Source organism: Rana temporaria, chromosome 7 (assembly GCF_905171775.1).
Source record: "Rana temporaria chromosome 7, aRanTem1.1, whole genome shotgun sequence".
NCBI classification, from domain to species: domain Eukaryota; kingdom Metazoa; phylum Chordata; class Amphibia; order Anura; family Ranidae; genus Rana; species Rana temporaria.
In genome coordinates, this window is record NC_053495.1 from 37,092,509 (window position 1) to 37,337,122 (window position 244,614).

General features: G+C 43.0%; 2 protein-coding genes and 1 pseudogene across 14 annotated transcripts in view; all 3 read right to left on the reverse strand.

Annotated features, from left to right (window-relative positions):
* Positions 1–24,890, reverse strand: part of FLNB (filamin B) — a 295,799-nt gene extending 270,909 nt beyond the window's left edge. For 2 of the 3 annotated variants that reach the window (XM_040359220.1, XM_040359219.1), the window contains exon 1: positions 24,505–24,889. In XM_040359220.1, coding sequence (XP_040215154.1) covers positions 24,505–24,889 — 385 coding nt within the window. Of the gene's footprint in view, positions 1–24,504 lie in introns of all 3 variants that reach the window. The other variant, XM_040359221.1, reaches the window with a different exon arrangement.
* Positions 24,891–58,645: 33,755 nt separating this feature from the next.
* On the reverse strand, positions 58,646–218,275 carry LOC120945227 (sarcolemma associated protein). Of its 11 annotated transcripts, XM_040359224.1 has the most exons (24): positions 217,064–218,274; positions 152,803–152,950; positions 151,299–151,334; positions 143,858–143,930; positions 126,731–126,767; positions 122,877–122,939; positions 121,066–121,161; positions 119,237–119,308; positions 117,568–117,708; positions 115,084–115,221; positions 112,806–112,974; positions 112,672–112,722; positions 105,534–105,584; positions 90,266–90,325; positions 77,024–77,104; positions 76,105–76,164; positions 74,655–74,780; positions 74,220–74,294; positions 73,049–73,369; positions 70,834–70,951; positions 69,506–69,677; positions 66,683–66,817; positions 61,956–62,045; positions 58,856–58,946 (listed from the first exon to the last, which is right to left on the reverse strand). In XM_040359224.1, the coding sequence occupies exons 1-23, from the start codon at positions 217,259–217,261 to the stop codon at positions 61,962–61,964; spliced, it is 2,505 nt and encodes an 834-aa protein (XP_040215158.1). In that variant the 5' UTR covers positions 217,262–218,274; the 3' UTR covers positions 58,856–58,946; positions 61,956–61,961. The 11 variants fall into 11 exon arrangements, with proteins under 11 accessions (XP_040215159.1, XP_040215157.1, XP_040215164.1 ...); XM_040359225.1 differs by lacking the exon at positions 61,956–62,045 and having other exon boundaries at positions 58,646–58,946; positions 143,864–143,930; XM_040359223.1 differs by lacking the exon at positions 61,956–62,045 and having other exon boundaries at positions 58,646–58,946.
* A 4,379-nt stretch (positions 218,276–222,654) lies between these two features.
* On the reverse strand, positions 222,655–222,810 carry LOC120946310 (annotated as a pseudogene).
* Between the last annotated feature and the right edge of the window lie 21,804 nt (positions 222,811–244,614).

Below are 244,614 nucleotides of genomic sequence, written 5' to 3' on the forward strand. Positions count from 1 at the left end.
AAACACAGAAAACAAAACATATGCTTGATTTTGGCCCATTTACACTTCTGTACTAAAAACCAGGTGTCAAAAAGACACACAGTTTTCAAAGTGTGGATGTAATACGGTCATAAAGGACACCAATCGTGGCATCAGAATAGATGCAAACCAATACATGCAGGACAGTAGGACCAGGGCCGCCATCAGGGGGGTACAGGCAGTAAGTACACCTGTAAGGGGCCCAGAGGTCCCCAGATGGCAACCCCTATATTATATTATATATTTTGTAAAGGGGCCCCCCCCCCCCCCCGCTTCTGAATTTCAGGCGGTAGCCCCCGGTTCTCTGCACCAGGAGGGCCCATGCCTGAAGCTGTGCAAGGGGCCCCATAATTCCCGATGGCGGCCCTGAGTAGGACCACACTGAGGAACCATGCTGAAGACCACACATGCAAGCATGATTGAGAATACAGTCAAGATCTTCTTGCACTTAATATGTTCCTTTTAAAAAGTTTACTGGTTTGGATGGTTGAGTTTCTTGGATGAGGGCAGTCCTTAGGCCGTCTGTTCCTGGACAAGTCTAGAAGTTCCCTTTTCACAATGTTACAGTAACACGGGTATGAAAACAATTGGGTCTTCTCCAAACAAAAAACAAATGGAAGTTGTTTTTCAGAAGCACAATGTTAAAAGGTTTCTGTCAGTTAAACACTTTGAGGACCACGCCCTGCCGTTCATGTTTATGAGGAGAACAGAGTTTGGATGATATCATCCCTGGCACAGACTCCAGTCAATGATACATGTCAGGGGAAATGAGACTTGGAACACATCCTTAAACCAAGCGGGCGTCCATAAAATGTTCCAAAACATTGCTTTTATTTTTTTTATCATCACTTCAGCAGTGGAGGAGCTCATTATTCACTGAAGTGTAATCGTGTGAGTTGGCCATTTGCTGTCTAAACACCACCAAGGTCTTCAGTTTGTTCCGATTAAAAAGGATTCCAACAAAAAGGTAAATTTGCAGAAATTCCAGTAACATTTCTCTCTAGGCTCAAATTGTCATGTTTTTATGTAAAAAACACAAATACATATGAACATTTCAGGCATAGAAAGATGGGCAACACAACATTAAAAACAACAAAAATAAAATACAAATTTGTGTCAAACATTTATAAAGAAACATTTTAAACACATTTTCCGCGGCCCATACAAATGTAATTTTTTAGCAATGGTCTTTTTTTTTTTGCAATCTTAATCACTTGCTTACCGGGCACTTAAATCCTCCTCCTGCCCAGACAAAATGTCAGCGCTCTCACTCTTTGAATGACAATTGCACGGTCATACAACACTGTACTCAAATGAAATGTATAATCCCCCCCCCCCCCCCCCCACAGAGATTTTTATTGGTATTTGATCACCTCTGCGGTTTTTAGTTTTTGTTGAAAAAAAAATGTTTTCTTTTAAAGAAATACAAAACCGTTTTAGATGTGTTTTGTTATAAAATTTTGCAATGGGGCAATTTTTCTCCTTCATTGATGTACGCTGATTAGGCTGCACTGATAAGGCGGTACTGAGAATTGGCACTAATAGGTGGCACTGATGGGTGAGACTGAAAGGCAGCACTGCTAGGTGGCATTGATAGGTGGCAGTGATGGGAACTCATAGGTGGTACAGATTGCCACTGACAGGTGGCACTGGTGGTCACTAAGGAGGCTGATGTGCCTCTTCCACTGGGGTCCAATGTCCCGTACACAGGAGCCGGTGATCGGCTTTTTTTCCCTCCTCACGCTGTCAGCACGAGAATAAAAGACCGATTACCGAACGTTGTTTTCCTCACGTGATCAGCTGTCATTGGTTGACAGCTGTCCAACGTGGTAAGGGGCCTGCAGGGGGCGTGTGCAAAGGGGAGGACGTCTATTGACTTCCTCCCTGCAATTGGGGTCCACGCTGTAGCCGTCATTTGACTATAGCGCGGGCCCCTAGTGGTTAATGATGGTTGTGTTGATGGTGGGCAGGAATTTTTTTTTTTTAATTTGCAACCAAAGGATTGAAAAAATTTAGTACTACAGCTGGTATGGCCACATTAAGGTGGTTATAAATTACAGTTTTGGCCTTTAACCGGTGAGGGCAAAAAAAATAATTAAAAAAAAAAACACCCACTTTGATACAGAATTTTTATTTATCTCAGAACACACTTTTATGAAAGAGCTAGCATGGTCATGTTTGGCCCACCTCCCTTCCGCTGGCCACCAAAGGCAATAGATGGCTTCACTGGATGATAGAAAAACCAAGAATAAAAGCAAGCCAAAATCTGGCCATAGATGAATAGAAGTTTGTTGGGTTCAGCATGAAATGTCCCAATTTCAATTCATCTATGACCGTTCCTGCTCAAGAGAAATTGATCTTATGATCGACTTTTCATGAACTTTGGAAAATGTTAATTCGATCATTGCCTACAGCCAATTGACTGAGCACTGATCAATGTATTCTGGTGTGGCAGTTGAGTTCCCACTGTCAGAATACAATAGCACAGTGAACAGGATTCCTCCGCCCACCCCTCTTGATGGATGGGGGAATCTTTTAAACAGCCCACTTGGCTCATGGAAAAAAAATAATTAATGCATGACCAGCCAAAGATTGAGCTTGCTAGCTTTGCTTTCAAAATTGAATAACTAATCTCCCTGGATTCTAGGAAAATTGCAGTCCCTAAAAAGCTGAATCACCATCAGGTAAGGCAGGGCTCGACAAACCCTGGTCGCCAGGGCGACTAGAAATAGCATCCTGGCGACTTGGCTTGGAAGGTGGGCAAAAAAAAAAAAAAAAAAAAAGTCCCCAGCTCTTCTTGTGTGAGCTGGCGCCATCTGGTGGTGGCCGTTGGTATTACAAGTTAAGCATTACAAGTTAAACAGCAATTCTAATGTCATTTTTCACTATTTCCACTGCCATCTTCTTCCCTCTAATTAGAACCCCCAAACATTACATTTTTATATATATATATATATATATATATATATATATATATATATATATATATATATATATATATATATATATATATATATATATATATATATATATATATATATATATATATATATATATATAGTTTTATCCTAACACCCTAGAGAATAAAATGGCGATCGTTGCAATACTTTCTGTCACGCCGTATTTGCGCAGCGGTCTTACAAGCGCACTTTTTTTGGGAAAAAAATTACACTTTTCTTCATTAAAAGAAAAGACAACAGTAAAGTTATCCCCATTTTTTTTTATATTATGAAAGATAATGTTACGCCGAGTAAATTCATACCCAACATGTCACGCTTCACAATTGCGTCCGCTCGTGGAATGCCGACAAACTTTTACCCTTTAAAAGCTTCATAGGCGACGTTTAAAAAAAATCTACAGGTTGCATGTTTTGAGTTACAGAGGAGGTCTAGGGCTAGAATTATTGCTCTCGCTCTACCAATCGCAGCGATACCTCACATGTGTGGTTTGAGCACGGTTTACATATGCGGGCGCTGCTCACGTATGTGTTCGCTTCTGCGCGCAAGCTCGTCGGGACGGGGTGCGTTTTCTGGCTCCTAACTTTTTTAGCTGGCTACTAGATTCCAAGCAGATTTGTCAAACCCTGAGGTAAGGGGACAGGTGTGCTTTAAAAGTAAAAACATTTAATAAGTAATTATGAAGGCCACCATTACACTCCAGGTCTGAAAACATTAGCTCCTTGGCCCTCATGGTGATCCAATGGCTTCAATACTTCCACCGACATATACAAAGCATGTGGATAAGAAGCTCTGCCTTTGCTTCTAATCTGCATGCTTGCTCAATGCGGAAATGCTGACCATAAGAGGCAAATATACCTACACAGATAAGTATGTACACATTTCCTATACCAATAGAGAATTAAAACAAAGATACATCATATGTTTGCATATGGCTTATATCATGCAATCCTTTATACAAGTTAGGCATTCAGCTTTTCTACATATACACATTAACCTATTCGAGGTGCATGTGCACCAACCCAAATGTATCAGCACTGTACAGTGTGCTGTCCCTTTATAAAAAGGGCCAAAAGTGGATTTATAGAGCCTGCTGAATGAAAAGGCAATACCAGGGACAGGTCAACTTAATTGTAGAAGTGAAGTGGGAAAGCTAAGGCCCCGTATACAGCGGGCAATTTAATGGCATTTTTCAAAAGCGTTTTTTCCAGTGTTTTTTTTTACAGCCTTTTAGAAGCGTATTACAAGCGTTTTACAGCTTCGGGTGTGTTCTTGTTTAGTCAATAGAAAGCACTAGGGGAGAGGAAATTCGGTGTGGAGAGCTGCTGTCTGAGCAGAAAACAAGCGTTTTATGGCAGGGCTTGGCAAATTTGCTTGGAATCCAGGAGCCAGATAAAAAAGTTAGGAGCCAGGAACGTGCCCTGTCCCGCCGAGCTTGCGTGCAGAAGCGAACGCATACGTGAGTAGTACCCGCATATGAAAGATGTGTTCAAACCACACAAGTGAGGTATCGCCGCGATTGGTAGAGTGAGAGCAATAATTCTAGCCCTAGACCTCCTCTAACTCAAAACATGCAACCTGTAGAATTTTTTAAACGTCGCCTTTGGAGATTTTAAAAGGTAAAAGGTTTGTCGCCATTCCACAAACGGACGCAATTTTGAAGCGTGACATGTTGGATATCAATTTACTCGGCGTAACATTATCTTTCACAATATAAAATAAATTGGGCTAACTTTACTGTTGTCTTAAAAAAAAAAATTGTGTATTTTTTCCCAAAAATGTGCGCTTGTAAGACTGCTGCGCAAATAGGGTGTGACAGAAAGTATTGCAACGACCGCCATTTTATTCCCTAGGGTGTTAGGATAAAAAATATATATAATGTTTGAGGGTTCTAACTTCTAAGTAAAGGGAAGGAAATGGAAACAGGCAGGGAAGCTCCATTAGCATTGCTGGTTGTCTTGTCATACCAATGGCCACCACAAGAGGGCGCCAGATTCCAGAAGGAACCATAGGACTGCAGAAGGCCGCAAAGCCATGGCCTCAATTACCGGCCGGCGAGGCCTGACTCGATCGCGAGGGCAGGTCGCCAATTCTAGTCGCAATTGCGACCTGGCGCCCGAGGTTTGTCGAGCCCTGTTTTATGGAGCATTGTCACTCAAGTCAGGCATTTCTATTGAAGCCAAAAACGCTTGTAATCTGCCAAAAAAGCTCATACTTTGAGTGACAGGCGTTTTGCGACACAACGCTCACATGGGAACATTGAAAATAATGGGATTTGTTTGCTGAGCATTTTAGAGCTACAAGAATAAAAAATAAATAAAAAAGTTCAGGTGTGAACAGGGCCTAAGAGAACTTTGAGGGTCATTTATGAATCAGATAACCCTGCACCACAAAGATAATTCTGTCACAGACCTGTGAAAAACTACCATAGTAGACAGGGCCGCTGATAAGGCAGTACAGCCAACCCTCCTGTATTGGGCCAATCACCTGCTGAGCAGGAGGGCCGGCTGTGCGGTCTTATTGCAGCCACCGATCCTCTTCTGCCTCCTCTTGCTGTCAGTGTCCCCCGTTTGCCCCTTTCCCCTGCAGCATTTCCAGCTTCCTTCTTCTCTCACCAGCAGCTACTGCAGGCACAAAGGGAGAGGTTTTAGGACAAAGTGGGGGAAGGAGCTGGTAAATAAGTCATTTACTGGCCCCATCCATTCCTGAATGAACACAGTGAGCGATCAGTACCAATCAGTCATGTGTTTGTTCATCACTGAAGCATTGTAAACTGTTTACTATGCTTCAATTTGTGAATAAGCATCAGAGTGCTTCCTATATATTAATCTGTGCTGCTCAGGCTGCAAGGAATAGGACTGATAAATCCATGTACTCAGTCACTCTCGGCCAGGTAGGGGGGGCCCTGTCGGGTAGGCTATATGTCAGGTAGGCCAACAGCAGCCCTGGATTGAGACTCTGTATACACAAATACCAGAGAAGGACAAACCTTGATATACAGAGATAGTATATTCTTTATCAGGTCAACCATTACTTATATACTTGACATTCAGCAGGAAGAAACAATCTGAAGATATGGTCTGTGTGACATGAAACACGTGGATTTACAATAAACGGGTCATTTCAGGCATTTGTACCCAATCTCCTCAGGCAGATCTCCATGGCAACTCATGTTTGTGTTTATCAGAAACAAAAACATTTACAAAGAAACTGACAGAAATGCTGCAGGTCATAAAATGATAAATATGCCTAGAAACCTTAAAGGCCAACAAGCGGAGGCTTAGAAGGTTAGGCTAGGCTAAAAGCGAAGACGAGATCAAACACAAGCAGATGGTACAAAACATTCCAGGATCATCATTAAAGGGGTTGTAAAGGTTTGTCTTTTATTTTCTAAATAGGTTCCTTCAACCACTTAAGACCCGGACCAAAATGCTGCTAAAGGACCTGGCCAGGTTTTGCGATTCGGTACTGCGTCGCTTTAACAGACAATTGCACGTGCGACGTGGTTCCCAAACAAAATTGGAGTCCTTTTTTTCCCCACATATAGAGCTTTCTTTTGGTGGTATTTGATCACCTCTGCGGTTTAAATTTTTTTGCGCTATAAACAAAATTAGAGCGACAATTTTGAAAAAAAAAAGCAATATTTTTTACTTTTTGCTATAATAAATATCCCCCAAAAATATATAAAAAACATTTTTTCCCTCAATTTAGGCAGATACATATTCTACCTATTTTTGGTAAAAAAAACAAAAAAAAAACGATTAGTTTATCGGTTGGTTTGCGCAAAATTTATAGCGTTTACAAAATAGGGAATAGTTTTATTGCATTCTTATAAAAAAAATTTTTTTTACTACTAATGGTGGGGATCAGCGTTTTTTTCCGTGACTGCGACATTATGGCGGACACTTCGGACAATTTTGACACATTATTGGGACCATTTTCACAGTCAAAAATGCATTGTTTATTGTGAAAATGACAGTTGCAGTTTGGGAGTTAACCACAGGGGGCGCTGATGGGTTTATGTGTTCCCTGAAGTGTGTTTACAACTGTAGGGGGGTGTGGCTGTAGGTGTGACGTCATCGATTGTGTCCCCCTATAAAAAGGGATGACACGATCGATGCAGCCGCCACAGTGAAGAACGGGGAAGCCGTGTTTACACACGGCTCTCCCCGTTCTTCAGCTCCAGGGACTAATCGCGGGACTTCAGCGGCGATTGGGTACGCGGGTCCCGGAGCTGCGGGCACGCGACCCACGGCTGGGTACTAGTACAGGACGTACATGTGCCCAGCCGTGCCATTCTGCCGACGTATATGTGCAGGAGGCGGTCCTTAAGTGGTTAAGCTAGTGCATTGTTGGTTCCCTTATCTTTTCTTTCGATTTCCCTTCTAAATGCTTTTTTTCTTTGTTTGAATTTCTCACTTCCCGTTTGTCCTCAGTAAGTTTCCACCATCATCCGAGCGGTGGAAAGTCATTTAGAACAACTTACTGAGGATAAACAGGAAGTCAGAAATTCAGACAAAGAAAGCAAAGAAAAAAACATTTAGAAGGGAAAATGGAAGGAAAAAAGGTAAGTGAACCAACAATGCACTAGCTTGAAGCAACATATTTAAAAAATAAAAAAACAAACCTTACCCCTTTAATGCATATTTTCATTGGGATGGAGATATGAAGGGATTTCAGACACAACTTAAAGTGGAAGTAAACCCTTCAATTTGATAGTTACAAAAACAGTTAACATTCCCGGCATGCCGGAAATGCTAGCTGTCACATTTGTTTGTGCTCACAACCAAACTGCAAAACCATCCAATGGCTGGTTTCATAACAGGTCACATATACAGCATCATGGCAGTTGCAGATTAAACAGAGGTCAAGATGGCCGCTTCCTTGGCTGAAAACGATAGGAGGGTTTACTTCCACTTTAATGTGGAACAAAACCCGCCTATGCTCTTGTAACTGAAGACAGTGCCATCTTGGCCTCCATTTAGCCAGCCATTTGATGGCTTGAATGATTAGTTCAGAGCGGCAACTGACCGTTCACCAGAGGCAGTCAATTATCAAAAAACCTGACTAGAGGCCCGTACACACAATCGCATATTCCGACAACAATTTGTCTGATAGATGTGTTTTGTCAGATAATCTGACCATCTGTATGCTCCATCAGACAATTGTCGGAATTTCTGACAACAAACGTTGGCTGTGCATGCTCTCAAATTGTCCGACAACAAAATGTGTTCCATCGGATTATCCGATCGTGTGTACACAAATCCGTCTGACTAAAATCCAAAGTACAAACACGCATGCTCGGAAACCAATGCCAACCATCAGACAACATTAGCAGAAGTTGCCCAAAGGGTGGCAGTAAAGAGCTGAAAAACCACGTTTTGTGAATGTTGGATGAAAAAGTTCTGCCGTCGGATGTAGAGGGCGCTGGCCGTGAACTTGTTCTACATACAAAGTATAACCCAAGACCACTATGTGTACCCGGGAGACAACTCAAAAAAATAATAGTCCAAGAGATATAGAGAGTGATAGATATAGAGAAGGAAAAAAACAAAACACACACAAAAAAACATAAATGGGCAAAAACACACACACACACACACACACACACACACACACACACACACACACACACACACGTCAACAGAAAACAAGCAAAAAACACAACAATGATATGGCCAATTAAGGTGGAACTAAACCTTCCTATCCTTTACAGTCAAGGAAGCTGCCATCTTAGCCTGTCTGATTTGCAGCTACCATGGCGCAGTAAGTGATCAATTATAAAACCAGCCATTTGATGGCTTGACAGTTCAATCAAGAGCACAAGCATCTGTGACAGTTATTTGCCACAAACCTTGAAAGTAACTTTCAAGGTTTAGGAAAGAGTTAAATCAATGCAATTAATTACACAGGGTGCTCATGTGCACAAGGCCTAAGGATTTTAGAACTTTTATGAAACCAATGCGGCCAAGTGCATCCGCATTTTCAGGGGCACAATTTTCCATTCTACATTTAACCTCAGTTCCGCTTTAAATTTTTGTTTAAGAAACAATTACATTAGTTGGTTTTGATCTGCTTAAAAGAAAAAAAACTAAAACCCATTCCCTATGGTTTACAATATCTCAATACTACCAGGAGCGTGAAAAAAAAAAAAATTATTTTTAAACTAATTTGTGTAAACATGTCATATCATAATTATATCTAAAAAAAATTTAAAAAAAAAAAAAAAAAAAATTTGAAAAACAGGTTTTTAAAATGTATAGTTTACAGGCCTAATGAATTCAATGAGGCCCTCCGTAAACATACAATGCACTTCCGCCATGGCTAAAAGGATGTTCCTCACATAATGAACAGCAATGAAACTTGAAATTACACTTGGAAGTGCAGTCGCTGTATATCTGGGGGGAAGAAATGAAGTGAGGGGAAGCTCTGCTGATTTTATTATCCAATCATGTGCAAGCTAAAAATGTTGTTTTTTATTCTCCTTGCATGTCCCCCTCGGATCTACAGCGACTGCACTTCCAAGTGCACATTCAGTACAATTTTAAGTGCACTTTGCATTTGTAGTGCAAAGTGGATTTGCCTTTAGTAAATAACCCCCATGGTGTGCATCACAGAATGTATTTGCTTAGCAAATGCCAATAAAAAGTGCCAATTTCACAGAATGCAGCTCTGTGGTTAGCTGTGTCACGGGTACGTGGCTGGTATGAATGGAATTTGCAAGTTCAAACAAACATTTCATGGACATCACAGAAGTTACCTTCAAGCCCGACATGGGTCGTTCTCAGCATATTTCAAAACAATCGTCACTTTTTAAGCCTCTGCTATATACCGATCATTTCTGGATAATTTATTAACACTAAAAAAGGAAAAATTAGGTGTTGCCCATAGCAACCAGATGCATCCATTTGTTATTCAAGCTTGAGTCAGAAAGTGATTTTTGAATTTTGACTGGTTCCTCCAAGAACATTGCCCTTCTGATCACCTAGTGACAGTTTCCTACTGAGTATGTGTGTAGATTTTGCCCATAGCAACCAATCATAAGCTCCTTTTCACTTTCTGCACTGCAGTAAGTAAACAGACCCCGATGTCCAACCACATACTGCCCTTTGGCGTTTGCAGTGCAGCCCTTGGGCCCCAGTAGTGGAAACACTGATTTGCAAAGGAGCCTTTAATAGCAGTGATCTCTACCAGCCTCATTTAACATGTCCCTTCTGATAGTCTCCTACAGCATGACTCCAGCCTCCAACCATTCCTGTAACCATTTCCGCTTTCCAAGTTTTTAGACGTCAAGACCATTCAAGCATTTACCACACTCTTCCGGCAGTAGGGTTGCCACCTCATCCCTTTGAGGCTGGGTTCACACTACTACACTACTTTCATCCTACTTTGCTCTGTGTTCAATGTTTCCCTATGAGAGCGTCTTGTAGCGTCCTACACAAGTCGGTCCGACTTTGAAAATGCTCCCTGTACTACTTTTGGTCCTACATTGATCCTACTTCAGGCCCATTGAATATCATTGAAGTCGGACCAAAGTAGTATCCTGTTCATGAAAGTAGGATGGATGTAGGACCAATGTAGCAGAGCAAAGTAGGATGAAAGTAGTGTAGTAGTGTGAACCCAGCCTAAAACAGAACACATATGAATTATACAGGTTCTGTGGCTGATTAAGGTGGTAATTGAACTCAAGTGGAGCCTTATCTAAATTAAATTAGCCTCAGAACCTGTGTAATTCATATGTGTTCTGTTTTAAAGGGATGAGGTGGCAACCCTATCCGGCAGTAATGGCCTGCGCCAAATCCATAAAAGCCATATGACAGTTTTGACAGGGGTGGGTTCTGACATGTGCAACAGATAAATTGCACCACAATCAACTGTGGTTATACCTTCAACAAAAGCAAAAAGGAAATACAGCAAGTTTGCAGATTAGGGGGTACGTTAATTAACCACTTCACGCCTGCCACAACATACCCTTAAAAGGGTTCCGAATGCAAAAAGGATCAGCCATCATGTGATCACTGATTAGCTGTCACATGATCAGGAGCCGGTACCGATCTTTAGTGGGGACTGAAATTGGTCATTGACCGCCCAGTCTTTGTGCTGGGAGCGCACAGTGAGCATGTTGTCAGCACAAAAATAATAGCCACTGAGCAACGCAAATGTGCAGCATGTGGGCGTAAAACCCACCCACCCAGCACACGTGTTACACGGGTATCAACAGGCCAAGATCAATTCTGATTTGGCATACAGAGAGACATAATGCTCAAAGTGGGGCATAGGACAGGGGCAGGGAAGTCACGAATGTCAATTGCTGGTATCCTAGCAACCAATCATGCTTCCCCAGCACCAGATTCCCGGGCCCACACCTGAATGTAAACAAAGGGGCTGAGGATGCTGGCTGACACAGTGGTCAATGACATAAATCTCCCAGCTAGCAGCTGAAGAGGGGCGGGGCATGTGTTGGTTGCTAGGACTCTGTCGGCTGTGCAGCAGGCAGCGCTTTAGGAACCAATGATGTTGTGTGGCTGGATGACCGACTATGCATTGGATTACAGCGTGCCTAGTATAGACAAGCAACATGCCTTTATGTGATAACTTCAGGAAAGGTATACGACAGTGATGGTGAACCTTGGCACCCCAGATGTTTTGGAACTACATTTCCCATGATGCTCATGCAATCTGTAGTGCAGTTGAGCATCATGGGAAATGTAGTTCCAAAACATCTGGGGTGCCAAGTTTGCCATCACTGGTATATGAATTCCAGGGCATGTCTTCTGTAGCATTACATATAAATAAAAATATATGCAGCCCTGCGATGACATAAGGGGCCACATACAGAGCCCCCCCCCCCCCCCCAATACCTTGTATGTTGACCATCATTGGTTTAAAAACCCAAAGCCCCTTGCACACAGGGCTGTTTAGGAGCAGTGCATCCTTTACAGCATTTTAAAGGTCCCAGAAAGGACAGATGCAGCTTCCAGCCCAGCTGCAAACAGCCTGTCAAAGTCTATGGCAGGCCGCAGCTCAACTGTGATGAGCAATGTACCAAGTGGTACCGCCGTTTAGGACCCTGTGTGGCACTACACTGCCTTAACTACAGAAACTTGAACGGCCATCAAACTAAACAAATTCAGACACATTTTATGGACACCTCTGAATCGTTTACGCAGTTGTCAGTTTTACTACAGTTTTTATGACTACCCAGGTATCTGTCTGCCTTGTTTCCTGAAGTATGGCAATGTCTAAGAGCTACAGATTAGAGATGTTTGGTGATAAGGCAAACCAGTCTGATGAAATCTAGAGAGTCAGATGGGGTCTGAGCACCTCACAGGCACTTATACAGTCATCAACTTGCTGCACCTGTATCAGGTACTATGTCCCAACAGACGGGCGTGTTCATAAATGACAAAATTAGTCATGCTGCCTACAGCAAACAATCAAAGATCAGATTTATTTGCAAACCACAAAAAAAAAAAAAAAAAAAAAAAAAAACACACAGCAGGGATCTGACTAGTTATACAGGCAACACCCCCCATAAACTTTTAAATCAGCTCCATTGATCTTGTTAGGCATCAGTTACACGGGGCGTATGAATTTGTCCATTCCCACTTTCTGTGGGAAACATCTTTTCTATTTATATGCCTGGACTCATACAACATCTGCTGAGACATTGATGAAGAGGGTGACAAGACCACCAACTGAGTAGTGCAATGCAGGGCAGTGTAGTGTAGCACAGAGTAGCAGTGGTGGCTCGTGCATTGTGGGCGCCGACATTACCACATAGCCCCCGTCCCCCCCCCCAAACACCGCCCTTCCTATCCATGCACTTGGCCGCTTTCAGGACACCGGGCACATGAATTACAATTGCGGGGATAGGCAGGGGGTGTGTCTTTTGAAGCACCCGATTAGACCTCTGGCTCTAATAGGCCCACAGATCCAGCATCACCACCCAGCATCAATGCTGTTCCACCCTCACAGCCGCAAATGCTGCTTTGTCACAGATGCAGCAGGCGGGCGAGCAGAGAGATTACATCATCTCTCACTGCCCACCCTTACTCTGGGACCCAGCCAATGCAACGACAATGCAAGTGACAAGCTGCATCTGGTAACAAGAGACATGCCGCATCTGGTGGTAGACTAGTGACGGTGGAAAGTGACAAGCTGCATCTGGTGGCAGGTGATTGTGGTAAGTGACACTCAGGGCTCCCACTGATTCTGCATTATGGGGAGTTGAACTATTTAATATTACAATGTAATAGAAATAATGCACTGCAATTATTCTGACACCACACCAACCATGGTGTTGTGATGACTGAAGTGCTAACACCAGCCATTGCCCCAACAAGGCAGCCATGAAGGCCGCCTCTATCGCCGCCCCTCGGGCTTTCACATTGAGAATGCTGGGCAGGATTTTTTCAGGCGGTAATTAGGTGCTATTTTTAGTGCTAAACCGCCTAAAAAAAAAAAAAATCCTCAGTGTGAAAGGGGCCTAAGGCTTCAAACAAATCTAACAGAGAGATAGCAGCAACATTAGAAGTGGCCAAATTAACAGTTTGGTACATTCTAAGGAAAGAAGCTCAGCAACATAAAAAGGGTGGACATCAACAGAAGACAACAGTGGTGGATGATCGCAGGATCTTCTCTATGGAAAATAAAAATCCAATTCACAACATCCAGACAAGTAAAAGACACTCTCCAGGAGGTGGGAGTATCATTTTTTAAGTCTACAAGAGAAGACTTGACGAGAGCATTGGTGTTTATTGATGATGAGACAGAAGCAGCCGGATGAATTTTGCAGTGTTTAGAGATACACGGTCAGCCCAGATTCAGCCAAATGCAGCAAAGTTGATTGGACGGTATTTCACAGTACAGATGGATAATGATCCAAACACACTGCAAAAGCAACCCGGGAGCTTTTGAAGGAACAGAAGTGGAATATTCTGCAATGGCCAAGTCAATTACCTGATCTCAACCCAATTGAGCATGCATTTCACTTGCTGAATGTAAAACTAAAAAGGCAGAAAGACCAACAAAGATCAACTGCAGTTAGAGCCTGGTAAAGCATCAGAAAGGAGGAAACCCAGTCTTTGGTAATGTCCATGGGTTCCAGACTTCAGGCAGTCTTTGCCAGTAAATGATTCTCAACAAAATATTACAAATGAACATTTTATTCATGATTATATTCATTTGTCCAATTATATTTGAGCCCCTGAAAATGGGGGGACTGTGTATAAAAATGGTTGCAGTTCCTAAAATTTGTAGTTGATATTTATGTTCAACCCCTTGAATTAAATCTGAAAGTCTGCACTTCAAATCCATTTGGATCGTTTAATTTCAATTTGAGTCTGGTGGCATATAGAGCCAAAATTGAAAATTGTGCCTGTGTCCAAATATATATATGGACCTAATTGTACGTGTTACACAACATCGACGTGAAGGGGTTAAGTGATAAATTCACCTGTCATAAGATGTTACACCCATATTCGGGATTTAACATGTTGGGATTGCCACATCCCCATACCTCCCACTATCGCCCCAACCCCCCCCCCCCCCCGCCGCTGTGGTAGTCAGGGTGCCATGGGCAACAGGGGCGCCGTGCGGCCATCACAACTTGCAGAATGTGAGTCGCAGTCAGTTACTCACATGATCATCACAGGAGTCCGCCTCCTACAAGTCACAGCAGCAGGCGCTGCCAGGTCCCCCTGCCCTGGGACTGGTTGAAGAGCAATGCATCAGCTGCGGCACCTGAAAAAAAATGGCTGCTGCCGGCCCCGATAGGCACACTGCGCATGCGCCGCCGCTGCTCGGGAAAGCCCGAAAACGCTTGAGAAGACGGCGCATGCGCAGTGGTGTCTAAGCGCCGGGCGGCACCATTTTTAAATGCAAAGCTGCACTGTCCACCGAAAGGTAAGTCACACTGAGCCCCTGGCCCTGCATGCATCTACTTTTTCAGATAAAAAGAAAAAAGAAAAAGTATTTACCTTTTATAGCCAGCCTACACACAGAAGGGGAAGAGGATATAAGGGACCTCTTTGTGTATGTTTAGGTGACCAGAGGTGAGGGGTGAAGATGGGGGGGCGCCACAGGATTAGCTCGCACAGGGCGCCTGAACACCTAAGGCCGGCCCTGGTGGTAGTTCATTAAAAACTACAAGTCAAAAGCCGCAAAGGGCCTGCCGGACCTTGTAGTTTTCCCATGCAAGAGCACTATGAATCAGTAACGTGGCTTGGGGGGGGGGGTGGCGCCTGCACAGCTGGGTTTTTTGAAAATGTTGGCAGCCAGTAAGGGGCGGGGAGAAGATTCCAAGGTAGCGGTCAAAATTTTCAAAAAGCGCATTTATGCAGGCTCTGCCTGGGGCTGTGAGCGCGGTGGTCATTCATTCAGTCAGCATGCATCAGCTTTCTCATACGAGCAAGCCGACACACTGACAGATCTGCAGGAGACCTGCATGGCACCAGCAATCTGCTGATCGCTGATGCAATGATTTACAGGCTCCTGCAACAACAACAAAAATGCACATTTTTTTTGTTTGCAGGTAAAACAATGTGCATTTATTATAATTTTTTGTGAAAAAGGTGAACTTCTCCTTTAAAAACAGAAGAATGAATCTAATTTTGTTAAGAGGCCTCTCTGAGAAGCTTCTACTCCTATCAGGCAGACACAGTGCTGAAAGAGGTCATTTAACACTGACAGCTATACAGAACAAAGTCCAACTCGCAGTACAGTATTCACATCTGCTCGTAGACTGTGGCTTCTTAAAGTGACCCTGTCACCAGTGTTACTTGTGTACAAATGCCTACCTGCTAATAAAAATGAAAGTATATACTCAGCATTTATTTAAGTGCTGCCGCTCCACTTCAAGTAGCCCACATCCCTAGGTGTGTGGAATATCAGTCTCCCCAATATGCACTGTGGTTTCTCCTGCACTGCCTCCACCGGAGAATCTTGGGAACATCCCCATTCATCATAGCATACAGCAGCAGCCCTGATGGGGGGAGACTTTGGCCCAGATTCTTGTAGACGCGCCTATATATAGGCGGGCGTAGCGCATCTCAGATACACTATGCCGCCGTAACTTAGTGAGGCAGGTCCCGTATTCACAAAGAACTTGCGCCCAAAGTTACGGCGGCGTAGTGCAACTGTGCCGGCGTAAGCCCGCGTAATTCAAAAGTAGGCTGGTGTGGGCGTGTTTTATGGTAATGAATAGTGACCCAACGCGATTGACGCTTTTAACGAACGGCGCATGCGCCGTCCGTGAACGTATCCCAGTGCGCATGCTCAAAATTACGCCGCAAATAGTCAACGCTTTCGACGTGAACGTAACTTATGTCCAGCCCCATTCACGGACGACTTAAGCAAACGACGTAAAATATGACGCTGTTCGTAGGTTTCCGACGTCCATACCTAACATGACTTACCCCTGCTTTATGAGGGGTAACTTTACGCCGGCGTATGTCTTACGTGAACAACGTATCTTGATACGCCGGGCGCACGTAGGTTCATGAATCTGCGTATCTAGCTAATTTGCATATTTGACGCGGAAATCTACGACAGCGCCACCTAGCGGCCAGCGTAAATATGCAACTAAGATAGGACGGTGTAAGAGACTTACGCCGCTCGTATCTAAGCCGAATTTATGCGTAACTGATTCTAAGAATCAGGCGCATAGATACGATGGCTCTCATTCGGACTTACGACGGTGTACGTGGCGATACGCCGTCGTAAGTCCTTTGAGAATCTGGGCCTTTATTCCCCCAAAATCTGCAAACTCTTACCAGCCCTGGCCTGTATCATCAATTCTCTAGGATCCCCAAGAGCGTAATCAATACCCCAGGAATGAGGGTGAATAAAAAATAAAAAAAATGTTTTTAATAAAATGCTTTTGGAGTAAATATATATTCAAAGATGGTTTTCAATTTAAGCTTCATTATTATTTAGTTTATTCAGCATAAATTGGAGCTTAGTTATGTAGCATGAGGCTGTATATTCTGGAATATTAAAATGTTTGTTTGTTAAACTCATTTAAGCTCTGCAAGCCGAGATAACATGCACTACATTGAGACATTCACACAATTTCACAGTAACCATGAGATAAAACAAAGTTCAGGAATATTCCTTTATCCCATTGTTTTGCAAAACTATGTACACTACAAACTGTATGATTGAATCGGTTCAGATATCGCTGTTTTACTAACTTGACAGCTTATTATTCTAAATCGGAAACATCAGGCTAGGTTCACACCATCTTTGCATGCGGCTCACAGCAGGCGTCCGATGCGTCCCTGTTCACCGTTTCAGGTCCGATCACAGCCCAAATTTTTGTCTGAATTCGGACCTGAAATGGACCAAAAAACACCCAGGGCTGTTGTGCAAATTTGCACTGGGGCCGCAGCCGAGATAAGTGAACCAGCTCCATAGAGAGCCGGTCAAAATCTCCTGCCATTGCAAATTGGATGCGGGGAACCCAGCCTTATAGATTCTAACTACTTCTAACGTCCATCATGGCAGCTCCTGTATCCAATCACCTGCTGCTGCCACGTCCCTCACCTTGTTGTGTCACTGCCACATCACCAGCCCTCTCATTAAACTGAATGGGACTGCCAGTGAGTCAACAGCGGGTCAGAGAAGGATCCGCTTCAGGACAGAGATGACAGTTGCTCTTTAAAAATTATGATTTCAAATCCAGTTGATTTCTCTCTCTCCCCTCATTGGCCCAGACACCAGCAGGAGCCATTGGCTCCCGTTGCCATCAATCATCCCAGCCAGTTAAGGCGGGAGCTGAACCATGCTCTGTGCATCTATGAACACACAAAGCCAGCTCAGGTGCAAACACACACACACAGAGTGCCCCCATAGCAAGCTGCCAAATCATTGCACAGTACAAAGCATAACTTTTTTTTAATTGTAAAAAACATTTTTAAATAAATGTAAGGTTTACAATCATTTAAAGGCCTCATGCCTTTTTCCTGCTGCTCCTAGGGGCATCTGCCAGTAAACGCCCCTGTATGTTAGTGCATGTCCACGCACACAAAGGCGTTTAGAGGAGTAAAGGCTGCTTTCACACTATCAGCGTGGGGGGCCCAGTCTTTTTGCTGCACTTTTGGTCGCTAGCGTGGTACTTTTTAACCCTTTTCTAGACGCTAGTGGGGGTTAAATTGCCTGCATATCGCTGCTGCAGCGGCAATTTGCCAGCGCTGCCCATTGATTTCAGTGGGCAGTGGCAATTTAGGAGCGTTATATAAAGATGCGGCTAGTAGGACTTTTTTTGGGTGTCCTGCCAGCGCATAGTTGCCAACATTTGTCCAGGGACACTTTGCAGCACAGCTATTAATTACCACACTCACTTCCCCGAAGCTCCACCCACTCCACATAATCTTCGCCAGGCGAAGATTATGCGGAGCGGGTGGAGCTTCGGGGAAGTGAGTGTGGTAATTAATAGCTGTGCTGCAAAGTGTCCCTGGAAATTTTTTTCAAATGTTGGCAACTATGCCAGCGCACCGCTCCAGTGTGAAAGCCCTCAGTCTTTCACATTGGAGTGAGAGGAGAGGCGCTTTACAGGCGATATTTAGTGCTATAGCGCCTCAGTGTGAAAGCAGCCTCAGGCAGAAATAAACCCCACAGGTAATGTGCCCAGGAGCAGCAAAGTTTTGTCAGAAAAAAAAAAAAAAACTGACACCTAAATGTGTGTGTAAGAGCACTTAAGTGCTAGGCACATTTAGCGCTTGAGAGGTAATTAATTTTAATGCCAAGAACTAAATTATTATATTGATGCGCCTAAACGTGTTACACAAGTTTACAATCGTGTTTTCTGTCAAAACTCAAAAGATAGGATTCTAGGAAAGTCAGCAAAATGTCCAGCGTGCATGAGGCCTAAAAAGTCAAACCTGGTATTCTCAGCTCCCTCCCCACAGAGAAAAGTTCAGTCACACAGTTTTTGGCGGTAAGAGATAATGATTTCTTTATCGCAGTCTCCAGTGTCAGAACATGACTGCGCTCTCACACAAGCGTTCAGTGAAAGTGATGAAGGATTTATCTCTGTCACCGCTTCCACTGAACAATATATCAGCAAACATCAACACACCAGGCCTTTCTCTCATCTCATCCACGCTTCAAGTACCTCACAAATGGTTTGCAAAATATTTGCAGCAGAGTGACTCGTTTTAAAGCGAACCTTCCATGTTAAATGAAAAGGTCCACTTTTTTGAAAGTACTCTGCTGTCCAAGCCAAATGGCTTTAACGTGCCTATGCAGTTATAGAGGGGATACATTTTTAGGGCTGGGGTTGCCCGCTTGGCACCATGTTAGATGTTATCTGTCCTAAACATGCGTGTCACATGGTCTTAAAAGGTGGACCTAGACTTAAAATTTAGGAAAATTATCGCTTAGGCCTCTGGTTCACACCTATGCATTTTTAGTGCTTTCTGCATTTTGAACTACAGAACGTGTTCCATAGGAAACCATGTTAAATGGACTGCAGCCTAAAGCCTCATACACACGGTACGATTGTTGGCCAACCGATCCTCTGATTTTTGTCAAATGGGCATGTGCCAGGTTCTTGCCTTGTACACAATTGTCGTGCCACAAACACGAACGTAGTGATGTACTACGAGGAATTTCAGCTCTTAAGTGACACCCTTTGGGCTCCTTCTGCTAATTTCGTGTTTGGCGAGCTTCGAGTCCGAGAATGTGCGTTTGTACTTTCGACTTTTGTGACGGATTTGTGTACTGACCATATTACAAAAAAAAACACAAACACAAACACACACACACACACACACACACACACATGGAACCTTTGTCCGCCAAAAATGTACTAGCCTGCCACCCAACATTTGTTGGCTGAAAATTGGACAACAATTGTCAAAAGGAGCGTACCCTTGGTAAGAATTTAAGACAACAGTCTGTTGACAAACAATCCCTTGCCAACATTCGTATCGTGTTTATAAGGCTTTAGGCTAGGTTCACTTCTATGCGTGTTGGAAACGCACACAAAATGACATGCCTTCCCAACACACACAGAAACATACTGCCCCTTGCCAGATGCAAATTCATTTTTAAGTCCATTCATTTTCAATCGCAGGCCCATGCATCTATATACGTCGACATTCACACACGCGCTAAAGCACCATACAGTTCGGTGCAGTTTGTTTCTTGAAAAACAGTCATGGGACTTCTTTTCCATGTCTCCCGTTGAAATTAATAGTCTTGCCCTACATCCAACATGCATCAACACACTGGAAATGCCGTACAAGATCAGTCGCACCTGTAGGTGGCTTTGGTTCACATATATGCGGGGCCGGTGCATTTTCAATTCAGCGGTTCAGGTGCGAACTTGAAACTTAATCGCACCAGAACCGCAACGAAAAACACACAGGACCCTTTTTTAAATGTGCACCACCACCGACGTGCATATATGTGAACCGGCTCCATTGAAAGCCAGTCTGGTTGGCATATATGTGAGCCGAGCTGTATGTCCGTTTTCATTGCAAATACAAAAAGCATTTGTTCAATAGTTCAGGTGCATTTTTTTTATGCAAATTTGCAAGGCTCAGGACCCGATTTATGTCACAGTTGCGATTTCAGTGCTCGCCAATAAATAGTAGATAAAGGGTGTCAACTCTTGTAGTAGGAGAGCAATCCGTACGGAAATGCTAAACTGAATCCTGAACACAGCTGAACACATTTGCGATTAAGTCCTGGTTCAGATAGGTGCGTTTTGATATGTCAAAACCGGTTTCAATTGCACCGTCCTAATCAATGCGACGCTGAATTTGCAGCACTGCATCATTTTCAAAAAGCAGTTTCTGTACTACTTTTTGTGATTTCGGGGTGAGATTACCATTGACATCTGTGCAGAAACCAGCACAGAGGTCTATGAAATCGCCAACGAAATCAGGAATGACATGCGAGAGTGAAATCGTGATAAACTCGCATGGCTTTATTCCTGCAGCTCAGTGTGAACCAGGGCTCAGAAGCATTCCTATAGAACCCAAGGAATGCACACCTGAATCACAGGACAGTGCTCAAAAAAATGTTCTGGTGAAATTTTTTAATATATTTCCTCTTTTTCAAACGAATAACAGACCGAACGTTTGCTCAATTAAAAAAAAAAAAAAAAAAAAAGTATGCGGGAAGGTAGTAAAATTATTTCAGCTTCCATCAGTGGCCTCTTAACACAGGTCTTTTGTATTATGACAGCTGACCTTTAAAAATCTTGCTGGCCACAGGATAAACGCTGCAGAATTCTACCAGCACATAAGAAGGAAAGTCAATGACGTAGGGATTCCCCTTGCCACATTCCAGGTTTTTTGGCCTTTGCCATCATTTGTTTAGCTCCACTTCATACAATCGCCTTGCATGCCTCCTGTTACATACCATGTCTAAACATCAGTAGACAACGCCAAAAAAAGTGAACTTTAACCCTTTCCAAGCTAAAAGCCATCTCGAGCCAACATTGAAGCAGAGCAGCACCCAGCTCAGCTTCCTTCTACCTGTGCGCAGACCACACCCTGCCTCACCTGCAGACGTTTCCCGCACCCTTCGTACAACACATAGGACAAAGGCCTTGTAATCATTCCACACATCCTCTCACTACATAGAAGAGCCAAGTGTGACACCGGCAGAGGTCACAGGGCTGCCCTAACAAAGCAGCAGGTGTGCGAGGAGCCTGGCCTACCACACATACCTGTCTGATCACCGGGCCAGGTGTATAGAAATTCACAACAAGCACACAGGTACTGGAGTGTGGAGCTCTATGGATCAATAGAGAGCACACTGGCGTCACTGGGAGTATATTAATACTTTATTGGATCACCAAAACCTTAATATATACATGTTAGTATAGGCTGGGTTACAGGAATCAAACATCGCAAAAGGTTTATAAAAAGACAATAACTCATTGACAGAGCCCATACACTATAAACCTGGTATGTCATGGAGTCCAGGATATTGTCCATTGTTCACATCCACAGCGCTTCTAAGGCTAGGTTCACACTTGTGCATGCCATGCATCCCATGTTTACCTGGGCACGCCAACCCATTCATTCAAATAGGCTGCCTAGCCCCGTGAAAGAAAGTCCCTGCAATACTTTGCAAATCGCAAGCCCAGTAAAACGCAGTTCTCAGTGCAGGTGCAATTTCCGTTGCGGGCGGCATGCCATTAGGATTATTGGCACCTGCCTCCAGGTCCCACTTTTCACTATGCAGGTGGTTGCAGCTGCAAGAATTTGTGTCGGTCCTGCAAGTGGCACCACCCGCACAGGTGCGATGCAAGCCTAAAGGCCTTTCTCCATGCAGTTTTTTTTTACCAAACGCATTTAGACGCATCAAGCGCTTGGCCATTTATTAATTTTACTGACCAGAATATGAATTTATTCTGCCCATTGAAAAATGAATGTTCAAGCGCTTGATGCGTCAGGCATTTTTTAGCTTCAAAGCGCTCCTCTCCCGTATGCGCTGGCTTGTTTTTTTTTCCTGCCTGTAAATGCCTGTGTGTGCATAGGGGGGAGTCAAAAAGTGGCATTTTTGTCACAGTGTGCATGAGGCCTACAGAGAACTTACGTTGCCTGCTCAATCATTGACCCCTTCCCATTTAATACAGCGTATGCAAAGACCCCACTTATTTGCATTTTGGATACAATTGGGAAGGTTAGCAGCTCTGTCAGGTTTTTATTGCTGTGCGTTTCTGCTGGAGAATCATACTCTCGATTTCAGACCATAGTGAGGAAATTGCATCATTTTGAGTTGTCACTAGAGCATAATGGAGGAGAATCTTCCAGAGGGGGCACACCTGTTCTGAGAGTACTTATTTTTTCTATAGGGCAGGGAAAAGGAGAAATCTTCCCAATTAAAGACAAGCGGTATAAAAGTCTCTCTCTACATTATCCAAAAAAAATTGTTTATATTAGATAGGCTTTAGAAAACAGAGAATGAGGCTCATTAATACAGGTAATCACAATACTGTCAAGAATGTTGGATTTCACATGTTCACACCATGGGGGTGTAAGTGATTCTGGTTTATGCCCTGAACCTTCCCATGAGACTGATACAATTCTATTCCGCAGGAATAAATAAACTTGTGGCTTGGGTTCAACCTTAAGTTCCCGGACTCTGTAGATGATGACGGCAATGACAGAACCCTAGTTATCCTGGCCACCCCTGGACACCTGGAAGAAGACGACCCCACCTACGGGCACCCGGAAGGAGGTGACTCACCTATGGGTATAAGGAAGGAGACAATGCCACCTATACACACCTGGAAAAAAGGTGGCTTATGGACATAACCCACCTATGGGTTCATGGAAGGAAATTACCCACCTATATACCACCTGGAAGGAGACAACCCTCCTGTGGACAACTTAAAGGAGACAACCCTCCTATAGACACAAGCCACCAGTACGTGGAAGGAGATGGCCCACCTATGAATATGTGAAAGGAGACAACCCACCTATATACACCTGGAAAGAGCCAACCCACCTATGGGCCCCTGAAGGAGACTACCCACCTATGGGTATGTAGCAGCAGGTGACTCACTTATGGACTCAACCCACCTAGGGATATGTAGAAGTAGATGACCCACCTATGGACACAATCCACCTATGAATAAGTGGAAGGAAACGACCCACCTATGGAAGCAAGACATCTATGGACACCTAGAAGGAAATTACCCACCTATGGATGCCTGGAAGGAGATGACCCACCCGTGGGCACAACCCACCTGTGGACACCTGGAAGGAGGGGACCCACCTGTGGACACCTGGAAGGAGGGGACCCACCTGTGGACACCTGGAAGGAGGGGACCCACCCGTGGGCACGACCCCCATGTGGACACCTGGAAGGAGGGGACCCACCTACAGAAGCAATCCACCTATGGACACCTGGAAGGAACTGACCCACCTATAGATGCCTGGAAAGAGATGACCCACCCGTGGGCACGACCCCCCTGTGGACACCAGGAAGGAGGGGACCCACCTGTGGACACCAGGAAGGAGGGGACCCACCTACGGAAGCAATCCACCTATGGACACCTGGAAGGAACTGACCCACCTATAGATGCCTGGAAAGAGATGACCCACCCGTGGGCACGACCCCCCTGTGGACACCAGGAAGGAGGGGACCCACCTGTGGACACCAGGAAGGAGGGGACCCACCTACGGAAGCAATCCACCTATGGACACCTGGAAGGAACTGACCCACCTATAGATGCCTGGAAAGAGATGACCCACCCGTGGGCACGACCCCCCTGTGGACACCTGGAAGGAGGGGGACCCACCTACGAAAGCAATCCACCTATGGACACCTGGAAGGAACTGACCCACCTATAGATGCCTGGAAAGAGATGACCCACCCGTGTGCACGACCCCCCTGTGGACACCTGGAAGGAGGTGACCCACCTGTGGACACCTGGAAGGAGACGACACACCTGTGGACACAACCCACCTATGGGTGGGCACCTGGAAGGAGAAGAGCCACCTATGGGCACCTGGAAGGAGAAGAGCCACCTATGGGCACCTGGAAGCAAGTGACTCACCTATGGACACCAGCCTGATGTTCTCCTTCTCCAGGAACTCCAGGGCCACAGAGACATTCTCCAGCTGCATCTGGCTGAAGGTAGGTCTCTGGTGGTACTTTCTGTACATCCTCTTCTGGCTCAGCACCTCCAGCAGGGCGATCAGTCGGAGCCCATCGCTCAGGTCGGTCTGCAGGTTTCCTATTCTTTTGTTGACACATTTCAGGTGCTCGTTACACCAGCGGGTGAAGGTGTTCTGCTGGATCTTCTTCCACGGAGCGTCCTCCGCCAAATCCTTCTCGGTCACCGGCATCGTACAGGAGATGAATGGACGGGCAGAGCGCTGCGATGTGTCTGTGTGCTGAAGCTGAATGCCGCTGTCCCCGGATCGGTTACTTCTGCACATGTGCGACCGGACTCCTCCTCCTCTCCAGGTTCTCCCACCTCGGCTGATCCATTGCTGGGCGACCGGTGCCATCTACTGGGGGCCTGGACTCTACCACGGCCATTGTCACTGCTATGCCTCACTGCCAACTCTACCTCTGTATTCCACCAGTAAAAAAAAAAATAGTATTCGTATTCTTCTTATTATGATTATTAAATTATAATATCATTTTATTATTATTTAAAAAAAAAACACCTGTTATTATTGTTGTTATTATATTATTATTACTATTATTATAGGTCAAAAAATGTGTAATTTAGTTTGGGAGCTGTATCTACACTCTACATTTGTTGATTTAAAAACAATCTGTTTAAAAGTTGTATTATTATAATAACAACAGCAGTAATATTATTATATGGTTATTTTTACTATTATTATTAGTCAAAGCATGCGTAATTTAGCTAGGGAGCTGTATCCCTGCATTTGTTGATTTAATAAAACATCTGATGAAAAACTCTTGTATTATTAGTAGTATATGATTGCTGTATTATTATTATTATTATTATTATTATTATTATTATTATTATTATTATTATTATTATTATGTGGTTATTGTATTATTATTATTATTATTATTATTATTATTATTAATAATAATATTACTAGTTAAAACATGTGTAATTTAGTTTGGGATCTGTACCTCCTGCATTCGTTGATTTAATAAACCATCCGATTATTAAATCTTGTATTATTATTATGGTTACTGATTTTTTTTTTTTTTTAAAACATTTATAATTTAGTTTGGGAGCTGTACCTCTACATGTGTTGATTTTAAAATATTATAAAAAAAAGCAGTATAATTATTATTATATTATAATTATATATTATTATTAATATTTTTATTTTTTTTTTAAACATTTATAATTTAGTTTGGGAGCTGTACCTCTACATGTGTTGATTTTAAAATATTATAAAAAAAAGCAGTATAATTATTATTATATTATAATTATATATTATTATTAATATTTTTATTATTTTTTTAAACATTTATAATTTAGTTTGGGAGCTGTACCTCTACATGTGTTGATTTTAAAATATTATAAAAAAAAGCAGTATAATTATTATTATATTATAATTATATATTATTATTAATATTTTTATTATTTTTTTAAACATTTATAATTTAGTTTGGGAGCTGTACCTCTACATGTGTTGATTTTAAAATATTATAAAAAAAAGCAGTATAATTATTATTATATTATAATTATATATTATTATTAATATTTTTATAATTTTTTTAAACATTTATACTTTAGTTTGGGAGCTGTACCTCTACATGTGTTGATTTTAAAATATTATAAAAAAAAAGCAATATAATTATTATTATATTATAATTATATATTGTTATTAATATTTTTATTATTTTTTTAAACATTTATATTTCGTTTGGGAGCTGTACCTCTGCATGTGTTGATTTTAAAATATGATGAAAACAAAGCAGTATAATTATTATTATAATATAATTATATTTTTTATTATTTTATTAAACATTTATAATTTAGTTTGGGAGCTGTACCTCTGCATGTGTTGATTTTTAAATATGATGAAAAAAAAGCAGTATAATTATTATTATATTATAATTATTAACCTCTTTCCACAGCCTCCTCCCAGCTCTTTAGGAGAAAATAAATGCCGTGAGGCGAGGGGACAGCATTCTGATCATCCGACCGCTGTGATTGGCTGTCACAGCAGTTAAATGATTAGGGGTGTCCCATGACATTTTAGTTACTGTGCTGGGAGTGCACAGTGAGCACGCTCTCAGCACAGAATACTGTTCCCCATGGACACATACTGTAGACCTGATCAGCTGTATCTTCCTGCAGCAGCTGAAAGCTTGCGTCTCCTTCTCACCTTGGCATTCAGCTGCTACAGGAAAATACAGCGGATCGGGTCTAGTAAATACTACCCCTGCCTAACCTCATGTCCCCATTCCTTTTGCTACCCGGGCCCCCAATTTGTGCTCCCCTGGCTTCCTCCCCCTCTCCTGCTTTCAGGATGGAGAGTGGTGGAAAGTGCCGATAAATCTGTCATTTACTGACCTCTTCCTTTTCCTAATGAACACATTGAGTGATCGGTACTGACTGTGTTCATTCATACTGTGTTTACTATGCTTCATTTTGTGAAAGAACAAGAAGCTGCTCAGCACAGAGTACTTCCCATTCATTCACTGTCCAGTGCAGCTGAGGCTCCAGAGAAAGGGACGGATGAATCTGTCCTCAGTCCCCTTCTCTGTCTTAAAAGTGAGACATCAGTGGTCTGTTTGGACCACCCAATATTCCACCAAAGCCCCCCAACAGGGCAGCTAAAAAAAAAAGTAAAAATAGTAAAAATAAATAAATTGTAAAAAAACTACTGAAACCATCCACTGCTCTACTGACTGCATACTTGGGGCCAGATCCACAAAGAAGCTACGACGGCGTATCTATTGATACGCCGCGTAACTTCTAGGATGCTCCGGCGTATCTTTGTTTTGTATCCACAAAACAAGATACGCCTGAAGCTGGGCTCGATCCGACTGGCGTACGTCTTAGTACGCCGTCGGATCTTAGGTGCATATTTACACTGGCCGCTAGGTGGCGCTTCCGTTGATTTCCGCGTAGAATATGCAAATGAGCTAGATACGGTGATCCACGAACGTACGTCCGGCCGGCGCATTTTTTTTCGTCGTTTCCGTAAGGCTTTTTTCGGCGTATAGTCACCCCTGCTTTATGAGGCGTAGGCAATGTTAAGTATGGACATCGGGCCAGCGTCGAATTTTCCGTCGTTTACGTTGTTTGCGTAAAACGTTCGCGAATAGGGCTTTGCGTAGAATTACGTTCACGTCGAAAGCATTGGCTTGTTGCGGGTTAATTTCGAGTATGCGCACTGGGATACCCCCACAGACGGCGCATGCGCCGTTAAAAAAAAACGTCAATTACATGGGGTCAATAGGAATTACCATAAAACACGCCCACATCTTATCTATTTGAATTACGCTACGCTACGCCGCCGTAACTTTAGAGGCAAGTGCTTTGTGAATACAGCACTTGCCTCTCAAAGTTGCGGCGGTGTAGCGTTACTACGATACGCTACGCCTGCCTAAAATTACGATGCGCTACGTGGATCTGGCCCTAGCTCTTTATACTAGCGCTTTGTCTTGCAGGGTGTATTTTTTTTCTTCTTTTTGTGGGTTTACTTCCGCTTTAACACTATATGGTCATCAACCCTGTCCTCAGGGCCCACTAACAGGCCAGATTTTATGTATTACCTTGGGGATATGCAGACTAGATACTGCAATCACAGAGCAGAAAATTATATCACCTGTCATGTATTTCAGTTATCTTGCAAACCTGGCCTGTTAGAGCCGGTTCACACTGCGGCGGCACGACTTCGGGGGCGACTCTGCAAGTCGTCCTGAAGACGACTTCAGAGGCGATTAGCAAAATGACTTATGTATAGAAGTCATTGCAAATCGCCCCCGAGCCGCCCCCGAAGTCGTGCAAGAACCTTGCAACCTTGCGTCGCTCCTATTAGAACGGTTCTATTGCATAGAATGGGACGCGACTCCTCAGCCGCCTGACGAGTCGCCCCAGTGTGAACCGGCTCTAAGTGGGCCCTGAGGACAGGGTTGATGACCACTGTTATATGGAATGTCATGTCATTCTCTTTGGAATAAGGCATCTACCCATTTGTGAAGTTGTTATACTTGTTTTTTGTGCATTTGTCTTATTTATCAGGTGGGGGACGGGGAACGGAAGGAGATCTCACATTTAAGGCAACGCAGCAATGTTCACAATGATGTAATGGATACAGCTTACAAGGTAATCAGTGTCATGATGTAATCCTTTATCCTGGTTCTGATTGTTCTGGTCCATGCACGTTTTCACTTGAAGTCTTTATTTGCTGTCTTTCCCTTTTAACCCCTTACCATCTATTCAGGATATCCTCATCCAGACGTGAGAGTATTTTAATTTTTTTCTGCAGACTCTGGGATTTTGTCTCCAATGGAGGGGGGTTAGTGTAGCCACCCTTCCCAAAGGATGAGTGACTCTGCTGGAATGTAATCAGCCTCAATTAAATAGATGTCTTATAGTTTAGTGAGCAGTCTAATAAGTAGGACAGCAAAATGACCAGAAGGGATAATATGCCTCCTATGAATAGATGAATAGGAGCTCCAAGGACACTTCAGTATGAAGAAGAATATGATATCTAGTTCTAAATTTATTTTAAAGGAAAAAAATCTCTTTATGTATTTATAAATTGAAAAATAGAATTCAAAGATAGAATTCAGGAACAAAAATGTGATTTTCATCCACTGACTTAACTTTTGCTTTTAACAGCTTTGTAAGGAACTCCAGTTTTAAGATTAACACCCCTCACACTTAAAGTGGTTGTAAACCCTTAATTACTAAAATGAAAAGCATGTTATACTTACAGTACCTATTCTGTACAATGGTATTGCACAGGGTGGTTCTGAACCTCCACTTCTGGGGTCCCCTGTTGGCGCTTCTGGTTCCCCCTCTTCTTCGTGTGCCCCCATAGCATGCCGCTTCTCACCTCATATTCATATAAGTCATATAAGTAGTGTTGTACGTCACTGCGTTCTTGACGGTCGGAATTTTGTGTGACCGTGTGTATGCAACACAAGTTTGAGCCAACATTCCATCGGAAAAAAAATCCACGTTTTTTTTTTGGAATTTCTAATCGTATGTACGCGCCATAAGTTCCACTATTGAATGACTTTAGACCAAAATAAAAAAAAATACACTATATTAATAATTGTGGGAGAGTTAGTAAAAGTATTCAGTAATATGTGTGTAAAAAGGTGGCCAGACCTGTAAAACATGTGAGACATTGTCAGTTATGTAACTTTCTTGAGCACTCTGTTTATGTCATCAGCACCCGGAGGCAAAATGAGGCAACAAAATGAGTCAGTTTGTTTGTTCTATGGAATGGTTGGACAGGATGTGAGCTGTTCGTTGGAAGATATTCCTACCAACAATGTCACATAAATATAAGAATACAAATCTGTTCAGATTTTCTATTAAAAATTGTCCGTGAATGTTACTTAAACACTTAAGACCCGGACCTTTATGCAGGTAAAGGACCTGGCCAGTTTTTGCGATTCGGCACTGCGTCGCTTTAACTGACAATTGCGCGGTCGTGCGATGTGGCTCCCAAACAAAATTGCTGTCCTTTTTTTTGCCACAAATAGAGCTTTCTTTTGGTGGTATTTGATCACCTCTGCGGGTTTTTAAAAAAGTGACAATTTTGAAAAAAAAACTTTAATTTTTACTTTTTGCAATAATAAATATCCCCAAAAAAGATAAAATTTTTATTTTTTCTCAGTTTAGGCCGATACGTATTCTTCTAACTATTTTTGGTAAAAAAAAAAAATCGCAAAAAGCGTTTATCAATTGGTTTGCGCAAAATTTATAGCGTTTACAAAATAGGAGATAGTTTTATTGCATTTTATTCATATTTTTTTTTAACTACTAATGACGGCGATCAGCGATTTTTTTCGTGACCGCGACATTATGGCGGACACTTTGGACACGTTTGACACATTTTTGGGACCATTGTCATTTTCACAGCAAAAAATGCTATAAAAATGCATTGTTTATTGTGAAAATGACAATTGCAGTTTGTGAGTTAACCACTAGGGGGCGCTGAAGGGGTTAAGTGTGACCTCATATGTGTTTCTAACTGTAGGGGGGTGGGGCTGGACGTGTGACGTCATTGATCGTCTTTCCCTATATCAGGGAACACACGATCAATGACACTGCCACAACGAAGAACAGGGAAGATGTGTTTACACCCACCTCTCCCCGTTCTTCAGCCCCTCGGACCGGTCGCGTGCACACGCCGGCTGGGCTTAAAGGGCCAAGTACAGGTACGTGGATGTGCCCAGCCGTGCCATTCTGCCGACGTCTATCGTCGTGAAGGGGTCCTTAAGTGGATAAACGGTTACATCAACTGGTTCACATATCTTCACAGCAGGTCCGGTGCGCTTTGCACAAAAACTATGTGCGTCTTTTGGTCTGTTTCAGCCCAAAATTCGGACTGAAATCGGACCTGAAACAGTGAACCAGGACGCACCGGACCACTGCTGTGTGACGGATGCGGTGAAAGTGTGAACCCAGCCTCAATCATAATTTACTAGTATGCACTGCATATTATGAGAGACCTACCTACAAACAAAGCCCTCCATCACTGGGCTGTCACGGCTGCCCAGATCACCGGCGGGGTCCATGCTAACCCGGTCTTCTTTCCGAGTTTCAATGTCGCCCACCGCTTGATTGGCTGGTCTGCGTTGATGTCCCTCCCGTGCATGCGCATGGGCGTCACTTCACCTTGGCATGTAGATCATGCCGTAAGGCCTGGTTCACACCTATGCATTTTTTTGTGCGTTTTCGGTTTTGCAGAACCACACTACAGTCCTTTTAACATGGTTTCCTATGGATGTAGTTCACATCTGTGCATTTTATGGAAAGGGCCAGAGACTTTTTTTCTGGCGTTTGGTTCTGTAGACTTCAATGGATCAAAAATGTGTATTGAAAAATGCAAAATGCACCTGGAATATGCAAACTGCAACCTGCATAGGTGTGAACCAGGCCTAAATGCGGTCTGAGCTGCGCATGTATGGCTCGGATCGCATTACTACTGACAGGCATTTAGGACAGAAGAGTGATGTTATTATAACGGTTCTTTTGTTGAATTGTTTATAAGCTACACAGCTGGAGTTTTTGTAATGAAAATGGGTTTAGCATCTAAAGCGATATACAGGAGACACAATGTAAAAACAGGAAGCCAGGCAGCGGGGAGGGCAGTCATACAATGAGCTTATACCGCTGGTGGCCAGTCTACCACCATGGCTGCCAAGATTAATTTTTATTAATTGCATATTCTGTATGGAAATAAAATAAGTGCAGAACAGGCCATTTATAAAAGGAAGGGGATCCCTTTCCTGTGGACCGTGTGGAGAGGAAGCAGGCTTCAGTCTAATTAAATCCCTGAAGGTTCAGTAAAGGTCTGCCTAGTAATGACTTGGAAGGAGCAGAATAGTCTCATTGGCCCAGATTCAGTAAGAATTGCGCATAAATTACGGAGGCACAGGGCAACGATTTTGCCCTGCGCCCCCGCAAATTTGCGCCGCTGCCCTCGATTCACGGAGCAGTAGCTCCGTAAATTGCGAGGGCGCGCCGGCAAAATTGCCCGGCGTAAGCGCGCGCAATTTAAATGATCCCGCAGGGGGCGGGAATCATTTAAATTAGGCGCGTTCCCGTGCCGATCGTAAAGCGCATGCGCCGTTGGGAAACTTTCCCGACGTGAATTGCGGCAAATGACGTCGCAAGGACGTCATTTGCTTCAAAGTGAACGTGAATGGCGTCCAGCGCCATTCACGAATCACTTACGCAAACGACGTGAAATTCAAATTTCACGACGCGGGAACGGCGGGTATACTTTAGCATTGGCTGCCCCTACTATTAGAAGGGGCAGCCTTACGCTAAAGACGCCGTACGGAAACTCCGTAACTTGCGTACGCAGGGCTCGCGCAACATTGTGAATCGGTGTTAGTATGCAATTTGCATACTATACACTGAGCACAATGGGAGCGACCCTAGCGGTCATCGCAAGAATGCAGCCTAAAATCTGCGTGGCATAAGAGCCTTATGCCACGCAGATTTTAGGCTGCAGTCGGCGTTACGATGTTCCTGAATCAGGAGCATTCGTAACGCCGGAGCAAGTCAGCAATTGCGCTGCGTAACTATGGTTACGCAGGTGCAATTGCTCTCTGAATCCGGGCCATTGAGATTTCACATGTACCGGCTGCTTGAGGTGCAAAACTCCATAAATATTATGATGGTATTATGGAGACGGGATGGTGTTTGGAGCATAAACATTGCAAGCTCATTCCCCACAAAACAGAAAACATTTTATGTTTGTTAAAGCGGTTGTAAACCGCATATATAATTTTTTATTTTTTTTTTACCTGCAAGGCAAAATGCATAATCAGCTAGTATGCACCGCATAATAGCTGATTATGAAATACTTACCTCAAAACGAGGTGAACAACACTTACCTGGTTCACTCCGAGCGAGATGTCATCTTGCTCCGGCGTGTCTTCCGGGTATCGCCGCTCCAGCGCTGTGATTGGCTGGAGCGGCGCCGCTCCAGCGCTGTGATTGGCTGGAGCGGCGTGCGCGCGGGAGATTTAAAATCGGCAAGGTCCGGCGGCTGCCGGATATTTCACCGTGGATCCCCCCTGCGCATGCGCCGCCCGCATTGCGAGGGGAATATCTCCTAAACCAAACAGGTTTAGGAGATATTCTTTTTACCTACAGGTAAGCCTTGTTATAGGCTTACCTGTAGGTAAAAGTGAAAAATTAAGGTTTACAACCGCTTTAAGAAATGCCCCGAAATATATATTTTAATATGAAAATTCTAATAATCATGGAGTGTTTTTTTTTTAATGTTCTTCACAAGGTACTGAAAATTGGGACTTGTTCACTAGGGTAGTAAGCTTTACCGCCCTTCTGAAAAGTGATCCACAGTGTATTTCTTTTTTAGAGGTGGTTTAGAGGCATTCAGGAAGCCCCACTGCCACCTCCTGCACACCTGTTATTGATCCCCAGGGGGGCAGGATTCTATCCCAATAAGGATTTTACATTGAGCTGCAACCGCCACAGCTGCAGTTGCAAAAAGGTTGCAGTTTGGTCCTATTGTCTTCAATGGAGGAGTTTGACAGCCAATGCCACCTGTCAAACTTGACATGCTGAGTTAAAATTGCCACACTGTAAATTGATGTTTCCAGCAAACACACAGAAAACTGCCTGTTTTTACTAAACCCCCCCAGCTGCCCCTGTGAAGGGGTTGGATGGTGAGCTCACTCACTACTTGGCAGTCAGCACCTCTCATCCAGATGTATCTGAGGATGCTGGACTTCACATTTCCGAACCCCTGTACCATGCCCTACTGACTCCTGTCCTCTGACCTGCTGCATGTTCAGACAAAGCTATCAAAGCATATTTTATAGGTACAAGGAAGGCCAAGTTTAACCACATTCCTTAAGCCCCTCCTACTATTAAGGGTTTGTCCACACCCACATTTTGCTGTGGCGTGCTACACGTGCCACGGATCACTTCCTCCCTCAAGTGTCCCTCATTCTGAAGTTCAAAAGTTGGGAGGTATGTGTTTTCAGCCAGGCCTTGGGAGGTACATAAATGGCCTACATCTACACCAAGGGCATTATTTAACATTAGTCAAAGTGGCAGTGTTTTTTTTTTTTTTTTATCTACAGGCTTCTCTTACCTGCACAGGAAGTTTTAGTTTTTTTAATTAACTAGGGCTGTGGAAATGAAAGATTAATTCCTCGATTAATCGTAAATTTTTTTGATCAATCAAAATTCTTTTGATCGGTACTAGTGGTGCAATGGATCGTAAATGGTGAACGGGTCACCATATGCGGATCAGCACACCATGTGATCCGCGGAGCTCCACTACTGCCTTCGGCCATAGGAAAGGCTGCGGCTTCTTCCTAGCTCCTGGGACGGCAGCCATCTTGGTCCACCCGGCGTCGGCCTAGGTGAGCCTAGAGCGGTGTGCTGACGTCATCACCCAGCCTCAACTGCTCATGTTCGGCCGGCTTCTCAGGTAAGACTAAGCAAGCACTAATCTTCCTATACAGTGGGGGAGATGTGGACCATATTACAGTGGGGAGATGTCTGTCGATATTACAGTGGGGAGATGTCTGTGGATTACAGTGAGGAGATGTCTGTGGATTACAGTGGGGAGATGTCTGTGGATTACAGTGGGGAGATGTCTGTGGATATTACAGTGGGGAGATGTCTGTGGATATTACAGTGGGGAGATGTCTGTGGATATTACAGTGGGGGAGATGTCTGTGGATTACAGTGGGGAGATGTCTGTGGATTACAGTGGGGAGATGTCTGTGGATATTACAGTGGGGAGATGTCTGTGGATATTACAGTGGGGAGATGTCTGTGGATATTACAGTGGGGGAGATGTCTGTGGATTACAATGGGGAGATGTCTGTGGATATTACAGTGGGGAGATGTCTGTGGATTACAGTGGGGAGATGTCTGTGGATTATACAGTGGGGACTATATATGGTGATCTGAAAAATGTATACCTGTTATAATTAATCGAAATTAGGCGATTAATCGATTAAAAAAAAATTGATTAATCGAACACGAAAATTTTAATCAGTAACAGCCATAAAACGAACCCTTTAAAGTAGATCTAAAAAACAAAAGTGCGGAATGGGATTGTAAATGTTACACAACGCTCAGCCACAGGTAAAATCACTGGATTAAACTGCTCAGATAGGGAGTTTGGTGTCATAACAAGAAATAATTACATGGGAACTGGTGTCAGAGATTACCATTACATGTCTGTGCAAATGTCAGCGTGCATAATGACTACACACTGCAGAGCTGGACTGGCTAGACGGAGCAGAATACTGACATTTCACATCCAGATTATCAAAAACCCAACCGGATCTCCTTCCTTTATATCCAAAATGTATTTAAAATGGGTTTATAGGGAAGATTTTGAAGTATTTATTGTATCTAAGCTGTAGCCTGAAAAATGTACCTGCTTGTTTTGAATTTTTCCTCAAACTTCCTGGTATTTGAGTGTGCCTAGGCACTCCTGTGCATACAGCCTCACAGCTGTTTATCTGCAGTGGGAGATCCCAGGCACTGCAGTCTCGGAGATCTAGAGACGTCACTGTTGTATTGCTCACTGTACTTGGAGGCTGAGCCCTGCCTCTCCCAGGATGACCACCTCAATACAGAGACACAGCAGAACAAAGCATGGGAAATCCATCACAGGAAAAGAACAACTGTAGGAAGATCGCAGGGAATATAAAAAATAAAAGGACGGCATGTCTCCAGACCTAAACCCTACTGAGCATTCACAGATAATCGAATAACATTTTCAGTGGCGTATCTGGGCTGAATATATTGTTATATTTATGTAGAATTGTTGGTAGGAATAACTTCCAACGCACAGCTCACGTCCTGTCCAGATGTTCTAGAACAAACCAACTTACAGTAATTTTCTTGCCTCCAGGTGCTGATGACAAACAACAGAATGCTCAGAAAATGTACATAACTGACAACGTCTCAGATGTTTTACAGCTCTTTACACACATAGTACTGAATACTATTACTAACTCTCACATAACTTTCCATATAGTCTCTTTATTTGAATTTTAGTCTATAGTCGGTCAATGTTGGAGCTTACACAGGATCCCCACATGATGGTTGTAGCTTACACAGGGTCCTCACATGATGGTTGTAGCTTACACAGGGTCCTCACATGATGGTTGTAGCTTACACAGGGTCCTCACATGATGGTTGTAGCTTACACAGGGTCCCCACATGATGGTTGTAGCTTACACAGGGTCCCCACATGATGGTTGTAGCTTACACAGGGTCCCCACATGATGGTTGTAGCTTACACAGGGTCCCCACATGATGGTTGTAGCTTACACAGGGTCCTCACATGATGGTTGTAGCTTACACAGGGTCCCCACATGACGGTTGGAGCTTACACAGGGTCCCCCCATGACGGTTGGAGCTTACACAGGGTCCCCACATGATGGTTGGAGCTTACACAGGGTCCCCACATGATGGTTGGAGTTTACACAGGGTCCCCACATGACGGTTGGAGCTTACACAGGGTCCTCACATGATGGTTGGAGCTTACATAGGGTCCCCACATCACGGTTGGAGCTTACACAGGGTCCTCACATGATGGTTGGAGCTTACACAGGGTCCTCACATGATGGTTGGAGCTTACACAGGGTCCCCACTCCCCACATGACGGTTGGAGCTTACACAGGGTTCCTACATGACAGAGCTTACACAGGGTCTCCGCATGACGGTTGTGATTGGCCATAAAGGACCGAGAATTGCATTCTGAGAGGAAAGTTTGCATGCACCCCCATATCTAGAGACAGCGGGTATTTTTAACAGGTAACCAGAGTGGTGAAGGAGTCTGGCAAAGGTATCAGCAAGGAAGGGGGGGGGGATAGGTGGTCTTTTAAAGTGGTAGTAAACTGCTGCAAAAAATGTAAAAACTTTCCCCAGTAAGACAAATTCATAATGTGTTAGTATGAAAAGCATACCAGCACATTATGTGAGATTTACCTTACTGCCTCGTCAGGTGTTCTATGGGTACCTGCAAATACGACATTATGCCCAGTCTTTTGCCCCGAGCCTCCAATTTTCAGTGCTGACCCCCTTTGAGAGACTTGTCCTGGAGGGATCGGCGTGCCGAGGTCTGATTTCGGACATATGTCGGCAGCTCAATTCCTACACCTTATCTACTCAGGGTAAGCATACCATATGCTTCGTTGGGAAAGGGCACTGGGAGAGGAGATCCCGGAGACGACCTGGCAAATGATCTGGTCCCAGGCAGCCAAAAGCTCTTTTTGCACGCTCTATAAGGAGAACGCTTATAAAATTCTCTACTTTTGGTACCTGACACCAGATGTCCTCCATGCCATCTATCCCTCCAGCTTAGGGTGACCAGACATCCCAGGTTTCAGGGGACAGTCCCCTGATTGAGGACACTGTCCCCAGACCAAGTCTCTCCCTGGTTTTGTCCCCAGATTGGATTTAATAGGGGGCAGGGGCAATTTCAAAGACAATTAGTGCAGAATTAAAATAAAAAAAATGTTAATTACACACCCCCGCTCCGCCGTGCCTACTAGCATAGGGGGGTTTATTTTTTCCATTATCTGTGCCCCTTTCTGATGATCATGTGCTGGTCAGAGGGAATATTTCTTCAGTTTCGGGCGCATGCCCATTTAGCTTCGCTCGCATGTCCTTCTGCATTGGCTCAAATCCTGGCCAGCCACCTGCCTATCTCCTTGCCTTCCCTGGCGGAGTGATCTTCCTCTGCTCCCCATCCAGTAGTAGTCGGGGCCTGAAGAGTGAGACTTGAGAGGCTGTGAGGCGGGCGGCGACGGGCAGAGAGTCGCTGATTGTTGCCATTACTAGTAAAGAAAAAATATGTCCCCGGATTTCATTTTTAAAATCTGGTCACCTTACTCCAGCTCGGACAGGTGCTGGCGATGTCAGGGGGACTCTGTACCATATATACTGGACCTGCTCCAAGATTGTGCCTTTTTGGACAGAGACGCAGCTTCCCTAGGCCCCCGAAATCATTCCTCTTGGGGGTCTCACCTTTGCAAATCCCCAAATGTTCTAAAACACTGCTTAGGCATGTTCTGACAGCTGCAAGGTGTCTGATTGCCCTGCACTGGAAGCGCCGGTCCCCACCCTCCCAAGCAGACCTGTATACTAGAATAAAAGACATTGAGCTGATGGAAAAAATGACACCCCGATTACAAGACAGACTGGATATGCATGATAAGGTCTGGGAGGAGTGGCACCGGCAGGAGGATCCGCCCTGAGCCGACGGTCGAGCCTCCCTACCCTACCCCCCCCCCCTTTTCTTTTCCCGTCTGCACTCTCCCTTCCCTTCCCCTACTCATCTTTCCTATCAGTTTTTTTTTTTTACAGTTTTTTCCTTCTCTTCTTCTTTTTTCTGTATATATCTATAATTTGCTGGGAGACCCTGCTTCACAGCTTGCAGTCCTCATGTGGAGTTAGCGGGGATCCCCCAGTCGTTTGTCTATTGGTTTAATGTTTTCTGCGATACACCGGCTGTACTGATGTAATGCTAAAGTGCCTGTGTTACAGTGTCGACTTTGTATATTTACCTGCTGGTACGTTTCATAAAATAGCCCTCCAGTGCTACGCTGTCACTGCTTCCATCTTCACCCGGTCTTCCTTCCGGGTCTGCGATAACATCACTCCCGTGCACAAGCTCTGAAGATCTGGCACCGTATGCCGGTCCTTCAGAGCGCATGCGCCAGTGATGTCACCGGCTGCATGCAGTGTGAGTATTTTCTAAACCGTGTTTAGCAGCTATTCACTGTACCTACAGGCAAGTCTTATTTATTATAGGCTTTCCTGTAGGTAGAAGTCAAAAAATTAAGTTTACTACTCCTTTAAGAGAACCATTACTAGGTCAAAAACAGACCCGGAGACACAACTCCACCCTAAAGCAGAACTTTACCCATAACAACTTGATACAAAATAATGTTCTTTAGCAAGGAACATACATTGCACATTATTAATAATAATTAATGTGTGCTGTAAATTGCCCCCAGCATTGTTCCTGTTTCTTCTTGCTGGAGGCTGCCATTTTTCTGAAGCCCAAAGCCCCAGAGCAGAAGTAAATCATAAAGCAGAACTGAACCCAACAGTTTCAAAAGAGTTACATTCTTGGAATGCCAAGAATGCTAACTCATGTTTGCTCGTTTCCTCGAGTAAGCTGTCAAATCTTCAAATAACTAGTGTCATAACTGACCACATGTGCAGCACCATGGCAGGTGCAGATCAAACAGAAGCAGCTTCCTTGCTGTAAAGGATACAAGGATTTAATTCTGCCTTAAGACTGACAGCAGATTGGCTCTACAAATTCATCAGTGTCTAAAAATGTAGAGCAACTGAGCATGTGCAGAGCAGAGTGAGACCATATATTACTGGATTTTAAACAGTATGGGCACTTATTTTTAATATAGCTACAGTGATCTAGCAGAACTTGATTTTCTGACTAGCGTTCCACTTTAATTTAAAGTAGAATTCCGGGTGTTTTGTGAAAAGAAAAAAAAAATTGCCTGTGAAAGTAAAAAATAAAATAATACTGGTACTCTCCCCCACAGAAAGTCCACTCCTCCAGTAGATTGGTCTCCTCTTCCAGACTGAATGACAGCCATTGTGATGCAACTCCCCTCCTCTGAGCCCAGGGTGTCATGGATCTGTCCCCTGGGGGAGCCTCATTCCAGCCTGGGATCACAGTAGTAGTGCAGGGAATGGCGCTCACATATACGTGAGAGATGTTCAGTGTAGGAGTGTAAGGACAGCTAGCGCCCCCACCAGGGTAGAAGAAGAAGGACCTGAGATGGCACTAGACTGGCCAAACCTCAAGAGGCTTTTCTCCTTCACACTGGGGTTTTGCAGAAACAACATGCACACAGGGCGACCTTTCACACAGCAAGAGCCATTCACTGACCCCCATTTCATTTTCTATAAAGTCCATTTAGATCAGGGATATGCAATTAGCGGACCTCCAGCTGTTGCAGAACTACAAGTCCCATGAGGCATAGCAAGACTCTGTCAGGCACAAGCATGACACGCAGAGGCAGAGGCATGATGGGACTTGTAGTTTTGCAACAGCTGGAGGTTCGCTAATTGCATATCCATGATTTAGATTTTCTCTTTTTTATACTGTGTCGTCCACGGAGTTCCTCTCCATCTATAGGAGGTCTCCTCTCCCCTCTGCTCTCCTTCATATTAGACTGCCCAGTAAATGATAAGACCCAGATCCACCAATACACCAAAACATATTTAGAGGTATGAAGCTTTCTTCTATTCATTGTTTTGTTGACAGGTGTGGCGGGTCATGGCTCTGGTAGGGTTAGAGAGATCTGGGGCTGGCAGTAGCTGTTTTATAAGCAGTCACCCAGTAGATGGCGCTGGTCTCCCAGCAATAGATTTCGCTGTGTACAGGGAGGAGTCCAGTCGCACTTGTGCAGCAAATGCCAATCATGGAACCGCGCCATCGATTTTCATCACACGGAGACATTGCATCGCTTTGCCCGTCCATCTCCGGCACGATGCCGGTGATCGAGAAGGACCTGGCGGAGAAGAAAGTCTGCACTTCAAATTCATTTACATTTTGTTTCCTTTTATTCTGGTGACACACAGAGCCAAAAGTATGAAAATTGAGCCCATGTTCAAATAGATATGGACCCAACTGTATATCCATATATTGGATCCCTCAGAGTATATTACTATATTGGATCACAAGAGACAAATACGTGATAGTATAGGCTGGGTTATTACACAGATATCAACAAAGGGTTTAAAAAAAAAAAAGGCAAAGTTTCATGAACACAAGTACTCAAAATTGTGCAGATAGAAAACCTGATCTGTCAGTGAGAGTCCACAATATTGTACATTACAGGGTCACATTATGGGGGCAAGTGATTCTGGTCAGCCTGCTCTTTCATTGACAAGCTGCATTTGGTGGCAGGCGCCACGCTGCATCTGATGGCAGGCGATACGCTGCATCTGGTGGCAGGCGACACGCTGCATCTGGTGGCAGGCGACACGCTGCATCTGGTGGCAGGCGACGGGTGGCAGGTGACACGCTGCATCTGGTGGCAGGTGACACGCTGCACATGTGGCAGGCGACCGTGGCAAGTGACACATTTGGGACTCCCACTAATTCCACATTAGGATGAGTTGAATTATTTAATTTTATATTGTAATCTAATAATATAAATAATGCACTTTAATCATCCTGACACGGATCAACTATTGTGTCATGATGATTGAAGAGCTAATTGCCATGACAAATCACCCGTGACCACCTGGGTGCCCCCACCATTGACAGATCAGGTTCTTTATCTGTGCAATTTTGAGTACTTGTGTTCATGAAACTTTTTGGCTTTTTTTAACCCTTTGTTGATATCAGTGTAATAACCCAGCCTATACTATCATAGTTACATAGTTAGTCAGGTTGAAAAAAGGCACAAGTTCATCTATTTCTACCAAAAAAAAACAAAAAACATCCAAGCCCATATAAACAATTCTTCACCCACAGTTGATCCAGAGGAAGAAGTTTAAAAAAAAAAAAAAAAAAAAACCACAGCAAAGAATGCTCCAATTTGCTACAGCTGTTCTAAAAAATGACGTCACATCGTGCAAAGCACGGCGGGAATTTCCAAACTGAGCATGTGCAGTACGTCCGGCGCGGGAGCCTAATTTAAATGGTACATGCCCCATTTGAATTGGGCGGGCTTGCGCCGGACGTGTTTACGATACACCGCCGCAAGTTTACAGGTAAGTGCTTTGTGGATCAGGCACTTACACTGAAAACTTGCGGCGGTGTAACTTTCTGCATGGATTCTGCTGCAAGCATCCCAGACAGACCATCTCCTGCATGGTTACGGGGGTGACTGTCGACCCGGTCGCTGCGACTCGGCTCTATAGACCGGTCATATGCTAGCCCTGAAGCTAGTAGCTCACCGGCCACCCGTAGAGTGACGGGCATGTTGTGCAGACATGATCCGGGTATAACAGACCGGCCCAGGGCACAACACATCAGGGTACAGTGCACATCAGGGCATGGTACAGAGCTCAGCACATCAGGGTACAGAGCCCAGCACATCAGGGCACAGGGGGACATCACATCAGGGTACAGGGCACAGCACATCAGGGCCCATCACAGCACATCACATTAGGGCACAGCACATCGGGGCATGGAACACATCAGGGCACATAGCACATCAGGGCACATAGCACATCAGGGCACATCAGGACACGGATGAAGTCCAGGGCCACATTTTTGTCCCAGTCCAGCCTTGTGTAAAAGTGAAAGAAAATCCCAAATTCTAACCAAGATAGAAACAGAGGGGAAATCTTTCAATGGGGACACTAGAATCCCCTCACTATGGAGGGATTTACTCTCACTTCCTGTTTTGGTTATTGAGCAGGAAGTGAAGGGAAATCTCCCCAATTAGTAATGGCAAAATATATCCTGACAGGCAGAGGTATAATTTGAACCTTTAAGGCCCCGGTGCAAGAAACCATGAAGGGCCCCCCTGACTGCCGGGGCTTTTTCCATTGGTCCCTAGGCCCTTCTCTCCTTCCCTCTGATCCTGGTGCTCTTTAAAAACCCTGTTTACACTGCGACACAAAGTCGCATGGCAAGTCAGAACACTAATTTCAAGGGGTGCTGTCTTAAGCAATGCGGCTCAAGTCGCAGCAAAAAGACAAAAGGTTCCTGCACAACTTTTCTGTGACTTTGCTGACTTGTTGATCCTAAAAAGACGTTTCCAAGAATCCCAAATTGTAATCAAAAGGTTGCGCCAGCATAATACTATTAATAGTGAAAAATAAATTGTCAAAAATAAAAAGAACATGAAGTCCACATGTGCGGAGGTAGAAAGATATTTAATTGAATATCCTGTCTTGCCAGCACTCAATCATTACTAGAGACTGGGAGCTCTTTATGCCAGCATGGTCACTGTGCTGGGAGCATGCAGTGAAAGTGCTCTAACCACAGAAACCTCTGCCATCCATGGATGATTATGTGTGGCCTCTTTGTGACCACGCTTGGGCATGGGTGGCAAGAGGTTACACATTTGAGCCTGTTTCACACAGACAAGCTTCAGCTTGTATAGGAGCAGTGAGAACAGCAACCTTTTAAAGTACTATCCAGCTCCTGTTTTAAATGTTTAACACAGATCCTAATGGGAGTGCTTATTGTCACTTTAAACAAGCTGGAAGCAGGCTTCAGCACTACTTGAAGCTTGATAGCAGCTTGTTTAAAGTGACAATAAGCACTTCCAATATGATCGGTGTACAATATTACACTTTTTTTTTAGCTGAAGGGCTCTTAAAGTGGATGTAAATCTGAGTTTTTATTTTTTTTGATGTCATAATGTACAGTATAAGATTTCCTATCATCTGTGCCGTCTTGCCACACAGAGTTATTTCAGCTCTGAGCAATCCTCTTTTTGTTCAGTGAAATAAAACGGACTTACAGAGAAAAACCTTAGTTCGTTTGACCCCCTTGCTGTGAGTGACAGGTTATTTACATATCTCAGGCACTAGCCTGGAGACAGGCATTATTTTTTAATTCCCACCCCCACTCCTTTTATGAAGTCATGTGGTTACTTTTCTGGATTTTGACTGGATGTTAGTGATCATAGAATTTAGTGCAAGGAATACACAGGAAAAAATGCATGTTGATAAGGGGAGTGTAGAGGAGGGCGGGGAGTCTACTGACATCACGGACTCCACCCACACAGCTCCAGACAACAGACCCACCTACAGAATCGGCAGTTTTTTAGTTCTTATAACAGACAGAGGGGAGACATTTGACAGGTAAGGATACATGCAGGAAGCATCTATATCCTTATAGATCAGCACTATGGCAGTTGTTTAGAAAGGATGAGAGTGGGCTTACATCCACTTTAAAAAGTTTAGAGAAAGCTGCTTAAAGTTTTTAATGCTTGCTGGTCATACTGCAAAAACCCATGTGAAACAGACCTTTCTGAATATTCTTCAGTGTTGTATGCCGGTGTTTTGCTAGTGTGTTGAAAAAACAAATAATTAACCACGACCGCCGCACGACGATATGCGTCGGCAGAATGGCACGGCTGGGCAGATGACGTACCGGCACGTCCTTTACATCTACCCGGTCGCGGGCGTGCACCCGCGACCCGATCCAAAGCTCCAGGACCGCGAGACCCACGGACCTGTTCGCCTCTGGGGTCCCGCGTTTGGTCCCCGGAACTAAAGAACTGGGAGAGCCACGTGTAAACACGGCTTCCCCGTGCTTCACTATGGCGGCTGCATCGATCATGTCATCCCCTTTATAGGGAGACACAATCGATGGCGTCACTCCTACAGCCACACCCCCCTACAGTTGTAAAACACACACTAGGTGAAACATAACCCCTTCAGCGCCCCCTGTGGTTAACTCCCAAACTGCAACTGTAATTTCCACAATAAAGAATGCATTTTAAATGCATTTTTTGCTGTGAAAATGACAACGGTCCCAAAAATGTGTCAAAATTGTGCAAAGTGTCCGCCATAATGTCGCAGTCACGAAAAAAAAAAAATCGCTGATCGCCGCCATTAGTAGTAAAAAATTTTTTTTTTATAAAAATGCAATAAAACTATTCCCTATTTTGTAAACGCTATAAATTTTGCGCAAACCAACCGATAAACGCTTATTGCGATTTTTTTACCAAAAATATGTAGAAAAATACGTATCAGCCTAAACTGAGGAATTTTTTTTTTTTTACATATATTTTTGGGGGATATTTATTACAGCAAAAAGCAAAAAAATATTGATTTTTTTTTCAAAATTGTCGCTCTATTTTTGTTTATAGCACAAAAAATAAAAACCACAGAGGTGATCAAATACCACCAAAAGAAAGCTCTATTTGTGGGAAAAAAAGGATGCCAATTTAGTTTGGGAGCCACGTCACAAGACCACGCAATTGTCAGTTAAAGCAACGTAGTCCCGAATCGCAAAAAGGGGCCTGGTCCTTTACCTGCATTTTGGCCCGGGGCTTAAGTGGTTAAACAGAATAATTCAATTACGCTCAGAATAGATTGGTAAATGTGGTGCAACCTGATACAGAAGGTAGATTATGCCCGGAGTAATGTTATCATAACAGTTCTATTGTTGATAAGCTACATGGATTGAGTTTTTGTAATGAAAATGGGTTTTGCCTCTAAAGCTATATACAGGAGACACAATGTAAAAACAGGAAGCCAGGCAGCGGGGAGGGCAGTCATACAATGAGCTTATACCGCTGGTGGCCAGTCTGTACCACCATGGTTGCCAAGATTAATTTTAATCAATTTCATATTCTGTATGGAAATAAATTAAGCACAAAACAAGCCATTTAGAAAAGGAAGGGGATCCCTTTCCGGAGGAATGTGTGGAGAGGAAGCCGGCTTCAGTCTAATTAAAGTTCAGTAAAGGTCTGCCTAGCAAGGACATGGAAGGATCAGAAAAGTCTAATGGAGACGTCCCACGTACCCGCTGCTTTGTGCAAAAAAAAACCCCTCAATACTATATCAAGGTGACTTGATGGTGTTTGGAGCATAAACATTGCAAGTTCATTCCCCACAAAACAGAAATAACTAGATGTTCATTAGTAAATACCGTTAAAAGTATTTTTATTTTTTTATGAATATTCTAGAAGATATGGAGCATTTGTTTATTGAACATGCTTTCAAAAGGTACTGAATATTAAGAGTCGGTTCACACAGGGGCAACACGACTTCCAGCACGACTTTGGGAGGCAACTTAGACACGACTTGAGTATGAATCATCAGGCAACTTCAAGTTGCCTCCAGGACAGGAGGCTTTCCAGTGGCCAAACAACAATCAGCTCTGTGGGAGGGAGGGGGTTTGCCTGAGAAATGTATGTTATCTTCCTGTATTGTTGCTTCAGTTAAGACAGTGATCAGACTTCTGAGGCAACTTCCATTGAAATCAATGGATACAAGTTGCCTAGAATTCAGATTGAAGTAGTACAGAAACCTTTTCTGAAGTCGGAGCAACTTCAGTAATGTGTATTAGGACAGCTCCATTCACTTCCATTGATTTTTTCAACCACACGACTTGGGGCAACTTCAAGTAAGATCCCAGGTCACCCCTGTGTGAGCCGGCTCTAAGGCTCATTTATACAGGCAGCATGATTTTTACCCTTTCTGAAAAGCAATCCATGCTGTGTTGCTTTATCAGGGGTAGTTTAGAGCCAGTTTATATGTCCCCAGGGTGAGTTTCCATTCCTATGGGGGTTTTACATAGCACTACAACTGCCATAGTCACAGTTGGAACATAGTTGCAGCACAGTACCATTGACTAATATAGGAAAGTTTGAGAGACAGTACTGACCATCAGTCATTGTATGGTATTAAAAAAATCCGTGCACTGCAGCGCACGTATAAAAAAAGAAAAAAAAAAAGCGTAGAATGGAATTGTAAATGTTACACAACAAACCAGCCAAAGACAAAACAATTCAAATGCAGAGGCAGGGTGTGACGTCATAACATCATGCCCGGCCTCCAAATGATCATAGAGACTCCGGAGGCCATCTGACCCACCCCAAAACCTCTATGGTCAGCATCCGGGGCCAATCATTCCTTCTCCAGTTGACCGATGGCAGGGACGAGCCAGGAGAAGCACCCGGGGATGGTGGGAGGGGGGTAGATTTAAAGCACTTGTGCAAGATAAAAAAACTTGCAAACATGGCCTGTTAGGGGTACTTGAGGACTGAGGTTGTGAATCACTGACCTACCTAGACTAAGCAGAATACTGACATTCCACATTCAGATTATTAAAAACCCAACTGTATTGCCTTCCTTTGTATAGAAAATGTGTTTAACGTGGACATTATAACAATCTTATAAAATAATCCCTACAAAATCTTCACTACTTGAGTTAAGGAACACTTAGAACTGTTAACTTTATCTGAACCGTACCTTGAAAAATACACCAGTTTGTCTTGCATTCCTCCTAAAACATAGGAGTGTACTTCCGCTTATATGATTGTGCCTAGGCACTCCTGTGCATGCAGCCTCATAGCCGTCTATCTGCAGCCTCTGACTGCTAACATCAGGAGATCTGGTGATCTCAGCAGTAGTTCTTACTATTCTTGTTGGAGGCTGAGCCCTGTCTCTGCCAAGATGGCCACCACAATAAAAAAAAAAAAAAAAACAGAACAATACATTTTACAATCATATTTAGCTGGGTGCCACCAAAGTAAATTTCTGCTCCAAACTACACTTTAGTAGCATGGCGCTGATGCAGGCTAAATATTTCCAAGTTGAACTTTTTTTTCCAAATGAAGGCAATAGATTAGTGGACAGTTGTATTTTAGTGCAGGCGTAACTTTTCAATGTGACATAAAAATGCAGTTTATTTTGAAAATGTTTTGCTTCCACACTAGATCAGACCACGCCTAGAAAATGTCATACTTAAAAAGAAAACCATCAAAACAGAAAAATAACATCTACCGTTACCCATTTAGTTTATAAAATTCCAATCCCCAAGACAATCGTCTTTGTCTCTCCCTAACGTGGAACTTTAAATAAAAAATTTGAAACCAGGCTTTTTTTTTTTCCCCCCATTTCAAAAAAGAAATACTATATCTCTTTTGGGCTGGAGAAGTCTTACTTCCCTGTTCAGTCTTTGACAATGTACACTGAGCTGTGCATGCTCAGGTGGCAGGATGTTTAAACTGGCAGGAGGAGGTTCCTTTAAGCCAATTACATTTGTAAATGAGACCAATTGATCCCCCAGCAAATCTTTGATGCTTCCTTCTCACATTAGGCTGCCGATCTCTGTGCAGAAGCAATGGTTTCTCTGCATCAGTCATCTAGCTTTGCCTCCCACTGAGTCAAGGTTCTCCAATCAGCAAAGTTCAACTGCCACCCTGATTGGAAAGCGCGCATTCTGTTTTAGCAAGTAGGCATGTTGGACCTCTGCAAAAGATAGCCGTATTTACATGTAGAGCAGAAGTTCTCACCAAGGCCTTATATGGGAAGTTAGCACTTTGATATCCCTGTAGGATTAAATTGGTCTTATTAAAAATGTACAGTACCTCATTACATAATTTCACTGCTCATTAATTTGATTTATAGAAAAACTACAATTGGACTTTAAAGGCTGCATGTTTAGTGACCAAGAATGAAGCAATATTTTATTATTATTATAGCAGTGTTCTGCCTCCATCTTTGTAAATGCTGTGGAAGGCCATCTACATGGTCTGACAGGGCACCCCCCCACCCCAGTCCAACACATCTAAACAATGAGACCTATTTTAACGCAGCCTCAGCTCAATTCATCCAGACCATGTCTACATGACTTTGACAAAGCGTCTGGCACGCGAAACATGTCAGTCACGGCTCACCCCCATCTCGTTTTATGCCCCCACTTGTTTACAAGAAGCCAATGCTGAGATACTGACAGTCTGGGAATTCCTTCAGTGACGTTCAGCATGTTGATTTTACTGCTCGTCTACCTCTTCCACTGATTGGCCCCTGGAGTCACATGACCCTCGAGGGATAGAGTCCGGACTTCATTCCCTTCCCCTTCATGTGACGCAGCGGTGATTCCACCCCTCCCTCCTCGCTTCTGATTGACGCGGCGGCGTCCTCGTATTGGCACGGTGGTTCCCATCCAGGATCTCCCTCACTGCCCTACATCCTTCGTTGCGAGGAGTGATCCCGCCCCCATCGGCCTCCCTGTTGGATTAGAACTACAGCCATTTCTCCCTCGGCAGGTGAATAACATCTATGTTCACTCCCAGCGTGGATGCTGTCTCCCCGCTGTGTGTTTTTCATCTCCCTGCTTAGAGGCATACTAACGGCTGTACCACCTTCATATACTACAGAAGTGTACTTTGGTTGGAAGCTTTCTCCCAGCAGTGATTTCAGGTTGCTATCCCACTATCACCATATGGTTACTGTTCAAGTGTTTGGGGACTTTGCAATAGATTCGCTTGTTTAAACTTTCTGCCTAGTGTGCAGTTTTTAATTTTTCAGTTCATGTGTATATTTTTGCACTACTTTAAGACTATAAAGTGATTCGTACTCCTTCCTCGAGCGCTGTATTTTTTGTTTCAGTTTTTTGCCCATGTTCTCAGGTGATTGACAGCTGCACGGAAAGGTTTTTTCATCTTTTTTTACTACACAAAACACTGTGTTTTATTGTCCTTATGGTGTAGCGCTAGTAGTGGGAATTTTTTCTTGTATCATGTCTTCAACATGTTTCACCCCAAGCCCCGGGGGTGGGACAAAACAAGTTGGAGAAATGGTCTGGATAAACTGAGCTGAGGCCACTTTTACCCGCTTACCACTCAGGCCGAGTGTGGTGTGCAGCGGCCGGGTTACCTCTCCATTTTTGCAGCATGCTATGGGCAGACCTTCCTTAGCCTGCATCCTCACTGGTCAGCGGCATCCAACTCACTGGACCTTGACCACCTGAGCAGGGACCCTTAAGCATTTCTTGTGGGTAACAATGAGATGACTGTATTGATATCCAAAGAACTTGTCTCATGTCCCAAGCTACTTTACGGAGACAAACCTGGCAAGAGGAACAGTAGGTAGACATGCCCCCCCTCCATCTGCTTTTCTCTTGCCAGTCCTGGTTTCAGGAAAATGCTTGGAGCCCGAGACAAGTGGTGGCCAACAATGCAGCTGACTCCTTGCAAGCTGCAATGTCAAATGGGCAGATGGGTAACAAAAAAAAAAAAAAAGGGCTTATGTTTGTCACGACAGATTTCCTTTAAGCGAGACTGTGTACCAATATTGAAGCAAGTTTCTAAGTGTGGGAGATATGTATAGGTGTGCGCAGCCTATTGCATTAAGGTGTGCACCCCAAAGCTCAACACACATGAATGCCACCTGCTGTCACAGGGAGGGGGCTCTGGTGGTGGGAGACAGTTGATTGGGAGCATATAAACAAAGGTGTAACATGTCAAAGTTGAATATAGCCTTTAATATAATGGGGCATTTATACTGGCATCCCCAATCACCCACCTGGTACCATCCCTGGATAATGCTAATGCACATGGGGTTATTAGGGTGTGTCCAGTCACATCCAGTTTGCCTTTTGGAGATAAGCAAGCATGAGAGCTGTTATTTTATTTATACAATATGCTTCAACTTTCCCAAGTGCATACCGTGTTTCCCCGAAAATAAGCCCGGATCTTATATTAATTTTGGCAACAAAAGACACAGTAGGGCTTATTTTCGGGGTAGGTCTTACCATGTAATGTGCCGTCTTCTCTCCCCCTCTCTCTCCCTGCCTGACAGGAATCCATAGTGTAAACTGAGTTAAAATGCTTGTAAAATCCTATAATCCACTCTATTACAGTAGAATATAAGGTACAATGTGTGCGTTTCTGTAATATAATTGTGCCAAATACCTTCGTTATAGCGCCTGTGACCCGCCGGAGCTCTCTTCCCCGCAATTATATTACAGAAACACACACACATTGTACATTATATACTACTGTAATAGAGTGGATTATAGGATGTTACAAACTTTTTAAACTAGGGCTTATTTTCAGGGTAGGGCTTATATTGCAGTCCTCCTGGAAAATAACGCTAGGTCTTATTTTCGGGGAAACACGGTATGTAGAAAAAATAAACATGCGGATGAAGTGACCACTATACTCTTCATATACATCATTTTCATGATTATGGGGCCCATTCATAATGGAGAGCAGATATGACCGACTGTTAAGACACCCAGCTATTCATAAAATGCAGGCTGCATTGAGGAGTCTATGATGTTCCACCAAGTTATTTCTGCATTATGCTGCAGTGATCACTGAATGGAAGTCCTTGACAAAACATGTAACTGAGCTCTCATGTTTTTTTTTGTTCTTCAAACATTATAATGAAATAAATTAAGCAGACAGACACTCGAGTCTACTTCAATAAAATGCACATTTGTAAATCACAATGCAGTGTTTTTTCCTCTTAACAGGGGCCCTGCTCCAGCAAAGCCATATCGCTTTATAAATGGGGTCCTTAAAGTCTTCATTTTACATTAGTAACAAGATTCATATTAGCACACACCGATAAATTGAACAACCAATCCCCCAAAAAAAATTCCACATAGAGATTCCAGAGTAAAGTTATTTATTAAATCATGCACATCACAATTGTTAGTGCAAATAGTTTAATCTGTAATCTGTGCTCCAGAGATTCTATGGAACCTTTATATCTTTACAAAATAGATTTAAAACAATTATGTACTTAAAAAAATGTAATTCTGAAGTTTAGCATCTCAGAACAATATTTGCAATAATCTATATACAAGAGGTACCAAGTACCACTGGCATATGAGTGTTGTGGTCAGGGTGGCTTGCAGTGGTGGACAGTTAATGGGAAGGCATGTTACATGTGTGTACAAAGCAAACAAAGAGGAACTTCATCTACATAACTTCCCTGTAACGTCAGACGTATTACCCCTATATGCTATTCCTATACATTTGCCTATGTTTTATACTCCAGGCAATACAGTACAAAATTGATCTCAAGGCAACATTCAATGGGATACCACTTCTGCAGCTGTGCTTCTTGCATGACTAGAGCATGGTAGTCCCATAAACGATTCAGCAGACACATATGAACTTCAGCTCTTTGAAACAGCACAATGGAAATGCAAACAAGTGTAATAGCAATCGCATATCTGTTATGGGGTGTCTTTGGAATCATGCATACAAGGGCTTGTGTGTGGAGCCAAGATTCAGATGCATTCAAGATTAGCTTTGTACAAATGGATTTCAGCTTGTATAAAAGCAGTGTACAGCATGCATGGTCAAAGCATCAAACATTTTTTGTTAAAGTGGTTGTAAACCCATACATATACCCAGTGAAGTGATTAGCCTCTGGTGTTACACAGAGATTAAACAAATCCTCCTAAATAAGTTGTATCTGTTGATCTGTAGCCCCCTTTTCCTTTACAGCCATTCAAAGTACAACATTTAGACAGCATTTCTCAGCTGTAGAAGGCAGGGGGCGGGCATCTGTTGTCACACACTAAACATCACTATTTGTGTGCTAAGGGAGGGGATGGGCATCTCATGGGATTGTCTGGTGTCTGCATAGACTGTCTGAAGTGACTCATGTAGCTAGCAGGGGAATGAGAGGAGACATAAAGCTCACTAGGTGCTTTGGAGAGGGGCAATGACAGACTATAGGAGGACATGCTTTGTTTATTTTGTTCAATTTCAGAGGTTTACAAGCAGTTTAAAAGGTTTTAAAGTACCACACAGCACCAGGTAGGAGATAAATGCTGATCTGAATGTACACCGTCACTTTAAACATGCTGCTAGAAGGCTTCAGCATGTCTTGAAACTTCTTTAGGCTGGGATCACACTGATGCCAAATGCGGCTCGTAGAAGGGGTCTGGTGTGTCCCATTCTTTGTTTCAGGGACAAATCAAGGCCATTTTTTTCCTGAATTCGGCCCTGAAGTAGAGCCAAAGACACACAGTACCCATGTGCAATCCGCTCCGCGGCTGTCACAGAGAGGTGTGAACCGGCTCCATTGAGAGCTGGTCAGTCTCCTGCCATTGGATGCAGAGAAACCCACATCCAATTCGCACTAGTGTGAACCTAGCCTTAAAGTTAGTCAGCATTCCCATTTAGATCTGTTTTTAACATCCTTAAACTTGTTTAAAGTGGACTTTGCACCAAAAAGAAAGGTGCGCTTATGTGGCTACACCCACCTGCTGTAAAAACATTGCATTAGGCAAACAAACAGAAAATGGTATTTAAAAAAAAGCATTGGTACCAATCTTCCAACACACTTATCTAGACAAGGTGACATCAGTGGGTCTTCTTGCAAAATCCCGAGAAAGTTGAGGATCCCAAATACTTCTGAAATGACACGCCCGTAAAAAAAATTCTTTGAAAGAAATGGAATTGGGCACTTTCACAGGATCAATCTGTGGGCCTAGTGTGACCAGCAACAGCAAGGTGAGTGTTTTAGTGCATTTTCTTCTGCTTTAAAAGCATCAACCATTTATTGGTAAAAGCTTGCTGTACACTGTTCATATACAAGCTGAAGATTTAAGATCCTTCACAGTTCCATCAAAGGTGCTTCTATTTTTCCCCACTCGCCTGCATTCGACCTCCTAAGCTGCTTTTGAACTCTCACTGATTTGCAGGAGAAGAGGAGCAGTTGTAAGGTAAACCAAAGCCCTATTGATGTCGCAAATGTTCTTGGCCTTATTTTAAGTCCCTAAAACAATGTAATAGAAATGTCTAGAACTCCACAAATTGATTTTACTTCTCCAGTTGGGATCCTGACTCACAGGTTACACATACCTGGTCTAAAAATACCCATAGCCTATAATTATGTAATTTTAACAAATTATGAAAAAGTCCAAACATTTCTTAAGACAATAGAAATCATTTGATAGCAGTAAAAATGGTCACACTGATTTCAGGAGTTCAAGCAAACTGGAACTCTTGGTACAGTTCAAACATACAGTACTTTTAAAACAAAAATATCTGGAAGGAATATGGGTTTGGGAGTACAACTCTCAACCCCTATTTATTTGGCAATTGTTTTGTCATAAGTAAAATTGTGGCCAGGCTATAGACATCGAAAAAAAAATATATCAATATTTACAAGCAGTAAATAAGCTTTACAATAAGCCTTCACTGACCTCTGCAGCCGCAGGCACTTTGGATAAACTAATTCTCGCAATGAAAGCATTGCAGATGTTTAAGTTGGGTGTATACATTAGTGGTTAGAAGGCTTGCATGGGGAAACAGGTACCAAAAAATCAAAGTAAAAACGAAGGTGCTTCTGTCACAAACGAAGAAGAATTACTCCACAGTGGCTGCAGATACATAAGTCAGTCAAGTAAGGACTTACTTTAAAGCATATTTAATGCTAGGAATATGTAAATGCCCAAATGTCCATCGTCTGATCACACTTAAACTTTGGGGTCTGCTCTTCTATGAAATTATATATTTATACATACACACACACAAAAAGTGGTAGAATAAGATATCATGTAGCCACAATAAATTATAGAGGATCAGACAGAATTTCCCAACCAAGTTGATAAACTTTCTTTAGCCCCTGTGCCCTAAACGTCCATGTTGCTAGGGTTTACCCAAATTGTCTGTACTGGACGAAGGGTCTAATATCTATCGATTTGTGATAGCTTTTTGGCTGTAAAGCATCTCTGCACAATAATCCTATCTGTAAACTGACATAAGTGTGATAGTGAGGATTGAGGATCAATGTAAATGGGGCAGTAAGCGTGAAAACCACCAAAATCTGCAATAATAAATAGATTATAATTTCCATAATGGCAAAAATAATTTCATCTATTCAGTTCTTCATAAAATATCCACCAAGGCAGCGCTCCCATTTCATACCCCATTTCCAGGGCATGGTGAACCAACAGCATTAAAAGGCCAGTAAGTCCTTCAATTTTTATGTGCTATCTGGCACTATGTACACAATGCACTGTTGATGTGTTACCACCACTGACAAATATACAATAAGCTGTAGTGATAAGCTATGAAAATACACACAGGAAGATGTCAGGGGGTTTGTGTCTGGAATACACATGGAAACAGTTTGGACTGCAGACAATTCCACGCAGTGATGGCGATATCATGAGATCTTACAGTAAAACAGTCCCTTTTAGCTGCTGTTGAGAAGGGGATTTGATTTTCATTTAAACCGATCCATCATACTTCAGTCATTGGTGGCGATTTTCGTGCCAAATGCGAGGGTTTTCTTTTATCAGAGCTGTCCAAGAATGTTTTTAGCACAATAGTTTGTCTTAGCATAAGAGTTTAAACACAGAGGAGTTTTAAAAACATAAAAAATGCACATAAGTTTTACTCAATGAGTGTGGCCTATTGCTTTACTGGATAACTAGACCTGGCTTTCTGAAGTTTATGCAAGGGTTTGTTGAAGAACACCAGATATCCATCGGGTCCAATGGCAGGGGTAGCAAAAATGTAAAAATATATAGTATCTCAGGCTGGGAGGTCCGCTTATATGCAAATAAGCTGAATTCTTAAACATGACACCCAGGAAAATTTGTGCCTGCCCGTTTGAAGGCTACGGAAAGCATGCTCCATCTATGACCCCCCCCCCATCCGCACTGACCAGAATTTACTAAATTGAAGATTTTTTTTTTTTTTTTAAATACTACACATGCTTGTTGGTTATAACCTGTGCTGATGAGCAAATGCTTTTGTCATCAGTTTGAGATGTTTTTAGGGCCAGTTCACACTAGACACAGTCCGTGTGCATTTTGTTTGCACTAAGAAAGCATGCACAGTGTTTTCCATGTATTCCAATGGCTCTAGTTGACACCATGCAGTCAGTTTCCAGTGCATAAACTAGACCAGAAACTGACTGCATGGTGAGAACTAGAGCCATTGGAATACATGGAAAACACTGTGCATGCGTTTTGTGCAGAAGAAAAGCATACAGAACTGTGTCTAGTGTAAACTGGCCCCTTAAGGTCATTCAGAATTCACTGCAGATGCACATTACCTGCAGCTGACCTCAGCACCTGCTTCAAGCCGCTTTTGGATTTCCAATGAACTTGCTGTATGGGGGAGAGAAGCAGTTCAGAAGCAAACAAAACCTCTCCTGAATGCACTCGAAAAATAGCGTACATTGAATAGAAGGGTGGTGGTTCTTCTGAACTGACATTAAGATTACGTTATGTGGTTAATGTAGATGCAAACCGGGCTTAGGCTGGATTCACACCTATGCATTTTTAGTGCATTTTGCAGATTTGCACTACAGAATGTGTTCCATAGGAAACCATGTAAAATGGAATGTAATGCAAATCTGAAAAATGCAAAAAGCACTAAAACTGCATAGGTGTGAATACAGCCTTGGCAGTGTTCTTTAACAAAACTATTTACATAGTTAAGACATTCCAAACAGCTGAAAAGGCAGTATGCAGTGTTTTAATGCAGTCATAGATTCAAAAAAACAAATTGCCTTACACACAATAAGGCTGTCAGGGCAGCACATAAATGTGCTTCATAAGAACACAGCAGGCCTCGTTATAAACTCTTCTATAGCCAGCAAATCTAAAAGGAGGAACTAAAAAGGTATTAAATACTCACCTGTCCAACAGTCCCTCACCAGCATCTTTTTTTGAGTGCCAGTCTTCAGGTCTTTTCTTTGGCCAGCGTGGGATATTGTCACTATGGTTCATATGCAGGAGCCAGTCATTTCAGCACTATGCTGTAAGCTGACCTGTACGTGCACAGCTGAATATACAGCACCGGAGAAGGCAGCAAACAGGCAAGTAGGGGCCTTAAACTGCTTCTGCAATTTAGTTCCACTTTAAGTGTGAATCTTATCTGATGCTATAGGCAATGCATATAGGAACCCCGTGAGAGACAGACATTGACAGCGTATTCCAAATGGTACTGGTAGCACTAGTCATTATAGCCACACATTATGTGAATTGGTTTGAATTGAGACTGCCTACTCTGACTACTTGGTCCTTTGAATCAGTCACCACCTATGCATTACATTATTAGTGGCAGGCAAAATTCAGTAGAAGTGCCACTGCTTGCAAAGAGAGGCATAGTCTGCACTGTGTAACCTGGGGTGTCATCACAGCTCTTGACTTCAGTTGATTTTAAAGATAAAATATATTAAATTCCCTTCAATTAAAGTGATTTCCTTTTTTTTTGGACTACTCCTCCTCTTCTCTGTGCTGCAGTGCTGCTCTTCTCCTCCAATGCTGCTCATCAATGCCCACTTAGAGGATGAATCACAACCAGCATCAATAACTCACTTCCTGTGAGCCCACGCTGTAATTGACACAACCCCTGGGTGGCATCAACAGTATGGCAGCTCTAACAGTGTAAAACCGTGCAACATAACTGGTAGACCTTTTATCGGCATAATAATATGCAAAGCAAAAAGAACAAGTTAAAAAACAAAAAAAAACACACCTCTACTGAAAACTTTGGAGGGTAAGACATTTACATTTATGATTGCCTTTTGCACCCCTGATGTGAAAATCCTCCACCAATTTGCTCTCATTCTTTTATTTGCACATATCCCCTGTCTAAGGATTCCCAGTACAGTCGATGTGGAGAAGATGGAGGAATTTTATATGGACCTGTTCAATAAAGCTAAACACGAACATTAAAAGTAAGAATTAATAATCTGATCCCTTTCCCCCTAAAACCACGTTTTGGTGGAGGTTGGCTTAAAATGTTGGAGCTTCCCTTTAGACTAAGGGCAGACAGTGAACCATCAGTGGCAGCACAGACATTCAGGATTCCTGAATTAACATGTTACCTCTAGACTCACCCTCACCACTAGGCGGCATCCTGGAGCCCACCAGCAAGAGTCAGTTTGACAGCAATCACATGACTGCAATTAGAACGCTGCATACCAAATACTGGCAAATCTGCCTACCTTCAGCTGTCATGGAACTACAAGTCGTAGCATGTAAAAATCTATTTAATGTTCATGTATGTGATCAGTCATACTTTTCAAAAGCCAGAACCGTATGATCCAAATAATATCGAATAAATAAAGATCAACTTTACACCCTACATCATTTCAGAGTCTAAAAGCTGAACTCCAAGCAAACAGTTAAATACACAGATGAAATACATTCATGGGGGTGGTTTTACCCACCCAAAGGATTTTTATTTCTTTGTGTCCATCTAGTTAGTCATATAGAACAGACCCATCTGGCAGACGAATCCGATTTTTCACTTCTGCAGTTAAGTTTACCTTACAGGTCTTGTCGCCCCCCTCCCTCTTAGCTTGTGACGGACAGCGAAATAGAAAGCAATAAACCAATTATCTCAACGATCTGCTCTCAGAAAGTTACTTATCACACTAGCACTGCTGCACAGCTGACTGGCACCTTGTGATGCTCCTCCCGCCACCAGTCTAAATTCTGAAGATGCTGAAGTCAAATTCACATACTTACACTGGTTGCTTGTACAAAAATAAATTTATTGATGCATGAATAAATACAGAGCTGCATTAGTCTGTGTCTTTTATATTTGCCTGGAGTTCAGCTTTAAGTGGAGGTTTAAAAGACAAAGTCCATCCTTCCAGCAGATTGGACTGGATGACTGAGCATCTTCAATCTTCTGCTAAATATTCCTGAAAAGCAATGCAATATAGTGTGTACTCCATTTAGGTGGATATTAGGACACGTGGATCACTTTTTCACAATCCCATGGATTAAAAAAAGGTTGACAACAGTACAAACTTGGATGCATATTGGTTGAGAATTTAAACTAAAATTAGTGTGGACGCAGTAGGTTCTCTTTAAAAGGAGTGTGATCCTGACAGCTCTATAAAAACATGGGACAGCTGGAAAATTCCATCAGCATCTCATTGCTATACCTTGATGTGTGCGTTTCCCATGGCAAAAAGTTATATGATCTTTACAAGACGTTTAAGAGTAAAACAGCCACAAACCCAAAACATCATAAATAATTTGGTACCATAAGCCTGCTCAAGGCCATAACAGTATCTCCGATACCACCAAACTAGACTTAACAGGTACATGAAAGATCGCAATTAAAGTCTTGCCTAAAGTAAGATAAAGTCTTATCTTTATTCCCCTGCTGGACTATTACATATATTACAGGTTAAAGCAATGGTCCTACTTCTGTTCTCTCAGAGACTTGTGGGTTTAAGAGGTAAAAAGGAAGAGTAAGGATCCATTTTATTTTCTGTGTGTTCTCCAAATGTGACCGGTGCTGGCTAAGATGGAGGACAGTACATGGCTTTGATGAGCAGTCTCACGGGGAGCCTCTGCTGAGGCTGGGATACAGTATCACTGCGGTCACGGCTACCAACGCCGCCATCACAGTCATCCAAGGCCACTGTTTCTGTAAATAGAAGACACACAAGATAGAAATGATTGACTAAGCATGGAAGAAAGCTTCTTACAGGCCATTACAGGCTGTAACTTGAGGGATGCCAACAGCTCTTAAAATACTTACAGGCTGTTTGCGACCTAGGAAACATTTCTGTTAGAATTAGACAAATGTACGGTTTACCAGAACGCTAAGAGCAAAATCTGAATTATAGACAGGAAGGTAGATGAGCAAGTACACAGTAAGACAAAACATTAGATAGACACAGATGGGTAAGCAGACAGTTGGACTGACAGGTAGGTAGATGATCAGGTAGATCAATATGTAGAAGGTCAAGTACACAGGTGAGTAAACGGGCAAATACACTGGTGGGTAGATAGATGAAAAGATAGAGAAATAAAAAGGGTTTATTTATCAAGACAGTACTATATGCAATATTAAGTACAGTAAGTTATAATAACCAATAAGCAGTCAAAATAATCAAGACAACTGCTGATCGGTTGCAATTAGTTACTGTACTACACTTTTTTTTACTCCACATTGCGACTACTGAGAAATAGCATACACCTGTAGAGAAAGAAAACACACATCCAAGTTATATATAGGTTTGTATTAGCTGTTGCAAATACAAACCAACCATGCACAGACACAGGTAACATTGCTTTTTCACACTCAGTACAATTCCCAACCACTCACTCTTTATTATCTCTGTAGTATATGGAAAGAAATTTGCTTTTAACAGGCACGTATAGTATTAAAGAAAGGATTACAAAAATGAGTGTTGAGAAAGGCAGTCAGTTTGTCAGCAAAAATCTTTACTTAAATGTTGCATTCTACTAAGATGTCAATCACAGCTACGTGGGGTATAGCTTCAGTAGATGGATAGACCCCCGTTGGGTTTAGCCGCTACTGCCATCAATAAAAGATCCCCAGGAACATCTGCACAGGGAGGGGCTTAAAGTAAGTTAACACAATTTGATAGGATCTTCCACTTTCAAAAATGCATTTAAAACCTCTTCTAAGCAGCGGCCACAGAACAGGGTCATCACTCAGACCTTTGAGAATGTTAAAGCGGGGGTTCACCCTAAAAAAAAAAAATTTTTTCCTAGCATGCCATCAAGCATACTAGCGCGATCTACAGTACGTCTATATTGTATTTTTTGGCGCCGTACTCACAGTTTACTGCCGTAATGAAGTTTCAGACTCCCTGCGGGGAATGGGCGTTCCTATGCACAGGGAAGATGATTGACGGCCAGGTATGGCGCGTCATGCATCCCGAAGATAGCCGAAATAGGAATTGCCTCTTCACGGCGCCTGCGCAGTCAGCTCCGATGTCTGTGCGCAGGCGCCGCGAAGAGGCAAGTCCTATTTCGGCTATCTTCGGGAAGCATGACGCGCCATAGCCGGCTGTGCATAGGAACACCCATTCCCCGCGGGGAGTCAAACTTCATTACGGCAGTAAACTGAGTACGGCGAAAAAAAAAGAAAGGCACACTGTAGCTCGCGGTAGTATGCTTGATGTTATCATAGAAACTTGTTTTTTAGGGTGAAACACCGCTTTAAAGAAATCTTTTTATTGGCTACATGTAAAATGACAGCATCAGAAATGCAATGCATTTCAACCTATACAGCCTTCCTCATAGCATACAATGTATGCTATGATGAAGCTGTATACATCGAAATGCGCCGCATTTCTGATTCCGTGTCATTTTATATGTAGCCGCTGAAAAAAAATTCTTTATCAAGAGTTCACCGAGTAGCCGACTTTTTACATTGTAAAGTAGAAGGTGCACTTGTTTCCAGTGCTCATTAGCATGATATTCTCAATTTAACTGAATTCACCCATTGCTTTATTCAACCACCAGGAGTAAAGCTAAATACCCATCTTTTCTAGGTGAGCATGCGACTCCTATCCCATGTGACAGCAATGGTGCTCATAATAAGCCCAGTACTGCCACTTTAGGCCATGGAAGGACTCAACACCACAGTTAGGCCCCTTTCACACGGGGCGGATCAGTAATGATCCGCCTCCGTATGTCCGTAAGCTCAGCTGGGATCGCTCCGTTGATCCCCGCTGAGCAGGCGGATGACAGGGCTGTCTCCGCACACTGTGCATGGACCGCCCCGTCTTTTCTCAGCTCTCCCCTATGGGGGGGAACGGATTTACACGGACCATATGTCCGTGTTCATCCGATCCGATGACGGAAGAAAAAAAATAGGATCTTCTTCCGTCTGCAAAATCGGATGTTTGCGGAGGCGGACTATTACGAATGTCAGCGGATGTTCATCCGCTGACACCTGCAATCACATAGGGACCAATGTATGTCCCTTTTTCATCCGCAAACGGACGGATAAAAAAAGCAGACATACAGTCCGCACGTGTGAAAGGAGCCCAAGCGTTCATAGGTACATTTGAAGCTTAAAAAAGGCATTCTTTCCTAGTCCCGGCGGCTTTATGAAGTGTTGAGCACAAGGAAGGTGTAAGCTGCTAGAAATGAGGTGAGGAGAAAATTGAACTTTTCTCTGCGTAGGCAGGGAAGCATTCACACCAAAGTTGAGACCAGTAGGTCGCAGTGGAGGTTGGTAAATTAGTTGAGTCTGAGAAAAAAAGACCCTGGTCATCATTTAGGGGCAAGTACTTTATTACTTTTTTGAAAGTGGAGATCCCTTTAAATTCAATACCTCCTAACGCTTCATAGCCAAGCAGCTATGTTGTACCAGGGTTCAATGCCTTATGCAACACCTCTAACAGGCATTTAAAACACCTGATCAAACTTTGACCTTGAGCCTTTCTGAACACTGCTCTTCCCTCGGTGCAGGGCTTTTTCATACACTCAGATGGACAGTCACTGGAAGAAAAGTGTTTAGCACACACAAGAAGAGACAGACAGATGTTAGATGGTTAGTACATTTCAGTCACTCTGGCAGCGGACAGCCCGTCCTGTTACCTGACCATGCATTAGTGTTACAAGGATGGGACATGTAGGTGGAGTGTGAAGGACAGACAAGAGCAGCGTGTACCTTTCTCTACCAAAACAGGCCGTAACACCAATACAGGATAGCCACGACTACGCCAAAGTAAACGGCTGGGACGGGAAGTAACGCAGAAGGCTGAAGAAGGGAAGGCATATTAGAAATCACTCAGGTGCTTTAATCAATACAGAGCTCGAGACTGATTTTGCTGGTATTGGGACAGCAATCAATGCCACCTGCAGCTTATACACAAAGGAAATCAAACAGAAAAATAGAACATCTAACACAATATTTTGAAAGGAAGGGGCTAATGTTCTGCCTTATCTACTTTATAGTGAGGTCTGATCTCTGCTAATAAAATAATTTTAAAAAAAATCACCACTTTTCTAACTGAACCCATCTTTTCACTGCTAGCTACCGGCTATTCCTCTCCAAAGATTTGGTTGGGCTTCAGCCCTCGCTCACATTGAACACAGGTTTGAAATCATGCAAGTTCAGCTGACCTCACACGATTTCAAACCCGCATTTCAGTGCGAGTTCGGGGGCGAATTGAAAAACCTCTGTGTGGGTTTATGTACAGATGTCTATTGAAATCACCCCCAAAGTCGCCAAAAGTAGTGTAGGAACTACTTTTGGAAATTGGTGTAGCGTCTCACCAATTGGCACAGTGCCGATGCCGGCAATGGGCTGCGATTTGGCATGTGGCATGAAGTGCCAAATGCACCAATGTGAACAGGGGCTTAGTCACAAATTAATGCACTAGCCCTTTCAACAAAATGAGCTTAGGATCAGCAGTCCAATCGGATTTCTGATTAGTTCCTGAACATCATAAATCTGTAAGCTGCCACAGTCAACTGTTATTGCTGCTCATTTTTCAAGGTGCAGGCTTGCACTCAGTGAGTAATCGGTATAGATATAAAACAGGCGTTTAACCAAACCCAAATCACTATTAATTGTATATAACCTTTAACATTTTACTGTAATCTCAAAAATGGCTGGCAATAATTTTAACCACTTCCAGCCCATGTATGTGCTCGGGTGAAAGCCGGTATATATGAATCATGGCTGCATTGCCCCACCTATCACAAGGATTAGATAAGTCCAATATTCCTATCTGGCTTCTTCTGCTGTCCTAAAACAAAAGGGTGAGTGAGCATGGTCAGAGTAGGACTGGAAGTGTGTTACTGGCAGGAACAGCGAGTGAAAAAATATTTTAACACTGGTAAGCTGTAAAAAGTTGATTTGGGTTTAGATATGCTTCAAATATTTAACTTGTGAATACAAAACTTAAAATAATTAAACACTTCATTGCAGTGCTGACATGCCAATTACTTTGTATATTGTGTTAGATGTTTGGGGTTTAACATTCTATTGGTTAGATCTCAATAGAATCGAATTGAAAGCCATTATAAAGGTTATAGTCAGTTGCTAAGCACATAACAGATGTTTCCTTAGCTCCTGTAATATCCCACAATGCCAAGTACCTTAGCTATACAGTACGTAGATAACCACTAAAGCTGAAAGAAATGGCACATTAAATTTAGAGACTTAAACACGTTTCTATTCTACATATGCACTTCAATCACCGTAACCAGCTGCAAAGTGTTCATGGACATGGAAACATTGAAAATTCTTCCTCTATAGCAAGACCGGGTTATGACTTCACCCACACACAACCCATAAACCTATACACAGGGACTTTATTTAGACAATTTTTTAACACAATTACTATACCTGGGCAAAAAAGATGTTCAAACATAGTGGACTGTTAGAAAAAAATTTCTATGTACCAATAAATGTGAATTTTTAACTGATTGTAACGTGCTCAGGCAAATTGGAAACAAATTGGGCAACTCATCTAATGACAAATCTTCCTATATAATCCACCGCCTACATCTGGGAGATCATCTGGCAGGAGAGTCATGTGACATGCAGACAGACTAATCAGGTTCTTCCAAGTGTTGTAGCTCTGTACTGTGAGCATTAACTTCGATTCAGTGTTCTTTGTTTTCCAAGCACAAGGCACACCAGGGCATGAGGACTCACGTGCATTCCACATCAAGGTTGGTGCATTTTAACCAACATGCAACAGAGCACACAGATTTCTACCACTTATAAGCATCTAACAAATGCACAAGCACAACGTTTCATATCCTGCGATAGGCACTTGCTGCATATTTATTCATGGCCCAAACTGTATAGGCATGAAATGTTTGTAGTTGTGAGACTGAAGGCAGAAAACCAATCAAAAACTGAAATTGGCCAAATGTAATATTCTAGCCAACCGGAAAGTCTATAGGTGTGCATCTGTTCATCCTCAAGTAAAACGGATTGGGTTTGTGAATTTCTGAACAATTATAGCATACTTTAGACCTAAAGAAAGCCTGTACTTCATTTTAGTTGGGATAGATTATACACATATATATGTGTGTGTGTGTGTGTGTGTATGTATGTGTGTGTATGTGTATGTGTGTGTATATATATATATATATATATATATATATATATATATATATATATATATATATATATATATAATGAGATATAGATTATATATAATTGATTGAGAGATTATATATATATATATATATCAATCAATGAATCTCTCTCAATCAATCAATCAGCCTAAGATAACCCCTCCTACCAGCATGCCTCAGTTTTGTAAACGCAAACACAGAGGGGACCTGTGTCTCTCACATTCAAAGAAAAGGCTTTTAAGGGTAGTACGAAAATTCTATTTTTGTTTCTTAATCATTGAGGGACACAGTCTTTCATGTTTTTCCGAATGTCCAAAAGCAGTCCAACCGAAGTCCAAAACAGCAAACACTAACATGTCCAAGAAGAGACAACATGGAACTGCCTACATTATGATCTTTCAGGATGAATTCCTCTACAATGCCAAGAGCTACAGTTGTGAAGTTTAAAAGTGCTTTTGCTGCTTGTCCAGAATATACCAATACTATAGTGTGTGTAGCCTGGGCACAAGTTTACTTTAGAATCATTTCAAAGGCAAAACTTTACTTTTTAAAAATAACAAACCTGTTGTACTTACCAGCTTGGTGTAGCGGTTGGGCACAGAGCAGCCCCGATCCTCCTTGTTAGTTACCACCGCCAGGGCTAATGGCCCCTTCCCCCTACCAAATGCCCCATAGCAAGCCACTTGCTATGGGGACACCCGTGAGTGCTCGCTACCGAACCGCTTATCTGTGTGTCCATAATACACACAGCGAGCGGCTCTGCGCAGCCCCCTGCTCCCCCCCTCCCTGGTTGTGATTGACAAAAGCAGTAGCCAATGGCTTCCGCTTCTGAGCCAATTAGGAGAAAGAGCACCTGCTCTTGTGCACATCGCTGGATTGAAATCAGGTTCAAGTATTTAGGGGGCTGGGGGGAGCTGCTGGCAGAAAGTTTTTTACCCAAATTCAAAGAACTAAAAAGGTGCAAAAAAAATAAAATTCTGCCTTTAAAACCACAAAGCTGCTGTCTGCATTTTTCAAAGCACAGTAGGACTTTCAAATTAAACTTAAAGCGGTGGTTCCCCCTAAAACAAATTTCTAACAATACATTCGTAAGACCCGTTACACTGCGGGTAGGCTGGCTTTTGTTTTTTTAGTACATACCTCGATATCGGCGTTTCGTCCCTTGGCGGTGGGCGTTGCTAGTTGATTGACGTTCCTCCGACGGGCGCATACTGCGCGTCACGACTTTCCGACAGAAGCCGAACGTCATTGTGCAGGCGTCGTATAGAGTCGGCTCTATACGGCGCCTGCGCAGCGACGTTCGGCTTCTTTCGGAAAGTCGTGACGTCACGTATGTGCCCGTCGGAGTAACGTCAATCAACTAGGAACGCCCACCGCCAAGGGACGAAACGCCGATATCGAGGTATGTACTAAAAAAACAAAAGCCAGCCTACCCGCAGTGTAACGGGTCTTACGAATGTATTGTTAGAAATTTGTTTTAGGGGGAACCACCCCTTTAAGAAATTTAGTGTTTTTTTTACAACTGCTACTAGATTTTCCCTTTCAATCTTTCAGAGAAAGTTAGAAAAAAAATTGGTTTACATCCTCTCCTTTATGCTTTGACAAGAGGTATATTCATATTCTGGCAATTAAAGCCAATATGGCTGCATAATCTGGGCAACTCTGACCAATCTGAGCAAAGGTGGTTGCAATGACCATGGGTGATGCAAACACTCATGTCAACTAGTCTGAGAAAACTCAATTTGCTGGGCTGAATGTTCCCAACCAATAGAGGTTGTTCCCCCAAAATAAGTTGTTTTCTCAGTGAGCACATGTTTGGTGCTACGATTGTGTTAGTAAGAGAAAACATCCTCCAGGGGAACTTCATTTTGCAGTTTGTTATTGCATGTTATAGCAAGTTTATCCTGTTTAAGCCAGTGATTCTGTCATTTCACTTATTTAATAAAAAAAAAAAGGGGGGGGGGGGAGGCATATCACGCAAGTTTATATTACAAGCAAAGAGAGGTATTTAACAACTCAAGGAAACCAATTCCTTTGTAGCCAGGCAATAAAAGGACAGCTGACTCACTGATTACATTACATTACCAGCATCCTGAAAATAAAGTCTGGCAGCCAGCCTATAAAGAGCTCTGGTGGGCTAAAATAAATATTTAGCATTACTAGAAGAGATGCCGAGTTTGCTGCGTGACATGAGACCACAAAAACTGAAGCATGATGGGCAGTAATGAAGTCACTTTCCTCCTGTACTCTGCATCCAGTCAATAGTCTGGTATGTGTGCCCCTCCTGCTCATACTTACATTATTCCCCTTCTCTTGCAGCAGCTTCAAGTTCTCTTTGCATTGCTTCAGCTCCTCCACCATTGTTTGCTTTTCTTGTTCAGTCTTTTCAAAAGTCACTTTTAGCTCAGATAGCTTATTCTGGGTCCCCGCATACTGCAAAACCAGAGGAGAAAATTCGACATGCCTTACTCAATACGATCACCGTAAATATGTGACATACGTACATATCCTTACTGCTACTAATGAAACTAGTAAGCTGAATGATAATTGTCATATTGTAAATTATATACATATGTATATGTGACCCCTGTTGCTAAAAAACACAAAATGCAACAAACAGCCCCTTTACAGAGGATGGCAAGTCCATTGTTCACTGCTATCGTAAATTTCCCACTGTATCGCATAGCCCATCAACCACAATCTCCCCCCTACCACCTTTACTTCTCCAGGACAGCCATTCTTTCCATGGGCTGCCATGTCATTATAAGGCCTTCGCTCACATCTCTGCAAAACGGTGAAAATTTGGCTCACCGACTGCCATAACCATGTGCATTCAATAGGTTTTTTGTTTTATTCAATAGGGGCCGCTTGCTCGTGGCAACAAGGTCAGTTTTACTGTACTCTATACTGCAAGCATTTTCTTTTATGATAAAAAATTTCTACTATAAACTTTTTTTTAAAAGGCTGCTTTAAAAGGGAACCTAGCAGGTCATAGATTTGGTGGCTGGTTTTGCCAACCTGTATTTGGATGAATGCTCCAGGGCTGGAATCCTAGTTGCTTCACTACTTATGCCTGGTTCGCATCTATGCGTCTCTCTGAGCTGCATTTGCACAGACAAGTCAGCCCTGTTCTATTGAATAGGCTGCTGTACCTGCATTTCGTAGAGGAAAACACTTCCTACCCCATTATCAAAAGGCATTCAGAGGCAAATCGCATAGTGCAAACACATTTACAAAATACAAAGGCTTCTGTGAATGGGCAGCAGAGGGGAGGGGGTGGACATAGCTGCTGTCTCCCCTCACAGGAAAGGATCTCCAGAAGTGAAATAAATCCGTCATATGTAAGCAAGACCCCTTTCACACTGAGGCAGTTTTCAGGCGTTTTAGCGATTGAAGTAGCCTCTAAAATGCGTCTAAAACGGTCTCAAAGTATGTGCAATGAGCGCTTCTACACTCGGTGGAGTGCTTGCGGGACATTAGAAAAAGTCCTGCAAGGAGCAGCATCTTTGGGGTGGCTTAGGAGCGCTGTATTAAGCGATCCCAAAACACCCCTGCCCATTACACTGAATGGGTACAGCTTCCAAAGCGCTGCAAAACTGGACTTTTTTTGTAGGGTAAAAACCGCCCCGCTAGCGAGCGCTGTTTTAAGGGTGCTGCAGTGTGAAAGGGGTCTTATAGAGATAAGTCCACATCTTTGGACTTGACTCACAGTGTGCCTACAAATTTTAAAAGTGGCTGAATTTCTGGAATTCAGTTTTAAAGATAACGGTTAATCAGTGAGAGCCACATGAAGTTTCTTCCAAAGACATCACAACTGCATCATTACGATTAACGCATTAAGCAAAGATTTAAAGCGGAGTTCCAGTCATACTTTTGTTTATTTAAAGTCAGCAGCTACAAAATTGTAGCTGCTGACTTTTAATTAATGGCCACTTACCTGTCCCACAGTCCAGCGGAGCACTCAGCCGCGTTGTGTTGTCCCCGTCTCCTCCCTCGGTGGTGCTGGCATCTCTACCATGGGCACCCACGTGTGACAGCTTGCGGATTCACAGCCAGGTGCCCACTGCACATACGCGTGCAGCGCTGCACTCCGTGACTGTCCCTGAAGTTCTCCAGGACCTGTCATATGTCCCAGAAGACTTTAGGAAATCTTCCATTTCTGATTGCTTAGGCGACCGAAAAAAGTGGGAGCAGGTACCTGTCAAAATCGGGTACCTGCTTGCCCCCTCCCCCACCTCTCCCCAAAAGCTGAGTTTGACACTTTTGGGTTGAACTCTGCTTAAAGTTCCTATTGGATAATATATCAGCCTTTTTTCCCCCCACATATAGGATTGTAGAAGAAATTGGGATTGCATAATTGTTTTACGTTTCATTAAACTGAAGATATTTTAAATGGTCTGCTTAGAAGCAAACTTGATATAGTGGAGTTCCTATTTAAAGGCCGACGCCACATTTTGCACCATGTTACACATATATTTAAGGTGTAAAATGTAACATGGTGCAAATGGGATCAGCCCATAAATTTCTCAGCTCTGTGACAACATGGGAGGTTCTTCGGGGGGGGGAGGGGGTCTGCCTGCACAGCCACGTCATTCCTTTACAAAAATCTGTGAATGAATAAACTACAAGTCTCTTCTGCAACCATGGCAGACGGACTTGAAGCAATCAATTGAATAGAAGAGTACAATAGTCGATGCACAAGTAGGTCACTGAAATTTCCTCCAGTTCCTCGGCTGAAAGGCTGCACCACAGTATGGACATAGACCTGAGAAAGTCTGCAGAAACCTAGCATTACACCCATGATCCACTGACTGGACTTGGCCTTTAAAGAAGAAAGCTTTAAAAAAACAGTCACTTCCATTCTTTATTCAGCAGACTTCTTCTCTTCATGCTATCATTTGGTCAATTGCACATGTACTATTTAAGAGTTGGATAGATCCATAGAGCCCGATAACCAGTGAAACTAAATTTAATGCGTAATTTTTTCACATTAATTTAGATGGATAATCCCTGTCCTCGGCTGCCTAAAGAATCGTACTGGTTCTTGGACCTGCATGTCTCTTCAATTCTCTCGTCCTTAAATTCACTAAGCACTGTTTGCTCAATACTGCCCCATCTTACCTCTTGCTGAATGCTGTGTACACGATTCTCTGCCTCTTTCAGATGAGTTTTTAAGTCGGCTGCCTCTCGCTGACTTTGCTCTTTGAGAGAGCCCACCTGCTTTTCAAGCTCTTTGCGGTTTATTTCCAGAACCCCGAGGTTACTTGTGAGGTCTTGGGACTGCTTCTGGGAACTACAAAGTATAAAGAGAGGCAATGATTGGCTTGGGAAAAAAATAATGCATCCATTTGAATAGGATATCAGTGGGCTTAAAACAAACACACACCAACCCATGATAAAGCAATTGTTTAACTGCAGAGAAATAGTGTAAGGCCCCTTTCACACTGGGGCATATTTCAGGTGCTTTAGCGCTAAAAATAGCGCATTAATAACGCCTGAAATAATCCTGTCCCAGCATTCTTAATGTGAAAGCCCGAGGGCTTTCGAACTGAGGCGATGCGCTGGCGGGAGGAAAAAATAATAATCTTGGGAGCGGTATGGAAGCGGGGTGTTTACCGCTACTTCCCATTGAAATCAATGGGAAACCGCGGTAATACTGCCGGCAATGCGCCTCTGCGGTATTAACCCTTTTCCGGCAACTAGCGGAGGTTAAAAACCACACCACATCGCTAGCGGCCGAATATCATGGTAAATACAATGATATAGCAGCACTAAAAATCGCGACGCTATACCGCCACCGCACCTCCCCTGCCCAGTGTGAAAGGGGCCTTAGTGTATCACACAGCCTTCAAGGCATGACAAATAAGCCACATAGCATACAAAAAAAGAAAACGAAACATCCAAGCAATCTGTTTCAGGCTCTGAAATTTGTCTGTAGAACATCTGTCCTCAAAAGATTAAGGATGAACTCCCAAAATACAATTCACAACTAAGTATATATTTTAACACACACACACACACACACACACTAATGATTTATACCTACAGGCAAGCCTATAAGGCGGCTTACCTCTAGGTACAGTAAATATCTCCGGTTTCCTCCCACACTCCAAAAACATGTTGGTAGGTTAATTAGATCTTGTCTAAGTTAGCCCCTGGTATGTGTATGCATGTATGAATGTGAGTTCAGGACCTTGTTGCTGTCAGTCAAATCCTGTGAAGAGGGATCGGGGGTGGGGGTGGGGGCGGACGACACAGACTACAGATGCAAAAACAACCCAATTCGGGAAGCCCCTGTATGAGTGCCTTCAACTCTTCATTAAAAAAACATAACGGAGGCACTGATGCACAAATATGTTTTTATTTGTAGGTTTTGTTAATAAAAGAAAAATACAAATGTAAAATGTTAATATTCTAGATCTGCCCATGGGGTGATATTCTGCCCTTACCTGCGAAGCTCGCCCTCTATCTTCTGGCATTCCTCAGTCAGCACTTTGTTCTCCTTCTGCAGAGCCTTGCATTCTGTCTCCAGAGAAGAGAGACTGTGTTTGAGCTCCTCAAGTTCAGCTTTGGAAGAGAAGGCAACATACATTATCCAAGTTGAAAGCTCCCTAATTTTTCATTATGGTTAATATTAAAAAGGAAACAATGCCAAGTTCTTATACGTAGAATGAAATCTCAATCAATTCAAAAATGCAGCAACTGTCATCAAAAGACCCAACACAATTTTTTCATAAAACTTAAGAGTTGTAAAGGCAGAAGGTTTTTTTTATCTTCATGCATTCTATGCCTAAAAAGTCTGCTGTGTGTAGCATCCTCCCCAGCACCCCCCTAATACTTACCTGAGCCCCATTTCTGCCCAACGATGTCCACAAGTTCCTCCGCCATCCGAGACTCTCCCTTTTCATTGGCTGAGACATGGCAGCAGCGGCATTGGCACCCACGGCTGTCAAAGTCAGTTAGCCAATCAGGAGAGAGAGGGGATGGGGCCGAATGGCAGCTCAGTGTCTAAATGAACACATGGAGCTGCAGCCCAGCTTGGGTGCCCCCATAGCAAGCTGCTTGCTGTGGTGGCACTCAACAGAAGGGAGGGGCCAGGAGCAGCAAAGAGGGACCAGAGAAGATGAGGATCTGGGCTTTTCTGTGCAAAACCAACTTCATAGATGAAGTATAACATGTATGGTTTGTAAAAAAAAAAAAAAAAAAAAAAAAAAGGAGGAGAGAGAGAGAGACTTTACAAAAAAATAAAAAAAAACTTGGAATGGCCTGGCGTTTATGGGACCCAAAATATACCGATTTAGGTGGCATTTCAGTGGCCATGGGTCAAGCAGAGTGGGGTGAACTTTTTTCTCTGTAGGCAGCCTAAAGGGCCTCTGCACTCAACCCACACTAGAGGCTGTTACGCCAATCAACTTTAAAGTGCATCCAAACCCTAAAACAAAAAATGAGAATTCATTCTTACCAGTCCTCAGAAAATATGTCCTCATTAGTTTTACTTTTTACAGCTTTTTTTACCTCCATATTCATTTGCCAATTTGGCGAACATACATATCAATGCGTACTCATCCTTTTCAGTCCAGCCCGTGTAGCTATATATATATATATATATATATATATATATATATATATATATATATATATATATTTTTATTTATTTATTAGGGCTGTAACTTTTAATTAATCAATTAATCTTTAATTTTTTTGATCGATTAAAATTCTTTTGATTGGTACTCACCTCTCCGCCGGCTTCTGGGCCTTCAGGGAGTTCTGTCGGAGATCCGGTGACGTCACGGACACCGGCGGGGCTTGCCGTGTCCATCTGAAGGGCTCCTTTGCTGTGCCTTCATATCTGCATGCCGGCGGGACCTTACTATCTGCCGCACGCAAGGTCTGTTACACTTCCCTCTATCAACCTGGGATTCTACAACCATCCACTGGGAGTTGTGATAGTTCCCTTCATGGGACATCTACATGCCGACGGACTGATGTTAACCTCTCCTCATCTGGATTTAGCAGTGGCATTGTTGTACACATTTTTATACCAGTATCATACTTAGCTACATGTTTTTATGACTGCTTTTGGTACCGTTTGGTATTACTCGCACCATTTTTACAGTTTATGGAGCTACATCGATTTTAACTCCAAGGAGATCAGCTAAAAGTAGTTGGATCTGTATGTGCGTTATAATTAATCGAAATTAGTCGATTAAAAAAAAAAAAACAGAATATATATATATATATAAAATCAAAACATGTCTACCTTTGTTTATTGCCATTACTAGGGTATAGATAGTTTACAAAGGAAAGAAGATGGTCTGTTCTGTCACTTAATTAACCAATTAGTAACAAAGATACTGCATTTTTGGCAATAATTAAAATTTTCTGTACTTGCTGAAAATGTTTTTGGTCTGAAACCTAATTCAGGCAACCACATCTAAAAACTGGTAAGCTGCAATAAATTACATTTTGGTTCCCCTTGAATCCCAGTTGGACCAGGTTAATAATTGAAGACGTAGTGACCCCTCTTTTGTCCTAGCTAAGGCAGTGTTTATCTGGTAAAGTGGCAGAAAGATAGAATTGAGTTTGGAGGACAACAATCACCTTTAGGATGTGCGTGTTTTTGTGGAGATGGTTTAGGATGCAAAATACGACGATAGTACTTACTCTGCCACCGTGCTGATTCGCTCTTCTGCTGGTCCTCCCGATCCTTGCACTGGGTCTGGAAACTGGCTTGCAGAGTGAGAATTTCCTTCTCATAATCGGACGCAGTTTTCTTCCAGTGTTCCAGCTCGAGGCGCACCTCCTGCAATTCACCCTGAAGCTCACGTATGTCACCTTCTCTTTCATTGGCTACCTGTTCAGACACATGTTTCAGGATGGCAATCTCTTCCTGGGCATTCATCAGCTCTTCCCGGGTGCTGGAGATCTCATTTTCTTTCTGTTCCCGCAGGATTTCTATCTCTTCCTGTAACCTATGCAACTGAGCTGAATCAATAGAAATAGTGAACGTTAATCATATAAAACCCTGACCATATTGTGTGTCAGAAAAGCAAACTGTGGGAATACATGATATGCACCTTTTGGTTGCTCAAGAATATATATTTGTACAGGTACCAAAAAAACATAAGATTATCTTTAGATAAAACAAGTTCAGCTATATCAGAACAATCTTATGCCTATGAGAAAACACAGAAAAACAGGAGTCAGAAAACATTCAATCACTATATTTCCAAGAGACCGAGCACTCTGCGATTGCCTTGCCCACCAAGCCTTCATCTTTACACATACAGTGCCCAATTATGATGCATGAAAACAATAAGAGCAAACCCGCAAATCCAACTACCTTATGAAAGCCATTGGAGCCCCCAAACATGGTAAGTAAATATCTCTTTTGAACAGTAAATGGCAATGAACGTCCCTAGTGGAAACTGATAATTTAAGACAAAAGACAATCACCTAAGCTGCCTTCTGAAAAGCAGACATCACCATCTGCAAGCCATCTATGGAGACATCCGACAAATCAAAGCTGTTGCACAACACAAGCAATTCTAGTGCAAAGAGTTAAACATGATAATGTATGGAGTGAATTTACTTTTTTTCCTGATTTTTGTATAAAAAAAAACAGAAGGAGCGCTTGAAACACTAAAGATACTGCACTGACCAATGGAGTTGCATAGATCAGAGTTTTTCATGAGTCCTGAGAGTACACAGAGACCGCTTTTTCGAACATCTTTATCATTCAAACTAGCTAACCTACTTACTCCAAAAAGCAATAAAGTTCTATCTTTTATTTGACTTGATTTCGGCAGAAATCAGGCAACATTATCTTTAATACCTTGGAGGTTCTGGATCTGCTTGGTGGAATCTTCAGCCTGTTTTCTACTGAACGTTCTTTCTTCTTCTAGGAGTGCTGAAAAGACAAAATCTGCATTAGAATATCAAAAGATGAAAAAAAAAAAAACACACAGGTCTTGCCTTCCCTAAAATAAAATTCCAAGATAAATGTAATTCCCACAACTCTGATACAAGGAGAATGCTGTACACCTCAGAACTTCTCAAGGTGCTAGAGATGGGAGGTGGCCTCAAGAGGCGCTAGGTCTGAGGCCACCTTTCATCTCTTACACTTTGAGCCATTCTGAGGTATGCAGTGTTCTTGCACATTCTTACAGAATTCAGGCCTGCATCTTTCTTTGAAGGGGCGTCCACCAGCGCCATATCAGCCATATCAAATGTGCAAGAACAAAATCTCAACCAGGAACCCCAATCTCACCTTGGAGTTCTAAGCATTTCTGTCGACTAGTTTTGGCTAGATCCTGGGCTTCGGACAGTTCTTTCCGCAGCTGCTGGATCTCGTGTTTTGCATCATTAGTGCCAGATTGTACATGATGTATCTCATCTGGAGGAAAAACACAACAACATCTTATGACTTTACTCCATCATAGGACCAAAAGCACGAAGCTACACACCGAAAGAAAAAAAGGTGAGAGTGAAAGGGGATTGAAAGCAAAACTAGAATCAAGTCAATCTGCTGCCCCCAAGAGCTGCTCCAGTTCAGTTTGACACAACCGACTAGACTTGTTATAACTAAAAATTCACTTTTATATGCAGATGTAGCCTTTAGAAAAGCATTACAAATGAACCTGCTGCCCTCACATTTAAGGTTTAATATTTTAAATTTCTGAAATACTTAGGTGTGGATGGTTGTTCTAATTCAGCAGCTCAACTTTTACTCCCGTTTTTATGAATCAGCTCAGGTGTTTAGAATTACAGGGGGATAGCCAACATATGCCATCTGTTTTCTAGTTTTCAGTACCAATGTGCCTGTGGTAAGACCCTTTGTTTTTATTGCTCATCCGACTTGTCCTGGTAAACATTGTTACCAGGACAGAGCGAGGAAACCAAGTTGTTACTAGACTTGGAAAGGAGGGGGCACATGTTCCAATTACCAATGATAACTGTAAGAGGGAGTTTGCCTTACTTTGTAGAGATCCCACACTGCCTGTTGTGTTTCAAGTATGGAGGCAATGGGCAATCTCCTTAAACCCATAAGCATACATTTCTTATACTGCAGCATACCAATTCTTAGATGAGGATAGCTACATTAGTTTACTTTTATGGCTCGCTTTCCTTTAATTTTGTTCTTGTGAACCAGTCCGTAAGCCTGTTTTTCAACAGAACAGAGGCTCTCCTACAAATGTAGCAGGTATATGGTTGTGTGATTGTGCCATTTATCACCGATAGGGGTGCTTTCATTGATCAGCTTTTATTTAGTCATGTAAAATGTTTATTCCAAAAGAAAAACTGCTGGTGTAACTGCAGTGTGAGCTGGAGTTTGGCTTCAAAATGCTATTCCTTCCAACACTCCCCTCCCTCAATGCTGCTGTCCTCCATTATCCAGTGTGAGGGCAAAGGGAAAAGCCGCCCCCAAAAAAAAACCACAGCCACCACATCAATGGAATGGGACACCCTTTATATTTTACAAAATGGGTTTTACAACCACTTTAAGACTTTACCCCAGGAAACTGAGTTTTATCATTTTACCTCATCCTTTAAACACTTTGATCTGACAGTGACTTTTAAAAGGTAAGGACAATACCATTGTTTAGCACAACTGTCAAAATCAGGACAGAAACATTTAAGCATTTTGACCAGTTGGGAGCCACATGTTTTTTTTTTTAGAACAATTAGAAAATGTGAGGGAATACAAGCAGAATGCCTACCTTTGAGTATGGTAACTTTATTAAGTGATTCGTTCAGCTCTTGCTCATCCATTTGGCCGTCTGTAAAAAATTAAGTGTCATGTGATTAGCTATACAAAAAGCACACAATCTTCATCATACAATAAGCCTCCAGATTGCACACCACTTTACAAATTTACAAGCAACAACAAAAAGCGTAACACAAGATAAAATACAAGTCACAACAAGACAGACAACATGGAGCTCCCTGCCCAAAGGGCTTACAATCTAAATGGGAGGACAAATCAGATATATTAAGGAGCCAGGAGGAATCCATAGAGGTGCTTGAAAGAAAAGTGTATGTGCTGCCCACAGCAACCAGCCTTTCTACTTTACAATAACATGCTAGTACATGGGGTGGCAGAACCTGGTTGGTTGATATGAGCAATTTCTCCACTTTTAAAGCATATTCCAATACCACTAGTAATTTGGGGGAAAAAAAGGTTTCATAAATGGCCCACTGAATTTTGTTTAGAACAGGAAATGACATCACTTCCTTTGATGGAAAAATCTTCCATGCTTTGATTTCTGACCAAACATACAATAGGACTGTAAAATGTTTTTGCAAAGGGAAGAGGTATAAGTGCAGGTACAGGTCTCCTGTCTCTAACACAAAACACAAGTGCAATATTCACAATATATTCTACTGCTTGATTTCATCATTCAGAAAATGCAGCACATGTGAATAACGGCACTGAAGCTCTGAATTATGCCCATCAAATCATTACCATGCATAATACTCATGATTAGTGTTTTTGTGATTTGGGAACATAATTTTGACTTAAAAAAAATATAAACAGATGTAAAACAGACAAAATAAATGATTAGCATCCAGATGTGCTTCCACAACTAGACCACACAATGTAACAGCTGAGTGCTTATTACACTGACACACTTATACCTGTAGTGTCGTCACTGCTTTTATCCTTGCTAGGACTGAGTGTATCTGATAAGTCTGAATCTCTCACGTCTACCGGACTCCCTACAAAAGTCACAGATAAGAAACAGTAAACTCAGTTTTATATACGGGCGTTTTACAATAATTAGGTAATCAATAACTTTAATCAATATACTTCTATGCCAAAAACCAAATTTACCTTCTCAATGCTTTAAGAGCTCATTCATTTGTGCATTCAACTAATCTTATTGACCCTGTGAATCTGAATTGATAGGATTGAAATTAATTATATGCCCTGCCTACCAATGGGAGGGTCTGGATCAGCAGTCAAAAAGGGACCTCACCTGACCATACACACTAAATAAAGATCAGCTTCTTGCATTCCAAATTCAGCTCTGAGGAAGAACGGACACCCCTCGAAATGCGTCAAATCATTTGTCAACAGACCACGCTGGGTGGAGCACTAAGTGAAGTCGTATTTTGCTTGATATCGGTATTCGCCTGCGAGTATAATCTTATATGCTTTAACAATAAATTGTCGCAAAGGTAATGCGCTAGGCTAGTGCGCCCTCTGTTCCTTTGTTTATAGAGTGCCACAATGCAATGCCTGAGCTTCCTGTACCTGCCTAAGGCCTAGCAAATTTCCTGGTGGAATTTTGCGAAGGATCATATCTAGGTTATGATTACTAACAGTTTGGCACGGAATAAGGCTGGGATATAACAGCAACACCCTTTATGTTCAAGTGACCATTGTTGAAGGTACAGAAAGTGATGGAGGGGGAATTTCTTTTTGAGCCATCACATGTACAGGAGATTAGTGGAAATCTTCCAATGTTTGTTATTTTAGAATTGATCCCAGAAGGACTACCCCCTTGCTGTGGAGAGACCTTATCTTACTTTGAGATAGGAAGTAAAGGGAGATCTTCCTGATGGAACATAAAAAGGAGAAAAAAAAAAACCCATATAGGGTAGGAAATACTAAAGACCGCTATCTAATCAAATTATACATAAAGTTTCAGCAAAGTTTACTGTAATGGGCTAATGATGCTGGATTTCAGGTGTATTCAGCTTGTGTTTGAGGGCCCGTTCACTCCAGAACGTGGTTCGGGAAAGGAGAGTTCCCCAAGAATTCCACAAATTACATTCAAAATGCACAGAATTTGCGATCAGCTGAGGGTGTCAATACATTGATAACATCTCAAATGTCCATCGCAAATGCAGTGAGTTTTCAGTCACCAAAGCGATTCAGCCCGGGTTCACACTGGTGCGTTTTGACATGTCAAATCGGCGGCAATTGCGGGCAATGGTACCGTCCTAATCGGTGCAACGCCGCATTTGCGGCGCTGCACAGATTTCAAAAAGTAGTTTTTGTACTACTTTTTGCGATTTCGGCTTGCGATTTACATTAACATCTGTACGGCTTCACTCCCGCAGCCCAGTGTGAACCTGGGCTTACTCAGTTGCCTCTTACAGAACAGATCATGATCCGCATATCAAAGCAATCTCATTGTTGGAAGAGATCAGTCAGGAGAAGGGTACAAAAAAAAATGTCCAAGGCACTAGATACATCACAAAACACAAGACAAGGGGAGAAACTATGGCACAACAGCGACATTACCAAGAACTGGATGTCCTCCAAAACTGATGAAAAAAAAAAAAAAAAACAAGAAAAAATTGTCCCAGGAGGCTGCCAAAAGGCCTACAACCACACTGAAGGAGCTACAGGAATTTCCAGCAAGCATTGGTTGTGTACGACATAAGACGACAATCTCCTGTATTCTTAATAAGTCTGGGCTATGGGGTAGGGTGGCAAGACAGAAGCCTGTTCTTATTCAAGTGTTACTAAACACACAACAGTAAAAGCAGACTGTATATGCAGTAAAGCATGCTTGTTATACTCACTTTGGAACCTAAGGGGTTAATCCTCTGCATTGTGTAAAAAGGCTGTTTGAGCCCGTCTTCTCTGAGACTCCCCTTCTTCCACAGACCCAAATTCATCTCCTGATAGAACAGAGCCTTTGACTCTGAGCATGCTCTATTTGGGGTGTATTACTAGAGTTTTTTTGTTGGGAGGGTGATCAACACAGGGCCAATCAGCACTGTTCAGACAAAGTCAGGAGTCATGCAGCCTCATCAGACAATCAGAGGAGAATGAAAACTCCTCCTAAAAGCTTTAACCAGTGCTTGGCCAGACACAGATAGAAGTCACAAGACTGCTGTATACTGCTGATGAGAAAAAGGTATTTACCAGTTTATATTTACTAAAATAATTGCATTTCCGTGTTCTGTGGAAGATCAGATATAGTGAATGCAGAGTCCTGGGTTTAGTAACACTAAGAAAAACAAGCAACAAAGTCCTGCTAAATTTTGCAAAAACCTACATAAAAGTCTGCCAAAAGCATGTGGGAAAATGTGAGACCAAAAATGTACTTGTTGGCCACTATCCAAAAAGCATGTTGGCACAAAACCAACATGGCACATTACCAAACACACACCATACCCACAGTGAAGCATAATGCTTGGCGGCAATTTTCCTTCAGCTTGAACTGGGACTTTAGTCCAGTCAATCGGTGAATTTTGGCACAAAATCTTCAGGCCTCTGCTAAAAAGCTGAAGAGGAATTTTACCTTTCAGCACAACAACCCAAAGCATACCTCCAAAAAAACAAAAGATTGGCTCCACCGGAAGATGATCAAAGCTTTGGAACTGCCCAGCCAGTTGAATGAAATTGAAAATCTGTGGGAAGACCTGAAGAGGACGGTACACAGAAGATGCCCTCGCAATCTGACAAATATGGAGTGCTTATAAAAGAGCAGGCAAAGATTCCCAAGGCACGATTTGCTCCTACCCCAAAAGACTGAATGCTTTCACAAAATAAAGAGATGTTTCAACAAAGTATAAGTTTAATGGTGTGCATACTTAATGTGGAGGTTCACCCAAAAAAATCAATTTTTAACATTAGATTGGGCCCAATTACGGGAAGCAGAATCGGGTGTTTTGATTAAAATAATGCAGTACTTACCTTTGAGATAGATGTTCTCCCGCTGCTTCCGGCTATGGGCTGCGGGACTGGGCGTTCCTATTTGATTGACAGCCTTCCGACCGTCGCATACAGCGCGTCACCAGTTTCTGAAAGTAGCCGAACGTCGGTGCGCAGGCGCCGTATAGCGCCGCACCAACGTTCGGCAACTCGTGACGCGCTGTATGCGACCATCGGAAGGCTGTCAATCAAATAGGAACGCACAGTCCCGGAGACCATACCCGGAAGCTACGGGAGAACATCCATCTCAAAAAAGGTAAGTACTGCATTGATTTTAATCAAAACACCCGATTCTGCTTCTCGTAATTAGGCCCAATCTAATGTTAAAAAAATATTTTCGGGTGAACTCCCGCTTTAATTCAACCAAATTATTACACCTTTAATTTCTTTTCCTCTTTAAAGATTTGTTTGTTTTGAATTGTACAGATTATAGGTCACAATAAAGTTGGAAATAATTCTGAAGTGATTTTTTGTTTTGTCTCAGGGGTGTAGACTTTTTATATCCACTGCCATAAATAAACCAAGCTCAATCGAATAAATGCTGCATTTTTAGGGAAAATACAGTACGTGTGAAGTTACTTCTATAACCAACTGAGTTTGCCTTTGAGGGAGGCATTCTGATCACACACAAAAAGATATTGGATCACAATTCAAACATTTCTAAAATCAGATTGTGTACAGAGCCGACGTTCCCATTTAAGTGAAAGCCTCGTCAGAACATCCATGTGGATTTTCCCTGCTATCTTTACAGATGGTACTCATCCAGCCGTACGAAGCACACTGACACCAATCCTAAAAAATTTGCACCATTCTGAAACATAATACTTGGAAGCTTATGTAATGTAATCATTTGGTGTTAACAATCCTGACCAAATAAGGATCTTATAATCTCACAACCCTGGAAAAAGTTTGGAAACAATGTATGAATGAGAAAGAAGATTGTATTTTCGATGAGCAGACACTTAGTTAAAATGCCGTATTGATCCTAAAAGTAACCAGGTCACTCACTAATCCAAAAATCACACATACTTTCCTTTGTGGCAACCCAGTGCATTCTGTGGCTGCTCCCAATGACTAGTACACTACTAGAGGAGGGAGCAGGTATTACACACATCTGGGAAGTGTCAGATAACTGTAGTTGCTGGGGGATTAGCAAGGCAGTGGAGTTCCAAGACATGGGCCACAGAAAAGGGGAGAATAAAGCATCTCTATTGTGTTCTTGGTTCATTTTAATGTGCTGCGGTTTCTCAAACTCTACTTTTGCAACCAGGAACATACCTTTTTTTTATTTTGTATTACTAAGGATATGTACAGTGTCATAGTGCAAGATAATTGTACATACATTGAGTAAACTTGGCATAATCTCGCAAAAATCCTATGTCCATTGAACTCTCGCCTGACATTCATTGGCTGACCTTCCTCAGGGAAAGAGTGGCTTGACCGGGTTGGATATTCCTAGCAGATGACTATTGTTGTCTTCTGCAATAAGTTTGTAACAGGTCAACAATACTTCCCATGAAGCCACAGGTCTACAACTCTGTGGAAGGATCTGCCATTGGATAGATCTTTAAATGTTGGAATTAGATCTTCAAACATCAATAATTACCGCATATTGCAGGTTATACGATGGAAGTATCATAAGCTCAATAATGGCATGCAATGCCAAGCCTCGGGTTTCCAAAGCGAGCAAAGTCCTTTCTTGTATTAAGAGAGGGATGGACTCCAGAGACAGATATATCATTTTGCCCCTGTATAAATCATTAGTAAGACCTCATCTGGAATATGCAGTTCAGTTTTGGGCCCCAGTTCTCAAACAGGATATCAGAGAACTGGAGAAAGTGCAGAGAAGGGCAACCAAACTGATAAGAGGCATTGAGGAGCTCAGCTATGAGGAAAGATTAGAAGAACTACATTTATTCACTCTTGAGAAGAGGAGAATAAGGGGGGATATGATCCACATGTACAAATATATAAGGGGTCCATATAGTGAACTTGGTGTTGAGTTATTCACTTTACGGTCAACCCTGAGGACAAGGGGGCACTCTCTACGTCTAAAGGAAAAGAGATTTCATCTCCAAATACGGAAAGGTTTCTTCACAGTAAGAGCTGTGAAAATGTGGAACAGACTCCCTCCAGACGTGGTTCTGGCCAGCTCAGTAGATTGCTTTAAGAAAGGCCTGGATTCTTTCCTAAATGTACAGAATATAACCGAGTACTAAGATTTGTAGGTAAAGTTGATCCAGGGTAAATCTGATTGCCTCTCGGGGATCAGGAAGGAATATTTCCCCCTGCTGTAGCAAATTGGATCATGCTCTGCTTGGGTTTTTTGCCTTCCTCTGGATCAACTGTGGGTATAGAGTTGGGTGTATGGGATTGCATTGGGTTTGTTTATTTTTTTTTTTTATTTTTTTTTTGCGGTTGAACTGGATGGACTTGTGTCTTTTTTCAACCTAACTATGTAAGTGATGTTGTTAAATCTCTCTTTTTCAGGCTTTTGCCCTTTTACTTTCACCTGGTAATTCTGCAAATAACGGTGTCCCCGTATGGCTACGGTGACTCCTCTACTGTATTTATGGGGTAAGTCATGGTAGCAACCCAGGCTGGTGTACGCATCTAAGTCAGCAATGAATAAGCACTTTGTGTGAAACGCGTTTGCTGAACAGTTTGGATTCTTTGTGTATCATGTTTTTTTAAACCTTTGACTCTACAATAAACTAACACATTTTCCTCATCTCTGCACGTGCTGCCGTTTCTCTTTGTTGCATGGTCTACACGTCTACTTTTTTTATGTCCAATATATAGGGCATGGGGGGGGATTAGTATTTTACATTAGTGTTTCGCTTTCTGTTCAGTTCACTGGAAGTAACAAGGACACGATTTCTGACAAGATCAAAAATGTTCTTCCCCTGAAAATTGAACGAATAAAGCCACCACACCCACCGATAAGCAGCAATATATTTAAATGCTGTGTTCTTAGGTTTAGTTGGACTTTAAAGCAGGTGACTAAACGAAATAAAAAAAGGCAATACATGCACATTTACCCATGTTTTTTACTGCAAGTACAGAAAAATACCAGTCAATCCTCAAACAAAAATTTGCAAGCTCCTAAGGTAACATGCACTGTGCTCCATTGAAATCTCAAGCAGTGTTGTCAGTCCTGCCCAGTTGTTCTTTGTGAACTACAGAACACTCCCTAACCTTCCATGAGAAGAGGGATGAGAAGCCCCAGCATTATTGCACAGGGCTGACAACACTGCTTGGGATGTCAGTGAAGCAGAGGCAACATGGTCAGTTCAAACAGGTAGTTGGACACGCACTAGATGTTTGACAAAATAGTATGCAGTTTTTTAAAAGAGAAGCATGGCCAAGCTTCATACATCTTTTGTGGGTCACAGGGGTTCAATTACTTGTGCTTTCCTGGGCTCCATAATCAGCCGACTGTAAACGAAAGCATGCTGGCATCACAGAGCAGCTGCGCACTCCCGAAGGATCCCGACAATGCCAGGTTTCACCCAGATACCTAAATCGTCAATTACCCTCTCAGTGTGCATTTGAGAAACTGAGCCAGGTCAGTACTCCAGTGAGTGCTGGAGGAGCACAGCAGAGAGTGGTGACTGACAGGCACCGCTCTGTTTAGAGTGGACCAAGAAGTGAATGATCAGCGGTCATGTGATCGCTCACTTCTACGACTTTGGCCCCTTTTACACTGGGACGGGAGGCACGGTGGCGGTATATAACCGTTGGAATTGTCGCGAGATTCGGCCGTTAGCGGTGCGATACTAACCCCCGCTAGCGGCCGATAAAGGGTTAATGCCAGCCCGCAATGCGCCTCTGCAGAGGCGCATTGCGGGCGGTATTACCGCGGTTTCCCATTGTTTTAAATAGGAAGGAGCGGTGAAGGAGCGGTATACATACCGCTCCTCTCACCGCTCCAAAGATGCTGCTTGCAGGAGTTTGTTTTCTCTCCTGCCAGCGCATCGCCTCAGTGTGAAAGCCCTCGGGCTTTCACATTGAGTATGCTGGGCAGGAGTTTTTCAGGCGGTATAGCAACGCTATTTTTAGCGCTGTAATGCCTGAAAAACTCCTCCGTGTGAAATGGGCCTTAGAGTTGGTAGGGATAGCTGCAGCATCAGACCTATGCTACACAAGAGAGGCGAGTTTGTAGGTTTGCTTTTTGTATTCTAATGCTTCTCCTTTAGGCTAATTTCACACTGAGGCGCTGTTGCACTAAAAAAAGCACCAGGAAAAGAGCCGCTCCTTTATCTCCAGTGTGAAAGCCTGAGGCCTTTCACACTGGAGCGTTGCACTGGCAGGACACAAAAAAAAAAAAAAAAAAAAAAAGTCCTGCCAGCCACATCTTTGAGGTGCTGTAGGAGCGGTGAATATACCGCTCCTAAAATTCCCCTGCCCTTTGAAATCAATGGCCAGCGCCTCCGAACTGCCCGCAAAACGCCACTACAGTGGCATTTTTAACCCTTTTTCGGCCGCTATCAAGGGTTAAAAGCACCCCACTATTGGCAAAAACTACGGTGGTACAGCACAGCTAAAAAAAGCAGCCCTTTACGTCAACGACCGCAACGCCTCAGTGTGAAAGTACCCTTAAAGAGAAAAACAAGGGAAATGTGCACGTATTTTAGAAATGTACTGATGTGTTTTTTTTTTATCTATACGTTCACTTTAAGGTAAAAACTGCATTTAAGGGAACGTGTACTAAAGCTCGTGAGATTTGACGAGCATTGCTGGAAACCAAAACATGCATTATCCAGGGAGATTATTAGATAAACATACAGCTCATTGGGAGGCATAAATCCACAACAGCACAGCCTGCCTAACTTGGGTACAGACCAATTTAAGAAACAGAGCCCGGAAAAAACACAATGGAATCAGACTACCCAGGAGACCCTCTTCTACACAGCGATAACCATGGAAAAGAATGGCAATATAAACAAGTCGGCTTATCAGCTCTGCACACAAGTATATCATGCAACACCATGTAAGGGAAAAGTACTGTACCTCAAACATGTTGGAATGAGTTTTGTTAAGGAGGAGTGAAAAGCATCCAGGGTGACACCATCATGCATCTCACTGCCAAAACTCGCACTATGCCTGCCCAGCAGCTCTACCCTTTGTGTTCCAACACAAGTTGGCCATGAGGGGACATCTTGTCAATTAACACCGACAATCTACCCAGCATATGGGACATTCTAAAAATAGGATCACAAATGTTGCCGTTTTATAGGATTGTGCTGCAACTGCAGTGTCAAGCTTAATGGACATCCCAGTAAGAGGAAGATGAGAACTCTACCCACGTAGTAGCAGTGCTCAGTTGGCTGCAGGCCCACCTTATTCTACGCAAGCTCCCTTTTGTATATTATGTGTTAAAGAGCCAATACATCTCAATTACAGCTTAGTTCACAAATCGGGACAAACTGTGGCGGAAAACAACAAGTGTGCCACTTGAAATTTATTTTTGACTTCCATGTCAATTTTAATCATTTGGAACTCAAAACTGGTAGTACTTGTGAAGAACCCATGCATGACGGGCTTCTCTTGCTCAGACAAGGAAATGTGTTACAAGCCTTACACTTTAATTTTGTTGGCGGTCATATGGACATACAATTAAATCCAGAACTCCAACTCTACAAGACAAATATGCCGATAACCTGCCCATAGATATGTGAAATGGTCTGGAATTTAATATAATCTGGTTACACGTCATTGAGACATTTATCAACATATATTTTGCGTCTTATCCTAAAATCTCAATGATGAACATGCATCAACTAAAGCAATAGTAAAAGCCTGTTTTTTAACAAACATGTTACACTTGCCTGCTCTGTGCAGTCGTTTTACACAGAGCAGCCCAGACCCTCCTTTTCTCGGGTCCCTCACTGACGCTCCTGGCTCCTCCCTCCTTCCTGGTGCCCCTACAACAAGCTGCTTGCTGTGGGGGCACCCAAGCAGGCATGCCCCTGACCCATGGCTGTGTCTCCATTCACACATGAACCTGTGACTTGGCCTCGCCCCCTCCGTCTACTAATTGTCTCACTGTTCGTTTGACAGCAACGGGAGCTGCTGCCAAAAGCAAATCAGGAGTGCAATTTACCAGAGGGCCAAGGCTCTTGTGGACATTGCTGGTATGAAAGGTGGCTCAGGTAAGTCTTAGGCTAGGCTTTTGCACACAGGTGCTTTTGCACACCATGTGCCTTTACACCACTTTAAGATGATTGCATAGGTATCATTAGAAAATATAATTATTGCACAGAGTGGCCGTGAACCTACTCTTTTCGTGTCCCCTGCTGGCGCTCCTGGGCACTACCCTATGTACACTGCCCCCATGGAAAGCCGTGTGCCAGCAGAAAGCAGGAATAGGCCTCGCCACCTGCTCCCTCATCACAGCACTGGGAGCTAATGGTTCCCGGTGCCCCAGCAAAGCCAGAGAGACACAAAAGTAAGGGGAGAGAAGAAATGCCGATGCACACGGTGCTGGATCGAATGAGGGGTCGGGTAAGTAAAAGCAGGGGGGGGGGTGGGTGCTGACACCTAGCCATTTACACAGTTGCCCTCTGTTAATTAATCCTATTTACCCCAAATTACTAACCGTATAAAACTTTGCAACAATCCTTTTTGGTTATTTTTTTCTTTGATAGAGTAGAGAATAATTAAAACCTGTGACTTCCTACTTTTTGCGTCTGTGTCCCATTAGGGAGATTTCCTCTAGGGCTAGTTCACACCACATGCGTTCCAGTGCTTTTTTTTCTGCAGCCAAAAACGCATAGAAAGTAGGTTATATGGTATTTAATGGCATAGTTCACACTAGTGCCTGCAGTTAAGACGCGTTCCAGGTTCAAGAAAAGAAAAGTATAACATGCTGCATTTTTCCTGCAGAGAACGGTACTGGAACCTGGTAAAACACATTAAGAAAACAAACAAAAATGCACCAGTACATCAAAAATGCACCCGGAAACACATTAAAATGTCTAAAAACGTACATGCAGAAATATATATATATCCAGAACCGATCTGGGGGATGTTTTTTGTGGTGTGAGCTAGCCCTTAAAGTGGTGGTAAACCTCAGACACTAAATACGAACACAGCACATCCCTCTATAGTGTGTCTTTGTCTCAATTAACACCAAGTTGTGAGCTCTGCAGTGTGCAATTTCAGTTACCTGCCTCTTTTTTCTAACAAATAGTATAAATTCTGGAGGATGAATATGAGAGAAGATGGCAGATAAACTAGTACAACTTATGTAGGAGGATTTGTTTAATCTCTGTATCAACTGAGGCCGGTTACTTCACTGGGAATATATTTATTTAAGCGCTTACAAGCACTATACCTACCTGCCCTAAAATATGCAGCCGAAAGTGAAAGTAAATGTCTACATGATGGAGATTTCCATTGCAGACAGCCGTCTATGGTTTCCAATCGTGCACTATTTTGGTGGCGATTGTCACCAGAACAAAAAGGGCAAATCTACCAAGGCCACAAACTGCAAGTAAAATGCTGGCAAACGTTCTAGTACCTCGTTAATCTATCCAATGATAATTCACATTTTGCATATGCATAACTTCATAGAATATATGAAAAACACAGAATATACGTAAATGTAATTTTTTTTATAGCTGCTTAATTTTTTGGGGAAAATTACACTTGCACAGCAGTATTCAGCAGATGCAATCCTTAACAGCCCATGTGCAATCCACTATGAGCTAACCTACCCTTCCATAGTTCTATTAAAGTAGAAACTCATAAAAAGTAAAAGTTTGAAGTGGCCCCACCCACACCCCCTCACATGATTTATAAGTATATTAGCTTCAGACAAAAAGCACCATGTTTAATTGAATAAATGGTGTGCGATTCTCTAAACTATGAACATAGGGCCAGTCTACTGCCCTTTACACTTTGAGGATGGTGGACTGTAGCCAGTGTGAATAGAAAATGCCCTGGCATCAAATGGGTGTAAAAAATTCCCCATCGTTGGTGTCAGTGGGAGGAAGAGTGCCCCATCATTGGTGTCAGTGGGAGGAAGAGTGCCCTATTGTTGGCATCAGTGACCAGTAATACAATGCCACATTGTTTGCATAGAAGGAATAAAGCCTTATATCAAGGGGAGGAATAGTGTCCCAAGGGCCCGATAAAGGCAAGCAAAGGCCCACATCCTGGTCACAGTTTTGAGAGCCCTGCTCTAAACCATCCAACTCTGTACACTATGGTGTGTAATACACTGTAATATAAGCAACAACCTCAGGACTTCTCCACTATGTACACTGTCCTGGATTTGATCTATCTCAGACTACCCAATTCTGTATGCCATGCAGTGCTACATACTGCACACAACTCATTACTGTGCTGTAGGTCATACTTTCCCATGAAGCTAGATATAATTTAGCAGTAAACCAACATGCTTATTAGAAAGAGAATATGATGTAAAAACTACAGCATATCCTATCCACCTTATTGATTAATCCTATGAGAGGGCAACGTGTAAAATTCAAGGAAATATTTCCTCAGGTAGTGAGTTGCCAATGCTATATTTTTTTCTGAAAATACCAATTCCATGGCTGTCATGCCAACCTATATACATATAGACAGGCAAGTGACAGAAAAAAAAATATTGTGCAGAAATATTTAAGGCTCATTCTGACATGTAGTAGCCCTTGCCACCCCTTTGAAATGCGGTCTGTGTTGGATTGCTTTTTAGAGGGCGGTTGACAAATGCCTAGGAGTTAAAATACAACCTTTCCACTAGTTTTAACCCCTAAAAAGGGCAGACTTACTGCATCGCAATTGCATGCATTGAACACAGTTGTGGTGCTGCCCCATACACTTGAAGAGGTCACATTTAGTGGGGGGTACTGCCCGCTAAATGAAACCTGTGATTTCATTTTGCTGTGTCATGTGTAAAGCCCCGAGTGGCTGCATGTCCTTTAGTGTACGGGGGGCTCAACTACCTGTTTTTACTCCTCGTTACACATCTGAACAAAGCTACACTATTCTCAAGTTAGGAAGCAAAAAATAAATAAAAAAATGAAAACCTCAATTTCTATTTCATCATCTTACAATGGCAATCAACAGCCTCGTCACACCCAAAGTTCAGAACTTTAAGTCAAAGGCCCCTTTCACATGGGTGGACCATACAGGTCCGCTTGTCAGTTTTTTGGGCAGACCTGAACGGGCGCTCTGTGCACCTCTATGGAGCCACGAATGTCAGCAGTGACATGCCCGCTGACATCCGACCTGCCAAAGTGTGACGGAGGAAAACCCTACTTTTCCATTCGTCTGGCGGATCGGACGACGGTGGACTCTACGGTCTGCCATCATCCGATCCCCCATAGAGGAGAGCGGCGCTCCGACAAGTCGATCCCTATGCAGAGACAGACCTGTCATCTGCCTGTTCAGTGGGGATTGACCATGCGATCCCCATAGAGCAAAGCGGAACCCGCACACGGAACGCGCCCCGTGTGAAAGGACCCCAACCCTTCTGTGACCAGCATTTTTTGATGCTTAGACACCCGGATCATGTTTAGAAGCCTTGTTTTTCTACAGTTAACTATCAACATTTTCTGATTTACAGCAGTCTGATGTAGAAACAGTTGCACATTTTTGCTTCTTTGCAAGAAGGTTAATCAGTGTTTCCATTTCAAGTGGCATTTTACATTGGACTTATGAACTAGTATTGCGGTCACAAAGGAGTTAATACACACAAAACTAACTAGAGGAGTAAAAAAAAAATTGGAGAAAAGAAAAGCAGACATGGTGCCCAAACCTACCAAAATTGTATTATTAGCTTTCTAAACTGCACTAGAAATGTGACGAGCGCAATTTCTTTAGCTGTGAAAAGCAAAAGATTTATCTCCACTTTTGTAGAATAACTCATTTGGATGTGCTGCACACCCATAAATAATGCTAAAAAAACAAAAACAAAAAAAAACATTCTAGTTTTCTGTAAAATTTCTAACATCAAATATCCAGCTGTATGTTAAAAAAAATCTAAAAAAGGGACAGAACAAATTCTGCAAAAATAAGCAAGACAAAACTTAGAAAGGCGACTCTGAGCCAACCTGAAGAATAAACTTATTTGAGACATTATGCAACAGCTTAGGAACTGAATAAGATCATTAGACGGTCAGATCTCCTCCTGTGCTCATCAAATTGAAGGATACTCTGCTTTACATACATCTATACTCACAGTCACACCTTACCTTTCAGGCTCTGGATCTCCTGCTCCGCTTTGGTCAGATGCTCGTCTTCTATCAGCTTGTCTGTCAAACAGAAGAGATGTTGCTGAATGGAGTCCAGGGAAAATGATCTACTTACACATGGAAGTGGAGCACATTCCATGCCCTTATTTAAAGTGTAGACAAGGCCCACCCACATTCACAGTCATGCTGGGGAGACAGCCTGGCCAGTGTTGCAGACACACAACCTCAATAGTTCACAACGTAACTATAACTACAAATGCAATTTATTTCAGTAATCAGCAACAATGTATATTTCACCAGCTAAGCAGACACAGTTATTTGCATAAGAGAGAAAGGCAGATTATATCCATCTACATATACAGAGAGACTGCTGGAAAGATAAGTGTATACAAATCTGAAACAAAAATCATTATTTTAGAGAAAGTACAGCATCATCTTCCAGATGGATTTCCTAACATATACTGAACACCACTTTGAACTTCATACCAAAAGTTTGGCCAGAGACGTTGAAGTTTTTTTTTTTTTTTTGAAGAAGCATAGTTCCATTAATGGTAAAAAAATGTACCCTCTTCTCAAAGGGATTTCTTAATGATGGTGGAAGGAGGAGGACTAGATTAAAAACAATGAAAAAAAGGAAAATGCACTTGGTATGGGCTTTGCTTTGTATTTATCTAAACTTTTTAGAATTTTCTCAGCACACAGACCATGATAAGCCCAGTACACACATCCAGAATATTGGCCAGGTCAATGTATTATATATAGCGGGGAGGGAGGGGGTCCCCCCCATCAGAATATAACAGCACATCGTGTTTACGTGGGGCGCCATCAGTTTTTTTGGGCATATTTTTAAACCTGCTGGTCGAACGAAAAAACTGAACAAGTATACCCAGCCTTACAGTGCCTGTGATCAGACATTACAGTCTTTCTTGGGGTGCAAGTAGGAATGCCACATCATCCCTTTAATCCAGGACACACATTACACAGGTTCTGAGGCGGGTTTAAAGCAGATAAGGCACAGAGTTTAATTACTACCTTAATCGGCCACAGAACCTGTGTAATAGCTGTGCTGGATTAAAGGGATAATGTGGCAACCCTAGGTGCAAAGCACAATGATTTTTATACACAAAATCTTGCTTTTAGTTTATTCACTCCTATCCATACCTTATAACAAAAGCAAAACCTTAGTAAAAAATTGGAGCAGCTACACACCAATCCCAGAAGACGCCTGATACGGGGAAACGCACCAGATGGTGTTGGGTCTGTGACATCATTACGCCAAAGCTGCTTGGATGATACTGTGGCTGAGGTGGTGTTAAAAGCTGTCTTTCTAAATGCTTAATACATTCAAAGTTCATGTATGTGCATACCATTTTAATAAAACAGACATTAGTAAAGTGGCACTAAGAGCTTTTTTTACGTTTACCATTACGGGTGTCAAAGCTTATCTGACAAGTGTGAATAGAGGCTAGATAGACGCCGGAGACTGGGCAATCTGTGGCCGAGTGTGTTGGGTCTCTGGATAACCCACAAATGTTAATGATTTCTATAATTTGAGATCATTTTGGTCCAGTAAGACACTTTGGAGCACGTTCGTTTTTTTTTTTACAGCGAGCAATGAGCACTTTTTGGATTTTTTGAGGATTGATTTTCTTCACTTGCCAGGGTACAAGGTTCCCGACAAGTTTTCAAACATGGTCCACCTTAGCCAAAAGGCCTGGCTGACCCTTCTCCTCATGGTCAGCCAAAGCTGACCACCGAGTAACTAGTTTGAGGGGCTCTCCTGAAGAGAGACCCGCCAGTTTTGGGGGGGCGACACACCAAATAGCCACAACCTTTACACTAAAGGATAGGGACACACCAAATAGCCACAACCTTTACACTAAAGGATAGGCCTGAGGACTATACCCTCGATCCAGTGAAAAAACGCACACAAAAGTGAAAAGTGACTTAATCCCATGTACAGCGAGCAATGGGCTCTCCTGAAGAGAGACCCGCCAGTTTTGGGGGGGCGACACACCAAATAGCCACAACCTTTACACTAAAGGATAGGGACACACCAAATAGCCACAACCTTTACACTAAAGGATAGGCCTGAGGACTATACCCTCGATCCAGTGAAAAAACGCACACAAAAGTGAAAAGTGACTTAATCCCATTGCACAGCGAGCAATGAGCACTTTTTGGATTTTTTGAGGATTGATTTTCTTCACTTGCCAGGGTACAAGGTTCCCGACAAGTTTTCAAACATGGTCCACCTTAGCCAAAAGGCCTGGCTGACCCTTCTCCTCATGGTCAGCCAAAGCTGACCACCGAGTAACTAGTTTGAGAGGCTCTCCTGAAGAGAGACCCGCCAGTTTTGGGGGGGCGACACACCAAATAGCCACAACCTTTACACTAAAGGATAGGGACACACCAAATAGCCACAACCTTTACACTAAAGGATAGGCCTGAGGACTATACCCTCGATCCAGTGAAAAAACGCACACAAAAGTGAAAAGTGACTTAATCCCCATCCTACTAGAATATAGTGCTGGCAGCCAATTGCCACCCACAAGAACTGTTACATTGGGAAGGCTCTGCATTAGCTAGAACACAGGGCTTTCTGACTCAACAACCAATGGTGACCAAGGCAAAAGGGTTAAATAAACAGTGTAAATAATGATGTATAAAGTGCAAGCTGGCTCTCGAGGGATTCTCTCACTCTTGACATACAATATTGAAAACATTTTCAACACATCTCTTCTTTCACTTTCCATACACAAGCCATTCCAGGATTATGACCTTTCACACCTTCACATCTCCTGTGCTTCTCACACCTCACGTTTGAGTGACAGTGAATAAGGTTCCGTACAGTGTTGTTGCATGATGGTGAATGTGACAAGCTTGGGCACTGTGCATGCAGAATAAATCTTGATGAATCATGGCCCATGAAAGTGGACACCGGGGGGACTTAAGGACAGAAATAAATGTCAGCTGCCACTGCTGGAGGCATGAACATTCAAGTCATGATGGGAAAAAATACTGTACCAAAACTATATCAGAAAAAAATCAAATTATCAAAACGCAACATCCAGTAACATATCCAGAAAACAATTTGTTTTCTGGATTTATGGTCAGATTGGTATATTGTTGGGTATTTTGAAAGTGACATTTTCTGCCACTCAGTTGCCTAAAGCAATCGACCATAACTTATACTTTAGCATACTGTATAGTTGTCAACATATGAACATTTCCATTTTCCTACTAAGCTTTAGCAGACAAGTTAATTTAGCTCAATTTTGTCTGCCAATAAAAAAAAGAAAAGGGTATACACAGTTATATAGTACATACGTAGCAATTACTCTGTTGGGAGTATAAATAGGAGAGATATATAGTACGTTTTCTATGATACTGATCTAAATTTAATTAGTTATTTCTTGTAATATGAGGTCATAAAGCCCATTTTAGGTAGTAATCCCTAGGCTCTCTACAACAAATAGCTTTAGAGGTACTGCAGGATAATGAGCAGGGATAATGAGCAGTCACTGAGCCAAAAATACAATAACTGCAGCAGGTGCAGCCCATGATTCTATATTAAACTTTGTGGTTACTGACTGACCTTTCCATTTAAGTCACAATAAAATCTCCTAAAATACAGGATCTATATTGCACAGTAATGTTCAAGCCCAACTCCAGCAAAAAAATAATTCTTTGTCATTTGAAGGGCACATATGGTCTTTTATCTTTGAGTTATACTGCCCCTTACAGGTATTTTGGACACTGGAAAAGAAACTGCAGGCAAGCCTAAAATAACCCTCTCCTACTACCAGCATTTTTTAGTTAGTTTACCAACTAGTAGGGATAAGCTCTGGCGTGTTCGCACCATCCACGTGTAGAGCCCGCCAGGAAGTCGGCACTGTGCTGCGCTAATCACAGGCAGCGAGACATTTCCTGACCTCTGCAGCAGCACATCGGGACAATGTCTCCCTGCCTGCGATTAGCGCAGCACCGTGCCGACTTCCTGGTGGGCTCTACACGTGGAGTGCGCAAACACGCCGGACCTCATCCCTACTAACTAGTGTCCCAGGAGGATGGACATCTTTTCTTCAGCTCTGCTGCGAAAAGACTGACCTACTTTTAGCTAGCGTTTTTTTAATGAATTTTTCTCTTCGGGCAAAATTCTTCTCTACTTTGCCATTAGATCTGGTCTATATGATTGCAGCCATCTGTCACGGCTTATCCTTACCCTGGCCTTTGGAGTAACACAGTGAGCCCCTGTGGTACTAGATGCTGAGGGACTAGCCTGGGAGTGAACCCCAGGTACTGGGTCTATGTAAAGCTTTCCCCAGACTCCATTATGATAAGGTGGCCACCAGTGTCAGTTCGTCCATAGAGGGCGCTGGAGCGCTGCCCCCTCTGGCTCCCGCACACACCACTGACTAATAACATTGATTCATGCACTGCATGAATCAATGTTATTGTCGCCGCTGGTCTAATCAGATGGCCGGATATGAGCGCCGACCACCTGAATAACGGCAGCTGGTTGGCTGTACGGAAGTGCCTATCAGAGCCAACGGCTTTCTGAGTACAGCCCTCAGCCTTCTGGATGCTTATCCAGGGACCGTACCGGGGTGTGTTCCTTGGATAAGACTGACAGGCGTCTCAGCCAATCAGGTTGACCGGTTCTGGCTATCGGTAACCTGACAACTTAGTGTCCAAGTTTCTCCATGATATGCCTGGATCCTGTAGAAATCAGCACTGGAATTGTTTCATCACCTGCAAGCAATTTAAAACAATGTTTCTACAGCAGAAGAAGAAGAATCTATAGCATAATCATATTTTTGGCATTGCCCTTTAGTTCACACTGATAATACCCAAAAAGTCATACGACTGTCATCATACTTTTCTCTGCGACATCAGTCCTATAAAATCGATCCTACATCCATCCGACTTTATTGAACAGGATACTACTTTGATCCGACTTTGTGCTAGTACAACTTGTCCTTTGACCAATCGAAACAATCCCAGTGTGACAAATTCTTTTTACTGCTGCTGTAATCACCATGTCGGATGTCAAAAGTCTGATAGTTAGGAGAAGGATCCTGTTTTAATCCGACTTCCATGATATTCAATGGGCTGAAGTAGGACCAAAGTAATGCAGGGGGGATTTTCAAAGTCAGACTGACTTGTATTGGACCAGTTAAGACGGCTCTCATAGGGAACCATTGATTTGCACATGTCATGCAACATGAGCTCCCAATGTCAGAGCGTTTGTCATACCAGTGTGAACCCAGCCTGAGTCAGGAAGACTCAGCTGTTGCTTGAGATGTATGTCGATGGGTTATCCTTTTCAAGGCACTCCTTTATTTCTGGTCTCTTCCCAGAACATTTCAGCTCTTTTTAAAAAATGTGGTGGATGGTGCACGATTAATAGAGCATACAATAATGGTCAGAAATATATCATGTGGGTCAGAAATATATCATGTGGTCCATACAAAAACACTGAGGGTTTTATCAAATGTCCAATAAAAGTCCAATGGATGGTCCTGGTATATATGTATATATAAATACACTAGCGGCAGCAACCCTGAAGCAGCTTTGATGAAACAACGGAGGCTGTGAAACACGCTATCCCATTGGCTGGCCCGGCTCCCCGCGTCACTTCCGGTGCGACGGCATGCTGCGCTCCACGCTAAAACGCACGCCGTCTCGAGCGGTGCATCTGGCTCCCTGCTTCCCCGTGGCTCCCGAGATACTGGACCTCTGTTGCATCCAGCGCTTCTGTTGGCTGAGGAATGCGGACCGGGACCTAGGAATCGCTGACCACCCGTAGTGACATCGGGCCTGCATTACTATCTACATGCCCTTTTTACCTGTTTGAGTAGTCATTTGGCTGTCTGTGACATATTATTCCTTTAATAAATCCTTTGCTTACTGCACTTAGATTGGCGCATTTCTTTCTCCTTCTACAACATTTCAGCTTTTTTACCTGCTGTTGTAAATCAAGTTGGTTGAGTTTCTGAGCAAACAGAATTGTCTGCCCCTGAGGATTAGGTAGTTCCTAGTCTGGTTAATCAGTCTTCCAGGCCTAGTGTTGGAGAAGTCTTATCTCACCATGGATCGTGCCCCTGTTGTAGGTTTCCGGATACGGACCCATCTGGACAACATTACCACCCTAACATGTCAATGCCATCAAGGAGGAACAGCTTGATCCGAGTAGTAGTTTGGATAAGGACTTGAATAGAATTTTGAGTTATAGTCCTGTCTTCTGTACAGAAGTGAGGCATATTGGGGTGAGATGAGAAAAATAGTGCAGCACCCCAAATCAGAATATTACAAACAATGTACAAAAAATATCCACTATAAGCAAAAATAAAAAGTTCTGGACACAGGGACGCTATCCATACACCTGTAGATGGAGGATGTTAGATGGGGCCCCATGATACCCTGGGTCAACAGCATGCTGAAGAGCTTAGCTTCCTGGCGCAGGTGACTATACTCTGTCAATAGCAGGACATTCTCTGATGACTCTGTGGGATCTACACACACACACAGATCTAGGACTTTTGTCCTTGCTTTCTTTGCAGACTTGAGAGGAAGGATTTCCTGGCAATCCTCCTTTCCGTGCTTTAACACAGACCAATGTGCTTCGCTGTCCTAATAAGACTACCAACTGCTGCTTCACAGCCTCTTACACAATGGCGCATCCAGGTAGTAAAGAGCATCTATGGACCTTTGACTATTAAAGACTTAAGGATAAGCAGCATATTTCAGCAAGGTTTCCCTTAGGGATTCTATCCAGGAAAAGTTGATCTCCTTGCAAGTAGGCGAGAGTTGAGCTTGGTTCTCAGCTTTATAAGGCCTTCCTTGCTAGATTTCGATGACGTCTTGCCTTCTAATCTCTTCCTTAATTGGCTGGGTTGGTTCCCATATGACTAATCCCATTATTCTATGTTAACCTGGATTCTTTGTGTTTTTTTGGAACCACCGTTACACTGAAAAAAAAAACCTTAAAATTCTTTCCCTGGTAGTCTTCGCCTTGGTGTGGTAAAAGGTCTCCCTTGACAGCCATTCCATTCCCTTCAAAGAACCATTATCCCCTTGGACCTATAATAGGATCAGGTGAGTGGAGACCTAAAGCAGTCTTCTAAATTGGGTGGCACTGATCTTCCCTCAACCAGGACAGGTCACCATGTCCAGCCCTAGCGCTTTCAGAGATGAGCTTCATATTCCTAGGAGACCATGGTTCAGGGAGTGATTCTCTCCCCCCCCCATCCCTCCTATCTTAGTATTGACTCCCATTTGGGCTCATCATAAGTCCCTGTAGAGACACTCAACGCTTCTAGTTGGATCACGCAAACCAGCATCCAAAACATATGGTAAATGGATCATCAGGGTTCTTACCCTGTCAAGTCACTTATTACTAGTTATAGAAGCATTTTTGTTTTTTTGGGATTGGCCTACCTTGCTAGGTTACCACCTCTAAGCCGAAAAATACATTTGCCTTAACATGGCTTTAAAGTCTGTAAATGGACCAAAACGCTGAGCATTAGGTTTATCAAATTTGGAAAACCCTGCCCAAGAGACAATGTTCCTCAAGGTGGCTATTAGAGAAAAGATTTACATTTTTTACTTTCTATCAAGTGTGTTATTTACATTCTCTTTGGCTCATGACATTTCCTGGATATTATATAGATCACAACAATACTGTACATGTACCTATTTTAATTTCCAAATCAACTTGTGCTTTTGAGTCCACTTGTATACAGGTTGAAAAAAAATCCCTGACTTTGGGCCAATTTCGACACAAAGTCCTGGCTACCATCATTTAACTGTCAATGACAAAGCTTCAGTGACCAGGAGATACTCTAGCATTTGACAGTGGAATTTCAGGGGAAGAGATTAGCAACAGGAGGATATAAGTAAAGTGTCAACACCCAGGATTTTATGTCTTGTACACAGCTAGATTTTAGGTTTCAATAGAGCTTCAAAAGAACACAGAGGCTGATCTGAAGATTAAAGCAGTTACAAACCCCAAACCAAAAATGTACTACATTACAGCTCATCAATCACTAGATGTGATGGCTGCATCAGTTTTAATTTTTCCCCCCTTTGGTTATAATCTGGTGATCTGTCTAGTAACATGCCTCCTATATTGGTGAGAACACTCTGGATGAATAAGCACAAAAGCAACAGCAGCACTGCCAGTCTTGGAGATGGGGCAGGGGGTGCTAAACATATTTGCAGGTTTAGATACACTAACAAATTGAAGCCAAATCTCCAGCTCACAGTTTAGAATTGGCAAACTGTTTTCTTCTCCTTTCGAGATAAAGGCTGATTAATAAAAAGCTGATCATTTTATTCACCCCTACAAAGTTGTTTGTTTCATCATTGCAAAGTGCTACATTCTGCTTGAGGAAAAAAATAGAATTGCTGGCTGGATGACCAGATGAAAATTGAAGAAAGCAAAACTAAATAAGAAATAAATGCAGCCATCACATCTACGAATTGGTAATCTGCAATATACCGTATTTAATCGGCGTATAACACGCACCCCAATTTAAGAGGGGAGTTTTAGGGAAAAAATGTTTTTTTTTTTTAAATAAACCACTGTGAATCAAAATAATGGTATCTGCAGCCTCAATGGAGCCAGATCTGTGCCCATCTGCAGCCTCAATGGAGCCAGATCTGTGCCCATCTGCAGCCTCAATGGAGCCAGATCTGTGCCCATCTGCAGCCTCAATGGAGCCAGATCTGTGCCCATCTGCAGCCTCAATGGAGCCAGATCTGTGCCCATCTGCAGCCTCAATGGAGCCAGAGATCTGTGCCCATCTGCAGCCTCAATGGAGCCAGATCTGTGCCCATCTGCAGCCTCAATGGAGCCAGATCTGTGCCCATCTGCAGCCTCAATGGAGCCAGATCTGTGCCCATCTGCAGCCTCAATGGAGCCAGATCTGTGCCCATCTGCAGCCTCAATGGAGCCTTAAACTTATTCCCATCTGCAGCATTGCTCCTCACTGCAGCTTGATTAGTGCCCATCTGCAGCCTATACATTTACCAAAATGCCCTGCCTGTTCAGTGCCCATCTGCAGTCTCACCTTTCAGTGTCAATTAAATCCCTGCTGTCTCCTAGGGAAGAGGTGGAGTGAGCACCACTGAATTACATAGAGCCGCGATCTACTTCCTGTGAGGCTCCGTCACTCACAGCCACGCATCCTGCTCATATGATAGACAGTACCATGGTCCAATGCGGGGCCAGGAGGCGTGGCTGTGCGTGATGGATCGCCGGATACACAGGAAGGAGATCACGGCTCTATGCAATTCAGTGGCGCTCGCTCCTCTTCCATCAGACAGCAGGGATCGGCGTATTAAACGCACACACGATTTTCCCCTGATTTTTATACGGTATACGCCGATAAATACGGTAATAAAGGTTTGATTTTGGGTACAATACTGCTTTAAAGAGTGTCTACACCCAAAAACAAAAATCTAATATTTTCTCCAAGTGGGCTCTTTAATATACCATTGAAAGCGAAAACTTTAACTGTTGATGTACCCCATTATCTTGTAAGCTCATAAATTCATGTGCTCACACATTACATGGTATTAGTTATCTTTGAAAACAAGGAAACATCCCCCCTCTATGTTACATAAAAGAGAGCAGGGTTCCATAGTCCTATCTTGTTTCTGTTGTCCTGTTACAGAATACTGAGTGTTGTCATGCTAGGACAGGCACTGTTGCTAGGACAGGCACACTCAGCTTCCCAGGAGGCACTGTGTTCAGTGTTCGCCTATCACGGAGGCCCTCTCATCTGAGGACGAGAGTGCCTCCGTGATAGGCGGACACTAAACACAGTGTCTCCAGGGAAGCCGAGTGTTCCGCCTATCACAGAACAGAAGAAGTAGGAGGCGCGGCTTTGATAAATGGACGGTCGCGATTCTGCATGCCTTAGGATAAGGTAAGGGATGTTAGGTTACTGGTGTATAAGACGACCCCCGACTTTTAAGAAGATTTTAAGGGGTTAAAAAGTCGTCTTATACGCCGGAAAATACGGTACCCTTTTCTGGCGATAAAATCACTTTTCGTGATAACGGTAAACAGGGTGAATCTCATTAACCAGGAAATAAACGGCAAAAACCTGACGTGTTCACTCTCCATTTCATCTAAAAAAAAGTTTAGACTTTAGTTTAATTTTAAGATACTAAGATTGGTAGCAATGAACAAAAAGGCACTTTCCTTCAAAAATGATTTAGTGTTAAATTGTAGGCCACTAGAGAATTATTGCCATATACCATTCTCTGACTGGCATCCTAGTTTCAGGACAGTTAAGAGTAGTCTTTACCTTACATAGGTTGTTCAAGTTTCACATGTTGGTAGAGTAAACCTTCCTCTATAGCAGGGATCCTCAAACTACGGCCCTCCAGCTGTTGTAGAACTACACATCCCATGAGGCATTGTAACACACTGACATTCACAGACATGACTAGGCATGATGGGAATTGTAGTTCCTGAACAACTGGAGGGCCGTAGTTTGAAGACCCATTGCTCTATAGTAACGCTCTTTCACTGTAAGTAAATCATAGATTGTCAGCAGCAACATGCTGTCGTTGAGTTCCTGACCAAGAAGGGGTGCAGACTGATATTGATGGTCTCCCACTGTGATTTGTCTTTAGTGTGGGTTCCCCCTTCTTTAAACTTCTACATCCATCTGTGCACATTGCTCGTTAATGTGTCATCTCTGTAAACATGCCGTAGCCTTCTGTGAATGTCCAACAGCCTGAGCCCCTTCTTTGCCAAAAACTCAATGATGGAATGTTGCTTCTGCCTGGAATTCATTATTTACCTGCAATGAAAAAGAAGAGTAGTAACGATAGAACAGTCTTTTTATTTAAACTCTTGGCAATTTAATTTTGAGGAACATTATTCTGAAATTGTTAGACAAGTTTTAGACAGCTTTTCACAACTTGGTGAACCTGTGCCCATCTTTACTTTTGAGACACTGACTCTTTAGAATGCTCTTTTTTTACTCAAACATGTTACTGGCCAGTTACCAATTAACCAAATTAGTTTATTAGTAATTAGCAAAATGGTCTTCCAGCTCTTTGTTAGTACCACTGCCTTTGCCCGTTTTTGTTGCCCTGTCCCAACTTTAATACGTGTGCCTGCCATCAGTTTCAAAATTACCATATTGTTTTCTTAAAATGGTACATTTTCTTAGTTTAAATACTTGATAAGTTTTCTATTATCCATTGGAAATATAATATGGGTTTATGTTTGCAAAACAGTGCATCCTTTATTTATGTAGATTTTACACAGCGTCTCAACTTTTAGAATTGGGGTCGCAAAACTGCAAAATACAGCAAAAGCAATATTTAAAGTTACATCTGAGTTTTGAGCTTGAGAGAAAAGGTGCTGTTTACATGATTAGATTTCTAACACATTAACACTGTTCTTTGGATTCTGATCAAAGTCTCTGCCAAAAACACAACATGGCTCCAAACCATCTGCTGCCACTCTGAGCTGCCTGAGCCCTCAACACTCAAGACATCCCATAAAGCACACTCATCCTGAGGCGAAAGGACAATTACATAAACCCACAAGCAAGCATTCCAGAAATAGTAAAGATAAGACCTTCTCACTGAGTAATCTGGGTGTATAAAAATAAATCTAAAGATGTAAGTTTATGGCAAATCTAGTCTGCTAATAAAAAAGTGTCCTGCAAAAGGTACCATAGACTTAACATTGCAATCTACATGGCAGCCGTCACTGTACTTCAAATGGGTAAAAAAAGTAAATTGATAGCGAACTAAAGAAAACATGGATAAATGATGCACTAAAAAAAGTGCAGCAAAAGCATGGTCATCTCAGTGATTTTTCCAAATGTATAATCCTTGTGCAGCCTTAAAATAAAGATTTCAGTTTTTTTAATTCAAGCATAGCCGGCGTGCAGGAGGCCAAAACACTCTTAAGAGAACGTCACCAAGAAATCTTTAATAAATCTGTTGCTAGGACCAAATGACAGACAAACCGCCAAGACTTTCAAGTAGTGTCAGAACTTGCCTGAACCTGTCCGATGTCTACACTCACCATTATGGTCAGCCTCAATGGCCAATATTGGGATTTTTGGTTTACCTATAACAGTGGTTCTCAACCTGGGGGTCAAATGATGATTTGCCAGGGGTCACCGAATCCTGGGATGTTCCTGAAGCCGCACCATTCTTCCAGCCTTTTCGCGGCAGCCCAGCTGGGCTGTTCCTGGAGCCCGTGGCTGCCCGCTCAGCCTCTTCACAGCCGCCAATTTAGTTCACGACATGGGTTGGGGGCAGAGACTAGAGGTCAGCTGACTGGTGAGGAATGTGAAGTGGGAGGGGCTAGTGGAGACCCCACCTCCAGATTTTGGCATAGGTGGTACTGCTACGAGACACCACAAAGCTGGAGACACAGTGAGTAACACTACCTGTGATTATAGTTGCCATTAAAAGTCCTCACTACAGTTCTCAGATGACCTTGATCAAGAGCACCTAAGTTGGCCGATCAGAACTCTCCCCAGCATTGCCACCCATCCCAACTACTGTTAATGGGTCCCCACAACTTGGGAAATTTTATCAAGGGGTCACGGCACTAGAAGGTTGAGAACCACTGACCTATAAAAATCCTTATCTTGGCGTATATCACAGGACAGTGATATATCTTTATTTTTTATTGAGCTAAAATACATGTTATTAATTGTAATGTGCCTATTCACACAGGCACATAAACAATGTGCATTCAGGGGGGTGGAAATAATTTTTTAATCTATCGGTCTCTTAAAAAAAAAGAAAAAAAGAAAGAAAGAAGGATAAAAAAATAAAAAAAATTAATTTGTGGTCAGTGTTGCATGACCATGCAATTGTCATTCAAGGTGTGACAGAAGTGAAAGCTGAAAATTGGCCTAGACAGGAAGGGGGAGAAAGTTCCCGGTATTGAAGGGGTTAAAGTTCCCATACCCAAGAATGACCTAAAATATGTTGGAGTGTGATGTTTGCGGCGTGGGGATATGTCCGCCGACGAGGAACCCTCTGTGCATTAGCGCGGACGATCGTTGATGAGGGGATATGTTCGCTCCGCAAGAACATTAGTGGTTATAGGCGTATGCGCGCTCGTCACTGCTGTGTCTGATCAGCATGGTCGGGATTCGTAGCGCACCCCTGCAGATAGCCTCCCTTCCACAAGCAATAGTATAATCCGGATATGCCCTGTTCTATGGAATAGCGCAAAATAAGGATTCTTATTAGAGGTAATATGAGAGCTTGTGTGCGTTTTCAGTAGGGTTGTCCCGATACCGATACTAGTATTGGTATCGGGACCGATTCCGAGTATTTGCGGGAGTACTTGCACTCCCGCAAATACCACCGATACTGAAATAGAATACTTGCATATTCCCCCCCCCCCCCCGCCGCCGCATCCCCGCTTGGTTAATACGGGCGGGGAACATTACAGCTTTCATTTGAATAGCTGTAGTCTTTCCCGCCGCGCATAGACACTCCCCCTAGCTCGTGTGAACTGTCCAATCCCGAGCAAGGGGGAGTGTCTATACCCAGCGCGGCGCGAAAGACTACAGCTATTCAAATGAAAGCTGTAATGTTCCCCGCCCGTATTAACCAAGCGGCGGCGCGGCAGCATGTACGGTAAGGGGGACATGGCTGCATATATGGGGGGGGGGGGGGACATGGCTGCATATGGGGGGGGGGGCATGGCTGCATATGGGGGGGGGGACAGGGCTGCATATGGGGGGGGGACATGGCTGCATATGGGGGGGGGGACATGGCTGCATATGGGGGGGGGACATGGCTGCATATATGGGGGGGGACATGGCTGCATATATGGGGGGGGGACATGGCTGCATATGTGGGGGGGGACATGGCTGCATATGTGGGGGGGGCATGGCTACATATGTGGGGGGGGGCATGGCTACATATGTGGGGGGGGACATGGCTACATATGTGGGGGGGGACATGGCTACATATGTGGGGGGGACATGGCTGCATATGTGGGAGGACATGGCTGCATTTGTGGGGGGACATGGCTGCATTTGTGGGGGGACATGGCTGCATTTGGGGACACATTTAAAAAAAAGTATCGGTATCGGCGAGTACTTGAAAAAAAGTATCGGTACTTGTACTCAGTCCTAAAAAAGTGGTATCGGGACAACCCTAGTTTTCAGGGAAGGCGTTCATGTTTTAAAGCAATACGGCTTTGTTTGCTAGGAGCATACACGCTTTCCCTGCCTGGACACGCCCATAATAATTTATCCATCATTGTATTCATGTTTTGTATTGTATTGGACATCCTGTTAAAGCGATGCCCTTATATGGACATTTCCTATGTGAAGGGGACATCCTGTGATGATCACCTCCCACGGAGGAGGCGATTGGCTGCTGCAGCCATCAAATCCTGTTTGTGAGATCTTTTGTGACAATAAAAGGAGCGATTGCTGGGATGCCGAGATGATAACAGTGTGGTGATGTCTCTTGACTTGAATGAATAGTGAGTGAATTTTATTTTAAGAAGCATTATTGCATTAAGATGAAGTGTGTGCTTATTAGCATAAGCAAAATGGTGTGCTCTGCATACAACCTATTTTGCCATGTCAAGCTTAATAGGGGGAAACCCGGAGAGCAGGACCTTGACTCCCTGGACTCAAAGTAAGTGGGCTGATTGAAGCAGCATGCAAAAAAAAAAAGAAGAAGAAAAAAAAAAAAAAAAGAAGAAGGAAAGTCTCTCGAGAGCTTTAAAAAAAAAAAAAAAAAAAACTTTAGATTCTACTAATGCTGGGCAATTTGAAATGTTTTCTTTTGAACAAAAGTTTGCTTTACAATAAATTACACATTACATAAAACATAGCAGATGGCAAAGAGGTAAGTTAATGGCAAAAACGTGGTAGAAAAGTCCAACCACTGGAGTCAGATATTTCCAATTTGCTCAGACAGCTCATCTACACAGAAGGTGACTATATGATCAAAGTGTACCTCTCATGAGTTGGTGATTTTACTAGGTCACAGTTGTCTTGCAGTGGGGAAAAAAATAAAATAAAACATTGCTCATGAAATGACATTTTCTGTATGCAGGTAAACTCTTAACCAATTACTTCTATACCACACTGCAAACACAGGGAAATACTTGAATCACATTAGTAAACCATAGCGCATGAATGGTGGATTAACAGAGAATGTTATGCAATCCAATTGTTAATGGATTTTTGAAATGGGAAAAAATGATGTGTTAAATGAAATACATAACAGCACATACCTTTATCTGCATTGCCATTGATTTTAGGTTTGAAGTCATCAACTTGAATGCCTGTGATCACAAAAGTTGATTAATTTCCATCAAGTCAAGCACTGAAAATGTGTAAGTATATCAAACATTCTAGGTCTAGAAGAATCAAACTAAATGCATTACAACAGTGCCTTCTACTGAAGCAGATTATGTACTACAATTTTTTTTTTTTTTTTTTAAAGAACAAAAAACATAATAGTCAAATGACAGTCAATATAAACCATTTGTACCTGCAGCCTCTGAAAAAGGTAGTATTAACTAAACACCTTTTCTGAAAAAATAAATAATTGCTGCAGCATGACCTGCAGGCCCGACTGTGCGAACACTATATAGTCAAAAGCTTCTGGACACCAGGCCTTCACACCAATATCAGCTTGTTGGCTATCCCATTGCAAAACCATGGACATTTCTATGGAGCTGCCCCAGCCACTTCAACGGTCTCCTCAGATTTTGGAGCACGTCTTGGAATTTGTGCCCATTTAGCAATAAGAGAATTTGCGAGATCACTAAATAGATTTTGGATGCAAAGACCTGGCTTGCAAACAGCATTGAAGTTAGGATCCGTGTAGGCCACTACTCCCTACACACCAAAGCAAATCTTTATTCTGCTGGCTCTGTGCACAAGGGGAACAGAAAAAAAGTCCTTCCCAAACTGTTGCTATAAGGTTGAACGCACTCAATTTAAAAGGTCTTTTAGGTGGTCTGTTTACATCCGACTACCCATAGAGGAAAGGGGGTTGCGTCTGTGTCAGCTCTGCATAAGCAGGCCCAAATCACGCTGCAATGTCAGACAAAGTAGCACACACAAAAAAAAACAAGCAAAATAAAAAAAAGAAAGGACAGTGTGGTGCACTGAATCTTGCATCACACTGCCTCCTAGCCCGCCGGCAACCGGCTGAATCGGTTTTCTGGCTGCTCTGCAAATTGACTGAGAAACAGTGTGAATTCCTCCTAACCGTATTCTTCGTTTGAATCACCTGAACCCAAATACTCAGAGGTGTCCACAAACTTTTCACCGTGTAATCTATTTCGGAGCATTTTTCAGAGGCTCGGAATTGTGTACAGGTCATAGTGAAAGCATAGTTATCCGCCAAGTATTTATAGCAAAGTAATAGGAAAATATGCCTGCAAAATAGATTTTGGACTATTTTGCATTTTGTTAAAATATATAAAATAAGGGCAGAAATTGCCCAAGAACAGTTTTTAGGAATTGGTCTAAAATAAAAAAAGTGGAATATCAATGGCGATATTTAAAAGGCCCTGATGCAACAAACTACACTCCTCCCATACAATGTAAAGAGCAGACCAGACACTTATTTAACACTTACAGTGAATATGTGAACACTACAAAAAGGGACTTTGATGAGAACTCAAACAATGAAAAGGTAAGACGCTGACCACAGCAAGTAGATTTCAGGTTTTCACTGTAGCTAATAGAATTAAACAAGGAACCTGGCACTATATATTTTCCTATGTCCCATAAATCAGTCCCAGCAGGTCTAAAAAAAGAAATAAATAAAAAAAGAACCCTTTTTAGGTTAGCACAGCCTATCACCTCCTGTTACAGGACAGCTGCAAAAAATAAGGCTGCAACATGACATCATAAACTCATCAATCTTCACATCAATGTGTAAACATGGAAAAAAAAACAATTTTAAATTTTCCAGATGTTTTCAGGAAACAAAGTGTCCTCACGTAACCCAACATCTTTATTCAAGTAAATGAGTGTAAATATGCATTCACTTTTTTTGATGCATGTTGCTACAAAGATAACAAATAAATAAAAAAATCAGGATTCAATGTACAGCAACTAATAACCTGATAGTTGTGTTATTTCTTAGACACAAATTTACACCAGTACCTGATGAGCTGATGTACTTTACATAGTTGGTTTTATTTACTTTGCAGTGAAAGCGCTTCCAAAAAGCATGGGTCATATTAAGAGACAACACAATAGGTTTTAATCGCAATGGGTCACAAAACTTTGCGCTTGCAGGTGAAACGTGTCACTTTGTTAGAGTGCGACTTTACCGGCTCTAGGGCTCAGACCAGTCCATGTGGCCAACAAGAGTGATCTTAAAGTGTAACTAAAGGTATCAAAATCAACTTTTGTAATGTTCCCTTGCTGGCATCTTCTCCTGTGTGCTGGGTTTTGGCCATCTTCATTGGCTGCCACAGGATGACATCACTCCTGTACGTGGCAGGAGCTAATCATACTGACATAGGGCCCAGGCCAGCCGCTGTAAGCTGAGCGGCACATTTTACATTGTGGGAAACAATGTAGGTAGGTCAGTGTATTTGACTACAGAAGAGACATTGCATGTCTCCTTTGCAAAAAATAAAAGCCAGCCTACTTACAGTATGTAAAAGCAGAATTGTAGTTAAGCTTTAGGCTTCATTTCCATGGACGTTTTTACAGCCACTTTCTTTAGCCTTTTTTACAGCTTAAAAACGCCTGTCCATGTTTATTTATTTGAATTTTTTATTATTTTTTTGAGTTGGAGCTCAAAAACACAACGGTAGCGTTTTTGAGCATTTTCGCGCGTTTTTGAGCGTTTAACGTCTGGCATTTTTACAGCTCTACTCTGGAGCTTCAGAACGCCCTGGTCCTGCGTTTTTTTTACAGCTCAAAAACGCCCATGCCATTTGCAGCTCAAAAACGCCCATGCCATTTGCAGCTCAAAAACGCCTATGTGAGCATGATGCCATAGAATAACATGGACAGGCGTTTTTAAGCTGTAAAAAACGCTCAGAAAGGTGGCTGTAAAAACGTCAGTGGAAATGAAGCCTTAATGGATAGAGGATGAAAACGTACACAGGGTTGTCAGAGAAGTCAAGCCCTCAGTAACAAATATCATCAGTTTCAGAAATGCACACAAAAGGCTTTTCTGGCCAATAAAATAAATAGCAGTCATGTTGTGTCCGGGGTTATAGCCTGTTCACAGCAAGCATAAATATACATGTGACCTGACCTAAAGCCACTTTTATTTCATGTACTCGGGGCCAGCTTAAAGTGATACTAACAACTTCCCGTCCAAGGACATCATATGACTTACTGGACTTTCAGTGGGGATATCTGAATGATGAGTGCAGCTACAGGCATCATTCAAATATCACCATTTTCAGCCGGCGATTCAATGAACCATACGAATGTTCATGGCGGAAGTTCTGCTGCTTAATCGTTCTTATAGGTGACGGGACCACCCCCTCCCGCCCCTATCCGGTGCTTTAACGGGCTCTCCCGTGCCATTGGGAACCTGGAGAAACGATCGGTCGGATGAGAAGCATAGAGATGACTGGTGACCGTCATCTCTATGACCGTCGGAGGCGTGACGTTACTCCCGGTTACCCGGAAGTAAACAAAGCCGCTGTCAGCATGAGATCGTGATTTTTTTTTCACAGTCTCATGCTTTCCAGCCTGGAGGAGAGATGTGCGGTCTTATTGACCCTGCATCTCTCCATAAAGAGGACCTGTCACACACTATTCCTATTATACAAGGGGTGTTTACATTCCTTGTAATAGGAATAAAAAGTGATCAAAAAAATGTAAATGTAAAAAAAGTGCAAAAGTAAAAATTAAGTAAAATAAAAAATATATATTTTTTTTTATTTAAAAACGCCCCTGTGCCCGGTAGCTCGCACTCAGAAGCAAACACAAGCAAGTCCCGCCCACATATGTAAACACCGTTCAAACCACTAGACACTTGCACTAGACCTACTCTAACTCTAAATTAATAACCTGTAAGAAAAAGCGTCGCCTGTGGAGATTTTTGTACCAAAGTTTGGCATCATTCCATGAGTGTGCAATTTTACAATCTTTCACATTATACAAAAAAATTGGGCTAACCTTACGGTTTTGTTATTTTTTAATTCATGAAACCCCCCTCCCCTTTTTTTTTTTTTTTAAATAGGGCGTTTGAAAAAAAAATTTGCGCAAATACTGTGCGAGATAAAAAGTTGCAATGACTGCCATTTTATTCCCTAGGGTGTCTGCTAAAATATATAGTGTTTGGGGTTCTGAGTAATTTTCTAGCAAAAAAAAAAAAAAAAGACACACAAACATGTTCTATTTACCTGCTCTGTACAGTGGTTTTGCACAGAACAGCCCCAAGCCTCCTCTTCTCGGGTCCTCCGCTGGCACTCCTGGCTGCTCCCCCTGCTGAATACCCCCATAGCAAGCCACTAAGGCTCCATTCACATCTAGGCGGACGAAATCGCAGAGTTTTGTCCCGCAAATTGCGGCGGCAAATTGCGGCGGCAAATTGCGGCGGCAAATGGCGTTTTGTCCCGCGATTTGCGGCGACTAAACACCGCGATTGTCCGCATAGATGTGCCCCTAGGCGTTCGGCGTGGAGATGTGAACCATCTCCATAGAGGGCAATGTGTTTGCAGCCCTCTGGCGGCAGCGGCGTCACACTACAGGCGACAAAACGCCTAGGTGTGAATGGGGACTTACATGCTTCCTCCTGGAGCCGTGTCCCTATTAGACACTCCCTGCTCCCTCCTCACTGGCTGCGATTGACAGCAGCGGGAACCAATAAATCGAGATCGGGCTCAGGAAAGAATTAGGGGGGGCAGGAGGAGCTGCATACTGAAGGATTTTTAACTTCATGCATAGAATGCATGAAGGTAAAAATTCTTCAGCTTTTAGAATCACTTATTGCAGCTAAAAGGCAAGTTTCACTCTGCTCTACCCCTAACCAGCCTGATGAATTGTAAACAGAAACCCAACTGTAAAGTGAAACGCCTTTGTATGGCAACAGCAAGCAGATAATACTAGAAACTCTGCAGAAATATTGCCTCTAAAGTCCCAAGAAATAGAAGATGTTTGTGAGTCATTCTTGCTGGCATCGGACCAAAACTGAAATGCCAATGCTGAAGGGACCGTTTACCACTGATTCAAAGTGTTCACGTGAAAGCACCACATAAAGATAATCTAACAGAAATGGTTTCTTTGCTCTATAGTCTATGAATATTTAAGCTGTACTCCAGGCAAACAAAAAATAGAAGATATAAAGAGTGATTTGCTATGCGCCAAAGTCCTGCGATTTAAAAAAACTTTGCTACACAGCTCAGCCCTATCTGGTAAAGCAGAAAACCATACGTTTGCTGCAGTTGGGCTTACCCGTCTTTGACTGGACAATGAAACAGTAGACTTACACATTATTCTCTATGACTCTGATCTCTCATACTATCAGCGTAATGTTGGCACATGAGCACAGCAGCAGAACTGACTGGCTCCTTGTGTTACTTTTTCCTCCACCAGTCTGAGCTATTCTGTACAGAAACTGCACGAGGAAAATGCCAAGTCAAATTCAGGTGCTTACACTACTTTTTACATTTAAACATTTTTTTTTACAAATCTATAAACATAATGCTGCATTAATCTCTATCTGGAGTTCAGCTTTAAAGCAGTAGATATGATTTTCTTTGCATAGAAGCATTGGTCCAGTTTGGAAATTATAAATATCTCAAACCTGTGATTGCTATGGAAGCTGAAAAATCACTGTAGTAGTTGGTGCTACTAAAAGTGATAGCTCGGATCTCCCAGGTCCTGTGCCAGGCAGCTTTTATTTGCATTGTAACCGCATGGGGTTGCTTGCTAAGAACTGCCACATTTACAGAACACCTTGAATTTTTTATTTAAATTGTAAGTCCGCCCCAACAGTAAAATTCCTGCATCTACAGACATGCACGATCTAACACCAACCTCGCTAGCCCTGTAACGAAGAAATCTGTTTACATATATTTTTTTAAGCAGCTCCGATCTAGTCTAAAGCGGCAGAAGCTCTGCAGAGGACACTGCCAACAGCTGTGAAAGGAATGGGGGTGACATCACCCAAAGACTTACTATGAGGCTTCCGTTGTTGGCTGTCTCCTCTTCAACCGCCTACAGAGCAAAGCAGCAGATGACAGCTCAGCATGGGATCAGGTCAGATCAGCTTTAGAAAAGGCATGTATACCGATTTCTTCTTTACAGGGCTAGATAGGTTAGTGGTAGATCGTGGATGTCTGTAGATGCAGGGATTTTAGTGCAATGCCGCGTACACATGATCAGACATTCTGACATCAAAACCGTGGATTATTATTTATTTTTTTCGACGGATTGTTCACTCAAACTTGTCTTGGATAGACACGGTCACACAAATGTCGGAAATTCCGACCGTCAAGAATGCGGTCACATACAACACGATGCAGCGAGAAAAATGAAGTTCAATGATTCCGAGCATGTGTAGGATTCTTGTGCATCGCAATTGGCTACAGATCAGAATTTCCGACAAGAACTTTTGTTAATACAAAAATTGAGAACCAGCTCACAAACATTTGTTGTCGGAAATTCCGACAGCAAATGTCTGATGGAGCCTACACACGGTCAGATTTTCCAACAACAAGATCACATCGAACATTTGTTGTTGGACATTCAGACATTGTGTACGCGGCATTAGTGTGGGCTTATACTTTAATGAATACACAGCATTCTCTGATTCTAGTGATATTAAAATGTTGATTTTTTGGTTTAAAAAATAAAAAATGTTCTACTTACCCCCTCTGTGCAGTGGTTTTGCACAGAGGAGCCCAGATGCTCCTCTTTCCGGATCCCACGCTGGTGCTCCTAGCTCCTCCCTCCTGCCGAGTGCCCCCACAGCAAGCAGCTTGCTATGGGGGCACTTGAGCCAATACTCTGTATGCCCATTCAGATCCGGAGCCATGGTGCGGCCCCATCCCCTCTCTCTCCTCATTGGCTCACTGACTTTGATTGACAGCAGCAGGAAATGTCTAAGCCAATCAGGAGGGAAAAGAGTACTGGACAGCCGAGGTTCTCTTGCAACATCGCTGGATCGAGACGCATAGAATGCATTAAGCATCTTTTTATTTTTTGGCAATTACATTTTCTTAAAAATTAAAAAGAGGTACAGAGTAGGGCTTCAAGCTGCACGCAGAAGGGGCATTGGAATCCCACTACCAAGATATTCCATTACTTTTAAAGCAATATTTTAAATGGTAACAACTGACAGTTTAAAACAAGTATTAAATTATAAGCTGAGGCATCTTAGAGGGTCCCAATGTAGCACCAACAACTTTGTTCCTATCTACACATAGCACTTACCCAAACTGTTGTGATCCTTAAGTGTTTTGTCCTGAAGCTGTTCTAAGCGTACTGCAAGCAGAATTCCAAAAATAAAAAAAATGCCAAACAAAAAAAAAAAATCTAAAAGCAGAAAGCGGAGTCTGGGAGCTCACCTTGTAACGCAGTGAGACGCTCATTGGTGAAGTCATTGTCCGCCTGTAAGGCCTCAATCTTTGCCTGGAGTTCCTGCTCCTTCTCCTCCATCTCGTCAATCTTCAGTTGTAATTCTTTCTTCTCTGCGAGCCCTTTCTGCTGTATTTCATCTTGCCGTCCTTCAGCTGCCTGTGAAGTGGGAGTGTTACAACTGACTGAAACTACATTCTTTGACAGATACAGGATAAACTGTAGTCTCAAAGTGAAACTTTCATTGACCAATCAAAATGACACAACAGTGAGTGCTACAGGTCCACAATGTATAAACACTACAGGGATCTGAAGTGGAGGACCACATTAAATATTTTTATTCTTTGCAGAACACAAATACAAAATTTGATGTTCAATATAATGGTCCTAGCACAGTCATACATATCTTCACATACAGAAAAATAAGATTAAATGGCAACTCCACTTTAAGTACATAAAAAAGTAAATATATCATATACAATTACATTGGAAACATTTTATTATATACCTTAAAGCGGTAGTTCCCCCTCAAAAAAGTTGTTACCCTTAGATTGATGGGAATCGGCTAGTTTTAAAATCGAAGCTGTACTTACCGTTGTAGAGAGCGATCTTCTCCGCCGCTTCCGGGTAAGGTCTTCGGGTCTGGGCGTTCCTTCTTGATTGACAGGCTTCCGACGGTCGCATCTATCGTGTCACGATTTTCCGAAAGTAGCCGAACGTCGGTGTGCAGGCGCCGTATAGAGCCGCGCCGACGTTCGGCTTCTTTCGGCTACTCGTGACGCGATGGATGCGACTGTCGGAAGCCTGTCAATCAAGAAGGAACGCCAAGACCCGAAGACCATACCCGGAAGCGGTGGAGAAGATCGCTCTCTACAACGGTAAGTACAGCTTCGATTTTAAAACAACTAGCCGATTCCCCTATACAAAATGAGCATCAATCTAAGGGTAACAATTTTTTCGAGGGGGAACTACCGCTTTAAAGTGGAGTTCCACCCAGGAAAACAACATTTGCCCAAAAATCTTAAAACATTTTTAAAAAAAAAATAAAATAATTTATACTCACCCGAAATACCTGTTGCTATGCGGAAGTTAGTAATCTGCCTCTTCCGTAGCCGCGGTCCGTCGTCTTCTTCATCTTCTCCTAGTGAATGGGGCGCGCCGCTTTCTGGGAACTGTGTGTGTTTTCAGAGAGCAGCCACCCATTCACAAATCGGCGCAAGACTCGCGCATGCGCAGTAGGAAATGGGCAGTGAAGCCGTATGGTTTCCCCTAGTGTGAATGGCGGCGCGGGACCTGCATCGATCGTGGGATTGGCATCGGGGGGGGGGGGGGCCATCAGCGCGGGCAAGTAGGACAGGTAAGTGTTCTTATTAAAAGTCAGCAGCTACACGGTTAGTAAGTACAAAAACAAAAAACTGTTAGGAAATCAGAGCTGCCCCGTGTCCTCTGCACACACCCCATGTGATCTCAAAGAGTACCCCTAGTTCTGATCTTGGACATGGAACGATTATCCTTTATGTTGTGGATATGAAAATGGCAGTGGGAGAGAAAATTAGCAAAAAGACACTGGGCAGGGCTGACACTGCATTATGTGCCGTTTTCCAACACCCCAGTTCCTATGTTTTTGTGCAGAGTTGAGTCACTTAGCCTTGTTTCCACATCACAGGTATGGCTTTTTGGCCACAATTCTTCCATGAAGACCACTTCTGACCAGTAGATGGGTGTACCTGGGTCCCACTGGATCCCACCAGTTCTGTGCTGATGGCACTGCTGGACATCATCGGATGTCAAAGTTGTAAGCATGATGGGTCTCATCTACTGCATAAGGGCCAGGTCATACAACACGCAGTCTTGTGCGTTTTTTCTGCACAGGTGCCAAGCTATAATTAACCGCCTACATAGTAAAGGGTAAGCTGATCACTCTTCATTTGTAATGGAAACTCTCAGAGGGTGGTTTCTGACCTCCAGGATCCAATAAGGTGATCCTATAAGATTCACTGTCACGAGGGACATATGGAACTGTTCGGATCCCTTTCTGAATACCAGGGTCTATGGGCCGAGAGGGAAGACATGTCCTTTAGTGCGTAAAAGACCTCTCCACATTTGATGGAAAGTATTGTACCCTAATATTTAAGCTGCGCCAGTGTAATCTCAAGATGACTGTCTAGGTAGTGGTGAAGCAACAATGTAAAGGAAAAGATAAGACTGTCCATAATAATTTAAGATAAATACCCCAAGTTTCAATCATTTAGAGTATGTGTTAAATACCTTTAGTTTGTCAGCAAGATCTTTAATTTCATTCACTGCCCCATTGTATTTGTTGGCCAGTTCTCGCAGTTCCTCTTGTGTGCGTTCGTTCATCTCCTTCAGATGGGTACATTCATCTTCTGTGTTACTCAAACTTCTCTGCAATTGTCACACAAAACATGTTCCCCAGTTACAATATTTTACTTACAGTTCACAATTTAATATTTCGAATAAGGCAGGGTTTGCATCAGAGGCCACTAAACACTAAGAGCCAGTGGTATTCAGACCCCATCCCATGATTTACTTTGGCAATAATGCCTATGTCTCAAAGCAGTGCTGGACACTATATAGACTAGGCAACTAAACCCTTACTCTTTAGGTTGAACACCAAGCAGGCAGCTAAAATACTGTATGTATAAGGAATCCATCTTCCCTACTAAAAGATTTGTAATTCTGTTTAGCTGGTCACCCCTGCAGTAGCATCAAAGGTTGGTCAAGAACAAAACCCCAGACTCCTTGTCAGACAATGAAGGGGATGATGCACGCTCATTAGGTCAGCCCCCTGTTCCTATCAGCATGTTCATAGTAAGCACACATCTAATACAGCGGAGCCCAATTGGCTCCTAGTGCCTGTGACCCCCCCCCCCCCCCACATATTGTTAAGATTACAGGAGGGGGATCACAAAATGAATTCAGGTACTTGCAGTATTTGCTTTTAACAATATGCTTACAGTTTTTGGACTGCACATTTCTTAAATATCCTCCTGGGGGTTGAAATTTCAGCGATACAAGCTACCTATCTCAGGCGATTTTTTCATATTGAAAATGCAATAAGCTTTTAAAGAGCTGTCACTAAGAAACACAGAAGATAAGAAAAGCCTAGAAGATGTTTTCCTTTTTGAATTTTACAATTAAAAACGACCCAAAAGTGGAAAATCTCACAATAATCAGCTTCTCCCATTTATTAAATTGCAGCTACCACCCTGAAAACCTTTCCTAGAACAGCCTCCCTACACATCTAGGCCATCATTTTGCTGACACTTCCACTTCTTCATGGAACCTGAGAGCACTTTTGGCATAGTGCAGAGACACTGATGCCTGATCAGAGGCAGCTAAACAATGCCTCTGCCAAAGACCCTATGCTTGGCTGATGGGAAAGGTATATATAATTTAAACTAATTTTAACCACTTACCACCCACAATATAGCAAAAGGACGGCGGCAAAGTGGTTTCAACATCCTGACTGGACGTAATATGATGTCTTCAAGATATTGAGCAGCTGCACGACCTCGGGGGCGCGCATCGCGGCAATCGTTGTTGTGGGGTCTGACACAGATCTAGGTAAAGCGTCTCTGACGGAGACTCTTCACCATGTGATCAGCCGTGTCCAATCACGGCTGATAATATAAACAGGAAAACCCGGTGATCGGCTTTTCCTCACTCACGTCTGTCAGACGCTAGCAGAGCCGATTGGCTGCTCCTCTGACAGGGGGGGTTTGTGCTGATCGATTATCAGCGCAGACCCCCGAGGATGCCCACACTGGACCACCAGGGATGCCACCAGACCACCAGGGATGCGGTGTACAGCTGGTAAGCCTTCATTTTATGTGGTGGTGGATTCACTGTGTCTCTTGAATATTAAAGATCCTATCACAGGGTGCCTATTCCCCGTTGGAAAGTTTATGGAAGAGACTATTTTTTTTTTGTCACATTTATTTTTGTTCACTTACGTACATTTTATAATTTACACCCATTTGCTCAATTGGTTGATTTATTTTCAAGCAACAGGATTCACCTGCTTATTATACTCAGTTTTATTTGACCATTTATTATCAGCGCAGCTTTTTATGTTTCTATTTTTGTTGGTGTGTATTTCACTTTTGAGTTGCACCTTTTTTAGTAGATATACCAGCACAGTTTTTCTAACATAACTAGTCATGTCTGAATATCAGGGTTTTACAATGCCTCATGGGACGTGTAGTTCTGCAACAGCTGGAGAGCCGTAGTATAGAAATACCTGTTTTAAGGGATAGTGTAGCCATCATGTGACAAAGGGCAGCTGTTCCACCCAAAGGCACTGTGGTATGCTTGCTGAATCAAGCTTCACCTAGTTATAGCTGGTTACATATAACACAGATTAAATTAAGGATAAACCGAGTAAGATTTTAGAACTGAAGCGATGTTTCCTAGATGGCTTTTCACCAATTTTACTTTCTGCAATTGCTTTTTAAATCCGAAAATAAAATAAAATGATTTAATACTTCTAACAGAAGACATTTTGTTCATCCTTCCCTATCCTTAATTGTGCCATTATACAGTATATACTACAGTTTGGCTGGACTGCTTTAAAACACAGGCATCATTGTTCGATCTATTTGCTCAGTACACATTGGTTGAAAGGTGGATTAGGATTTGACATAATTGAACAGGGTTCAGTGCACTCTGCCATTTCTCTGAATGTAAAGTGCTGGTACACCAACACGGAGTTCTGATTAAAGTAATTACCTCTACTTCAGAAAGTTTCCGCACCACCTCGATCTTTTCTTGTAAAACTCGCCTCAAAGACTCTTTGGCTGTCGTCTCATAGTTGTGTTTGTCTTCTTGTAACGCTATCAACTCTTTACGAATGCCATCATCTGTCTGATTCTGAAAAAATAAAAGTTTGTTTCTGTATCATCGCAAATTTTTAGACACTATGGGACCAAAGTTCATAGAGGCCTATGCTTCAAAGTTATTAGCCTCAAACCAATGAAACGTGACCACAACATTGCAAACACTATATCCATAAAGACACTAGATTGTATTTTCTTAGGTTTACCTATCCTTATATCATGGCTATGGTCATTCTTTCCCAAATTTCAAAACAAAAATGCAATAAATCAATTGTGTGACGCTTTAAATACGATGGTAACTTATAAAATATGATAAAGCCCAACTCTAGCTAAAGATCTTGGACAGAAGGGAAAAGGGTTAGAACTTCTGTCAATACAAACAAATGGCCATTGTATTTTATTGGTGCTTAGGTCTTCCCACAGACCAAATCTTGGCTGTCTCCTGAGGAAGAGGGAGCTTCTCCAGAAAAACACATAGAAATTATAGCTTTAAGAACACACCCATTTAAGTGCCTTTATCTCTACCAAGAATATAGGCATATATTTATTTTTTATTAGGACATATACAATGTCGAATTTGTCTGATTATAATGTAATATGAAATACATTTTGTATGGTTTAACATAATGTTTACTTTATTTGGCACCCTCACCAAAAGTCCCATGGGCAATTTATACTTCAGTAAAATGAGGAAGGTTTAGAACATTTTCCAAGTTATCATTAGTGTCTTCCCACTCCAGTGACAGCTGCTTCAATAAAAAAAAGTCTTAGATTGTAAGCTCCTGCACAAACTGTTGGCCCTATATAAATCCTGTATCATCATCATCATAATAATAGCCCTGCTCTCATAGGAACAACGGTTCTGAATGAAGTTCAGCTTTAAAAGATTTAACAGTAAAGTTTGAAGAGGTAGGCAAATCAAGTTATACGTTGTTGGGACTTCTTTGGTTTTGCAGGAACACAGACTAGTTTACTGTGCAGCATTCAAAGTCAATGCAAATACATAGAAGCTTTGTCAGGTGAGAATTTTAACTGGGAACAGGTATGGATGAGAGATGTCTGTACTCCTTAAACTACTGGAAATGTTTATTCCAAATGCATATAAAATGTAAATCTATAAATATTCTCTGTAGTCGGTAGTACATCAGACCTATATAAAAAACACACCTGCCTGTAAATATCTGTTTAGCAGACAACTTGCCCTTACTTGCTTATTAGCGCATACTTTAATGTTGAATTAAAACCGGTTTGTATAATGGCACACACAAAAGTGTACTTATTCCACCACCATGAAACTATATTACCGGGGTTCTTACCATACTCCCCAATGAATGGCCCAATATACACACTGTTGAATTACCATCGGTTTTGATACCGGTATTGAAATAGAACAGCCATAAGAAAATCGTAGCTAGTAATGTGAATTGATGTGTTATCTATATGAAATAAAATCATTCCCTAAAACCAGATTTTTTTTTTTATGCAAAGCATGAAATAAAGGTACAGTTACTGACATCATTACATGTCATCTCACACAATAAGCCGACGAAAAAAACACTTACTTTTGAATAGGCCTGGAGCTGGTTCCCCATGACCTCCAATCGCGATAAAAGCCGGTCCTCATCTATTAAAGCCTTGATGTTAAAAATAAAAAAATGCATGTGGTAAACATGAAATGGTTATATTCAATGAAAACATTTACCTTAGTGAACCATACAACATATTAAAGCGGTTGTAAACCTTAAATTTGCACTTTTACCTACAGGTAAGCCTATAACAAGGCTTACCTGTAGGTAAAAAGAATATCTCCTAAACCTGTACGGTTTAGGAGATATTCCCCTCGCAATGCGGGCGGCGCATGCGCAGGGGGGATCCACGGCGGAAGATCCGGCAGCCGCCGGACCTTGCCGATTTTTAAATCTCCCGCGCGCATGCGCGGGAGTGACGTCATCGCCGCTCCAGCCAATCACAGCGCTGGAGCGGCGCCGCTCCAGCCAATCACAGCGCTGGAGCGGCGATACCCGGAAGACACGCCGGAGCAAGATGACATCTCGCTCGGCGTGAACCAGGTAAGTGTTGTTCACCTCGTTTTTAGGTAAGTATTTCATAATCAGCTATTATGCGGTGCATACTAGCTGATTATGCATTTTGCCTTGCAGGTAAAAAAAAAAAAAAAAATTATATATGCGGTTTACAACCGCTTTAAACATTTTGCTTCTATATTCCTTTTCGCAGCCATTCATTGCTGCAATCTTTGTGCGTTTGTGCTGACACTACATTAATACGTATCCCTTCTTGCAAGCCACCAGCTAACACTTTGCACAGCTGCTGGCTCTCAATCCTGGCTGTCTTGGACAGCCTAGATCCCCAGGGAAGATCAGGAATCAGAGAAGTAATCATGTGATTACTAGGTCAGCCATGAAATGGTGATCACATGCAGCCTGGAAGCTTAACTTAATAATAATAATAATAACTATAAAAAAAAAAAGAAATCACACAGAAGGCTTACAGCTGGACATAGATTGATTCTTACTGAATCGGCTGTCTATAGTGAAGGCAATCTATCGATTGACTTCAGTACAACCAGCCTGTTGGGTTATTTTGCATTCAATCACTGTTAGCATCTATAGCAGGGGTCTTCAAACTACGGCCCTCCAGTTGTTCAGGAACTACAATTCCCATCATGCCTAGTCATGTCTGTGAATGTCTGGGTTTTACAATGCCTCATGGGATGTGTAGTTCTGCAACAGCTGGAGGGCCGTAGTTTGAGGATCCCTGATCTATAGCCTCAAGCAGTGATCATTATATTCTGACAGCGGGAAAACCCTCATCTCTGAGCTACTGTATGCTGACAGCGGGAGGGATTCCCCCATCAACACTGACTCAAGCATTTTTCTTTCCTTTAAACCATGGCCTTCCTCAATGTTAACCGTTACTGTAATTGTCTAAATGTGAAGGGGGGGTTACTAGAGTACCAAAAAAATATCAGGAAAATCATCAAAAACGTTGTCTAGTAAATAGGTGCATGCAGATACTGCTAAAGCTGGCCCAAGCATCTAGGCATTATGAGCTTTGGTCAAGGGAGAACGCAAAAAAAAAAAACCCTCCCCTTTAAAGAAAATGCCAGATAACAGTAAACATATCCCGAGAGACAATAAAGGCTTTTAGAGACTTGACCCTGAAAATATCCTCAGTTTTGTACAATGATCAAAAAGAAAAGACGGAACATGCCCATAAAGCACTGAAGTAGAATTCGCCACACTGTCAATACAGATATAAAGCCATCATAGTTCGGACCAGTGTGAACTACTGACAGTTTTTTTTTTTTTACCAAGACCATGGACAAGAAGTTACAACAACATGTGGAAAATTGAGTTCTTCACTTTGATACCTGCCAACTAGTATCGGAAGCTTCCTGTGTATTGGCTAGTAGCCTCTGAAGAGTGGCCAACTTCTGTTCCAACATCTGTTCCCGATGTAAGGCCTCCTACGGAAAGTACAGACAAACATGTCAACAGCGTCTATCATTTGCAGCTTAACTATTGTTTGAAATTACAGCAAAACGTACTGAAATTTATGGGAAAGTAAAAAGTAACAAAAAATGGGCCTGCAGTATATGTAATAACACATTTGTCAATTGTTAAAGTGCAACTCCAGGATAAAACGCTAAAAAAAAAAAAAAAAAAAGTGTATGGTGTTTGTTTTATTTTCCAAATAATTAAAATTTCTGTCCATCCAGTTTTGAGATTTGTAGAGGAGTAAACAGGCCTGTCAAAGAATGGACAGTGAGAGGAAGAGAAGCAGGCTGATTGGCTCACTCTCCCCCGCCAGCATGGGCCTTGGTTGTATACAAGCATTGCCATACAACTTTTTGACTCCTTGTATTGTTTCTCTCCCTTTCCCATCTTAAGCTCTGAGAAACCGACTGACGGGCCCGTTCAGAACCTCTGTGTGAAAAGGGGCCTAAGGGCCAGACAGTAAACAACTAAACAAAATAAAACCAGTCACTGGAACATAGTAAACTCATAACACTTTGGGGGTAGTTTGCAAATAATTTAATAAGGGGGTTCCTAGTTTAAGGCAAACCTGCATCTATGTTTCGTTGACTACGTTTACATTACATGCACGTCAGCCTCACTTATCTATAACAATATGGACCCCGAAACCCAGGAAGCTCTACTATGCCAAAAATAAATAAAAAATACAACCTCTGTAGTTGTAGGCTGTATTTAATCACTACAACATCCCCATGTTGGTCAACGAGACCACAGAGAGACCGACATTGAGGCACACAGAGAAAGCTTTCGCTTAAAGGATAAGTTCACCTTTGAGAAAAAATATTTGCAAGTGAAAAAAAAATGTGCATAAATGTTGTTTGTGGAGCCTGTAAACCATTGCACCAGTTAACAGCACATCACTGATGCCATACAGGTCTGAATGAATGAATGACTTGTATAGCGCAACGCATGCGAACTGAATCGGCTCTGGGCGCTTTTTCCAGCCAGTATCTGCTTGGCTGGTGCGGTCATTTTTACCCCGTAGGATCATGACACGCTAGGGACACACAGTCATACCCACATATGTCTCCCGCAGATTGGTCAGAGTATCGTCTTGCTCGAACAAGGAAGCTGATAAACTCCGACATGAAGAACGAACTACCACAGCGCTAAATTTTGACAGCTAGTGGGGGAGAAAGATTCCCCCGCTAGCTGTCACAGCAGGAGAGCGGGAGATGTGGAGGCAGGTGCATAACAGTTTCCATGCCCCCCCCCCCCGAATATGTGTAACCTGTTATAAAAGATAAACTTAACTTTTAATGCCAAATTTACACTTGCAAATGGGCCAGATAATTACATGCGGGAACCCTGGTGGGGGTTCCTGGCAATTAGCTACGGGAGGCAGCCCCAATGAAAGCAATGAGAAGCTACTGGCTCCCGCAGCTAATCGTGGCCGCTCACAATTTTATGTACATTGGGAGTTCATTTACCATATTTAAATCATATATAACCTCAGTCCCTTCAACTAAAATCTACATTGAAGGCAATACTAAAACAAATAAATAAAAAGGCACAGAGGTTCGAATGCTGAAAATAGGAAAAAAATAAATAGTCATTATATAAAGCCAGACTTCATCAGCTTTCATTTGTCATCTTTTCTGCTGTACCAATGTTGGAAATTTAACAGAACAAAACTCATCTTTACCTGTAGATACTGAGAAAGTTGGAACAGTTCCTGAGAGTACATACTGGGAGTGTGAGCAGCAACCTGCATGCAAAAACAAAAAAAAATTAAGACTTCAGCACTATGATGAAGGTTTGAGCCTCGAACACCAGCAAGATTTTTATTTTTGTTTATTAATAACATGCAAAGGACTTGGTGGAGAATGTACAAAAGATGGACCAAGCAAACTATTTTCATTACTAAATGATGTTGCCACTGTGTGTGCTGTAGTGGACTGTAGTAGCAATAGCTGCATACAGTAAGCAGCGCTGTGTTTCAGCAGCAGTACAACTCAGATCCCGTCTGCTGCAGCAATTAGAGAGTCAGGAGAGTGTGTTTTTGCCTATAAATACAAGGCCTCCTCAGATTAATCAAGGTAAGGAGGCGGGCAGACATCATGATTTCCACCTCAGCCAATAGGGAAGTCATCCAGGGAATCTGCGTTGTACTGCAAATGGTTAGGTTTGGCCAGGTTGGCCCAAGTGAAATGAAACTTTAAACCTGGAATAGTTCTGTCAAGTGTTTATCATTACTCACTTTCTGATTAGTGAGTGGTAGGGGGGTATAAACTAGGAAAAACAACCACCACCTGACAGCTTCACTATAAAAACCTTTTAAAATGGGAGAGGGGGTTGTGAGGAAGGGTCAGTAGAAGTACAAGGCCCACACAGTCTTAAATTATAGGGTTTCATCTGTTTTAACTTTACTAAAAAGTCTGATATAACTTGGCGTGTCAGTTGTCACAAGTCCCCAGAATTCTGTTCAATAAGGCCAATCGAAAAAAGCACTGCATTGCACAGACCATCAGTCAAGACATTGCAGAGGGTACCAATTCATTCCATTTATTCTCGGAAGACCTATCCCTGCCTATATGCACTTTTAAGGCCATGCTCACCTTTTGCCCAATATGAACTATGCAATTAAGGTACCCCATAAGGACTAAAAAATAATAATCTGTGCAACTTTTAAATACAATTGTTTGATCTAGTTTTCCTGTAGGCTTTTTGAGGCAACCCTGAAGCCTGGCTGAAAAACACCCATATTTTTCAAATTTCTTGTTGTGCCCTGTTGCTGGGACAAGACACATGTTGAAAGACTCACCGCCCCCGCCCCCTCCCCCAGCATTGCAGGAGCAAGCATTTAGAACATACAAATGTAGCACTGAATAATGTGATAATAAAATAACAGTGAATGTCTATATCAAAAAACCAAGTGACAGATGTGTAAAAAATAACATAAGGAAAAAGTCCAAATAATGTATTAAGTGATAAAAACTTGATGGATGAATACCCCAAACGAAGCAAGTTTTTGTGAAACGCGTCGGTGACTCCACTGCTGCCACGCACATTTTGATCAGAATGGTTTCTTCCACTTCCATGTAAGTGTTTCTAACCATTCTTAAACGCTCATTTGCCTACGGTATTATGCCATGTGTCTCTTCTATTTCACTCTTCTCCTATACATCGGGCCAAGGTTAGAACATTTGAGAGTTACCATCTCCAAGCATTAGACATCTTCTCTGGATTGGTGGTCTGGTTGCATCCTGCCGTTTGAAGATTTGGTCCCATGCTGCTACATCTCTTGTATATATTCAGCTTTGTTGACCCTCTGGGCGTATGCTCATTAGGGTTCCATTTATCTGGTAAGCCTCTGCTTTATCGGTGGCGGGCATTTCACAAGTGTTCATCATGTTCAAGTGGGAATTATTGTTGATCTGGGATTACTTATCCAGTCCTATTCATCCATCAAGTTTTCATCACTTAATACATTTGGACTTTTTCCTTATATTATTATTTTTTACACATCTGTCACTTGGTGTTTTGATATAGACATTCACTTTTTATTTTATTATCACATTATTCAGCGCTACATTTGTATGTTCTGTTTGTTATCTTCCTTTGTTCACTGATTTTTTGTAGCTGCTCACTTATAGGATAGCGCGGATTTATTTTGGTTTTGCAGGAGCAAGCATTCACCTTGGATTAAAAGCAACACATGTGCAACACCATTGTGGCAATGCTAATTAAATTTTTTCTTTATAACCAACACAATTATTAAATGCCAATATTTCCTTCAACTAGAAAAATGGCATTAGAACTGCAGTGTAAAGCGTGGACAATCTGCGCTTCCCCTTCCAAACAGTGATCAGTGCGACCTGTGCTAATTAATACAAATGGGGTCTAAGTGTGTCATCCAAGACTTGCATATAACCCACCACACAATGGTTATGTACTAACATAATTTTCCCAACCTAAGGAGAGGGGAAAATTGTGTTTCAATCAGAAAAAAATGACGGGTGCTGCAATGGTACAAAATAGCTGGAATACACAGCTATACAAACATGTCAAAAAAAGGTAAAAAATGTGCAACCAAAACAAAGTGTCCTGTTATAACGTGTAAAACATTAATGCTAATAAATAAATAAATGTAAATAGCATTTGGTGAATACCTCCTATCCCTGTTGATGCCTTGTGAGGAGACACGCAGCGTCAGGCAGAGCATTAATACCTGACGTCACCACGCCCCAGCTGATCAGCTGAAGCCGCTGCTGGAAGTTTTTATCTTTTTTTAAACTGTTCTGCTGAATAAGCTTTTTCCCTGATGTCAGTAAACCTGCTTTGTAAATAAAGGGGTTTTTGATTACTCAAATTATACTGCACCATGAAGCTTTTGTTGCTCTTCCTCTAAACATACCCATACACCACACTATTCCACTGGAAGCGGAGACTACCTGTAATAGGATCCATCACAGCTCTGGGAAGCCTGAAGGAAGACGGACACGCTATTACACCAGCGCCTATCAAACGAGGATCCCTGTGAGTGACCCCTGGTTTGATGAGCCCATAAGACCTCCGTAATAAAGGTCCATCAGATCTGGTAAGCGGCATCTCTGAATGTTTCCCAACGGCTGAAAATCTTTTGGATGATATTGTTGGATGAAGTTTTCCTTTGCGATTACACCTAATCAACATCAGCTGCAGTGGACACTATTTTTGTCTAATACCACCTGCACCTTTTATCTGTGGGATTCACCAAATGCTATTTACATTTATTTATTAGCATTTATGTTTTACACGTTATAACAGGACACTTTGTTTATTTTGGTTGCGCATTTTTTACCTATTTTTGACAATAGAACTGCAGTACAACAGTACATTTTCTCGAGTCTGACCCAAGGCATCCATATGAGCCACCTGCTGCCAGCAAAAGTCAACTCTTCTCATGCAATACTGGAGCAAAATCAATGGTGGGTAAAGCCACAGCCACCGTTTATTAGGGTTACCGGCAATCAAAGCAGCACAGAACACGTTCTGTATGTTTAACCAACAGAAGAAAAAAAATCAAAGATAATTTCACTCGGCTCACAAAGCAGATAATTAAAAAACAAACTGAAGCGAAAAAAAAAATAGGGCAGTTGCTTACGGCAACCAGATGCTCTCTACACATCACTACAATGCTGAAATAAGACAGTCACTGGTTGCCAAAGGCAGCAGCTTAAGGTTTCCTGTTCCCAGATGTATCTTGCGAACTCATAACATTCGGTAAAGCTTTTCATCTCCACCATCTACCCTATTCCGTACAGACAGGACTCGCTAGCAGAAAATGTCAGCTTACTGTAAATCCTAATACAGCCATTTTAATTATTTTTCTGCATATTTTCTCTTGAAACAATTCCTCCTATGACACAAGCGCCTAGGTCGGAGCAGAAAACACAGAGGAAGGAGCGGATGTCAAATGACATGATTCATGAAGACCGAGGGAGCATAAGAGTCCTCTGGGGATAAACAAACGCTTTCCATCTGATCCCTTCACCCAAAGAAATAGAAATGTCTTACCTTGTCGACAGGACAGGGCAGTGGAGCTTGGATGACACTAGAAAAGAAAAAAAAAAAGGAAGGAACAAGCTTACCATCAGAATGTAAACACCAAGGAGCAAGAGTTCAAAAATCCTGGGTGCAAGCTCTGTAAATATTTAACTGGATTTGGTGGAGACTCACGTTGACTCTGAAAGGGAGCGGCAGCATGGGAAAGAAATTAACTCTGCCCTGGACTTTTCTTTCCCCTCTACTTTATTCCACTGTAATGCTCATAAAGCGCTGCCTGCCTGGAGCTCTAATTTATACCCGTTGCTTCTACACAGCACCATTAACTGCTTCAGTTCCTTAGTGTCATACATGTCATCATTCCGGGACAATAATTCCGGGGAGAGCAGAAAGGGTTAAAGGCGTGGGTCTGCTTTAAAAAACGCACAACCTTTCAACAAGTTTCTTCATGCTGGACTCATAGTTCTGTGTTACATAAAGTATTTTGGGATATTCCGATTAGATGAAGGGCTTAAACAAAAAAAGTCTGTTTTCATTTTTAAACCTACTAATCAGGGCCAAAAATAAGTACAGTAAAACCTTGGTTTGCGAGCATAATTCGTTCCAGAAACATGCTTGTAATCCAAAGCACTTGTATATCTAAGCATTTTTTTACAGGGTATAAAAGAGAAGAGAGACACCTCCTAAGTGTAGCAATAAGTTGCTAAATGTTGTACCTTCATTAAATGGAACCATATTGCTACACTTAGAGGCTCCTCTCTTTTTTTATACTCAGTTGTGACATATATCAAGACATCGCTTGTATATCAAGGCAAAATGTATTAAAACATTTTGCTCGTCTTACAAAACGCTCTCAAACCAAGTTACTCTCAAACCAAGGTTTTATTGTACAGGTTTGGATTAGAGAAAAAGTAAAAAAAAAAAAAAAAATAATAATAAAAAAAAAAAAAGGCAGTGTATTTCTAGGTTTGTGATCATGGACATTTCATTTAGGTGCAGAAAATCATTTTAGAACACTAAATATTTCCCTCTTCTGTAGCATTTAAATCATTCATGAGATAAATTCCGGTAACAAATTTCAAGAAAAACCTATAAACTTTATTTCATCTCGTCATACATCTGTGAAGAACTTTATTACATGTTACATGTAAGCATCTCTTTCATCCCCCTTGTTTATATAGGCAGACCGCTGTTCTGTCTCTCTCGGAAACAATAGCTGGGTCCCGGCGGGCGCGCCGATTGGTTCCCACTGTGTCCAATCACAGCTTGAGTGGGTCCCCAGGCCTAGAAGTGTCGAATCACATACCTGTACTTGATTCTGCACACAGGAACTACGTGGGGCGGTCGGCAAGGGGTTTAAACTATGACCACTGGAACCGGGCAAAAAAAGATACCAACTAGGGATTAATCGATTGGTCTAGCTGCAGTAAAGCCGCCTTGGTCCAGGTAATTGTAAAACCCGAATACTTGCCAAAGTGAGAGGTAATCATTTTTGCAAGCAAAGTGCTGTACCAGAAGCCCTTAATAGGATCGTTGGCACAAATTTAGACCACCAGAGGCTCAACGGCAAAGGCAAATCGCAAAGTTGGTTACTTCTCAACATTAGACAGCATCATCTTATACCAGCAGGTAGCTGCTTTCATTTTTAAAGTGGTTGTAAATCCTTACAGACCACTTTATGCTACAGGTAAGCCTATAATAAGGCATACCTGTAGCTATCCCTGGATATCTCCTAAACCCATACAGTTTAGGAGATGTCCCCCTGCATGTGCCGATGTCATCAGCACATGCGCACTGGCGCAAACTGAAGCAACAGCACATATGCGCCGTTGCTTCAGTCCATGTGCTGTTAACAGCGGCTCCGGCCAATCACAGCGCCGGAGCCTGTGATACCCGGAAGTCACTCCAAGAGAAATGTCGCCACCGGAGGGGGGGGGGAGCAAGGACCGCTGCAGGGGCTTTGATGTAAGGCAAGTAATACATAATGAGCTAGTATGCTATGCATTATGCCTTTGTCTTACAGGTTGTTTTTTCCCCCCTTGAGGGTTTACAACCACTTTAAGTCCTTGTGTTGCCTAGATCCAGGCTTCCACATAGGTTCTTAGCACATCTACCCAAGTCAACACCAAGACCCTCCTCTTGACATTCAAATGTGGTTCTAAAGCCTAAAAAAAAGATTGTTATGGTTTGGCCCCCGCTGGGACACATCACAGGTCTCAGGAGACTATGGGACTATTCACAAGGCACAACGCAACAAGTCTTCACTTCGTCGGCACAGTAGCTCGATTGTTCTGACAGGACGTCATATGATGTCCTCGTCTTTTAAAGCCGCTAGGGGCGTTACTGGGAACACGATGCGTGTTTGCCCAGTAACTGAGCAGGACCGTGGATCTGTGTGTGTAAACACAGAGAGCCACGTCCTGTCAGGGAGAGGAGACCGATGCTGTGTCCCTTGTACATAGGGACACAGATCGGTCACCTCCCCAGTCAGTCCCCTCCCCCTACAGTTAGAATCACTCACTAGGCTACACATTTAACCCCTTCCTCGCCCACTAGTGTTAACTGTATAAATGTGACTGGCAGGGAAGGGGTTATCAGTGCATATTTCTAGCACTGTTCACTGTATAAATGTGAATGGTCCCAAAAATGTGTCAAAAGTGTCCGCCATAATGTCGTAGTCCCAATAAAAATCGCAGATCGCGGCCATTCCTAGTAAAAAAAAAAAAAAAAAAAAAAAATCATAATTATATCCCCTATTTTGTAGGCGCTATAACTTTTGCGCAAACCAGTCACTATACGCTTATTGCAATTTTATTTTTTTTACCAAAAATATGTAGAAGAATACGTATCGGCCTAAACTGAGAACATTTTTTTTTTTTTTTTTAAATGGGATATTTATTATAGCAAAAATTTAAAATGGTGTTTTTTTTTCAAAATTTACACTCTTGCTTATAGCACAAAAAATAAAAACCGCACAGGCGACTAAATACCACCAAAAGAAAGCTCTATTTGTGGGGGAAAAAAAATAGGATGTCAATTTTGTTTAGGAGCCGCGACGCGCAATTGTCAGTAAAAGCGACGCAGTGCCAGAAGCTGAAATTTCGCCTGGGCAGGAAGGGGGTATATGTGCACAGTAAGCAAGTGGTTAAAAAAAAATTAATAATTCCTGCGATTTGCATTTTTTTTGGCCAATTTGTTGTTGGGCAGATTAGAAAACACAAATTGCCACAAAAAAGTTTTTCTGCAGCTTCTCCATTGAAGTACATTGAACCAAAAAAAACTAAATATCACTGTTTTGCGTTAAAAAAAAAAGTCCTTGCCCTTTCCAAATAAGCAACAGCTGAAAAAAATCATGGATGTGAAACCATGTAATGAACTGTAGTGTGTTTCTGCAAAAAGCAGAGGTGTGACCCAGGCCTGAGATGTTTAGTAACATAATGGGGTTAAAAAAAACTAAAATTAGTACAAAAAGAGCAAATAATCGCTACTGTAAGGGGTTCATTTTTTTACTGTGCTGTGGGACAGTGAAAGTAATATTTACAGTAGCGATTTTCTTTTTTTGTACTATAAAGGGCTAATTTTTTAACCCCATAATGTTACTGGCCGATTAATCGATTATGAAAATGGTAATCGATTAATTTCATGATCGATTAGTTGTTTCGGCCCTACGAGTCTGTTGACTAAAAATTGCCTCCCAAACCTATAGAGAAGACAACAAATGTGACAGCACTTGTCCAAACATTCTTTGTCTACCTTAAAATGTGGAAGAGGGGAAATCACCAAGCCCTCCTGAACCATTATACGAAATAAGGTTTAAAAACATAGAAATTAGAAACCTGGGCCACAAAATTTCCAGTAATTCCTATTTTTTATTTCTTTGCCGACATTTGCAAAGAATCTGAAACCCAAGCTTTAATCAACACGCAACAAATACAAATGACGTAGAAACTAGAAGAGTGAAAGCAAAAATTGAAGAATGTCGTTTTAATCTAAGAACAAATAGATAAGTTGAATGTGACTTTCAAGCCATTTATTAATATTTAACTCTGCAAAACACACACACACCACTAAAGGAAAAAAAAAAATTATATATATATATATATATATATATATATATATATATATATATATATATATATATATATATATATATATATATATATATATATATATATATATATATATTTTTTTAAATTCATGCATTTTAAAGCATGAGCTCTGGTTGCACATATATTACGAGGACAAATTTGCTTACATGGTGGAGCATTATAAAATGCCAACCACATTGAGACCCCAACACATTTTGACCCATAGTCTTCAGGGTTTTTGTTCTAAAAATATACATCGAAAAAGCTTAACCACTCATAGGCATCGGACTTTCAGTGGGGATATCTGAATGAACTCTTAGCGCCCGGGCATCGGCAGTAAAACGTGGCTCTTTTTAGCGGCGCTTGTATATCAACTCAAAACGTATTTAAAAATTTAGCTCGTCTTGCAAAACGCTCTCAAACCAAGGTTGTAATGTATACCCAAGTTAAAACAAAATTAGCTTTTCCAATGATGTATTTATCCGTTGGTGTGAGAATCCAGTCACATGGCTATTTGTGGGGAAAATACAAGGGCAGGTTAAATAAAAAGGATTTTATTTATTTACTAACCATCATATTATACAGCTACAGAATCCTGAATTTCACGATAATAGGTAGCATTTCACTGATCCACAAAATGTAACACAACAGCAGAAAAAGCCCCGAGTACAAATGGTAGTTTTATACTCAATAAAATTATATTAATTTAATGGTCAGTCAAAAAATGCTAATATGGTATAGGTTGACCAGATTTTATAAAAAAAACAAAAAAACAAAAAAAAAAAAAAAAGATTATTGATTCAAATACCTACTTCGTGCAACGGATTTCAAGATGTTAAAATGATTTTATTCTAACTAGAACTGCATTGCATGTATCATCAGTGTACAGATTCATTGACGGAATAAAAATAATGCATTGCTACATATGTAATAACAGAGGGTGATTATAAAGATATTTGTCAGTCTCGGTCAGTGAACACACCAAATTCTCTTTTCACACTAAAGGGTGTTCTATGGAAATATACAAAGTTATTAAAACATTTAGAGAACAAAACCTGGGAGCCTGGGAAAGAACAGCTAAGCGGATTTTAAACTCATTATCTCAGGAATTGGAGCAAACAGCGGAGGTAAACTACGGAGGAAAGCTGCAGTTTCTGCATAGCTAGGACTAAGGCCGCGTACACGATCATTTTTCGGCATGAAAAAAAATGTGTTTTTTTAAAAACGTCATTTAAAATGATCATGTGTGGGCTACACATTTTTCAGGTTCTGAAAAACGAAAAAATAAATAAAAAGAAAATCGAACATGCTGCATTTTTTAACGTGGTTTTAAACTGTGTAGTTTTTCGCATTGTAAAAAATGATCGTGTGTGGGCAAAAATGACGTAAAAAACCTGCGCATGCTCAGGAGCAAGTTATGAGATGGGAGCGCTCGTTCTGGTAAAACTACCGTTCATAATGGAGTAAGCACATTCATCATGCTGTAACAGACAGAAAAGCGAGAATCGTCTTTTACCAACACGGAATCAGCTAAAGCAGCCCAAAGTGTGGCGTCATCCGCATGGAACTTCCCCTTTATAGTGCCGTCGTACGTCACCGCGCTTTGCTAGATAATTTTTTTCAAACGATGGTGTGTAGGCAACGTCGTTTTAATGATGAAGTAGGGAAAACGTTGTTTTTTTTTTCATGCTGAAAAATGATCGTGTGTACGCGGCATAAGGCTCCAAAGTACACAGGTGTCAAACTTGACAGAATAGGACTATGGTAGACCATGCCTTGTTTTGACTGCCATCCTTCGATTACCGAGACCTCTATTCAGCTCCATAGGAAACAGTACAAGTCTGAACCAAGGAGAGGAGAAAGCCAATCCCAAGCCAGTACTTGATGTTTGAGCAACCCGTCAGCAGGTACATGTAGGGCAGTGGTTCACAACCTTACTAGTGCCGTGACCCCTCGATAAAATTTCCCAAGTTGTGGGGAACCCTAGCAGTAAAATTTTTCGTAGTGTGGGTTGTCAGCACCCAAGGAAAGACAAGTAATTTGCGGCCCTGACCCACGGATATTTTGCGCTCCCCGAGTCCCTTCCCCTCGTACAGCATTTTAGGATGTACCGCTTTTTTTCTGTCACTTTAACCTCTATCCTAAATTGTTTTTGTTTTTCCCCACCCCTCTCTCTAGCAATCTTTCTTGGTCTGTCTCTTATTCTCTCTGCCTCTTTCTCTCCCTTCCATATATTCTTTATTGGGATAAGTGGCAGTGCTGGCAGGGGGTTGGGATCAGTGGCAGTGCTGGCAGAGAGTTGGAATCAGCCGACTTAGGTGCTCTTGATCAAGGTCATCTGCTGATCTGAGAACTGTAGTGGGGACTTTTAATTGCAACTATAATCACAGGTAGTGTTACTCACTGTGTGTTCGACTTTGTGGTGTCTCATAGCAGTGACACCTATGCTGAAATCAGGAGATGGGTCTCCTCCAGCCCCTCCCATTTCACAATTCTCACCAGTCAGCTGACCTCTAGTCTCTGGCCCCCCAGCCATGCCATGAACTGAATGGGCGGCTGCAAAGTTGGTGAGTGGGCGGCCATGGGCTCCAGGGACAGCCTTGCTGGGCGGCCGCAAAAAGACTGGGAGATCGGTGCGGGCTTCGGGAACAGCACAGGATTCAGTGACCCCTGGCAAATCATCATTCGACCCCCAAGGGGGTCCTGACCCCAGGTTGAGAACCACCGATAAAGGGTCATGCTGTGGACTTGCCTACACCGTAAAATACAAATTAACACTCACTGGCCACTTTATTATTGGGTACCCCTGTTCAATTGCTTGGTAACACTAATCGCATGACAGCAACTCAATGCATTTAGGCATCTAGATGTGGTGAAGACGACTTGCTAAAGTTCAAACCAAGCATTAGAATGGGGGAAGGAGGAGGATTTAAGTGACTTTGAATGTGGCATGGTTGTTGGTGCCAGACGGGCTGGTCTGAGCATTTCAAAAACGGATGATCTACTGGGATTTTCACACACACACACACACACACACACACACACAACCATCTCAAGGGTTTACCAAGAATGGTCTGAAGAAAACGATATCCAGTATGCGGCGGTTGTGTGGCCTAAAATGCCTTTTTGTATGTCAGAGGTCAGATGAGAATGGGCAAACAGTTTGCACAGACTCACCAAAAATGGAGAATAGAACATTGGGAAAATATTGCCGGATAATAGAGAAAGAATTTGGCGAAAAACATGAAAGCATGGATCCGTCTTGCCTCGTATCGCCGGTTCAGACTGGTGGTGGTGTAATGGCGTGGAGGATTTTATTCTTGCCACACTTGGGTCCCTTGGTACCAATTGAGCATCATTTAAATTCCACGGCCTACCCGAGTATTGTTGCTGACCATTTCCATTCCTTTAAGACTTCAGTGTACCCATCTCCTGATGACGGTTTCCAGCAGGATAATGCCACAAAGCTCAAATCATCTCATGACAATGAGTTCACTGTAATCCAATGGCCCTCAGTTACCAGATCTCAATACAAAAGAACATCTTTGGGATGTGGTTTAACAGGAGATTCGAATCATGGATGTGCAGCCGACAAATCTGCAGCAACTGCGTGATGCCATCATAATTATGGACCAAAATCTTTGAGTAATATTTCCAAACACCTTGTTCAACTAATGCCACAAAGAATCAAGGCGGTTTTGAAGTCATTACTAGCAGGGTGTACCTAATAAAGTGGCTGGCGAGTGTAAATGCAAAGATAAGCAGTCCTGTCTGGGTAACAGTAAATCATGGTACATTTAAAGATAACGCAATGCACTTTACTGTATGTTGAGGTGTAAGACGTTTCGGCAGTCAATTCATTTTTAATGTGGCTCAGTGGAGAAAACATTGCTTGTTGTAGTATATTTCCAACCACATTGCACTGATTATGTATTGTTGTACACAGATGTGTTGTATAGGAGCCAGGGCTGTCTTAAAGCGAAGTTCCAAGCACAATTAGCATTTTTTAAATGCATGTCCTTTCATCCTGCGTTTTTATAATATAAATCCAGTCACTTACTATTTTACAATCCGCCGCCGCTCCGCATAGTTATTCAAAAAAGATAGTTTATAAAACTATGTCTACACCGTTGTCATTTTGCTTGTGGGCATTGTGAAGCCTACAAGCACTTACTTCCTGGAAGTCTTGGATGGGGAGTGATAATTGGGTAACGCACTGCATCCTGGGAAATGATGACACACATTTCCCAGGAGCATTAGAGGGAGATGTCAGAATCCTAGGTGGTTTCAAAGGCAGATTTTGTGGGACCGCATAGCAACAGGCATTTCCAGATGAGTAAAAAAAAAAAAAAATTTTTTTTACTTTTTTAGGTCTAATGAGCACAATAATGAAAAAAAATGTTGGGGTGGAAACTACACTTTAATGAGAGGGCACACCTGGGCACCGCCCAGGGGCCCCAGCTACACGAGGGGCCCCTGCACTTGGTATGAGCAAGCCCCACCAAAAAAAAAAAAATTACAACGGTGCCATTTTGCCTGTAACATCAAATTTTTATTGATTAAGCTAAAGAACATTTCTGAGAATACCTTTTACTTAATTTTGTCAATGCTTGTCACCTGACAGGTGCACAGATGGCAGTTACTAAAGCAAAGCAATGCATTCTGGAATTAAACATCAAATGTAAAAGGCACCAGGGTGGATATAAATCAATGATTTTAATTTTATCAAATGCTATTAGAGTAAAAATCTAAAGATAGTTTGATTTAGGATGCATTAATAATTTTGTTTATTCAGCATTAATGAAGCCTAGTTATATAGCACAATGCTGTATAGTCTGCAGTATTTAGATTTTTGGTAAAATCCAAGATCTGCAGGCTGAGATAACATGCACTGCATCGATTCATTCACACAATGTCACAGTAACCATGAGATAAAACAAAGTTCAGGAATATTCCTTTATCCCATTGTTTTGCAAATCTATGTACACTACAAAATGTATGATTGGATCAGTTCTGATATCGCTGTTTTACTAACCCGACAGCTTGTTATTCTAAATAGGAAACCTTAATTTTGTTTGCAAATATTAAAGATTCAAACTACCAGCAAGAAAAAGTCCTTACATTTAAAGAGCACCAGTCATATCAGATCCATCGTGGCAGTGCCCGTTAGTGGGCATCCACTCACCTGCTGCCGCCACGTCCCTCACCTTGTTGCGTCACTGCCACATCACCAGCCGTCCCATTAAAGCGAGTCAACAGCGGGGCAGAGGAGGAGCCTCTGCAGGGCAGAGATGACAATTGCTCTTTAACCACTTAACCCCCGGACCATATTACTCATCAAAGACCAGAGCACTTTTTGCGATTCGGCACTGCGTCGCTTTAACTGACAATTGCGCGGTTGTGCGACGTGGCTCCCAAACAAAATTGGAGTCCTTTTTTCCCCCCACAAATAGAACTTTCTTTTGGTGTCATTTGATCACCTCTGCGGTTTTTAGTTTTTGCGCTATAAACAAAAATAGAGCGCCAATTTTGAAAACATTTTTTTTTTACTTTCTGCTATAATAAATATCCAGTGAAAAAAGGATTAGGTACAGCGCAAAAATTAATATTAATTGATCGTGATACCCACGCTGTGAACTAAGGTATATGTATAAAACACAAACTATATATATATATATATATATATATATATATATATATATATATATATATATATATAAATATCCAATGAAGTAAAAAACGAAAAGTTCATAAAAAACATGTGAATAAGTGCAGTCCAAGCACATATGGAAGTGGACTGCACTTATTCACATGTTTTTTTATTATGAACTTTTCCTTTTTTACTTCATAGGATATTTTTATATATAATCCTTTACACGTATATATATATATATATATATATATATATATATATATATATATATATATATATATATATATATATATATATATATATATATATATATATATATATATATATATATATATATATATATATATATATATATATATATATATATATATATATAGTTTGTGTTTTATACATATATCAGTTCACAACGTGGGTATCACCATCAATTATTATTCGTTTTTGCGCTGTACCTAATCCTTTTTTCACTTGTTCTTTAATTTGTATCTGCAATTTTTGGTACCTGGCAGCATTTACATTTTCATTGTTTCTGCGCAGTGTTTTTTTCTGTTAGAAATTTTATTTCTTTGAAAAAAGTTTTTTCTATAATAAATATCCCCCCAAAATATATAAAAAAACATTTTTTTTCCTCAGTTTAGGCCGATACATACGTATTCTTCTACATTTTTTTTTAACGAAAAATATCGCAATAAACGTTTGATTGGTTTGCGCAAAAGTTATAGCGTTTGCAAACTAGGGGGTAGATCTATGGCATTTTTATTAATATTATATATTTTTTTTATTAGTAATGGCGGCGATCAGCGTTTTTTTTTTCGGTACTGCGACATTATGGCGGACACTTTTGACATATTTTTGGGACCATTGGCATTTTTATAGCGATCAGTGCTATAAAAATGCATTGATTACTATAAGAATGCCACTGGCAGGGAAGGGGTTAACACTAGGGGGCGGGGAAGGAGTTAAGTATGTTCCCTGGGTGTGTCCTAACTGTAGGGGGGGGGGGTGGACTGACATGGGGAAATGACTGATCGCTGTTCATACATTGTATGAACAGACGGTCAGGCATTTCTCCCCCTGACAGGACCGGGAGCTGTGTGTTTACACACACAGCTCCCGGGCCTCGCTCTGTAACGGCCTAGTGGCCGCTTTGCGAGGTGACGTATAGCTACGTGCTCTCGCGCAGGGGAGCCGACCTGCCGCCGTATAACTGCGGCGGCTGGTCGTCAAGTAGTTAAAAATGGTGATTTAAAATTGAGTCAATTTAAATCAAGGCTTTTTTACTAGTGATTTTTATCGACTTGATTTAAATCAAATCCACCCTGAGAGGCTCCATGAGCATAGATAATTACATAGACAGAAAAAAAAGTATAAGATAGCCGTTTTACATCAGGGTGATCTCCAATACCGATTTAAAAGCTACAAAAAAGGAAGGGCAGATTGGAATACATCCAACTGAATTTAGGGGCATCTAAACGCAAGGAAACAGATTTCAAGTCAAGGTGAAAGTAACATTAATGTCCACTAGGTGGAGCTACTGAAACACGACTTTAGATTATGAATGGAATTACTACAAACAGCTGAAGTACCACACCTTTATAATAAACTGATTACCCAAATGCTGACCTGGTTACCTATTAAAAGTAGAAATCACACAAACAAATCACAAAAGCAGGTATAGTCCTTTCCGAACAAGTATAAACAAAATTTACAATAACTTGGTTAGGGATTTTTAAAAACAACGCACTTCTACTCATGTTATATATAAACTGAAAGCTGCATTTACAAGACAGCCTCCAGTGAATTTGGAAGTCTTTCACCTGAATGACTTGGTTTCACATTTCAGCATTCCACAATACAGTTCTTAGAATGTCGTTTGAGCAGTAAAAAGTAGTTTGATCACTTCCGTAAAAAAGCCCTAAACAATATATATGGTGGACGCACTTAAAACTACATTGTGCTGCTTCACCTGTATCACACATTATATAGCCTGTAGTACAATCGTTTAAGGTTTGAAGGTCACATTCTGTGCAGCAAGCCTGATTGTTATGATCGGAGACACAGATAAAAATCAGCTGAGCAGGAATTGTGTAAAAGTGTCACACAGTTCATTACCCCTTCACCACCAACAGTACAGATACCTGCACAGGCCAACCGGGCCACTTTATGCGATTTGGCACTGTGTCGCTTTAACGGACAATTGCGCGGTCGTGTGACGTGGCTCTCAAACAAAATTGGTGTTTTTTCTTTTCCCACAAATAGAGCTTTCTTTTAGTGCCATTTGACCACCTCTGCAGGTTTTTATTTTTTGCACTATGAACAGAAAAAGAGTGACAATTTTGAAAAAAATTCTATATTTTTTACTTTTTGCTATAATAAATATCCCCCCCAAAAAATATATAAAAAACTTTTTTTTCCCTCAGTTTAGGCCGATATGTATTCTGCGACATTTTTGGTAAAAAAAAAAAAAAAAAAGCGCAATAATCGTTTATTGATCGGTTTGCGCAAAAGTTAGAGTCTACAAAATAGGGAATAGTTTTATGGCATTTTAAATTTTTATACTAGTAATGACAGCGATCACAGATTTTTATCTTGACTGCGACATTATGGCGGACACATCAGACACTATTTTGGGGCCATTGTCATTTTTACAGCGATCAGCGCTATAAAAAATGCACGGATTACTGTGAAAATGACACTGGCAGTGAAGGGGTTAACCGCTAGGTGGCGCTGCAGGGTTTAAGTGTGCCCTAGTGTGCGATTCTTACTGTAGGGGGGCGTGGCCTGTCATCGTTCCCTATGACAGGGAACAGACGATCACTGCCACTAGGAAGAACGGTGAAAGGTTTGTTTACACTTCCTCTCCCCGTTCTTCAGCTCTGTGACCTGATCGCGGGACACTGTCGGCGATCGGGTCCGCAGTCACGGAGCTCAGGACCGGGTCGCGAGCGTGTCTGCGGAGGCACCCACGGCTGGGCTCTTAAAAGGCAACCTACCTGTACGTACTTATGCCAAGCCGCGCCGCTCTGCCGACGTATATCGTCGTGCGGCGGTCCTTAAGTGGTTAATACACCATAGATGAAAGTCAGAATAGATACAGTTCGGTCCATATTAGGGCTGTGGAAATTAACTTTTAATTCATCGATTAATCTTACATTTTTCGGATCAATTAAAATTCTTTTGGTTGGTACTCGCCTCTCCGCCGGCTTCTGGGCCTTCAGGGAGTTCTGTCGGAGATCCGGTAACGTCACGGACACCGGCGAGGCTTGCCTTGTCAATCTGAAGGGATCATTTGCTGTGCCCTTCTATCTGCATGCCGGCGGGACCTTCCTATCTGCCACACCCAAGGGCTGTTACACTTCCCTCTATCAGCCTGGGAATCTACAACCATCCACTGGGAGTTGTGATAGTTCCCTTCACGGGACATCTACATGCCGACGGACTGGTGTTAACCTCTCCTCATCTGGATTTAGCAGTGGTATCGTTGTACACATTTTTATACCAGTATCATACTTGGCTACATGTTTTTATGACTGCTTTTGCTACCGTTTGGTATTACTCGCACCATTTTTACAGTTTATGTAGGTACATTGATTTTATCTCCAGTGCAATATTTATTTGGTTACCTACTTGAAGACTATGAAAGTTTTAATGCTATTCCCATCGAGGGCTGCCTTTGTGTGTTTTTTGTATCTTGCTATAAATTTTTCCAGTGGTTGGTAGCTGCACTGGGAATCAGTCTGCAAAGAGATCAGCTAAAAGTAGTTGGGTCTGTATGTGCTTTATAATTAATTGAAATTAGTCGATTAATCGATTAAAAAAAACGATTAATCGAACACAAAAATTTTGATGAGTAACAGCCCCAGTCCATATACATTAGGACACTGACAATTATTATTTATTTTTTCAGGTATTTACCAAAAAACACACATTCAAGCTATAGTTCTATAATGGATATGGGCTAAAAATGCACACTCTCAGGCTTAATTGGAGGGTATGTACATCTAAATTGGAGGAAAGTTTTAGGAATTACAGCTCTTTACAATAGTCATGCACGGAAAGACCAGAGGACAGCACGGCTGACCTTGGAAAATCTCGGGTAGGAAGTCTTTCCAAGGTTTGCCGTGGTCAGCCGCAGTGTCCTTGGGCCTTTTCTGCCATTTCTGAGGCTCTCCAGCCCCCCGCCTCTGGCCTTATGCGGTATTGCATCCCATTGAAGTCAATGCGGAACAAATTATTTTCGTTTCCCATTGACTTCAAAGGGGAAACTCGCTTTGATATGCGAGTACTTTGGATTACGAGCATTCTCCTGAATCCGTAATCCAAGGTTCCACTGTACTAGCAAATTAAAACCATAATTGCGTTAACACCTTTATAACAACTACATAGAACTTTTTGCCATCAGGCACCCAAAAACCTTTTTTTTTTTTAAAGCCAACCTTTCACTGTCATTTATGCCACAAGACTGGCACCTTTATGGTCTTTTTGAACTGTTTAAAAAAAAATTAAATTTACAATTTTACAATTGCCTTTATGGCATCAACAAACTTTCTAAGAATATCCCCAGACCCACTTCCTATAAAGACAAAAGGAAGCCTCAAAATAGATACAATAGCTGGCTAAAATACATTACCGAATTACTGATTGAAAAATAACCACTTCCTGTAGCTGCCAATTAGACAGCAGCCTGATCTGCATTGTTACATTTGGATGCCCAGTGCAGATTTCAGGAAAACCTATTGAGATCTACAGCATCTCATGAAACCTGGGAGAGAAAATGGCTAACTGGGCCTTATTTTGACATTTTCACTTAGGGGTGTACTCACTTTTGTTGCAAGCGGTTTCAACATTAATGGCTTTGTGTTGAGGGGACAGCAAATTTACACTGTTATACAAGCTGTAAACTCACTACTTTACAATGTAGCAAAGTGTAATTTCTTCAGTGTTGTCACATGAAAAGATACAATAAAATATTTACAAAAATGTGAGGGGTATCTTTTGTGAGTATATATATATATATTTAGAACTTCAAAGAGCTTCACAGCTAAGCTAAGCAACAAATTATGACAAATGAGGAAATGGCGCTCCTAGAGAAATAAAATAATTAGCCGCGGAGGTGTAGGAGAACATGTGCTGTTTTTCCAATCTGTCAGCTTTATTAGAGGACATTTGCTGACTTACAACATAGCTTATAATGTAGCATTGTTGTATCTCAGTATATTCTTGATTTCTGAAGCATTCTAGGAAAATTGTGACATGTAAAAAAAAAAAAATCACTACTTTAATCACAGATGCCCCTGGTGCTAGCTTTGTGTAAACAATGTTAATTCCCCCGACAGGCAAACCAGGCCAATTATTCATTTAAAGCGGGGTTCCAACCACAATTAGCATTTTTTAAATGTCCTTTCATCATGAGTTTTTATAATATAAATCCGGTCACTTACTATTTTACAATCTGCCGCCGCTCCGCATTGTTATTCAAAAAAGATAGTTTTATAAAACTATGTCCACACCGTTGTCATTTTGCTTGTCGGCATTGTGAAGCCCACGAGCACGTACTTCCTGGAAGTCTTGGATGGGGAGTGATAATTGGGTAGCGCACTGCATCCTGGGAAATTACAACACACATTTCCCAGGAGCATTAGAGGGGGATGATGTCAGGATCCTAGGTGATTCCAAAGGCAGATTTCGTGGGACTGCATAGCAACAGGCATTTCCAGATGAATAAAACATTTATTTTTTAGGTCTAATGAGCACAGTAACGGAAAAAAAATTTGGGGATGGAAACTCCACTTTAAGAAGGATAAGGTGTAGGCTGCTAGCCAAGCACCGTAGGTCGGTTTCAACCCTGGTTCACATTGCAGCGATTTGGCATGCCAAATCCACGTTAATAGCACCGTCCGAATCTGTGCAAGGCCGCACCGACTCCCAAAAAGTAGTTTCTGTAGTACCTTAAGTGACTTTGGGGTGCGATTTCAATAGTGCAGAAACCTGCACAGATCTTTCTGAATTTGCCCTCAAAGTTGGGACTTGCATGCGGGAATGAAACTGAACTCGCACAATTTCATTCCCGCTGTCAGTGTGAACCTAGGCTCACACAGGCTTCAGCTTGTATAAGAGCTTTGTGAACAACAAGCTTTGACAAAGCATTTGCAGAGCTTTCACCAAGCTTTCTTGAAACATTAAGGCCCCTTTCACACAGGGCACATCTGTTATGACGAACTCTGCTCGCTCAGCGGGGGATCGATCCTTTGATCTCCACTGAGCAGGCGGATGACAGGTCCGTCTCCGCTCACTGAGCAGAGACGGACCTGTCAGAAATTTCTCCTCTACAAGAAATGTGATGAAAACAGATCCGCCTATATCCCATTCCATCTGATGGAAAATAGGGTTTCCATCCGTCTGGATTGGACTGGATCGGATAGCAGCAGATATCAGCGGATGTGACACAGCCGACATCTGTTGCTCCATAGAGGTGAATGCAGCGTCCAATCAGGTGCGCCTAAAAAACGGACAGGTGGGCCCAAAATCGGACAGCATGTGTAAAAGGGGCTCGCGGTAAAACTGCTGCAAGTTGAGATCAGACTTGTGAGACCCCAAGTCACATGACATGTGAAATCCCACCTTGGTCAAAAAGAGCCGTCTTAATTAGCAGTACTGAAGTCAGTCTGAATTTAGAAAAGGTCCCCGTCTTACATAAAGGGGTTGTAAAGGTTCGTTTTTTATTTTCCAAATAGGTTTCTTTAAGCTAGTGAATTGTTGGTTCACTTATCTTTTTCCTTTGATTTCCCTTCTAAATGTTTTTTTTTTTCTTTGTCTGAATTTCTCATTTCCTGTTCCTTCTCAGTAAGCTTGCCCCCATCATCTGAGCTGTTCTGGCTGGGGGTTAGTCAGCCAGAACAGCTTACTGAGGAGGAACAGGAAGTGAGAAATTCAGACAAAGAAAAACACATTTAGAAGAGAAATCAAAGGAAAAAAGGTAAGTGAACCAACAATGCACTAGCTTAAAGGAACCTATTTAGAAAATAAAAAACAAACCTTTACAACCCCTTTAAAAACTACTTCTATCAGACTTGTTCCTCTCAACTACAAACTACTAAGATAACACAAATATTACACTCTACCATAAACATGCTCATGTGTCTTCAGCAAGCATAATGTGTAAAAACTCCAGAAACCTAACTAGATTACAATGTGCGTTACACAATCACTGTGTTGCCCCAAGCAGGATGTTACCTTACCCAATTGGCTGCTATGGCTAGGACCAAGATCACCCTGATGACAGCACTACATAAAGCTCTTTTTAAAGAGATATTGTATTTAGCCTGTACCTTTGTAAACAAATATTGGCATCATGTATAAAAACTTAGCAATTTGCTCTAGACAGAAAGATAAAGCACTTACTCTGACCTCCGTCTGGTCTCCAGTCCATCTGGCAAAAAAAGCTTTACTGTGGACACTATACAGCCATGAGTCACTAAGAGGAAGGAAACGTAGAGATTAGCATTACACATAAATGTTTTGGTGTAAAAAACAAATTGGGTTGATTGCATAATAAACTACAGAAAACAATGCAGCTTTAGGCCTCATGTACACAGGGCATTAGAAAAAAATGAGCCGCAAAGCAACTACCAACTCCAGGAAAAAGTGGCTGCAAAAACGCGCTTGGCGTTAATGCACGTTTATCCGCACTAGCTTTTAGCAGCATTTCTCTGCCTCTATTCAAAATCAATAGTTCCCTATGAGAGCCCATTGATTTGAATAGAAGTCACATCATGATGATCTGACTTGCGGGGCGGCTTGTGCGCTGATGATCTTGAAGGGGAACCCTCGCCAACATGTGGAGTATGGGGTACATTGTAACCCTACCCATCCACCCAAAAAAAAGTGTCAAAAATAAAAAAAAACACAGTAAACAGGTTTTTGACAAAGTAAATTATTAAAGCAGCTCTGGCGTCTCCTCTCCTTCCGATTTCTTCTCCCTCTGGTGAAATCTTCCTCCTCCGATACTTCTCTCTCTGCTGTCTTTAGCTGCTGGTTCTCCTCTATCTGCTGTCTTCTCCCTCTGTTGTTCCTCCAATGTTCGACGCTCTCCCCCAGTGTAATGCTTGTGAGGTCATCTGGAGGCCCCACCCACTTGTGAAGTCACCGCCCGGGGCATGACAACATCATCAGGTGTCCGATATATCTCTCTGCACCTGGCAGCCCTAGCGTGTCAAGAGAACATCAGAGGGAGGCGAACAGAGGGAGGCGAACAGAGGGAGGCGAACAGAGGGAGGCGAACAGAGGGAGGCGAACAGAGGGAGGCGAACAGAGGGAGGCGAACAGAGGGAGGCGAACAGAGGGAGGCGAACAGAGGGAGGCGAACAGAGGGAGGACGTGGAGAGAGGAGAACCAGCAGAGGAAGAAGACCTCACCGGAGGAAGAAGAAAATCGCCGAAGCTGCTTTAGTAAATTACTTTGTCAAAAACCTGTGTACCATTTTTATTTGACACTTTTTTGGGTTATCGGTACAATGTACCCCATACTCATTCACAAAGGGTGGGGGGCTGGGGATTCCAATAAGCACACAGACCCCTACAACCAACGACCAGGATAGTCGGAAAGAGGCCTTTGTTTCCATCAAAAAGGTGCTCTGGGGAGGGCGCATGTCGCCCAGGCCCCAAAGTACTCACCCCCCCCCCCCCTTATGTTCAGTGCATGTGGCCTGGTATAGCCTGCATGCTCAGATAAGGGCCTGGTATGGTCTTGGCAGGAGAGGGGGGGGGGGGGTGGACAGACACCACGCCATTTATTTTTTTGCAAGGATTCCCCTTCAAGATCCTCAGCGAACAAGTCGCACCTTAAGTTGGATTATCATGCTGCGACTTCTATTCAAATCAATGGGCTCTCATAGGGAATTATTGATTTTGACATGTCAAAAAAAAAAAAAAAAAGACAAGAAAAAGGCCCGACGAGGCTTAAAGTGGCTGTATCCAGTGTTAAGCCATGTTTAGCAGCTTTTACCAATGTCAGACATTTTTACAGCTGTAACACTGGTCCTCAGAGCGCGCTGGCCCTGGGGGCTTTTTTGCAGCTTTAAAATGCCTATTTCACTTACAGCTCCTAAACGCCTGTGTGTGCATGGACACATAGAATAACAGAGGCATTATTACCTGCAACAAATACTAAAAGCAGCTGAAAAAACACCCTTTGTGCATTAGGCCTAAAGTGTTTGACATCAATTTGTCACTTGTAAAAGGCAGCACCAGAATGCATCTTGAACCAGAAGAGTAATTTTGACCTGTAAATTTCCATCTAGAGGTACAGTACATGATAAAGGCAGTGTACTCATATACCAGGGATATGCAATTAGCGGACCTCCGGCTATTGCAAAACTACAAGTCCCATCATGCCTCTTCCTCTGGATGTCATGTTTGTGGCTGTCAGAGTCTTGCTATGCCTCATGGGACTTGTAGTTCTGCAACAGCTGGAGGTCCGCTAATTGCATATCCCTGCCATATACCATGGGTAATAGGCGTGTACCTTAAAGGGGTTGTAAAGGTACAATTTTCCGAAATAGCTTCCTTTACCCTAGTGCAGTCCTCCTTCACTTACCTCATCCTTCCATTTTGCTTTTAAATGTCCTTATTTCTTCTGAGAAATCCTCACTTCCTGTTCTTCTGTCTGCAACACCACACAGTAATGCGAGGCTTTCTCCCTGGTGTGAAGTGTGGTGCTTGCCCCCTCCCTTGGACTACAGGAGAGTCAGGACGCCCACTAACACACAGCTCCTTTATCTGCAACATAGAGAGCATCCTGACTCTCCTGTAGTCCAAGGGAGGGGGCGAGCACGACACTCCACATCAGGGAGAAAGCCTTGCATTACTGTGTGGAGTTACAGACAGAAGAACAGGAAGTGAGGATATCTCAGAAGAAATAAGGACATTTAAAAGCAAAATGGAAGGATGAGGTAAGTGAAGGAGGACTGCACTAAGGTAAAGGAAGCCATTTAGGATTTTTTTTTTTTACCTTTACAACCCCTTTAAGTGATTGTAAAATGCATGCAGCCTTTACAACCAGTAGGGTTGTTGCATGTGTTAGTGTGCAAAATGTTTTGTTTGAGCCAGGCCATTTGCAACAGCTGTCAGGGCTGTATGAACAGTTGCTGCTCAGCCAATCACAGGAAGCCTTGTATTTTCTGAATGAATTCAAGGCGTTCTCTGTTATACCCAAGTGGAGAAACAATAGAATGACATCACTATCTCTGCATCAGCCAATTAGTACAAACATTGTATTCATTCATTAAATCCAATCTTCCTGTGAATGGCTGAGCAGCACCCAGCTCGACTTAATTCTATTCTGGGAGCAGGATGGGAAGTTCCTATCCTGCTACTGAAACACAGTACTATATACACTTGAGCCTACATATAGATCATACATCGATGACAACCGCTTTAATTCTGCTTTCATTAAATCAGCTGCTTGTTGCGTGTCTGAAAAATATTCGGATATTGAGACGGGTGTTGGAGACGGTTCTTGCTTTGGTGCAAGGGACGCATCTTCGCTCTGAGGTTGAGTACTGTGTTGGCCTCAGTGAGGGTATTCCCCTGTTGGTGCGTCCGTAAGGAGTACGCAGCCACTCCATTGTAGGCTGCCCTGTAACAAATCCCTGTGGTGAAAGGGTCAGACCATTGTGCGATATAACACCTGGTCATACACTAAGGACTGAGCTCTGAGTGGTTGGAATTTAGTGGCGAGTTTGAAAATTTCTACTAGGTGAACACAAGCCAAACATGGCATAGTGATGGGGTGACATTATCTTACCTGTCCAAGACACTGGACTGTAAAAGCCTAGGGGGTCTTCCAGGACTGGGTTCTGGACCACAGCCCTAAACCAGTAGAGCACCCTGCAGCTAACTCAATGCGTTGCACCAAGTGCCACATTGAGCTCCCAATCAAAATCCAGTCCCCGAAGCCTAAATTACAGGACATCCCTACAGCCTGGTCCAGGTATGACTCCCAAGGTTTTACAAAGATTGCACCAATAAGAATACACTACTGGTATAAACCGGGAAAAGTGGGAGCAGGTTCCTGCTAGAAATAGGGTAACGTTCCAATTTAAGCAGAGTGTGACTCTTCTCTCTGTGAAGGAGACACTGGAGAAAAACTGAGGACTCGCAGAGTGGGGTATTGTTGTAAGGTAGTCATCCAGGGGGTGAAACCTCTAAGGGCTCTTTCACACTGGCGGCCCGTTCAGGTCCGCCTGCCAGTTTTTTTGGCGGACCTGAATGGGCGCTCCGTGAACCTCTATGGAGCAGCGGATGTCAGCTGTGACATGCCCGCTGACATCCAACCCGCTCCGATCCACCAAAGTGTGACGGAGGAAAAACCTACTTTTCCATCCATCTGGCGGATCGGATGAACACGGACAGACAGTCCATGTTCATCCGATCCCCCCATAGGGGAGAGCGGAGAAAAGACAGGGCGGTCCCTGCACAGTGTGCAGGGACCGCCCTGTCATCCGCTGGCTCAGCGGGGATCAAAGGAGCGATCCCCGCTGAGCAAGCGGTGGTTCACGGGGCGGATCATTACTGATCCGCCCCATGTGAAAGGGGCCTAAAGCTTTGCCAGAGTCCAATCACCTGAAGGTACATGCGGGGGATGTACAAGGGGGGACTTTAAACCACTGTCAGGTTTTTTTTTTTTTTTTTTTGCCAGCTTTGTCCCATGGGTTGGAATTTCCTTACACATTCCGTTCCAGAGCCATAACAGGAGGGAGAGAAAATCCCTCCAAAGTGATGGAATCCCTGGCTTTCACCATTACTATTGTCTCCATTGGAAAATTACAGGGGACCACCCAATATTTGGGATTCTTTTACTATTGATAACAGTACACATAACAAAGAGTGACTCTCCCTAATGGGGGTGCAGGTGTTCTGACAAAATTTCGAACCTGATAGAATGAGCAAGCAGTGTCACTTCTGTTTTCTTCAAACCACCATGAATTGTAGTTTTTGACGAATTGCTGTTTGGACACAACCGAATGGAGTCCGATGTACGATATCATGAGCAGAGATTAAGCCGCTCCAAAACTAACCAAGAAAATGGCCGCCTCCGAGGCGGTTACAACTGTGTCCTCATTAGCCACTGTGCAGTGAAAAAAGCGAAACCTTCCTGGACTGTATTTGGTAGCCGGTAATGTGTACAAACACCAATTCATCCAAATCAGCAATTACTGGTGGTTTAAAGAAAGCGGACGTGACATGGTTCGATTTTCTGCCGAGTTACCAATTTTGTCAGGACACAGGCAGCAATAAAAATCTGACCCCTTCCGATTCCATTTAAAAAAAATAAAAAAGATTTTGCCTTTAGTTCTACTTTAAGATAAGCCATTTGAACATCCTGTAACTTCCTTTGAGGGTGGTTACCTTAGAACATGGGTCTTCAAACTACGGCCCTCCAGTTGTTCAGGAACTACAATTCCCATCATGCCTAGTAATGTCTGTGAATGTCAGAGTTTTACAATGCCTCATGTCATGTGTAGTTCTGCAACAGCTGGAGGGCCGCAGTTTGAGGATCCCTGCCTTAGAACTACATGATTCCATAGCATGTGGCAACATGCTATGGAACCACGCTTGTTGCCGACATGGACTACAATTATAGGGGGCAGGCACTTAAACACAATAAACTGCCCATAGTGTTGACAGTGCTGCAACAAGAATTCTATTTCTGATGAGAATATCGCTAAGGTTTGTCTGATAAGGATGCAGGTACTGCATTCCTCTTCAATCCAACACTGAGACTTGCTCAGGTGGTTAATGAAAAACACAGACCCCCCATGCACTCTGAAAAGTACATAGTGAAACACAGCTATATCATCAGAACAGAATTTTTATGGAATTTGTAACAAAGGTTATTCAAAATCAATGCAATGTACTTCATTCACCCAGAGGGGACTTTTTTTTCCCCTATAACACAGCTGATGTTACAAGTAAAGCGAATGCTTAATCTTGTTATGTTCAAGGATCAAAACTATCTAGCTCTTTGGGCAGCTCTGATATCATGTACTATTTCCTGTAGGGGTAACAGCTACCATTGCTCTCCATAGAAAAACATACCAGACTGTCACCTCTGTCTGCAACCATCATTATTGCTCTAGGCTCCAAAACAGCTCTGCATTTTCCATTGTTCTATGCAAAGTTATTTAGGACTTTAAAAAAGGTAAAACTGTTCTATTGCTGATGCAGTCCATTTTCACCACTCCCGGTACTGCTACAGTAAGTGTTATTCTTTAAATTCCGCATTCCTTTTGTATTTTGTAAAATACTAAGCAAAAGCCAGGTCTAAAATAGACAAATTCAATAAACCTGTGCCAATCTGAGAAAAAAAATGCTTTATCTACTGAACTAGCAACCCATCAAAATGCCGACTCTTGTTCAGCATATATCAGTAACCCTACAATAGCATTGGCTGCACTTGGATTACTGTAGTTTACACATTCTGAAATTTTAAAAAAGGTATATGGATTGCGCAACAAAACTATATATAAATAACTGAAAAGAAAATGTACTGCACTTGCTTTAAAGCGGGGGTTCACCCCTTTTTTTCCCATGCCATCCAGCATACTAGCGCGAGCTACAGTATGCCTTTTTTTTTTTTTTTGAGCCGTACTCACAGTTTAATCCCTTAGTTAAGTTTCAGACTCCCCACGGGGAGTAGGCGTTCCTAGGCAGAGGGGAACATGATTGACGGCCGGCTATGGCGCGTCACGCTTCCCGAAAATAGCCAAAATAGGACTTGGCCCTTCACGGCGCCGGCGCAGTCAGCTCCTAGTCTGTGCGCAGGCGCCGTGAAGAGCCGAGTCCTACTCCGGCTATTTTCAGGAAGCGTGACGCGCCATAGCCAGCCGTCAATCATGTTCCCTCTGCATAGGAACACCCATTCCCCGCGGGGAGTCTGAAACTTAACTACAGGATTAAACCGAGTACAACCCCAAAAAAAAAAAAAAAGGCATACTGTAGCTCACGCTAGTATGCTGAATTTCATGGTAGAAACTTGTTTTTTAGGGTGAACCACCGCTTTAAGAACAGCAACTTTTCACATTCTGTAATAATGTTAAATGATCTGCGCTACATTGGTGCAAATGTACAGTAAAACCTTGGTTTGAGAGCGTTTTGCAAGACAAGCAAAATTTTGAAATAAATTTTGACTTGATATACAAGCGATGTCTTGATATACAAGTAGCGTCATGTCACAACCGAGTATAAAAGAGAAGAGAGGCGGCTCCAAGTGTAGCAATATGGTTACATTTAATGAAGGGACAACATTTAGCAACATATTGCTTCAATTGGAGGCGCCTCTCTTCTCTTTTATACTCTGTAGCTCCTGATGGATTTTGCTTCTAATCCCCTTGTGGAGGCTTCCATTTGTGGATGGACATTTTATGGTCACACAACCCATCACATTGCCATAATGTTTTTATATGGACTAAAAAACTGAAGGATCTATGAACAAATGGTTTTGGAATGAATTTTCTGAGTTTCCATTATTTCTTATTGGGAAATTCGCTTTGATATACAAGTGATTTCTTTGGATTACAAGCATGTTTCTGGAACGAATTATGCTCGCAATCCAAGGTTTTACTGTAGTTTGTTTCTTGCTTGCTAGCTCTGCATGTTAAAAAATGTATTTTACATATAAAAAATATTTTTTACACACATACATCAGATAATTGTTCACCTAGTTATATGCCCTTGTGAAGTCTACACTTAATAGTGCATTTTAATTTACATTTTACTCATAAAATATGTTTATCTGCACTGTCCAGTGTTGTGTTGGTTTTATATTTTAATTTTGTAAGAACCTGTAATTTGTGTATTGCCTGCTCCCCCTTCACCACCTGCAAAAAGAGATAAAGTGTCAATTGTATTTATTCAATGGCTTCAAGGCAATATACTTTTTTTATTTTTTAGTATTTTTTTTATTTAGTACATTGTGCAATTACAATAGTTCCGACGACACGCCAGATATAAATTTGCGGTGTTGCAATGATGCTAGGTTCACACAAGTGCAGGACATGCGTCCCATGTTTGTTTGGGCACGGCAGCCTATTAATGCTGTCCTGCGTGGAATGCATATAAAATATGCATGCACCTTTAAAAAAACACGGCCATAGCGAAACCACATAGTCTTTTTAACCATGACTGTGGGCTGAGATGTGAGGTGGTGCCATATAGAATGAATGACAGCCCCGCGCATTTCGCAAGAGCAGTGCAATGCAGGTATCGATGGCATTCCCACATCCAGAACGCACAGTGCAGGCTAGTGTGAACATAGCCAGGGCAACATCTAACGCAAAGCAGCCGACAGGCAAGGTAGCATGTACAGGCACAATAGTAAAAAGCAAGAGTAACACCCAGGATCATCCCAATCTAAGTGCCACAACTGATGGGTGTTGTTGTACCCTCTAATGAGCTGTCCTACTCTAGGACAAGCCAAAATACCTTTTAGACCATAGTTTTTGCTGAAAGTGCAAATATCAGCTATATGCACTTAGAAGAGCAATATGATTTTTAAAAGGTTGACACTAGTAGATCTTTGTAATAAGTCAGCTGCTAAAAAGTAGCATGATGGACAATGTAAACAAAGCCAATGCTTGGAGTAGGCTATGCCTGACACAGAGGGGTGTTAATCTGGCTTATAGGGCTTGAATCATAGGTGTACCTAGGAGGTGCTAAGAGAGGTTTACTGCGCTTTGAAGAAAGGTGCACTTTTACTTGTTCTTTCAGATAATCAGTAAAAAGATATAAGGTAAGGTGTCAGCAAATGAGCACCCAAGTCATGTAAGCATTACTAGAACAGTTGAGCTACAAATGAGAAACTTTTACTGTACACCTTATATCGGCCAGAGATCAGTCATGTCAGCACTATAAGGGATTTGTAGGACGGAGCAGGTGCAGAGCAGGTCACTGACTGCCTCACATTTGATGCCCTAGGCTGCTGGGATTCCATTACAGAGGCTGTAGTAAGAGCTCATGTTACCTTATAGTGTACAATAACTTGTCACCTCTTTGCTGAGAAAGGAACTTCATAGTGTCAGTTATATCAACCCTGTAACCTTACGAGGCAAAAGACACAAGAGGACCTCCCAATCTGTATGGCTTTCAAGAACTGATCTGTGGAACCTTAGACTTTCTAAAACAATGCTTCAAACAGTGATGTGCATGTCCCCAAGTTATGGTGTCAAACGAGACAACATTCTAGAACTGTGCATCTTTCAGTATTTAAAGCCCCTAGGGAGAAATTTATTTTTAAGCCAAAGTAGAATCCATTACACTTTGGATAGACCCAAAGAAGAAATCACATACCTTTTCTGGTGTTCTCCGTTACGTCAACCCCAAATTGAATAATGTCTCCTGAAAGGATCTCACATGGTGGACTTTCTTCAGACCCTCGACTCAATCTCTGGCTGTTGATGAAGGTACCATTACTACTTTTAGTGTCTTGAAGGTAGAACTGCAAGAGAAGAAAGAAAAACATTCAAGAACTAACCAGGCAGATTAGCAGTTTTCTAGCAGAACAGTCCTTCAAATGGGGCTGCAACAAAATAAAACTTTTTTTTTTTTTATGGAGTGTTTCAAGTACATGTAAATGCAATTTGGAAAAATCTCATATTTCAAAAACCATTAATAAATTATAAATCCATAGCCATCATTAAACAAATATCTAGTGATCCTGTCATGAAGGCCCTTTATCAAGCACTTCCTGATATAGGGTGACAACGCTCTGCCCCAGTCTATCAATTGCATTCCCATGTCACACGCACTTTCAAAACGAGATCAGTGCCTAGACCTGATCCATTGTTGTCACCATCAGGCCACTCACTCCAAGAAATGTCATATAGCCATTGTTGGCTGTACATGCTTCTAAACATGAAGTGGCTAAAATAAGGCTGCATGAGATCTGCAGTGCCGATAACCAACCATGGATGAGAGGTAGGTGAATATGCAGTTGGGGATAAAAAAAAAAAAAACTCATGCAGTGTAATTTTGCCTGAGCAGAGGGCATTGTTGGAGCTCCAGCCACAATGCAGCACACATGCAGTGAAGGGAGAGAGTCCAAACCAAGAAACAGTCATTAATACTACTACAGCTCCTCCCTCCAGTACCATGACCACGAACAAAAAATCATTTAATAACTTTTTTTTTTTTTTTTTAAATACAGAAACAGTTCTGTGCAAAAAGGAATCAAGTACCATTTGAGTCTTTAAAGCAGAACTTAACCCAAAAAGGTGAAGTTCTGCTAGTTTGCATCCTCCCCCCCTCCACATTTGGCACTTTTTGGTGGGAGGGGGCACCTGGCTTTGACAGGTACCCGCTCTCACATCTGGTCACAACCGCAGTGTGGCTTGCTCATGTGCAGTAGGAAACCACTGTGAAGCCGCAAGGTTTCACCGTTTCCCTTAGGGCCCTTTCACACGGGTGAACGGACTGTTTTTTACAAGTCCGTTTACGGACTTGTAATGCATCCCTATGGGATTGTGGACATTAGCGGATGATGCATTCGCTAACGCCCGTAAAGATCCGCCTCCGCAAAGATTCGCTTTTTCAGACGGAAGAAAACCCTATTTTTCTTCCGTCTGGCGGAACGGTTTGGATGAATACGGACACACGGTCCGTATTCATCCGATTCCCCATAGGGGAGAGAGGAGGAAAGACAGGGCGGTCTCTGCACAGTGTGCGGGTACCGCCCTGTCCGCCGACAGCTCAGCGGGGATTTACGGATGATCCCCACTGAGCCGACGGACACACACGGGACGGATCAATACGGATCCGCTCCGTGTGAATGAGCCCTTACTGTTTATCAAGTGCAAAACATACACCTTTAAAAACACAGTTAGGGACACTCCCCTTAGCCTTATCATAGAGGGGGTAGGGGACAAGGAAGAACCAATGGGAACTCAACACTTGTACATTGAAACAGAAACTACAGTTCAAATGGGATTAGGATAAGCAGTCAGACCCTCCTTACACATCCCCCACTGGGATGAGTCTCCACACCCTTTGCCTACGTGCCATGACCCAACATGATTATGAGATGGGATGCAGCCGATACAAGGACCTTCATTACATTATCCCAACATCATTTTGTCCCCAGGTCTCGTAGCCCCACGCTTTAGGAATACCGCCATCTTGTATATGCCTTTATCAGCTAAAAGTACATTGTGTAATAAAAGCATATATTTAGCCCAGCCGGGCCAATAGGTTTAAGCAGCCAGAAACGACTCTAAGAGACCAGCCACAGATACCACGTTCACCCGATTTGGATGAACTGGCGACCGCAAAACACAAATGTCTAGAGGTGGCGTCTTCTCCAGGTGGTGGCAGATGGCAAATAGCCGTCCAAAACCCCAGTTCTCTGCTGGGCCATAGTCTGTGGGTAGGAGGTCAGCCCACAGCCCCCTCCAAAACACACAGTGACAGTGGGTTCTGTCACAAGTAGATACCGCTCCATCTACTTTAAAGTGGTTCTAAAGGCTGAATGTTTTTTTACCTTCGTGCATGTAGGTACAACACCTTCAGTGTGCAGCTGTCTCCACACCTTATACTTTCATGAGCCCGATATGGATCCAGCGACGTGCAAGAGTGCAGCAGCACTCACGGCTCTCTCCATCCTCATTGGCTCAGACAGAGCACAGCAATTGAGGAGGGAGGAGGGGGCAGGACTGAGCAATGCTCCGTTTCTTCTTACACACAGAGCAAGACTTGGGAGCGAGCACGCACGAGTGTCCTCACAGCAGGTAGCTTTCTATAGGGATACTGGGCGGGGGGAGTAGTGGTGTGGAGGAGGAGCCAGGAGTGCCGGTGACTTGTCCTTAAGGTTCCCCTAACGGGGAAGTTCCTTCAAGGACTGAGCAGGCGCAAACTTGCCAACGGAAATCTCCAAACCTCGCCCGGCATCCAGGCTCATTCTTTAACATCCCCGTGGATTGGAGGATGTTAAAAAAAGAGTCAGGAGGCCGAGCGAGAGGAGCGAGCCGTCCGAGCGAAGTGAGGACGTGAGGCCGCCTGGCCACTTTCCTCGAAATCCACGTCGCCCTGGATGCCGGCCGAGGTTCGGAGATTTCCATCGGCAAGTTTGCGCCTGCGCAGTCGTTAAAGGAACTCACGATAGCCGGAACCATATCGGCAGATCACTGGCAGAAGACCTGAGAGAAGAAAGTATAACAGGTTTGTTATTTTAAAGATCAAGCTTTTAGTATCACTTTCATAAACCAGCACGGCAGAATGTATACATTTATGTTAAGGGCAGCCCAACTACTCCCGGTCATCTCAGGGAAAATATTAAATACTACAGACTGTTTTGGGCTCTGAAGAGTCAGGGCTCCTTAACATTGCTATCAGATTTAATAATCACTGAACCACAACCAACAATTAGCTGTACGCTGTCTAGCTAGACACTGAAAGGCAATGACTGATTCATTTCAATGGTTTGGAGCAAATTTGCACATTTTTGCAATGCATCATTTGTTCCAGTTAGCAAGCTGCAGGGCTTTCATAAAATGCCAGAAACCATACTGGCGTAAGGAACACTAAGTAGCTGTAAACAGATTTTATTCCACCCAATAAATACATATTACAACAGCCTCAGTAACGTGATGAAGTTTGATCACAGCACATCCCAAACCTGATCCTGTAAATGAATGTCAACTGATGTCAGTGTTGCTCTCACATTCACTAAGGTTTGCTTAGTTTTGGCTCTTGGAAGGGATCACCAATCACATGGTGACTAGTATCCAATTACTTTCTCAGAACCTACATAACATTGCAACCATCATCACTCATTCCTCAATTATGAAATTCAAGAGCATGCTTTGCAAAAATAAAGAACTTTCCTTTAATTAGCAACATTTGCGTCAGGCAAGCTATGTAATGGCATGTAATCTTACATAGCAGCTCGTTCCTAAAGCAACCTTTCACTCATGGATGATGAGCAATGGTATAGTACTCGGGAGAAGTGTTTTATATTTAGAGTTGAAGGTTTTCTGCACAGCACAGAGAAGCATTGCTAATAGAAGGCAGCCCGATTGCCTAGTGCTCCATAGACCATCAATACACCGCACATAAATAACCTTTATGTGTAACCAAAACTTGAATACGCTTTGGATAGTGTGTTGAAGCTGTCAAATTATCTTTTGCTTAGTGCCCAACTGGAAAGATTTCCCTTCATTTCCTGTCCCAGAAACACATCAGGAAGAGGATATCATTCCAAGTGAAGGATTAGAATTAGGGCCCTTTCACACGTACGTACAGACAAACGGTCCGTTTTTTACAAGTCCATTTACGGACTTGTAATGTATCCCTATGGGATTGCAGACATTAGCGGATGATGCAAACATCCGCGTCCGCAAAGATCCGCTTTTGCGGACGGAAGAAAACCCTATTTTTCTTCCGTCCAGCGGAACGGATCGGATGAATACGGACACACGGTCCGTATTCATCCGATTCCCCATAGGGGAGAGCGGAGGAAAGACAGGGCGGTCTCTGCACAGTGTGCAGGGACCGCCTTGTCTGCCGACAGCTCAGCGGGGGATTTACGGATGATCCCCGCTGAGCCGACGGACACACACGGGGCGGATCAATATGGATCCGCTCCGTGTGAAAGGGCCCTTAGAACAAGTCTCTTCATAGGATGATTTACCCTCTTTACCTGTTCGTTAACCCCCAAAAAAATATTGATCCTGTGTCTTTAGCAGGTTATACAGCACAGTGCTTTGGTCCCCTGTAACACCAGAAATACCTGTCTGATCCTGCCAGTTTCTGCCTTCCCCTCTGTAAACTGACCACGACAATCAGGGCTGCTGAGCCCTGACACCGTGCCAACGTCATCTGCAGCCTGCTCTCCTATGACTGCCTCCCTCCCCCCTCCGCCTAACCTGCTCTAAATATAAATATATAAATTATATATATAAATTATATATATATATATATATATTATATATATATATATATATATATATATATATATATAAAAATCTGCTTATTAACTCCTGTTTTTTTGTTTTTTTGGGGGGGGGGGGACCTGGTTTTGACAGGTACGCACTCAGACTTTCTGGTACGGCGATCTGTGTTATGTCTTGCCCCTTCTCCTTCCCGATGCTGCCTTCTGGGACCTGTGTGTGTCCCAAAAGACAGGACTATTCAGAAAGCACAGTTCAACTTGCACATGTGCAGTAAGAAACCGGCTGTGAAACATGAAGGCTTCACTGCCCGTTTCCCTTACTTGCAATGCCGATGCCTGCACACAGAGCCGATGAATGGGCTTGGAGTGCAGACAATGCAGGATCCATGGACAGGCAAGTGACCTTAAATTAAGTCAGCAGTTACAGTATTTGCAGCTGCCGACTTTTTCTTTTTTTTTTTTACAGGCTGAAACTGCTTTAAAATACGTGGAGTCACTGACAAAGCATAAACCCTGATGAGTTGAGCCTCATTTTGATATTCTAATCTGCGAGTACTGATGGTAGACACAGTCAGTTATGCTGCCAGCTACACATTGTTATTTATGTTAGCCCTAAGCAGCAGCCAAACCCTTCAGTGCAGCTTCCCTGGACTTCCTGTTGGAGAGCATGCGCATAGAATACCAAGTCACAATGGACAGTAGGTGTCCATCTATTAATGCTGATGAAAGTGACTTGTGGTCCCAAGGTTTCAGTGCTGTCAACAGAAATTGCACACGCACAGCTCCCCACTAACCCACTAAAAGTACACATGCAAGAGCATCTCTGTAGGACCTTGCAAGGGAAAAGAGCCAATCCTTCATGTAAACTTTAGGTAGCAAATTATTAAATTCTTTGTGCCCATAAAATGTCATCTGCATGTCAAGAAAATGAGATCACCACTTTCCTTTCAGCAGAATGTCACAAGTGAATGGCCAGTCAAGTTCAGCAATAACAGTATTAACAATCGTCTCCATACAAAGCAAACATCACTGTCAAACAGGTTCTGTCGTTTTTGTTCCATTACCTTTTTCAAAACATAATACCAGTAGCGCATAAAAAAAATACAGGTCTATATGGTTTATTGCTTTAAAATCACCATTTTTTTTGTAGCCACTACATAGTTACAGTCACTGCTAAGGAGGTGGAGCAGGGTGAGCTGAGCTCATGATTCCAATTCCTGCCAACTTCCCCAAAAAAACAACGCATATAAATTCGCAACGTGTGACAATCAACTCTGTTCACACACTGCCAAGAAGGATATTGCAGCAGTGACAAGAATATCACAAGTAAAATTGGGACTGACTGCCTAGAAACTTCCTGGAAGGATACCTGCAGGTTTAAGATTTTCATCCGATTTATTCAATTTCCTTTAGCCTAAGGGCCCGTTCACACCAGACGCAGTTCCCTAAAGTTTTGTGCACATTTTTTCTGCACTAAAAATGCATGCAGTGGTTTCCATGTATTCCAATGGCTATAGTTCACACCATGCAGTCAGTTTCTGGTGCATAAACTAAGAAAATTACTGCATGGTGTCAACTAGAGCCATTGGAATACATGGAAAACACTGTGCATGCATTTTGTGCAGGGAAAAAAAAAGCGCACAGAGCTGAACGGAACTGTGTCTGGTGTGAACTTGCCCTAAAGGAAATTGTAAAAGTAAATTGTATATTGTACAGCCAGCCTTAGGGCCAGTTCACACCAGACGTAGTTCCAAGAGACATCTGTGCAGTTTCTATCTGTGCCAAAATCACAAAAACTACTTTTTGAAATCAGTGCGGCGTCGCACTGATTAGGATGGTGACGTTGCCGGCAAATGCCGCCGATTTGACATGTGATCTGACATGTCAAATGGCACCAGTGTGAACCAGGGCTTACACAATTTCACACTACCAGCCAGAATGAGCCCTTACATTTAAAGAGCACCTGTCATGGCATCGCCTGTTAGCGGCATCCAATCACCTGCTGCCAACACGTCCCTCTCACTTTGTTGTGTCACTGCCACATCACCAGCCATCCCATTAAAGTGAATGGGGCTGTCAGTGAGTCAACAGAGGGTCAGAGAAGGACCTGCTGTAGAACAGAGATGACAGTTGCGCTTTAAAAATGATGATTTAAAACCTAGTTGATTTAAAGCAAGCCTTTTTACTAGTGATTTAAAGCAACTTGATTTATTTAAATCCACCCTGCTTGTCCAAAAGTATAGGTACTCGCAGGGGAAATAAATAAAAAAATAAAAATGGTATTGTTGCAACCCTAGTAGAACTATTAAAGAAAAGTCGTACGAAAAGTCTTAGAACTTTGGATTGTCTTTCGTAAGTAGTTCAAGATTTCATTTGCTTTTAAACATTCCCTTTCGGAATATATGGATTTGGCTTAACAAAAAAAAAAAAAAAAAAAATCACATACACGTTTAGAAATTCAAACAAACATACTTTTAGGAGAAATGTTTATTTTTTATCTTGCTCCTTTGAATTTTCTAACCCATTTCGGTTGAAAACAAATGTCAATTTGACCCCAATAATGATCAGAAAAACAAACGAACATTCTTATAAACAAAAAACATATACCCAGTTATACCAACCTGTGGCCAAGCTTTAGGAAAACAACAAGTTGGGCAGACAGGTGCACATTATCAGGATCAAAATAAAGTGACTCAACAACAGGTATGACTCCCATTGGTCTGCCCAATTGCAATGTTTACATTTTACCAGCACATACATTAAATGGGTTGTAAAGCAAAATGTATGTTTTATTTTTAAACAAACATGTTACACTTACCTCCACTGTGCAGCTCATTTTGCACAGAGTGGCCCCGAACCTGCTCTTCTGGGGTCCCTCGGTGGCTGTCTCGGCTCCTCCCCACAAGAACTAACCCCCTACATGGGAGCTCTCTCCCATGGGGGTTAGATCTTGTGGGCACACTTCCGTGATACAGTGTGCAGCTATAGGATGCCTTAAAGGTGAAAAAACATTTACCTTTACAACCCCTTTAAGACGGCAACAAGCTAATAAACACACCATGTGACTTGTTTGGTACTTGTAATGCACTTCATGGGAGCTTCTCACACTTGTTAAAATAAGGCGGGTTTCCTCGATTAGATGACAACACGATGTTCATTATTCCCAAAGCATATAATAATTTGTAGTACGTCAGTCACCTTTTTACACAACGCTTTAGATTCTGGTACAAGAAATGATCAGTGTGGTCTAGAACAAAATGTAGCAAACCTGCCCCATTGAGAACAAACCATAGTTTTGATTTGCTACCCCCATCCTCAAGAGCAAATACCAGGCATGTCCAAAAGTCCGGCCCACGTTACGGTTTAATACAGCCCCCCTGGTAATAAAATTATATATATATATATATATATATATATATATATATATATATATATATATATATATATATATATATATATATATATATATTAATAATAATATATTACATTCTATGAGCTGCATGATTCTGGCCAAAATGAGAATCACAATTCTCACGGCGTAAAATCTTTTACATTTATACAAAAAAAAAAAAAAAGGGCTAACTTTACTGGCTAGTTTTTTTTTAAATTCATTAAAGTAATTTTTTCCAAAAAAATTGCATTTAAAAAAAGACTGCCTCGCAAATACAGTGCAACATAAAATATTGCAGCAATCGCCATTTTATTTTCTAGGGTCTCTACTAAAAAATTATATAATGTTTGGGGGTTCCAAGTCATTTTCTAGCAAAAAAAATAATGATTTTAACTTGAAAAGAGCTGTGAGAAAAAGGTTTGGTGCTTAAGTGGTTAAACGTTCCTAATTTACATACATACGTTTATTCCTTTGATGTACAAGTCAATGTGATATAATCAGGGCTTTTTTTCCTCAAACAATAGGTGCTGGAACTCAACCATGAACCCCCCAACCCACACGTCCTCAGAATCACAAACAGTCAGTCAAATTTCACTAACAGTAGGAGAGTCCTAAAGGGGCAATAAATACCAGGATTGCATTACATACAGAATGCAGAGTTCAGGGGGGGGGGGGGTTACACACAGAGTGCAGAGCTGTCACCTGTAAACACAAAAACTGGACATCTGTGTTTACAAGTTATTGTGGTGAGCAGGCACCAAAGGGTCTGAGCCAGAGGTGGTGGAACTGAGTTCCCCCAAGTTCCCCCTGAAAAAAAGCCCTGGATATAATGTTTAGACTTAACTTTGCACTGATAAAGAATGTTTTCAAAACTTGGCAGATTGCCCAGACTTTGACTTTTGGCTGAGAGCAGAGAGGAAATTCTTTGCAAACCAAAGCGCAGAGAGAAAATTATTTTCATGTCAAAGATCATGAAACCCTGTGTCAAGAATTGCAGCGGGAAAAAGATTGCGATAACGATTCTTGACGATTAATCGTGCAGCTCCAATGCCCAAGCTCATTCTTAGTGGCACTAAGGTATTCGTTGGGGGCCACAAAAGATATATAGCCAAATATTACGCCTGAGCTAATCTCTTCACCACCCACAGCCACAAAGGCAAGAGAATTCTTGTTGGGCAGTGCATTAGTGCGCGGACACACTTAAACCAATTTTTATGGCTTAAAGAATGTCAGGAAAAACGGTCAGCCCTCACGCATTTTCACTTCATCAAATATGGCCCTCTTTGAAAAAAGTTTGCACACCCCTGGTATATAAAGGAATTATCTTTTGTTGAACTATTTAGTGCTGGGAACCAAAAGGAAATACCAGAGTATAGAAGAGCTTGTGACTCACCTATGTGACAGTACAGTGCCAACCGCTGTCACACACAGCTCCAAGTCCAGCATGAGCTACAATTCAAGCAACCAAACCAGGCCTTTGAAACTCCCAGGGGCTAAATGAAGCAGCAGGGAAGTGAAAGTAAGGCTAAGGCCCCTTTCACACATGCTGTCCGTTTTTTATCTACGCTTTTATGGATGAAAAATGGACATCAATTCAATGAATCTCTATGGAAAAACGCATGTAAATAGATAATTATTTATTTACATACGCAGCCGCCGCCATCAGTTTTTTTTAAACTAATCTAAGAAGAGATGAAAAAAGAAAAAAAAAAAAAAACACACACTGATGAAAAACCAATGAGCACCGATGAATACTTCATTTAATCAGTTCAGTCACGTAAAAACGGATGAACGGACTGCATGTGTGAAAGGGGCCCAGTACACACTTCTCTGGGGGAGCCTGCAGTAAAGTTCACATGTAATAGGGGCAGAGCAAAAATTACTTTAAAAATGTCCAGATTATACAGCTAACAAACGCTGCACAATGCAAACTGAGCATTTAATATACTAGTCAACACATTGAAATAAACCAAACTTAGACGGTAATCTAAAAGGCCAGTTATAGAAATGTTTCCTAAATTTATTAAATGTGAGCTCCACACAAGTTTAGTCAGCAAGTGTAATATGTAAGCGCTGCCGTTCTTCCCTTGAAAACATGGCTGTCAAATATCTTCCTTTGCCTGAGAAGTCTCAGAAGTATAATTCAGTGTACCAGGGCCGGGTGTCTTAAACATAAAAGAGTAAAATGTACAGTTTATACCCATGTGTATTGTTTTCAAGAGTTTTATCAGTGGACACTAAGGCCCGTTTCACACCAAGGTGTTTTTCAGGCAGTTTAGCGCTAAAACTAGCGCCTAAATAACGGCTGAAAAAAAATCCTGCCCTGCAGTCTTCAGTGTGAAAGCCCGAAGGCTAGCAGGACCGCTCCTAAAGTCCTGCTAGCCGCATCTTTGGATCAGTGTGTTAACCACTTCTCCACCGCTCCTCCTTTCCACTGAAAACAATGGGACACTGCGGTAATACCGCCGGCAATGCGCCTCTTGTGGTTTTAACCCTTTTGGCCGCTAGCGGGGGTTAAAACCGCACCGCTAGTGGCCGAATACCACAGCAATTCCGACGGAATAGCGGCACTAAAAATAGCGCCGCTACACCGTCAGCGCACCTCCCGCCCCAGTGTGGAAGGGGCCTAATAGATTTTACCTAGTGGGTCATTCAGTCTATTAGAGATTCCAGCATGGCGGTCTGCTTTTCTTCTCAAGTTTCCAGGGCCCTTTGGGTTATAACTCTGCAGTCTAAATACAGGAATATAACAGTAGATACCCGCTAATAGTAGATTGCTTTAAGAAAGGCCTGGATTCTTTCCTAAATGTACAGAATATAACTGAGTACTGACATTTATAGGTAAAGTTGATCCGGGGGAAAATCCGATTGCCTCTCAGGGGATCAGGAAGGAATTTTTTTCCCCTGCTGTAGCAAATTGGATCATGCTCTGCTGGGGTTTTTTGCCTTCCTCTGGATCAACTGTGGGTATGGAGTTGGGTGTATGGGATTGTATTGTGTTTATTTTGTTTGTTTATTTATTTATTTAGTGGTTGAACTGGATGGACTTGTGTCTTTTTTCAACCTAACTATGTTATAAGGCCTACAGACAATATACACACACACACAGTGAAGTCTACAGACAGTGCAAACACTAAATGCAGTTTTAATTTAGGCTTAAAGATCCATCTCTTCATTACACTCGTAACATTATGGACTAAATCTAAAGAGAAGATTTCAGTTGATTTTCATTGTAGTTTGTATTGCAGCTCACAGTTCAGTTTTAAAAAAGTTGCCCCACTGTACACAGGAATTTCAAAGGTTTTTTTTTTCTCAAGGTGGTGTTAAAATGCTTTACCAGCAGGGAATAATTAAAACACTAAATCCGTTTAACTCGAGGAAGCCAGTCTAGTATACATTTCCCTTCAATGGCCTTGCATTCTAGTAGTGAGGGTATTGTTGTATATAGTGCAGTGGTTCAGGGAGTGCGAGACCTTTAGTAACATTTGACATTCCTCATATACATAGATCACTTTCTGAACTCATCCCAGGAGCCAACATGGAGTGAGGAGAGGCATCTCCAGGTTTTCTTTCAGAGCCACAGCCCAGAAACACTTGTTATACTGTTCCAGGTCACGTGCTGATCAAGGCTGCATTATAAAAAGTACAAAAGGGGGCAATTGTGGCCCTAATGCCACAGGTTAGGCACTAGAGTTCAAAACCATGTAGGAGAAGACCTGAGAACAAAGACCTCATGCAAACAGACTTAACCAAGGTACTCGCAGATTGACAGCATAGTAGCTATGTGGTTAGCACTTCTGCCTAGCAGCACTAGGGTCGGTTTGAAATTCCAGCCAGGGCACTACATGCCTGGAGTTTGCATGTTCTCCCTGTGCCTTTGTGGATTTCCTCCGTGTACTCCACTTATGAATACGGGTTAGTGACTTTAGATCAGGCATGTCCAAATTGCGGCCCCCGGGCGAATATGGCCCCCCTGAGGATTTGGAGAGATTATATATATATATATATATATATATATATATATATATATATATATATATATATATATATATATATATATATATATATATATATATTATATATTATATATTATATATTATATATAGCCATTGCAGCCTCACATGTGCCCGGGGGGCCACAAAAGATATATACTGTATTTATTGGAGCTGCCTCGGAGGGGACAGGACGTTCGCCGTCGGATTACATGAAGAGAATCTCCCATTTACTCGGCAGCATCTGTAATAGGAAGTCCCGTTTCCTTGGATGCCATTGGATTACTGTTCCGTTTATCATAGGAGGCGGGACTTTGTATTAAAGAGGCCACAAGTAAACAAGAAATTCTCCTGTTTGTAATCTGACGGGCACTTGTCCCACTTGTCCCTCCCCCTTCCTGTCCCCTCTGAGGCTGCAGATGGGCATCGATCAGGCTGCACTGATGGCAATGGTAAGGTTGCATTCAAGGCAATGGTAAGCCTGTGCGTGTTGTACTCTGATAAATACGGTATATCCAAATAACACGCCCAAGCTCACCTTTAGTCCTGAGCAGTGCTCGGGATTTGTTGAGGCCACAAAAGAGATATATACAGTATATCCAAATAAAACGCCCAAGCTCATCTCTTCACCACACACAGCCACAAAGGCAAGAGAATTCTTGTTGGGCAGTGTATTAGTGCGCGCACGAACACACTTGGATCAAATTTTAATGGTTCAAAGAATGTCAGGCCAAATAGTTGGCCCGCGAGCATGTTCACTTCTTCAAATGTGGCCCTCTTTGAAAAAAAAAGTTTGGACACCCCTGCCTTAGATTCAAAGCTCCTTTAAGGCAGGGACTGATGTGAATGTACAGAATACACATGTAAAATAAAAACACAATACAAGTACCTCAAATTAATTAACAAAATAAAAAATACCAACTCCTCCTGCCTTTAACCCTATGGTTGATAAAGTGGCCAACTTATTTTCAAAACGTTAACCTAGACGTTTAACGTTTACTGGTCCTTTCACATACCTTTCATTGATTGGTAACTGCCATCATTTAATGAGCTTATGCCGTTACAGAAACTAGCAGCCAGCATTCCATTACTTGTGTACAGCATGGACAGTCAGCCAAGCCATTTCAATAAAATAATTCCATTGTACAAAAACACACAGAGGGAGCTGGAAGGCACGGCTTTCACCAGGGCATTTTCCAGCACCTGATCCAGGTTTCGCTGTATACCAACGTGTACAGAATGCATGAACATCCCTGCTTTTGTTTTTGCTTCAGTGCAGAACAGATGTACTTAACATTGCGAATTTACAGACTATTTTTAGAAATGACAGCATTAATTAGCCAATGTATGCTCAGATGAACAACTAGACATAAACCAAAACATAAAAAGGTCAGCCTGCAAATCAGGAGGCACATTTGTAACAAGGCATTGAACTGCTGCGTCAGGGACGGTCTCAGGACTTATTTTATAGAAAAGCTTTTATCAACAGAAAATCAGACTTCATGGATCTCAACACTTTATTAACACAACTATATAGCAGTGCGTGTCAACTTATTGTAAATTGAATCAATACACATGCATTTTATTAAAATCAACTTTTTATAGTTATAAATTCTAAAATATTCAGGTCAAGACAGCCATATTTACTCTTTACAAACGCAGGCTATGTAGCCATTGTGGCTTGTGGGGGATCACCTTTTCTCAGAATGAAGGTCAGAGCACAGGCGGTTTCTTTTAAATCTGGCGGGTAGCCAGGTTTATTTAAAAGGGGTTTGCGATAGATACAAAAAAACAAAAAAGTAAATCAAATCCGGCGCTAAACTCAACAGTAGACTGCTCTCTTTACCAGGGATCCTCAAACTACGGCCCTCTAGCTATTGTAGAACTACACATCCCATGAGGCATTGTAACACACCGACATTCAGACATGACTAGGCATGATGGGAATTGTAGTTCCTAAACAACTGGAGGGCCGTAGTTTGAAGACCCATGCTCTATACGGTGCAGAGCTAGTCCTCGTCACTCACAAAATATGAGGTAAAGCAAACCTTTTTTCAATCCAAACGGAGCTCCTCTCTCAGATTCCCTTCCGCGTCTCAGGCCAGAGCCCTGCTGCGTTCTCTTCCTGGTCATTTAAAGTCCACCCGAGTGTGGACTCGAGTGGACCAGAACACCCGGGCCGGAACCAAGCCTGCCACATTGGCTGGAAAAACCTGGTGCGGTTTCCGGTTCAGTCTCTTATAATGGAACGAATGCGAGGTGAAATATACAGACTATCGTTAACCTCACCTCGCATACCGTCACACCATATAAAAGACAAATCTTTTCCGGAAAGGGACATCTAATAGTCCCTGATTGCCCCGAGAACAGGCGTGCAGTAACTTTGCACCACTGCACCTAAACAAAGCAGAAATTACGGACACCTCATTGTAATCCTTAACAGCCATTCTGAAAAAGTAAACTCTGGAACATGAGATCCTTTAAATAGTTACTATGGGATCCCTGGACTGTGACCTCATCTAATAATGCCTGAATGGTCCTTTGGTCAACAACACTTTGAAAGCCCCGTTTGCATGACACAAATAATCTTATCTGTCCATAACGCCGCGTACACACGATCGGAATTTCCGACAACAAACGTTCGATGTGAGCTTTTAGTCGGATATTCTAACCGTGTAGTCGGCACCATCCGACATTTGCTGTAGAAATTTCTGACAACAAATGTTTGAGAGCTGGTTCTCAATTTTTCCGACAACTAAAGTTCTTGTTGGAAATTCCGATCGTGTGCATGCAATTCCGAAGCACAAAAATCCACATAGGTTTGGAAACTTAAATTCTCCCGGCTCGTCGTACGTCACCGCGTTCTTGACGTTCAGAATTTCCAACAACATTTGTGTGACCGTGTGTATTCAACACAAGTTTGAGCCAACAATCCGTCAGAAAAAAAAAAAAAACATTGTTTTGTTGCCGGGATGTCCGATCGTGTGTATGCGGCATAAGAGTGCAATTCTGACCAACACTGCAAGGGGGCATTCTTCCCATTGGTCACCAATGCAAGGGGTATTTGTCCTATGGACCCCTAATAATATGGTTTATGCTAGGGTCCCCAAGACCTGAAACGTATTGTCAAACGTATTCTCAACTTAAACAAATTGCACTGCTGTGACCCAGAGGAGAAGCCCAGCCTAAAAAGCTCAGGCTGGACTTCTCCTTTAATACTGTGCCATTAGTTTATACTGGGTGAGTGGTGGGTTTACATCCACTTTAAGAAAGGCTGATTTGGGAGGGTCTCCAAATGGCCCAAACCTCACTCATTACATGAGTATTAGGCTTCATTCACACTTGGCGGACTCCGTCGCTACGGAGTCCGCCTGCTCCCGTCGGCTCAGCAGGAGATCAGTCCGCAGATCTCCGCTGAGCCGACGGATGACAAGCTCCTCTCTGCTGACTGAGCGGGGAGGGGCTTGTTGGGCACCGCTGTGTCCCTATGGAGCGATCTGATGAAAACGGACAGCATGTCCGTTTTCATCAGATCTTACCCGATCTGATCCGCATGGACGGATGGGGACGTGCCCCCCATACGTCGGTTTTTAGCGGGTCGGGTCGGATGTCAGCGGACATGTCTCCGCTGACATCCGACGCTCCATAGCGATGCATGGAGCGGCCGTTCAGGTCCGCCGACAGACGGACCCGAACGGCCAAGTGTGAATGAGGCCTTACAGAACAGCAGGAGTTTAGTATTACTTATAAAAAAAAAAGACTGCAAACTGCTGTACCGAGTGAGGTACCATTTTAAATGAAGGGGGTCAAAGGGTTTTTCGTGATCTTAAACCTCCATTACTGTCATGCATGTACTCGGAAATGCTCTGAAGCTAAACTTAATTACTAAAAACTTCCAAGCGGGAGGGTTGTAACAAATACCAGAAATGCCTGAGCAAGGACCGTCATGGCGAGATCACCAGGCATGATTTACTAAAAAGTACACATTTAAAAAGACAAAAACACAACTTTGACATCAGCATGTTAAAACTTAAAATCAGACTGGGATGAGATCTAGGCAATGCTCCTGCAGCAAGGAAATTATGAAAAAAATGTAATTCATAAAAATACTTCTAGCCATGAGCCAAGAGAAGTTTCCATCACATACATTAATCCTAATATGTAGGTCAGGGCCACCCCATATAGTGTTTAATTTCTCTGGAACCGCCCTTCTGTCAGAGAAAGTGGCAAAGCTCCAGTTCCTTAGTCATTGGGTGCAGCTCCTAAAATACCAGCAACTAAAAATTAGCACAGCCTTGTTAATGAGACAATATTCTTAACAAGAAGGCAAAAATAAAAAACAGTGAGAAGATGTTACAAGACACGTCATCTGCAGGCAAGTATGCAACAGTGAAACACCTTGTGAGTATGGAGATCACTGAGCCCGGGTTCGCATTGTAGCATACACAGACGACATCGAATGAGATTCTCACCTACACTGCGGTGCCGATCACATGCGATGTCTGTGCAATGCAAGTTCAGCCATACAGTTGTATGGCTAAAGTCGCATTGGATTAGCACTTATCACAAAAAAAAAAAAGGGGGGGGGGGTGCAGGGACTTTGTTTCCCCCCACACTGTATTCGGATTGCATGGGTGTCCACACCCATGCGATCCGAATCCACAGTTCGCACTGCAATCTGTGAACCGATCTGGGGGTGTCAAACATTGTATCTATTGTATTGACACTCCCAGCGGTTCGCAGAAGGCAGTGTGAATTGCCAGCGGAAGAGACACGGTGCGGGAAGCAGCACTGGAATCACACCTTCCGTTTGAGGATGCCCCACAGATGCGCAATAGGGTTTGGGTCTAGAGACATGCTTGGCCAGTCCATCACCTTTACCCTCAGCTTCTTTAGCCAGGCAGTGGTCGTCTCGGAGGTGTGTTTGGGGTCGTTTTGTTGGAACGGTGCCCCGCGGCCCAGTCTCCGAAGAGAGGGGATCATGCTCTGCTTCAGTATGTCACAGTACATGTTGGCATTCATGGTTCCCTCAATAAACTGTAGCTCCTCAGTGCCAGCAGCACTCATGCAGCCCCAGACCATGACACTCTAACCTCCATGTTTGACTGTAGGCAAGACACACTTGTCTTTGTACTCCTCACCTGGTTGCCGCCACACACGCCTGACACCATCTGAACCAAATACGTTTATCTTGGTCTCATCAGACCACAGTACATGATTCCAGTAATCCATGTCCTTAGTCTGCTTGTCAGCAAACTGCAGGCTTTCTTGTGCATCATCTTTAGAAGAGGCATCCTTCTGGGACGACAGCCATGCAGACTAATTTGATGCAGTGTGCGGCGTATGGTCCGAGCACCGACAGGCTGACCCCCACCCCTTCAATCCCTGCAGAAATGCTGGCAGCACTCATACGTCCATTTCCCAAAGACAACCTCTGGATACGACGCTGAGCATGTGCACTCAACTTCTTTGGTTGACCATGGCGAGGCCTGTTATGAGTGGAACCTGTCCTGTTAAACCGCTGTATGGTCTTGGCCACCATGCTGCAGCTCAGTTTCAGGGTCTTGGCAATCTTCTTATAGCCTAGGCCATCTTTATGTAGAGCAACAATTATTTTTTTCAGATCCTCAGTTCTTTGCCCTGAGGTGCCATGTTGAACTTCCAGTGACCAGTATGAGAGAGAGAGAGTGATAACACCAAAATTTAAACACACCTGCTCCCCATTCACACCTGAGACTTTGGAACACCAACGAGTCACATGACACAGGGGGAGGGAAAATGGCTAATTGGGCCAAATTTGGACATTTTCACTTAGTTACATGGTTAGGTCAGGTTGAAAAAAAAAAGTCCATCACTTAGGGGTGTACTCACTTTTGTTGCCAGCGGTTTAGACATTAATGTCTGTGTGTTGAGTTATTTTGAGAGGAAAGCAAATTGACACCGTTATAAAAATTAGTACAGCTTGTATATCAGTCCAGGATAAGCAAATATTTGCCAAATACAAGAGGCCTGTATATGCTTACATGGATGCTTTGTGCATTCCCTCCAGACATGTGCAGTAATCCAGTGTGAATTGCTCTATGAGGGATTTCTTGTAATAAAAAGACCGGTCACTGCTACTCTCACCCCTTGTGCAGGTGACCTAGATGATATTTTATTTATTATTTTACGTAGATTTGCAATCACTTTATCTTGTAACATTAAAAAAACTCAATCTGGCTCAACTCCAAAAATTAAGCAGCTCTGGGATCCTCTATGCTAGGCATGTCCCGCGGTCCTGTGGCCCATATTGCTGTTTTGAATGGCCCGCCTGGTAAAATGTATGTGTTTTGTGGCCCCCAATGAATGTCGGGTGCCAGAAAAGATATACATGCATGCTGCCTTGGAGGGGTCAGGGAGGAGGCCGAACGAGTGCCGTATATACAGCTGAATTTCCTGTTTGCACGACGACCTCTTTCAAACGGAAGTCCCATCTCCTGCACTGCCATTGGACGATTGTTCTGTCCATCATAGGAGGCGGGACTTTGTATTAAAGAGGCCGCTGAGAAAACAGAGTCTGCTGTATGTAATCTGTTGGCGCTCATCCTGCTCCCTCCCTAGGTTGCAGATGGGAATCAATCAGGCTGCACTGATGGCAATGGTGAGTCTGCATTCCTGGCAATGGCAAGGCACAGCAACGCTGGGGCTGCATTCCTGGCAACGGTAGGGCTGCAGATGGGCACTGACCCCAATATTGAAACTTCCCTCGTAAAGTGAAGGTGCGTGTTATTCGCCGATAAATACGGTATAGCCAAATTACACGTCCGCGATCATCTCTTCACCACACAGCCACAAAGGCAAGATAATTCTTATTAGGCAGTGTATTAGTGTTCAGACAAACACCCTTAGACCGAATTTTAAAGGTTTAAACAATGTCAGGCAAAATGGTCGGCCCCCAGGCATGTTCACTTCATCAAATCTGGCCCTCTTTCAAAAAAGGTTTGGATGTCTCACACCAAGATCACATAGCGCTGAAATTCTACCACCATGATTAACAAGTTCAAATGCTTGAGTACCATAGTTTGGAAACTTGGCTTTCATGCTATATACGAAAATACTTCCACATACAAAAACGCAAGAACAAAGCATTGAAACAAAAACATTAAGGTCATGTCTCAACTAGTGATTTTGAAGAATGCGTATTATCTGAAAGGATCAAGTTTCAGCGCGTTTTCAGAAACAACTCAAGGCAATAAATGATGCAAAGGATGAAACACAATTTAACATTTATGTTTACTAAACCAATTGCATCTATCTTACAGCTCTTCCCATTTCCCAGCTTCTATCAGCAGCTCATGTCCTACAGATTTATGAGGAAATATATTTATAAACATGATCACACACACAACCCTTAAGGCCCCATATACACTGGCGAACTGGGCCGTTTTCAATTACCTGCAGAACACTCAGCAGGGTTTCCTGTGATCAACTGCAGGCGGGAGGCCCCAATGGAAGCAATGTAGGCCTGACAGCAGCTATGTGTGTCTGTTCACATGCAATTGCTTATGCAGCCAGTATGTGAGAGGATGATCGGCCCAGAGTACAGCGTCCACCCAAAATGGGGCGCTCCACTTGTCTGCCGCCGCATTATACATCTGTACCATGCAACACAATGCGGGAAAACGCACTGCATTTCGGGCGTCATTAATTTAATATTGATACCCACGGCAGATCTCAACTGCAGTGTGTTTTCAATGCGGTGCGGGAAATGCACATGAAATGCAGGTTTCCTGCACCACGCTTTGTGTCAACGGGCCCTTAGTGCTGCCCTTTACTCTATTAGTCAGGGTTCAACTGCACTGGGAATTATTGTTAAACACTATATATATATATATATATTTTAAAATAAAAACAGCTAAAAAAAAAAAAAAAAACAATACACACACACACTGCAAACAGGCATACCCTCTATTGCAGGGGTCGACAAATCCCGGGCGCCAGGTCGCCATGGCGACTAGAAATAGGGCCCTGGCGACTTGGCTTGGAAGGGGGGGCAAAAAGAAAAAAAAAAAAAAACATTTTTTTTTTTGTGAGCTGGCACCATCTGGTGGTGAGCCGTTGGTATTACAAGTTATTACCACCAGATGTGTAAGCTGGCGCCATCTGGTGGTGGCCGTTGGTATTACAAGTTAAGCATTACAAGTTAAACAGCAATTCTAATGTAATTTTTCACTATTTTCACTGCCATCTTCCCTCTAATTAGAACCCCCAAACATTATAAATATTTTTTATCCTAACACCCTAGAGAATAAAATGGCGATCGTTGCAATACTTTCTGTCATGCCGTATTTGCGCAGCGGTCTTGCAAGCGCACTTTTTTTGGGAAAAAATTACACTTTTTTTAATTAAAAAATAAGACAACAGTAAAATTATCCCCATTTTTTTTTATATTATGAAAGATAATGTTACGCCGAGTAAATTGATACCCAACATGTCACGCTTCAAAATTACGTCCGCTCGTGGAATGCCGTCAAACTTTTACCCTTTAAAATCTCCATAGGCGACGTTTAAAAAACTCTACAGGTTGCATGTTTTGAGTTACAGAGAAGGTCTAGGGCTAGAGTTATTGCTCTCGCTCTACCAATCGCGGCGATACCTTACATGTGTGGTTTGAACACCGTTTACATGTGCGGTCGCTGCTCACGTATGTGTTTGCTTCTGCGCGCAAGCTCGTCGCAACGGGGCACGTTTTCTGGCTCCTAGATTCCAAGCAAATTTGTCAACCCCTGCTCTATTGTAAAACGACGAGCTGCATTTATTTGGTGCTGAAACCAGAGAACCCCTGTGCTGGATTTACATCATTCCAGCCTGGCCAATCAAAATGGTCAAAGATCCTAAATCCAGTAAAAGACCAGAAAAGGTGTCCGCGCTGGCGAGGGTGCAAGGGAGGCAAATTTAGTTCTCCTGCAGACTTTGCCAATTTTCACCCTAATGCACTGCCCCGTCACACTAACTTGATTTCATAGTAAATCCATAAATAAAATTGGTGGCTTTAGTACCACTTGTCATGCCATTTGTAATAAAAATGTAACGCCCCTTTCACACTAGCAGACCAATCAGGTCCACCCATCAGTTTTTCAGGCAGATCAGACCCTCCAGTCTCCTCTATGGAGAAGCGGGTGTCAGACATGTGTTTACTGAAACCCACCAATATCCGATTCGCTAAAAACAGACGGCTGGGGATCCATTTTCCATCCATCTGGCGGTTTGGATGGCAGTCGAATGTAAAACGGACAAGCAGTCTATTTATATCAGACTGCCCATAGAGGAGAGTGGTCTGTGTACGCTTTAGATAAGTGGAGCAGACACGGTTCAGCCATTCAACTGCTCAGCATAGACTAGTTTACAGATTCCCTGCTAGGCAGGTGGTCTCCAATAAAATACACCCATGTGGAAGGGGTCCAACAGTATGAGTGCTGGAGTTGAACAGACAGCAGTTTGAGATTTCTCAACAAATATCTGCTGTGGATTTAAAAAAGAAATATATATATATAAAAAAAAAATATATATATATATATATATATATATATATATATATATATATATATATATATATATATATATATATATATAATAGGAGCATTGACATGATTGGCATACTTATTAGCACTGTGTAAAACACCAGAAAACAGCAAAAAAAAATAAAAGTAATAGTAATTTCCTTTAGAAAATAAGATATATTTTTTCTAGGGCTGTGCAAATTAACTTTTAATTAAATCGATTAATCTTTAATTTTTTTTTGATCGATCGAAATTCTTTTGATTGGTACTCACCTCTCCGCCGGCTTCTGGGCCTTCCAGGGAGTTCCGTCGGAGATCCAGTAACGTCGCGGACACCGACGGGGCTTGCCGTGTCCATCTGAAGGGCTCCTTTGCTGTGCCTTCATATCTGCATGCCGGCGGGACCTTACACTTCCCTCTATCACTTCCCTCTATCAACCTGGGATTCTACAACCATCCACTGGGAGTTGTGATAGTTCCCTTCATGGGACATCTACATGCCGACGGACTGGTGTTAACCTCTCCTCATCTGGATTCAGCAGTGGTATCGTTGTACACATTTTTATACCAGTATCATACTTCGCTACATGTTTTTATGACTGCTTTTGGTACCTTTTGGTATTACTCGCACCATTTTTACAGTTTATGTAGCTACATCGATTTTATCTCCAGTGCAATATTCATTTTGTTACCTACTTGAAGACTATAAAAGTTTTAATGCTATTTCCATCGAGCGATCCCTTTGTGTGTTTTTTGTATCCTGCTATCCATTTTTCCAGTTGTTGGTAGCTGCACTGGGAATCAGCCTGCAAGGAGATCAGCTAAAAGTAGTTGGATCTGTATGTGCGTTATAATTAATCGAAATTAGTCGATTAAAAAAAAAACGATTAATCGAACTGAAAATTTTTGATCAGTAACAGCCCTACTTTTTTCCTTTTTATATATAAACTGAAAAGCAAGTATAAAGACCTCTTGATGTATCATAGGAACCTTAAAGAGAAGCTACAGAACAATCCAATCCGCACGTCACTCGCTCGTCGTACTCCGGTGTTTACAGATAAGCGGCGAATGATCCAAAGCAAAATGGACAGGCAGCATATAAATTATTGAACAAATCGCAGTAACATAAAACCACTGTACACACAACATTTCACAGGAAATTACAGGCTTCTCAGCAGCAGGTCTGTTTTATGTACTATGGCACAAAGTATGGAACCATGTGTAATGGGTCACATGACTAAAACTGGGACGCAGCCAAATAGCCGGCACGCCTGACACACCAGCAATTTATGGTTGCTAAAACACACGCAGGCCGGGGAAGGCACCAGCAACACACTCAAGGTCATCCATGGCAATTTCAGATGAATGTTGTGGAAAAGCTTATCCTGGACATGTGACTTTTCTGCGAACAGGAAAAAAGTCGTTTATAAATCCAAGCACATTCCAGAGTTTATTTAAACCAGGAATCAGTGAGAAAAGTTGAAGTCGCAGGTCCTCATTACCTAATGTTTACGGAGACCAACCCTGCTTGGTCTTTTGCCAACTGAACCTAGTGCCGTTTTTTTTTTTTTTTTTACATCCTCTTTAATAATAAGGTATGTCACAGTTCACAGAATGTTTGTCAAGTATTCTATAAAAGACTCTGCAAAGGGAAAACAAGTGATAAAGGTCAGCGATGATTACAGCGTCATAGCTAGAAGAAAAAACATTGCATTCTTTCCTTCAAATGATGATAAATGCACACAATGCTTTCGGCTCCTTGATGCAACTCACTTTCCTGCTCAGTGAGCCAGTCCCCTGACCGTCCTCATCTTATGGGTTTAGGGTAGCTCCTTACTCTTGCAGGGTCCAATGAAGTCACCCTTGAGTGTGCACTCTTGGCCAGGACTACAGCCAAATGTATATACTGTGAGCCATTACACTGCATGCGTCAATGCAAACATGCAAGTCGTACATTGCTTCCTCCTCCCAGCTAACTGATGGGCAGCTGCTTGTGTCTGCGCTGTTCCAGGGATACACAATACTCCATGCATGCCCTCCCAGGTGGGAAATTTAGGGAAGCTGTGCTATGGGACCAGGAGCGGACAACAATGAATCAAATGCTGTGAGGTGGGAGCAAGGGGCAGGACTGAGTTGAACTGTGTGCCAATAGATTCGCACAGCCCGGCTCAGGATCAAGCCCACATGTCTGCCCCAATAGAGGTGCTTGCCATCAGGGCTGTCTTAATGAGAGGGCACACCTGGGCACTGTCCAGGGGCCCTAGCTGCATGAGGGGCCCCTGCACTTTCCACAAAGCAGCTGGTCTTTGAGCCCACGCTGCCCGAAATTGGGTGGCCCATGATGGCACTGAGTGTGATAGATACACAGGGGAGGCAGTCTGCCTCCTACCTACTTGATGTCAGTTTACCTGCACTATCATCATTTTAGGGGCCCCAGAGAATTAATTTGCCCAGGAGCCCATGATGCTATTAAGACGGCCCTGCTTGCCATGGGGGGGGGGGGGACACAGAAGAAGTCATACCCCATGATAACTATATCTGTGCAACTTCAAGTCGCACTGACTTCCCTGTACTACTTTGGTCTGACATTGATGCGAGTTGAGGTCCGTAGACCCCAAGTTTACACAGGCATTCCCTGAAATCGCAGCAAAATCATGTCAAATGACCGTTTCTAATAACAGCATTTTGTAATGGGTAGTATTGAGAAAGTAAAAATACAGTCCCAAGCTTATTACATCCACTGCCAAACTGCCATTTACTTTTGTGTACAAAAACCAAAGTTTACATACATGTGTGCGCCTGTTCTCTCTATTCCTATTGGAGGAGGACACAAGACATTGCTTCTTCTCTCTGAAACGCATTTGCTATAATATTTCCTAAAATTAATTCACAAGAGTCAGTGACACAATCTACCAACTCTAGATATCACTAAAAGCCAACGTGTTTTCACACTTTAAAAAAATTTAATAAAAAAATACTGTAATCCCCCGGTGAATGTCAGCGCCACGCTGCAGCAGTTTCAGGAGACATAGGTGCAGTGATCAGCCCTGCAGACTGTCAAAATCAAACGTGCTAAAAAAATTCAGCAGCTGGCGCAACAACAATGATAGTAAAGAGGTAGTAAAGTGCACATTTTACTTATTTCCACATAGGTATATGTACATGGCAGTAGACACGCGCACACGCACACACACACACTAAGTGTCAAATTGTAAGCTTGGCGTTTCTGACATGATCACTGGAAGGTTTTGTAACACATGAAGCTGGAATGAAACGCTCCCAACAGTTGAACTAGATGGTGCTGCAAGTAAAGTAATACATTACAAAAGAACAACAAAAGAATTTTAAGAGTAACTACTACATCACAAGCCTCATTTACTACTTATACACCATTGTTAAAAAAAAAAAAAAAAAAAAAAAAATTAGGTTTTTCACTTTTTTTATTCCCTTTTCATGCATGTTGTATAACCCCAAAGCCTGCACACTTTATACACAGAGCACAAAGGTTTAGTAATAAGACACATCTTGCTTTAAAAAGGGAAATGTTGAAACAAGGCTATACAACAGTATAGTAACAACCTCCCCTTCACATGTAGTCATACAGACCGGCTCCCATGCCACCGCAAGGCATATCACTTCTAACTCTGACAGCAGCTGTCAGATAAGAGGCAGTCATACAAGACTCTTGTGTGCGACAATGTACGAGCTTCACCAAACTGGGAATAACCGACATGCAATATTCTATGAAAGGAATGAAGTCCTACAGCAGAATACCCCATACACATATTTCAACATATCTAAACCTGTAAAACAGTATGGCCATTAAATCATTGTTTTTTTGGCAAGGTGGCGGTAACTACAGCAACAGTAGCCTTTAAAATGTGATTATAATCAAAAGCCTATAAATGAACAGGATTGGAACATAAACGTTAAATGAACGGTTGACCTAAAAATTGCCCATTACTTGTTCTGATCACACGGTTTAGGCTGAGTTCACATCTTCTAGAGCTGCACGATTCTGGCTAAAATGAAAATCACAATTTTTTTATGGTTATGTTTTTCTTATTCATTGAAGTGCATTTTTTCCCCAAAAATTGCATTTGAAAGACCGCTGGGCAAATACAGTGTGACATAAAATATTGCAGCAATTGCCATTTTATTCCCTAGGGTCTCTGCTAAAATGTATATATAATGTTTGGGGGTTCCAAGTAATTTTCTAGCAAAAAAATATTGCTTTTAACTTGACAAGTGTCAGAAAAAGAAGTTTGATCTAAGAAGGAAGTTGGTTACAATGTTTCATGTTAAAGGGGAGTTCCAGACTTTTTTTTATGTTTATTAAAAAAGTCAGCAGCTACAAAAAAGCATAGCTGCTGGCTTTTAATAAACATACACTTACCTGCTCCACTGTCCAGCGATGCACGGAGCTCCGCTCCCCCCGGCGCCTCCATCATAACTGTGGGCACCCGACCTAGACAGCTTTCAGGTTCAAGGCCAGGCACTCAATGCGCATGCATGAGTGGCGCTGCGCTACACGATTGGACAGGCGATCGCCTGGGACCTGTCACGTGTCCCAGGCGAGCGCCTACAGGGATGGGCCGCCAAAAGGCGATATGACAGATCGCCTTACCAGTCCCTGGGCGGAAGGAGGAAGTGGAACAGGAAGTCCCACTCCTCCTGAAGCCCCCACTACCCCCCCAAAAAAATTACATACCAAATGGGGCATGTAAGGGGGGGGGGGGGGGAGTGGATTAAGCGGAAGTTTCACTTTTGGGAGGAACTCCGCTTTAAAAACTTGGCAGACTGCCCGGATATTTTCTTTTGACAGCTGAGTGAGCAGATAAGTTTCTCCACTTGTTATATTAAAGAATCAGCAAACTCTGCATTGGAGATCGTCAGGGGAGGGTTGAATCGAGATCATGATTTTTTTTAACGATTAATTGTGCAGCTCTACTACCTTCGCATACAGCTCGTGCGAGGGGTCCGGCGCATCCCTGTTCTCCATTTCAGGGACAAATTTTGGGCTGAATTTGGCCCTGAAACTGAGCCAAAGATGCACAGGACTCCTGTGCAAGCCACTCCAGAGCACCATAGAGAGCCAGTCACAATCTCTTTTCATGCGACTTGGATGCTGGGAAGCCGAATCCAAATGGGAATAGGTGTGAACCCAGCCTTAAGGAAAATCAATCATTAATAACCAAATGAAAAAAACAGCCAGTTTCTAGATTGTTCAAAGTTACCAGAGGCATTAAATATTAAAAAGATTACAACCAGATCCAATCGATGACCATCAAATTTATAAACTCAGATAAGCTGCCCAGATATGGTTCTTGGGGAAGAGAAGTTAATCAACTGGGTTGGAATTGCTGTTCAGTCAAATTAAAGTGGTAGTAAGGTTGGGGGACTTTACGGCATGCGCCGCAAGACATCAGCGCCCATCATTTCTGTAAAGATCTCCTAAACCGTGGAGTTTTAGGAGATATTTTGAGCACCTACAGGTAAGCCTTAATCTAGACTTACCTGTAGGTAAAAGGGCTGTAAAGGGTTTACAACCACTTTAAAGGCCAATCCGCTTTCTGCAAAATGGATGTGTGATTGTTGCACATGTTAATGCAACTCACAGATATAAATCTAGCCTTAGAACTTTCAGGAGAGGTCACCACTGACAGCATTCCTAATTCTTTTATACCAGGTGTATTTTAAACAACCCACAATCTCTTGGGGCAGCAAGGTGTTGGCATCAGACTATTAAACAAATGTGTTAAAGTGCCCAGCTTGGTGAACAGCCTTAAAGTGACACTAAATATTGTAATGCTTCCAAAGTTCCACACCCACCTACTACCTAATGGCCCTGTATTCTTATTTAGGAACTTGCTTCTTCCATTCTCTATGAGCTTGCAAACCTTTGTTTGAAGTAAGCCGTGCAGGCTAGTTGTGGTCGTGTGCACACCACATATCCCAGATTCTCCAGTCAATCTTGGAAGCAAGAAAAGAAAGTGGTTACATTCCAGAGGGACCATGGAGAACCAACGTTATGAACCGGAAAGATCCCCACAGCAAGAACAAACACAAAAAAAGGGTATCATTTAATGAAACTCATGGCTGTCCAGCTTAAAGTGTTACTAAAACCAAAGTAAAAATCAGTAAAGTAATATGCAGTAAAGCATGCTGGTTATACTCACTGTGGAACCCAAGGGGTTAATCCCCCACACGGAGTAAAAAAAAAAAAGCAATAATTCTAGCCCTAGACCTCTGTAGCTCAAAAAATGCAACCTATAGAATTTTTTCAACGTCGCCCATCAAGATTAAGGGTAAAAGTTTGACGCCATGCCAAGAGCGGGCGCAATTTTTAAGCGTGACATGCTGGGTATCATTTTACTCGGCGTAACATTATCTTTCACATTATATAAAAAAAATTGCCCAAATTTATTGTTGTCTTATTTTTTAATTCAAAAAAGTGAATTTTTTCCAAAAAAAGTAAGACCGCTGCGCAAATACGGTGTGACAAAGTATTGCAATGACCGCCATTTTATTCTCTAGGGTGTTAGAAAAAAATATATATAATGTTTGGGGGTTTTAAGTAATTTTCTAGCAAAAAAAAAAAAAAACTGTTTTAGTCTTGTAAACACCAAATCTGAAAAACACCCAAGGTCCTTAAGTGGTTAAGCTTCCATGCAAGTTGGCAATAAGGAAACCAAGAGACAAGCTTTCAGCTGACAACACGTTAAGAAAAAAAAAAATGATGTCAACTGTAGAATACATTGAAATACATTGGTTTCCTGGCTCCTGGAAATGTGTCCTGCGTAATGATGACTAGTAACATAAAAACTGATTAGGATTACTGGCTTGTTAGGAAGAGGAGGATTGATGGATAATGACTGTTAAATAATTGATTAAAGATATGAATGATGGATTATGACAATCATGACCAGAATAGTAATGCAGAACAGAGAAGCTGCTCTGAGAGCAAAAAAGGCAGAGAAAAAAAAAGTCATGCCGATTTGGATTTATTAAAAGTAAAAAGAAAAAAATGGCGATTGGAGGGGGGGGGGTGGAGCTGGTGATATATCTGCTGTTCGTAGTTACCAACCAGCTTCTATAAATTGGCTCAGTTAACCTCTAAAAAAATAAAATCAACTGGTTGGTTGCCAAGCACAGCCGCTCCAAATTCTGTCTGCTCAAATTTAGATAAATTCCCCTAATTTACAATTTTTTTTAACTTTTCACACATTAAAAAGATAATATTTTTTTGTTTTTTTTGCTAAAAAAAATTACCCAGAACCCCCCCAAACATATAGTTTATAAAAACAGAGGCACTGGAGAATACAATGGTGGATGTTACAAATTATGTCACAAACTATTTGTCCAGCCATTTATCAAAACACATTTTCAGGGAATTTTTTTTTCCGCCAAAATGAATTTTGGTGAACACAAAAATATTCAATTTTTGGTAAAATAGAAAATGTTGCTTCAAGCAAATAAACATTTCAAGATTCCAAATTGTGCAAACCTGTGATAGGACAACAGGACTACAGTAGCCAAAATTGTCCACAGGCAATTCTTTAAAAGCCTTTACAGGTTATCAGTTTAGGAGTTAAAGCTGATGTCCAGGTTCACTTTGACCCACTTGCCTACCGGTACTTTTACCCCCTTCCTGCCCAGGCCAATTTTCAGCACTGTCATACTTTGAATGACAATTGCACGGTCATGCAACCATGTACTCATGACATTTTTATAATTTTTTTTTCACACAAATAAACCTTTTTGGTGGCATTTAATTACCACTGTTTTTTTTAATTGATAAATAAAAAATTAAAAAAAAATTGTAAAAAAAGAAAAAAAAGTTATAAAATTTAGCAACTAAGGAATTTTTCACATCAGCACACATCGGCGAAGGAGGCTACACCGCTACGTGACACGGATGGACATTGTTGGGGCTTCCCTGACAAAGCTTTCCCCGATTGGCTGAGTTGGAGGGGCGGGCTGGTCATGTCACGATCTGACTCTGCCAACCGGAGAAAGCTTTGTATTCATTGACATAATACAAAGCTGCCCACGAATGGCAGTGCGCTGCTTAGCCCAACGCCATTTTGTTTTGGGTGTGAGACAGGCAAGTCTCATGTCACACCTGGGACAGTTCTGTATGTAGCTGAGGCTATATAAAGTTTAATGGGTGAACGTGTTGGTGAGAGAAATAGTTTGTTTGGGCCATTTTTAACAGAGTATTGGTCATAGAATTATTGCTCTCACTCCAGACGTTTCCAGGAATACCTCAAAAAAGGTGTGATGTTTACATGTGCATGCCGAACCTACTCCAGTATTCGCAGGGGAATAGAGGTGCATTTACATTTATTTTCCTCAACATTATTGCTATTACAAGGGGAATAGGCAACCATTTGCAGAAACGTATAAGTAAATTGGGCAGCTGTAAAATAGCCCAGCTAACCTTTACAAAACAGCTATTCCCTGTCTGGAAAAAAAAAAAAAGGTACCAAGATCATGGACGCAACTGCATGATCTAATAATAAATCAACTCAATTTAAATCATAATTTTAAAAGAGAAACTGTCATCTGTCCTGCAGCAGCTCTTCCTCTTACCGGCTATTGACTCACCGACAGTCCCATTCACTATAATGGGACGGCTGGTGATGCGCTAAAAAGGCGCTGCCATGATGGATCTGAAATGACAGGTGCTCTTTAAATGCAAGGTCTAATTCTAACTAACTTGTAGTTAGAATTTTTATTAATTGCAAACAAAAAGAAGGATTCCCATTTAGAATAAGCGGTCAGGTCAGTAAAACAGATATCAGAACCGAGTCAGTCATACAGTTTGCAGTGTACATAGATTTGCAAAACAATGGGAAAAAAACATATTCCTGAACTTTGTTTCATCTCATGTTTACTATGAAATGGTATTAATGCATCAACGCAGTGCATGTTATCTCAGCTTGCAGAGCTTGGATTTATTGAATGTAAATATTGCAGAATATACAGCCTCGTGCTACATAACTAAGCTCCATTTCAGGCTGAATAAACCAAATTATTAATGTATCCTAGAAAACTCTGGATAGATTTTTTACTCAAAACACTTTATTTTCCCAAATTTTTATCCACCCTGACCGCAAGCATTACAGTACTTTAATGACAAATCTCTATGCTCAATCTTCAGTTGAGGAAAAAAAACAAAAAAAAAAAAAACTATAAAGAGTTTCAAAATAAAGACAAAAATAACCTTTAAACACTATATAAATAAATAAAAATAATAGATTAGCAAGGGGGGGGGGGTGGAGGTGGGGAAGCATTATCCCTGTAAGAGGCAACTCAGCTCTGGTGACATTTTGGTCAGTGAACCGACTGGCTTTGAGGTCTATAATATATTATTTATGATGCCTTTTAAAATGTGACGGCTCAGATAAAGGGTTTGCTCAACGCATAGCTGGCTTAAATATCAAAAAATATCAAACACATACTGTTAGGTCACTTTAGAACACAAAATCACGTTTTCAATTTATTTTTATCTGTCGACATTCACACACAAAAAAACAAAAACACTACAAAAAAAAAAAACTGTCAAATTAAGGCGGAGTTACACCCAAAAGTGGAACTTCCGCTTTAGGCACTCCTCGCCCCCTTACATGCCACATTTGGCATGTAATATTATATTTGGGGGGGGGGACTTTATTAGGAGTGGGACTTCCTGCTTCCTCCTCCTGCCTAGGCGACTCCGCCTGTCCACCTAGGTGGCCCCTCCCTCTAGGCGATCTCCTGGGACACGTGACAGGTCCCAGAAGCTCACCTGCCCACTCCAAGATCGCAGCGCATCTCGCCACATGCGCAGTGCGTGCCTGGCCGTGAAGCCGAAAGCTGTCACAGCTGGGTGCCCAGAGTGGCAATGGAGGTGCCAGCAGAGAGGAGGGGGAACAGGAGCGAAGCTACGGACGGCCTCATCACTGGACCATGGAGCAGGTAAGTGTCTGTTTATTTAAAGTCAGCAGCTACACTTTTTGTAGCTGTTGACTTTTAACAAACATAAAAAGCCTGGAACTCCGCTTTAAGGCCTTCAATAGATACACAACTTGTAAAGTAGGAATGTATATCAAAGTTTATGGTCAAAATGTAAAGTATAATATCTACTTCCACATTGTATTCCAGTTACTTCTAGTCTACTCTTATTAATCTGAATGGTCTTGAAGTTCATAAACTTTGTGAAGATCCCCACACATTCACTACCTTGAATTCTGTGACGCGTATGCCCTATGAGTGGGCACTACTGTGCCACACGTTTCACAGAGCCTGCCTTTTGAGCTACAGAGGCGCCGAGAGGAGTTTCAGGAGGTGGAGTTAGGACAGAAATCACGGCTTACAGGCAGCAAGGTACCATGGGATATGTAGTTCTCAGAAACTGAATGTAAACAGGAGGAAAAGCTGAAAAGCATGCAGGGAATCCAGGAAGTTGCAGAAAGAGATAGATAGCCAACAGACAGGCAGAACGAAACACATAAGCAGATTTTATTTTAAAGCGGGGGTTCCGCAGGAATACGTTTTTTTTTTTTGTTATACGCATCTGCCGCTCATCCCATATTTAAGTGTGTACTCATGTGTCCTTATTTTGTACGCCATCACAATGTCTTTCAGCCGCAAAAGATAACTTATAAAAATAATTCCTAGAGGCTTCCATCTTGCTTGTGGGCACTCTGAAGGCCACAAGCAAATCCTTCCGGGATGCGGTAGCACGATTTACCTAGTTGCCAGCAAATAAAATGGCGGAATTCGAACCGCCCTCATTACGTGACCTGCTTCACGGGTCACGTGATGAGTGAAATCCCGCGATATCGAGAGAATCTGCCTAACGACTCCTCTCCTGGGAAGCATGACGCTGTGCTCCCAGGAGACTTTGCGATGGAGTCCCAGAAAACGACACGCCCACTCCCGCGGGAAGGATACCCGGAAGTACCTGTTATTCCGAGGTGAATAAAAGGTACTGTGATTGCTTTAAAAATTTTTTTTTTTTTAACAGCGGACTATAAATGTATTCAATGTGACGGTCTTAATTAGATAAAGTGTCTCTTGAGGGTGAACCTCCGCTTTAAGTAAGCTTATATTGGACTTTGTAACTTTCTTTTTAATTTCTAACGCTTTCTAACACACTCCTATAGTGTTAGTATGGGTGATAGACTTGCATTAATGAAGTATGGGTGTTAGACTGGCATTTTATAAACGTTAATGACGTGTTAAAAATGCTCCCCAAATGCCCCATCGGCAGTTTAGAAACATTTGATGAACAATAAGGCACGTTAACACTCCACTTTAACTGTCCATTCAATGAAGTGCACTGTTACTTTTCCTAAAATTGCATCTATACAGGTGTTACAAAAGCATTTAAAAATTACTAATTCAACAAGCAACTGAAGGAAGGACTGACTAAAGTTTGTTAAAATCCAAAACCTAGGCAGGTAAGGGTAGAACTTTTCCTCCCTTCCACACACATTTAAGCTGGCCATAAACAATTATCAAATTCAATTTTCTTTAGATTTACCTTCAGCTATGCAGTACAAGGGCCTGCCTAACTGCAGACAAATTGAAAGGGTTTAGGTGTGACCTCATATTGCATGGTTTTGGCAAGTGTAAAGGAAAATTGTACAAGAAAATTATATGATGTACAGCCAGCGTTTCACACTTCTGTACATCATCTGTCAAACTTCTCTCCACAGGTAGAACATTCTAGTCCAAGCATGCTCTAAGGAGCATGTGCCGTACCCAAGAATAACCGTGCAAATGAGGAAAACCACAAACTTGGAACCAGGAAGGACCAAGCTGCCTTGCAAACTATACGGTCTTGCAGTTATTCAAATATACTGTTGCAATGCTTCCTGAGGTACTATACACACACACACACACACACACACACACACACACACACACACACACACAGCTCAAAATGCCCCTGCAAGACCGACGGTAATGTGATCATTCAGCTTCTAAAAAGAAATACCTGTGTTTATAGTGAACGATCCCAAAGCTTCAGGACTGCTGCAAAGCATTCAAATGGATGGTGGTGTCATTAGTAGAATTTAAAAGGGAGACCATGTATTCCTATGACAAAGCGGTAGTGCTCATCTAATCCTATCAAAATAATAAATTCACTTTGATTAAAGTGGTTTTCAAGGTTTTTTTTATCTTCATGCATTCTATGCGCGAAAAAAATAAAATAAAATGTGTGCAGCAGCATCAACCTCTAATACTCACCTGAGCCCCATCTCATTCAAGCGTTGGGCACTAGAGCCAAACTTCTGTCGGTCCCTCATACAGCAGCAGGAGCCATTGAAGAGAGAGCAACGCAGATGTTTTGGAACTACATTTCCCATGATGCTCATGCAGTCTGCAGTGTAGCTGAGCATCATGGGAAGTGTAGTTCCAAAACATCTGGGGTGCCAAGGTTTGCCATCACTGCCCTAGAGCAAGTGGCTTGCTTTTGGGTGGGCGCTGGCTGAAAAGGAGGAGCCAGGAGCGCTGGTTGAAAAGGATTGGGCTGCTCTGTGCAAAACCATGGCAGCAGGGGGATGAAGCTTGCCATTTAGTTACACAAATGCCATGGGTTTTCAATCTGCATCATTGCAAACTTCCAGCCGCTGGCATCTTAAAGCGGGGGTTCACCCTTAGAGGGCACTTTTTCCCCTTAGATTCCTGCTCGTTTTCTCTAGGGGAATCGGCTATTTGTTTTAAAATATGTGCAGTACTTACCCGTTTACGAGATGCATCCTCTCCGTCGCTTCCGGGTATGGGCTGCGGGAATGGGCGTTCCTTCTTGATTGACAGTCTTCCGAGAGGCTTCCGACGGTCGCATCACGATTTTCCGAAAGAAGCCGAACGTCGGTGCGCAGGCGCAGTATAGAGCCGCACCGACGTTCGGCTTCTTTCGGCTACGAGTGACGCGATGCATGCGACCGTCGGAAGCCTCTCGGAAGCCTGTCAATCAAGAAGGAACGCCCGCTCCCGAAGACCCATACCCGGAAGTGACGGAAGAAGATGCAGCTCGAAAACGGGTAAGTACTGCTCATATTTTAATACAAATAGCCGATTCCCCTAGATCGAACGAGCAGGAATCTAAGGGGAGGAAAAACAAATTTTAATACATGGGTGAACTCCCGCTTTAAAATTATGTAACTGGTTGATAAGGGGAAGTCAGGCACCTGCACAGCATCCTTGCTTGTCCCTCTCGTGCCCCTCTTCCTCAGCACTGGGGTTACATTAGCTAACCGAGTAAGATGAAAAACAATAGAATACTAGTCTGTACCAGTGCGCAAAAGGTGTATTTGTTTTCTAAAAATAAAACGCCTACAACATCGGGTGTCCTACATGTGTGAATTTTTCTAGGTTGGGTTAGCTTTTACCTTTTAGAATGGGGTGCCTCAATACGGTGCAGAACTTAACCACTTACCGCCCGCGCTATAGCCGAAAGAAGGCTACAGCGTGGGCCTTAATTGCAGTCCATGTACGTCCTACCGTGCACAAGCTGCCTGTGCACCCCGTGCAGGGCGCACTTTGATCACAAAGTCAATGAGACTCGGATGATCACAGATTGGATTAAGGGGCTGATCCCGGACCCTTACTATGTGATCCGCTGTCAGCCAATAACAGCTGATCACGTGATGTAAAGAGAAGATCGGTAATCAGCCTTTTTTCTCTCTCCTCATGCTGACCGCGTGAAAAGAAAAAAAAAAAAAAAAAAAAAAAAAATGGCGAGCACCGGCATCTGTCGAATGGCTATCCATCCCAAACAGGGAGAGCCACTGGCGCCTCATCTGTGCATGTCAGTGCATATTAGTGCCACCTACCAATGCCGCTCATCAGTTGCAGGGGAGGGTGCAAGGGCCACATGAAATGGCCTGGAGGGCCGAACTCAAAATGCGGGCCTTGTGTTTGACACAAGTGATTTACAGTCTCGCACAGACACACTAGAACATATTGTCAGTATGGTGCATATTTTGACCAGTTATTTTTTTGCTATACGGTTTACTACAGCATCACCAACACAATAAAAAATAAAACAAAGCCGTAAGGCCATTTTGCCTATGACTGCCATTTGAAAAAAAGCATAGAAAGATTACAGACTTTAGAAACCGGCAATCATCGTCTGCAATAATTACAAGCAAGGAAGCAACACAACAGACTCAAGTGTCAAGAGACAGCAGAGGTTCATCGATGAAAATAACCTTCCAGACAATGAGAAAACATGGAATATTAAATGTACATACATAGAATAGATTGAACTTCTAGCCTGCCACACGTGAGCACAGCCTACGCTCAGCCGTCTCCAGGGAAATGAGTGTTGCAGTTGGAAACCAGCGTAAAAAGAAAAAATGTAAACATCGGATCTTTTCGTCATCTAAACCCGAACAGGAAATGGTCCTTGTGCAGACTCTGATCTAATCACTTGGCTAACCTCATGTAATAGAATTTTCCTGTACTAGAATCCAAATGCATGAAAAAAGAAAAACACAACTAGTGCTTACAAGGAATCTGCTTTCAATATGCTTAGAGAAAAACAGTGCACTGTTCTGAGCCCGCAGTGCAAAGTTGCAGAATCATAATTATCAGCCAAATAAGCCTACATCATCCTCCTTAGTTGGGGATGGACAAGGAAATTGAGAAATAAGGAGCAAAACCTTCTTTATGTCTGACAGACTTAAAGTGCAACTCCAGCCATAGCCACTGAAAGATACACTCAGCTCTTGTTCTGTGACAAATATAATGTTTTAGATTTCCCACCTCTGTTATAAAAGGACACAAAAAAAAAGTCCCTCTACGGCTCTCCTGGCCTCTCCCCCCTGCCAAGTGACCCCACAGCAAGCAGCTTGATATGGGGGGGGGGGGGGACGGACACCGCAGCCGAGCTGCAGCTCCATGTGTCCATTCAGACAGGGAGCCCCAGTTCGGCCCCACCCCCTCCCGATTGGCTGACTTTGATTGACAGCAACGGGAGCCAATCGTGCTGCTGCAGTGTCTCAGCCAATCAGGAGGAAGGCACTCGTGGACATAGTTGGTTAGAGATGGGGCTCAGGTAAGTATTAGGGGAGCAGCTCCTCACAGAAGGCTTTTTATCTTAATGTACAGAATGCATTAGGATATATAAAAAAAAATATAAAAAAACACCTTCTGCCTTTACAATCACTTTCAGGTCAGAAAAGCCTAGAGAGTAACCAATACTGCTGGTCATGGATGTGTTTAGGCTTGAAAACAGCTCTGATGGTTGAAGGTTTTCACCATTCTATGCATGAAGGTAAAAAAAACTTCAGTATTCAGCTCAACCGGCAGCGCCCCTTTAATACTTATACCAGCCAAATCGCGACACAGCAACGTGCACATGAGTCCATCTTTTTGCATACTTTACTACTGCTATGTCCCCATTAGGGAGATTACCCCTAATTTCCTGGCAGAGTGATAAGACTGTCACTAGTACAAAAAGTTAAGGCAAATTTTACCAGATTCTCCCACCTGAGCTGTGCATCTCTGCAGCTCCTCCAGAGTTATCATGGGCTTCTTGGCTGCCTCTCTGAATAATGCTCTCCTTGCCCAGCCTGTCCGTTTAGGCGGGCGGCCATGTCTTGGTAGGTTTGCAGGTTGTGCCATACTCTTTCCATTTTCGGATGATGGATTGAACAGTGCTCTGTGAGATGGTCAAAGCTTGGTATTTTATTTTTTTTTAAATAACCTAATGCTGCTTTAAACGTCTCCACAACTTTATCTCTGACCCGTCTGATGTGTTCCTTGGCCTTCATGATCCTGTTCACTAAGGTTTTCTAACAAACCTATCTGCTGCCCCCACGCCATCCTCGGTGAGGGAATGAGGGGGTGAAGCGCTCCGGCTTCACTGCCTGATTCCCTACTCGAGCATGCGCCGTCCTCACTGGTCCCGCTGTGTTCTGGGAAACACTCGGCTCCCAGAACACAACGGGTGGGGACGGGAAGAGACGCACTACCTGCAAACTCCCTGCAGTGAGGACTCCCGGAAGTGGGTTCAAATGTGACACCGGAGGGGGGGGGGGGGGGGGTGGAAGTTCCGCTTAAGGATGGAGCTCCGCTTTAATGCAGCCGTGTACCATAGACAACTATGCGTCCAGGTACAAAAAAATAAATAAAAAAGCTACATGACCTTCCACAGCAGTTTTTCCACACCTGTGTACCAGAGGCCTTATGACGACAAGAGTCACAACGGCATCAGTGGCAGCACTGACAGGCCATTAGTCAAACAATCCTGCCTTTAGCATAGGATGCTGGGTGACCAGTGCTGCAGTGTGCCTGGCCCAGCACCTATAGAATCCCTTTTATTTCCCAGGAAATATATCAATTTTTACTGTATAGTCACATAGGAACGCTGTACTAGAAAAAAGGTGAACTAAGCCTAGATTGATTTTGACAACCTAACAAATGAACCCAAAAACACCAAGTGTGAAGTTCTCTCTGGAGTTCCGTTTCATCACTGATTCTACCCAAATCTATATCCATCAATATATTATTTTTTTTCTCCATCCCCTCTCTCACATGAGTACTCTCAGGTTAATATGTGTAAAGCATGGTTCGACAAACCCCAGGCGCCAGGTCGCATTGGAGCCTAGAATTAGCAGCCTGGCTCCTGAGCTAGACTGTGGCAGATGTCTTGTCCCTATGCAGCTCCCCGAACTAAGATGTCACGCCGGGGCTGAGGGCATTCCCTTACATTGCTTACACTGGCAGGGGATATTGCGCCATCTTCTGGTGGCCAGAACTCAGAGCGGTACCGATTGGAGCATTGCATGTCAAATGACCAGAAGCATGTCAGAACCAGGATGTGTCTGCATACAGTGTGCAACGAGGAGTGGAAGTAGCTGAGGATGATCCTGTCCACCACAAACAGATGGATGGTGGTCCTATTTTCTGGATCAGATGAAAAAAAACGGACAGGCGGTCCGTTTCCATCCGATTGCCTCATACAGGAGAGCGTGATTGTGTCCGAATTTGCTCTGCATGGTGGAGAGGACACAGACCTGTCATCCCACCTGCTCAATGGAGAGATCCCCCACTGAGCAAGACGATTCCGCTTGGCGGACATGCCTGTGTGAAAGGGGCACGCATAAAAAAACATCGATTGCGATACACATTACATATCGCCTCGCACTAACTGGCTCCTAACTTATTTAGCTGGCTCCTAGATTCAAAACAAATTGGTCAAGCCCTGGTGTAAAGAATGAATATTTGTCCATGGAACTCAGTACATTAAATACTCCGCTAGAAATTAGCAACCCATCAGCCACTAATGTCTAATGCATTCTTAATTCTCTGGAACAAAAATGACATCTAATGTAATTGCACTTATTAATATGACAGTTGCCTTCTAGACTAAGACATCTCTAGAGGTTTCTGCACAGCACACAGGCAATCATGTCAGTGCATATGCTACAGATTGAGTGGCTGAATGATGTGCAATACATACATCAAGTAAAAATGGCAGATGAGCAATACTTCTATTTCACTTCTAAGTGATGATGTTATACAAGTACTGTACATCTCCCAGTCAAAAATCAATGAACTCCGCAACACTTCAGGCAGCAATGGACATGGAATATCTGCTCCCCTATCTGGAAATTCTCATATGAAGAGGAAGAACAAATCCATCTTAGAATCGACCTGCAACTGTGCATCAGAGAACGGAACCAACAATGATAATGTTAATCAATGTCGCAAGCTGTCATGCCAAATTATGAAAGATCAGCATTGCAGGCAAAACACAGGCGAGGCAACACACTGAGCCAGGAAACATCAATGGAACACAACCAAAGTAATCAATTTGCTTACACAAAGCAGGTTACGAAATAAGGATTTAGTCAGATACTTATGCAAAGAAAGTCTTTAAAAAGCATTAACTCAACTATATAAAAATAAAAAACCACTCCCTCCTAGGTGATCTATGTACAGTGCAAGTTTTAGGCCCATTCACACCTGAGCGTAGCGGTTGATCGTTTTGTTGCACGTATTCGCAAGTTTGCATACAGCGTTGTCCGACATTTTTGAACTTCGTCGTTTTTTATTTTAGCCAATAGGAAAAATCATCATCTCCCATCATTTGTTGCCATGTTTGTAGATTTTTTTTATCTTCTTCCTGGGTGAATATTCTGTTTCACAGAACAGATTAAAGCGACAAAACGCCAGTAGAAACGCTTGTTGTCGCGCTAGACGCTTGAATCTAGCTTTTCCATTAGTTTGGGAATACAAACGTTCAAAAACGCCCAAATCAGCCCAATTCGAGCGACCGAAAAGGGCCAGAACTTGTTTGAGCTTCAGGCGTTTTGGAGTGGAGATGTGAACCATCTCCATTGAGAATAATGGATTTTTTTCCCCTCTAGCGTTGTATAGCTTCAGGCTACAAAACGCTCAGGTGTGAATGAGCCCTAATAGCAACCTTTGTGGCAGATTCCTTCCATTTGTTAATGCAAATGCAACTTTTGTCTGGAATCCCTTCTGAAAACCAGCAGTGCACTTTTGGGAGGGAGAGTATGCCTAGGCACTACTGTCCCTTCATCCTCACAGCTGTACATCTGCAGCTTGTCATCTAAGAAACCGCCGACAGCTAATCTTAGGAGTTTCAGCGCAAGATTTGGTGATGTCATTACTGTGCTGCTCACTTTTCTTCTTGAAGACTTGAGCTTTCAGGAAGCCAAAGCCCTGTATCTACCAAGATGGATGCCTCCACAGAGTGTAATGTCACCAGCACACCGCAGACTCCACAACATAACAAGGCATGGTGAGTAAGGGGGGCAGATCAGCTGTAGACCAAAGGTAATGGAGGGAATTCCTTTGCCCTCTGCCTGACTTCTTTGAGAACACTTTACAGAGTTCAGGGAAGGATACAACACACACTGAAAAAAAGGATAAAATCTGGACATTAGGAAGGCTGGTAAAGATATTTGCAACAGTAAATCAATATTGTTAAGCATAGTTCTAAGGAGATCAAGAATATATTTTTTTGTTCTCTATTCCTCTCCCCCCCCCCCCCCATTTAGTTTAGTACCCTGCACTGTAAATACAAAAATAAAATATTATTCCTCTAAGTTTTCTGCTTAGCATGTTTGACAATCGGAAAAGATTCCAAAAGATAATGACCACAGAGGAACACGCGCTTCCTTTTTTTGGGCTTTCTGCGCATTCCAGATAAAATATACTGTGAAAACCACAGCTGGATTTTATTCCTCTGGCTGTGCCGATTGCAAATGAAATCTGAACCACAAGACTTTCCTGCATTCTAATGTTCTGTCAACACATTAACCATGGACTTTATGAGCGGCAACATCCAGTGTCAACAGGAGCATAACGTGAAAATTTACATTACAGGTTAGATAGCAAATTAAAGCGGACCGTAGAAAACAACTCGCCGGGGAAGCAGAGGGCTGTCTTACAAGAGTCCACTTGCATTTTAGCCCTGGTTCACACTGATGCTACTTTGAAATCGTGCTACTTTACTTGAAGTAGCGCAATTTCAAAGTAGCAAGGTCAGCGCGATTTCAGGTGCTACTTAATAGACATTTGTGTGGCTTCATACACAGATGTCTATAGAAATCGCACCTGAAATCGTCAAAAATAGTGCAGGAACTACTTTTGCAAATCGGTGCAGCGCTGCAAAATCGGTGTCACACCGATTGGAACAATGCCATTGCCGCCAATAGGCTGCGACTTGTCATGCGATTTGATCTCTCAAATGGCATGACAAATCGCTCCAATGTGAACCCACCAGACATTTCTCTGCAATAATTGGAGTCAAACTAAAAACTTAGGGCACCACTCAATATCAATATCAAGTGGCAGCTGCAAATAAAATCTTGCAATGTAAAGAAAGCGATAAACACGCGATTACAAAATTAGCATGGTCTCTGAACAAATCACTTTTAAAGGCCACATTTAAAGCTGCCCATACGTGGCTTGGATTTCAGACAATTCCTGACGAATCGTATGAAAGTTAAACGGGTTGTAAAAGTTTGTTTTTTTAATTCTAAATAGGTTCCTTTAGGCTAGTACATTGTTGGTTCACTTCCTTTGATTTCCTTTCTAAATGTTTTGTCTGAATTTCTCACTTCCTGTTTCTCCTCAGTAAGCTTGCCCCCATCATCCGAGCTGTTCTGGCTGGGGGTTAGTTGATGTGCTCGCCCCCTACATCCCAGCGGTGTGTTCACAGCGTCTCCCCGCAGGTATGTAGTCCCAAGGGAGGGGGCGAGCATGCCAACTAACCCCCAGCCAGAATGGCTCGGATGATGGGGGCAAGCTTACTGGAGGAGGAACAGGAAGTGAGAAAATCAGACCAAGAAAAAAAAAAAAAAAAACATTTAGAAGGCAAATCAAAGGAAAAAGGGAAGTGAACCAACAATGCACTAGCCTAAAAGGAACCCATTTAGAAAAAAAAAAAACCTTTATAACCCCCCTTTAAGTCGTGGATCACCCTGTCGGTAACACTCGACTCAGATATCTATATTGAATAGGAGTTGGGTGGAAAATTGTCCGCAAAACAATAAAACGCATTCGGTCACCAATAGCCAACAGTGTATATTCCTCCGTCCATGTTGATTTTTCCCCTAGTTTTTTTTTTTTTAATTTATTTTTTTAATAGTAGAAATTAAAGACTAAAGTCAAGCCAAAGACTATTCAATTTTCTTTCCTTCCACCACAGGTGCCCCCGTCCCCTTCACACAAAAGGTGAACATATACGGAGGTCACACACATACGTAAAGCATTCGCACCACACGTGAGATTTTGCCATAAACGTTTTAGTGAGAGCAATAATTTTAGCATCTCCTCCTGCATAACTCTAAACTGGTGACACCCGTGGAGATTTCTTAATTACAGCAAGTCCCTTAGGCCCCTTTCACATTGAGGAGTTTTTCAGGCGGTACAGCGCTAAAAATAGCGCTGCTATCCCGCCTGAAAAACTCCTGCCCAGTTACCTCAATGTGAAAGCCGAAGGGCTTTCACACTGAGGCGATGCGCTGGCGGGAGACAAAAAAATCTCCTGTCAGCAGCATCTTTGGAGCGGTGAGAGGAGCGGCATGTATACCGCTCCTTCACCGCTCCTTCCCATTGAAAACAATGGGAACCGCGGCAATACCGCCCGCAATGCGCCTCTATAGAGGCGCATTGCGGGCGGTATTAACTCTTTATCGGCCGCTAGCGGGGGTTAATACCGCACCGCTAGCGGCTGATACCCGCGGCAATTCCGGCGGTATAGCGCCGCTATTTTTACGTTATACCGTTATACCGCCACCGCAGCTCCCGCCCCAGTCTGAAAGGGGCCTTACTTAAAATCCTTCAAGTTGTGAACCTTCAAAAGATACGAATGTGCATTTGCATGTCAAATCACAAACGTAGCTCACATTTGACATGGTCAGCTGCATGCACCCTGTGCCACAAGTGGTTAGGCTACTTTGTAGTTCATTGTATAGTAAAATAGTATACAGTAGTAGTTTTCAAGCCCAGGATTTCTAGAAGCAAGTATAGAAGCAGTGGTCTTGCCTACTCGCTCCATGCTAGCCCCTGTATGCCAGCTGTTCTGTGCTACCATACATTTCAAGGTACTTTACTTTTTTTTATGCACGATTTGAGTGAAAAGTACTGTATTTGCTGGCGTATAAGACTACCTTTTACACTTAAAAAAACTGGCCAAAAAGCAGGGGTTGTCTTATACGCCGGGTCAGCTGCTCGGATGCCTGCTGGATGTGCGATAATACTGTCTATAGCTTAGGCCACATACAGTATACACCGCTTAGCCAATCACGGTGAGCGATGTATTCAAATGAATACAGAGCCTGCTCGGATTGGAGTAACAACCTCTGCCAATCCGAGCAGGCTACATACAGTAGCCTGCTCGGATTGGCTTTGAGAGTCAGAGAGGCGTGGGATGATGATGTTACAGCCTCTGCCAATCCAAGCAGGCTTTGTATTCATCAATAGAATACATTGCTCGCCGTGATTGGCTCCAGCAAGAAGGAAGAAGAATATTTCTCCAGAAGGAAGAAATATGAAGCCTCGGAAGGGGGGTCTGATTATATGGCGAGTACAGGCAAAAAAATCTTTAAAAAAATGTAAAATTAGGGGGTCGTCTTATACGCCCGGTCACCTTATATGCCGGCAAATACGGTAATATAAACTTCACTTTGTTGGACGTACAAACTCCCGAAACTCATTTGCAAGTAGGTGAGGTATCCATTTACTCAGCATAACATATTTTACTTTTTGCCAAACAACTTGGTATTATATATTTTTTTTAATTTAAATTCACTAAAGTGTATTTTTTCCCCCCATGTATGAAAAAAAAAAAAAAAAAAAAACATAAAAAAACACCCACCATTGTATTCTCTAGGGCCTTTGCTTAAAAAATATGTTAGGGGTCCCAAGTAATTTTCTCGAAAAAAATATAGATATATATATATATATATATATATATATATATATATATATATATATATAATTTTTACATATACAGTATATGTGTTAGAAATGTCAGAATTGGCCTGGTGTTGAAGTGGCTTAAACCTGAGCCTTCAATGGGGCTGAAAGACTGGAGATGCTTCTGGAACCAATCAGGTTTCCATGGTAGCACTTTTGAAACAACCAGTCAGTTTTAGCCTGGCTGATGTCAAATATGTTAGTCTTCATGTACACTAGCAGCGCCTCAACTTCCGTTTAGGAGCTTTTTAGCGTTTCCCCCCCAAAGCTCTTAACCTCAACTCCATAAAAGCCTGTGTTCTCCATAGGCTTTTATCAGCGTTTAGGAGCTTTAACCTCCCGCTCCCAAACGCAGAAGAATAGTGTTCAAGATACGAACGTTCGACTGCCGGCTGCGGGAAATGTAGAACGGGTGTATATGAAGCCCAATGAAGGTTAAAGCAAAACTAAAAAAACGTAATGCCAGTCATAAATCACCAGATAGCCATCCCATGTAATCAAATGAAGGCAATGTTAGCTCCTTACCACCAGAACCCATTTGACTAGAATTATACATACCTATATGCCATATAGTTTGATATAAGTACTGATTAATAAATTGAGACCACAGGAAATTTTGCACAATCCATTGTAAACACGCGCAGCTTGGAATTAAATAATCTTGTGATAAGGCCATGCAGAACATGGAAATTTGCCTGGAAGCATTCTTTTCTACAAATACTTTCATCTTCCCAGGAACGAGGTCAGAACCCCAAATCACAAGAACTGCATCAACAGAGTAAACTTTATTTTGCATGAAGTAGATCACAAAAAACACTAAAACTCCATTTTCTTTCCCTAAATTGTAAATGAATGTACCTGGAGCTTAACTGCCTTATTAGTGGGAATGCTATATTTAGCATTCCCAGTATTGATATTCGTTTTTTATTATTATTCCGTACGTTTTTTGGCTCTGCGCAACTTCTGCATACTTTCAGCTATTGCGACCATTCAACTTTTAAAATGTGCATCTCTTTCAGCTAATGATGGGACTTTCATTTTTTTTAAATATTACGCTTTTAGACAGTTTAACATTGAAGTCAATGAGAACATGCTTTTTACCCCCTTAAAAATATTCAGCTATCCGGCTATGAGCTGTGTGTTAGTGGGTGTCCTGCTCGCCAGCTCCCCCTTCAAGAGGACTGCACTAAGGTAAAGAAAGCTATTTAGGGAAAATTTGTTTTACCTTTACAACCCCTTTAATGATCAAAAATAGGCTTTATAAGTACTGAAGAAACACTGCTTGTATGCCCTAAAGATAGTGTAGTGGTTATGGTGAATGGCTTTGGTGTGGGCTTAGCAATTCAGCTTTCCCACGCATTTTCTGCAGGAAATGCATTTTCTAGTTAGAACACAGAAGCTGTGAGCCCAACACAGAAACACTAGTATATAGACTAGTTTAATATATAGTATAACTAGTATTTTTTTTAGATCGAGACACACACACACACACACACACACACACACACACACACTATATTTATTGGCATAGAACACTCACTTTTTTACCCTGAAAATAGAGGGTAAACTGTGCCTGTGTGTTATACACAGGGGGCTGTGGAATGTTTTTTCCTGAAACTTCCCTCTTAAAATTAGGGCGCATGTTATACACCGATAAATACGATAGATAGATCGATCTCTAGTATTATAGAAATATTAGTGAAAAATGCACACATTATGATAAACAAACCTATACACACTACATTTTGTAAACTAGTCCAGTTTTAGGCCTGGTTCAAACCTACGCAGGTTGCAGATTGCATATTCCAGATGCATTTTGCGTTTTTCAATACACATTTTTGATCCATTGAAGTCTACAGAACCAAAAACAAGAAGTCTCTGACCCTTTCCATAAAATGCACATGTGAACGTGACCCATAGCAAACCACGTTAAATGGACTCTACTGCACAATAACAAATAAATAAAAAAACGTTACAAGACATCCCCAAATCTGTTACAAGACCCCAAAAAGCCATTGAAAAACATTGACTTTACAAAAAAGTCAGCATTTGCATATGTTTAGCAGCAGTTGTGTGGCATGATAGTAACATGTACATAAACATGTCAACACTTTGGGAAAGTTCACTAAAAAAACTTTGGTTATAATAATGGTGGTAGTAGGGGGATCAATATTTTCCAACACACCACCGATTTCCTCTCAAGTCATTCCATATAGTAATTACTGCCTACTTTTCATTTTTGGGTCTCATTTGTCCTTTAACCTAGATTCACACTGACAGCAGGATTTAAATCGTGCAAGTTCAGCTGAACTCACAAGATTTCATACCCATACGTCAGTCCGAATTTAGGAGCGATTTCAGAGACATCTGTGCAGGTTCAAGCACAGATGTCTATAGGGCCGAAACAACTAATCGATTAATCGACAACTATTATGAAATTAAATCGATTACACTTTTCATAATCGATTAATCGGCCAGTAACATAATGGGGTTAAAAAACTAAAATTGGCCCTTTATAGTACAAAAAGCAAAATCGCTACTGTAACTATAAAATGCATTTCCTGCAAAAAATGCGTGGGAATGCTGAATAGCTGAATTGCTGAGCCCACACCAAAGCCATTCACCATAACCACTACACTATCTTTAGGACATAAAAGCAGTGTTCCTTCAGTACTTATAAAGCCTCTCTTTGATCATTAAAGGGGTTGTAAAGGTAAAACAATGTTTCCCTAAATAGCTTCCTTTACCTTAGTGCAGTCCTCTTTCACTTAGCTCATCCTTTGATTTTGTTTTTAAATGTCCTTATTTCTTCTGAGAAATCCTCACCTTCCTGTTCTTCTGTCTGTAACTACACACAGTAATGCAGGCCATTTTCCCTGGTGTGGAGAAAGCCTCTTAAGGTGGGAGGGGGCGATCAGGATGCCTAAAAAACACACAACTCCTTTCTCTATCTGCAATATAGAGAGTGTCCCGACTTGCCTGGTCGCCCCCTCAAGAGGCTTTCTCCACACCAGGTAAGTGAAGGAGGACTGCACTGAGGTAACGGAAGCTATTTAGGGAAAAAAAAATACCTTTACAACCCCTCTAATCCACACACCAAATGAGTGAGAGAAGCCTTCAAACAAACCTTAATAAATCCACAACCGTAAATGCCATCGAAACAGCAACTTCACCGTTAGAAACCAGAGTCTTTGTGAACGTATCGGTATAAAATTTATGTTGATAAACTTAAAAATGTGGGCATGTCAGCGATTTAAAAAAGAAGGTTCTGTGTGCGTTTTGCTGGAAAATTTATAGTTTTACATGACAGACAATGGAAGAGAATTTGGAACTCTTGTCATTTAGAAGCTCCACAACCAAAAGTAAAATGTGTATCACAAAACTAAGCACATTGCCTGAAACCAGACAAAAATACCTACGTTTTGATATATAAATTGTGTATGACAAGTAGATCTTGTGGGCGTGAGCAATTTGTTCCCCCTTTATAAAGATAATTTTTTTTTTTTTTTTATAGCTCTCTGCTCTAATGATGTCATCGTCCACTCTAAAGCAGCCCCATAGAAACACATTATAATCGATACATTTTCTGAAAAAATCACTAAACTTAAACTGTTTGGCGGCACATTGCGACATGGTCCCGCCCCCCTAGACCGGTTAATGTGATAGGCAGAACACTGATTCAATCTACTATCACATTAGCCGATCTAGGGGAGCGGGACCTTGCAGCCAAACACAGACCCAGCTCCATGACACAGCGCAAGCGATGTATGTATGTGTATGTGTATGTGTATGTGTATGTGTATGTGTGTGTATGTGTATGTGTGTGTGTGTATATGTATATGTACGCTTGATACGATGGGAGTAGAAGGAGAGAGATGCAGCCATGGCTCAAAGCGGCGCCAGGGCAGTCCAGCCCTGCCACTCGCTGTGTCATTCGGCTGACAGTTTCCTGGCTGATCGCGTCAGCCAGGAAACTGTCAACCTGGTTCACCCCCCACTCCTCACTCACCCTGGACTAAATTCCACTCGCATTTTGCGAGCAAAGAGTGGAATTTTTGAGTGCTGCTATAGAGCATTCCCACTAAATATTACTTTCACTGTCCCATAGTATTAAAAAAATAATAATAATTAACCCCTTACAGTAGCATTTGCTCTTTTTGTACTAATTTTTGGTTTTTTTTTAACCCCATTATGTTACTAAACATCTCAGGCCTGGGTTGACACCTCTGTTTTTTGGTGCTTTTTGCAGAAACACACTACAGTTCATTTACATGTCTTCTTAAAGGGGACGTGCCATGCTCCAGACGTTTATCTGCGTGCGGCGGTCTGCAAGCAGTTAATGAGCAACACAGGGGTGTCCTACTGTATAAAGACAATTGTCCTGTAACAGTAATAGAGTAACGTGTTTTGTACTCCAGAGCTCATACTCCCTACTCCAGTAGATTACAAATCAGCACAGGAAACAAAAGACAATATTTTGCAGGGCTGGGGAGTCAAGAGGGGAGAGAGAAGATCCAGAATTAAGAAGAAACAGATGTGTAACTGCTGACAGTTGAATGTAAACCCAATCTTTGATGTGTGTAAGTAGGTCTGTGCAAAGAACCAGCAGTGCTCTTGACAAGTCGTCTTGATAAAAATGAACACATAGTTCACTGAACCCCATGAAAGCAAACAAAAAAACATTAATAAGTGTCCGGTATGAGCACAAAGAGAAAATAAAACGTGTTTTGTATCAAATTGTCACGGTACATTCCACAGCTGGCACTTCATGCACAAAGTAAAATGGAGAAAAAAAAAATATGAGGGATCATTCATATCGGCGTTTTGCCCCATGTAGTGGTCCGAGCCATACATTTAATTTTCTCCTCATCGCCTAGCTGTACGTATGCATCCCAAAGTGAATGCGAGCAAACCAGCTGAACAGATTGTCGCATGTTACCAAATTTGCCAGCCTCTGCGCTCCCATCAAACTCGGCTGTTCAAGGAGCTACAGCTGCTGCACTCCCACTCACTTTCTATGGGATGCCTGTTCAGAGTTCAATAGTAAAACATAAAAAGGTAAATAGATCTGCATGCTGCAGGAGTCGGCGTACCCATGGAAATAATATAATCAGTTAGGATGTAAATAACCAATATCTTTACATGTCAGGTAATACACACTGAAAAAAATGTTTTACAAAATCTCTACCACTTCCCACATCTAGAAGATTTTAAGCTGCCAATTTACTTGAGTAGAAACAAAATTCACTCAAAAACGATCCAATCAAGTGAAAAGCAAAATTCCTGCTCACTTTTATACCAAGTAGCCAATGCATTTCAGGAGCCAAGTCCCCCCTTCATTAGGGTTTAGTTACTCATAATTGTATTAAATTACAAGCAACACATTTTTGGCATTATGGCCGAATTATAAAACCTGTTCAGGTTGCTAGTCTAGGATACGAGACTATCTGGATGTTATTCCATCTTCTAGATCAGTGGTTCTCAACCTGGGGGGTCGGGACCCCCTTGGGGGTGAAATGATGATTTGCCAGGGGGGTCACCAAATCCTGGGCTGTTCCTGGCTCTCCCAGCATTTTTGTGACCACCCAGCAGGGCTGTCCCTGGAGCCTGCGGACGCATGCTCAGCCTCTTCGCAGCTACCCATTCAGTTCACTGCATGGCTGGGAGCGGAGGCAAGAGGTCAGCTGACTGGTGAGGAATGTGAAGTGGGAGGGGCTGGAGGAGACCCTATCTCCCGATTTCCACATAGGTGTCACTGCTACGAGACACCATAAAGTTGGAGACACAGTGAGTAACACTACCTGTGATTAGAGTTGCCATTAAAAGTCCCCACTACAGTTCCCAGATCAGCAGATGACCTTGATCAAGAGCTTGATCAGAACTCCCCCCAGCATTTCCACTGATCTCTAATCCCCACCAACAGTGCCACTCATTCCATTCCCCCTACCCCCCACCAAGGAGTAAGAGAAGGAATAAAAATAGAGAACACATGGAAGGGAGTGGAAAAAGGGGGAGAAACAATAAAAAGAAAGAAAGCACAAAAGAGACGGATGAGGGGAAAACAAAGAATTTAGGATAGAGAGAGATAAAGGGGAAATAAAAGGAGAACAAAGAGTGGTACATCCTAAATGTACCATAAGGGGGTTCAATACCACATGAGTGAAAGGGAGCGCAAATTACTTGTCTTGCCTTGGGTGCTGACAACCTACGCTACGAAAATAATTTTACTGTTAGGGGTCCCCACAACTTTGGAAATTTTATCAAGGGGTCACAGCACTAGGAAGGTTGAGAACCACTGTTCTAGATTGTCAGTTTGTTTTTGAGTTGTGCTAGAAAAACAGCCAGCCAATGCAAATGGGAAGCACTCCCAGGCCAAAAAATACAACAACAAAAAAAAAAGAGAGAAGGAGAGAGACCCACAAAACCTGTTTCCAAAAGGAAAAGCCGTTTACACACAGCTCTCCCCGTTCTTCAGCTCCGGGGACCGATCGTGAGACTCCAGCAGCGATCAGGTCCGCGCGGCTGCGGAGCATCGGCCCGGCGGCGCACGTGTGACCCTACGGCTGGGCTTAAAGAGCCACGTACGTGGATGTGCCCAGCTGTGCCATTCTGCTGACGTATATCGGCGTGAAGGGGTCCTTAAGTGGTTGATCGAAACAATCGGCCAACTAATCGATTATGAAAATAGTTGTTCAATGCAGCCCTAAGCACGACCACGCAATTGTCAAAAGTGTGATAGTGCTGGAAACGAATTGGTCTGGGCAGGAAGGGGGTGAAAATGCCCTGTATTGAAAAAAATAAATAAAAAAAAAAAAGTATAAGTGGTACATGTGCAAGCACACATGAATTCCACACACTATACTAATCTTCAGGAGTAAAAACTCATATCATATGAAATTAAACATTTCTACGTGACTTAACGAACCAGTGGTAACATCCCTTGGGAATAAGCCAAATTATTAACAAGTGGTTCTATAGGAGCTTTAAAAGTAGGTCTCACCAAGTAGTATCTCGATCACAGCTCACATAAAAAGCAAATGATATTTTTTTGTATATTTTTTGATAACAAATAAACAGAAGGTCGTAAGATCAAAACATCATTCTCAAAACTAGAAACTAAGATGTGAATGATAACCAGCAGGAGGTGCATACTAAGCCGTTTATTTACAGCATTTCCCAGCTTGCCCGTGAGTAAGACAAGAGGCTGTCAGAGAAAGTGACATAAGCCTGGATTTCACAGTGTGTGATGTTATGGAGACTCCAGCTTTCCTTAGGAATAAAATAAATTCAGCACCATTGAATAACTGCAATCTGAAAAGTTTCCTACAAAAAAAGGAAACAATCTTTCCACACACACACACACACACACACACACACACACACACACACGAGTGAGTACACCCCTCACATTTTTGTAAATAATTTTATTCTTTTGAAGTGACAACACTGAGGAAATGACACTTTGCTACAATGTAGTAGTGATAGTACAGCTGGTCTAACAGTGAAAATTTGCTGTCCCCTCAAAATAACTCACACAGCCATTAATGTCTAACCGCTGGCAACAAAAGAGAGTACACCTCTAAGTGAAAATGTCCAAATTGGGCCCAAAGTGTCAATATTTTGTGTGGCCACCATTATTTTCCAGCACTGCCTTAACCCTCTTGGGCATGGAGTTCATCAGAGCGTCACAGGTTGCCACTGGAGTCCTCTTCCACTCCTCCATGATGACATCATGGTGTTGGTGGATGTTAGAGACCTTGCGCTCCTCCACCTTATGTTTGAGTATGCCCCACAGACGCTCAATAGGGTTTAGGTCTGGAGACCTGTATGGCCAGTCCATCACCTTTACCCTCAGCTTCTTAAGCAAGGCAGTGGTCATCATGGAAGTGTATTTGGGGTCGTTATGTTGGAATACTGCCTTGCAGCCTAGTCTTTGAAGAGAGGGGGATCATGCTCTGCTTTAGTATATCACAGTACATGTTGGCATTCATGGCTCCCTCAATGACTTGTAGCTCCCCAGTGCCGGCAGCACTCATGCAGCCCCAGACCATGACACTCCCACCACCATGCTTCACTCTAGGCAAGACACACTTGTCTTTGTAGTCTTCACCTGGTTGCCACCACACACGCTTGACACCATCTGAATCAAATAAGTTCATCTTGGTCTCATCAGACCACAGTACATGGTTCCAGTAATGTCCTTAGTCTGCTTGTTTTCAGCAAGCTGTTTCCGGGCTTTCTTGTGCATCATCTTTAGAAGAGGCTTCCTTCTGGGACGACAGCCATGCAGACTGATTTGATGCAGTGTGCGGCGTATGGTCTGAGCACTGACAGGCTGAACCCCACCCCTTCAAACTCTGCAGCAATGCTGGCAGCACTCATACATCCATTTCCCAAAGACAACCTCTGGATATGACGCTGAGCACATGCTTTGGTCGACCATGGCTAGGCCTGTTAGTGGAAACTGTCCTGTTAAACCACAGTATGGTCTTGGCCACCGTGCTGCAGCTCAGTTTCAGGGTCTTGGCAATCTTCTTATAGTCTAGACCAGCGGTCATCAACCCTGTCCTCAGGGCCCACTAACAGGCCAGGTTTTATGGATTACCTTGGGAAGATACAGACTAGAAAACTGCAATCACTGAGCAGCAAATGATATCACCTGTGATGTATTTCAGTTATCTTGCAAACCTGGCCTGTTAGTGGGCCCTGAGGACAGGGTTGATGACCACTGGCCTAGACCATCTTTATTTAGAGCAACAATTCTTTTTTTCAGATCCTCAGAGAGTTCTTTGTCATGAGGTGCCATGTTGAACTTCCAATGACTAGTGTGAGAGCGATTTCAAATTTAAACACACCTGAAACCTTGCAACACCAACGAGTCACATAACACCAGGTAGGGAAAATGGCATTTTCACTTAGGGTGTACTTACTTTTGTAGCCAGCGGTTTAGACATTAAAAGAGAAGCATGTTTTTTTTTTTTTTTTTATCCGAGCTGTAATGGGGCGGGGTAGCGTCCGTCTCAAGCTCTCAGAGGCTCGCTGAGAGGCTGAGACAGGCATCAATCCAGGCACTTGGCAGATCAAGACTGTCAGGATGACGCAGTGCCTGGACTGATTCCAGTGATGTCAGCAGAGAGCCAACTTCAGATCGCTCTCTGCTGAAAACGGTCACAGGAGTGCAAAACAAATTGCACTCATGTGACCCTTAGAAGAAGCCCAGCCAACGAGATCAGGCCGGACATTATATATATATATATATATATATATATATATATATATATATATATATATATATATATATATATATATATATATATATATATATATTTTTTTTTTAAAGCCAGCAGGTACAAACACTGCAGCTGCTGACTTTTAATAAATGGACACTTATCTGTCCAGGGTGCCCGCGATGTCGGCAGCCGAGGTTGAGCAATCACTCGGCTCTCGGCTGCCCCCGCCGCCATCTTCAGTGAGGGAATCAGGAAATGAAGCGTTGCGGCTTCACTTTCCGGTTCTATGCGCAAATCACACTGCCCATCTTAACTGGTCCCCGATGTGTGTCTCCCAGAAGACAGCGGGGGCACAGAGTAGGTGCCAGAAGTGGCGAAGATCACTGAGGTGATCTATGCCAGGAAGCGGGAGCAAATATTTGTATTAGACAGGTATCTGCTCCCCCCGAAAGGTGCCAAATGTGACACCGGAGGGTTCCAAAAAGAGAAATAAAAATGAAAAATAAAAAACACATACTGAATTTGCCGGAATAAAAGACATTGTTCTATAGAGAAGACCCTGGTACATTATAAACCATCATAAATTGTCAAAGTAAAATCAGGTCATATGATCCTGCTGTCCTGCTTCCCATTTTAAATACAGCTTAGGAGACATCACTGAAGAAGCTCAACATTAACATATTATCTGCTCATATGACACCAACAGTAGATCTGCTCTCCAAAGCATCAATCGGCCTCTAGGGGCTGAACGACAGACACTGATGTCAATGAGGAGTTCCACCTACAGTCCACACACTGGGCTGCAATGGCACCAAAGGTATCATATTTATTTACTATAACCAATATGAACCGTTATGAATTCATATATTTACCCAGATTTAGTGCGCCCACTATAAATATGCACTCTGAAGAGAAAAAAAAAAAAAACATATGCAAGTCATATTGATTGCCCCAGATACATATAATAAAAGAAAAAAAAAAAAAAAAAGAAGATTTCCACTGTAATGACTCCACGACTCAATAGTACAGGGACAACCCAAACAGGTCTGTTGGAAAGGGGATGGAATATCCGGCAGCTGCAGGACACAATGACAAAGTGCGATTAATATGCGGGCATCCTGCCCTCGTCGAGATAATTCAAGCCGACTATATTTCCTCCTTTAAAAAGCAAACACAAACTTACATTTTCATGCAGATTTAATTTTTACTTGGTTTTGACACTTTTATGGCTTACTCCTGACAAATTTTCTTAAAGTGGAGTTCCACCCATAAATATAACATTACATCAGTAGTTTTAAAAAAACGTCATTAGTCCTTTAAGAAAAAATATTTTTTTAGATGCCTTCAAAGTGTTGTTGCTAGGCAGAATAGTTAATCTTCCCACTTCCTGCACCTAGGTGCTTAAGCTTCCTAACCTACACCGCACAGACTCCTGGGAATGTAGTGGGTGTAACTTTCCAGGAGTCTGTGCACTCCCCAGTCTCAAAGAATCATGTGACTTGGACAGTACAGGTGCTGAAACCTGATCTGAAACCTATTACACTGCTTGTGCAGCACTGAGCATGTGCGAGATCTTCAAGGCTCAAATCCAGGAAGTCATACAGTCTGGCTTCATGATGCCCACACTTAAGATGGCCCCAGTCAATTTCTATTTTATAAAGTGTCTAAATGCTGTAACAACCTAACAAAACGGACCTTAGTTTACAGACTATCTTTACTAGAATACATTAAGCTTGTGTATTACAGGGGTATTTATATTTAAAAAGTGAAATTGTGGCCAGAACTCCGCTTTAAAGTTAAACTCCGGTGAAAATAAAAAAATCCTCCCTTGCAGTTTAAGGGTTAATTGCTTGTTTAGATCTAGGGGACCAAAGAGAGCTGCATTACTTCCCCGATCCCCTGGACTCCCTCCAAGCTGCCAGACACATCCCCAGGATGAAGAGCAGTGTGGGTAGTAGCCCAAATAAAGCATAATCAGAGGATTCCCATTTAATACTGAAGGTAGATTGGACTTCTAGGATCATTTACTCAACAGTTTATAAAAAGGAAAGTTAAAAGACATTGTTGTTTGCAACATAAAAGCACTCAAATTTTTCTGCTCTTTAAAATTTCCAGGACAGAAAATCGGACATGTGACAGAAAGCACTCTCCGGGGGCCCTGACCAGATGTCGGACTACACGCTCATTCCAAGTCTGGGTATCTGTTTGATTCACAGGATGGAAATGAGGAAGCAGTACTGGCAGACAGGACAGATTGCAATCTCCTGGGGGTCATGGCTCATATCCAGCAGCCCCCCCATAGACACACTGCACTTAGGGCTACAGCAGCACTTATCTAAGACTCCAGCATGAAGAAATTAATGAAGAATATAATTTATTAGCCAGTGGGCAGTTTAGGGCTTTTTGTACATGGGCACTGATGCAGTTCCCAAATACCACCTGCTTGTGATTGCCATCAACACAGCTGGGGAGGCTTTAAGGTTCATTAAACCCTCTAATACACCAGCAGGGTACACAGAAGGGTGTCTTCACTGCAAATGTAACAATGCTTAGTGATAGGACACACAGCAGTCAAATGGTCATAGGCTACCTGGCTCTGGGTGTTCACTACTCCAATGCTATATGTTTTAAAGGACCCTACAGGTTGATATGTAAAAGGTCTACCAACATGTAGGTTAGAGGCGCTGCCGTCACCACCGATTATAGGGCTGGACAAATCCCATGGGCCAAATGGCCAACGCTTCCTAAAAATGACAGCTGGTGTGTGGCTTTTGAGTTTCTCTTGCTGTCATTTGATCTAGCAATTAAAAAATACTGCTGGTTCCTAAATTGGACAGACTGTGCAACTTCCATATTCCAGAATTTGTACACCCCTGCATTACACACGATTGAGGTTTACATAGTGGGCCATCAATGAAAACATAACATGCACAGAATGACTTTGGCCTTAAAGCGGACCTTCAATCATTTTTCCAAACTTTCCATTTATTAAAGCGGTGGTATACCCGCATTTTTTTTTTTACACCTGTAAGGCAAAAGCCATAATGAGCTAGTATGCACCGCATACTAGCTCATTATGAAAAAGGTACCTTTAAACGAGGTGTAGAGAACTTACCTGGTCCACGCCGAGCGAGATGTCATCTTGCCTGGCGTGTCTTCCGGGTATCGCCGCTCCAGCGCTGTGATTGGCTGGCCAGAGACAGCCGCCGAGAGACCCCAGAAGACTCGGATCGGGGCCACTCTGTGCAAGACGAACTGCACAGTGGAGGCAAGTATCACATGGTGGTTATTTTAAAAGGAAAAAAAATAAAAAATTCCTTTACAAAACGCTTTAAGTTCCCTCCTATAACCTTTTTTTCCCCTTGTGTCAGGAGAACTTGTCAGAAATTATTTATGCAGATAGAGAAATGAGGCAGCAGTCAGAACTGACACTTAAAGTGATTGTAAAGCCTCTTAAAAAAAAAAAAAAAAACAACACACATTATACTTACCACCTCTGTGCAGTTGATTTTACATAAAGCAACCCGGATCCTCCTCTTCTAGGGTCGCTCTTTGCTGCTCCTGCCTCCTATTGAAGTGCCCCCTCAGCCAGCAGCTTTCTATGGGGCACCCGAGTCAGAGATCTGTGTAGCCCTGACATAAGCTTATTGATTGGTTTCCATGGGAGCCAATGGCACTGTTGCTAGGTTTCAGACGGAGGAGTGTTCCGAATGGCTAAAACATTGGTGGACATCGCTGGAGAGAGAAGGGGGCTCAGGTAAGTAGGGGGTGGTGAGGAGGCTTTTAATCTTAATGCAAATAAAGCATTAAGATAAAAAACCCTCTGCCTTTACAACTCCTTTAACCCCCTTAGCTGTAAACCCGAGCGTGACTCGGGGTGGGTTTCCAATGTTGGGATCGGTATCCCCGAGTCACGCTCGGGGTGGACGTGCAGAGTGTGCAGCGGCGCGGCTTACCTGCTCGCTGGATCCACAGGCAAGTTACTTACCTTGTCCCTGGATCCAGCGATGCATCCCCGCTGTGTGAGCGAGTGGGGTCCTCCTCGCTCGATTCACAGTGTCCCCGTGTGCCGCCGATCTCCGTTCCCTGCGATGTTACGACGCACGGGGGCGGAGAACGGCGCCAAATTCAAAAAAGTAAACACAATACATACAGTATACTGTAATCTTATAGATTACAGTACTGTATGTAAAAAAATACACACCCCCCTTGTCCCTAGTGGTCTGCCCAGTGCCCTACATGTTCTTTTATATAATAAAAAATGTTCTTTCTCCCTGCAAACTGTAGATTGTCCAAAAGTGTCCCTTTATGTCAAAAATGGTTTTAGATCAGCTAAAAAACAGCGATAATAAATTATAATCACTTGCAGAAATGTGCGATAGCAATTTGTGGGGAAATACGTCATAAAAAAATAAAAGTAATGACAGCGACAATTCTGCAACTGAGCAAATTTCAGTGATTTTGAGTGGATTACATTATTGAATAATTTATTATAATTATATCATTTGTTATAATTATTATATTATAATTTATAATTTTGTTTTAAAAAAAAAAAAATCATACCCAGGATGCCTACAAGACTCTTGTTTGGTCAGATTTAAGTGAGTTATTCCTAAAAATTACAGGCCTACAGTATAAAACGCCAAATTTCCTTGCAAAATAATTGTCCCGCTTTTGTTACGTAATTCCAGACAGAATCATACCGCCAAGGAGGTTAATGCTCTGGATTGAGTACACAATATAGAGGGATATGCTTTGTTCATATTTGTTATCCGAGGTTTACCAAATAGTGTAAACAGCTATAAAAGTGGTCTCTGAGCAATTGTGGCAGCCAGTAGGGTTTATGAAGGATGCACACATTACAGCCCAGATACAGGTTTTTATTTTGCTTGCAGATATTACTCTGTCAGATGCAGCTGTGTGAATGGGCACTATAGGATTTCTCTACTGCTGCATACAAAACGATAACCTCTATACATCTGAAAGCAGCATTGGGTGTGAATACTCCCCAATGACAGATCTAACTTTTTTATATTACAATAAGTCTAACAGCACCGTGCAAGTTCCATAAAGAGCCAATGCAAGCAACAACCTCAAGAAAATTGGTATTTGCTTTACCCTAACCATATCTTCCATGCAAGAGGGCTCAAACCCATGAAAAGGTGATTTGGGCCCAGTATCGCAAAAAATAAGGGGAATGTGTAATCTCCCAAAACTCAGGAAAGCAAACACTGTCAGGAGAATAGATGCATAGCAAAGAATACATTTTTCAATTCATGGTGGCAGGCTTTATTCCCAGCCAAGTTAGCTTCAACAGATTTTTACACTGAATGTTTTTTGGACGTTTTTACAGCTGCCGTTTTTGGCTTTAGATGTTTTTTTTTCCCTACAAACTCTCCAGCATGTTATCCTATGGCCCCTTTCACGTTGATCCCCGCTGAGCCGGCGGATGACAGGGCGGTCCCCGCACACTGTGCAGGGACCGCCCTGCATTTTCTCCGCTCACCCCTATGGGGGGGGAAATCGGATGAACACGGACCGTCTGTCCGTGTTCACCCGATCTGATCGACGGATGGAAAAGTAGGTTTTTCCTCCGTCACACTTTGGCGGATCGGATGTCAACGGGTATGTCACCGCTGACTTCCGCGGCTCCATAGAGGAGCACGGAGCACCGGTTCAGGTCCGCCAAAAAAAACTGGCAGGTGGACCTGAACGGGCCGCCCATGTGAAAGAGCCCTACGTGTCTATGCACACATATGCCGCTATCAACTGTTTTTGGCAGGGGGCGTTTTTTTGGCTATAAAATAAAAAAACACACAAACTTAGTGATTTTTGGTCTCATTTAAAAAAAAAAAACACGTTATTGCAAAAACTTTGAAAAACTCACTGCAAAGCTACTGGCATCTTTTGAGCTTTAAGGCGTTTTGCTTCAGGTGACATCTTTGCCACTGCTGGAAAAATGTGCCCACATAAGTTGTACTGGCAACCACTATCAGAGTAACGAAGAAATAAAAACCTTTAGATTAGGTTCACACTATTATTGAGAATTGGATGCAAATTCTCTGCATCCTATTCGCAATGGCAGGAGATTTTGACCAGCTCTCTACGGAGCCGGTGTTGGGTTGATTTGTGCCCTCCGTCGAAAAGTGACCACGCATGCGCAGAACAGAAGGGCGCTCCAGCTAAGTTGCCGATCAGCTGAAGTGACGTCACCATATCGCATGAGTTTGGGTTTTCCCCCCCCCCCCCCTCGACGAGCGATACCATTTCACGACCACAATTGAAGGTACGCAATGAGCGAAGGGACACTGTAAATGTCAGATTGCGCCTCTCTGTAAACCCGCGGCGCAACAGCGAGGCACAATAGAACAAATACAGTGTCCCTCCGCCGTTAGCATAGCACTATACTGTGGCCGAGAAATGGTATCTCCCATAGAAAAAAGGCTCGTACGATGTGCGAATGCACTATGGGACGTCGCTCCAGCTAATCGGCAACTCAGCTGGCCATGATTAAGCACTAACCTTGAGTGCGAAACGCGTCGGCTGTCCTGTCTTTGTGATTGCTGTGATATTGCATGTTCAGTGGAAAATAAAGACAACTTTATTTTAAGTTATTCTGGAGTGCGGCTGTCCATATCCTTCTCTTCAGTCTACTATTGCTACGTGCATTGCCAGCACCTTGGTAATCCATCGGTCCTTGATTGTGCACAGGGTTCACCTGGAGCGGTGAAAAACCTTTCAGAGCTGGATCTGAAGATTGGGCCTAACCAAGCATTAGGTGAGGCATAAAACATGAAGTTTTTTTTACCCTAATGGAGATAATGTATTAAAAGTAAAAACTAGCGGCTTTACACTTTCACCAACGGCAACACATTGCATTAACATTTTACCTACAGGAAAAAGCGCAGGCGCAGCGGCTCCTGCATACGGGTGAAGAGAGCCATACATCGGCAAGAATAAAAAATATTCTTACACTCCAAAGTCACAGGTGCATACAGCCATGGCCAGCATCCTGGGCGACAAATTGACAAACACCACAGCTGTATGAATGTAGTCACACATCTGAGCAGCTACATACATACTCTGACCATTTGCATCCAGGGCTTCTCATCTATTGTTGTACACAACTACTCAGACATGCAGTTACAGTCATAGAGCCCCAGCTATCGCATATGATCCCTAAAATTGATATATGTTAAATAAGTTAAAATTAGTATGTTACATCCCTTATCGAATATGACAACAAACAGAAAAGATTAGTTCGCTGCAGTTACCAAAGTTCACACATTTCCATAGTTCCATCGCCTTCCAGAATAAGCAAATATTAGAAGGCCAAGTGCAAGGATCCTTTCCTAAAACACTGCTAGCAACCTCTAATGATGAGATATCTAAAGGGGGTTGTAAAGGTAAAAAAAAAAAAAAAAATCCTTAAATAGCTTCCTTTACCTCAGTGCAGTCCTCCTTCACTTACCTCATCCTTCCATTTTGCTTTTAAATGTCCTTATTTCTTCTGAGAAATCCTCACTTCCTGTTCTTCTGTCTGTAACTCCACACAGTAATGCAAGGCTTTCTCCCTGGTGTGGAGAAAGTCTCTTATGGGGGGAGGGGGTGAGCAGGCAAGTCAGGACACTCTACTTTGCAGATAGAGAAAGGAGCTGTGTGTTAGTGGGCGTCCTGACTAGAGGTCGACCGATATATCGGCAGGCCGATATTTGGCCGTTTGAGAAATCGGCATCGGCCGATTTTTTCCCAAATTAGGCTGATTTTTTTTTTTTTTTTCGGCTCCGGAGCTAGGCCGAGGCCGCGGCCTTTCCTGATGCTGTGACCGCGGCGGCAATCCGCGGATTGCCGCTGCGGTCACAGCATCAGGAAAGGCTTCGGCCTAGCTCCGGAGCCGCGGCCATCTTGGTACACCCTGTGCGGCAGCCAACCAGCGGGCCTGTAACAGCCTATCGGCGGCGGCCGCTGCCGACATCCTCCACTCTGGGGGAAAAAAACGTCCCCTGACATGCTGCGCGCCCTGCCTCTGCCTACAAACCCCAGAATGCAGCGCGGGCTGGCAGTTACGTCAGGGGACGTTTTTTTCCCCAGAGTGGAGGATGTCAGCAGCGGCCGCCGCCAATTGGCTGTTACAGGCCCGCTCTGCCTTCTGGGGATTGTAGGCAGAGGCGGGGCAGCACGTCAGGGCCAGGGACATTGGAACCTTCTTGTGCTGGGACTGGGTGATGGAACGGAGCCTGGAGCGCTCCGCTGGTGGCAGTGAATGACATTGGGCTGTACTGGTGGGCACTGATGACATGGTAATGCACTGATGACATGGTAATGCACCGATGACATGGTAATGACATGGTAATGCACTGATGAGGTAATGCACCGATTGGCACTGATGAGCGCTGGTGAGATGCACTGATGAGGAGATGCACTGGTGGGCACTGATGAGGAGATGCGCTGGTGAGATGCACTGGTGGGCACTGATGAGGTTATGCGCTGGTGAGATGCACTGGTGGGCACTGATGAGGTAATGCGCTGGTGAGATGCACTGATGAGGTGATGCACTGGTGAAATGCGCTGGTGAGATGCACTGGTGGGCACTGATGAGGTGATGTACTGGTGGGCACTGATGAGGTGATGTACTGGTGGGCACTGATGAGGTGATGTACTGGTGGGCACTGATGGGATGCACTGGTGGGCACTGATGGGATGCACTGGTGGGCACTGATGGGATGCACTGGTGGGCACTGATGGGATGCACTGGTGCATTGGTGGGCACTGATGAGGTGGCACTGGTGGGCACTGATAGGCTGCACTGATGTGGCACTGACAGGCTGCACTCCACCCTAAACAATTATCTCCTCTCCACCCTAGGTTTTTGGAGATGAGGGGAAAAAAATAATAAAAAAAAATATCGGCCTAAAATATCGGCCGCAAAAATCGGCAACACATATCGGCCATTGGCCGCCCCGATTTCCAAATATCGGCATCGGCCAGAGAAAAACCCATATCGGTCTACCTCTAGTCCTGACCCTCCTGCTCGCCCCCTCAAGAGGCTGTCTCCACACCAGGGAGAAAGCCTTGCATTACTGTGTGGAGTTACAGACAGAAGAACAGGAAGTGAGGATTTCTCAGAAGAAATAAGGACATTTAAAAGCAAAATGGAAGGATGAGGTAAGTGAAGGAGGACTGCACTAAGGTAAAGGAAGCTATTTAGAGGAAAACAAATATTTTACCTTTACAACCCATTTAACACTAGGCCTGACATATTAACTATATATTGCACTTAGCAACCAAACTTCTGGCATTTTCTTATTGGCATAAAAAAAATTAAAGAAGGAATTGCAAGAAATATGGTTGCAATAGGAAAAAAAAAAACACATGCATACATGTAAAGGCCTGATATTTTATTTACAATCCCTGATTAAACTACTGCTAAAGTTTAATAAGGATTTCACTAGAAATAGAAAGTACAGAATTACCGGACTGTGAGCAAAGCTCAAGCTGTCGCTAAAAGAACTGAAAATACATTTACAATAAGATTTAGTGCGAATGTTGACTGTTTTCCCCTTGCGTTAAATGGAGCAAAACAAAAAATACACTAAAAACAGACGAGTCAACTTCCTTTTACCCGTTTAAGGGAAACGTTCAGCCTCTGTCAGCTAGGGATCCCTGAGCATTTAGCAATTTCTGCCTTTGATCAGTAAGCACTGACCCCAATGATCTTCTTAGCTATATGTAATGGGGGGGGACTCTCCTCCCAGTGACCGCTAATCAAGGGGGGGGGGGGGGATCTCCTCCCAGTGGCCGCCATTAAAAGGGTGGGGCATTCTCCCAGTGGCCGCCAATCAAAGGGGGAGGGCATTCTCCCAGTGGCCGCCAATCAAAGGGGGGAGGGCATTCTCCCAGTGGCCGCCAATCAAAGGGGGGAGGGCATTCTCCCAGTGGCCGCCAATCAAAGGGGGGGGGGCATTCTCCCAGTGGCCGTCAAGGCAGCAAGGCCTTTCTCCCAATGCACAGGGACCCCTACTCCACTGATCCCCAATGTCAGAAAACACTACAAATTTACAATCTTTCCAAACATCATTTTAATATTACTACTGAAAAAGAAAAAGAAAAAGTTTAGTAGTATCCGGAGAAGCAGCCAATGACCACAAATCTACCGCCTGAGTATCTTGCGTTTGACACCTGGCAAGACCTGAAATAGATTCCTTGCCAAGACCTACCCTCTCAGGTAAACCCATAATGTGGAAATAACTTATATCCTCAGCCTACGTGCTGTGCATTAGTGAGCCACCAAGTTGTTGTTTTTTTTGTGGGAATTGTAAGCAGTCACAAGTGACCTCCCCTATGTGGGCTGTGATATTTGGAGTAAGTACCATCGGTATTGCTCTTGAAACCTTAAGAAAATGTATCAAATAGCCCCAAGTGTCACACAGGACAAGTAAGCCACACTGCTTTCTCTCAACTTATTTTATACACATCAGCTTACTGTACAGTAATGAACTGTATAGGAATTATTAGCACAGGTTTCCTAGGAGCTTAACTTTACTTCAAAAAGCATCCTTCATATTAAAACAGGGCTGGTCTAGTTACTAGGATCCCAAACACAAGATCCAACCGACTGCCTACAGAAACTAAAATATGCACGCACATTATGTAACAGCTGCAAAACAAAACACTAATGCCCCAGAATCAACCTGAAGTGTTTGTGATCACCATAGGAGGAGAGGCCGTTACATACAACAAAACACACTTGGAAGATACAAGAGAGAGACTATTATAATGACAGGAATAGTATTTGTATTCCAGGCCTCTGGTGTGGTCTGTAGAGGCAGCTGGGAGTGTAAATCTATACGATCACAGGAGTACATACATTTCCATTTTAAGAAAATAGAATCTCCCCAGTCCAAAGACAAGGAAAGGGGTCTCTGACCTACACACAGCCAGAATAGACTGCCGCCAGAAGGGACTCTTAACAGCTGCCAGACGTCATCCTCAGACCATAGGAACATTATGCAAACCTCTAGTAAATGATCCCTATCCACAAATCCATCAATTACCTTGCCAGTCTTGTGATCAAACCAGACAAGTGCATGGTTCCTGGAGAGCACCTTGCAATCAAAGGTGGCGTTATTCTGCGCGGGGCGACAGCGGGCCACCGACCGCCCAATCTTGACCGGCTCGTCCAAGTAGACATGTCGTTCCTGGAAAGGGTGCGAATTTGGGCGGCAAGTGAAAATCGCAAAGGCTGAAGGCATCTGTGCCAGCTGCGGCGGGAGGGTCAATCCCAAACTGGAAAACGAAAAGGGTCTCGATAATCCCCTAAATCCAGACCACCGGGCGGCTGGGAGCTACCAAAACCTCTGGAAATTTCACCGATAATCCGTCACCAATTCATAACATGCTTAACAGGATGCCAGGTCAGTCTGTAAACTAGCCTTCCAGTTCCACAGCCAATACCCCATACTGGTCCCATAGGAAGACCACCAGTAGCAGACGAGGTTGTCCAGCATTCAAAGCATCGTTGACCAGCCAGTTGGGTGTTCCGAATCACCCCGGAAAAGTCAATAGGCGGCGGCGATCCGTGAATGGTCAGAGCGAGGGTCGAGGAGGTTCAAAGTGGTTTAGGTCCACCATCAACAACCACCAGAATTGGTCTTTAGTCCATGAGCGGTGTGGGAAGAAACATTGGTGTTTACTTTGTGTTGGTGTCCCAAATCAAGCGCCTACACCCCCAGGGGGCACACCGATCTGGGGCCGGTCAAAGCGATGACAGGTGCCCTTGGAAGAGATCTTGGTCCAGCATGAAGAGCCAACCCAGGAGAAGGTCCAATCCTCAATTCATGGTGACATCTGCCAACCACAACCTCAGGGAGAGTCTATGAAGAGCCTGCTATGGTAGGGATGAGGGATGGTCCACCTTCCACAGGCTGCTTAGGTGCCAGGCTCCATACCAGCCAGGTGAGACAATCTGACAGGTGGGAGCCAGGCTGTGGGGGAGAGGCTGGCTCAGGGCCCTCCCCCCGGGGGATAGGCCTGGAGTCTCACCCGCTGAGGGAGTCCTAGGGCCCGGCAAGGGGTTACGCGAGCACCGGGAGAAAAGGGAAGATCGCCCTGAGGTGAACACTCCCGGTACAGCACAGGGGCCCGTCCCCGCTTCAAATCCCGGCAAAACTTCTCTCTCAGCTCACACAGCCGGCAGTTTAATGGAGCACAGCCCCGCCGAGCTCCCCTTCCTCCCGCGCCGCCATGTTGAATACGAGCTGCACAGCAGCCGGCCTCCTGCGTCACCACAGAGGAGATGGGGGCGGAGGATTGGGAGGAGAGCGACGGGCTGAGGGGCCAATGAGTAGGCGGTCCCGCCCTTCGTCCATTCCCGCCCATTCTAAACTGTCACCGGGAGAGAAAAAGGCGAAGCCGTGTGAAGGGCCGAGGGGGGCGGGGCCTGCCCGGGGACAGTGACCTGGGGTGGCCTTGGCTTCCAATCACCGGGACTCCCCCGGTCACTGTGCTGGACGGACACACTCATAGCTGGCCAATAAATTACAAATGATGTCACAGGGCAGCGAGATGAACGCTAAAAGATCGACCGAACTTTCACTTTCAATAGAAAACAAAAAGTGATCGCCGGAATGTATCAGAACATTTCAATGTAAAAATCAGACACTGCCTGAGAAGAAAGGGCTGTCACCATCCTAAAAAGAAAAGGCTGTCCCCAGCCTGGGGAGAAAAGACTGTCCCCTGCCTTAGAAGAAAAGGCTGTCCCCTCCCTGAGGAGAAAAGGTTGTCCCCTGCCTGAGTAGAAAAGTCTGTCCAGTGCCTGAGGAGAAAAGGCTGTCCAGTGCCTGAGGAGAAAAGGCTGTCCCCTGCCTGAGGAGAAAAGGCTGTCCCCTGCCTGAGGAGAAAAGGCTGTCCCCTCCCTGAGGAGAAAAGGTTGTCCCCTGCCTGAGGAGAAAAGGCTGTCCCCTGCCTGAGGAGAAAAGGCTGTCCCCTCCCTGAAGAGAAAAGGCTGTCCCCTCCCTGAGGAGAAAAGGTTGTCCCCTGCCTGAGGAGAAAAGGCTGTCCCCTGCCTGAGGAGAAAAGGTTGTCCCCTGCCTGAGAAGAAAAGTCTGTCCAGTGCCTGAGGAGAAAAGTCTGTCCAGTGCCTGAGGAGAAAAGGCTGTCCAGTGCCTGAGGAGAAAAGTCTGTCCAGTGCCTGAGGAGAAAAGGCTGTCCCCTCCCTGAGGAGAAAAGTCTGTCCAGTGCCTGATGAGAAAAGGCTGCCCCCTGCCTGAGGAAAAAAAGGCTGCCCCCTGCCTGAGGAGAAAAGGCTGTCCCCTGCCTGAGGAAAAAAGCCTGTCCCCTCCTGAGGAGAAAAGGCTGTCCCCTGCCTGAGGAGAAAAGTCTGTCTCTGTCCCCTGCCTGAGGAGAAAAGGTTGTCCCCTGCCTGAGGAGAAAAAGTTGTCCCCTGCCTGAGGAGAAAAGTCTGTCCAGTGCCTGAGAAGAAAAGGCTGTCCCCTGCCTGAGGAGAAAAGGCTGTCCCCTCCCTGAGGAGAAAAGGCTGTCCCCTCCCTGAGGAGAAAAGGTTGTCCCCTGCCTGAGGAGAAAAGGCTGTCCAGTGCCTGAGGAGAAAAGTCTGTCCAGTGCCTGAGGAGAAAAGTCTGTCCAGTGCCTGAGGAGAAAAGGCTGCCCCCTGCCTGAGGAGAAAAGGCTGCCCCCTGCCTGAGCAGAAAAGGCTGTCCCCTCCCTGAGGAGAAAAGTCTGTCCAGTGCCTGAGGAGAAAAGGCTGCCCCCTGCCTGAGGAGAAAAGGCTGTCCCCTGCCTGAGGAAAAAAGGCTGTCCCCTCCCTGAGGAGAAAAGGTTGTCCCCTGCCTGAGGAGAAAAGGCTGTCCAGTGCCTGAGGAGAAAAGTCTGTCCAGTGCCTGAGGAGAAAAGTCTGTCCAGTGCCTGAGGAGAAAAGGCTGCCCCCTGCCTGAGGAGAAAAGGCTGCCCCCTGCCTGAGCAGAAAAGGCTGTCCCCTCCCTGAGGAGAAAAGTCTGTCCAGTGCCTGAGGAGAAAAGGCTGCCCCCTGCCTGAGGAGAAAAGGCTGTCCCCTGCCTGAGGAAAAAAGCCTGTCCCCTCCTGAGGAGAAAAGGCTGTCCCCTGCCTGAGGAGAAAAGTCTGTCTCTGTCCCCTGCCTGAGGAGAAAAGTCTGTCCCCTGCCTGAGGAGAAATGGCTGTCCCCTGCCTGAGGAGAAAAGTCTGTCCCCTCCTTGAGTATAAATGTCTGTCTCCTCCCTAAGAAGAAAAGGCTGTCCCCTCCCTGAGCAGAAAAGGCTGTCCCCTGCCTGAGTAGAAAAGGCTGTCCCCTGCCTGAGTAGAAAAGGCTGTCCCCTGCCTGAGTAGAAAAGGCTGTCCCCTGCCTGAGTAGAAAAGGCTGCCTCCTGCCTGAGTAGAAAAGGCTGTCCCCTGCCTGAGGAGAAAATGCTGTCCCCTCCCTGAGCAGAAAAGGCTGTCCCCTGCCTGAGTAGAAAAGGCTGTCCCCTGCCTGAGTAGAAAAGGCTGTCCCCTGCCTGAGTAGAAAAGGATACCCTGCCCAAGCAAGTACGGAGTCCATCATTAATTACCTGATTAGTTCCAGCAAGCCCAAGGGTGGGCCTCCCAGGCACTGGTGCTCTGTAGTCACTACATAATGCTAAGAGTGACGTGACTTAATAGGTTAAAGTATGATCTTCTATAGTGTATAATCTATGTATACAGCTTTCCATCAGGAGCATGCCCTGAATCAATTCTCCCATCCATCAGTATGATATGTATAATATTTTGGTTATATCCTTCACTTAGAATGGATAGATAAATGATTACATACTGTAGATGATGGGTGGATGAATGATTGGATGGATTAATGGATGGGTGGATGGATAAATGCATGGAAGAATGAATGGGTGGGTGGATGGATAATTAGATGGCTTTTTGGATGGATAGATGATTGGGTGGTTGGATGGATGAGTAGATGGGTAAGTGGATAATTAGATGTGGGGTGGGATGGGTAGGTGGTTGGATGGATGGATGGGTAGGTGGTTGGATGGATGGATGGGTAGGTGGTTGGATGGATGGGTCAATGGATGATTAGATGGGTGGATGAAGGGATGGGTTTATGGATGGCTGGAAGAAAGAATGGATATTTGGATGAATGGATGGAAAAAGCAACACAGTGGCTTAGTGGTTAGCACTTATGCCTTGCAGTACTGGGTCTCTGGTTTAAATCTTGGCCAGGACACAATTTGCATAGAGGATGCACACTTCAAAGACATGCTGGTAGTTTTATTGGCTCCTATCTAAATTTGCCCAAGTTTGTGTGTATTTAAACACCAACTGCAGACTCTGGGAACACTCTACTAAGTGGCTGATGTAGCTTTAACCACTTGCTTCCTGGGCACATATACCCCCCTTCTGCCCAGGCGAAATTTCAGCTTCCGGCACTGCGTCGCTTTAACTGACAATTTCGCGGTCGTGCGACGTGGCTCCCAAACAAAATTTGCGTCTTTTTTCCCCACAAATAGAGCTTTCTTTTGGTGGTATTTTATTTTTTGCGCTATAAACAAAAAAAGAGCGAAAATTTTGAAAAAAAACACAATATTTTTTACTTTTTGCTATAATAAATATTCCAATAAAAAAAAAAAATGTTTTTCTCAGTTTAGGCCGATACGTATTCTTCTACATATTTTTGGTAAAAAAAAAAAATCTCAATAAGCGACTGGTTTGAGCAAAAGTTATAGCGCCTACAAAATAGGGGACAGAATTATTATTATTTTTTTTAATTTTTTTAAAGTAATGGCGGCGATCTGCGATTTTTATTGGAACTGCGACATTATGGTCAGTTATGATACCAGCCATTTGATGGTTTGACAGTTTGGTTAAAATATTACTCTTTTTTTTAACCATTAAATCAATGGGTTTAGTTCCACTTTAATATATTTGAAACTGATTTTTTTCTATTGAAAAGCCTGTGGCGTGCATAACACAACCCCAAAAACTTTACCTGGTGCAGAAATAATGTGCACACACACAAAGAGTGTTCACCAAAACGTGCGGACGGGTGCTGCGTTAAATGGTCCTCCGTGAGAAGGACCCAACCCTGATCCCCCAGGGCGTTAGGCTCCAGACGGGGACTAGAGTAAACAGTGGTCCGTGCAGCTGAAGCCGACACAAACCCAACTTCCTTGGAGGGTCTGCCGAAACAGGTGGAACAAAAATTCCTCTGGTCCCAGCCAAAAGGCCCGGCCCTAGAGGCAGGTGTGAAAAGGGTGTTTGTGGAGACGTGGCCCTGGTGCCATACGAGTAAGTGCCCTCTCAAACACTCGTGCAATGTATGGCACCCCTGGACTGCCACTCCAGGGGCACTATCTCCACAGGCTTTTCAACGAACCCTGACCCCCGGCCCGGACCAGCAGCACCCATCCCAGCCAGGAAGGTAGGAGCTCTGAGAGGTTGGGGAGAGCCCACGCCAATAGGCTACTCCCATCACTCCCACCTAATCACGTTCGGGAAATATTAACCGCCCCCCCCCCCCCTAAGCGGAAGGAGGAGCTAGTGTTCTCTCCCGAACAACTGACCGGGGCAGGCACCACAAAATCTAGGCCAGAAGGTCCGGCCCCTCAGCTTCGACCTCATGTTTCTCCATCCAAATCAGAAGGATTCCACCTCCACGCCAGCAGGTTTAGCATCTGCCAACCGCCATCTCTTTCCACCTCGCCGTGTACTCAGGACGGTTAGCATAGCACCACCTACTGGCAACTGATAAGAACAGATACTACACTTGATCTTAGCCAAAAGGCCGAGAAGCGATCTCTGAGAGATATGCATGCTGCACATGTTACACCTGTAGTTAGTGTGTAACATGTGCAGCATGCATATCTCTCTCTGTGTGGGGAATCGTCTCCCCCGCACCCTCTGTCACAATTGGGGGGGGTTACAGCGCAGCTATCTGGGGCTCCGCCCACACCGCCACATCATTTGACTGTTTCTTGTTGATGAAAAGAATACAAGTACAATCAACCATTGCAGCTGACAGCCTGTAGTTCGCTGGCGCAGGAATACCCATGGACGAGTCCTCTCGTCCATGGGTATTCCTGCTCTAAAAATAAACGCCTGCCTGTATAGGATGTATATATTTTAAACTGATGTTCTTCACAAATCTAAACTGTCATTTCCAAACTGTCATTTCTACCATGGGCATCCCGATGATCCACAGCTTCCTACAAACACAAATAGAACACAGTGCCAGGAGCTGGATCACATTCAAAACATTTGTACTGAAACTTGGCAGCCCAACTGAATTCAGTCATCTAGACCTCTCCTGGGGCCTGGGAGGGTTGGAGGATTTTAAATCACACAAATCACTATTCTGTTGAGCAAACACAGTAATATTTGTGGACAGGATATCATACCTTCAATGGGGTGTGAATAATAATCTACATTTCCAGGAATTAGGGTAGAATGTGTAAGTGTATGGAAGTGAAAACCAACGTGTGAAGTCAACAGTGCTATATCCAAAAAAATATCAATATAAAAATAAGTTATTTTCACCTGAAAGACTCCTTGTAAACCTGTTACAGGACTGAAAAAAATAAAGATCTGCAATTAACTTCGGCTGCCTGTATCTCTGGAACTTCTTTGAGATGCAGTTCTTCAACATCTGCTAGTGCATTATCAGATGTAAAATTTGAATTGCGCTTGTTTATGACAGAGACTGGAGGTGCAACATATTTACAACCCTTTTGAAAAAACAAGTTGCTTGAAGTAATTCCATGCATGAACAGTAAGCAGATTTGGAAGAATTGTATAAAATGGGAGCTGTGGCAGAGCCTTCTCGAATGCTATTTCAGGAGATCATCTGATTTGCATATTAGCTCAATTCCCAGTTGAAAAAAAACAAAAAACATTATTACCTGGTTATATTTAGAGATTTGAACACCACTGTCATTACATAGCATTGAAAATGTGTTGTTTAGATAGGAGTTCTCATTTAGATCACTGAATACTTTTTTAGCTAACAGCTACCAACCTGAGCCGTCAGTGATTTCTACTGGCCTGCATTGTTAAAGCGGAGCTCCACCCTAAAGTGGAACTCACACTGATCGGAACCCTCCCCCCCTCCCATGTCACATTTGACACCTTTCAGGGGGGAGGGGGGTGCAGATACCTGTCTAAAGACAGGTATTTGCACCCACTTCCGGCCACACAGTTTCGGGAAAACTGCGGGCATGACGTCACCTCCCGTCCTCCCCCCGTTGTGCTCTGGGAACACTCGGCTCCCAGAGCACAGCGGGAGCCAATCAGCGGCGCAGCGCAACTCGCGCATGCGCCGTAGGGAACCGAGTAGTGAAGCCGGGGGGCTTCACTGCCTGGTTCCCTCACTGAGGATGGCGGGGGGAGCAGCAGAGTGACGAGCGATCGCTCGTCCTCTGCTCCGGACGGCGCTGGACTCCAGGACAGGTAAGTGTCCTAATATTAAAAGTCAGCAGCTGCAGTATTTGTAGCTGCTGGCTTTTAATATTTTTTTTTCATGGCACATCCCCTTTAAAGTGGTTGTAAACCCACTATTTGGACTTTTACCTACAGGTAAGCCTATAACAAGGCTTACCTGTAGGTAAGGAGAATATCTCCTAAACCTGCACGGTTTAGGAGATATTCCCCCCGCAATGCGGGCGGCGCATGCGCAGGGGGGAATCCACGGCTGAAGGACCGGCATCCGCCGGACCCTGCCGATTTTAAATTTCCCGCGCGCACGCGCGGGAGTGACGTCATCGCCGCTCCAGCCAATCACAGCACTGGAGCGGCGATACCCGGAAGACACACCGGAGCAAGATGACATCCTGCTCGGCGTGGACCAGGTAAGTGGTACACACCTCGTTCCGAGGTAAGTATTTCATAATAGGCTAGTATGCGGTGCATACTAGCCTATTATGCCTTTTGCATTGCAGGTTTGGGGAAAAAAAAAAAAAGTTTATGCGGTTTACAACCGCTTTAATAAATCAGTGTAATCTGTAAAGCATTCAGGGAATTAAATGTTTTCACAATTTATAAATATTAAAATGGATTGCAAATTGCAAAGATAACAAGTGGTCGCGTCAGGGAAATGAATATGAAATCTGGAAAGTACCACTCACTCCTGAAATCCAGGATCAGCAAATATTGGGGTCAATTCACTAAGGCCTTGTAGACACGATCAGTCCAAACTGATGAAAACGGACTGAAGTTCAGTTTCATCAGTCCAAACCTACCGTGTGTATGGCCCATCGGACTGTTGTGCTTCAGTCCAAAGTTTTAGAACTTGCTTTAAAATCGGACTGATTGACGCCTGACCGATCGGGCAAAACCGATGGTTAGTACGCAAAAGCATCCGTTCAAAACCTGCACATGCTCAGAATCAAGTCGACGCATGCTTGGAAGCATTGAACTTCGTTTTTTTCAGCACGTCGTTGTGTTTTACGTCACCGCATTAGACTCGATCGGTTTTTGAACTGATGGTGTGTACGCACATCAGACCATCAGTCTGCTTCATCGGTGAACCGATGAAACTGAGCTTTAGTCCGTTTTCATCAGTTTGGACTGATCGTGTGTACAAGGCCTAAGGCCCCGTACTCACGACCAAACATGTCTGCTGAAACTGGTCCGCAGACCAGTTTCAGCAGACATGTTTGGCCGTGTGTTGGCCCGAGCGGACCATTTTCGGGCCGATCGGACAGGTTTCCAGCGGACAACTGTTTCCTGGACTTGCTTTAAAACAGTCCGCTGGAAACCTGTCCGCCCGGACATGTACGGTCGTCTGTACAGACCTACCGTACATGTCCTGCCGCCCACCATCCCTCGCATGCGTCGAATGACTTCGACGCATGCGTGGAAGCATTTTGTAGGCGGGCCGCCCACGTCGCCGCGTCATTGTCGCGGCGACACCGTGTCATCGACGCGTCGACACCGCGGACACGCCCCGCGTATTGTTTACGCGCGGACTTCTGTTCGATGGTGTGTATAGCCATCGAACAGCAGTCCCCGGCCAGACATGTCCGATGGAAACGGTCTGCAGACCGTTTTCATCGGACATGTCCTGCCGTGAGTACAAGGCCTAAGAGATAAATACCACATGAATTTTTGAGGTAACCACTTGACCTCCCGAAGATTTACCTCCCTTCCTGATCAGGCCATTTTTTGCTAAACGCCACTGCGTTACTTTAACTGACAATTGTGCTGTCATGCAACACTGTATCCAAATGAAATGTACCCCCCACAAATAGAGCTTACTTGTGGTGGTGTTTGATCACCACTGAATTTTTTATATTTTTTGCACTATAAACAAAAAAAAAGAGCAACAATTTTGAAAATAAATTCTGCTTTTATTATTATACAGGATTTATATAGTGCCAACAGTATGTGCAGCTGCAACGCTTTACAACATGAAGGCAGACAGTACAGTTACAATACAATTCAATACAGGAGGAATCAGAGGGCCCTGCTCCTTAGAGATTATACTATACTAGTACGAGTAGCGATTTATAGTGGGACTGCGATATTGCGGACAGTCTGACACTAACTGACACTTTGTGGGTACCAGTGACACTAATACAGTGATCAGTGCTACAAATATACTATAGTCACTGAACTAATGACACTGGCTGGGGAGGGGTTTAACATCTAGGGCACAAGTGTCAAACACAAGGCCCGCAGGCTGAATACGGCCCTCCAGGCCATTTTATGTGGCCCTCACACCTCTCCTGCAGCTGCACAAGAGCTCCAGCCCTCCTCTTGTCCTCCTCAAAAACCCTTACTTTCTGCTTTCAAGCAATTAATCCCTCTTCTTCCCAGCAGCAGCATAAGTCAAGTGGGGTGCACTGTGATGTAAGGAAGAGTGGGGGACTCAACTTCTGATGGTGGGGTGGCTCTTGACATCCAATATATGGGGAGGGGATGCGCTGGACATCTAAACTTACAGATACAACCGTCCCTTTTGAGGGCAATCATAATGCTGATGCGGCCCACAATGAAATTGAGTTTGACACCCGTGATCTAGGGCAATCAAAGGGTTAAATGTGTGTCTAGCCAGTGTTTTTGTGTACTATGTGTGCTGTTTTTTTCTAAGGGATGTGATGGATTTTCTTTTCCGGCATTGCAGGGAAAGAAAATCCATCACATCCCCGATGACAGAACAGAACTCTGCCTTGTTTAAATAGGCAGAGCTCTGTTCTGTGTCACTTCTCGCCGGTCAGCGGGTGCCAGCGGACATCTATTGGCCGGCAACCGCTGATCGGCTTGTGCTGTGTCTAATCATAGCACAGCCTCGGCACGCCCGTGCTTTTGTGCATCCCCTACCCAGAAGTACCGAATGTCCCAAATATTTATGTATTGTGACCACTTGTGTTTATCACTTAAATTTTGCATTATTTTTTTTACAATTTATTTTTTTAGAGGCCAACACTGGACCAGAGGAATAGATGCACACAGAAATACTATGAAACTGAACACATTCTAGCATGCTTTAATTGACAGAACGATCTTCCACTGGTGAAATGTTACAATTTATTTTCATTCCTGAGCCCAGGACTTGATACAATGTACAGTATATTTTTAACTTACTGCCTAGTGCAGTTTCTCCATGTCCCCCTTTACACCAATACGATTTGTCATGCAATTTGACAGTTCCAGTCAAACCCTATTTCCGGCAATGGCTTATACATATATTTGCAAATGTGTGCAACCAATCCTCTGCTTTTAACATACTAAGTTAGACAGTTGAATTCGGCTTGCAATTTGGCTTGCAATTTGGTTGGTAAGTTTGAGCCTGGTTATTACGCTATACTACTTTATTTATTTACTTATACATACTGTTTGCATCAACACGCATCTCATTTAAAGTCCCAACCCTTTCTTTCTTTCAACTTTTAGGGATGGAGGCATGTGTTATTCACATGCCTCATTCAAAGTCCCAAACCCAGTTTCATGTTTATTTCCGGCAATGGAACCGTTCATATCGGCGCAACTCAAGGCGCAGCCATTATGAAAAAGGTCCCTGTACTACTTTTTTCTGATTTCATTGCGACTTGCATAGACTTCTGTTGTGCAAGCCGCAATAAAATCGTCAGTGCAAATCACGCTGAAGTATCGCAATTTCAAAGCCGCAACAGTGTGATTGGAGGCTCATTGTTATTTTGTACTTTGCTAAAATACCGACTGCCTATTGACAGGTGATAAATAACAAATGTATATGTTGTTTAGTGAATTGACTTTAATGATTTCTCTTTTTTTTTTTTTGCAGTATTTTCCTCACTTTCGATATTGTACTTTGATGAATTTACACTTTTATTATCTCATGCGATATCTCCAAAAAAGGGGTCACGTGACCTTCATATCTAATGCGGTACCTTTAGTGAATTGATCCCATTGTCTAAATACAACAGGTACGTGTATCGTTTTTTGTTTTTTTTAAGAATACATTTTACTTGTATTCTTGCTATGCATTACCCACATACAGTATCTCACAAAAGTGAGTACACCCCTCACATTTTTGTAAATATTTTATTATATTTTTCCATGTGACCACACTGAAGAAATTACACTTTGCTACAATGTAAAGTAGTGTACAGCTTGTATAACAGTGTAAATTTACTGTCCCCTCAAAATAACTCAACACACAGCCATTAATGTCTAAACCCCTGGCAACCAAAGTGAGTACACCCCTAAGTGAAAAAGTCCAAATTGGGCCCAAAGTGTCAATATTTTGTGTGGCCAACATTATTTTCCAGCATGGAGTTTACTAGAGCTTCACAGATTGCCTCTTCACAGGAGTCCTCTCCCACTCCTCCATGACGACATCACAAAGCTGGTGGATGGTAGAGACCCTGCGCTCCTCCACCTTCCATTTGAGGATCCCCCACAGATGCTCTGGAGATATGCTTGGTCAGTCCATCACCTTTACCCTCAATTTCTTTAGCAAGGCAGTGGTGTGTTTGGTGTTGTTATAGTGTTGGAATACTGCCGTGCAGCCCAGTCTCCGAAGAGAGGGGATCATGCTCTGCTTCAGTATGTCACAGTACATGTTGGCATTCATGGTTCCCTCAATGAACTGTAGTCTCCCAGTGCCAGCAGCACTCATGCAGGCCCAGACCATGACACTCCCACCACCATGCTTGACTGTAGGCAAGACACACTTGTCTTTGTACTCCTCACCTGGTTGCTGCTACACACACTTGACACCATCTGAACCAAATAAGTTTATCTTGGTCTCATCAGACCACAGGACATGGTTTCAGTAATCAATGTCCTTAGTCGGCTTGTCTTCAGCAAACTGTTTGCGGGCTTCATTGTGCATCATCTATAGAAGCGGCTTCCTTCTCGGACGACAGCCATGCAGACCAATTTTATGCAGTGTGCAGCATATGGTCTGAGCAATCACAGGCTGACCCCCACCCCTTCAACCTCTGCAGAAATGCTGTCAGTACTCATACTTCTATTTCCCAAAGACAACATCTGGATATAACACTGAGCACCTGCACTCAACTTCTTTAGTCGACCATGGCGAGGCCTGTTCTGGCGACTAATGCCGCGTACACACGATCGGTCAAACCGATGAGAACGGTCTGATGGACCGTTTTCATCAGACCAAACCGATCGTGTGTAGGACCCATCGGTTATTTATCCATCGGTTAAAAAAATTCAATCTTGTTTTAAATTTAACCGATAGATACCTAACCGAAAGAAAAAAAACAATGGTTTGTAGGCACGTCCATCGGTTAAAAATCCATGCATGCTCAGAATCAAGTCAACGCATGCTTGGAAGCATTGAACTTCGTTTTTTCAGCACGTCGATGTGTTTTACATCACTGCGTTCTGACACGATCGTTTTTTTAACTGATGGTGTGTAGGCACGACTGACCATCAGTCAGCTTCATCGGTTAACTGATGAAAACGGTCCATCAGACCGTTTTCATCAGATGGACCGATCGTGTGTACAGGGCATTATGCTTTAGGCCTCTGGACAGCTTGGGCTCTCTCCCACAGTGGCCTTCCTGGCTCTCCTCCTTTTAGATTTCTCCTGACCCCTTGGATTTTTGGGATGCTCTGTAGATAGCCTCCCCAGCTAATCTGGGACCTTAGCATCTTCAATACTAGTTTATTTCCCTGACTGCTTTACAGGGGTCTCCTCCTGGCTGCACCCTGGAATATTGTCTTACACCAGCATGCTGAAATCTCCCCACTCAGCCCCCACCTTCTAATCACACCTCCCCAGGGATTGGTTGAAATACCATAAATATTCCATCTTCAGCCTCTGCTCTCCCTCCCACTATGTTCTAGAAATCTCTAGAATACAGGGGGGAGTAGCAGAGCAGCAGTCTGTGAAAAGCTGAGCAGCCCTAACAAATAAACCCCCTCATCTGATTACAGTGGAGCCAAACTACATTTCCCTAAACCTAGGATTGTGCTACACTAATGTGCCATTAACTGTAGATATAATAATTATTGGAAAGGGTTCTCTGAGAACTGAAAGGTAGTTCAAGGTTTCCTCCATGTTAAAAGTTGAAACAGGCTGGTCTAGAGGGAACATAAAAAGGAACTATACTTACCTTATTACTTGCTCTCGCAGGCATCCTACCAGCTACTTGGGTTGGATTGGTTTTCTGAAGCTGCTTCTCATTCTCCTGCCCATCCTCCGTTTATAGTGCACTTTTCATTGCATGAACAGATAGTGCAGCTTCTATGAATAGAGGAAGGGGTGGAAAGGATGGGCATAGTCAACGGTTTTGATGAGTGCCTGTGACAGGTTGGGCCACTCATATCACCACTGCAGGGGTATCCGAGGGAGCAAAGGTCATAGGATTTGAGAATAGATTTCCCTTCACTTCCTGTCCCATAGCCAAACAGGAAGTGAAAGAAAATCCCTTCAAAGTGGGGAAGTCCCAGGTTGTCACCAGAACTAGTGTCCCCATTGGAAGATTTCCCCTCTCTTCCTGTTCTGTTCTGTACAACTCAGAATTTGGGATTTTCTTCAACTTTCACTTTTCCTAACGAGTAAATAGACCGCAATAAAAACTGACAGATGTTCCCTCTCCACTCTCTCTAAAACCAAAAGGAAACATTTTTAACTTCAGTTATACTTCAAGCAGATAAAATGGTTCACATATACTGTACATATTACAAATGTTTCATTCGTTTGATGGAGTTCAGCTTCCTCTCTGCTGTGTAACAAGAGGAAATAAGCAGTTCTAAAACCACATTACCAAATACCAATGAGTCAGAGAAGGGGATAATTGTTTTGATTGGTCCTGAATTATAAACCATCACTTAATGCAAGGTTGTAATAAAATGTATCTAAACCCAAAAACACAAGGGTGATTAACTGCTTCTAGCAGCAGGAGGGGAGGGGGTGGGCACTGACACAGGAGCAGACAGACAGGGAGGGAGAGGGAGAGAGGATGATAGGAGATCTGCGGATGATGGAGGCACGTAAACTGACCACGGTGTCAGGGCTCAGCAGCCATGATATACCATGGTCAGCTTACAGGGGGGAGACATAGTCAGGCAGGATCAGTCAGTTTTTTTAGTTGTTAAAGAGCCCACAGACAATAGTTAATGTATGTCCTATCTGTTTAAAATCAAAGTACATCTATATACTGCATGTAGACATCTTCTTGAGCCTGCTTAATTGGATGCAAATTGGATTGATTGGATAGATTAGGTAGGTGTTCATATTCCATAAATTTGGTAAATCTAAAGTTGATTTACAAAGATTGTATAGACTATTGTCCGAAGGGCGTTGGCCAGGAACTTGTCTTGTATACAAATGGCACACAATTGTCAGCAAACAAACACGAACGTAGTGACGTACTACATGTTTTTTCAGCTCTTTAGTGCCACCCTTTGGGCACCTTCTGCTAATGTTGTTTTTGGTGAGCATTGCTTCCGAGTATGCGACTTTTGTCTGAAAGACTTGTGTACACTCGGAAAATCTGACAACAGACCGTTGTCCGCGGAAAATTTTAAAGCCTACCATCCAACAATTGTCAGTGGAAAATCCAACAACAGTCGTCTGATGGAGCGTACAAACGGACAGATTTTAGGCCAAAAGTCTGTCAACACACAATTGCCGTTGGAAAATGTGATTGTGTGAATGAGGCTTAAGACTCAGATTATAGGTAAAGTCAGGGGACTTTAGCACAGATTGAATGTTTCCTTGAGTTAACTTGTTGCCTAGGGTTGTCTTTTAAGAACTTATAAGATGCTGTTAGTGACTACTGTGTCATTGCCACTTGATGATCACACACCCTTGCCTGAGGTTACATTGTTAGCGGCAGAGCTAAAGCCGGGTACACATTATTAGGTTTTTTTTTCTGCCATTGGCTGAGAGCGCTGATCGGGAATCAGTTGGTCGCTGTTTTTTTAGCATGCACATCCGACAGACTGAAATACACAGGAGCCGCATGTCAGGCTATAACCTGATATATGGTAAGTACACAAATGGATCTATCCTCTAACATACACTTAAATAGAAAAATTGATCTGTCCCACAGTATATACCGTATATACTCGAGTATAAGCCGACCCGAATATAAGCCAGGGCACCTAATTTAAATACAAAAAACAGTGAAAACGTATTGACTCGAGTATAAGCCTAGGGTGTCCATCTGCATGCCTTACTGTGCCTCACTTAGCCTCACTGTGCCCATGTCTCACTGTGCCCATGTCTCACTGTGTCCATGACTAGACTTACGTTTAACATGGGAGTATATAGAAGGGGTGCCCGGCTTTAAAAAATTGGTGCTCCCCGGCCGTAGGTCCCCTAGACAGCAAACTTTGTACACTTGTAGAGTGTGGCTACATGTGTGCCAAGTTTCGGGTCCAGGGGACCTACGACCGGCCGGTACCGGGTCCCCAAAGTTACCAGAGAATTTACCGTTTAACATCGGAGTCTATGGAGGGGAAGCCTGATTTTGAAAAATCTGTGCTCCCTGGCCGTAGGTCCCCCGGACAACAAACTTTGCACACTTGTAGAGGAAGATATCGGCCGGCTGTATTTGGCACACATATAGCCACACTGGCTATATGTGTGCCAAATAGAGCCGGCCGATATCTTTTTTGGGGGATATTTATTATAGCAAAAAGTAAAAAATATTGCATTTTTTTCAAAATTGTCGCTCTATTTTTGTTTATAGCGCAAAAAATAAAAACCGCAGAGGTGATCAAATACCACCAAAAGAAAGCTCTATTTGTGATAAAAAAAAGGACACCGATTTTGTTTGGGAGCCATGTCGTACAACCACACAATTGTCAGTTAAAGTGACGCAGTGCCGAATCGCAAATAGTGGCAAGGTCCTTAACCTGCATAATGGTCCGGGTCTTAAGTGGTTAAAGCCAGCTCTGGGTGATGATAATTATACAGAGTAATAGCCTGGAGACTGTATGGGAAAATATACACGATGACTGTAACAAATGTCATGTAACTATTGCATAATCCAAAATGCAAGGGTCATGCTTGTTTTTGCATAGGGGAAAATTATTAAGGTGTAACAATTTCCTAATTCTTTGCAATAACAGGCTCCCTCCATCACCCTTACCTCCTCTCATAAAATGCACGATTGGGGGTCAGGGGCATTAAAAGCAGGCAGTTGAGCCATGGTTTTACCTCCCTCCTAAATCCAAAAAGTCAGCTGCTCATGGCTGTAACCATGCCATGGCCATAATGCTTTGCTTCTTGGTTGCTGTAAAAATTAGAACAGGCAGGTGGTATCAGAGCCGATCCACCCTATAGGCTCACTATGCAAGCCGCTTAGGGCCCAGCAAAGCTGCAGGGGGCCCCCCAAATTACTAGAGGCCCCGCCTCGTGAGAAGTCATTTTCGGCCCCTCACCCCGCTTCTCAACTTGCTGGCTGCATGGGAGAAGAGGTAAGAAGTCAGCACCCCCCCCCCCCGCTTCTCACTTTGATGTAAGATGTCAGTTCCGATAGCAGAACACCCCCTCCCCCGCTTCTCATCTTTAATATTTAATGTGACATGTCACTGTCGGCAGTGCCCCCCCCCCCCCCCACTTCTCAATTTTAATGTGACATGTCATTTTCGGCAGCCCCCCCCCGCTTCTCAACTTTAATCTGACATGTCATTTTGCTTAGGGCCCCAGGGAGGTCAGGATCGGCACTGGGTGGTATAACAGTTGAACACAACCCATTCAAGTGAATGGGGTCATGCCACAAATGCCCTGCAAATGCATGCAATGCACACAATTGCAGCGTGTTGGGTCTGCGCTTTAAGCATTAAATCAGGCAGTGAGGAGGTGACATATCGCCTCCTCATAACGTGTCAAACACCCTCTCAAAAGTCATCCACTGTGGCGATCCAGAGGAAAGTGATTTTTTGAAATCACTGGGTGAATGTGCAAAATGTTTTAAGCTGTGGAATGCCCTACCAAAAAGCAACAATTACGTTTTAAATAATCAGATATTTGGCCCTAAGTATTAATATGAATCTATTTTCAAATTGGGGAGCAGACCCAGCTATCTTTATGGGTGGCATGGAGTAAAATACACTCACAGGCAAGTGCAGGAGGCAGGCTATCAAGTTTCCCTATGAAGGCAAAGCACAGGTTAGCTTTAAAGGGTGGTATTCTTTTCACAGAACCCCCCCTCTTACCAAGCTCATGATTTTAATTGAACATGAGAAAATGTAAGATTTAATATCTTACAAGGAACATATATCAGTATTAATTGTGTCTTAGCATATTAACTTTTGTCTTGAATTATAATACAATAATAGCAGAGCACAGGGGCGGACTGACCATTGAGTCACTCGGGCACTGCCCGAGGGCCCCATGCCACTAGGGGGCCCCATCCGGGTTGCCAGGCTCAGTAAAACCAGGGACAGTATGTAAAAATCTGTGTTTTTTTTAGATCTGTCCCTGATATGTCCGAAAATGACATGCTTTTAATGTGAATATCCCAAGATTTTAGCTGCCCGCCTCTGCACTACCTCCTGGCGTGGTGGCCATCTGTAAGCCAGAGGGGCCCCATACTCTTCTATTGCCCGGGGGCCCCATGAGTTGTCAGTCCGCCCCTGGCAGAGCACGTCCTGTTCTTTGAGCCTCATAGCTATTCATCTCCAGCATGAGATCCAAATTGCGGATGTGGTCCGCTCGGAATTTCCGACAACAAATGTTCGATGGGAGCTTGTTATAGGAAATTACGACCGTGTGTAGGCTCCATCAGACATTTGCTGTCAGAATTTTCCACAACAAAGATTTGAGAGCTGGTTCTTAAATTTTCCGACAAACAAAATCGGTTCTTGTAAATTCCGAGCGTGTGTAGACAATTCCGATGAACAAAATTCAACGCATTCTCTCAATCAAGTACGAGACGGAAGCGCTCGGTCTGGTCTAATGGAGATAGCACATTCATTACGCTGCAAAGAGCAGTAAGGACTGAAAAGCACAAGCCTGAAAAGCACGAATCGTCTCTCACCAAACTTCTACTAAGACGAGATTAGCAGAAGGAGCCCAAAGGGTGGTGCACTTGGTATTGAACTTCCCTTTTATAGTGTCGTCGTACGTGTTGTACGTGACCGGGTTCTTGGCGATCGGAATTTCTGACAACATTTGTGTGATCGTGTGTATGCAAGACAAGTTTCAGCCAACATCCGTCGGGGAAAAAAATCCACGGTTTTGTTGTCGAAATGTCCGATCGTGTGTACGCGGCATAACTCTTACTGCTAGGATCAGTGGGGTAGATTCAGTAAGCAATTGCGTCTGCGTAACCATAGTTACGCAGCGCAATTGCTTAGTTGCGCCGGCGTATCGACTGCTCCTGATTCAGGAAGTTCGATACGCTGACTGCAGCCTAAGATATGACTAGCATAAGGCTCTTATGCCGTCATATCATAGGCTGCATTCTTACGATGGCCGCTAGGTGGCGTTCCCGTAGTGGTCAGCGTAGAGTATGCAAATTGCATACTAACGCCGATTCACAACCCTACGTGCGCCCTGCGTACGCATTTTACGTTGTTTGCGTTCGTCGGGTTCCGCGTAAGGCTGCTCCTGCTATTAGCAGGGGCAGCCAATGCTAAGTATACCCGTCGTTCCCGCGTTGCAATTTAAAAAAATTACGTTGTTTGCGTAAGTGAATCGTGAATGGCGCTGGACGCCATTTATGTTCACGTTAAAGCAAACGACGTCTTTGCGACGTCATTTGCCGCAATGCACGTCGGGAAAGTTTCCCGACGGAGCATGCGCACTACGTTCGGCGCGGGAACGCGCCTAATTTAAATGATCCACGCCCCCTACGGGATCATTTAAATTACGCGCCCTTACGCCGGGCAGTTTTAAGGAGCGCCCACGCAAATTACGTAGCTACTGCTTCATGAATGAAGTGTAGCGCAGTTAATTTACGGAGGCACAGTGTTAAAACGGTACGCTGCGCCTCCGTAAGAGGGCGCAATTCGTACCTGAATCTACCCCAGGATATTTAAATTGGCCATACATTATACAATTTTCTTGTTCAATTTTCTTTAGATTTACCTTCAACTATGTAGTGAAAGGGCCAGAGTCTGATTACATACAAATTGAAAGTGTTTTGGTCTGACCAATGGTTTTGGTTAATCTAAAAGAAAAATTGTACAAGAAATGTATATAATGTATGGCCTTGGTGATGCCATTTTTGTGCTCCTTGCTGTACATAAGACCCTGCAGTGCAAAGGGCTCCCTACATTTGCTTTATTTACTTTGTGAATCTGCTGCTATTTGAATATTCCCCCACCAATCATCAGATCACCAGCCATCAGGGGGCATCTCCTGGGAAGAAGGTGTAAAAGCCCTGATCCTGTACCAGGATGGCTGCCTTGATATGCTGTGCATACTACTAGCACAATATGGCTAAACCCTCCTAGGGGTCCATTGTGTTTATTTATTTTTTAAAGATTTAATTCCACTGTAATTAGAAAGCAGTAAAAATAACTGAGAGAAATATGAGAGCTGCCATTACTATCTTTCTTCTATGCATACTAACTGTCTGGTCTGTCTCTGGCTTCAGGACCTCATGAGTTAGGGCTCGCTTACATGAGAGTTAGCTCTCTAAAGAGTGAATCATTGTGCATTGCTTTTCAGAGGGTATTTAAAAGGTGCTGAGGAGGCAGTGTTGCCAACCGTTCGTATTTTTACGGACAGTTCGTAAAAACGGGCACTTTTTTCGCATGGGGATTGGAGGCAGGGGGTGATGGTGGCTGCGGTGGCACCGCAGAGGGGGATGGAGGCAGGGGGCAATGGAGGCAGGGGGAGATTGAAGGCACCGCAGAGGGGGATGGTGGCACCGCAGGGTGGGGAATGGAGACAGGGGTTATTGGTGGCACCACAGAGGGCGATGGAGGCAGGGGACGATGGAGGCAGGGGGTGATTGGAGGCAGGGGGCCTGGGGGAGATTGGAGGCAGAGGGAGATTGGAGGCAGGGGGAGATTGTGGCACCACAGAGGGGGGTGAAGGCAGGGGGTGTTGGTGGCAGAGGGGGATGGAGGCAGGGGGTGATGTGACTAAATAATTTGCCCTTATTATATTGAAAATAACAAAAATATATTTTTTTACCTTAAAGAGGATGTCCGCTAAAAAAAAAATATTAAAAGTCAGCAGCTACACATACTGCAGCTTCTGACTTTTAATATCAGCATACTTACCTATCCTGGAGTCCAGCGCCGTCCGCAGCAGAGGACGAGTGATCGCTCGTCACTCTGCTTCCCCCCCCCCCGCCATCCTCGGTGAGGGAACCAGGAAGTGAAGCGCTCCGGCAAAACACTGCCCGGTTCCCTACGGCGCATGCGCGAGTTGTGCTGCGCCTGCTGATTGGCTCCCGCTGTGCTTTGGGAGCCGAGTGTTCCCAGAGCACAACGGGGGAGGACGGGAGGTGACGTCCTGCCCGCAGTCTGCCCGCAGACTGTGGCCGGAAGTGGGTGCAAATACCTGTCTTTAGACAGGTATCTGCACCCCCCTCCCCCCTGAAAGATGTCAAATGTGACACCGGAGGGGGGGAGGGTTCTGATCAGTGGGAGTTCCACTTTAGGGTGGAGCTCCGCTTTAATATCTACCTTAAATCAGATTGCTATTTGCCTAGCGTACTTGTTTGTAGCCTAAATACTGAAATTTGCACCTAAAAATGTAATTTATTAACTTTTGTGAAATGCCAGTAAAAACATGGCTGCGCCAGTAAATTTCGGGTGTTGTGCCAGTAAATTTTAATCTGGTAGGTGGTATATTGCCCCCTCACCGCCCGTTTAAAAAAGCCTGCATCACCACAAATTACATGCAGTTGTATCACAGTCCTGTTCAATTGAATAGGCTGCATTTGGTGAGTGGTATTGCCCACTGAACATGACCACGAGTGGATGTGGGTGAGTGTAAATGAGGTAAATGGGACGTTACTGACCTAGAACAAGTATGCATACTGAAAAATATCTGAATTTCTGATCATGTTCCTCTAACTGGCACAGAACAGAATTAGCACTTAATCAGGATTTCTGCTAATAGATCATCAAATGACGATGTTGAAACAGCAGGGATCACATTACAGTGAATGGTTTCAATTATATTTCCTAGCTTAAAATTGTACAGAAAGTGGGTGGTAAATGTGTTTTTTCTTATGAAGCCTTATCACTAAAGAGAAAGCGTCAGGGTATTTAATGGAGAAGTCACAGACAGATGTCCACCATATCCCTTTTTATGGTTATAATTAAATGGGACAGTGCATGCAGGTGGTTTATAATGGAGGCAACAGGAATGTAGAAATTCAGGAGTGCTCATCCAGTGATAGAATGTAGAAAGCAACGTGTGGGGAGGTGCAGCATGTCACAGCGGCAGTAAACACTCAGAGTCCAGTTTGCAGAAAACAGAACTGTATTGAAATTGAAGTTCAGTAACACATGGAAGGCAGCCTGCCCGGGAGCACTCACAAGATGTACAGGGATGAGTAGCTGTGTTGGCCACAGGGGTGCCAAAAGCATCTGACTCGAGGGGCAGGAGGGCAGAATGTGGCCTGGCTGGTCCAGACCCAAGTGAGATGGCTTCCAGGAAGAATGGCATGCCCCTACTCGTCTGGAACCTCTCTATGATGCTAAGCACTGTCCCTGGCAGACAGGTGACCTGTTCTTACTCTATCCACACACGAATTGCAGGCCAAACTTAGGATCCAAGGTCTTAAATAGACTCTGACTGTCCGAAGATGGCCACCAAAGTCACATGGCACCCCAGCATCCTGTCAGGCTGACTCTGTGACTGAGGAGATCATAGAGGAAATTATGAGTGCCACTTGCAGTGGAGAAAATAGACGCACATGATTACAAATGTTTTGTGGGACATACATATCATCTCATATCATCCTGACTGTTGAGAAATCACTATGAGAAAAAAAACCTCTAGCATTTTTAGCTGTGGCCATCTTGAGTATGGGCAGATGATTCATGAAGCATTTACTCCTTGAATCCATCTGCCGTAGTTCAGGAATGCAGGCAAGATGGTGTACTTAGCTGAGTAAGCACCACCTCCCCTCCTCCAGCTGAAAGAAAAAAAATACTCAAGAAGACTCCTGGGATGTTTGACATTTTGGCCTAGGTCAGACACCAGGAAGCAACTAAAGAAAAAAAAAGAAAGTTAAAAACAAGTAAATATAATACACATTCCTATCTTTTTACTAATCAAATACAACTAGAATAAGAATTTAAAATAGTTAATGTTGATTGAGGGAGTTTAGCTCTGCTTTAAAGTCCCCCAACAATTGTGTTTTTTGCCATTAGGTCCCTCAGTCCTAGAGCTGAATAATGCCCAATGTAGAAGCCTAGGTTTACATCTACATGGCCACTTTGCACATGCACGACTGCCCCATGAAGCACAGAAAAATAAGCCCCTGCACTACTTAAGAAATCAGAGCCTGTATGGATACTTCGAGCACAGTGTGGTTCCCAGTGTGGGTGCGAATTCCAGTGCAGATGGCGTGCCATTAGGTTTAATGGCACCTGCCCACGGGTCCCGTGTCTCGCTCTGCGAGAGGTTGAAGCTGCGGGAATTTGTGCAGGTCTTGCAGTGGCACCACTTATGGAGGCACAGTGATACTTTACCATACTGAACACCTGGTCCTCACTGCATGTTCAGCCCTGTGTATGTTTGGCCCTCAGGCCGGACAGTGCCATTAGTTGTTGTGGTGCCAGTGGCCACCTGTACCATAACAACCAATAATGCAGCATCCTAGCAACCAATGACAGAGGGTAAGGTAAGTGGCTTTCACCCCTGGCACTGCCCTGCCCAGACAATTAAAGACACAGCAAGGGCTAGTTTACACTTGCTTCAAAACATGGCTTCGGACATGCTTTGTTAAAGCTCTCTGAACGTCACTCAAAGCCCTGTCACTAAATAAAATGGTTAGCTTACAGTCATGTTTACACATGCTTTTGCTTGGTGCCTCGACGATACTTTAATGAGCCTTCAGTGGGGCTTTGATTAGGCTTTGGTGGAGCTTCGATGAGGCTTTGGTGGAGCTTCGATGAGGCTTTGGTGGAGCTTCGATGTGGGGCTTCGGTGGGTCTTCAGTGAGCGAGCTTTGTCATAGACTTCTATGGAGGCTTTGAAGAAGCTTTGAAGCACCACTGAAGCTACATGGGGTATAATTTTCGAAGCAAAGCAAAAGCAAGGTGTAAACGGGACTGCAAGCTAACCATTTTATTTTGTGACAGGAGCTTTGACTAGCATTCAGAGAGCTTAAACAAAGCCTGTCCGAAGCCTTGTTTTGAAGCCGTTTTGAAGTGTAAAATAGCCGTTAATGTGTGTTGAAGCCAAAGCAAGTTTAAATGAGCCCTAAGTGCAGAGAATCTTGGGCCACCTACACACCCTTTTGCACTCACAGTGTAATGATGCATCTTCGAGGACCTACTAGAGAAAATCCGAAGAGTAACCCACTATATACCATAGTATATGTAATATAAAAAGAGCTACAGATTCACACAAAGAGGACCTCCAGAGAGGCAAAGGGGACTCCAGAGTCTGGAGTTGTGTTTTAAAGAGAAACCGTCACAACTGGACTCCCCATACAAGAATCTCTACAATGTAAGTGAAGTAAGTAAGTGAAGAAGTTTTTGTAGAAGCCTTGTTCTGACTGCTTGCATTAAAAGCCACTGACAAAATTAACCCTATACTGAGGGACGCACTTGCTGATCTCTAATTTTAAAAATTTGCCTGGGTGTCATGTTATTCCTTTAGATTAGTAGCTGTGGCTTCAATCTGACTTCATTGGCTTAATGTAGTGGTTCTCAACCTCGGGGCCGTGACCCCCTCGGGGGTAGAATGACGATTTGCCAGGGGTCACCGCCAACTCAGTCTATTCGCAGCTGCCCATTCTGTTTAAGGCATGGGTGGGGGGCAGAGACTAGAGGTCAGCTCACTGGTGAGGAATGTGAAGTGGGAGGTGCTGGAGGAGACCCTATCTCCTGATTTCGGCATAGGTGTCACTGCTGCGAGACACCACAGAGCTGGAGACACAGGGAAGCTGGAGACACAGTGAGTAACACTACTTGTGATTAGAGTTGTCATTAAAAGTCCCCACTACAGTTCTGAGATCAGCAGATGACTTTGATCAAAAGCACCTAAGTTGGCTGATCAGAACTCCCCCCAACACTCATGCCACCCCCCAACAGCACTGCCACTCATCCCAACTTCCCGCCAGCACTGCCACTCATCTCATTCCCCCCACCAAGGAGTAAGAGAAGGAATAAAAATAGAGAATACATGGAATAGAGAGGAAAAGAAGGGGAGGAACAAAGAAAAAGGGAGAGAAAGAATAAGCGAAAGCACAAACAAGATGAGAGAGAGAGGGATGGGGCGAAAAAAACAAGAAATTATGATAGGGAGAGATAAAAGGGAACGAAAGGAGAACAAAGAGAGAGAGAGTAGTACATCCCAAAATGTACCATTAAGGCCTCGTACACACGATAGGTTAACCAGAGGACAACGGTCTAAAGGACCGTTGTCCTAGGTTAACCTATGAAGCTGACTGATGGTCTGTCTTGCCTACACACCATCAGTTAAAAAAACGATCGTGTCAGAACGCGGTGACGTAAAACAAAACGACGTGCTGAAAAAAAAGAAGTTCAATGCTTCCAAGAATGCGTTGACTTCATTCTGAGCATGCCTGGATTTTTAACCGATGGTTGTGCGTACTAACGATCGGTTTTGACCTATCGGTTACCAATCCATAGGTTAAATTTTAAAGCAAGTTCTCTTTTTTTAACCTCAGGTTAACCACTTGCCGCCCGCCAATGACATATTGACGTCGGCAAAGTGGTTGTAGAATCCTGACTGGACGTCATATGACGTCCTCAGGATTCTGAGCCGCTGCCAGCCCCCGGGGGCGCGCATCGCGGCGATCGTTGTTGCAGGGTGTCAGCCTGACACCCCGCAACACCGATCAAGGTAAAGAGTCTCTCACGGAGGCTCTTTACCACGTGATCAGCCGTGTCCAACCACGGCTGATCACGATGTAAACAGGAAGAGCCGTTGATGGCTCTTCCTCACTCGCGTCTGACAGTGCTGAAAGCTGAAAATTGGCTTGGGCGGGAAGGTGCCTGGTATGGAAGTGGTTAAATATCCTATGGGCCCTACACACTATCGGTTTGGACTGATGAAAACGGTCCTTCAGACCGTTGTCCTCTGGTTCACCTATCGTGTGTACGAGGCCAAAGGGTATTAATACTGTACGAATGGAAGGGACTCAGGGAGCGCTAAATGTCCGTGGGTTAGGGGAGCAAATTACTAGTCTTGCCTTGGGTGCTGACAACCCACGCTATGAAAATAATTTTACTGTTAGTGGTCCCCACAACTTGGGAAATTTTTATCAAGGGATCACGGCACTGGAAAGGTTAAGAACCACTGGCTGTAGCATTTAATGGAGTCAAAAAATTCTGAGACTACATACAGCCAGACAACATGTTTTTTTTTTTTAGAAGAAGATCAGTAATGACAGTCTTCATATTTCTCTTAGCACATGTCTAATGCAGGTTAAATGCTTTTGAACCCTTTCAGTAACAATATAATAATGGTTTTACTGGCACAGTCCCATTGTATCTTGGGAGTGTTCTACATGCTCTGTGTGGCAGTGCCAGGGAAGTCTGGCTGGAGATACATTGTGCAGTGTGTGCTTTACAGGCCTCTGCTTGCACGGTCTCCGGGAAAAAACAAATTGACTTGCAATATATTTGTAGGTTTAGTGTTCTGTGGAACATTTAAGAAAAGAAAAACAATTAATGTGCCTCCGGACAAGGCCCTATGTGCCCATTATTATCATTGTACAGACTTTATATAGTGATGACAGTTTGTGCAGCACTTTACAATATAAAGAGAGACAGTACAGTTACAAAATTGTTCAATACAATCATGTACTGAACAAACTGCTAGCTGTCAATGTATTTCATAGGGTCACCATACAAATTACAATTAGGGTTGCCACCTTTTCTTCAAGCCAAACCTGAACACTTTAGCGGCCTGGGGCACCTTTGGGCGCCCCAAGGAGAATAGTAATGCAGTGCGCATAGCGTGCTGCAGTAAACAGTGGGTGTGGCCAAATTGCTCTTGGTGACATCATCTCCCCGCCCACGAGTAATGCCGAACCTGCCCCCAGACAGCCGCCTACAGCTCCTGGACAGCAACAGATTTGTGTGTGACTATCTTGGTTACTTGGGGAGCCACAGCCCGGTCTGATTAATGTCCCTGGGTTTCATTCCGCCTGTAGGTACAAGTAAGCCATGGGGGATTTACTACCACTTTAAGTAATTGAATGAGTATGGATTATTTTTGGAAACAAAAGGATATTGTTTAGTGTAATATTAATGACATTTTGTAAAAATTAATGCTTTCTCACACTTGCTAAAATGAAAACGTTCCTGAATTTTACAGTGAGTTTCAACAGCTCTTTTGTTCTATGTTTTTCTTGCTATTAACATAAGACAGAGGAATCCAGCCAGACGAGTATGACAAACGTAGGTGGAAACAATGGCAGTAGGTGTGTCAGTGCACTAGATGTGTCATCTTCACTAGATCACTTTCATGTAGATGAACTTTGTTCACTTGTTGTGTAATCTGCTACATTCCTGAAGAAAAACCTCTCTTAAAGCGGGAGTTCACCCATTTAAAAAAAAAAAAAAAATCTCCCCTTAGCTTCCTGCTCGTTCGGTCTAGGGGAATCGGCTATTTATATTAAAATAGGTGCAGTACTTACCCGTTTTCGAGCTGTATCTTCTTCCGTCGCTTCCGGGTATGGGTCTTCGGGAGCGGGCGTTCCTTCTTGATTGACATTCTTCCGAGAGGCTTCCGACGGTCGCATCCATCGCGTCACTCGTAGCCGAAAGAAGCCGAACGTCGGTGCGGCTCTATACTGCGCCTGCGCACCGACGTTCGGCTTCTTTCGGAAAATCGTGACGCGATGGATGCGACCGTCGGAAGCCTCTCGGAAACCTGTCAATCAAGAAGGACCGCCCATTCCCGAAGCCCATACCCGGAAGCGACGGAGAGGATGCGTCTCGTAAACGGGTAAGTACTGCACATATTTTAAAATAAATTGCCGATTCCCCTAGTAATAACGAGCAGGAAGCGAAGGGGGAA

Coding starts and splice junctions, on each gene's coding strand:
- LOC120945227 (XM_040359223.1), bottom strand. CDS start 217,261: ATGCCTTCAGCCTTTGCGATTTTCACTTGCCGCCCAAATTCGCACCCT. Junction 151,335..152,802: donor AACGGAGAACACCAGAAAAG/GTATGTGATTTC, acceptor CTCTTTTTGCAG/GTGGTGAAGGGGGAGCAGGC. Junction 90,326..105,533: donor CAATGGCAATGCAGATAAAG/GTATGTGCTGTT, acceptor TCTGTTTGACAG/ACAAGCTGATAGAAGACGAG.